This window comes from Scomber scombrus, chromosome 3, assembly GCF_963691925.1.
Source record: "Scomber scombrus chromosome 3, fScoSco1.1, whole genome shotgun sequence".
Taxonomy (NCBI): Eukaryota; Metazoa; Chordata; class Actinopteri; order Scombriformes; family Scombridae; genus Scomber; species Scomber scombrus.
In genome coordinates, this window is record NC_084972.1 from 6,315,108 (window position 1) to 6,597,762 (window position 282,655).

Sequence of the window (282,655 nt, forward strand, 5' to 3'; positions counted from 1 at the left end):
ATGACACTGGTGGTTTGCACATGAGCAATTTGAGATGAATAAAGGTGGATGTGTGAGGCACTCTTGTATTGCAAGCCATAGGGACTTCCTAGGTTTACTTCCCTTTACTACTGTTACCATTGATTGTTAGCTGCTTTCTCCAAAGGCATTCATTTAAAGGAGGTTGGGCAAATCCATGCAAAGCCTTGTACATGAAACAAGCATTTTCTTCAAATTTAAAGTGCTCAAAACTCTTTCCAGGATGTTACAATGATGGAATGAAGGAATCAAACACTTTTATGGCTTCATGTCCCATAGAGAGTTGTATTACCTGATCATTTTCCTCTTTCAGTATCAGTACAATACACAAAGCAGTAATAATGTAGTAATGGAAAATAAGATCACCCTCAGCAGGGACAGAACAGAGAGTACTCATGTCAGAATGATTATTGGGTACATTTGTTGTCATTATTATATTTTTTAGCATCAGTTGGTTTTGATTTGAAGGTGCTACATAAAGTGCAGTAAATGATTTTCTGTTTTGTGAATGAAACACAAGCAGCAGCATGAATATTACAGTTTGTTGTTGTTTTCTTGTTACAACTGGCTACATACATACTTCAGTAGAGTCCACATCTTCAAAACTCATCACACAGTCAGCTTCTTCAACACACTGCTGGGCACAGCAGTTCATTTTACACACAAAGCAAATCCTCCCAACAGACACTAACACAGCAAGTCCTGTTCAATCAGACACACTGATAAAAAAAAAAAAAAACAGTAGCACACAATGATCTTTGTATGTCTTTGAAGTAGAAAAGCATTTTATGATCTCTAGTTTTTTATTGTGTATATTTAGTTTTCATTACATAATAGTAGACACAGTAGAAAACAGTAGAATGCATAGCTCTCTATGGGACGTACTACAGTGTATTCAACAGGAATGAGTCATAGAAATGCAGCAGGAAAGCTTTCAGTGGGATTTATGTGTCACGATTTGTTTTGTTTTTGGTTGAATATCCTTGTACCTGAAGAGTTTTGAAGCGAGTGTGTAAACTAGTAAAATGGCCTGCACATCCACAGAATTTTGTTGGTTATTTTTATTTTTAGTATTAGTATTTATAGTATTCAGGGAATTTGAAGGCTGTAGTCAATAAATGCTTTTAGTGTGAAAGCAATGCAAATGTGAACACAGTTTTTGGTCCATAATTGATGCTGTTGTGTTGGCTGTTTGAAAAGCTTTGAGGGTGCACACTCACTATTGACCCGGGGATGTAACCAACTGTAAAACATGGTAAACTCTGTCATTCATAAAGTGTTATTGAAAGGTTTCACTGTCAGAGCTAAAAATGAGTAAACAGCTGACAAGTTGTACCCACATACTGGATTATTGTTTCATTTTTCATCTTGAAACACAGTGTCAGAGTACAACAGGCTGGCCCAGACTGACATTAAAGAACTTTTACAAAGCTACAGTCTGAAATGACAGAATGTCTTAGGATGGAAACACTGCCTGATATTTTATTTATCCTCTGAGCTGGATTTTGGCAAGGCGCTTGGATTATAAATGTGCACATTGACAGTATAATAAACATTTTAATAAACATATTTGTTTTCATTTTCATGACCCAACTCATTATGGGAATGCAAGAAACCATAAAACCATTTGCTGTCATTGCTTGTTTTTGTTGCTCAATCAAAACCAACTTTCGGAAGTATGGTTACAGAAACATTGTGGTTGTAGTTTGCTTCTGTACCAATGTAGCAATCACATAATACAACAATAGTAATTTAAATGAATCAGCAACCTTAAGCCAGAAAGACACCACTCTAAATTGACCTTTAATTGCCACAAATACCTTTCAGGTAATACAACCTTCTACAGCATGTGTATTGGCAATTTCACAATCAATAGACACAGGTCAGGTTAATTATAGATATCAACACCTTACATGACAGGCTTATCCCAGCAGGGGGAGCTACAATCACATGATGTAGGTTACTAAAACGTAAAGCAATTTATGAAAAATATATCTAAAAAAACAAAAGCTAAATAAAAAGGCAAATTGTGTTTACTTCATAAGAGACAAGCAAATCTGGGACAGAAAGTGAGCGTATCTCTTAGGCAACTCTGATTTCCCTAGGAGATCACGCAAGTTTAAACACGTCTTACAAAAATATCTAGGTGGGGTTTGAATTACACCATTTTGCAATCTGAGGATCACTTTCCAAAATGTGCCAATATCCACTTACTACTTGTTTATCTGGCTTAGACACAGGACTAAAGATGACCCTGAGAAGAGGTATCTGTAGAACTAGGTTTGTGTAGATCAGATTGCTGAGCTTGGCATACCTTTTAACATTATTTTCCAGTATTGCATCTTCATATCCCCTCACTTTAATACTACCACAAAGGTGTTTAGCATGTGACTCAAAAGAACCATCAGAATTACAATGCGTTTAATCCTCAGTAATTGACAATAGGCTTACTTTAATGCTGGTGAATGAAATTCACTAAATTGAAAAGTAAAAAAGGATTTCTAGCAGTTTCTTTTTTAAATACTTCTATTTGTCAAAAGGGGCCCACTGTTTTCATCAATACATCCAAAAAATACATTCTCAACTGGTAATGTTAAAAAATACAAACTAAGCTAGAAATGTCAGTGTAGTCATGGTCTCAGAGTTGAATTTCAACAGCCATATGAAGACAATTAGAAAGTCAATCTACTATCACCTGAAGATTATATCAAGGATTAAAGGACTTGTCTCAGCAGCATTTGGAAAAACTCCATGCGTTTATCTTCAGTAGACTGGACTACTGTAACAGTGTCTTTACAGGTCTTCCTAAAAAATCGATTCAACTGCTGATTCAGAATGCTGCTGCTGCTCTAGTCCTCATGAAGGTCAAGAAAGTGGATCACACCACTCCACCTCTCAGATCTTTACCCTGTCTGTCAAATAATTGATTTAAAAAAACCAAAAACATTTATAAATACATTTCTGATCAAACTCCCATGAAACTGCATGTCGACAGCAACTCTCAGTTCTTTTAAGTCAAGTTTGAAGACTTCGTTGTTTGCTTGTCTTTTATTCAATCAAATTTGAGGCTTTTGATTAATATCTTACACTGCACTTTAACTTTTTACTCTTCTGTTTTATGTCTTATTCTATTTTAGCTTATTTTTATCTTCAATTTAACACTTTTTACTTTTCTACCTTTTTGCACTGTTGTTGAAATGTGTGATACAAATAAACTTGCCTTGCCTAAGGGTTCAAGAAAAAGCATCCTGATAATCAGTTGCACTATCACATGCTATTTATACACAAAAGGTTTTGAGACCATTTGGACAGGATCCACTGTTAACTGCTCCTGTATTTACTTATTATATTAGTACCACTTCTGCTTATTTGATTGCTACTAATAGAGTTGCTGGCAGGTCCTTTATGCAGCCAAATACAAATAAATAACTAACAGCACACTATGAGGAGGTTTTCACGTTACATGAGAAGTTCTTGAATCAATTCTTTGTAAGTATTGTGTGTAATATGATGTTGTGTTAACCTGGGAGGCAAAATTACTATAATTTACAAAGAGCAAGGGGATGCAACAAGGTTTGAATCCAGAATTCACAGAAGAAGAAATCGTGCATGCTGAGTGCTCTGTTGTGCATGTTTATAAAAGAACGAGAAAAGTGTTTCTGTCAGAGTGAGTCATTCTTTTTAGTTTTTGTGAAGTTAATTCGCTTAATAACAGTATGCAACGGGCGAGTTGACTGAATGCTGGCTAACTGCGTAGCAACTGTTGCTACGCTTGTTAAATTTAAGTCTGCTCAAATGATGTGAGTGGTCTTGAAGATGTAAACCCACACAGGTGTTTTCACTTATATCCACTGATTAAACCTCTTCTCAGGACTGTGTGGGTGTGTTAAGACTTCTAGAACTCATAGAGAAGGAAAAGTTAGATCGTCATCAGGTGTTGGCGGTGGGCAATGAAAGCAGTACTTCAGCAGCACTTTGGATAATGACAATATTTACTGTGTGTGTGTGTGTATCAGGCAATTTAAGATTAAAAGATTGTTGGTTTGACTTTGTTCTGACAGGAAGCAGTACGTGAACATCAGCACTGATTCCCCTCAAATCTGTGTTCTTTCTCAACTTCTCTGTACACCAACAGCTGCACCTCCAGTCATCAGTCTGTTAAGCTCCTGAAGCTGGCAGGTGACACCACCCTCACTGGGATCATCTCTGGAGGGGATGAGACCACCTACAGGTGGATGGTTGACCGTCTTGTGAATTGGTGCTGACAACAACTTGGAGCTCCGCACTCTAAAAACAATTGAAATGGTTGTGGACATAGGAGAAAACCCAGACCCAACCTGTCCCCATTACCTTGTGAGACTCCCCAGTCAATACTGGGGAGTCCTTCTACATCATGATCACTGTCTTCATCCAGGACTTCAAGAGGAAACTGAACTTCAGCGGCATCACCCAGAAGGCTCAGCTGTGGCAGCTGAAGAAGTCTAACCTGCCAAAGTCAATGATGGTGCACTTCTTCTACTCCACTGAGTCCATCCTCACCTCCTCCATCACCATCTACTACACTGCTACTGGTGCCAAGAACAAGGGCAGACTACAGGGTATAATCTGCTGTGTTGACAAGGTGATCCTGCCGTCCTTCCGGGACCTCCATGCCTCCAGGACACTGAGGTGAGCAGGAAAGATCATAACCTAAGGGTTTTTATCTCACATATTTATACTACTATCGTGCCACTCAATAATGTAACACTTGATAAAATCCGAGCAGACTTAGTGGAAGAGCTTGGAGTGGATACATCTGATGAAATATAGCATAGTGCATTAAACAGGGTTAATGGTTCAACCTCATGTGCCCGCCTTGGTTTAATTCAATTTAAGGTGATTCATCAGACTCATTTCAATAAAGCCAGAATATCTAAGATCTACCGTCTGCCATGGTCTGAACGCTACCATGGCAGGAATTAGGTTATTAGGCATATACTGATACATGTGAAATTGTCTTGCTGCACCTTCATGATGTGTTTGTTAGAGTAACTTGGTCAGGCATATATGTCTCTTGAGCCTGACATTGCGGCTGGGTGTGGTCTGTTGTAAACCACATCACTACATCCAGCTGTGATGTAGCTTGGTACTACACTGCAACAGCACCTGCAGCGCAAGTAAGATCATTAAATCTTTTAAGGGGTGTAGTAAAAGCAATGAAATTTTCATCACAAAAATCTTAATATTTAATGTTATTCAAGGTGAGGTTACATTAAATTGAATTTGAGCAGTTGTCACAAAAATGAGGCTGTAGCAGATGGTTTGAGCAAGAACCATGACAATATATCTGTGCTAATAGAGTAAAAAATGAATGAATGAAACAACAAACTAATTACAAACACATGCTGGCAGCAATTTGAATAATGGACAAGAGGTATGGATTATTAACATGGATTTGAATTTGTTATTCAGATGTGTACAATATCAGCTCTGCACATCTGTTTACATGCTGTCAGGACATGGAACAAGAAGAAGAAGAAGTGCGATATCTGACATCTTGTGCACATATATATCTATACATATAGAAGTATCACTGTGAAACTGACTCTAATGACTACAGGTGAATGTTTGTTGTCTAGAGTGAGACCAGAGAGCATGTCAGTTCATTCACACAGATCACATACATCTGACATAATCAAGATCACTCACTGCCATCTTTCTCACTTGTTGGGGCCAATCAGACTCACAGCGCTTTAAGTCTGACAAGGAGAGGGGGGGGGGGGCATGAATAAGAAGTTGAAATGCTCTACATGAGGAGGTGGAAGTGTAGTCCAAAGAGGAGTTCACACAGAGTTCAGTTTTATCGTCATGCTCTCCTCTGCTAATGCCTCTAAGCTGACCACATTTCAGACCTACAACAGAGAGAGTGTTTTTCCTTTTTGTCTTTAGCAGCGAGTTTAACTCATCCTGCCTGCCTGGGGTGTGTACTCACCACCGCTATGAAGAGCAGCAGGGGGGGGGGGGGGGGGGGGGGGGGGGGGGGGGGGTTTGTCCTAGCAAACAACTGAATTTAAATATTGGTTCTGATTCAATGTTGGTGCAGCAGTATGACATTTTAAAAATTCTGTTGTCAAGGTTTTAAATGTATGTCTTGTCAAATTTATTTTTTATAAACTGTACTCAATTTTTAAAATTTAAACTATGGTTCAACTTTTTGCATTAATTACAAACATTGTGGGTTTGAATATCATTCCAGATATAAAGGTCAAGCTGTTGTTCCTCCTTAATCATTTTGGATACGCTTTCTTCAAACATAGAGACGTAGTACACTCCTGCCTCCTTGAGGCTGAAGGCAGCATGGCACCAAATAGTGTCAATATTCAATATTTAAATCAAACCTTCTTGTATGGCAGCACCACTGCAAAGCTGGAGATATACTGCTTGACTCAGCAGAACCTTTAATACTATGGTATTTTGTTAAAATGTGATTAAAAGAATAGAAATAAAAAAGCGACTGCTGTTGGCTTCTTTAGGATCTGCTAAGAAAATCCCCCTAATATTTAGTTTTCGTGGGCCTCAGGCCCTTACACACTGCTCTAAAAACAAAGATCCTTTTCATTTTGATAAGCCACACAACAAGAGGAGCATTAAGTTCACTTTTCTTCTCCAAAATAACACTAGTGTTTTTCAGTATTGCCCAATAAAACAGTAAAGGATTCCTGCACATAATGTATGTAATTTTTTCTCTCAGTGTAACTGTATTTTGGTCTGAGTGGTGTGTTAATAGAAGCTCTCAATATATTTGATATCTGCCTGAATTTGCCCCATTCAGCACATAATAGCAATGATAATATTTGAGGATGCAAATTCCTAAAATTATGACAAATATGCCAAAGTGCAGGTCTACTGCTCAGACATGTGATATCATCAGAGTGTTGAATATAAAACTGTACTGCACACACAGAATGAAAGAGCTATTTTATGTGAGAAATTATTTTTTAAATACTCACATAGACTCTATAGAGTATAGTCCTGTATATGTAATATAGGGTTTACCAGAGACTGGGTGCAAAACTCATATTCCTAATAACCTGTCTGTGGAACTGGCTAAAATATTGACATCACCAACAGGAGAAGAAAAAAATAGTAGATCTTTAAACATGATTAAAAAACAATTTTCTTGCCTCACAGAAATCAATATATTCTAATAAATAAAGAGTGAGTTTATAGAGTAGAGCATATCTGTGCCTGTTTGAGGCAAGATCCTGCTGCAGTGTGCTGCCAAACCAGCTGCATATGCTGAATTGGGGGATTCATACAATGTAATATTGACAGCAGCTCATTTAGCCCTTATACAAATTAAGATACTCAAAATATTTAGCATTTGTAAGTTGGGTCACTTGGAAAAAACTTATTTTCAAACTTATTTTGCTGGGTAATTTTCTTGCCATGTGCTGTAAAGGTAAAACAAGGACACGAGACTCTGGAAATGCTCCGGCGGTCAAGTAATGGGATGACACAGATGGCCTGAGCACCCTGTGGTCACACTGTGGGCAAATTCATTACTCTTTCCTTGAGGATGGAAGAACCTCAAGGACATCCTTCCACTTTGTGAAAACAGCAGAAAACATTTTCTTTTTAAATACAAGTAGTCTTTGTGCGCTGTTTCCATTCAGTTCACTCCAAGCAAATCACACAAAATCATACAAAACCACAATTATATGGAACTGTGTCAGGTCAACACTAAATGTTTGACTATATATGAGCAGTATAACATCTTCCCTGCTGTACCCAAACATCTGTGCCATATTTCCATGTTTGATTGCATGATCAAAGTTTAATTAATGAATACCCTGAGAGGTAGAGGTAAATGCTGGGAAATGGTTAAATGAGCAGTTTGTAGTTGTGTTTCTCTTTTAATCTCTTACATTAATGAGTCCAAATTGCAATGTAAATTAATTTAAACTGTATCCTCAAATTATGCAATGGGGGATCAGTAAACTAAACAAAGCATGACCAATGATTACCACCCAGGACTTTGATGGCTCTACACCAAAAAATACCAAGAGGACAGTGTGAAATTTGGCTGAATCTGACTTTTCAGAATGTCTGCTCACTGCTGTGCATGACAAAAAATCTTCATTTCCTGTTTGTATTGCAGACCGCCTATCACTAAATATGTAGATGTGGCTTCCTCTGCTTTAGCCCCATGCAGTGTATGAACAAGTCTGATGAGACCAACATATTCTTACATAACAAGATGAAACTACCATCATGCTAGCAGCTCTGTGAAGCTGCAGCGCTGCGTTGAACCTAACGTCAGCATGCTAACATGCTAATAATGAAGGAGTCCTTCCTATGTTCCCAGGGTTGTATGTTCCCAAGTTTTATTTGGCACATAATGGGAACATGACAATGGCTCCTATGTTCCCAGGTACCTATGTTCCCCAGTTCTACATATGTGTTCTCTCAGGGTCCTATGTTCCCAGGGTCCTATGTTCCCCAGTTCTACATATGTACTCGCTCAGGGTTCAATGTTCCCAGGGTCCTATGTTCCCCAGCTCTATATAGCACATAATAGGAACCTGATTTGTATTCTTTTAATATAACATGGGCTATTGTGGGAACTCATCAAAATGGTTTTCTGTTCCCCAGTACAGCTCTAAATTTAATAGGCCTACACTTAAGGGAACTTATCAAATGGTTTTTAGTCATAGAATCAAAAGCTTCATGCTTCCTTAGGATATGAATCTAACTCTCACACTTCACATCTGTCTTCTAACCATGACATCTAATTTAAGGGTTAGGGTTAGGCTTGCCTCCAGGACTCTCCAAGGCCCCAGTGGAGGGCTCCAGGAAGCCCCCGATGGGTCCCTTTCAATCCTGGCCGCGCCACATGCCCTAGGCTTGCCTTTGTGGTGAGAGAATATTGACCTCGGGACCATAGGACCCTGGGAACGTAGGATGTGCTCCCCATAATGACAATGCTGAGAATGATGGGAATGTCGTTAGTATCTGATACCTGATTGCACATTCAGGTCAGCCAGTGCTGAGATAATAATGAGCGCTCTTTAATAACACACTTCCTACCTTAATGGTGTACAGGATCTTGTAATAATTCTGCACCAATATTTCTTGTAGTTACATATAAAGAGAATGCTTTCACTGAGTGTCTTATAAAAGGGTATTAGTGGTGAATGTAGTATATCTTTTATAATGCACATATGTGATATATTTAAAATGCATGTAGCCCTTTCATTATGTAGGTCAGTTAATAATTTAACACTTGCTGTACACATCATGTCCCAGGCCTGAAACTAAGAAAATAATTCTTTGCATGTTTTTCTCTCTTGGCAGTGGTTTTAATTCAGAATGAACCAGATATGAGTAGATCTCAGTTTCATCATTTGAAAAAAAAAAATCATGACTCACTGAACAAGCCAAAAGTAAATTTCAATTGAGCTAAATCAAGGCTTACTAATTCCAAACACTCTGACATCAGTGTAGGGCATCACAGGGACGGCAAATAGTGGAGTTAAAAAAGTTGATTTTCAAGATCATAAAAGAGCTTCTGCCTCATATTGACAGGCTTCCTCCCACTGAGGTTGTAAACTGGTCAGTGCATCAGCCAGCAGAGAACTGCAATGAATATCAATCAGGCAACTCTGTGCCAGCAGAGTGATGGCTGACCACATAGAGAGACATAAAGAAAGAGAGAATGGTGGGAGGTGGATTGATTTTTAAAAAAAAAGTTAACGATCGGAAACAGTTTGAAACGACCCTACCATGTACAGAATTGACTAACTTTCATATTTTATAGTTTGCAATTTAAAGTTTTACAGCTAATATATAGACATATAAACAGGTATGCACATATTTACATACATTTTCTATACAACTGCTATAAAGAATATTCTCAATCTGGTCTGGTTGCAAGGCTCCAAATGATGTCCCATTAGTTTATCTTTGGTTATTTAACCTAGAGAGCCTCCAGCTGGTGTTTGGAACAGAGGCCCTCAGTAAGAACATAACTGTTAGTGTTTGATAGTGCATCTGTGCAGATGTTCTGTATGCAACACATTAAACCCAATTAGATGTACTGTATATTCTGACTGTACATTCCTTTCTGACCCTTACAGGACCTTTCGAGCAAATAAATAATTCTTAATACACCTAAGAAGTTGAATTTATAAGTAATAATATAGCTAGGATCCTGTGCACCATTAAGATAATAAGTAAGGTCCTATGGTATTTAAGAGCACTCATTATTATCTTGGCATTGGCTGACCTGAATGCACAATAAGGAATAAGGTATCAGGTAGCACAATGAGAAAGACAGTATGGAGAAGAATTATTGACATAATTTACAGCAGTATGATGGAAGTCCTTGTTAAAACTCTACGAGGATTTGTAGCCACAGTAAGTAGTTAGATAGACGCGTGGGTAGGTGGGTTGGGTGGTTAAGGTAGGTAGGTAGGTACATAGGTAGGTACGTAGGTGGGTAGGTAGGTGCCTGGGTGGGTGGATAAATAGATAGGTTGGTAGGTAGGTTGGGTGGTTAAGGTAGGTAGGTAGGTAGGTAGGTACAGTAACAGTCAAAAGTTTGGACACACTTTCTCATTGATGTGAATGGGAAAGTGTGTCCAAACTTTTGACTGGTACTGTGGGTAGGTATGTAAGATACGATATTCCTTTATTAGTCCCACAATGGGGAAATTTGCAGGGTAGGTAGGAAGGTGTGTGGGTAGGTGGATAAATAGATAGGTAGGTAGGGTGGTTAAGGAAGGTAGGTAGGTAGGTAGGTAGGTAGGTAGGTAGGTAGGTAGGTAGGTTGGTGTAATAGATAGATACATAAATACAGTGTACATATACTCAAGTTACCAGGGTATTTTGTTTAGTAATGCTATGGCAGAGGGAGCAATATTCCAGGCCAGAGATGTGTACCTGCGCCCAGATGGAAGCAGTGTGACGAACGGATGGAGGCGGTGCTTGGGGTCATGTACTATGTTGCATGCTCTGCTTGTAATGGCTTTTCTCTTGAGGCCTGAGAGGTTGGGGGTGGGGTGACCAATCATTTTGAAGGCATTGAGTGTGATGCATGTGAGTTTGTTCCTATTGGAATCAGTTAACGTGGTAAAGAAACAGGGGGAACAGCAGAGGAGAATGGATTGAATTATACTTTCAATAATTACTTCACTTTCAATAGTAATTCATTACTTTTGATAATATGCAACCCAACATTTTCAGGGATATATATATGAGATCCCCTTTAAATTGTGTTCAGACTGCAGTGCAAGGCAAGTTTTAGAGATGGCATAAATTCAATACAAAGACAAGAGCTGAAAATCTTTCAACTTGTAGCTAAAAAGCATTTATTCTGGAGCTGTATGACTCCAATTCATAAATATAGAAAGACAACAGGAAAAGGAGAGATTTGAGGAAAATATAAAAAATCATGTTGAGTTATGAGATCATTTATAACTGCAGTAACTGTTGTTTTGGCTGCTTGGCGACATGAAAACAAATGGTAAACACCTGAATGTCTAAATGTCTGCTTACTATCAATCTAATGCAATTAAATTGTTAACAGATACAAAATAGGCTATATTCAGTTCTACTCCTACAGATGTCTTTGACATATGCAAAGTATTCGACTTGTGTCTTACTTAAGGCTTCATTACTGGCCCACTTGGAGACAGTGGAACAAGCTAAAAAGACACAGCATTGACATTATCACCTTAAAGAGTTTCTTATTTGCACATTAAGCAGATATAGAGCCACATTAGCATTCATTTAGAGGCCTGTTTGTACCACTTGGTAAATGTAAGTCCAATATTTACTCTCCTTTTAGTCTTTTGGAACTTCACCATCTCTTGACTGTCTGGATCTTTCATATTTGATAAATACATCACTGTGTTCACTGGCTAGTCGCTAATGTTGTGCGCTGTTTGGTGATGCATGGGCAGGTAGCCCTTTATCTGAACTTTTACTGTTCCTCAAACCATTCCTGAACTGCTTTTGCAGTGTGGCATTATCCTGCTGAAAGAGTGAAAGAGGCCAGTGCCATCAGGGCAGGGGTCAGCATGGGCACTCTAACTGGTTTTTGACTATGTAGCCCCATAAACAGCAAGCTTTAATGCACGATTTGTTCTGACACCTGTATATCATAACCAGAAATGAACTTTTTCAGCAATTTATGCTACAGCTGCTCTTCTGAGGGATCAGAACAGATGGGTAACTTCGCTCCCCACATGCATCAATGAGCCATAAACTTGCTAATTTTTCCTGCTTCCAACATATCAACTTCAAGAACTGACTGTTCACTTGCTGCCTAATATATCCCACCACTTGAAGGGTGCCATTTTAATGAGATAATCAATGTTATTAACTTTGCCTGTCAGTGGTTTTAATGTTTTGGCTGATCGGTGTATGCACATACAATCACGGTAAAGAGACAGTCATTTTAAACTTTAACTTTCCCAGAATATCTCATTCTTTGCTTGTCCCTACTGAGTCTCTTTAATGCTGACAGGGCTGTTAAGCAAGTACATTTTTGCTTGTGAGATGTTGTCAGTTATTGTGTCCAATGAGCCCTGCGGAGGTCTCTGCTGACCTGAGCTCAGTTGGTGCAGCGGAGATGAGGGAGCCTCTAGATCAATGGTTCAGTGTGTTGGGCATAAAAGGAGCAATGTGCCCCAGAGAGAAGGGCTGTCTGTGCCCCAGCGCCATGCAGCTGTGGGACCCGGGCACCCATCCATGCCCTCTGCTGCATACACTGTTAGTCCCTCTATGGCCAAAACACTGCAAGCTGTAAAATTATTTCCATAGAGGACTGCACTGGAAGCATGTCTGCTACTGTGGTGCCATGTTATATAATATTTCAAAATGTGTGTCAAGTGTGTTTTAAGTCATAGTTTTTTGTGGTGTTATGGATGATTTTTGAGGGAAGTGAGCTAGAGAGCAAAGTACATATATCAACCATGCGTCAGTAACTTTCTAACCTGTGTTTGACTTTCTGCTCTGCACTGTTTCTGCAAAGGCTGCTACATGAGCCAGTGAAGCAGCAAGAGAAAGGCGAATGATGTATTTTAGTATCTGTTTTTTTTTTTTTTTTTTTTTTTTACATTCGTTTCATCCATTTGTCATGTGTTTCAAAGTTCAATGAGCTTTGAAATGTGTTTGAGTTTTTTGCAGAATTGGAGGCAGAGCTTAGGTTTTCTTGTGACCACAAGGCTTCATGCTCAATAGCACACACATTAAAGCCTCTTAAGTCCTCTGTAAGATATGTATGGCTTTTGATCTTAGATATTAGATTCTCCGCTATACCCTATTTATCTCCTATGCTGATGTAATGGTGTGGAAACTTTTTTAAATACACTGACATAGATGTAAAAAAAGAAGAAGAAAAAAAAAGAGACTCTGTTCTAGGTTGTGTAGTCAGAGACACAATACAGACATAGTTATGGTGAGTATGAGATCAAATCCAATTTCTCTATGTACCACAATGCTACTATCATCTATCCCAGTAAAGGAAAACACTTGTGTGGAACTGATCAGGTACTTAATGCGTCAGATCCAGATTAACACCTAACTTTGCAGTTCCCTTTAGCTTTATATAGCATTTTAGCATCTAGCTAATTTTCAAAATCTTTTTTTCTTCTATTTTTTGGTCCACAAACTGAACTCTCATCCTCCACCTTTCTATCTATAGCAGCCAGAGCCTTTCAGAAAAATGAGTATTCCACTTGCAGAAGATTACAAACAAAGCATTAGCATTAGCAAACTAAAGAGCCAGAAATTCCCAGAAGCTGGAGACCAAAATAGAGCTTAAAGGACAGTAAATAATAAGACTTATTCTTGTCAGGTGACCAGGAACACGGCTCCAAATGAATGTTAATATTACACCTTTCTGCTAATGTGTAAATTGTGTGATTGTTTGCTTACAAATTCACCTTAAGAACTAGCTAACACCTAAATTACTGTATAGTCAGCAGGAAGCATTTTGAACAGTGACAAGAAGTAACAGAGCTGAAACCTACACCATATAGTTAACACTGTGAGCCCCTCATCATGAAAAGACTGGAATGAAATTGGTTTTTCCGTTAATGAAATGCCTTCCACCCCCTCCCCTCCCCACTATAATTCGATGTATTAAACCAGTCTGTGCTAAGCTATGATTCAAATGAGGAAGTCACTAATAAACTTTAAATCAGAGGATAATTAGTACATTTATTACATACAGCATTACCACTGTGGCACTGATATGAGTCTGGGAGCAAATACAGAGAGAAGGGCTAAGAAGGACGCTCAGTTCATTTAAAGCTTTTGTGAAGCTGAAATTCAGTCGTAATTCTTTCTGGGTTTATCTGTGCACGCTGCATTTGAAGGTTTTGCCAATGCATGAATCATCGAGCCACTTATTTTCATCCATCGGCCACTGAATACACACAGGGTCAACAGCATGCAGTTATATAAGCTGAACAGAGAGGAGTTACATACATATAGATATTTTGTCAGTGTAGCATTGTTCATTCACATTATATTGTTTTTTTGTGTGTGTGACATCATTCCAAATGAAATGAAATGACATGTTATATATGGATATACATAACTGTTTTAAGGAAATGATCTATATTGTAGTTGTAGGCTCAGCTCTGGTTTTGGCTCTACTTTTTTTCTTTCAAACTGTCCTCCACCTCCGATACATTTCAAAATATTTTAAGAATTGTTAATGTCCCTGGAGGGTAGTGATGTTGTTATCAAAGTCAGTGTCAGCGGGGCGGTTTTTGTTGCTATTGTGATGACCAGATGTGGGCAGGAGGGGTCACAGGTTCAGGATGCCACAGCTGGTTTCCTGTGCAGCCGCGAGGGAGCTGTGCTAACCGTCTGCAATCGTTGAAGCTTAACAGACACATATGCATGGTGGAATATGATTGGTGAATTAATATGGTTACCCTTTGACCCCTGATGTTCCAGAGATGCTGTGTGTAGGATTAGGTTATGGCAGGAATAAAAATTTAATGAAAGTTTAACTCCCTCAAAATAAATAGGAAATCAATGCTTTGACATCTCAAAACAAACTACTTACGATTCATGAACTTCTTCTTTACTGCAGGGAGTAGACTGTGGATAGAGTAGCCATGCAACGGTTACATTTGCATTTTGCTTAAAGGTGAATTCCATCACTTTTGCGCATCAAAGTGTGTTTACAGGTACTTTATATCTGAAAAAAGTTGTGGAAAGCTTTTTGTAGTTCCAGAGGGAGCTGGGTGAAGTACATAACAAATCTGACTCAGCATCACTTGGGAAAGAAGACCAGGCCTACATGTTTGAAAATGAATAAAAATCTGGGGGAGTACAGTTAGAAAGAAGTGAGACCTCTGTAGTCCGCTCCTCATCTTTGCTTGAGGCTAGCAGCTCCAGGCTACAATAGCCGCTTCACACCTGAATCTGTACTATCGAGTAAATCGAGCAATGCGGGTAATGTTGGTGGTAGTTTTTTGACAAGAAAGAAGAATGAATGGAATTTAAAAACTCATCTTTTAAACAAAAAAAAAATTACATTGAATATCAAAACACGCTGGATCTCCTTTGAAAATGTCTCGAAGGTCACTATATTTATAATCTATGAAACAGAGAATCGGGTGTGTGCCATTTTTCTTATCAGTCAAGGGCTTCCTCTGAAGGTCTAGAAAATATCCCATTTGGTTTAATGTTACCATCAGTCATTTTGACAAAGCATGGGTGTCACCCTCTTTTGCTGGATATTTGAATTTTTTTAAATACTGTAAGTGAAGGCATCTAAACCAATAAACACATACATGGTTTGTTTGTCTTCCCTCTTCATCTGACGAAGATTGTACTTGAAATTTTTTTAATCGTTTAAGTTTGCATTTTAGCTGGAGCACCTCCCACCACAACAGAAAAGGTCATGCGGTGGTGGAACAAATGAAGAGAAGGAAATAGCAGTGTCCTGGCCAACAGATAGCAGGAGGGGGGGACAGCGGGGAAAAAGGATCAGACAGGGAAGAGACAGGATGCTGCAGCTCTCCTCTGAGTCTTTTCAAAAACACTGTAAATCACTTGGACGGACCCACTTTATCATTTCACGCCAGGCCCTGTCACATTTTTGGGATGTGACTGTTTTACATAAACAGATGGGCTAAGCGCTAAATGGCAGCAGTGAGAATAATAGGAGAAATGGGATATCTTCCCAGGTGCTGTGCAAAACAGAGCTCTTTTATGAGCTCTGAATTACTAAATAGTTACTGTTTGAGTGGAGTAAACATACTGAAGAGATGATGCTATTCTAGGGCGGCTCTGTGAATAGTGCACAACAAGAAGGACCCAGTTTTGGTCCCTGCTTTGTGTGGACACCTGATAAAAACAGCTAAACAATGTGCCTTCGGGGAGAATGAAAAGTGGTGACTTTGTGAGACAGCCAAGTTTGAATGCTCTTCAACTATTTTCATTTGGCCATATCCAATGATGTCATAAAAACAGACAGAGGAGAGAGTGATAATATTTAACAAAGATCCCACTGAGGGGATAAAGTTACTGTTGTGCAAAGTCACAAGTCATTATCAAGTTTTGGATTTTAAGTCTTGAGTCAAGACCAGCAAGTCCCAAAGTCAAGTCCAATTCCTCAACTTTGTGACTGGTGATTGAATGCCATTTTGAAACATGCATGCATTTAACCCTTAAAAACTGTTCATATTCTACACACCCTCGCAGTATGTTCTGAGTACATTTTGACCAGGTCTAAGAATCTCCTCATAAAATGTGTCTATACCAAATTTTGAACCACAGATCTATTCACAATGCATCAGTAGCCAATCTGATTGATCAATAAATGTGTGATTAAACCTTGATTAATGTTTCAGAGAGCAGAGAGAGTGTATTTTTTAGGTTTTACACCACTTATTTTTGGAGGAAAACAGCTACTATCACACAATATCATGTCCTATTTTACCTAAGACATAACATTTGGAGTGTCATTTGAGGTGTCAAATTTGACCCGAACAGTATGTAAGGGTTCAAATTGTATTCATTACTTTCAAACATTCTCTATAACATTTAAAGGCAACGGCGCCTTGGTTTGCAGTTGTAACTGTTACTGTAAGGCTGTATCTCCCTGCTTGGACTACAAATGGAAAAGAGAGAGCATACTTCACACATATCAGAAACATCTTGGCAGTTGGTGATTGGTCTAGTTCATTCCTCATCAATATGCATCAGGCATGGGCTATTACAGTTTACAGTGCTTCATATGCTCCATCTAGCCAGCAGCAAAAAATGTGAAACTCTTTTGAGGAGTAGAAGATGACCATATTCAGATCACTGCTAGTTGAAGTTTGTGGTCTTCTCTACAGTGCTTGCCTGATGCCAGTTTCTTCTTAGACGGTAAAAGAATCTTTTCATCAAATGTTAATACGCATATTGAACTTGCTCTGCTAAAGAACACAACTCAAGACTTAACCAGGAAGCTTTATTAAATCTGCTATCATTGATATTAAATTCAAAGTCAAGCTGCAAACCTTTTTTTGAAGCCAATAGATTTATAGCTCAAGTCTAAGTTTGTTGCTTTTGATTCATTATTAATAATTGTATAACACATTACTTGATTCCCAATATGAAATATGTGTGTGTACATGAAATATGTATATTTTTATTATTTAAACATCTATTGGCTGGTTAAAAAGACTCCTTTAGTTTGTCAGCCTTTTAAAAGTTCATTGTAATTCTGTGTGTGTATTTTACACACACTATAAGTCAGACTGAAGAATCTAAAGTGCCCATCAGTGTGAATGTGAGCATCTGTCTCTTCCTGTTAGTCATGTGGTGGAATAATCTGCCAGTGTTTCTCAGCAAAGTGCATGCTGGGATAGGAAACTGTGCAGGTGGGAAGGAAGAAGAAGTGAATAAAATAATTATGACTTTCTGTCCTATTTAAAAACATCATTGGAAGCAGCAGCATATCACATAAAACCAGCATCTTTGCTACACAGTGAGTTCTCATCCTGTCTTTGATTAGCAACCTGCAGCTAATAGCGGGTGCCGGTAGTATCCTAAAAGCCCATTTTAAGGATCTCGCATAGATTATCTATCAGCTGTAATTTTTGAGGAGCACCGGCCAGGCTGCCCTCGAGCTGTGCTGAAGGAAATCCATTAAAAGAATGCTAACGTCACATGATGTACAACCAGGATTTGTGTGGTTTCAGCTGTTTTTTGTTGTCCGCAGTGCATCCACTGGCCTGCCAAGCGCGTGTTTGCCTGAAGCCAAAGTACTTCTGCTTCCATAGAGGAATAAACAGACAACTATTTAATACTTGAAATACAGTATAAAGAGTAGTGGGTCTCTCTACCTGCTGTTAATCACAAAATTCAATTTATGTGCGTTTTAGTAACTATAAGCATTGCTTCATCATGGTCTAAATAGTTTTTTAAAGACATCCACAATTACAAGAATAAAGTTCAGAACCTAGACTGTAGCTAGGTTTGACGTCACCCATTTGAACTGGAGACAGTTTAAAGCCCAGAGTTGCAGCTTATGGTCAGCTCCATCTTTTCCATTTGGGGACAGGACATTCCAAATAAGTAGTGTGTGTTGCCTTTCATGGTCTTGAAACACGCCCTGTTACCTCAGAACCAAGCTAATGCTTGCTTACTGGGAACACCAGTCACTGCATACTTTCGTTAACGTAGCTACTTTAGCTATATCAGCTAAGTTGTGCTAACAGTAAAGGTATTATAGTAATATTGTGCCAACAGCGCAGATATTATAAGTCTTCAAATCTTATTAACGGAGCAATCCTTTCCAAAATGATCACAAGCACACTTATTACAGGGCCTGAATTTAGCAATTATGTATTATGACTTACGGAAAAAAATTGAATCAGTATTTCTAGAAAAGTTGACTTTTGAATGGGAGTCAGTTAGAGCCAGGGAATTTTTGGAGCCAGTATCTAGCGGCCGTTGGTTGTGTTGCACTCAAAAGACCAATGCACTCAGGTCCTGGTAGCTGCCATGTAGTTCTGACAGAAACACTGAATCATTGTGTGTTTTGTGGTATGATTGTAAGTAGCATCATGCTGAAAGGACTGTTTTACTGCCCACTCAGGTTGAATATTTTAAGCACTTTTCACCGCTGACCACACACCACACACTGTGCTGCAGCTGTAACCACATCCTGTAATGATTAGTTAAACAACTTAAAGTAAGCAAAAACAAGACTTTGAGAGGGTATTAAGATGCTTTTTTCAACTTGGCTGGAAATCAAAAAAGTGCACTGTGTAGCAGCACCAATCTGACCAAAGTACATTGAGATGAATGGACAGAAAACAAAAAGTAGACTGCACCAGTTTAAGGTTTAATGTGATAAAAGGCAGACTGAAATTATTGAGCTACTAAATTAAATACTAATATATCTTGAAACTGGCACATCAATTTCCCTTGAGATCAATAAAGTGCTATCTTAATCTTAAAAGGTGATTTACTCACAGTGTGCAACTGAATAACACACGTCACTTCAAAAAAAAAAAAAAAAAAAGAACAACACATTCAATCAAACTTGACTTAAGTGACTCATGAAATCTAATGAGACGTAAGTCATGCAATTACTACAGTCAGTTTATGCAGAACCATTTTTCTCTTAGGGTTTCAGTCTCGCTCACCTACAACAGTTAAATGACTGTTACTTGTATCAGTCAGCATTATCCATCCAATGACAACATGTTAAATACTCATCACCATCCACCAAGAAAACAAGTCCAACCAAACCCTTTCCCATATTATTGGTTTAACCCATGACATCACTGATGGTGTAAACAAGAGTTTAAAATTAAGAAGTTCTTGGGTGTCTGTCTCCCCTTTTTTCATCCTGGAAAGCATGTAGCATATGATAAATAACAAAGAAAATGAAAGATTAACTTAAGAGACTCAGGCTTAATCATGAACTTGCCTTTCCTGATTTAACCAGAAACTGATGATGTAACACGCGGGACAGTATGCGTTAGCAATGTTACAGATAAAGATGTGATTCTGGTTAAGCAAACAAATGACTAAAACAGTATGAAAAACATCAAGGTGTAAATGGGACAAATGTTGTTTAGACCATTGTTCAAAACAACATTGTTAGGATAATTAAGTATATCTTATCCTATTTATCAATCTGTTCAATAGATAAACTGATGTTAGACTGTTCAAAAATGTCCTCCAAAGTGAAGTTCAAAATACATCATCGGTCCATGCACTCCAGAACAACATGGAGAAGCGTTTGGATTGGACTCCACTATTGGCTGGATGACATAATTCATCCTTACAAAAAAACTGTAAAATAAAATAAAGGTTCTGTGATGTGACAGTGCTATGTTTAATTTTGGATTAGGTTTTGTAACACAACTCTTTGTGAAAATTAGGGAAAATAAATACATTGTCATGGTTACAATACTTATATCATCATGGTTACAATAATAACCAAATGGTTAAGATAAGAGGACAGTCATGGTCATGGTTTAAAAATAATCAGTGCTGACATATGGTTAGAAGCATCAAAACAAACTATGACCTCTTGTATTAAAGTCTGTTTTGTTGACCCCTCCATCCATCTAAAACCCCCTACCATGAGTAATTTGTCATTCTATGATAACGTCACGTGATGTCATCCTTTTCTCCTGTCATAATAACTACAGTCACTAGAGGGTGCTGTTATTTCTGAACCGACTAATTATTTAATTCTTCTTGTGGGGACAGTCTCTTTTTAACATCTAAAACTTGATTGAATTTGATCCAAATAGTAATTAAAGAGCTGTATCATTTCAAATATAAAATAATTTGAGTAATTTGAGTCACATAAAATGTATACATATAGTGGCTTTAACTTGGGAGTACAGAGTAAACATAAACTGATGCATGGTTTCAGTTTTAGCCTAGCTTAAATGTAGACAACGGCAACGGAAATATAACATACATCAGTGTAACATCTGTACAATATTTTGATAATGTTAGGCAGTATTCGAGAAAGGCAGCATTTTGATAGCTTCCCCATGAAGAGTGAGCTTCTTTCATACATATTTTACATGAAAAGCAGAGCAGAGTATAAATTAAACATTAAACACACCTCACATTGAAAACAGTGTCCAGCATGCATCCTGTAAAAGACACATTAGAGCGGCCGGTTGAGCTCAAACCAGAAGCACTGACTCATGTCGTCTGACCCGACACTCTGCTAACTCAGCCGGTTTGGATAATTAAATTGTGACCAGAGGACTGGCACCCACATTGAAAAAAATACAGAATGAATGCATGTTAATGATCAATCAGACATCAAAATGAAAATAAGCTTGTCTCACTTTCCTCTTAGGCTCAGTCATCATCTCTCTACACCTGCTGCTCCTCATTTGTACCCTCATGAAGAGGCGCCTGTTGTTTCCAGATGCACAAGATAGAAATGTATTAACAGACTGGATTTGAAGTAGCTCTGACCTGTAATTTATATGTTCTAAGAGGAGCTTCAAAGCACAGATCAATAGATGAATTATTGAAGTATTTTCATTTTTGTTGGCTTTTAAAGCTAGTTGTATTGTGCACACACATCCTGAAGGCTTTACCAAAGAGCCAGAGCTGAACAGGAATGCAGCCACTTAAACACACTCTGTGCTACTACTGTGAGGCAGAATCACTATCAATAACACAAGTGTCAAACACAAGTCAGACATAAGTAGCCCTCGACATCCATAAAGCAGAAACATCAGCTTTGCCATGTCCAGTATGTTTTAATGTCGAGATTGCAGCATGATGGCAAATACACTTTGATGTCTCATGCACCCTGAGGTTCGACAAATATTTTACCCAGCAACTCTCTCAGAGAGAAAGACTTAATGATGCAACTCTTGGAAAACACACAGATACACAGACGGGCAAACAAAATGAAACGAAACACCTGAATAAATGAATAGAGAAACAGACTGATACACATGCTTCAATACACAGCAAAAGGATTTAATGAGTATAAATATGATGTGAATCGTGTAGTGTCACCAACGGCTTGAAAGGTGTTCAATCTGAGATTTTGGACAAGCTTGTTAGACAACACCATCCACCACCATCATGAATACACCAAATGAGGGCATATGTTTTGGAAAAATGCAGTTTATCCAGTAGAGTTCAGACACTTTAGAGAATACAGGAGCACTGAAGCTGTTCGTGGATTTGTTTTGTGTTTTTCCACATTTTTCACATTTTTCACCCATTATAATTCATTTGAAGTTGGGTTTCTGGCCACCAGACGAATGTAAGTCTGATATTTTACTACGTTTTTGCTCTCTACCAAGTCCACTGGCTTACCTGGCTCTTTAGCAACCATGTGCTCACCAGCTAGCTGCTAGTTTGTATCTCTAGGTGCTGCTTGAAATGATACCGATGAGAGCCAGGAGAGTCAACCAAAACAGTAAAAGTCAGGGACTGAAAAAAACCCCAAACAAAACCATGAGCTAAAATATCCTTTAGACAAGGCTGCATTAATACCCCCAGGGACTCCTGGGCACTGAAGCTCATATCCTCCAAACAATGTTTATTTTATTCTGATTGGATAACACTGCTGCCAGATGGAAAACTTGTAACTCCATATATTGTTTTGGACATACTAAAACTCATCACTGAGAGCCCCCTTCTGCTCAAAGGACCCTCTTGCCCCATGTCTATAGAGCGCCTTATCAAGCTCAGGGGAACTGCAGAGTCACTGTAATCCATGACTTTCACATGCAAGAAGTCATGTGATCATTATAAACACAAAACTTTTGATTATAGCTGCTTGAAACACATGACTTTAGAAATATTCAGAGCACAAAGATGAAATAATGAACATATTAAAACTAGAGATATAAGACAGTGCGTCAAGGTTAGATAATAAATCAGGAAGGACATGATTATATTGTGCCTTATTGGTGTATATTCTTAAATATGCTTTCAATGAATTTGGCACAGACTAGTACATCTGGAGCTTTTGGGGCTTGGGGTCAGTTGCCCTTTGCCTGCCTTGTAATCCAATTTTGGGAATAGATATGCATACAGTTAGAAAAATAATCATCATCCTTCCGTGCTCACAGTGTCCAGTGAACTTCTGTGACCTTGTAGTTATTGGTTTATATGTTTACATCCTGTACATGGGCTTTGGTAATATTACTGTACCGCTCTGATGTTATTATCTTTATTAGAATATGCCTGTATTATAACCTTGCTTTTGTTCTGACAGTGATTAATTAGCAACAGCAACACTTCATCAGTGATTAATTATAACAAACTCAGCTTGCCTTCCAAAATAATACGTCGTTAATTTAGCAGGCACAATAGGGAACTGATACCTCCTTATTATTGCTTTTTACACAGGCGAGCTCCCATTCTTTCTGTTTACAACAGTGGTGACTCAGGGCGCGCTGCCCTTTGTGCTAATAAATCCCATCATCTCTGTATGCAAAGGTGAAGGAGTTAATGCTCTGCTGCTGTTGTGTGATGAAATCAAAGAGATTGTGCCATCCTGACGACACTACGAGAAACAACAGCAGCTCAGCTTTAAATATTTTATTAAAAAAGCAAAAGTGGGAATTTCCCCTAAAAATATATATATAACATCTTCATTCGATTTCTAACAATCCAAATACGCTTCTTAGTGGTGTGTGTGTGTATGTGTGTGTGTGTGTGTGTGTGTGTGTGTGTGTGTGTGTCAAAAAATCAGCTGGCACACACATGAATGCAGCTGCTGTGGAAACAATAAGGGATTATGTCACCCTGGTGGCATTTTCCCGCATGTTTATTTAGATTTGAGGACTTGTTGACACAGAGGGACATTTTTTTTTTTTTTACAAGAATGACACGAGTTGTTGCGTTGCTGTACGCATTCTATTCCTGAACACACGGACTGTAGCCTCCCTCTGCGAGTGTGTGTGTGTGTATATGTGTGTGTGCGTCTTCCTCCCTCCTGCCTTCCTGCCTCCATGCATCTGACAGCGTCCCTCCCTCTTTCTCTCTCCTCCTCCTCCTTCTCTCATTAGGCTTTTCACCGGCAAAACACCGACACACTCCCTTCCCCTCATACCGGGAATAAACGCGGAGCGGCGGCAGGAGGAGCACGATTGACCCCTACCGTGCGCACCATCCATGGTCCTCCCCTGGATGTCTGTCTGACAGGAGGGTATGTTGAAATAATGCTTTTTTTCTTCTTCTTCCAACCTGCCAGTGTGATCATGTCGTTATAAACCCGGGCTCGGTTGTGTTAAGTCAAACGATTTGTTGAATGTCGGGGCTTTTCCGACATCCTTCCCCGTGTCTTTGACCAGTTTACGCATCATGTCAATGATTACGCTCCGTGTTATATCCCTTTTGTGCATGTGACCCCTGCAGTGAAAAGGCATTTATTCACGCCTGCTGCTGTTCAATAGACCATCATTTTATAACGCGCATGGACTTTGCCCGCTTGCTTGCCGACCTCTACCGGGGGGATGTGTAATATTGGTGGGAATGATCTTGGGAATATAAGAGGAAGCGGGCGCAAGTTGTAGCGTCGTTTTGTGCCCACTGGCCCAGTCAGTGTTGACATTCAACCTGCAGACCTGCAAGCAAGCAAGCACTCAGAATCACCCCCCTCCAGTGTTTCCTCTCTGCTGCCTGCATCTCAGCATGGCCTTGGCTTTTTATTTTTAAATTATTATTTTTGTATTGTTGCTTTCTCCTGTCATGCCCAAGTTGCGCGCGGCTCCACAGATCAGCTGTTTCAGTTTGTGTCTCAGCCTGTCAGAGCAAACTGGATCTACCATTGACTTAGTGAGTGTATTCTCAAACACATCCATCACTAATAATGCAACAACCACATTTGACAGATGCCGGAACACACACACACACACACACACACACACACACACACACACACACACACACACACACACACACACACACACACACACACACACACACACACACACACACACACACACACACACTCACAATGTTGCCATTCTCACATCCTCTCATTAACACCTCTGCTTTATACCTAAACATAGTGGTTGAGGTCACTTTTAAAACAAACAGCATTTTGACCACATTTTTCCTCACTTTGTTCCAATCTGTCATCTATTGGGACAGACTGTAGTTGAGTGCTGTGGAGGCCTGTTTCTGACTGCATGCTCAGACAGGTCCATGTATGGAAATGGCCTCACCTTTGGTCCTCTGGCTTTCACCGGTTTCTAGGTGTAACGTACAGTACCGAAGAGGAATGTGGCAGCAATGCTCAAGCTGGCTTCGCCTGCGGGATGCTTTACTAGCACTGCTCTATGTAATTGTACCCCTCCGGCAAATGTATTTCTCAATCTTGTCGATTGACTCATCAACAGTTTGATTATCTTTGATCCAATTGCAATAAACTAGTGCTGCAAAATGACATTTCTAAGGAAAGTCTATTTCATTAAAAGGTCTTTTGATTGTAGGATTTTTGGGGCTTATTATGTCACATGTATTATTATATTGGTCCTTCCTCTGCAGCATGCATAATGGTCTACTCCCTATTGCCGCACAGGTGGGCTTATGATACTTTGTCATACTCTTCCTCAGGGCCGCACACACACACACACACACTGTCAGCCTCAGCTAGCAGACCTGCTGTCACACAGCGTCCATGTCGTTAACATCAGACACACTCTTGTGCCTGCTGTGTCAGCCTTGCACAGTCAGCCTGCCAGCCAGCCTCCCTCTGAGTGTCACCTGATGCTTCTTCTTCTTCTCCCCCCCCCACCAACTGCCAGGGAGCCATTACCTCACCTCGCCACGTTGTTTTCTCGTCGGTATCTTGACGTGAATTTGTGATCATACAGTCAGACACATGGAAGTGAAGCAGCCAGGAAGATACTGTGTGTTTTTTTGTTTTTTACCGTAATGCATGTATACACAAAGTACTTGTGTGTACATGTTAGTGTTTGTGTGCGAGTTCAGCTGCCTGAGGGTGCTGCTGGGATTTCACAGCCCAGCATGCTGCCTTAACCATCATTTGCAATTCAAATGAGCATTTATGAGACATCCACCAAGGCTGAGGCTGCCTTCCTCTCCTCTGTGTCTCATTGGAGGCAATCATTCCTCACACTTGCAAGTTAAACCAACCATTTCTTATTGACTTCCCTGTTGGAAAAAAGTGAGTGCTTAGTAGCTTCTCTGTATGAGCAACCATCACGGAGGTAGATTATTAAGGGTGATCATCTTCTTTGAATCGTTTAATTCATATATACTGCGTGCATAATTGTGTGAGGTCATCCTGATGTTGCCAGTGATGCAAAGGCATGCAACAGGTCTTTTTACGTACGTCCTGTGCTCGGCTGCCTTTGCTGCTGGCCCAGTATGAATGTTTTGGTAGCTTGTTGAGTGTGGTCACGTCTCTTCCTGCCTGCTGAACTCCAGTGACCAATCACACACACAAACACAAAGACACACACACACACACACACACACACACACACACACACACACACACACACACACACACACACACACACACACACACACACACACACACACGGGTTTGTACTTCTATACTTGTGAGTCCCCTTATTGAGATACTACATACCTAACCCCAGTTTTTGGACTTAAACTCATGGTATAATCCTTTGGTTTATTGTTATATTTACTCCAATTTTTCATACTATTTTAGGCTGATGTTTTCTCAACAACAGCCATTTATTGTGTCTGTATTCTATAGTTGTTTCTGTAGTTATTTTCATCAATGATGGCAGAGTCCGGCTTTCCCGTGCAGCCTTCAAATTGCCTACCCAAAACACAAGGGATTCAAATGAAACAATGCATGCATGTACTATATGTGGCGCAGGAAGCAAAAGCTGCTATATGTGTGCATTTCATTCATTCAGGAAGACAACATTCAGTCATTAGTTCAGATTGACCATAATAGAAAACATGTTGACTGTATTCTTATTAAAAATGTGATGCAGTACATCTTATTAGTCCATGTTTTTCCCACAGTGGTAGAAACATGTTTCATTAAAACACACTTTCTGTTATGTTCAGTAGCCACATGGTTTGCCAAATTAAGCAGGGGTGGAATCTTAAAGGGTTATTCCAATGATTTACTGTTACACTTCCATAAAAATAGGATGACTTGCGAAAAAAAAGAGAATTTGTTCAGCCAAGTCTGAGATATCCTGACTTTTAGTCGATCGTTCAAGTCAAGCTTAAAATGCAGCAATGCAACCCTTTCTCAGAACCTCCCAGCTTGTGAACTGAGCTCATCTTTTAAACTGCATGCCACCAGTTTCTAACACAGGTTACCTATCAATCAATCAATCAGCCAATCAACCAATCAATCAAACTTTATTTATATAGCAGCTTTCATGCAGGTTAATGTAGTTCAAAGTGCTTCACAGTTGATTAACAAGCTGATAATAAGACAGAATAAGTGACAACATAAAGAAAAGGAATAAAAATGATAAAGGGACAAAGACAAAGAACAAGTTACAGACAAAAAAATAAAAATTTGTCAGTAATATATAATAATGTATTACTATTAATATGGGGTTTTTCTCTATCACTTTGTAAAGCTTCGTCCAGAGACACAGAAGATGTTACACAGCTGTTTTCACAGGCTGAATAGTACTCTCTATGATGTGTAAATGGACATGTATGTGTAAAATAGTTGGAATGCCCCTTTAAGGATCATAACTTTAAACTTCACCTCAACCCTTGCATGCCTTTGGAGGGAGTTTCACACCAAAATGCCCTCACTTCAAAAACGTTCTCACCCTCAAGGCCTAAAACTCCAATGTGTCATGTTAAATGTACAAGTGTGTGAGCATGGTCACATGTGCCAGCCACAACACGAGGAAGAAAAACATGGACTTTACACCTGACCTCGGATGGTTAAATGCCAGAGCCTGTGTCGAAAATGAATATTCACAACATCCCTGTACGCAAATCACTCTTTGTTTACACGCAACGTAACTAATACCTGATACCTGATAAGTGCTGAACAACACTGTGTCATTGATCGGTGGCTGATATCGCTGTGATTGCAGTATTACAGACATAGTGGCATGGAGAGCCACGGCTTTGTGCTTGTTTACCCAATATGCACAGCGACCTAATCTCGCTCAGTTTTACATGCTCTTTGATCAGCTTTTGTTTGGAATAACCGAAAAGAGGATAACACAACATTACTGCGGCTGAATCCTGCAATACAGTAATCACAGTGGTTGTGTTGCTTTTGTTTTATGGCAACTGAATTAAGCCTCATCATGATGCTGCATCCCACTGCAGTCATGTCAAAATCTTGATATGGCGCAGACTTTCACATTGTATTGTGATCTTAACAGTGTGTCAGGGCAACATGGTCAAATCCTCTGTTCTGTCTTTGATCGGAGGGGTTCTCTTTTTCGAAAAAACGGTCGTAATCCTGTTGCTGTCTGTCTGATCAGGGCTTTATTTTTAGCCTTGGTTTCTTTTTTACTCACACAGCTCGGGGCGATTTATTGCCTTCTTCAGATTGCATCATTCTGTCTGTTCTCTGGATGTGCAAAGTGGGAGAGAGAAAACAGAAGCGATTTCATGTCCTGAGACAGTTTTATTCCAGCGTTCTATTTCCCCACTCATGTGGCTCCTCACAGCTGATGGAAAGCATCACTTTGTCCTTCTGAAGGGGAGGCAGGCAAGCTTTATCCCGAGCAGTAGCAGCTCAGCCTGCCTCAGCCTGATGATTGCAGTGAGTCAGCAGGTTGTCCTTTTTTTTTTTTCTTCTTCTTCTTCTTTTCCCCCCTCTCTCGTTACTTTGCATACCTACACGCTCGTCTCCCTCGCTCCCCCCTCTCTGCCGCTGCTACCTTCTATGAACAAATCCCCTGCCTCTCAAGGATGAGACTCATCATGTTGTTGTCTGGCTTTGATCTGGTGCAATGATACCCATAATGCCTCTCATTTTTGCCTCCCAGCTGTAAGGCGGAATTTATATTTCAGGCGAAAGTAAAGGGAAATAGTTGCCATTTCTTTTTGGGGCTGTTTATTCAGCCTTCATTGTGGTCTGCTGTTGGAAATACTTCGTTTTCTCCAGCTATTTTGGCCTCTTCGAACAAACCGAGCCAGCAGCCATTGTTTTCATTTGGCCACTTTACACTTGGCAATCATTAATTAGAAAGCCTTCGCAGTCAACAGTTGTGGAGGGGAGGCTAATTCCATTGTTGATCCGCATGCATTTCCCCGACGATTACAGTGCGTGATTGCCTGAGTCGCACACAATGTAGAAAGCTGGTGAATTGAGGATAAATTGTTTGTACTACAATCTGACCTTAGCTAAAATTGCAGTATGTATAAAACAAGACCCAAAAAAAGAGGATTAGGAGAGATTAGAATTGCAAAAAAAGAGAAGGGAAAATAGGCAACAATACCATGTTTACATCTGCGGAGGAAAATCCAGAGTTCATTTGCACAAGATGATTTTTACATAATGGAGCTGCGCGTTACAGGTGTAGTAAAGCTGCTCGAGCTATATGTAACTTCTGCACAACGTCGGTCCCACGGTGGCTGTACTGTGATTAAAAACGGTTGCTGCTGCTTTTGTGGTTAACGAGATATGCAGTTCTTGCTGAGGAGGGTGGGTACACTCTGACCTCTGCGTTATATATTTCGCTGGTAATTAGACTGAAAGATGATTGTGCATCAAAAGCCCAGTGAAGCAGGTGGGTGTAGTCTGTGGCTGGATGTGTGCTTGCTGTGTATTTCTCATCCGATGTGAATGAGTGAAGCGTTTATTGAGGGGTTTTGCTGTTTGTTGCAGTGGTCTGTGGAGGACTGCACAAACACACACACACACACACACACACACACACACACACACACACACACACACACACACACACACACACACACACACACACACACACACACACACACACACACACACAGGCTACTCCCAGTCCCTTTGGGCCTGATGTGTGACTCCTAAACTGGTCAGACAGGTTAGGAGGCAGATCAAGGAACAGCCGCAGTCATTACATACGCCCCATTTGTACACGTGTCCACACAGTCATTATGTACACTCGCTCTGTGTGTGTTTACACTCCTCAATCATAATTTGAGGACACATGTGACACATGCCTTGAGTGTTTTCCGTGTGCTTTGTGTGCTTTTCAACTTCCTTGTTGCTGTTTTTGTTGCCTTGTGGACTATCGACTTTACTGTACACACACCTACACACACACAGGCAATCTGGACTATGTGGCAAAACACACAAGTTGTGTAAATGCTCATTTTTCGTTCAAATCCCTTTAGAAAACCTTGTATTATTAGATCATCTGTGTGGAAATAACTACACATTTACTGTGTGTGATGCTCAGAAGCTGCATTAGTCATGTTGACCATGATCACACTAGATTTTATGTATGTCCATTTAAAAGTGCAGACCATTTGGAAATGGATAAATGCTTCCCATCTTTCAGGCAGCTGCATGCTTCCACTTATGTAAATAAACAATAAAATAATCCACTTTTAGAGATTTAAAACATTGTGGAAATACATTATCGATTGTGGTAATTAGAATAACAGATTTCATAAGTGCAACACATGCTGGCTGAATCATGAAACATTACATCATTTAATGTAAAATTGACACTTATAGTCATAAGGTAGGTAGAGGAGCCAGGATGTGCTGATCCAAGTGTCGGAAAACTGCTGCTTTTTCTGCAGAGTTCAAGTGCAGGAGTGAGAGATACTATGAAATTCCTCCATGGTTGGAAGTCATTGCTTTTATAATCCGACAATATTGCCTCCTAGTTTTATCTTATCTTATTTGCGATCCGGCTCTTGAAGCTGCACTTACAGCTGGATTTTCATGCAACCACTAAAGTACCCTAGATAAAGACGAATGTATCTACAACACAAAAGCAACACTTTAAAACCTCAGCGGTAGTGGAAAGTGTACATGACTTCTAGTACTGTATGGGTGAACATTGGTCTTATCCTTGTGCTTTCAATATTTAGCTCACTTTGAGTTAATTGTAATCCAGGGTCGCGCTGATATCCATCATAGCTGAATCAGCTGCACGCTCCAGTGTTCCTCTTTACTGCCTTGTTTCTCAGTGTACCAATAAGTGTCCCCTCACCTCATTAATGAAGCTGTTGATTTATAATCACAGCATGCCGTCTCAACTCCAGCAAGCTTTTCTGCGAAATTATACCCTGATTGTGCTGCTTTCAAGGTTAGGTGGACTTGTTGGAGGGTGTCAATAATAAAGCAGCAGCGATTTCTATGAAAACAGAGGACATGTGCTGCTGCTGTATTTTTGGGTTGGTCCACTCCCGCCTGAAACTGCTGTGCGGTTGCTTTTTGATCACTCGTGCGTTTTGGTGTTGTTTATTCCACCCCAGACAACACTTTCACTTTTCTTCCCCACCTGCGCTAGACAGTTGTAATGCCACTTCTCACTACCGGAAACCACTCACTGTTTTGCTATCAGCTTCTCCCTATGTGATAGTTGTCAGTTGTTTCAACTGCATGCCTTTCTTTAATTGTTTCATGTGTTTTTTACAACTTTTTTTTCTCTGCTGGTCGACACAAAACGTTTCACACGGCATGCACTGATCGTTCGTGGAATCTCTGTCATGCATTGATTTTTTTCCTCCTGCTTTGTTTTTATGTTGGCAGCGGTAATGAGAGGCTCCTTTATAATTCATGCCATGATTGATGTCCCTCTGGTAGCAGTTTACATGCTACAGTCTCACCACACACTTATGCCAGCAGCGATTAGTGCTGCCAAACAGCCCAGTCCACAGATTAAGATGCTTGGTGTTGGCTTTCAGCTGCCTTTTAGCAAACCACACTAGTTGTTGTTGGTAGTAGTGTTTGGCAGATGACTGGAGCTGCTCAGAACAAGTTTAATAGACAACTCTAAAATGTTCTTGAGTGGTATTGATGTGCCTTTTCAGCCTTACTCTCTCTGTGCCTGTCCCTGTCTGTACTTAAACAAATAGCACTGAGCTCCTTGTTCAGCATCTTTGCAAATCCTCTGACACTGACACCAGTAACACAGAGAGCTCCTGTAGCTTCCTTTCAGCCCCAGCACTGATCCTAATAAGGAGATGAATGGCTCTATACAAACAGTAGAGTGGAGCTGGGGACTGGATATATGCCCACTGCCTCTCTTTTTCTCTGTGTGCTGAGGGTGAAATGTGGGTTTCAGTCTTCTCTGATCTGATCTTATGTTGACCTGGTCAGCAGGATTCAGGACAGACAGGACAACATCACAGCTCCTGGACCTGGGAAAGTTCATATTTTGCTCAAAGAATTGAGTGTCGGTGAAATTCCACACAGATGTCACGACAATGTCATCACTGCAGGTGAATAACTCAGGTATTTGTGAGGAGCTAAAGGAGGCAGGTATTGGTCAATGATCGTCTGTAACTATAATATAAACCTCATATTTACCCCCAAATTGATTGACAGCACCACCAGTACTAACGCTAGATAACAACAGCTTTGATGCTATAACAGGCCTGTTAAGATCAGTGTAGCATGTTAAAAACCAGAGCAACGCAGGTCCATGTTTTCATTAGTATTTTGGTTTTATTAGCAGTTTACAGAAACATGCACGCATGTGAATTAATACAATGGTCAAATAATGTAAAAATACTGGTTAGCCTCTTAAAACAGCACGTGTTAGCTGGATTAGGTAGCTTCCTTGCTACTACTGTATGTCATTGAAGCTTGCAAAAAGAGGTGTATTTTTATTAGTATTTTATTTTATTAGCAGTTTACAAAACTAAATGCAGAATTGTTCTTGTATGTAAATAAATACAATGGTCAATTAATGTAAAAATACTAATTAGCCTCTTAAAACAGCAGATAAGTGTTAGCTAGATAAGCTAGCGTCCTTGCTTCTGTGTAAAAGTGAAGATAGCAAAAACAGGTCTGTATTTTAATTGCAAGTTCAGAAAACACACAAAATGCTGCATATGAGAATATACCTTAAATTATACTGTCAAAGAAAATAAACACTCAAGTCTTTTAAACAAAGAAACAGCTAAATAGATTAGCTACATTGTTTCTAGACTCACACCTACCTTCTAGCAACAGAAAATAAATACATTCAATTACATAATTTGATAGAATGACATTTGTTAGTTACTTTCACAGTAAGAAATGTAAATGCTAAAATGCTAAAAGATAAAATTATATGAATCCCTTTCCTACTTCTAGAGATGTCAGTCTTCCAAAATTAGCACAAATCTAGGCATGGAAATCATGCTTCCTGTAATTACAGATCAGTCTTTGTTTTATAATGTGATGTGTTTTCCATGTGATAGGCTACAGAGTACACGGTGGAGTATAATTCCTAGAGGGATTCCATCAAATTCTGCAGGGAATTGATGTGGTTGCTCAAAAATCTGCATTACTTGAAGCATGAAACCTTCCAGTATGTGCAGGATGAGTCATCAAAAGTATTTTTAATGTGACATACAACATCTTATAGAGGTAAGGGATTTACACTTTGACAAGGCATAGAAACTTTTTTTCCACTGACTTTTAAGCCTCAGTTAGTGTACTTTGCTCCAATCGCTGAAAAACATGCTTGCCAAAAAAAAAAAAAGTTAAATGTATGTACCACAGAGTTTTAAAAATGCGACTGGGATGATTGCCACTCTCATAGAACAACAAGATGAAGAAAAGAGACTTATTTTCTCTAAACTCTGCTTTAACAGTCTGCTTTAACAGTGGGAAATAACCAGCAGTCTCTTACACCCACAGTGTCGGTTTGATGCCAGTACCGCTGTTATCGAGTACATTTCAAAACTGCTGTGATTTTAGAAATGGAGAAAAAAGTTCCATTAAAGATTGTCCAAAAGTGTAGGAGCATTTATGTAATTTAGAAATGGTACAGATATGTTGATTTGTGTGGACATTATGCCCCTCTCTCATATCATGTTGCATATGAGAGGCACATAATAAAATCAAAGTACTGGCTGCTCTTATTTATGATGTTTTCATTAACCTCTGGATTGAGTAGTGTATTGATAAAGAATTACAGGGAAAGAGCATCCTATTGTTAATATTTGCTATTATTGATATGTCTTGTGTAAAGGTTTGCAGGTGGTTTAAAATACCTTGTGCTTGCTTACAAATATATAACAAGATGATTTTAGTACATTGTTGGGAATAATTCGAGGAAACTGAAACCCATGAATAATGAAAGCCTCCGAAACCTCAGACATTTTTTTGTCTTTGCTCTTATTTCTTTCACTGTACAGAGAGTGGGAAGCTTTCACAATAAACATTTCCCTTGTAAAGTGGTTTTGCATTGGCACATGTTGCGTAACAGATAGGAAACATGTGGGAGTAAAATGGTGCACCGTCACAACATTGCTAGGATTATGCTTTTTTTTTTGCTGTTCCTTGGTAGCAGGCAATTGTGCCTTTTAACAGCATATCTGCACACTTGGTTCTTTAATTGTACTTGAAGGAAAAATAAATAAATTGTGTGTTTTACCCCCACTAAAAAAAGAATAAATCTATTCCACAGGCCATGGTTTACGCAGAATGAAACTGCTATTAGCTATTAGGATACAACAAACCTAAACCAAGTGTTAAATTTAATTTGACAGCTCCCTATTAACTTTCCTTAAAAACTCCTTTCACACTTAACAAAAGCAGTCCGGGCTAATGTTTGTTTATACAGTTGGACTGTGTTTAAGGATTGATACGTCCTGGCTTCTGGTCACTAACTGTTTAGCCTGAGAACAAACCTGCTTCTGCCTCTTATACCTGAGTCATGCACTCAATATTATTCAAGAATGTTCGTTTTTTTTTTTGAACAAATGGTGTGTTGACTCTGACCTTATTTTAGCCGTTGGCTGTCTGCGAGTTTCACTGGTTATTTTCCAGGCCTGCAGCTGGCCATGATTTTCAGGTAGAGCTGTCTCAGTTGCCCCAAAGTCAACACATTTAAAGGGCAGCCTGGGTGTTTTACTGGACCGCTTGAGATTGTACTTTATAGTTTGAAAATTGGTAAAGACGCTTATTCATTTTCTTCCAGACAGTTAAATGAGGTGATCAATACCACTCTCATTCAAGTAGGATAAATATGAAGCTACAGCCATCCTCTAGTTAGCCAAGCTTAGTACAAAGACAAAAGGCAGGGGGATTTAGCTAATAAGGCTGTTTTTTCACTTTAAGTGTTTGATTAAAGAAGCAACATGTGAATTAGTAAGCTTTAGAGGTGCTGGGGATTTTGGCACGTTTTGATAGAGCCATGTACTGTAGCTTTTTCCCTGTGTTTCCAGTCTTTATGCTAAGCTAATCTAAACAGCAGCTGGCTGTAGCCTTTAATTTACCGCACAGACATGAAAGTGGTGCTTATCCTCTCACAAAGAGAGCGAATAATGGTAATGCTTCATGAACAAGTTAACAGGTTGCACAGCCCTGCCAACCTCTCCTGTGTTCTGATTGAAGTGAGGACCGTCCTCAAGTTTTTAGAACACTTGATAAATGTGACAGATGTGTTTACTGAATGTAATTTGAAGCTGTAAATAGATGGTAATTCTTGCAAAATGAGGATCTAGTCAGTAATCCGCTGACTTTGTGCAGTTGCTCTTTCATCCGCCTCCACCTACTCTCGTCGCAAAGATGGGTTGCACTCTGCCATTCGAATTCTCAAACAGACGAACAAACAAAGCATACTAGATTACTCAAACGTGGCCTCGATGACACGTTTGACATTTCACCGGGATCGATACGACCTCACTGTGGCCACAGTCACATGAGCACAATAGCATACGTACATGGATGGGTGGAGCAGGACCATCAGCTTTCAATGCTTTGTGTTGTTTTTGTGTCATAATTTAGTTCTGTAACACTCTGCCTGAAAAGCATATTCATAATTCATATTTATTACATTCCCGTCTTTAATATTTCATGTTTTGGAGACCATTTCTCACTAGTTGAAGAAATACATCTTAGTTTGAAGTGTTCATATTCAGCTTCTCTGTGAAAAATGTACTATTAGTGATGCTGGGTAAAACATCTTTCATTGGGAAGTCCTACTTTTCCAGAATCAATGTTTATGTAACCCTAATTCATATTCACATGCAGTCGTCAGACTGGGCTGTAGAATGGAAAAAAACACACTACTCCAGAGAGCGAGCGGCAAGCAGACTACGAACAGAACATTTAGTCCAGCCACAGTCATCTTGTATTGTGTGCTTGTCCTCAACTCACACGGACTCTCCTCCTGTATGTCCAACTCTCTAGTGCTGCAGGCTGCCTGTGGCTGCTCATTTTAGATTAATAGCCTTGGCGATGTCATCCAGGGTTAATGGAGCTGCGCCCTTGTAACTCTGGTTCGTCCCGGTCCTGTCCTATCAGCCACAGGTTTGCTTCCTTCCAGGAAACCATTGCTCCATTTGGTTTTGACCAGCCTGTAGAGACAGTATTATCACCTTTCGCTAACATAACCACTGTAGGATTGCTCTTGATCTTCACACAAATTCAAAACATGTCATATAGGTCCACTTTAGGCCGGAACGACTAACATAAAAGCACAAGCAAAGTTTCCCCGATGTATTTCATTCAATTTGTGCAACTGCAACCTGCGTGTATTTACTGTTGCTTTTAATTTACTCAGACAGAAGCTCATTATGCACTCAGCACCTGGGACTGTGCTCCATGCCCAATTTCTGTGTGAAGGAGCTCAGCAGCTCTGCTTTAGTGGTGGGAATTGTTGAAGATTACCAAGCTCCCGAAAAGAAATGATAATGTAAGGTAGGGATACTAATCAATTTATTCAAGAGAGAGAGAGGGGCACACGGCTGAAAGTCCAGCCGAAGCTCAGAGCGGAGCAGGTGGAGGGTGTAGATGGTGTTGATACAGTACGGCTGATGTCTCATTAAAAAACTAAGGTACATGCGGCCAAATGCAAACTCACTCTCATTAAGAGAGCAGTCTGAGTCCACAGTGATTTCACAGTTCATTGACTGTCATATTTCAAGTTAAATTTTAATAAACATGAAACTATCTGCAACTCCCTTCCCCTCCTTTCTTTGGTGTTATGAAATAGTTAGATATTATATCAGTTTTTGACACAAAACTGGCCTTTATGTGAGAGCCTTAGTGAATCCAGATCTTATCATGATCTTCCTTTATAATACAAATACCGTAGGGAGAGATGTGTGACTCACTGCTGACATTCAGACATATGCAGTGCCTCAGATGATTTCTTACTGGGAAGTAGTTTGGGGCTTAATTATTTATTGGTGGCACTGGAGGAACTAAAATAGCGTGTCACAGGTCTTCTCCCAGTGCTCTTCTGCAGTAGCTCCCTTCTTTCGATTCATGCTCCAGTTTCTCAGTTTTTTCTAGTTTTCCTGTTCCTAATGACAATTTAATTTGCTTATGAAATGATTCATGTCAAAGCAAACTGAGTAACAGTTTACTGAAGGACATAAATACATCTCACATTGATCTAAGCAATGGGTCGCTTCCATGTGATTCTACTGCATAGGTAAAGCAAGTGAACAGCTACTGCTACATTATTCCAGTTCTTGATGGATCTATATTGCATGCAGATTGCACCTCAGATATTAGGTGATCTAACCTTTCAGGCTCATGTGCCTGTTAAATGAATATGTAGGAGCATAGTGCATAGGAAGCCTCAGGAATGAGGTGCAATATACTAAATCTGTCCCTTGAATCATGACCTCCTCTGTCACGTCTTTACCCTTTGCCTTCTCCTCTGTAATATTGTCTTGATGGAAAACTCAATATGGCCTAAAATGTTAAATTGGATAAACTGAGGAAAGTTTAAACCCACAATTTTCTTCTTTTTCTTTGTGTGAAACAGCTTCTCATACCGTATTATTCAGCGGTGCAGTGTATTTTCCACACAACATTCAGGAAAATCAATTTTCTTTGTCTCATACGAATGAGATCTTCTGGTGAAGGCTAATTTGTGTTTGTTTCCACCGTAACTACGATTTGTTTGTCTGTGGTCAGTACAAAACAATTTGCAGTTCCATGTCTACGAAGGACCCAACAGACTATGTGCTAATGCTTCTCTAGTCTTTGACTGGTAATTATATCTGCCACATAGTCCTGACCTCAGCCAAGATGGCAACATGCTGTTATTTACTTTGTTCAATTGTGAGCAAACAGCAAATTAAATGGCTTTATCCCAATCTGGATGGGCTACGTGACATTTCAGTTGGATCAATGAAGCCTCACAGAGCCACAGGTCCGTGAACTGTTTTCATCTCTAACATGGGAGATGAATGTGTTCAGTCAGCAGGGCATCTACCTATCTGTGTTAGCTCATGTACGTCATTTATTCCTTTATCATTGCTCATCATGCCCACATTCATAATTCATACTTATTATATTTGCAGATTTTTCATTTTTCATGGTTTTGGGTGATTACCCAATTTTTCAACAACTCCTGTCCAGTATGGGTTTGTTGTGTTTGTATGAATATTTCATGTCTGGAGATGGAGGGTACATGGCTGCAGCACATTAAACGTTGTCATTCATATGACTGGTGATACAGGGGAATTGCAGCATTCTATTAGTGCTGATTTGTTCTCTTCTTGCCTTTGAGCGGTGTTGAGTACAGAATTAATGGATGAGCTATTCATCTAATGCATATAATTATGCCTGTGAATTTCTTGCTATATAAGTTTTTCAGAAAGTTGCAATGCGTGTGTGTGTGTGTGTGTGTGTGCATGCATGTCTCTAGAGAACCAATTTCTCATTGGTTTAGACAGTTGTGATGATTAAGGTTAGGGTAAGCGGAATGCATCATGTCAATGGGTGTCCTCACAAGGACATAAAGTGTAAAACATTAGGTGAGACTGAGAAAGATAATTTAGTTATCCTTCAATAGAAATCAAAGGCCTGGGTAAAAAAAGAGAAATCACTATTTTGAGATGTATGATCCAAAATAGCTGTGCCTTTTCCCAGTTATTACATTCAATCTAAATATTATGTGTAGACTGTGGTTAATTGTTACAGTACTAATAGGGTTGCACATGTGTAGAATGTCAGTTCTTACATTGTAGAAATTAAGGCATCACATGATGCCTTGAAAAGGTTATTTTCAGTACATCAGTGCCAATAGTACCAACCCACAGTAAATCAATACCGACTTTTAAAAGACCACCTAAAATCAAGACTAATCACTTCTCTAAATGTAACTACCCAAAGGACTCTTTGGAGTTAGCAGCCAAAGGACTTCTTTTTGAATGAATCCAAGCAAGCTGCACTTCATTTAACTGGAGAACACTTCATTTGGCCACTTTTTATCTCTCATGTCTCTTAGTATTCATCCCTCCCTCCCTCCTGTCTTTCCACTTCATGCCCTCTCTGAGCAGCATTGCACTTTGGTCGCCCCTCCAACCTTCTATGATTCTCATATTGATGTGATGTGGCCAGACTTCGGCAGACTTGGAGGGAATATTGATTAGACAGGGGGACAGGTTACTAGCCATCTGTTTTGTTTACCCAGCTGAACAGAAGTCGAAGAACAGAGCAGAAGTTGGGAGCAGGAGGCAGAGCGAAGATCAATGTCAGATTCAAAGCAAGGCTCTTTATCACGCCGCATCAATCACTGGCCTACCACTCTGTCATCCTTCATACTTACTTGATAGAATCTCAATTTAAGCATCCTCTCAAGGTTATTAGAATTCCTCCTCCACAGCTCGGGGTGTGTAAGCTTTAGTCAGAATCTAAAACTGCATCAAATTGTCTGTGGTGCCATCTTTTATGTATCAGAGGTGTTTTTTAAGGTCAGACTGAGCTGAAGGCTGGCATATGATGTTTGTGAATTGGAAAAAAAGTTAAGTTATACATTTGTCACTCCTGTGGGTGAATCTGTCCTTTGCATTTGTGCCGTTCTACCTTCTTAGGAGCAGAAGTCAGCTATTCCTGCTGGGGATCAACTCTAATTCACTCAGCTTATCACGATTGCAGGAGTATTTTTACTTTGTAACTTGACTTTAAGTGTTGGAGGAAGAGGGAGCAGCCAGATGAAACCCACACAGACATGTCGAGACCATGCCAATGCCAGGCAAGAGCAGGGCTGAGATTCTAACCCAGGGCCTTCTGCTAACCACTAAGCCACAAGCTGACAAGTTAGAATAATTTCTCTTGGTGTCTTTAGATTTCAATGCCAAACAGATGACCAGGATAATGCAAGGAGATTTCAATACCATAATTAGACTCTGATAAAGAAAGGAAAGGAGCCAGCAGAGGTGGTTTGGGCACCTGGTTAGGGTGCCTCCTGGACAACCTCCCTCTGGAGGTGTTCCGGGCACATCCTACTGGGGACCCTGTGGCAGACCCAGAACATGATGGAGGGATTACATGTCTCTGCTGGCCTGGGAATGCCTAGGTATCCCCCAGGAGGAGCTAGAGGGCGTTCCTGGGGAGAAGAATGTCTGGATTTCCTTATTCAGCCAAATGCCACTGCAACCTGGTCCCTGATAAGCGACAGAAAATGGATGGATGGATGGATAGACACTGATAACAGTTGTTACTAGATCTAAAAATCTGTTTGTATAATGCCATAGAAGAATAAAGAAACTCTGCATCACAGTTTGGGTGTTGCTGCTGATATCCTTCTAGCCACTAGGTTGTAGAAAAGCTAACATGGACATTGTAGAAATACTTGGAGCAGGTAATGAAGGACTTTGGATTTACTCTTGAAACCATCTTACCATTTGTTTGGAACCAGGAATTCAAACTCAATTCAATTAAATCTACATCATTCAACATTTTTTTGCCATGTTAATAGTATTTGTATTGATGGCAATTTCTGTTTATAGTTCCACCTCATTGGTTCCCTCAACAACTATCAGATGGATTGCCATGAAGTTTTGACATGACATTCATGGTGCCTGGACAATGAATCCTAATGACTGTGGTGACCCTGCTTCATTCCAGTCTTTCCACCATCATTCTGGTATTTCAGTTGATTTATCTTTGTTGGCTCTGTAAGTGAAACTGGTCTATACTATGCTTGTTGCAACAGTTTGCCAACCAGGATTCCAGGAACTGGAATTTAGTTTAGTTGAGATGTGCTGATCAGTTATTGATTTCATGTTTTCAGTTATTGCCTCTATTGGATTTTTGCACTCAGTATTGCAGTCCTCTGTCCAGGGCCTGACTGACATTTTCTCTAACTATTCAAGTCTGCACATATTCACCCTGAGGCCTCTGGATGTGAATGAAACTTAAGCTTGCAGAACACTATTTGTTAACAGATTCAACTTGACAGTCAATATTGTACTGAGTTTTTCACTTTGTTATCAAAATAGTATTAGAAATGTGGTTATTGTACCACAAGGATTTGGTGTTTACCGTTCTTGTCTGGTTGTAAAATGTTCTGAAACAGAATTCAGACTATCATGTGACACCAATACTAATACAACTGAAATTGTTTGTGATGGGTTGGCAGTCCTTTAAAATGGATTGAGGCAGGCTTCTTCACACATTTTACAGACTGCCAAACTTTCATCTTATCTGTGGATATCCCTTCTCATTGCATTGTAATGATGTCTGGATAGCCGGAAATACTTATGACTTATAGTTACATCTATGCTATCTAGTGGCCATAGTCATTATGATCCAGTGAAGTGATGCTGTTCGGGTGACATCAATATAAGGTGCCTTAATAAGATGATTTTTTTAGGGTTGGGTGGATGTCTAGATAGTCTAGATGTCTAGACAGAAGGCAAAAAGTGGACTTTGCTGCTGGAGACTACTGTTTGCCTTTAGTTTCCAACCGCAAATGCTCTGTTTACAACTGTTTTTTTTGTTTTTTTTAACCGTAAAGTCGTGGTGTTTACTGCTACTGCTGATGACAAACATTACTTAACTTCAAGTAAGTCTGGTCATTTTAACCCAAACCAATATCTTTCCCAGACCTTAACCAAGTGGTTTTTCACTATAGGAGTCAGTGGAAATAGACTTATTCTGTTGTTTTGGTATGAGGACATGTTGGGAGAATGGTCTGGCAAAAACATAGTTTGGGTAAAAATATCCACATATCCAGGTATATATTTTACATTCTTCTCAGCCTCAGTCTCAATAATCTGCAGAAAAACACTGGACTCAGAAGGACCCAGGTGTGTTTGTGTGTGTATAAGAGAGAGTGAGTGTCCACTAGCACTCTATCCTCTCCACAGACAAGGCTGACAGGACAGATAGCCATTTACCTACAGAGTGCTGGGTCAGCACATTCAGCCTCTCTTATTTCAAGGGGCGGCAGCCTGCCAGCTAACCCATGAAAAGAGGACGGAGAGAATTGAAAGGTGTTTTTGTTTTGGTGTTCTGCTGCCTCCTCTTGCTGTACGAGTTCTACTATGTCCAGCTGACTTGCAGTTAGATTTTGTCCGCTGCTGTCCTGCCTGCTGCCTACTGCTGCTGTGTTAAACAGGGCTAATAGATATGAGAACTAAGTAAGAATACAAGATCATGGACTGAGCTAGCGTTCAAGTGTGCTCCACCACTGATTTCTGATCTTGCTTGCTGGACATGTTTTCTTCTTGTGTTATAAATGTCCTAAATTATTATATGTGCATTCATGGAATCTTTAATACACTTTTTTTTCTTTCTGTCTTCCTTTGGTTAATACTGTCTCCCCCTTTGGTATCTCCCTTGTATTATCTTTCACACAGAAAACACACCTTGTTGTCCTTCTTGTTGCTGTTGTTTTGCTTTTTCCCCCCATACTTTCAGTTTGTATGGGTGTAGTTCTCCATCTTGCCCTGTGTCTTATGTTAGTCACTTGTAATGCGCTATAAACAAGAAACAAACAAACAAATATTATCAAAATGACATTCACATCAACACTGATTTAGGAAGGAAGGAAATCAAATTTAAAGTGAGCATGACATTTTTCAGATCAGTTTTCTGGAAAACATCCACTGAGGATAGAGCTTGAGGGTTGGAGTGGTTGTGATGATGTCAGAAATGTGGTTTGCAGCTCTGAGCGGTTACATGCTGATCCAAGTGCCTGTAAATTACTCTTGTCGACACCTGTAGTCAAAACCTGCCTTTTTCTCCACAATAAGTGAATTGAAACTTGTGGGCTGGCTTTCAAAAAAAAGGCATTTTAAGTTTTGATTCTTCCCCCCCATGTGACTTGAAAAAACTTGTAGCACATGGATATGTCCTTTCAGTCGGAACATAGACATCTGTCCATTGAAGCATTCCTGGCAGGGAGCCACGAGTCTCTCCTGAAGGACATGGCAGTGAGTCAAAGGCTATTGTTGCCGTCTTTCTGTTTCTTGTATAGACCATCATGTCATGCCCAAAAAAGCACCAAGCCTGGTACCACTTTCTATTAAAACACTCTTTATAAAGGGTTAACGGATTGCTTTATTAAAGGTTAATAAACCATTTACTGATGCTTTATGTCAGTTATAAGCCATTATCTTCTAATTTTACCTCTTAAGTTCATTAGATTGATCCCTCCAATAGACCTTTTGACCTCCGTCCCTCTGGAACAGCACTGTAGGGAATTTGGACGACAGCCCACTTATTAACTATGTATTAACATTTACAACTGCAGACTTGATGAGCTGTTGTAAAAAAAAACATTTGTCGACGACTTAACATCCATAATTTCTTACAAATGGCCCACTGATATTTTCTGATGTCTTACTAGAAAGATAGAAAGTCTTAACCTGATTGATTTTGTTATATTTGTTTTTTTAACAACCTGGCAAAGAAAAAGTTATTCTTATTAATGGCTTATAATTGACCTGTTAAGCATGAGATGTATTATCTATTAATAAAAGCATTAGTTATAATTTATAAACCTCTTATAAGGGGTGACTTATAAGGAAGATGTAAATATTGTCCTTTCCATGTTAACTGAAGACCAAATCAAGTGCATGCAGATGTTTTTGTACAAACACATTAGACCTTTTGCTCTCCTCTGTGCATGCCTCTTTCAGATATGGTTGTCAGTTCACTCATCTGATGTGCATTGCCCAGGATAAAAGATATGAACAGCCACTTGAATAATGAGAGAACACTGAAATTTTAATAGAGCTTTTACCTGAAGGCAAACTCAAAGTTTTGGTCAAAGCTAAATCAAAAGAGTGTGGAAGTATCCCCTTCCTCTAGCATCAACTGCTTTTTTCCTTCTAGCTTCTTCTTTAGAGGCATCACAGGGCAGGCTGCTCATGTCTTAAGGAGGACACAGAAGTTGCCTTTAAGTAGAGGAATGCATTATTCAGGAGAGTGCACATGGGAATAAGGAGGGGAATCATAACTAGCAAAGAAGGTGTTGATATGAATATCCTCTGATAGCTCCTAATAAACAAAGGGAAACATCAGTATGAATGTAGAACATCGCTGCACACATATGGGATTTAAAAATTGTCACATCACATAAGTAGCTGCTTGTGTTGCGGAGTGTTCTCGTTGATAATTTAGAGGTTTGGCGATGGAGAGGAATTATGGGTAGAATGCTTGCGGCACTCAGACCCTCCTCTTCTCCTCAATTAGGATATTCATCCACTCAGGTTCCAGGTCACCCTTGTTTAGCACAGATTGATATATTTTCTAACCGGCAGGTTTTTACTAAAGGTTCCAATTATACCCCCGGTACAGGACAAGCATATTAAAGAGGAGATTATGTGTAAGGCTTTCTGCTATCGATCAGTGAGGGTCTCTGAGGTGACAAACAGTGCAGAGGAAGAACAGGGCGAGCCACACACACACACACACACACACACACACACACACACACACACACACACACACACACACACACACACACACACACACACACACACACACACACACACACTGATGTCAGGCTCAGATTTAAGCCAAAGGCGCAGTTTGTGGTGAATTAGAGATAGAGCGCCCATCTAACACCCACCTTCAAATCAGCCTAATTGAGCAGAGTGTGATTTTTGGCTTCAGTAGGCACCAGCCCAGACCTGGTGTTTTTTCAAGACTTTTTATACAGAGTTGCAGCAGAGCCGTGTGTGCTGTGTGTGTGTGTGTGTGTATGTTTGCATACAAGCACACTTCAGACACCACTGCTTAGATACACAGAGGATGCCTTGCAGTTTATATTTCTCGGTACATAAAGAAACAAGTATCTAGCAGGTTTTTCACGTGGTGCATCTACAAGAGCTGAGAACCCAGAATTTATCTTTGCTTCACATAAACCTTCAACTGCATATCAAAACAGTTTAGACTGACTTTGGAGCATTTCATATACAGTGGAAATTCCTGGTTATAGTGATAAAGCGCTTATATGGATCAAAAAACTTGACATAGAATCATTCCTATTCAAATGCCGTTTAAACTATTCTCTTATATTATTCAAATAGTCTGCTTACAGTATTTGATTTGGGCCTTTTCATACATGAAAACATATGAAGAAAAAACTAACTGTGGCCTTCAAATTTAGCCAGCTGTAGCTAATTACTGTTACTTCTGTGAGCTAATGTTAGCTTAAGCTGTCTGATTATGCTTTCTGTATGGCAGTGTTTAATTTACACTCAGCTAATGATGGTTTTGTCAAGACAGAAACACTAGTGTCATATGTTTATATAAATCTTGAATTTTCTAAATGATAGGCCATGTATGTTTAAAATCTAGTGTTAGCCTATAGTTTTTAGCAGCTAGCTTGTTTGTAGTTTGTGAGTGTTACTGACATACAGCTGGTGGAAAATAACAATTGTACTGAAATCTCCTAGTTCAACTTGTAAGTACATGTTTCTTAATTGTATATCCCACTTAAAGTGAGCTATATTGTCCATTTTTCTGTAGGAAACTAGTTAAGTTAGCTAGAAGCAAATTAGTTTTCTTCAGCTAACTCATTTGAAAACAAGCTCTGACCACGACAGTGAAGAGCTGTCATGTTATCTGATTCATTTCATGCAGAAACAGAATACATTTGTGACTTTAATTGGTGCAACAATCTTGTTTAATATTATGTAGAGCTCCAATACAACAAGGCTTTTTTAACTGAAAAAAGCCATTTAAATCACAATTTTGCTCAGTAAAATCGCAACAATATATTTCCCTCCAATTGTTCAGCTCTATCTCGTTGTATGCTCCAGTTTTATGGATTTGCATTTGTTAATATGTTTGCACCTATTTTATATTCTGTGTGTTTACCTGCACAGTATGACAGCTTTTATACTGTATGTTGTGTTTTCTTGCACTTTATCATTGACTTTCATGCTGGATTTGTCACTCATTACAAATCACATCAGGCAGGAAAAGACAGGGCAGCTTGACAAAAAGTGCACACACACACACACACACACACACACACACACACACACACACACACACACACACACACACACACACACACACACACACACACACACACACACACACACACACACACAGACTGATGCAGTAAGTTTCCTATGCCGCAGTAGCTCTTGGCATACCCTTAGTGGGAGGATAGCAGAGATAGAATGAACATTCGTGCCTTCATATAAACACAATGGAGTGGCTGATATGTGTGTGTGTATGTGTGTGTGTGTGTGTGTGTGTAATTTGCATCAACAAGGTCATGTCAGTCCAAGTGTGTGTGCGCCTACACCATTTGTTTCCCCGAGTGAACAAAGTCAGAATTAATTTTTTTTTAGCTTCAGAAATTTGCGGAGCGGAGCTGTGCATATATTTTACTATGTGTGTGTGTGTGTGTGTGTGTGCAAACTCCACAGGAATGCTTCTTCATGGAAGCAGCGAGGAGTCTGCTGGATGTCCCAGTGTGAACTCCAGTGTCAAACTCTGGAGTAACTTCACATTGCGTAACCGCGTCAGCCAGTGGATTGTTTCTCCCTTTGGGTTTACACTCGGAATGTTGTCCATCACCTCCCGTGACTGTAAAGTGTGACACAACAGAGCGCCACTCCGTACGTATAATAACACGTGGCTACGGGGGAGTGAAATACTGTCTGAATAGGACAAGATTATTTTGGAAGGGGCTGGCTGGCACTCAGGCAGAAGTACGTGCTGTGCCTGTCTCGGTAGTGAATGCTGGAAAGAGCCTTAAGGCGGCTCTCAAATCCTTCATAAAGGGATTGGGATCTGAGTTTTTTGGGGAAGGGAGTGATTCTAGCCCATTCTGTCTTCACATGTCAGCCGTGTGAACGTTCTATTGTCTCTTGTCCCACAGCTCACCCAAAGATGCCTCTTTTGCTCAGGGTTGCTGCAGTAATTACAGTTTTTTATTCTGTGTGTAGAATCAAATATGGAGCAAGGTTAAAGCAGAGAATGAGAGTCAAGTGTCAGCCCAAGTGTTAATGCTACAACAGAATTTGGGCGTAATGTTGCGGTTCAGTTGTTAGGGTCATGAACCTTTATTTAAGGAGGAATTAACTATCTGTCAAGCTTTTAAAATACATGTTTGATTTCAGCAGATTATCCGCTGGGACAATCTCAAAATATACAGTATGTTCAAATGTCAAAATGTTAAAATGTTTTCTGAGGCGAATGTTTGAAACATGAAAAACATTTTGTACTTTCATCAGCATTGGCACATATTGTGTTTCCATCCAGCATATTTAAAACAAGATTCCCCGGAGTGTTATGTGTTTTTTAACCACTTTGATTTTTTTTTTGAGTCCATCTTTTATAATGATTAGCTTTCATCCGCGATCAAAGTAACCGTGAGAAACCAACTTTGATGCTCGGACTGTTTTCACATATCACACACACCATGCACACACATATATATATAAAATCATATTTTGGCAGCAACCTTTCCTCGGGAGCAGAACCTGGCATTTCCAGTGTCAGATTGCTGCAGCTGAGGTTGAACCTGCTCTGAGGTCAACGTGCTCGTAAATCTGAAACTTAGCTGTGAAAATCTTCAAACTAGAAACTGCAGGAGCTTGTGTTTAACAGGAAGGAGTGAAAACACTTCTTCACTGTCATAACAACAGCACTGCTTTTTTTTTCTCTCCCCACCGGTACCCTCCATGAGCCACACGTCTGCTGTACTGCGCACATTTTACACAGTCCTGATGAATACCCCTTTATTGCACCAGCCGAACACTGTACAAGGTCCTTAAGAATCTGGATGCATGAGACAGACTGGATATAGTTCGTGGCCATCCTTTAATCTTCTTTGAAATATTAAGACGTTTAAAACACCAAAAGCCTTTGAATTCTTTCTTTTTGTCTTAGTGTAAATACATTTGTTATAATGAGGTTTTCTGGAGACTTTAAAGTCTTTATTAGACTCTTGATTCATAGAAGAAGTGAACCAATAGTGCAGTTACTTTGAATTTAAGAAGGCTGAACAGAACAGCCTCCTCTTTCTCTCTTACACAAACAGGCTGCATATTTGGAGAAGGAAATTTAACGTGCTTTAGAGTCAATCTCATCTTCAATTGGTTTTTTTCGGTGGTGAAGCAAAAAAAAAAAAAAAAAAAAAACAGAGATGAGAGGAAGCGTCTCAATTAGAGGTGGAACAGGCTCCTGGGTGCCTTTCTATACAATGCCCATTGTTTTGCACCTCAGAGGCCGGTGTGGAGAAAAATCCCAAAATTCACAGTTTAGTCAAGCGGAGCACATCTGCTCTGTCCTCTCTGCATCAGCAGCAGCTGCAGCAGCAGCAGCAGATTAACTGAAAACTGAAAGAAAAGATTCAATTAGCTGTTTTAAGTCATTTATCTAGCAAGAAATACCAAAAACATTTGCTTCTTAACAGTGAGGATTTAAGGCTTTTTTAGTCTTTTGTCATCACCATTTAGTAAATGAATTACCTATGAATTGATTTGTGAAAATACTACTCGCAGCTCTAAAGGATTAAAGAGCTAATAGCCACGTAATGGACAAAAAACACATTTCTTCTTTTAAAATGATGTATTCTCTGTCTGTGTGCTTAAAGTATCAACATGTTTCTGATTCCTAAATGTAAAATAATCTTCAGAGATGTTATTCTAAGTCTATAGTCAGAAGATTCTCTGCGCTTTACTGTCCACAGGCACAGCTTGTGTGTCTCCTGTCCTTTGCTTTTCAGCGCGTTTCTGTGTAACCTTGTGGCATTAATGTCGAGCCCCCGCTGGCAGATACTGCACAGAGCCCACTCTCTGTGTTGCTTTTTAAGGACAAGCAACAGAGGACACTTTAAAGGGGGGACAGATCGATGGCAGCGACGAGCGTACGTGTGTGTGTGTGTGTGTGGCAAATCTCATACCATGGAAAGCAAACACTTTCTCACACACACACATACACACACACATACACACACACACACACACACACACACACACACACACACACACACACACACACACACACACACACACACACACACACACACACACACACACTTCTTTTGCTCTCCCTTTTCATAAACCGCACATTTCAGTGGTTCAGGGGGACATAGTTTGGATGCATGGTTAGTTGAAGAACCAGATGGTGCTAGGTAGTGTTTGATCAGAGGCTGGATTCAGCTTCTCTTTTCTGCTTATCCTTGGAGACTCTTACACAGCAGAATGTGAGAAATGATGGGTGTTCTTTCATGTTTCACTCAAGTGTGCAGTGATAATGGTGAAGGTGAAGTAGAGCTGAGGAAACGTTGGGAAAAGCATCAAGAAGCCAAAACAACCAAGTTTAAATTTAAGACCCTGAAATAGATATATTGTAACATCAGACAACAAGAGCAGATTCATATTTGACAATTTTTTACCAAAAGGTATGTATGTTTCTTTAAGGTGCAGTGTGTATTTACACAAAACTCTTAATATAAGAAAAGATTATGTATCCTTACCTGTAGGCTTATTAAATATATTACAGTTTACTGGACAGTGGGCAGTGAGGAGGCGGACAGGAAACAAGTGGAGAGATATGCAAAGGTCCCTGGAATCCAATCAGGTGCTGTTATATAGCATACACAGAATCCATTTGGCTACCAGGCATTCCCAAAGGAGTATAGAAGAAGATAAAAGTGCCATAATGCAACATAATAAGCTCCACAGCTGTAGAAGAGCAGAGCAGGTGAAGGGTGAACAGGGTGGAGATGCTGTCGATACGGCCGACGCCTCACCAGAGGTAAAAGCAGCCACGTGTTAACAGTAAAAAAGTCTTATCAAAAGAACGCAGCCACATCCTGTAGTGATTTCACAGCTCACCGAACCTCATGTTTCACATGTCGTTTTAATTAACACAAACTACAACTCCCTGTCTCCTGTTTGCTCGTATGAAATATTTAGATGTTGTCTTGGTTTGTTTTTACCACTCTCTTCTGTTTCATTCAGGTTGGGTTTTATTTTCTCTTCTCACCTAGCTGATTCGGTGCAGCTGCTGAGACACATCTGTATGCGTGCTTGCGCTTTTGTCTGCTGACATTTAGATTTCTGTTCAAAAAAATATCAGAATACTGAGTGTGTCACATCTGTGGCTGAAAAGCTTGCAAAGACCTCATTACATCTGGCTCATCTGTAGCGTTTACAGCTCGAAATGGTAATTTTAAAAGCTTTTTTCACGTTTTTATATTCAAAACGAACACAGATAATTTCCCAGATTATTCAATTTAATTTTTAACTGAAAAAAAAGCTTTGTGTGGGATGTATGCCTTGAGACACACTAAAGTTTTATGCAAACTTTCAAAAAGCAAGTGAGTTTTGTGCTATTTGGAAAATTTAAATACAAGCAGATAGCAGCTCCATTTCTGCTTGATTCTTTTACATCATGTGAGACATTGTTCATGCTTTGAGCTCATGTTTTTTGCTGTATCTGTATGTGTTAGAAACAAGATGACAACCAGTACGACCAGCGAGCTACCATCACAACAAGTGAACCGCTTATCAGTACAACCTTAATATAAATGCTAAGAATGCCGAAGCTAATTTTAGGTTCTGACTATCTTTTTTTAAAAGCTACTCTCAACCTCAGCACATGATAATTACATGTCACTGTGACTGCTTCCACTGTTATTACAGAGCTCTGCTGCTGCGTCGCACCTGCTGAGATCTATGCAGCTTTATCTGTGAGCTGTAATGGAGCTGTTAGCAGATAACATGCTAACTGCTTATTATTCCGGGCCTATCAGATCACAAAGGGCACTGTGGGAGAAACAGAGAGAGAGAGAGAGAGACAGAGAGAGAGAGAACTGCTTCAAACTGGCCTCCTTCTAGACCCCGTGTCTTCATCTGCAGTCGAGATCATGAGCCACCATCTGTTCTACATGTGAAGCGGGGTGAGCTTTAGCTTGTTTAAGCTGCCTGGTGCAGTGCAGTGTGGCGAAGGGTCTCCAGCCCGGTTATGAAGAAAAGCTCCCGGATCAGAGGGACATTAATTAGTCCGACAGACAGAATTCTTCCTTTCACAGTTGAGCTCCCCTGCAGAGCGCTTGCAGCCCATCACATAGGATACCATATGGTGTGGCCTTGTGCCACCTTCTCCCATGGGCAAAGGATGAGGGGGGGGGGGGGTTTGAAATGGGCCATGAAAGGGACAGTGGGTGATGCTGCAGGCTCTGTTGCCATAGCGTCTTGTGTGAAATAATCTCTCTGTGTGAGGATCAGTCCAGTCGTTTGTGACAGGCGCCACCTCACATGTTGTCTTCTTCTCCTGTCTTTTTCCCGCGGGTCCTCTCCTCTCACCGTCGCGGCACTGCGGTATTTTGCATGCATGTGGAAGAGCCTTACATAGCCATGCCACGGCTTCATTCTCTGCAGCCTGGCATGGAGAATGTGAATCAGCCCATAGCCAAAATATTTTGGAGTGCACGCCACTCTCCTCGGATGATGGAAAAGCTCAGGCCTGGGGTGTGTGTGTATGTGTGTGTGTGTGTGTGTGTGTGTGTGTGTGTGTGTGTGTGTGTGGAAATGGCAGGGAGGTACATAGTCAAGCGAACAAACACTCACACACTGACTCATTCGCTCCAGCCACTGCCTCTTTGTGTGGGGACGGCCTGCACCTGCAGCATGCCAGCCAATGCTGATGCACAAGCCCACAGTCGCTCTGACCCCCTCCCACTTAAAGCAACCCATTAGCCAACGGTGGCTGAGCGCCGCTCCGGCTAGCAGGGCAGCAGCAGGATGTATTCAGCTGGCAGAGAGCACTGCCACTTGGAGCTAGCAGGATTCACCATTTGTGCCGTAATAACATACGTCTTGTAACCCTCTTAAGTTTTCCAAATTGTTCCATCAGAGCACGCTGAAGTCACGTTCTGATGAGTTTTTTTTACCTTTAATGAAAATCTGCTGCCATTAACATTTATAGAAATGTTCCAAAGATGAAAATAGCAGCTTTTATCTTCCCATTTAATGCAACAAAGGTGAGAAAATTTGCTTTTTGAGCTATGAATCACCACTTCACAATTATTCATTTATCTCAAAAAGGTCGCTCTAAAATGAAACCCTCACTGCAGTGAAGAGAGTAAAGTGCAGTTTTGACAAAGTCTACGAATTTGGCACTAATCCCAACTTCAATTGGACAAATAGTGCAGGCTTGCTCATAGGAATCCCAACAGCAGCTCCTGTGTGTGTGTGTGTGTGTGTGTGTGTGTGTGTGTGTGTGTGTGTGTGTGTGTGTTTGTGTGTGTGTGTGATCGTGATCCATCTTGATCCCCTGAGATAAATACAGGACAAGAGTTTGACTATAACTCAAGGCGGCCTGTGAAGAGATGAGTCCTGCTGTGAAGGCTCCTGACACCCACCATTTTCCCGTTGATGTACGGCGTTCTCTACGACTCGTAAGGCTGAAAGAAAATTGGAAAAACCACCTTCCGAGGCGACTGCTGTGCGTGTAAACGTCAGCTCAGTGTTAGGAGGCAGTTAGCTGCGTCCTTCCTCCATTAGATAACAGAGGCTTGTAGCTGTGTTGTCCTCTGTGGATTTATTCCCGCAGAGGACGGCTCTTTCTGATGAACTCTGCTACAAGGGCATGTGTATGCAAAACGCAGCCGAGCATGACCATTAGCATAATATTATGCATATGCAGTTTGACACATGGCTTCATTGTCACCCTCTTGTGCAGGACAGGCACAGCCCTGAAATCTTTCTATTAATAAAACTCATATATTTTTTGTTTCCTAGAAGAGGCGGGGACACAGATTGACCTTGGATGTATTAAAAATGCATGAAGAAAACATCACAAAAGATGAATGTGTGTTCTTAGAAACACACTCTGTTGAAATACACACTCTGTCGTTGGAAATTGACCAAAATGAGGCTCTTGTTTAAAAGCAAGAGTACATTTTTTAAAGAAACACTATGTGCAGATCAGTTTTCCACTAAAATAAAGGGAAAACTAATCTGAGCCTTGCGCCAGCCAGGCTAACACTGGGAAACAAAGCAGGTATTGTGTCAGCGCTTACAACAGGGTCATGAGGCAAGACTTGCAACTTCCCGGTTGGAAAGGGAAGGATTTCACAACAGACACAGTTATTTATCTCACTGTTACTATGGATAGGAGAGATACATATTCCAAATTGGTGCAGAAGATATCCACAAACAGTACAGTGAAATGAATGAATGAATATGGTGTGCATTATTGATTACAATGGAATCAAATTCTAATCCAAAGTGGAGTGCATTGGAGTATGCCAACTCAGTTAGTTAACTATAGTTTAAGAAAAAACTGAAGCCCTTTTCCAGACATGTGCTCTTCATCTATCTGATAAAGTCAGTCAAGTCAGTTTTTTTTTTATCATGTAGACACACAGCAGGTGTCCTTTCTATAAATGTTTGTTATGTCTTCATTCAGGCATGACAGGACCGTTACAGAAAACAAACCACAATGGAAATCATGACATCAAGCAACAAGTCTGAATTCATTTCTGTCACATTAAAGCCACATTATCATTTCATTTTATTTATTCATCTAGAATGACAACACACATTTCTGAAAATGTGCCAGCATTATCTAGCTGGCTAACTTTCAACTGCACTCCTCTGAAACCGGTTTAGTGACAAGTTTAATCACACACTGTGGTTTTAGGACAGACTTGATAAATTGTGAAGGTATCCTTGTTAGACTATATAGCAGCACAACTTTAAATACACATATATTAAATAAATGTCTTAAAGGTGCAGTGCTTCTAGTGGTAAGGTTGAACACCTAAATACCCCTCTCTCACCCTTCCTTTTCTAAGGAAGTAGGGGAATGTATGGTTGCTAAGAAACTCACAAAAAATGATTTTGAAATTTGGTTTCAACATACCAGCCTCTATGGAAGGGAACCCACTCTCTATGTAGATATAAAGGTAATTCTAAGGTAATGAAAACAGGATTCTTAGTGTCAGGTGATTATTCACTAATTAAAACATACTTATGAAAATTATACTCCATTTCTGTTAAGTTCCACTTCCACTAGATGCTGCTAAGTTCTACATACTGCACCTTTAAAATGCTATATACTGCACCTTTAAAATGCTACATACTGCCACTTTAAAATTCTACACACTGCACCTTTAAAATACTACGTACTTCAACTATAAAATTCTACATACTGCACCTTTAATAAGAGAACTTAGTGTATCAATTCATCATTTTGAAGTGTTGGTAGTAAGACTGCTGTTATGACTGTCATGTTAGAATAAACCAGACATTATTCAGACATGTACAATTGTCATCACGTTGAGATGCGCTTCTAAAAAGGAGCTAAAATTGTGGACAGCGATATTAACACTTACTCCGGCAATCATAGTCTGCAGTCAGATTGATTGCAAGGCTGTTGATTTATGTCTGCATAAAAAAATACACATAATAACAAGGCACAGTCAACAATGCAAAACAATGCATGCTAATATAGAAGAAAAAAACAAAGAGGCGAGGCTTGTTAACACATAAAAAACAAGAAAACTGAAACAAGTGTTCGAATAAATATGTAATTTCTACATAAGAACAAAAAGAAAAATATATTAATGTAGACCTAATGCAGTAAGTGAAATCAAAGGGAAAGTGAGAGTGTGTTGCGTGGGACGATGAGTGTGTGTTTGTGTGTATGGCTTCAAAGAGAAAGGCAAAATGAGGGTGAGACTAGGCAAAAACTTGAAGCAGTCATAAGACGAGTCCTGTTTCAAACTGTGTAGAGATGTGGTTGTATTGACAACGTCACTTGAACTTCTCGAACATCTTCATCTCATGCAGTTCAAACGGCAGCTTGTCTGGGAATCTGGTGAGTTATATAGGATGCTGGAGTTGTCTTGTGTTATCGATTTAAACTTGTGAACTTGTGGCTAAGAAATATGTGCAAACGATAAATGAATATTTCCAGTATAAGGATCTATGTGTCCAAACTTTCTTATCTGTTTTTGTGATTGAACTGCCTTTAAAGTCAGCTATACACTAAACTCTGGAATTGCTTGTGAGTAGGCTAAAATAACAGACTGGAACATTATCCAAACAGCACTGACCTGTTTTTTTTTTTTGTCATCAGCGCTTCACTGAAAGGCGAAAACAGCTGTAATTGCGGTCCTGAGCTGCAGGAAATAATTTTCCTGCTCAGAGATTATAGTGGTGAAGAATCGAGTTTGGGGAGTGCAACCATTGTGACAGTCTCTAATTAACTGGAGCACGGTGGAGGCTTCACGCTGAGACAATTACACACTGGCCTTTGAGAATGTGACAGCGCTTTTTTTCCCTGGGTTTTTTGTGTGTTTTCTTTGACAGGAACTGATAAAAACAGGAAGCACCTAGGCTTTCATCTCCAAATATTGCACCGAAGATTAATTTACATCCAACAGATTGCGTATATCTGATGGGATAAATGTGGATCACTTGTCTGTAGAAAATATCTTCAAATTATTTACATTTGGCGAAGAGAGTTTGATTTCCTGCCATGAAATTCTAATTATCCAGACAAAAGTGGGCTTTTAGAAGAAACAACAACTGCTGGAAGACTGGCAATTGAAGCTCAGACGCTCACAGGAGACAAAAGAGAATATCTCAAAAACAAACCAATTGAAGGGTAATGCCTTTAAGTAGCATGGCTCAGTGTGTCACATTTGTGCCTCTTAAATTTAGACTTGACTATGTTAGTCTTGACAAGCCAACAAGCTTTGTCTTGTCACCATGTGTCTCCCTGCCCGCAAGGTTCACAATGATGCCTGTTCAACTGCCCCGTGCACTCCCACACCCATGTCCTCATTTCCCTGCTCTATACTCCCGTTAGTATGCCATGTTTCTCTTTAGCTATGGTCATTCATCAGAGTATCAGCTGTGAGCGAGGGGTGTGATGATAGGGCATGTTTGAGGGGGGGAGGGGGGACGATGTGCATCTGTGGTCCCTCCGGTGCATCGTGTCTGGCAGCTTCAGGGACGGAACTGTCAGCGGCGAGGCGTCCCTACTAGTGCATGCACCAGTGGTCTCTGGCGCAGCAAGGGAAAGGTCAGCTTCCATTAGATACACTGTGACAGAATGATGCCTCCGCAGCCTGCTGTTGGATCCTGACAATTCTCTTCTCTATGTGTAACTATGTGTGTTGATACTCATCTAAAAAGGAACCCCTTTAATTTAGCCGAGTGCCAAACTGTACCTGTTCTGCTGCCAGGAAGCCAAACACGTGTTAGTACTACATGGAGGCAACATTCTTCTGTTCAAAGGAATGTGAAGCTTCAAGAGGTATACAATTGCTGCTGCTGTCTTGTACTTGAGCCTCAGTCTTTCCATTCAGGCCTCATCAGTCATCATCTGTTGGTAGAGGCTCACCCAGGAAACTTAGCAGAGTAATGAGAAGGTACTCTAGCTACAAGAGGTATTAGGACTCCATTGTCATCTTAGGAACTCAATACTCAATACACTAAAGTGGAAAAACAGCCAGCATACCATAATGCATCGACGCTGTGTAAAAAGAAAAGAGAAAAAAAGCGCTCTGGGCGATACTTGAGTGGCTCCCATCAGCAGTTGTCGGTGTGTATGACAGGCTGTGTGTTTACGTGTGATGTTGGTGAAAGAGAGCAGTGTCCTTGAGCCTCCCATCCTTCTCTCTGAGTGACTGAATGACCTCTCACTGACATATCTATTGCAGTGTGCCGGGGAACAGTGCAGACACTAGAATTGCTGCTTTCTAGGAGGAAGTGCCGGAGGTGTTGACAACTTGATGAGCTGTTCAGATTTTACTGGCCAGTACAGTAGCAAGTACCCACTGATCTTAGAATGTATGAAAACACACATGAGGCTATAGAGTTACAAAACAGGAGTAGTTGCTGGTTATGGAAGTGTGTTTTCTTATCTTTGATCCATTTACTTTTCCTTCAGTGGAACCATGAGGTTGAGATTTCTGGTGGAGTGAAATGTTTGGATGCTTTGCCATGAAATTGAGTACATGTATTCATACCTCCATCAGCATCTTTGCTTTATGACTAGATACAAAACTAAAGATTTTCCCATCAGCCTCAGCTGTACTTTGTGTTTGGTGTAAATTAGCCAAATGTAAGCATGTTCACTAAGCTTTACCAAGATGGTAAACACATGAATGTATTATAAGAGCTGGATACCGCACGAAAAATGGCGCCCATTCCTATGCCAAAAAAAGTTTCTTGCGGCCCACTGCACATGCTCAGTAGTTTTTCTCCCGTTGGCCCTGCCCATGAGTTCCCTACTCGGCCCACAGACTTTACATTGTGATGACGCCATAGATCTTTTATTTGCTTTTGTCTGCTTGAGGAAAGTTTTACACATATAAAACCTCCATGGATCATAAATTCTGCTCTTATAATACATCCATGGGATTAGGAAGAATTCTGGGACATTACACATGGCAAACATCAACATGTCATTGTCACTGTGAGCATATTAGTAAGTTGATGTTAGCTAACAAAAGTTCAGCCTTACAGAGCTGTTAATGTGGCTGTGGTCTCTTAGGCTTGTTCCCATCAGTCTAGTAATGTGGTTTGATAACCAGGTGCATGAGCCACTGAACCAAATCAGGGCTGTAGCAATTAATTTCAATTCAATTAATCCCTCAAGGTACAATTTGAGGCAATCGAGTCTGCAAGCAAGTACAAAACACAATTCATTTCCATACATAAAAACGATCTAGAAAATACAAATGCGACAATGTTAGAAAGAGTTGGAATACAAAGGGAATAATGGCAGTGGCTGAATTGATAGAATAGAACAGAATTTAAAGCTTGGTCTGGAGTTTTATACAAGAAATTTTTCTGAAATACAGGGTTTTTTTTAAATCACATAAACAGCAGATATCTTTTAATGCAGTTTTTAAAGTCTTAGAAGTGAAAATAACCAGGACCTTTTCTTACAAAACTCTGGATTACTGAAATAACTCCCATCACTGTGTACCTGTATTACAACACAAGCCTATATATGCTATTAATCACCACTGTTGCTTCACGAAAACAGTAATATGTAAATTTATATTCAAATTTGACACTTTTAACGGTTTAATGTGCTAATTTAATACAATAAGGCCATTCAGTCATGACTGATAGCTTTAGTTGCATACTCTACATGACTGTAATACAAACAGTTGAAGCCATTCTGTCTGAAAACACACTACATAATAATATTTTATGAGAAACACTCACAAGGTAGTCAGGGTGTTGTAGTTATTGTGTTTGTGTGTTTCTCTTTTGGCAGCACACTGGTCTATTTGATTACTCTGTATTTTGCACTAATGGATAAATGTGATTAAGACCACGGAGCAGGACCATGGATTGTACAATTGGATTAGAGTTGTGTGCTGGCCAAATAGTGATGACGGTGCTGTGTGTGAGGGGCTGAGAGAAGAGGAGCAGGTTGTGGTAGATGATAGAGGAGGGTTAGCAGCAGCGGCAGCGGGCCCCGCATCTCTGCTTCAACCTCTCCATCCGGCGTGCTTAGCTCCTCCACCGCTAACAGGAGGGGAGGCTTGACATTTCCTTTGAATCACGATGCCACATCAGCTCATCCGCCCCTCCTCCCTCTCTCTCTTGTCATTTCTTATCATTTCCATTTATCCTCGTTCCTTCCTTGTTTCCTGCCATCTCATCCTTTTGGCCTCTAATCTTCCCTCCTTGCTCAGGTTGTCTTCCTGTTTTTTCCGTCACTCCTCCGAGGGAAAGAGACGATCGGGTGGGAGAAGAAGAAGAAGCAGAAAAAAAAGAAGAGTACTTTATGCTGTTACCATGGCAACTGCATCTCGGAGCTGAGCCAGTACTCTTCCACAGACATGCGTGCTCCTCTCTCTCTCTCTCCCTCTCGTTCTCCCTCCACTTGCCTTGCTTAGATTAAAGCGTACCTCTGATGAGGATGAAGAGAAAGAGGCAGGACGGACGAGGGAGGAGAGGGCTGCGCTTGTTAGGGAAGAGTAGTGTTTCATAACCCTCCAAGGAAACAATGTGCTTTCCACTGTGATGAATTATTATTACTGATGGCAGATATCAAAGGCAGACATTGTCGGTGAACTGCGCACAGTGTACAACAAAGGCAACGTGCGGTGTATTCCTGTGCCATGAGGTGCTTTCTTCTCCTCTGCAGAGGTCTCGGTCGCCAGGTCGACAGAGGAGATCGTGGGTAATAGTCTGCAACAGGAGATGAACACATTCTAAGGGCTCTACTGCCTCGCTCTGTGACATCCATCTGTGTTAATTTGGCAATTAATCTGATTTAATGAGAAGATGTCTCACTGAGGGATCCCATTTACCACAACTAAGTTTGGATTATTCGATTAGTATTCTCAATTCGATGCACTCGCATGCACGCCCGTATCCGCATGTGTCCTCGAAGGGCCCTTATTCATTATTGGCCGACACGTACGGCGCAAATCCTTTACGACCACTTCAAAGCAACAGTAACTATCGATTTGTGGATTGGTTGGAAAATGTGTCACGGTTGTCTGGACACTTTGTAATGTGTTCGGAACGGTATTGAAAAAAATGTCAGAGGTGGGGATAGAAATGCAAAGATTGCTGCTGTTTTCGGGTAATTTGTTGGTGTGAATGCAAGCTCTGGCTGTGGATGAATGCATCATGTCGTGTAGCCCAGATGGATGTTAAGCGAGGGGGGACATCACCTTCTGTTTGATTCGGACAGAATAAGAAAGCGCACACCTGGAACACACAGGGGATACGGTCCTCATTTTCAGCTTGACTGAATGGGATCGAGAGGTGAATGCGATAAGAGAAAGACAAGGCGGTGTTGGTGGAAGGGTGTTTGCTTCCTGCGCCATCAGAACACGATACCCGACGGAGTTTTTTCCAGTCCCAATCAGGGAGTTTGTTTGCCAGTCATATGATGATTCAGCCAGGGAGGGAAAATTGATGGAGCAACTTTATAGCTCAGTGCCCAGATGGATCAGACAGAAAGGGGGGAAATGAGGCCCTGAGCGGACATACCACTCCACGCTTCATTTTTGTCCCCAGGGAGGGGAATTCATTTCTGTCAAATCAGTGTGATTGTAAGTAATGGGACAGTTGTGATAGCGCAGCAGAGGAGGAGGAAGAGGAGGAGGAGGAGGAGGAGGAAGGAGGAAGGAGGGGTGGGGGTGGGGGTGTTCACACTCCTTTAACCACTTACTATAGATCAAGACCTTCCCCGGCTGGGAGTCGGAGGGGGGTTGTCTCTTCTCTGAACCGGTGTGAACCGGTTGTGTTCCCACCTCAGTCGTCAGCCATGATTGCCCACAAACCCCCAGGTGTATTATGTTGATGTGGTTTGCAGCTTGTGGGGGCGGAGAGACCTCCAGGGTCATAAAGTGACTGGATTATATACAAGGTCCTGGGGTATTGTCAGGGGAGCGCTATAATACACTGGTATTATGTTGAGCAGATCAGATCCCAATGTGGATACACTCACACATTATACGCCTTGTCCTCCTTTTATAAGAGGTCAAAGAAGAACATGTTCCAGGATCATGAGCATCTTTTTCATCTTCTGGCGAATCTACTGATTGTGTATAAAGAAAAATCCAGCCTGGATCACAAAAATATCCATCCACAGAGTGTCTGGCATTTTGGGGAGCTTCTTTTTCTTCTTTCTCTCACTTGGATAAGTGGACAAAAATAGACAATCTCGTCTCCACAATGGAGCAAGAAATGTTCAACTATCCGTATTATTCACAGTGAATTTTTGCTTTTTTGTGTCTTCAGAAGCACACAGCAAAGGCTTATTTTTCTTTTCTTTCCTTTTTTAAAAAAATTCCCCACTTTGCACAGACTGGGGAGAGATGCATTCTGGGGGAGGTTGAACTGCGGGTTTCTCCCAAGTAGAGTGCAATATAATGCAATACAATGTGATTTTTATTTCTGTGTTATAAAGTATCCAAGCTGACATGGGCTCATGAGACATCAAATATACATCTGCACTGGCGAAACAAGAGCATAAACTAGCACATAAAACTTATAAACAAAGACTTTGTAAACATGTAAGTAGCGTGTTTATGATACATACCTTTAGGCCTGTCATGATAACTACTTTTGTTGGACGATATATTGTCTCAGAAATAATCGCGATAAACGATATTGTTATTCAAAGATCATTTTAAACCACTGATAAAATGATAATATAATAGCATAATATGATAATACGATAACATACTCCATACTCATTCTCCACCTGCACCTATAACCTACAAGCACCAACTGATTTGGTGGAAAATGTAGAAATGGAGTCTTGCGGTTATTCAGACAGTAAGAAGTCATAAAATAATGTTCCATAAACCCTCCAATCACATACGTCCACAACCTATGTCTCTAAATATAAACATTTTACACTCATCCAGTGTGCCCACAACAACACTCAGCTCCGAATCCTCGCTTAACTCCCTCCACCCACCCCCAGCATCCTTAGCTGTTTAGTCGTCACTTGTGAATCTTTCTTTTTAATATGTGTTCACATTCATTAAATGCTGTGTATCTCAAGGCTCTTCCACTGGAGGTTTTGCAAGATCAGGGACAGTCTATTTCAGGCTTGCTCAGATTTGTTAGAGAGCCACGGTGCCAAAACTCAAATTTAAATAGTTGCACTAAACGGTTAAAACCTTGAAGCGAGCGTATTGACTGCACTGAAGTGGAAGCAGATGAGGCGGGCTGCGGGGAAGTGGCTGCACAGGGAAAGAAAAATGACAACACTTGATCACAAAAGAACTGAAATACTGATGATGCATAACAAACCCACACAACTCTAACAAAGCACCTGTCTGCACTGTAATATTACAGTGTACGCACCTATGTGTCACTGATTAATAGCAGCAGCTTTTTATTGTAAAGAAATTTGTGCTTTATCAGGGAAATCAAAGAAGTCATTCAACTACATGATATGCCCTTTAGTCAACCACACAGTCCATTGCACCATGCAGTGATACAGACTGACAGTTTTTTTGCTTTAACACTGTCCTGAATGAAATAATCCACTATTGATCATCATGAGGAGCGATGGTAGAGCTCATGGCCTCATTCACTACTTCCTTTTTTTTCTTCTTTCTTTTTGGTAATCATCATCCTTACTGCCAGATCTTGACTTTTTTAAATAGATGATCATTATCTGGCTCAGTGAGGGATTTTATAATTAAAGTAAATGTCCTTGATGACAAGGTGAATTAAGTCAGTGGAAAATTTTGTTGCATGAAGACGATACAGCTTTCAGAATTTGTAATAAAGACGAGGCCTGGTATTGTTTGAGGGTGAATGCACCCGTGTTCTCCCGCTGTCATATCCTCTCTTTTGATTCCGAAAGCAGAAACGCGCTTGACGATTTTGAAGTGACGGCTCTACTCAGATGAGACACTGACTTAAAATATTTGCTGTGTTCTCGTTTCTCCCCCCGCAGGTTGGTGTTACTTTGCTGAAGCAACAGAGGCAGGCCCTGAGTCGGAGGTGAAAAGAGCAGAGACAGGAGTCCTCCCAGAAGGCAGGGGGCAGCGGCAGCCATGCAGGACTCAGCCTCGGACAACAAGATGGCCAAACAGGTCGGCGAAACACTGCAGAAACCACAGACTGATTTCCTGGTGGTTGTGTGAAGGCAAAACACAGGAAATTACAGGGAATGTTAGCTTTTAATTTAAAAGCCACTGCAGGACCTGAATTGGCTTTCTAAAGTACCACTCCTGATCTGCCGTTCTCCTGAGCTGAGCCAACTGTAGAAGAAACAGGGCTCGTTTGTTCACATCGCCTCCTTAAAAACAAGCCTTTGGGCATTGTAGATAATGAAGATGACAGTGATTATGAAGGCTTTTTTTCCCCTGGATTCATTAACTTACAGTATTACTTGATGTTGCAACAGTTAGGCCTTATCTGAAACAGAGTCTTTGTTGTATAGGATATGGAGACTCTTTGAAATACAGTGATAGTATCACTCATGACTGGTTTTATGTCTGATGTCTGTTTTGTCTTGTATTTCAGTGATAAATCTAGTAACTTGGAGTTCAAGCAGATCTACAGTATATTATAAGCTTTTCAGTATTTTAATTAGCAGACTTCCATAGATTTCATACAGTGCCTTAAATCCAATATCTATTAATGTGCCAATGCTGATTCTGCACCACTGATTTTCACTCAGGCTACTAAAGCCAAACACTATGATGTTCGTCCAGGAGGGATAATGTAATGTGAAAAATACTGCTGAAAGTGTTTGCTAAAGAACTTGTTTTTGTGGCACTGTGCTGAAACACTACTTCAAAGTATTTAACTCATGCAGGTATCATGATTGAAAGATGAAATCCATCACTGCATTATTTGACTGCCTTTGTTTCTCGTTGTTTTTCTTCACATATAAAGGAACAGAACTCCAAGCATCTGGACGAACACACTGAAACAGATGACATGTCTGAGAAGACGTCCCCAAACAAGAATCTCAAATCTCCTCAGAAAGGCTCCAAACGACTTAAAACCGCCCCCTTCAAAGTGACCCTGCTGGACTCATCCGACTATGAAGGAGAAGTGGAGGTACGGGTGACTGGAAAACAATTTGCCAAAACATGTTTTTTTTTTTTTAAATTAGCCTGAACATGCTTTGAGCGAAACATTCTTTTTTTCCTTTTTCCTCCTTTGTTGTTATTTTTCCTCTGTGGGCAGTTGTGTGTGGTGTATAGTGCTGCAAAGAGTGGATAAAACAGGCACACAGAAAAACAGCGAGGGTGCCACGCTGAGAGCACACCAGGGGGGTGAAGTCAAAGCAATGTTTTTTTTTTTAATACACACAGTGGCACAAAAAGAAATAAAAAAAAATAAAAATAGTGCCATTTGAAAGTCTTCATTCCACATAGATATATATGGTCATTACCCTGGCTGTGTGAAATAGGATATTAACTTGCTGTGAAGGGAAACTGAAGGCATAGATGAAAGTCCATTGGTATAGATAAATGCACGTAAAAAAACTCAGTTGTAACTTATAGCAGCATATAACTGTGGCAGAACAGCTCTATATTTTACCTCTAAAATAATATTTGCAAGATTGTGGAGGAATGACTTCATATTCAATTATTTAACTGCTGAAGTGACTTTGCTTTTTTTGTTTAGGTCCAATTTTAGATTTAGCTCACTAAGAATGTATCTAGACATCCAAATCCAGGGCTGCTGTCTCTGGACCTGAGATAGCAGAGTTCAATCAGGCTTCTGTCTGGGCTAATTGATGGCAGCCTGCCTGTTTCACACTCCAGTATCCTGCTTGTGAATCTCTTCTACAAGACCTCTGTCTGATGCTGCACAGGACTGGAGACATGCTGTCCATGCTCATATGTTGTTGCGGTTTGAGTGTCACATTAACCTGTCACCTTCAGTACCCTGGACAGTGCCGCGGAGAGGCCGCACGCTGAGTGCGTCTGCGCTCAGAGCTTATTAGGACCTGATGTGCTTCACCTGGGAGACGCCACTGAGAGAAAGCCACTCTCGCCACACAGAACTTTTCCCCCTACCCTTTCCCCTGATTTTATAGTTGTTAAAGTATAGTAAATAAAGTAACGAATTTTGTACCTGCAACTTCGACTCCTCCTATATCCGCACCTTACATTTTGGTGCCGAAAACCCGAGAGAAGAAACAAAAAGAACGCATGACAGCTGAAGACGCGGACAATAGGACAAAGCAACAATGTCGAACCTGCAAAGACAAAAGAAACTAAGGGGAGCAGTACGGGCCGCTACGACACGACTCTTGGACAAGATTGATCGGGAGGTTGGAAAAGAAGATCCCAGCATAGATGTGCTGGATGAATACTTGGAACATCTGACGGCGAGAGAAAGAGCTTTGTTGGATAGTGATCATGACATTGAAGCGGAGACAGCAGTGGATGATTTGGAAGATGAGGTCAATTCAACCTTTGAATACATGGATCGAATCATATCAAGAAAGACCAGGATAAAACGCATCCTGAGAAATACGGACGACAATCAGAGCGCAGCTTCAGTGGCTACCCAATATTCAAACAATGAGGTGAGAAGATTTCCAGCAGTCAAGTTGCCAAAATTGGTCATGGAGAAGTTTTCCGGAGATGTCAGTAAGTGGCAGAGTTTTTGGAGCCAGTTTGAGACAGCAGTTGACAATAATGCAAGTCTAACCAAGTCTGATAAATTTACCTATTTGAAATCGTTTTTATATGGTACAGCAGCTAATGTAGTTATGGGACTTTCTTTATCAGACGAAAATTATGACAATGCAAAGAAAATGCTTATCAGCCGATTTGGGCGTAAAGATCTCATCATAAATGCACATATGAATAAGCTATTAAATCTGGCACCAGTAAAAAAGGCCTGGGATGTCGCAGCTTTACGCAGGCTATATGATGACATCGAGATACAAGTGCGCAGTTTAGGCTCAATGGGAGTAGTCTCTGACAGTTATGGCAACTTGCTCTGCCCTATTCTCATGAAGATGATACCAGAAGAAATGGCTTTGCAGTTCACCCGTCAAAACGGTAGTGAAAGAGATGATGCAAATAATGACAACACGTTCAGTGTCCAAAGCCTGATGACGTTCTTCCAAAAGGAGGTTGAAAGTCGTGAAAGAACAGCTAATCTCACCCAGAATGTGCAACAACCAGATAAAGAGAAACAATGGGAAAGGCCCTATGCGGAGAAGAGAATACCGGAAAAAAGGAGATCTTACACAGCCTCTACAGCCTCGTTCCACGCTGTCAGTGTCAGAGATGAGCCAAGGTGCGTATTCTGTGGAGGAAACAATCATAGATCTAAGAACTGTACAGAACTGACTCTTGAACTGAGGAGAGAAAAATTGAGAAAAGAAGGAAAGTGTTTTGTGTGTTTAGGTAGCAGACATATAGCGCGTAATTGTAAGAGTTAAGGAACATCAGAAATAATCAGAATATCGAAGTTCAGCTCCTGGAGACGCCCAAGGTGAGCTCTTCAATTATTAAAATGGCAAGTGAAACGATAAGAAATGATTTGGAGTCAAAAGGAATGCCTATGGCGGATGTTCCCGTGAGAGGAATGGAATCAGAAGAACTGGGAGTCCTAATTGGAGGAGACCAGTACTGGAGAATTGTCACTGGCAAAATGGAAAAGCTGGAAGACGGACTTGTTGCGCTGGAGAGTGTGTTTGGATGGCTTGTGCAAGGAGAAGTCACCACACTGAATATTGTCACCGAAGCTGTTGACGTTGAACTGCTGCATGTCTGTGTGGAGCAAGACCAAGCGCTCTCCAACCAGTTGCGCAGTTTTTGGGAACTGGAGTCACTCGGAATAGGTAAGGAAGAGTTATATTCCGAGACAGATGAAACAGTTCTGAAAAGATTTGAAGAAACTGTGAAGTTTGTTGACGGCAGATACGAAGTCCGACTGCCCTGGAAAAATGAGCATGTAACTATGTCCTCAAATTATGTTACAGCTAAAAGCAGATTTGATAATCTAATGAGAAGGTTTAAAATTAATCCAACTCTTTTTGAAAGATATGACGCTGTTATTCAAAACTATTTAAAAGAAGATATAGTGGAAATAGTCAATGATAATGTGACAAATGACCCAGTGTACTATTTACCACATCATCCAGTCATAAAAGAAGACAGAGCTACGACAAAATTAAGAGTTGTATTCGATGCCTCCTCTCATGAGAAATTTAGCTGCTCATTAAACGAAGGTCTGCTTATAGGTCCAAATTTAAATCCTGACCTTTTGAACATTCTGATCAAATTCAGACAATATCCAGTAGCTGTAATGGCAGATATTAAGTCAGCCTTTCTGCAAATCTCCCTCGACAAAAGAGACAGAGACGCACTGCGATTTCTCTGGACAGATGACAAGCTGATGTCGCAAAGGGAGATAAAGGTGAAAACACTCAGGATGACCAGAGTCCAGTTTGGAGTGTCATCGAGTCCTTTTCTGTTGGCAGCTACTGTACGACACCATCTGAAACAACATGAAGAAGAAAATCCTGAAGTGGCACGGACAATAAAAGAATGTCTTTATGTGGATGATTTCATAAGTGGAGCCGACAACAGTGACGCAGCGGAAGAGCTGTGTGTAAAGGCCAGAGAAATCATGGCAAGTGCGGGGATGGATTTTTGTAAGTGGAAAACAAACAGTCCTGAACTTCAACAAAAATGGTCACAGGAACAACAGGAACAAGGGAACGATTCCACTCCATTAAAGGTCCTGGGCCTCGTCTGGAAAAGTGAAACGGATGAATTCGTCTTTGAAATGGCGGAGCCTGTCCAGGTCACAGACAACAGGAAGGTGGATGGAGAACAGCTGACGAAGCGCTGGAGTTACCGCCGCAAACTGGTGGGTGAGTTTTGGAACAGATGGAAAACAGAATATCTGATGGAGTTGCGTTCCGCTCACTGTACCAGAAGTGTGAAATCAACTTTATTCAAGGTTGGAGATTTTGTTCTTGTTCATGATGAAAGGCTGCCACGTCACATGTGGAGGAATGGTCGAGTGGAGGAAGTGTTTCAAGGCCGTGATGGAAAAGTAAGATCATGTTCTATTCGTTTACCTTTCAACATTATTCTAAGAAGACCTATTCAACTGCTTTATCATCTGGAAGTGGAGTGATGAACGTGTTAAACGTCCATCGGCCCGGAGTTTGTTGCGGTTTGAGTGTCACATTAACCTGTCACCTTCAGTACCCTGGACAGTGCCGCGGAGAGGCCGCACGCTGAGTGCGTCTGCGCTCAGAGCTTATTAGGACCTGATGTGCTTCACCTGGGAGACGCCACTGAGAGAAAGCCACTCTCGCCACACAGAACTTTTCCCCCTACCCTTTCCCCTGATTTTATAGTTGTTAAAGTATAGTAAATAAAGTAACGAATTTTGTACCTGCAACTTCGACTCCTCCTATATCCGCACCTTACATATGTAGTGCCCAATATTGAACACTTTGAGTATCTCCCGAAATGCGTCCATTGTAATGAGCGTCAAAAAGTGTGTTTAAAAAAATGGGTAGTTGACGAATCAATCCCACCACAAGGTCCATTAGTAGCTGTTCTGGAGCTTTCAATCGTATCACACGTTCCTCATTTTGAACATCTACAATTCCATTATAACTGGTGAGAACCCAATCAGCTGAGGAAGATTGTGTGACAACAGTGATCAATCTTTGCTGTTCGCACCAGTGAAATTTCAATCTCGACAAAATCAGTTGGTTGTAATTGCCTTCCAAAACATTCTACATGAGTGTTTTCTGATCCGGGGCCCTTATTGGCAGGAAGACTTGGTTTGCCTTAGTTTGTTTCAAATAGTTACAAATTACTGCTACAAAATTGTATTCCTTTTTTCTAAGGAGGTGAACAGCAGTATCAACAACGTTTCCTTTTCTCATTAGTGTTCATGGCAAATAAGACTATTTGTATAAGTATGCGTCATATTTCCCTGTAATATTGGGTGTGGCCACTCTGTTAGAGACATCTCACAATCTTAAGTGTTCCTGTGGGCTTGGTGAGTAAACATTGAACGCTCAAATCCTTATGCTTGCTTATTCATCAGTTCTTACTGATCTAAATCAGGAAATTGACAAAATAATGTCACCCACATGGTCCATTTACCATCTGTACTGGAGCGTGACACACAATCTTGCTCAGCAGATGGAGCTGCCCAGTTGTCATGGGATTCTAATTCCAATTTTTCTGCGCACTGTAAGGACTTTTTGCCCTTGCTCATGTTCAATCTTGATCTTAGAAATGCTAAAAACTATATATATTTCTTTTCTTTACCTCCTGTGAAGGGGCACTCGAACAATGATGCATTGGTTGTTCATTAAGATGATGGACTCACTAGAGAAAGGTTAAGAAATATATTAAAATATTAAAGATATCCTGAAATGTTCTCTTAAGCCTGGGTTAAGCTCCAGAAACACTGGATCCTGCAATTCCCATAATGCAACGCAATGGAGTCTTTTGTTTTGGTGCGTTCCAGTTGTACTCGAAAGTCGGGATTCCCGAGTTCCCAGACAGAAATTTCAACTTGAAGGCCCTTTGAAGTCAGATCTCCGACTCGGAAAGTCGGATGTACCTCACCAGCCCCGACCTCATAATCCAAGATGGTAGCCCCGAGCATCAACAGTGTGAAAGTTGTAGTAATATCCTGTTTATTAGCAGTTTTGTCTTATTTGTGTCTCATTAAATCAGTCGTACACACAGCACTGTCCAACTTCTATCTGTGGACATGTTGCTACGCTGTTTGTATGAGCAAAATACAGCGAAATGCGTTTTATCAACTAGTATCGCTATCCATGGCTAACTTGCTTAGAACTGGTTTTCTGACTTCTTAACTGGAACGAATTAAACTCTGGTGTGACGTCATTCCCAGTTCCGACTTCCAACTTCCGAGGTAAATGGAACGCAGCAGTTAGACGCTCCCATCCCTGTTAATGCCTACATCTTTCAAACTCTATGTCCAAAGGTCTTAACACAGACTTCCTGTCTCAAGCTCAATTTGAGCTAGATTGATACATCACCAAGTTATTTCCTCAGAATTTCAAAAACAGCTCCTCTGAAACACGAAAGATATTATACAGTTTTTTTCATATGTAGTACTGCATGTGAGAAGTTTATTGATCTTTATGCATAAGGTCAGTGGAGTGCCCCTTTAACTCTGAATCACTGAGTGGTAAAATATACTGTGTTTACTCAATGAAAAGGGTGTTTATACTCCCCAAACTAAGGTTTTAGCATCGAGTTGGTACAGGCATTAAAAATCTTCAGATGAGACCGAGCGCTACTTATTAGTCACAGGATGTTCCTTTTTCTCCAATAAAAGCCCTCAGCACAGACTGCTAAGTGCGAGTTAGGAAATCTATAGTTATTACATGGTCACAAGCCAGGTGCAGCCAAGGAGAAAATAGAAGAGCAATGTTATTATGAGCCACCCCTTAGGATACTTATGCACAAGTGCGTGAAACTTTGTTTGTTGTGGTGGTGTTTGGGATGGGGAGGGGAGGGTGAGGGTGCTTCTTATGTGTGAGTGTGTGAGGTAAGAATATGAGGAATGTTACGCCTGCACCGGCCTATCTCTGAATAAAAAAATGAAAATGAAAACATTCTAAAATACCTCTGGGCCTTTTCCACACCACAACAATGGTTTGCATTATGGTTCCTGTCAGTCCTTGTTTTTAAAACATTTTAGTTTAGTGAGAACCTCAGACCTCCAGGTCATGGACTGGGTTTGCTCTCACTTCATGTCTTTAATTGCCGGGGTGGAACTTCTTTCCTGGTGTAGCCGAGCCTCCCTGATGCTCCAGGAATTGGTAATAACAGTGTTGCTAAGAAAGCAGGCCAGACTTTGGGAGCCCTCTCCCTGGAGGAGGTGCTACATTCATGGGATAATTAAGTCTCTTGTCATGGATGCATGGCTGAGTCTCCCTGTGGTCCTCAAGCAGAAGATGCCCTCGCACCACGCCCTTACTCACTTCGCTCACATACCACCCCCCTTCCCTTGGTCACTGGGGTGTAATCTTCCTGACTATGCATCTTCAAGCCTGGCTGGGCCGATGTGTAGAACAGGGCTATTCTGAGTGTTTCATCCTGGTTAGTTGTCTTTTTACACTGCCAAGATTCTGTCCTGGGTTTTCTGTGTCCTTTCAGGTGACATCATCTGATTATTTATTTTTTTAAGTTCCCTGGCTGGCATCAAACAGCTGTCATTCAGCGTGTGCTTTCTTTACATAGTCGATGTTGCCATTGACGACCTGACCTTCTGACATGATAAGAGCCTCTAAGCACCTCCCAAGTGTTATTCCACCGTCCTTTCACCAATAATGAGGCAAGGGTGAAACACTTTTTTTTTTCAAACCTTATAGCCCTTGAGATATTACGAAACAAGACAGCGGAAGGATAATACTGCATCTGTTTCCCTGGCAACTGCATGCTCCATCTCCTTGTCACAAACTAGGCTGGAGGGGAGGAGGTGCTGTGGTTGTGAGAGTATAATACTGTGCACGTGTGGCTCAGTGTTAGGTCTGAACATGAAATACTTCTTCTGGCTTCTGCTATATTTAACAGTAGCACACGAGCACATGCATGAATTGATGATGGTGTTTTAATATTTTATCTTGTGTTTCTCTTAGATGTATTACAAATGAGTAAAAATTGATCCAGTGCTAACGAGCCACACTTTACCTGAAAAGACTTTGACTTTGTTTTTATTTCAGTTATTTATTTATAGTAAGTAAAGTAAATGCATAAAAGAAGAAAAATAAGGAGTTAAAGTCCTTAAATATCAGCCATCAGCCATATTCCAAGTTTGTTTTTAGTATTTGTGGTAAACTGCTTGCATCAATGCTTTATATATATAATACTGTACATAATGATGGTTTAAGGCTCCTTCACTGTGAGAAAAATATTTTTGGTGCATTCTAATGAAAACTCTCCCTTGAATGTGAAAACATAAATTTGTCGCTTGAATGTGAAAGAAAATGTTCCTGAAACTCTCTCCTTCACCTCTGTCTATCATTGGCAGTAGACATTTTGGCGTACTTTACAGACCAGTCAGTCTGCCGTTGTAATGACTTGGCACTTTGGCCACTGCAAAAGGGAGACACACCATTAAAGTTTAACAAAGGAGACTGTATTAAGCCAAATTATAGAGTTAACTAAATATTTACAGTATGGGGTGTGGAAATCAGTGGATATCAGTAGTGTATGTGATGCATGAGTGGAGAATGTGTGTGTGTGCAAAGCAAAGAACTAAAGCACCAAAACAAATGGGTGCCTGCAGCAGAGTGGCAGTGAGTCAGAGAGAGAGAGAGCTGCCCTGCAGTCAGGCACCTGGGACCACACTGGGGCCCTCCAGGTTACACTAACAATCCACCTGCAGGGTAAACAGAGAGACAGGTGAACCACACAGTAACACAAGATGACACAGCAGGGTTCATCATACTCAGCAATTCACGGTCCATTTTTCCTGTCGAGTGTTTGATGCACACCGACTGTGACACAACACCAAATGGCCGAGATGTTTTATTGCGTGCAGAACTAGAGAACAGGAAAGCAATCTTGACAAGCACAGCTGTGTAATGGGTTCTGATATTAGACAGCCAAATTTCGCCAAATAAAACTTCAATAAAAAAGGACTGCAGGTAGTAGATAAGGTACTAAAAAAACATAGTAGAGAAACTTTCTGCTGCATTGTTTTTTACCTTTTTACCACAGCTGTGTGACGTATGATTATCTTTTCAGAAACACTCCAAAGGACAGACCCTGATGGACATGGTCTTTGAGCACCTCAACCTGCTGGAGAAGGACTACTATGGTTTGACCTTTGCCGACACAGACACCCAGAAGGTCAGTGAATTTTTGTATCACAGTGGCATTGTGGGAAATTTCAATGCATACATATGGGGATCACAAAATGATCTGTATTCGTCTAGCTTGTTGGCTGGGTCGGCCCTCTCAGGGGTACGCTATCCATCATTCAAAGATGAATGGAAAATGGAAATTTCCACGCTCAGTCTGGACAAGAGGCAATTGAAAAACTTGTGCAGTTTGAGAAAAGATGAAAAAAAAGTCTCATCTACTGTTTGCCAATTGCATATTATACATTTAGTTATACAAATATTTCTCAGAGGCAGAGTTTTTCTGGAGGCAGAAATAATCTCATTGGTTGAGTTAAACCTCCATGGACCGAAGCCACGAGCCACAGTTTATCAGGAAAACAGATAATAAGAAAAGTTTGGTCAAACTGACTATGGAGACATCTTTTTGTGTTTCTTTCTTTCATAACCAGGAGTTTGAAGTTGAGCAGGCTAGCTTACCTTAAGCCTGTAGCTATAGGCATGTTTTTAGTTGAAGGTCAGCCAGGCTAACTAGCTAATGTAATCAGTATGACTAAAATGTGTTTTTTTTGTCCTCCAGCAAAGGTGTTGGAAGGTCAGTTTTACCGAAACAAATTACAGAAAAAACTCACTTACTGCTGGTGGTATATGAATGCATTTACTTGATGCATGTTTTGACACTGAAATATTACATTTATTATTTAGAAATACATCCTACTGCAGAGTTGGGTGATAATTATGTGTGGGCCTGTCACCATAATCATCTTTTCACATTCATCTAGTCATTGAACCACATTTTTTATACAAAAATACTGATCAGTACAGCTTTAAAAATGTGGACTTTGAAGAGTGTTGATGCAGTCTTTATTTTGAAGAAATGTACCTATACTTTATATGGAAACTGTTCTGACAGTTCTGCGCCAAATGTCAAAGACAGATATCGGCCATATAAAACCAAAACTATCTGTATGCCTATTAGATATAAGTGAGAAATAATGCTGTTTTTCTTTGCTGAAATTACTCTCTAAGCTTCATGGAATTATCTTTCGCTTTTTTTTGCTCCTCGTATGGTTTAGTTTGACTTTGTCTCAAACACTGTGCTTCTTTGTTCTGTCCTCTGAGGTTTAATTATTTCTGCTTCTGATAAGTGTGTACATACATTAAACTCCAATCAGCTCACAAATCATTTTGACATTTCAAATAGAAGGTCTTGAGATATTTCCCTCTGATCTTTGTTGACTTGTCAGTGTGCACAGACCGGGCTTATGATCACGTAATTATGTAATCCACACTGAACTGATGGATCCTCGCTGTCGACTCACATGAGAGCTATTTGGTAGATGTGGGTTTTGGGTTTTTGACTGATGCAATCTTCCCTTAAGGACAGGTATGTGATTTCACAACAGGCTACAGAAAAACCACCTGCCTTTTGAAGATAGGAAAGATGACAAGACTAAGTCCCTTTAAACATCTGGAGCATATCCTCTGTCACCATCATCAGCTTGTGCATGCTTTGTCAGCTCACATGTTGGGTCTTGATGCATGTGTGATGGCTGAGGCTTTGCATGGAGTATGATCTTGGCCTATATAGACAAGTTAACTGAGGTGTCACAGAGGTAAACTGGCGTTGAAGTTCAAATATTTTCTCTCTTTGAGTGCAGGTAAGGCTACGGCTTAGATCAATATGACAGGCTCATCAAAGACAGGCTTATCAGAGCGCAGCTTGAGCGTACTGTCTGGGGTCATTGCTGATTGGTAGTACAAACAAGCCTGAGAATTGAAATGTCATTTCAGATGCCCTTTTTTCTGTCTCAGTTGGGAGAGAGTGCATTCAATCTTCGCTCTTCGGGAGAACATTTATTCCGTGTGATTGCTTTATGAACCAAGCAAGAGCCAAACCTTGAACAGTCCGTGATAAAGAAAAAGTTCTGCTTTCTGCAGAGAAAAGCAAAGCGGCAGAGAACGCCTTACTAATTGACTGCTCTTTGGCCTTGGCTGTTACAAGATAGATTCAGGGGGGCGATAAATGCCTGTGGCTCATTAAAGTCTTTAGCAGCCTGATTAAACACTGGAGTATGTGTGTTTGTGCTTGTGTACGTGGGTGCGTGTGTGTGTGTGTGTATGCAAAGGCACAGCTTATATTTGCCAGAGATGCTTGCAGCTTGCCCACCACGGGTTTGTTCTTTCCTGTATCAACCTTTCATGCTCCTGATTCCACTCTGAGTGATGTGGTACCAGCTTCACAACAGACTCAGACATTAACAAGCAGCTGCTGTGTTGTATTCAGGTTAGTGCAGATTACTGTCAGCTCTCTGCACCACAGGCAGCACACAACTACTGTGTGTTGCAACTATTTGATGGATTGGCAAAAATATCCATGATGCTGATGGACCCTAATGATTTTGGTCTTACCCTGACCTTTGATCTAGCACCATACGCAGGTTAAAATTAAAAAGTTAATATTCAGGGAAATATCTCAACATTTGCAAGATGGCAAAAATGTTGGTAATCACGTGTATCCTAATGCCTGTTATGAAGTATTGAAGGTGTTTTGACAGCTATTGGATGTGTTGCTGAAATGTGGCACGGACATGGTTATTATTATTGCTGTTATTAGTAATACATCATCATCATCATCATCATCATTTTCATCATTATGATCTTATTTAGTGCTTTTTAAGAACTCACAGATGTAGATAAACTAAAAATAAGTTGACTCGGCTCACTGCAGGATTCAGGCGTTAAGAGATCAGATAGGTAACTGGCTGGCAGTGATTTTACTACACAATGATGAAACAGATGTGTGAATTAAATCTGCTCTCTGGTTGTTTGAAAGGCTCAGCACAAGAAAGCTCCGTTTCTTTATTTAACCATATGGAGAAGCTTTCATTAGGAACACTGATGGCAATTAGAGCAAAATGTGATACCAGGGAGCGCATTAGCCATGTTTCCAGTCTGCCCTGTGTGAATTCTGCCTTCTGTCTTTCAGAACTGGTTGGACCCCTCCAAGGAGATCAAGAAGCAGATGCGAAGTGAGTGTCTTTTCCAAGTAGCTGAGATGATAAATATTGCAGTTTAATTAGTAAAATCATAAAATTTGATTTGTTGACAGACAAACTAATGCAAAGTTCTGTGTTAACCTAATAAATACAGTTCCATCATTCACTTCTAATTACATTTTTATACAATTTTCCTAAGCCTTGCATGGTAGTTAACCTCTCAGCTCTCTTTTTAATCTCTCCGCAGATTCTCCTTGGCACTTTGCCTTCGCTGTCAAGTTCTACCCTCCAGACCCTTCTCAGCTCACTGAGGATATTACCAGGTAGAATACATCTTTACCACACACATTCTTACAATATAAAGAGTTGTAACTCCTCCGGCTGTGCTGTCAGAGTTAATCAAAGGAGAAATGCTCATGCATGTCAGTTCTCCAGATGATTTGCCTTTTTTATGTTGTTAAAGATGTGTTTATATAAACATATTATAAAAATGTACATGGCATATTTGCCCCTGTGTCAAAGCAAACCAAATCCCTCTCTCCTTTCGAGGATTAGACCTGGAATGCTACTAACTGCTATGGATTAACTGCGCTGAATACTTGTTGGAGCTTGCCTTGGCTCAGGCTTGTTTAACTGCCAACACCCACCCTCCTCATCCCCCCCTTTTGTCTCATTTGACAGATACTACCTGTGTCTGCAGCTGAGGGATGACATGCTGTCAGGTCGACTGCCGTGCTCGTTCGTCACTCACGCCCTCCTGGGCTCCTACTCCGTTCAAGCCGAGTTGGGCGACTACGACCAGGAAGACCACGGCTCCGACTACGTCAGCGATTTTCGCTTCGCTCCCAATCAGACTCGGGAGCTGGAGGAGAGGGTGATGGAGCTCCACCGAAACTACAAGTACTACTGCACATGCTGTTTTTCTAAAATCAGATTTCATCTATCCGCAAGTCTCTTGGGATGATAGGCTGATGATTTCTCCCCTTGTGTTGAAATGCTCCATCTCATGGATGCCATCACATTGCCTTACCATCTGTCATTGAGATGTACACAGTATGAGTCTTGCCAATGCAAGACACTTTTGTCAGTTTGAGGGTCTTAACCACACTCTAATTTGGCATTGTTTACTGGCATACGCCCAACCGTACTGCTTGGAATTTAGAGTTGAATATATCATACATATTACCAAGATAGTTCTGCTCCCACTGTGCAAGATTATTGGTGTATTATTTAAGAAGGCCTGTTGGTGTTGGCTACAGATAGTATTGTTATTCTGCCTACAGGGGTATGACTCCAGCAGAGGCTGAAATTAACTTCTTGGAGAATGCGAAGAAACTGTCAATGTACGGGGTAGACCTTCACCATGCTAAGGTTGGTTGTTTCTTCAGTTTTTTAAATTTACGTAAAAGTGGGTTTAAGGATGCTCATGAATAATTTCTGCTTCTTTGCTGTCCCTTTTTCAACTGCAGGATTCTGAAGGGATTGACATAATGCTCGGTGTCTGTGCCAACGGCCTGCTGATTTACCGTGATCGGCTGAGGATCAACCGCTTTGCCTGGCCAAAGATTCTTAAAATCTCCTATAAGAGGAGTAACTTCTACATCAAGATACGACCTGGAGAGGTACGTAGTGTTGATGGATAATTAAAAGAGCACTCCATCTATTTTTATACATCATACATGCAATGATAAAACGATTATAGATGATTCTTGATGTGTCAACATTTTTTATTTAAATACATGATTTTTTCTCAGTTCTTAGTCCACTGAAATACAATATTACACATAACTGGCAGATGAGATAAATAGTCTGCAGCCTTTTTATTTTAAAAAGTTAACTTCATTAATTAATGAATTCATTGGAAAGCATCTTACAGCCTCCTGCCTGTATGACAATAACAAACTGAGGGGGAGGTGGAGTGCTCGGCTGTGTTATTAATGCCATGTCTCCGGCAGTGGAGAGCAGCCTCTCTGTTGCACTGTTAGCTCGGGGGAAAGACAGTGCTGTTCAAGATGCTGAGTGGGTGCAGGGTTGTTGAGGTGAATCAGGCTGAGCATCAAGTTATTTTCTTTTCCTTAGAGTTGGTTTAAGTTGTTTAATGCTGTTGTGTGTCGGTCAGCCAGTCTTGTTTGTTGCTGCTGGAGTTTGCTGCTCCACTCTGCTAACATTAGCCTATTCACAATACACTTAAAGTTCTTCTCGTAAAGGTCATGATTTAGTCTTTAAATTAAAAAAATGCTTGCTGCCTTTTGTGTGAAATGTAATGTAATACTAACTCACTAGTGTACTCTCTCAAAGGAATAGTTTGAAATTTTAGGAAATATGCCTTTTTTCTTTCTGAGAGTTATCTTATTTGTGTATAGTAAATATGAAGCTACAGCCAGCAGCCTTATAACAGAAGTTTTGTTTTACAGTCTTGTGATGTCTCTGTTGGTTGGCCGGCAATCTCATGGGGATGACTCCAGATTGAGAGTCGTTGCACCCAGCCAAAGAAACATTATCTCCCCAAAACCACAACACGTCATTTTTACACTTACAAAGGACATAGAACATGTTTATTATTGAGCTTTACAGGTGCTGGTAGGTGGATTACTTTGTACTGTACCTTTGATTATGGTCTTTATGCTAAGCTTAATTAACGGTCTCCTGGCACCAGCTTCATATTTATCACACAGACATGGGAGTGGTGTCGAACTCTCTGTGAGCAAGTGAAAAGCATATTTCTCAAAGTTTCTAACTACTCCCTTAAGACATGACTTCGGCTTTTGAGAACAGCAAAAGCTGATGCTCTGTTACAGCTGTTACTGTTGAAAGCCAAAGCACAAATGGAATTGTGGTCAGTTGTGCTAAGCAGAAGGCTGTAAAATCCTCCTCCTTATACCTCCAGCTTTGCTCCTCTGCACGGTCAGGGTCTATATTTTAGCCCTCCTCATTGTGCTGTGCAGCACTGCAGCTTATCATCCATGCTGAGCCTCAGTGTGACAGGCTGTCTGGGCCAGGCCCAGTCAAGTGACAGAGCCGCACAGTGAGCCTGTGATCGAGCCAAATAAAGAGCCCCTTTTAACAGAGCTGCTGCAGCTGCAGCTACAGCCAGAATAGAGGGATAAAGAGTGTAAATATAGAGCCATGAAATACTTTTGCTTCCTTTTGCTTCCAGTGTCTGAACCTTGGATTTTATCCTTCCTCTGTCTTGATCTTGTTCATTTTGTCCAATTTGCAGTAGTGGGCTTATTGGAAAACACAATCCCCACTCTAAAAGTATTTGCTTATGTTTTGACTTAAATATTGTGGCAGTAGTGTTAATACCAGCATAAAACAATAGCTGCTTTATTGATCGGGTTCATCGTTCATGTAGTATTTTTACTGCTTTTTTTATGAATGTATCTGTTGGCCTAAACTGTGGTCCACCGAGAAGTACTGAGGTGGCCTACAGCAAAACATGAACTTCACCTTCTGCTGTACTGTCCCTCACATTTCTCCCTGTTGTCTTCCCTCTCCAGTACGAGCAGTTTGAAAGTACTATCGGGTTTAAGCTTCCCAACCACAGGGCTGCAAAGAGGCTGTGGAAGGTCTGCATTGAGCATCACACCTTCTTCCGGTAAGAATTGATCTGCTGTCATGGTTGGAAGGGTTTTCTTTCAGAACCAGAAATCAGGTTAAACAGAACATTTCAATGAGTACAGCTCATCAGTTCATAGTACAGCACTTTGTTAAATGTACTGTAGCCTCTCTACAGCTATTATGTTCAAGGCCATCTCAGCTTTACAAGCGATGTTGTAATGAATACTGATTCAGCTTCAGAGGAATGTGTAGGAGGTACGACATGACATAACAATGCATACATACAACAAATTAATGCTATAGCTAGCAATGTAGCAACTATGCCAGAGGTACTTACACTGGTGAATCTAGTTGATTTTTTTTTCTATCCTTAAGGTCTTAAGTTGTAAATTTAATTACATTCTCTACCTGCTGCTGGCTGCTCTAAACCACTGAGGAAATCTTAATCACATATCACCTGGCAAGAAACAGCTGGCCAAAGATGGTTCTAATGTGTTGACTTCCTCTGGGAGCAGAGGTGCAAAATGTGCACTCGCAAGCTAGCTTGAAATAGACTTTCAATTCCAATTCCAGCACTAGCCCTACTGTCATTGTCCAGCTGCTTTCATTACATGGTCAAAAACATTCTCTGATGGTTTTTGTTTTCCCAGGTTGGTATCTCCAGAGCCTCCTCCTAAGGGCTTCTTGGTGATGGGTTCAAAGTTTCGATACAGCGGAAGGACGCAGGCTCAAACCAGGCAGGCCAGCGCTCTTATAGACCGGCCTGCTCCACATTTTGAGAGATCCACCAGTAAGAGGTATCTGCTCTCCAGGAGCTTGGATGGAGGTAGGAACATCATTACTTATGGAGGGTCTAAAGATTGTTTAGAGATGGACCTTTAAAGGAAAAGTTGGGAAATATAGCTTAGTTGCTGACTGTAAGACAAGATTGCTCTTGTCGGTGTACTAAATATGTAGCTGGAGCTAGGAGATGGTTAGTTTAGCATAGAATAAAAATAGTGGCAAACTATGGAGCCAAATAACGGCCTAAACAAACAAGATGCAATGAGTTAATTAGTGAGCTTTAAAGATGCTGATTTAAAGTCAGTCTTTGGACAGAGCCAGGGTGTCTGTTTCCTGTCTTTATACAATGTTAAGTTAGCTGGCTGCTTGCTGTAGCTTCATATTTAATGGACAGATATCAGATGTCTCTCAGCAAGCAAGCAAGCTATTAAGTACATTGCTAAAACATTGCTTTTACAAAGCCATATAAGTTGAACTCTTGTTATAATTGAGCTTCTTGTTGACAGCAGAGTTCTCGCGGCCTGTATCAGCCATGTGTGAGAACCACGACGGCCTCTCCCACCGCAGCGTCAGTGAACAGCGTCGTCTCCACAGCCCCTCTGTGGATGAGCAGGAGACGGAGCTGGAGCCGAGTTTGGAGCTGGACGAGGAGGACAAGGACCAAGAGCAGGACGATGATGGCAATGTCACTCCAAGCAAAAAGAAAGAAATCATGGTATCCTAAATTTCTTGAGACTTTTCAAGAATTTCCAATTGTACCAAACATATATAGATGCAAATATGATGAACAGAGGTTAAGTCAACTTGAGGACAGGGAGATGGCAGGGACTGCAGGGGTGCTGCTGTAAATAGGTGCAGTGCAAGCTTCTCAGGGCGGTTGAGGCTTATCCAGCATGGGCATAACACTGTGGTGGCTTTGCTGGATTTAGCATTTACTAACTCTTCTCCTTTCACTCCTATTCACTCAGGCTTATATGCTTACACTGCACTGCTCATAAATCCTGCTAACAGCTTTACAGTTTTTAACCCCTTTCTCATTGTGCTGAGATGGTCCTCTGTTTCTAACATCCTTTTTCTTTTTTAACTCTGCTGCTGGCCAAAAGGAGGAGGCAGGGTCACCAGTTGACAGTAAACAGGAGGTATTTGGTGTCCGGTGATTTGGTCTCTGTCTGTTTGTGTACCTGTTTTTGTCCATCCATCCTTTTTTTCTCGCTCCAAGTAGGCCTCTATTTGTCTAGTTGTATCTCGCGCTCTCTGTCTGTCCTCCACTGTATTTGTCTGTCTTAGTGTGGCAGTCAACAATATCATCACAGGAAAAAAACGATGGCTGCATAAGTTGTGTCTCAACATATTGTCATGTTTAAGCATCCCAGCAGACATTTGACAGATAGTGGTTGGTACACTGGGGACAAAGTTCAGCTGAAGTTGAGTTTTCACAATTTGACATGCTAAAAAAAATGTTAAGAAACTGAGTTTATATAAGGAAGAGAATTATGTCCTGATTCACAATTAATAAGAAGCTATGAGAACTACAACACTCAACTTATATTTCAGTGCTATATTTGCACACCATCTGTTCAATTACAAAATGTCTCCTGGGATGTATTTTCAAATAATATCCAAATGATCAACTTTGTCTTGGCATGGTAACAAGTGGCCAAATCAAGCTTTCCAGTCTGTCAGTCTGCCTGTTTCCCTTTATTGACTTTCCTTCTACCATCCTGTCTGCACCTTGTTCCTGCACTCTGACCCTGCACTCTTCACTTCCGACCCCTGTCCCGCTTGCCCATTCTCCTGCCCCAACTCAGCTCTCTCAGTTGGACCAGGAGACCACACCTCGGCACAAACAGGAGGTACAGGTCCCTGTCTTCAGCCCTTCAGTACTGTGTGGTGTGTGTGCCGCTGTTCCTATGGGGGTTTTTTACAGATTGAGATTTGTCTGCATCTATTTCCTTGGATCAAGGAATATTTTTGTATTTCTTTTGAAATGGTTAGGAGATTTGAAACATCTACCAGCCATGAGCAGAATACTTTTAAGATTTAGCTTTGAAAGTCTCAGGTGAAATATTCCTCTACTGTAGACATGAGGTAGAAATGATCCCTTCTACTCCCTAAGTGCCTGTAAAGCGGACTTTTGGGATATTTTGCACTCTATTCTGTGGTGGAAGAAGTACTCCGATCATTTACTTGACTAAAAGTAATGGTAAAAAATGGGGGGAAAAACCCTCAATAACAACTTTAAGTTGAATATAATCAGCAAAATGTACTTGATGTATCAAAAGTAAAAGCACTTGTTCTGCAGAAAAATGTCCCCTGTGACCCAAAGCTGCTGTTTAATATGGATCTGAGTCTATCTTCCTCTGTTTGGCTCTTGAATTTATTAGCTTTCATGCAGCCTAAAAGTACCACTTAAAGTTAAATAACAGCAGTATTCCCTGCATTTTCTATAAAATGTGGGTAATGAAGAATATTATTCCATTTGCACTTTATTTTAATGTGGGCATTCTTTATTCTGTCTTCTATTTAGTTTTCTGTAAATAAGGGTCAAAATGGTTCTTAGAAAACGTACAATACAAAGATGGTGAAGCTTGAAAACAACATATTTTAGGCCTAGAAAATATAAGGAACCATAAACAATAAAAAAAAAAATGAAAATGTTGACTGCATTGTTATTCCACTATTAATGATATCTTACATAATTATCCACTATCTTACATTATTATGAGAAGGTTAGAGGGGTAATGTCTCCTTGCTGGTTCAGTGGGAAAGATTTTAGACATCTGAAACATGATATGGAGATTCTTCGTCTGCCAAAACTGTCAGGAACCACTGGATTAATCTTTTGCAATGAATTGCATTCTATAAGCGTATTATACATATTTTAAATAAGGAATCACAGCATGTAAACTAACTAGTAACAGTTGTCAGAAGGGTATAGAGGACTAAAAAATACGATATTTCATAGCAGAGGCATAAAGTAGCAGAAAATGGCAATAATAATTGTCATGTTCAATAACTGTACTTAAATAAAATACATAATTACTTTCCACCATGCAACCAAACAAACAAACAAACAAATGTAGAATTTTAATCAGCAATCAAAGTTCATAGGAGTTGCATATTCATTTCTTCATTCTTTTATTATACTTTGTAATGAGTGCCTTGATTGTTATGTTCATTTGTGTCTTAGAAACTAATTCTGTTGTAACTGTTATTTGTTATTTGTTTTCTGTGGGCTTCAGTAGCATCTTAAATGTCATATCTCCATGGGCTACAGCGCAGACTGGTAAAACACCAGCATAACCTCTAGTTAGCATAAGCAATTTGCATTGCATCGTATTCTGTGTGTATGCCTTATTATCTCATACTCAGTTATTCATGTCCGACAGCAGCGTGTGATGTATTGATATGAGCGCCACTGATAAAGAATCCTGCTAATGCATGCCCTTTCCTCTTTCTGTCTCTGTCTGTCTTCCTCTATACGTTTCCCCCCAGTTTCTGGATAAGTCACAGGACTTCTTGTTGAAGCACCAGGCCAGTATCAACGAGCTGAAGAGAGCCCTGAAAGAGCCCAACAGCAAGCTGATGAACCGTGAGAAGCGTCTGTCAGGGACCTCCCCAACCGGCACGCCAGAGAAGAAGGCTGTGAGTTGGGGATCAAGGCTGGGGATGGGGGATGGGGGTCGGGGTCTGTGGGCTTTCAGGTCAACTGTGGTCAATGTCTCAAATCCAGCGAACTCTGATGCTTGACATTCCGTTAAAGGGCATTGATGTTACAGTCTGACCGCTGTCATGTTGAATTCCTCCTTTGGCTGTTTGACTCAAGGCAAAATGGACCATATTAATGTCTTACTTGCACGTTTTTTGAGTCCTCTTATCATTATCTTTGAATATTTCAACTCTTAAGATATACTTCACCGGTATGACTGGAGACAAGAGAACAAATAAGAATGATTGGTGAAGGTAGTTATGGTTATACAATTTTTTTTGTCTTGCAGGCAGTTCAAACAGGTATCTGTGCAAAGATATTACTGCTTACAGGAAAAAACAAAAACCCTGCAGTTTATTTTAAGATATTTGTTTCTCTTGTGTGCCGGAAGAATTCAGACAATATTCCTGAGGTATTTGAAGATGACTGACAAGTAGCACACAAGGAAGCATCTTAGTGAGATTGGCTTCAAGATGTTTTTGAGATTTACTCAATGTGAGGCACTTGAGAAATACAGTAATTATCAGTTATCTTTTTTCCTTGATTGCCTAACAGAGACACAGTTTTCTTTATGCCAGCTCTTGAGCTTTGATCACATTTTGTTAATTCGGCTATTGAAGACATAGCGGATAGATTGCAGTTTTCAGATAGTATAGATCTGTCTTTGCAGGTCTTCAGACGGTCTCTCATCTGCTGTCTAGGACAATCAGATTATGCCCATAGAATGTCAAACATTGTCTGCAGGAGAAAATCTAATCGGTCGTGTGTCTTATTCCAGGAAAGGAGGGTGGGGTATTATTCTAAATGACTGACAGTCGAAGGCTTGGGAAGTCTTGGTGTTCTTGAGTGTTTCTAAGAGACTGAGTGTAACTCAACCCTTTGATGTAGTTAGAGAAATAATATTTGCATTGCAAATGTCTACTGATTTGGTATTGTGGATTTAGTGGCTGTCAGGTACATGGGATTGCATGTTTTTAGTTTGAACTTCATTCAAAACTTTCTTGAGAATAACTCCTCTTAGCACAGATTATTTCTGCCTTTCCCATTTTCTACCATTTGTCATCCCTCTTGTATGAAATGGTTGTTGTTTTCCTACTTTCTTATTTCCAGTCTGAGCTCTAATGGCTGTTCTTCCTCCTCTTTTTAACTCTTTCCTCTGCCTCGTGTTGGCCAGTTGGTGGGCCGAGTGGTGGGAAAAGACCCTGTTAACAGCCTGTCTGTTGAGGGTTTCGTCCAGAAGACTGTGGTGACTTCACCTGAGGTTACACATCTCTCACTCCTCATCTTTCATATTGGTAGCATTTGTGGTTTGGTGAATTGTACTTCCCACTGTGCATTACTATCACTCATATGTCTTTGATCTGTTATTTAAGAACATACGATCACATATCGTATAATTAATCCGTAAACACAAATGCATGCTTACCCGAACTTGACCATTGAAATGATTGTGGAGATTTCATTATCTGCAGGAGCTGTGCTTGGCATGTCTAACTGTGTTTAATCTATACCAACATGTAGGGCTCTGAGGAGTGGGTATTGATTGAAAAACAAGAAACTTATCAACAGGACCATGACTGGAAGGCAGAAGAAAAGAACAAATCTCTCACATCTGATTCCTCGTGGGAGAAAAAGGAGCTGGAAAAAGAGATAGACGTTGCCAAGATGATACATATTGAGGTAACAGGATCTGACAGAAAAGAAACAAAAAGCCATAATGATAATTTTCCATCAACAAAATCGTCCAGAGAGGCAGATGTGTGCTCTGAGCCTTGGCCCACTAACAAAAGTAGTATGATTCAATTATCTGAGAATGCAGACTTGGTTCAAGACAAATCTGAAGCCTCAGACCCTGAGGCAAACAATGATGTGGCCCCGGGCTCGCACCAGGTAATGGAACGCACAGCTTCTAAACCAAGGAAGAAGAGGAGACCCCAGAGCTTAAACCTTGGATTGCCTGCAGAGCTCACCTATAGTAAAGGAGGCAGCGATTCTTCTGGAGAAGAAAACGAGGGCTCAGACACAGAAAAAACGTCTGAAACAGGAAATCATAGTGAATCATCTTCACTGGTTTTGATGAAAGATGATCAGGGATCAGGAACAGATCAGTCTGTCAGTGTTTATGAAGACAGCAAACAGGAGGATACATCTATAGGAGAGAACAGGGAGATCAACACTCAAGGAACAGAGCAGGTAAAGAAAAAAGTGAGTGAGGTTGTGCCAGCAGATATCGATTTAGGGTCAGTGAATGGTCCCGGAAAGGTAGAACACGATAGTTCATTGGCAGGTGTTAAAGGGGAGTGTGCGTTGAAGGTAAGAGGCAAGGGCCTTATTGACAACAAAGAGCTGGCAGAGGTAAAACTGCGACAGGTCAAGACACACGAGAGAAAGATCAGCAGTTCTGGAGGAGAGGATATTGAGGTTGTCCTGGGAGACAGAGCTCCGAGGACGTCTCTCCGGCTGTCGGGCAGCTACCAGTCGGAAATCACCAGGATTGTTCCTCTTAAGCCAGAGCGGTCAAAGAGCATAGCATGTAAGGATGAAAGGGACAGCTCAGGACAGGACGAACCCACGCGAGCCTTCAGAAGAGAATACCGCTGGTCAGTCGGCTCTCCAGAGGGATCTTCAGACATGAGCTGGACTGACGTTCCTGCCTTCCATCCAGCTTTCGCAGCGGATCTGGAGGGCGCTACAAAATCACAACAACACGATGATAGCTATCAATTCGGTAGAGGACCCACAGAGAGTCATTCGTTCGGCTCAAAGATATCAGCGCTTCCCAAAATGGTTCCTCCAGCCCCGCCAGTAAAAACACAGAAGGCCAGGGAGTCTGGACTAATACTGCGGAACAGCCGAAATGTTGGCAGGGAGCCAAGCCTGGATGCAGCCAAGAAGAGACACTCGGTAACTCTGCTTGGCATCTGCTATTCAGTCATTGGAAATAAAGCATCGCATGAGCTTCAGACAGACTCGCACGCCATTTTTCTTTTTTTCCTACGTTTTCAGTGACTTGAAACACTCATCCATCTTTACTGTACGTGCCTATATGAAGAGCGGGCGGAGTGATACTTTTGCTCTGTCTTGGTGGCAAAAAAAAAAAAAAAAAAAGTAAAAGTATTTGACTTTTCCCTACATGACAACCCCAATTTATCCCCTCCCATTGACCCCAAACATGCACCACACCACACTGTCTGGCAAATCTGTACAGTACAGCTCACCACTGACTGTGAAAGAAAAAAATATAATGTTTCGGTTGTTGGTTTGTCTTTAAGTTGTTAACTTGTGAGCCTTAAATTTCCTCCCAGCTCACGTTGTTCCCCCGGCAAAGTGTGCCAAGGAAAAGAAAGGCTCACGTATTGTCATTGCTCTGATGATTTTGGCGTATTTCCATGCCATTTGTCAAAAAGTGGAAATACAAAACAAACAATTTATTGCATACTAATGCTACAAATGGAATCACTCATTTGTGAAAGCAAAGGGTGAAAAAGTATTGTAATTCATTACTTTATCACAGACAGCTATTATCTCCCAAAATTAGAGATAAATGGAGTATAGAATTGGTTTGGGCACAGATCATTGAGAAACTACATCAAATTGATAAACTCACATCAACAGATTCATAAAACGCCACTTGATTGTTCAGTGGTAATAATAAATCATAAATACCTTTTTTTCTCCCCCTCAACCTCACCTGGATAGAAAACCAAGCTGTTTTTACAACACGTTGGTTCCTCCGACTGTGAAATCCCAGCAGGCAGCGAGCAGCCAGACACCACAGCTCAGTGCCTGACAGTCAGATTTGCTGCTTTCATTTCACTGTTGGTATCATTAGGAGCTTGCACGCGTTTGGCACTGGAATGAAAGGAATTTGAAGTGAATAGACATGACAGCTTTCATCATTTCCCACCTTTTCATCTGAGTCAAGCACTTGTATATATTGGATTAAACAGGCATGAGAAGAGGTGTTGCGTTAGCTCTGAGAGTGCAAACGACCTCACTGGCGAGTGACAATCGTATCAAGATCAGATTGAACACGCGGAGTGTGGGAAAATATCACGTGCTCTTTGAAACATGCGGACCCGTTCTTGCAGTCATTTTTTACAGGCTTTGACATGCACAGTCGGCACCTTTTTTATTGGACATTTAACAATATTATTTGAAATCCTGTCTTGTTGAAATTCAAGACGCGTAGTGTTACATCAAGTCGGTTAATGAGTGGCTGCTGCTATGCTGAAAACCTGCTCATTATACAAACTGCATGTTTCTCTTTTGTCCTGCCTCTGCTAAATCTAACAATAAACCTGGCTGTAGATGTTGTTTTTGTTGCAGTAAGCTCACCTCTTTTCTGTCCTCTTGAGTAGCGCTTGAAATTTGTGCCTGAATCCATTTGGACCTGACTGGATCTGAACTGACCCAGTGGGCTTGGATTGGGTCTGGCTGAATTTCTCACCTAAACTTGGGTTTTGAGCTGTTAAAAAGACCTAAAGAAATACTGATTTGGTAGCTATTTATCAGCAAATGAAGTTTTTTGGCGATATTCAGATTGGACCCTCAATCAGCAGTACACCAGGATCCCAGTTTAGGTTTGGACTGAAATATTTAGAGCTCAGAACACATTGAGCTCATATTATCAGGCCTGAGTCAAGCTCTGCTGTTAGGATTTTGTATTTGTGTGGTGGTCTGTCAGTCCACTTCAGCTTGTGCTAACCTTCAGAATGCTCTCTGTGCTCTTTTCCTCTGCTTCCCCCTGCAGGAGCCGGTCTCTACTCCTTCCATTTATGAAGCACCGTTTGCTGACTTCAAGGTTAATCAATTTGTATTTAAGCACTTCTTCATACTGTATGCTCCACCCATTGTCTTTTTCCTCTCCCTTATGGATACACTGCATGCCTCCTAACTAAGTGCATCACTTTTCCTGATTATATAAAAAACAGCCAAAAGCTATAAAGGATGAAATGTATTACTTTTCACTGGCTACTCAGCTGCCCTCATCCATCACCAGTAAGAGCTTGAAATGAATGTGAGGGTTGACAAGAGAACCCCTTGCACTGGGCTACTGCTGGCATGATCCAGTTTTTACTTTGATTTGGATAGCAAGTGAACTTGTAATATGTAATTAAAGTAATTAAGATAATTACTTAATAAGGGAAATTATTTTAAATTGGCAGACACGAGAGCTTCATTGTAATTCAATGGCTTAAAACAAGACTATTATGTTTCTGACCCCTCATCATGGGTCATGTTCCCCTTTGTTTTATTTGAATGCTTTTTGAGGGCCGTTGCCTACAAAGGCAGTAGTATATTTGTAAAATGTAATGTAATTATGATGTTTTACACTGATTATTCCACTCAAATAAATAAGAAAATAATAGTGAATTACCAAGATGTCAGTTTATCAAAGTGGAATAGATATTTTTCAGCTATATAAAAATTAAGTAAGGAAGTCATTTCAAATAAGTAGCTTTAGCTTCAGCTAAGGCTAGCTATTGTTGGCTACAGTGTGCAGTTACTGGAGTTATCTTGGTTTTGTTGTAACAGGCTTAAAAGCAATACATTTCTATGGCATAATACATTTAACAGTTAAACAGACAATGAAAAAGTTGATTCTGGTATTTAGTATTGACCAAATATGTAGTTGCATTTTTACCTTTTGTATCGTCCACAGAATAGAAGCAACCCCTTATCCCAACACACAGTTTGGAGCCAGTGTTGTAATTCAAACCCATTCATCATCCTACTATTGTTCATTTTTGAAACTGTATGTTCGCGGTACACTCAACATGGTCTCTTCTATCTGCATAAAATAACACAACACTAAATTGCATGCAGTGATTATGCCAAATTCCAATTTTGCATGCAGGTGATATGCAAGTCCTTCCCATTAACTTCTGTGGAGAGCAGATGCGTCCCCAGTCTCACGTCAAAATGTGTAATAGCTACATTGGCCTGACAATCTTCTTATTCTCTCAGTGGAAAATGCAATATTTTAATAGTTTTAGCATCAAAAGGCATTTTGATAATATTTGTAGTGAGATATGTGCATTTTATTTATAGTTATTACAGGACATACTTTCAGGCTGTCGTTACTATGGTGGTTGCTATGGACGCTGCTGAAACCATGTAGTTGGATGTTCTGTAGTTATTTGGGCTGTCAGGTTATTTGTGTAATTTACATTTTATGTAACTGTTTAATATTCTTTGATTGATCGCTCCGGGGACAAATTGAATTTGAAGTTTTGGCTGACAGGAGGATCCACCTGGAAATATTATCCTTACTGTCACCATGTTAAGATGTTCTTTTAATGATAGCTCATAAACTCATAAATATGATAGGTTAATGTTAAGGCCATTAGTTTGAATTATTCCTCCTTCAATTCTGAGTGTTGTGTTACTTATAGGCAGATTTAAGACACTGGTTTGATACACTGCGTACCGTGCATTTGATTTTGGATCCTCCACAAATCCTGGCATACACACCACCATCAAACTACGGAAGATACCTCCATCCCATTCCATGTCATCTACATCATCAGTTCATCAAAGTTATGTAACCCTAGAGTGGTGATTCTGTATCTGTACCTGCACCAGAAGGAGTTCAGTGACAGGAGGCCTCAGCAGAGCCTAGCCTCAGAGGAGGAACAGGAGCGAGACATCGTAGGAGACATGAGGGAAACCCACTTGGGCATCGAACGCAAGTGCTCCAGCATGACAGTCAGCTCCACGTCAAGCCTGGAGGCTGAGGTCGATTTCACAGTCATCACAGACCTCCACTCCGGCATGGAGGACTTCTCTAAAGGCATGTCGGAGATGGGAGAGAGGGAGCGACATCCCGAAGTGGGCCGGGAGGACTTTGAGGAGACCTCCAGGTTCTACTCTGCGCGTCTAATGGGATCCAGGGACAAGTCTCCCATAGAGGAGAAGCTTCCCGAGGAGGCGATGCATCATGAGGTAGACAGATGAATGCATTCATCCTTCATCGCCATCACCTGCTGGATTTACCCTGCCAGACTGGGCCGAGTGCCAGAATAATTCACCTCTTTTTTTATGCTTTCTTTTTTTTCCACATTGTGTTAAAATTCTGTTCATGTTTAATTGTGTTGTCCACATTTTTCATTGTTGATTTGTAAATTGAGTCATTTAGTTTTTTTTTCTGAATTCATGTTATTTTTAATTGCATAAATGTTTTTTTGAGTTCCACTGTCACTGCATCGTCATTTGCATGCTGTCATCAAGCAAAAAAACGAATTAAAAACATTTGTATTTCACTTTTATTTTTTAAGTTGATAGAATTCTGATGCTTCCCTCTGGACCATATGCTGCTCATGAACAATGCGTTGTCTATCCAACATCTTCAGAGGTCTCGCTGTAAAAAAATTGCTTGGTGCTTGATGTTGTCTGACTGTGGTGTTTGTGTTTTATTACACAGCCTCCTGTGGCAAAGAGAGACCCCAGTGCTGTCAGTATGGCCCATATGCTCAAGAGGGCCGGCAGCAAGACAGAGACGCATACGAATGGATCAGAAGTCCATTCCAACATCATGAATGCCTCACCGCAGGTAAAGCAACAACAAGAAGATTAAATAAGGGATGGCAAACCTTACTGTACTGTACAATACTGTACTATACAATAAGTTGCTGTGAATTTGTTAAATAGTGTGACATTTTGGGAAATACTTATTTGCTGTCTTGCTGAGAGTTACATAAGAAGATGGATAATCCTCTCACATGTTCTCAATATAAAGCTATAGCTAACATCATGTTAGCTTAGAATAAAGAAGGTATAAAAATGACCATTTGTGGTTAAGGGAGGTTATGTGTCACAGTTTATTTTGGCCGGGTGCAGTGACTTCCTTGAGTTGCCTAGCAACTTCACGGTGGAAGTGACTCACATTTCTACACTTTGGTTTTTCATGAATTAAACAAACAACATATAACATGTTAATTAGTGAGCTAGGTAATAATAGTAAGTTGATTTTTTTACCCTCAGACAGAACCAGGCTAGCTGTTTCCTCTTGTTTTCAATCTTTATGCTAAACTAAGCTAACTGGCTGGAGCTTCATATTTATCCCACAGACATGAGCTTGATATCCATCTACTCATCTAGCTCTCAGTAGAAAAGTGAATGTTATTTCCCAAAGTGTCAAACTATAAATTGTTAATTGTTACACGTTAATTAGTGTGCTAGGTGGCAGGACGTTGATTTTGTTACCTTCAGACAGAGCCAGGCTAGTTGTTTGCCCTTGTTTTCAGTATGTATGCAAAGCTAAGCTAACTGGTTAGTGTCTACAGCTTCATATTTAGTCCACAGACACGAGAATGATACTCGTCAACTCGTCTAACTCTCGGGAAGAAAGTGAATAAGTTATTTCCCAAAGTGTCAAACTATCCATTGTTAATTGTTACATGTTAATTGGTGCTCTAGGTGCTAGTAAGTTGATTTTGTTACCTTCAGACAGAGCAGGCTAGCTGTTTCCCTGTTTTCAGTCTCAAGCTAAGCTAACTGGCTCGTGGCTATAGCTTCATATTTATCCCACTGATGAATCTACTCGTCTAACTCTCGCTGACAAAGTGAAGAAATTATTTCCCAAAGTATTTTTTTTTTTTAAATATGTATTTTTATATTTGTTTGTAGGCTACTATGTTGAATTTTTCATATCTACATTTTCTGTCCTCTTCTTCTTTTCTTTATGTCATATTTTATACATTACTGCTGATACATTTTAAGCTAGGGTAAAGTTAGGACAATGCTCACCACAGGATAGATCACGTCAGTCACATAAATACTAGCAATGAAGAATTTTATATTTTTGCAGAGCTCTGGAGTTGGTCTCGATTAGAAGAAGAATTTTTCTTCTTTTTCAGTGACATGACAGCTGTATTCCCCAGACACGGGTGACATAATATCATTATTATGGAGTGATTAAAGTATTGACAGTGTATTAATGAGGATGATGGTGGGAATCCCATTCATCTCCAGAGGCAAAGATTTTAGTGCAGGCTTCCTGTCCCACAGGTGCCTCATTAAAACGCTGGGCTCTTTAGCCATTTAGCTAATGGTTTGGATGAACTCAGGCAGTAATGTAGAGAGGGTGCCTTTGAAGTGCCAACTCAATTTTCTGTCAAATTTTCAAAGATGACAGTATAAGCCATGCTAGTGTGTGTGTATGTGCATCAAATGGAGGATGACGTCATCTATAGGCAAGTGAAGAGGTCCTGTACTGACGTTGTTGTACCAGCAGAGGGAGACATGTCATGTTTGTCTAGTTCCTCAGTCACAGCATAAAGGCTTGGCCCGCAACTCTACCAGCTGTCTGCATGTCAGTGACAGGCTTTGAGTTTGGGTAGCATTCCCACCAGACTGTACTAAAATGAATTTGTTCAGCTTGAGGATTGCCTTCATTAGCAATTCATCAAGTATAAACATGCAGATACTGGTTTGATTGTGAGTCATGGCTATGAAATACAATACAAGCTATTGAAGCAAAGCACTGACTCATTTTAAATGCAAAATCTGATTTTTAGTGCTTATTATCAAATCTTACATTTTAAAGAATCCTCATTGAATAAAGCTTTACTAAAATAAAGCAAGATTTTGACTTAAATACTTGTGACTTAAATATACAGTAAATATTCATAGAACACATGCATTTTGTTTCTTTAAAGAGCATTGCTCAATTTATTTTTGCTACTTGGAGACCTTTTTAAATAGTTAATTAACAGATGATGATTAGTATGACGTGGAACAACTAAATAATTCGTGTTTTTAGCAACCTGATAAGTGAAAGTCCAATATTCCCACAAAGTAATGGGAATATTGAACTTTCAATTATATTGTAATTATATATAATTATTAAGCACTTTGCTGGGAGAAGCTGCCTGCTGGTTGATGAGAGCAATGAGAGTCAATCAAACAGTACAGTTGCAAGTCATTTTGTTCAAATCACCATCTTCAAGATCTTTTGGAAGACCATAATATGCTCTGTAGAGCTGAGGGGAACTGCAGAGGTGTGTAATTGTTCTCTGTGGGTTCACTACAAGTGACACCTTTCACATTATACATTATCATTTGACCCATTGTTAATATAAAATAGCTAGGGATTACTGCAGCTTTTAAAAACTACTGAAAGATAAAATAAAACATTCGTCCTCCTACAAATTAAATGTTGAATAAGCTGCTGGTAGGCCATTCACGATAACTGCTTTTGTTGGACAATATATTGTCTCAGAAATAATTTCGATTTGAAGATTATTTTATAACACTGATGTAATGATAATATAATAGCATAATAATGCAAGGGGGGCTGGGGGTGGGATTGAATAGTGGGCGCTATGCTTCTGTAAAAACACAGACTGCCTTTATGGGCAGAGTTGAGACAGGGTTATTTACCTCTAATTCCATATAAGCGGCGCTGCTCGCTTCTGCAGTCTCCACTCAGGACGTACACAGTGAGGAATGGAGGACACTACTTGCTTAGTTGCTAATGTGAAGTGTAGCAATATTGAGATTTAAAAAATAATCAAGGTCATGTCCATGTATCATATAAGTCCATATATAGACATGATGATTTCGATAATTATGTTATTGTACAATAAGTTGATAAGTTAATTATTGTGACAGGCCTATCTGCTGGTCAGCTACTGCAATTTATATTGGCCAATGTTAGCTAATGTTAGCACGCTAGATAGATATTGCTATGTAGACATTACTTAGCCAGTGTGTTGATGTCTGCATTTTAGCATATGAGATAAATATTTCATTGGTTTAATCCCAAAAGTAAAAGAAGAAATAAACACCACATCTTCTCTGGAGATATGTTGTTTCTTGCTTGTGTCTTTTACAACCTTTCATCTTGTTATAGTAGCTTTAACTTATGACATTTAAAGTGGCTCTGTTCTATTTATGTCAATGTGCCTGCATGCACAAGGCTTTGTTCTGGAACACCTACTTGCAAAACCGCCTTTATTAGGGCCCGAGCACTGACAAGTCAGTGAGGGACCTATTGCTTTTGCCAGGATTCTTATTATTATTATTTTTCACGTTCTTATGCCGCGCGTTTTTGGTGGCCTTAACATGCATGAAAACTCATGAAATTCTGCACACACGTCACAGCTGGTGAACATGTATTTAATGTAACGTGATTGGACGCAAGCGTGGTAAGGGGACTCGCTAGCGCCCCCACACGTCGGGTCATGTGACCACAAATCCTCTCGGATCGGCATGAAATTCAAATATGTCATAGGTCTCATCGGATCATTGGGAAATTAATTTTGTGGAATTTTTTTACCAAACAGGAAGTCGCCCACGCGGCGTGGCGTGCACCGATTTTCATTTTTCGAACACCGCTTTGAGGACTTTATGATGTTCACAGAATCATGAAACCTGCCACGTAGGTTTCAAATCATGAGCTCTTTCATCTGATACCACATTTGCCCAATATTTTGCCCCAACAGCTCAGTAGCGCCCCCTAATGCCTTTTCCCACTTAGCATGTACTGACAAGCTCTAAAACTCACCAAATTGGACACACTCATCAAGACTCACGAATATTATTTTTTGGTATAACCGCAACCTTTTAAGTGCCAAAATGACTCTACAGCGCCCCCTAGAACATTAAAGGTTGAAGCCCCGCCTTCTACATGCACGTACATGAACGAAATTTAGGATTCATATATATCATGACCAGACGCACAAAAAAGCCTCTTGGACCCATACCCTAAGTCCAACAGGAAGTCGGCCATCTTGGATCACAGGTGCATTTTTGCCGCCACAGGTGCATTTTTTCAGCCCTCGTACTTTTACGCACTCCTCCTGCAGTTTTGACTCCACAGACTTCAGATTGGAACTATATCATCCTCAGACCTTGATTATGTAAACTTGATGACAGATTTTTCCTACGTTATACCAGGTGGGCGTGGCAGTCGTTTGTTTCTATAAACAAACAACTCCTTATAACTCCTCCATACATTGTCGGATGTTAATACATGCACTGCGTAAAATGTCACACCTGTTGAAGCCGTTTCAATTTCAACATCATTGGGGATGGGTGTGGCAAGGGGTCTCCATAGCGCCCCCTAACAGCAGGTCATGTGACCACAAACTTTGTCTGATCTTAGTGAAATTTACAGGACTCATAGCACTCATGGGTAAACCCCCAAATTATTTCTTTCAAAATTTTCGCTCTTACAGGAAGTGAGTTATTGTGCATTTCCTGCGTCAATTTTCCATTTTTCCCTCTGCCTTTAGAGGACTTTCCCGTCTTCACAGAATCACCAAATTGTACACATACGTCAACAGTCACACATATTGCCTACTGACAAAGTTTGGGATTTTTAAGTGAGAAAATGACTCCACAGCGCCCCCTGGAAGATTTCAAAGTTTAACCATTATATGAATAACTTATCCCGTTTCATTTCTGGTCTTGGTTTGCCATCTAGTGGAGACATTAACCCCATCACACAATGTTCCATTGAAGCAGCAGGAGCAAAGACCTTTACATGGCTGCTGTCAATGCCCTGCGACTGCGACAAGCACTGACGTTCCTGCGTATGAAGACCTCTACCTGCGCGCCCTCCGACTGCGCCACAGTCCGACGTGCGTGGATGTGCGAGGGCCCTTCGACACTGCTTGCAGTTTTAATTAAGATTATTATTTCCACCTGCGATTGTCACTGTGAAAATGTTTATATAATGTCTTCTGGAGGAGCTTTGTGAATGTGAGAAAATAATCCATCCTCAGGGTCTGTGTTTGAAACAATGTGAACATTTTCCTTGGCAGAAAGAGTCCTCTTGTATTGCATCGTGGGAAATGTAGGATCCAGTGTTTTTGGAGTTTGACCCTTATTTGGCCCAGAAATGTATTTTTTAACCCCCAGGTGAATCCCCCAACTTTGAAATGCAGTTCTAAATTGCTGGCATAGTTCTTAAAGTAGATGGATTTTTTAGTTTCTGTGTGGCTTCCTTATGCATGAGGTGTAACTTTCATATGCTGATTACCCAAAGTGTTTCACTTAATGACCACCTAATGCATTTCTTTAATGAAGCGCTACCTTCTTACCGCACACAAGTCTGAAAACTGTTTCTCTCCCTCCTTCAGAACTATGGAGTCATCAGCCAGCGAGAGGCTCCTGCTCCAATTAAAGAAAATGGCTCCCCTGTAAGTATCATTACAGAGGAAATACATCAGTGTGACAGTATGTGTGTGTGTGTGTGTGTGGGGGGGGTGGCAGAGTATAACTGCAGCCTTTGTGCTGTTGCTGTCCCCTTTTTTAGCCTTGACCTTTACATCATATCCCTTTGAATAAGTATAAAAATAATGTTAGAAAATGACATCTGCATTGTCCTGTTTCTGCCAAATGTTCACAGGATGTGGCATTTGACGTCATGATGACTCAGATTTGACTCAGTAGCTGTCGTTAGGACATTTAAATGAGTACATGAATTTTCCAAACATGGCTCACTTCATTATTTCATAAAAGCAAGTATATCTGCAATAACCAAATTCATACACAGTGTTAATGTCCAACTAAAAGCATCTGCTAAATGAATCACGTGGTCTCCTTTGATCAAAAACCATAAGGGAGCAGTTATATTTTAAATTGTTTGATTTCATGATGGCACCCCTTAGTTATGCATTCATTTGATGAAATACTGTTCTGTTGTCTGATTATATAGCTGGAGAGCATATTTCAATACAGCAAATCAAATCAAATAATGTGGTCACAGACAGAGCAGACGGTCACACTGAGCCTGATAGCATCCTGATACACAACACATCAGCCACAGACACTGAACTACCTGCTTTAGCAAGTCTCCTTCTTATCTAACTTACGAACATGAACACACATTGATCTGCCCCTTAGCTTGTTGAAACCAAACAAACATTCAGCAGGGAAAAGTCCACCACTAACGTCAGTAAACAGGCTAGGTAATGAATTAGCTGCTCAGCTGCAACGCATTAAAACAGCATGTAAACGTTCCTGCAAATGTTAGTGACACGCTGTTTGTCCATGACTTGTAGCGACAGCAGTTTGTTTACTGTGTGTCCATTCCCTAAGGTGCAACACCAACACAGTGGTAGCCCGCTAGCTGCTATCGATCAAACAAGACACTAGCATGCCTCTTCAGCCAGCTGAGACGAAAAGGAACATTTCTGATCTTATTTCTTATTTCATCATTTTAAACAATACAAAACTATTAAGAACACATTATTTTTGACTGCAGAAAGGGATGACTAAATGTGATTTCAGTTGGACTTTATATAGGCATGTGTTGCACACTAGTCCAGGTGTGCATGAGTTTAAATGATTTCTTTACTTCTCAACTAGAACTACAGAAACACAAGCATATTAGTTCAGCGTTGCTACATACTGCAGGCTGCCTCTGTTTACTGACTGAAACGCTGTAAATACTGACACATGCTCTATAAAAAATATCAAAAATACATGTCCACTCTAACTCTCAAACTCACATCACTGTGGATCCCACACATGCTTCATTCTTTTACATATGTTAACCTGTTCTCTTCAGGGCTAGCTAGAGCAAAACATATTGGTTATCTCCACAGAAAGTACTATTGTAGTACTGTAGTACTATATAGCCACCAATCTACCATTTACATTTTTTTTTCCTGAGTATACTGTCCAATAATGTATCAGTTTCTTCACATATATGATTTGTTTTGGAATAGGTCATATTTACAATAGTCTCATTTTCCTAAACATACAGTATGTTAAAGTGGTGCAATCTTAATATAGCCATTGTCCCATCATGGTTTTGTATAGCAAAAATGTTATAATAAATATTTGTCTATAATATAATATAAAATTATATAATGGTTATTAGGGAAACATCACACATCTACATAAAACATGAACAAGGGTAGGATCCATTATTAAAACAAACAACAACAAAATGCACATATGTTTATCAACCTAATTATATCTGCACATGGAAGAAAAATTATTTAAAATTGATTTAAATTCCTCAATGTGAGGATTTATTATCAAGTCAGATATTATTGTTGACACATGGATAAGCCATCTTGACCAATTTTCATCACTGACATCAACTTGAATTATCATTTTAATGTAATTATCTCCATAGTATATATATTAAATTACAGTAAATTACATCAGTCCATTCACTTATGGTTGGTATGTCTTTCTACAGACATTTTCTACTCAAAGTAGATGCTACTAACAGCACTCTCAACAGGTATTTAGCTCACAGTAAAGCTCTTCTAGATCCCCAGGGTACATTATTCAAAAAGTTAAAAAAGTTAATTTTCATATTAAAAACTTCCTCAAGAACATTGTGGACACTTTTCCGACACAGAGCCACAGAGGGACAATTTCAGAAAATATGGAAGCGATTCGCCACAATATCTCCACAGGACCACCAGCAGACAGTCTGATTAGAGTAGTTAGTCTTTTGGAGTGCAAAAGAATCGAATCACATTGTTCCCGCTAAATCCTCTCCAGGAGGGAGAACTTGTCATTAACCATTGCTGTCTGCACATCCTGTCCCATTCTCCCTGTGTTATTGTGGTGTGTAATTACCCTCTGCTTCCCATCTTGCTTTAATATTAAAAGTACAGTTTTGAAGAGCAACATCATTTATAAATTACTTTTTGATAAGAGGCATCTACGTCTGCTTTCTGGTAAAATCTCAAGGATTTCATTTCTCATTGTGTTGTCATCTTTCAGAAATGTCTTTCCAATAAAATCTCTAAATTGAGAGTAAAGTGATCCTGATTCTGCAGATTAAAGTAGTCATTTAGCTCCTGAAAGCTCAAGAAGTTTGGTTCATAGGCAAAAACCAACTGAAGATTTCAATCCTGTCCTTCAATTAGTTTCATTTAATATATTTAGGGACCATGTTATCCAAGGGTAATTGGAGTTGGAAAGATGACTACTTAATGTTAACTGGTAGTCCCTTCTCCATTGAGCTTTTTATTTATTTCCTTAAATCTAAAACTGAGTTTACACTAGCCAACTATTGGCCTATGTTCTGTAAAGTTTACTTTGAACTTGATGCAGCGTAAAGGAGGTCGAGACCACTCGCTGAGACAACAGTACATATTGTGTATGAGCTAGTGTGTGTGTGCTGGCGGTTGTGTCTGTAGTGTTTCCCACTGTGTGTGTGAATACAGCAGAATAACTCCCCTCTAATGAATGTTCTGTAGGTAAAAGCCAGCACCCAGGGGAGGGAGTCCGTTGTGTCCCCGCTGACCATCACCGCTGAGAGTGTCACCTCAGCAACCACAACCCAAGTTACCAAGGTAACTCCTCACCGGTCCCCATGGTTACAGTTTAATAATTGGAGCTTGGAGTCAGCCCACCACATCTTCATCTTATGGTGGACACTTATGAGATATTTCTCTTAAATATTTCTCATCACCCCTTCTTTATATGCTGAAAAGTAGACCATCACATAGAAATGAATTGACATAATTTTCTATGTCATTGTCAAATAAATACTGTGTTTCTCTGTTGTGTAAAACAACAGCATTTTTATCTCCATTCTATGTTTGTTGTTCTAAACAATAAGTATCTGCTGCGTCTTTACTGAGAAAATCACCTGGTGCACAAAAGATGCACCAGGTGATGTTTGAGAAGACAAAGAACTGATACAAACAACAGCAAAGAGCTTTTTAGAACAAAGGCAGAGGTAAAAATACAATACAACAATACCTTTGTTTGCCACTTAATTGTTGGGAGTGACTTGTTCACCATTCATTGAGCTTGTCTCTCACTGTATGTACTCTGCAGACTGTGAAAGGAGGCTACTCAGAGACCAGAATCGAGAAAAGGATTATAATCACAGGAGACGACGACGTGGACCAACATCAGGTAAGAGGGAGAATTACTGAACACCTGCACTTTATGTTCAATAAGCCATTAGGCACCGAAAGCTAATATGTTAAGTTTATGATCAAATGCATTGGTGTTTCATGTCTGCAGGCCCTCGCCATGGCGATCCAAGAGGCCAAGCAGCAGCATCCTGACATGCTGGTGACAAAAGCAGTGGTTATCAGGGAAACAGAGTCTCCCACTGAGGAGATGCAGCAGAAAGCAGAGGTACGTCATGACTGCAGGTTACAAGATGACTTAGCTTCCTGTTTGATAACCATTTAAGTACATCAAAAGATTTGTTAACATTCCTTAGAGATTCCCTAGACTTGATCTTGACTCCCAAATTATTTAAGTGAGCTCTAGAGGTCAATTAGCAGTGACTACTTTGCATATTTTGGAAAAGATGAGTGAATACATGATGGATTCAGCATGAATACAATTAAATGTTTTCATGTTTATGTGATTCTTCCTAATATTTTCATTGATCACATTACCTGTATACCTATGAAATGTGTAATATGTGATTATATTCACTGAGCTGTGAAGTACAAGAAGTCTGAGTTTGAAACAGTGAATAGCAAAACAGGGACATGACATATTAAGCTGATTCAACGTGCCAGTAAGCCTGCAAATCTACTTCCCCCATACAATCTCTGTCTGGAAAAATTTTAAATCCACTCAATTCACATACTAATACTTTATAGTACCATTAAAGATGAGTCAAAGTTGCATGAATCTACCAGATTATATATAGATATTTTCAACATAACTGCAGGGGGTAATATCTAATATACTGTGGGTTTTTCTTCTTAAATGACACAATTTGCTGCAGTCTGCAAGTGTTGGACATTATAAATGATCTGTGATATTAATCATGACAAAGACTGTATGAGGTTTTAATATCTGACTGTGATGCTTTTACGGGTGACACGAATGGTTTAGAGGCTCATTGGCTGATACAGTGCTAGAGGGAGGGCAGTTTGGGTAGTAATGGTGGTTTTACAGGCACGACTGAGAAGTCACTGCAGTCAGTACTGAAGAATCACACTTAAAAGTGAGCTTCTTAAAACAAAGCTTAGGAGTCCTACTTTTATTAGGAATTTGACTCATTCTTGAGACCTTTTCTTTCAAGTTTCATACATTCCAGCACAGCATTTGAAACACCTTTGTGTGTTGCTTTCTCATTGCAGTCCTGATTGGTCATGGTGGCACCTGAGACGGAGGACAGGAGAGTATCCTCCAGCTGTTTGTCTCCTGCCCCACCCTGCAGTATGCCACCAGCCTGATATGAGGACTCTCTACCCCCACTGTGTACACACCGACACGAGAACAGACTGCACTCCATGAAGCAGTAGACCTCCACTTTCTGTCCCTTTAGACAAACCAACTGTGACTCTAGCCTCTGACCCAACCTGGCCTCCTGTCCTGTCCTGTCCCGGCTCATCCCAGCCACCCCACCTTCTTGCGGAGCAGAAAACGTCTTCTATCGGATGATTTACGTTTGGTTTATTCAGGTGGAGTGATGTAAGATTGAAAGTGAAACCTGGTAACAGCTGGTACCTCTGTTAGAGTCATTTGTCTGAAACTTTACTTGTATATTATTTAACTCATTTAACACATTTTGACTCTTTTGAAACCCCTGAGGATTTGAATCAATACGTTTTTAACCCCAAAACCCCCCAAACCCAATACCCTCCCCTCAAAAAAATACTTTTTCTTTTTTTTAAGGTCCTAAACTGCTACTGTCATACATCAAGTGAATATAAAATAGCAGAGGAGGGTTGGTTGAAAGAATGGGGACAATGCTGGTTGGGATGGGGGAGGTTGGTGCCAAGTGGCAAGAGGCAGCCTTTTTGCTCGTTGCTGCCACCTCCTGGCCATGACACCTTCAGTATAATCAACAGCTGTCTTATTAGCTTTTTACATTTTTATCTATAGAGGATCTAATTTATGTCCAGTGTTTGCTTGTTTATGAAATATGTATAATATCAGATGATTATAATCTGCATGTTCAATTAAAAAATAGCAGAGGGAATGGAAAAAATAAAAGAATATATGCAGACACGTCCACATCTAAAATCCCATAACAAGTGCAGAGATGATGGGAGAAACTGTAAAGATAACAGGGCCAATGAGTGGTGGACACATCCAGATGTTGAAAGACTCTACTGAAGAAGAGAAGACAGTCGGGTTGTTTAACACTTCACTGGACAGTTGGAACTCTGCTTTGGTCCCAGTGCCCAGCATACAAACATCACTGTCCTCGTCCCACGCCCCTGACTCCCCCCCCACCCCTCCACCCTCACTTGGACTGTTTTCTTTTTATTGTCAGCTCGCCATCAACAGAAATAAATGCTGGTCACTCGTTATTGGGCACAGATTTAGAATTTGTAGAGCAAATTTAATATAAATAATGTTTCAGAAATGTGATATGTTGATGATATGTTACTTTATTTTACTGAGTTCCATCATGAAACAGAGTTTATATGTTATTCTTGTGAACTTTGACATTTCAGTCCATGTGAACATGCTAGTGTCTTTCTTTAGGGGCTCAAATGACCAGACTTGTGAAAGACTTTCATTTTGTTTCCTGTTACTTTTCTCAATGGTTTGTTTCACTGGAGATCTTACAACATTTATCAAAAAGATCTCACAACTAGGAACCAGTTTACCCAAATTGTGATGCAATGAAGAGAAATGCAGTAAATTGGGAGACTGGCCTTTGATTGTTTAGTTGTGCCTGGTATATCTGGCTGTCAATATCAGCATTGTATCCATCACAGCTGGTTAAGCTATGATGGATTTTTTGGCCACTTGGGCGCAGCGCAACAAGATGTAAACACAACACTGACATATAATCACCTAATAAAGCTGTCATGGCAAACTGTTAGCAAACAGTTGTCTATAAACATCCAGCAGTTATGGAGCAACATTATCATTCATTTAAAATATTGTTTTGGTCAATATAAGTCCAATACTCACTCTCTTGTTTTGGCCTCTATCAATTCCTGAGGGAAATATTTGACTCTTTAGCTGTTAAATGCTTCAATATGTTCACCAGCTAGCTCCTAACTTTATTTGCAGTTTGGTGCTGAGCATATAGTGCACAGAACTATTTTGTGCAGAAAACAGCTACCGGCTATGGTCAAAAATGATGACAAGATCCGTGAGAGTCAACCAAAATATTAAAGTTCCACACTGGAAAACCAAAACAATGAAGCTGAAAGACTCAAAGAGTCAGGTGATGACTCTCTGTTGGTTTGGTACTATGAACAACACCATTTACATTACATATAGTCTTCTGATTCATTTGTAACATAAAAAATATAATTATAGCAGCATTAAATAGCTTTGAATCATATGTGCATGTTCACAAACACTGCCTGGAAGGTTCAAAACCACAAGATTAACATGGGTACTTTATTGTTTTCTGTTGGATTAACTCTTTAAGTTATGGTGTATGAGTCTGTAATTGTATTTATAGGAGTGGTGAATGTGAGGCCTGTGCTTTTCCTCCCTGTTTTCCTTCCAGACAAAGCCGAAAGTCATAGTGTGACATACTAAAATGCCGTCTATCCACAGAACCTGTTTGCTGTCACAAAGCATATATCCTGGATGACCTTTAATACTATACTATGCATTGCTTATCATACATAAGAATCCCTCTGATGGATCCCGACCCATGTAAGCCTTGTTGCCGTCATTGTTAACGTCGTGCTACTGTTAACCGAAGCAGTGAAGTGCACTGCTTGTGAGACTTGCAATAAGCAACCATTATTCTTATCCTCTGTCCTATAAAGGGAGAAAACTGTGAACTCTCATGCGTAACAAAGCGTAACCAAAACCTATAATACAGAGTTAATAATAGTCAAAGGAGCCTTCCAACACTTGTGACCATGGCTTTTGTCACCCTTGTTGTCTAATCCGCCCATGCCCTGACTTGAACCTGTTGACCTGCTGTTGATATGTCTGTGGAAATAAGAGATTCCCAAACTGATGACTTGTATATTCTATTTTGCTGTATTTTATTTTATCTGGTCATATGACACTGGACTGTTGTGAAAGCACTTGCTTGCTACGATAGCAGCACATAAACTGTAAACTGTTGGGAAAACTCAAATGACCTGTCTTTGCTGTAGTATTGGACACACTACTGATGGAAAAGTAATGACTTTAGGCATCCGGAGAGAGGTTGTGTACTGTGGGCGAGGTGGTGAGTTGAAGGATGGAAGGCCTGTATATAAATATCCATACTTCTGTGTATTATCCTGTAAAGTATGTAGAAACTGACGAGAGCAGGGATGTGTTTTTCAGATTGCGGTTAAAAAGATGTGACAGTAAGTAAAATCCCAAGGACGGTGCAATAGGAATGTCACATGATTGGGTGCCTTATGTTTGGAGCCGTGCTTATGGGAGCAGAAGCTCAGCTGAAAGTGCTGTTAATCACCACAAGGCAGATGTAGAAATCACCTCTCCCCTGAGCCCAAGGTGAGAAGGAACTGTCTTGGAAGTGAATTACTGTCATGTAAAGGATGTGACATTGAGAACAGTAAAAGGGAAAGTCTTTCTGAATGGGAAATGTTAGTCCTCATTGAGATGAAAACATTTATTGGTCCCATTGAATTAGAAACCAGCATAGTACAGATTATGGATATGAGGTTTTTTTTTGCCCCCGTGAAGAGCAACGAACTGCTCGGCTGTTTTGCCTCCACCTTCAATTCTCCACTGCCTTTTGCTCTACATTCCCCTAGTGCTTGGTGGTGTGTATTTGCTGTATTTGCTTTCAGTCTAAATGGAAAACATACATGCATAAATAAATGTCTCAGTATGATTCAAAAAATGTCTCTGATTCTCAAAGAAGGGGAGAGGGGTTTCACTTTGATACATTACCCATCGTGAAGAAGTAGAACTTGAGATGTTTTCTTTTTGTTTACTTAATTATATGGTTTGAACATTTCGGAAAATGATAATTCGTTATATGTAATAAAGGGCTTTTTGTAATATCAGATGAATTGGGGTATTGTTATTGTAGTAAAAGAGGAAATGTACCTTGTTAAATATTGCCATCTTGTGGCTAAATTGAGTATATAAGACTTGGGTACAGACTAAGAATATGTGTGTCCTCTTAGCACCACCTAGTGCATTTTCTGTAACAATTTCACTCAATTTAAAATACCTAGATTAAAAGAACATGCCATTGACTTTCAGCAGGTACGTTTTATGTTATTCACATAGATTTAAGGGACACTAAAATAACCCTGAATATGTGATCAAGGAATATTGCAGCTTTTTAACAAAAAGCCTGTATTACAAACTTGGGATATAGAGTGTGAAAGATGTGGGGATTTATCAAGCATGAAGGGTCTAACTGTTGGGTTACAATATGGGAAAGATGGATCAAGTGGTGTTTTTGAAGTGTGAGCAAATGAAAGTCAGGATACCTTGCCCTCTGCTGCTTTTTTGAAACATTAATAAACAGTCTCCCCCTATTTAATGAAAAGGAATTATTTATTTTGCCCCCTTAGCTGTTGTATGACTGTAACCCCGATTTATTGTCATTCAATTTGATATTGCATTAAACAAATGCCATTCAAAATCTTTGCTGAGGCTAGAGGGACAATATTTCTATATGTTAGTTCTCAAATGGGTCTACATGTATTGAGAGATGGACCAACAGAGCTTGACGTTGTTCTATAAATCAATAATCTTTATTAACACAGTATAAACAATAAACAGCAACAGAGGAAACCCTCATGTAGAGCATATATGGACAAGTAAACCCAGTACATCTCAGAGGGGCTGACTGAGACAGAAGCACATGGGGCCAATGATGGTTCAGATCTCATGGTAAACGTACAGTATACACAAACCAATCAGATGCATGAACCTTGCGTGTTCCTAAAGCCATTCAGTCATTTTGCAGATGGACAGAAGAGAGAGGACAAAGTACAGTCATGCTGCGCAACAGTTAGCTACAGTATGAAACAGAGTTATTACATAAAAACCAAGTAAATCATCTCTTTAGAAAGGTTCTTTTATATAAATGATTTGGAGTGTACAAAACAGTATATTACACATTTCGTGATGCATGATTCTTAGCAAGACCCAGTAGCCTACAGTACACTTCCCTTCAAAGTACTACAAACTACTTAACTGGATTACAAGCTACAAACAGACTGCACTGTACTTCTGTACCACAGCAGTCCCACATGGCATCAGGAGACATATGGGAAAAAAGGAAAAGATCAGCAGCATCATCTTTTAATAAGAATACACACCTATAAAAATGCACCAGGCCTCATATATTGCCAATATGCCTTCCGAAACAGCAGAGTGCCATTCAAACTAACCTCAGTAACCTCAGCATTGACACAAAGGATGCTGGGCCTCCCCGATCCTGACAACATATCTATCCACACAGCAGCATGTAAACATCACCGCGGCTGCTTCATAGTTCTACGTTTTCTAATGTTTTTACATATGATAAGTTAAGGCTCTTTAAGGACCTGAGGATTTTGAACATATGATGAGGCACACAGAAGGCAAAGAATAGCTCTACACACAGGGCTAACTGAAAGAATGAGGAGCATGAGACAGCCACAAGGGTCCAGTCACCAGTGCAGTTCAACAACCAAGGTAGAGGAACCCAGGGGAGACTCTCTCCGAAGCAGCATGCTGCTATTTCTGGTAACAAGGTCAGCAACTATCACATGGATGGCTTTAAGGACTTCATCGACTTTTTTGGAATTTTTGGTCTTCTTACCCTGGAGGATTGGCACCAAAATCGTGGCATGCTAAGGCTAAAGCATCCAGCCTGTTGATGGATAGGTTTGAAGAAGTTTGAACCTATTTTAACACAACACCACAAGGTTACAATATGTACGCTAAAAAGAACCACTGGCTGTGAAGTGATGCCTACCTTCTTCTTTCTGTGTAAGAAGAGAGTTCAGCCAAAGCTTCAGCAGTCTGAGTTTGCCGAATCAAGAAGGTATTTTTTTCTTGGTAGTTGTGTGTATGTATATTGCTGGTGTTTTGTTTTGACAGCAAACCTACATACAATTTAGATGTATCTTCTGGCTACAGCTCAGTAAGTAAACACTATTTGAAGAAACACACAGAGGAAATGTATTACTATAAAGAACTTAACTTAAGAAAACTTGATTTGATTTGTGGATTTTGTTCCTCATCTTTCACAGTGTAGTCACACTTCAAACGACTAGTATGAATGGGAGGAATACTTTCAGTGTACATATGACATGTGGGAATGGTATTAAGACAGACTTGAAAAAATCCTGAACCAATCTAATGTAGTAGGTGTGAATGAGCATTATCTTATGAAAGTTTTACTTACTTATTTATGCTCTTTGCCCCCCTCACCTATCATGATCTTTAGCAACTAGTTGTACCTCGCCCCTTGAGAGCCCCATCTCCAGCAATTCAACCTTTACTGTTCTTTGCCAGGTGATCTTTGGTCGTTTTCATTTCCCGTTTACCTGGTGGTGTCCATTTGGGGGCTCTTTGGGGGATCTGCTCTGGGGGCATTTGTAGTATGTGTCCAAATCATCTTAGACGACAGTGTCTTATTGGGCTAGAATGTACGGCAGATTTTTTGCAGACAGTCACTGTGGAATGAGTTGACTTGTTGCATGTGGTTATTTGCCAGCAGCACTCATACCCATATAATAGAACCTGCAGGACCAAGGCAGAGCTTGGTTTTGAGGCTGTAGGTGTTAAAACTCCAGATGTTATGGTGTCTGGTGTAGGAGTCTAACGCAGATGTGGAACTGTCCCACATAAGAGCTAGATATCTTTTTGGGTTCCAAAGATTTCCATGGTACACAAAGTCATCAACAACCTCAAGTCACTCACTATTTATAGTGACACATGTATGAGTGGGTTTTGGTGGATTGAATGATGAGGCCTGTTTGTTAAGCATACTTGGTTGAGTTGGTTCATTTTTTCTTGCAAATTTTACATTTGTGGAAAAGACAAAAAGTTCTTCGGCAAAGTCAAGATCTTCAAACTGGCTAGAGAGGGTCCAATTAATGCCTCAAAGTGTTTGGCAACAGTTGTTTTTCACATAATCCAATCGATGACAGTGAGAAAGAGAATGGTAGAGAGAATGCAGCCTTGACATACTTCAGATTGTACCAGGAACCACTTGGAGATGGTATTGCCAAGTATGACACTGCATTCAAAGTGGTCATAAAACTTCCCCATTAACAAGACTATCTTATGAGGACTTGAGTTGTTTATTCTCCATTTTTCTGCAGATTAATGACATTTTAGGAGAAAATCTTAGTTTTCCTCATTAGGGAAATCCAACTTGAGTCAAATGTAGCTAGTATCACCAAATTTGCTAATGCAGTATGGTAAAGCTGTGTTGTCTGATGATTTTAGATGCTAATCCTCTCTTTACATACTGGGTAAGAAACAAACCAACATGTCGATGCAGCCCTTTGAGTGAAACATTGCAGAAACAAAAACGCAGATATGTAACAGATAACGATTAATAGTTAATTCACTTGAAAAAAATGGACTCTGTTACAACTTACAAGACATTTTAGAAGACAAAAGGTTCGCTGTCAAACTTTGATGTCATTTGCCATGCACCTAATTGTTCTCGCCCCAATGAGCCCGACTTCAGATTGATCAAGAAAAAAAAATCTATAAAAGCTCAACATGTCATACAAAAAGATGCATATAGGACATTTTTCTCTTTATTTTTCCTATGAAAGCTGCTTTGGTAACAACATAGTCACGACATCGGTCAATCTCCTTTACTTAGCCTGGGTGCTGAAGGGGACTCCTTCCCTGTCATCTTACTGGCGTGTTTAAAAAAACAAAACTTCAGCGTCTTCCTTCTGCCTCTAAAATCAAAATGAATGGGTCTAGTTACACCAGAGTGGGCTGTGTTTGCGTTCCGCCGTAGAGCTGTCTCCACATCAGATGCAACGTCTGCTGGGAGCTGTTTGTCATAAAGATGTCCGTGCTGTGAAAGACAGTGCTATTGTACTGAGGGCTGATAGAGTGGAGACCTTGGATGCTGAGCCAACTGCGTTGGGGCCTGAAAAGGTATTGAAAAGAATGAGGCTGTCAGTCTATTGTTTGGAAAAAAAACCCAAAACCTGACTTTTTGGCATTTAACTTTTTTAAACAAACGTCTCTTCAGTCTGCTTTGGTAATCATGAGCTGAAAACATTCATTTCTAAAAATGCTTAAGAGTTATTATGTGAGCAATGAAATGAGACATTGAAAATATACTAAATAAATTGCTCAACTTTTCATGCAATACTTGCATTATTGTGTCACGTAGAGGCCATAATTACACAAAGATCTCTCATTTAGCCCTTTATTTTCCCGCTCTCTCTGTTCCTTTGGAGATGATGATAGCTAATCTGTTCTGGCAAGACAGCGGCAAGGGACTGGATTATTTGGCTCAGCCACAAGGGAGACACTAACTAACTCTCCACTGACCTGGTATCCTTGGGATGGTGATCTGCCTGCTACTGCTGCCTTCCCCTCCCTCTCCAAACGGCTTGATCTGGATGATATAATCCTCATCAGTAGGCAGGGCGAGCTCTACAGAGGTCGTGTTGGTCTCCATGACGTTTGGGCGGCTATGACGGTTCTTCTTGTATAGCACCTGAGAATAGATTAGACGAGTTAAAACAAAAGTCAGTTACAATGAAACAGTCACAAAATGTAATCTATAGATTTGGAGCACAGAAGCTGCTGTGTTGTGTTAATCTAATTTATTATTCATTTTTTTGAACTATAACCGCAACATTACTCTACATTTATCACAAGATTTTATCCTTGTTTTTATTTCTTTATGTTAATTTTATCAGTACAGTCAGTGTGGTCTGCAGACCAGAGAACCCGCTGCTGGGAAGCATTTTCCTCACTGTTGAGTTTAATAATATCTTTAATATATCTCAACACAAAACAAGAAAATGTCTTTGATAGCTCAACAATATGATAGATTAATGTTAAAACTATCTGTTTGAATTATTTCACCTATGATTCTGAGAAATCAAGTGTTTTTGTCAGTTTTGTGTTGTTGCTATGGTGAAGACACCAGCTAAAGCCGTAACCTATACTCAGTATAACATTATAAAGTATTTTAGATACTGTATATTCCTGAGGGTGCTAAACCAGGCCATAATGACAAAAAAGAAAAAAAGATGAACTGACATCCTCATGATATTTTTCACCCTGACCTGATCATATACATGCAGTATAATGTATGTTTTGGCTGTAAAGATAACGTTTTTATAACCATAACTCTTTTATAACCTACTCTGGAAACTGAAAGAAGTACAAGTATGCCAACAGATTTGTGCGCTTCATAACAAGTGCTATGGTGCATCTCTAAATGGGAATTACAGCTTTTAAATACACTGATATATTCCCCATAATGTTGGATGTGGAATGTGGAATTTAAGCATTAAACTGCTTCTAATGTGGTTTTAGGGGTTGGGAAATCAGATTTTAAAAAGCTAATCATTAAATGGGTGAAAGTTGTTTTTTCCTCATTTGACACGTCGCCAAGTTGTTGCCCAGCGGTCACCATACCCACATGACAGTTGAAGTCAAGAGCTTTCTATAAAAGTTGGTTTTATGTCTGTAGCCCCTCCTGATGCTGAATGATAAGCTTTCATCATGTACTGGGTTCAAGGTCAGTATTTCAAAGCAGGAGCCATGTATCATCTCCATACTGACATAATGTTGAGACCTTTGCAAAGATTTATTTGGTTTTTGATAAAGTTTTAATTTTCACCTTCATGGACACAACTTCACAGAACCCCTTGAAAGAGTAAAATTGATTATTTTGTCTTTTTTTTGTGTGCGCCTATTTTTGTAGAAATACTGACACAAATCCTGCATGGTAAAATTGTTTGATCTGACCTACTTTTTACTTTATTTTCATGAAGAAATGCAAGATGTACTTATACTTTAAACCCTTAATAAGAGAATCCCTGTGGGAGCAAAACATGCTTTCACCACCAGATTGTGCTGTGGGTAACTTAAAATAATGTTCAATATGCAACATGCACACAATAACCCAACATTCTGGTTATGTCAGGATACTGCAGCGTCTTTGACCCTCTGGCTGTGGTGACCTCACAGAGCACAGAGGTTATTAATAACAAATAACAAATTTGTAACAAATTACAACAACAACTTAACTAGCTGCTATCACTTTATTGGCTGAGAAACTTCAGTTGTAGGGAATCAATTTATAAACATCTGGACCACAATATGTGCAATTAAGATACAAATGATGTTCTTACATTTTGTTCCATAAGCAATATATACATTTATTTGTAACCTAGCAACATGAGGATCCAACTGTATATGATTTATTTCTTCGTGTAACTGATAACTGTGTGCAAATAAACAAAAGCAAACGACTTAAATGAATGATTTGTGCATTATTATGTATCTATTATTCCCATCTGCCTATACAATAGCTACTTTTAACAACACATAAAATATGAAAACTCAGTATCAGCATCTAAGGTGTTATGATTACTTTTATTATCATTACAGGAAAAAAAACAGGCTGTAAAGATGCCTAGTCTTATGAACATATCCAGTAGGCTTCTGACAGAGATGAATAGGCTACTCACACAACCCTGGAGATTTTATGTATCTTTATGAATCTTGGTTTTTGGATTATATGTCAGCATGACACCGTTCAATCAGACTCTGTTTTATTAGCTAATGTAAGCATACAAGGAATATGGCTAGGTGTTCCCAAGAAATGCAACACAGAAGGATAAAAATAGACCAAACCAAGGTAAATATTATAAAAATTTAATTTTAAAAAAAAGCTATTTACAAATGGAATAGTAATATTTTTGAAATGGGATATAAAACTTGAAATTAAATTTTGATTGTACAAATGTATCAAAGTGACAAGTGCAGACATTAAGTGATGGATCAGTCTAATAACTTCATCTTCCTGATTATATGGCCATGGTACAAGATTTGATGCAATTTAGTGCAGAGACAGGTTAGGGTTAGGGAAGAATATTGTGTTGTGGGCGAGCTTGGCGTGTTTGACTGCTGTTTGGGCTGTCTGCCATTGGTGGGCTTCATTTATCTACTAAAAGGAAGGAATGTCTGTGTGTCTGTGTCTGTGTGTGTATGTATGTATGTATGTATGTATGTATGTATGTATGTAGGTATGTATGTATGTATGTACGTATGTGTATGTGTGTGTGTGTGTGTGTGTGTGTGTGTGTACAGACTTAGAGACACACACACACACACACACACACACACACACACACACAAACACACACACACACACACACACACACACACACACACACACACACACACACACACAGACAGATTGATTAATATATCATAAGCTTAAATCATGAACTTAAACTCAGAATACCTCTGCAGCGGTGGAGCCGGGCTTTTAACATGTCATGATCAGAGCTTTACAACCCTGCCAGAGAGGAGAGGATAAAAATCTCTCTTCTTTTAATAACGTTCAAAATGTGGCTTTCTTGTGGGTTTCTGTCATTTTAAATAGATAAAAGATAGAGAGAGGGTAAGTTTCAGAGAGAAAGCACTGCAAAGCTTCCTCTGAGAGAGAGAAAGTCTGTGAATGACAGAAATATAATGTTATTTTCTGACTGTTTCATGGCGGTTTGGTTCTAAAGCACAAATAAACAACCATCAAAGACTCAACAGGTGATTTAAGGTGGAGGCTGATGCTCTTTTGGTGCAATTTGGACACATAGCACATTTAATATTAATACGTTTTAGATAAACAAGCGAACCGCTCAGCTCTGTGTGTGAGTATAGCAGGGGCTGTTTGATATAAACACCTTCACATCACACCAAGACGGGGTTTCTGGGCTGTGACTTGCTTAGCAGGACAAAGGCACGCGCCCCTCTCAGTTAAACTGCCCCAGAGAGAAGAACAAGCGCACACGGGAGAAAAAAAACAGAGGTGGAGGCAGCAAAACTAGCCAATAAGAGCTCAGACAGTGTTTTATTGGTAGCTGATTTAACCAATGGAATGACATAAACTGCTTCTATGGTTCAACCTCAATTTAGTCTTGCTGGTGAAGTCTCTGTCTGGATTAAAAGCATTTATTAACTCCTTATAGTTTTAATTAATAATTTTTTTCAGTTAGTTCCAAAGAAATAATAAGCAATTGGCACCGAACTAGTTTCATTTCAAATTGCTACTGGCCGACTACTATGATAAATACAAATGCCCCTATCTCTGTTGTGTGTGAAAGGTGGGAATCCATGAACACACACAAAATCTTAATCAGTTTAGAATAAAGTCAGTAATTAAAAGTCAATAGTAGGTATAAAAGTAAATGGAAGTTTTGGAAAGGGTAACAAAGTGGACCCTGTCTTTGTCTCCATTGCAACAGTTGATGAGGTTCATGTGTAATGTGGTAGCTTCCACCATCTAAAACTAATACCTTCTATATTGCTGAGTTATCAAGGACATTTTGGTGTTGTTGTGTTGAGAAATGTTAAAAATATCATTAAAACTGACAATGAGGAAAACGCCTCCTGGTAGTGAGTCCTGCAGTCCGCCCACCGGACTGATGTGGACCATTAACTGTACTGCTAAAATTAAAATAAAGACATTTAAAAAAAGGATAGGATCTTGTGATTAAATGTTGAGTAATGTAGTGGTTGTAGTTTAAAGCAAGAAAAACAAACGACAACAAACAATACAGCTTCTGTGCTCCAGAGTCGTGAAGTGGAGCAGGCATAAAAGAGACTTTGCAATACTTGAGTTTGAAAGTTGTGCTGAGTGTCACAAAAGAATTGAATATTTATATCCATATCACTAACTGCTGTGATACTGGGTTAAAACTGAGCGACTGGACACTTACTTTGTAACCAGTGACCTCTGACTCATTCTCCAGGGCTTTGACCTGCTCCCAGTTCAATATAATCTTGGAGTTTGATGTGTTCCACATCACCTTACCCGGCGGCTGACTGGGTGCTGAGGGGAGAAAAAACACATTATTCACCTCAAATAGAAGCTGAACACTAGAAGAAAAAGCCACTAGTACAGTAGATATAATTAGATATGATAATTACGTGGTTTTTTGGTGGTAACGTTCACAGTGGAGCTAGGTGGCCCCGTTCCTGCAGTGTTATATGCCCTCACTGAGATGTAATAAGTAGTGCTGCCTTTCAGCCCCCGGATAATAGTTGATGTTTGGTTTCCTACAGTCCTTTGCACGCTGGCTGTGTCTTCCCTTTCACTTCTACTCCAGTACCTCAGCTGAAAAGCAACAGGGCAGAACCTCAGATGCGAACGCAGAAAACACGACAGACACCTTAAAAGCTTTCCGTTACACCCTGTCAATGAAGTGCAAACTGGAAATAGGTAGATGTGAACTCAGCTGGATGGAAGATGTGAACCTTTAAGCGGCGTGTCACTGTGCACCTATTGCTCTTGTTCAGCGTGAGCTTACGTGTCTCAGTTGTGCTGATCAGACATGTGTCACGGTTTAAGTTAAGAGTGAGGAGGTCACATATGCAAAAGGAAGAAAAAAAGAAAATAAAGAAGAAGAAGGAGAGAATCCTCAAAAATCCCCTGCCATCAGCTTCCACTGATAACAGATTTTCTTTGTCACTCTGCTTGTCAGGGCTGAAATAGCCGGCACGCTTGACGGCACAAATATAATTTGTCTTTCCTCACAGGAACGGTTTGCTCAGGCTCTGCTCCTCTGGTGACTTTGAGTGGTCAACAATTCATAATTCTGCCACTTTATGCAATCTGTGGATGAAAACAGCACCTTTGTTCAAGAGGAGTGCAGCGCTACGTGTATTCTTCCTGAACTGTCATGGTGCAGATGTTACAGTTCGGTGAATTCAGTCTTACAATGAATACGCTCCGAGTACCAAACAGTTACTGTCAAAATAATTTAAAAACTCACTCCAATGTGCAGAACTATAATTCTAGAGCTGCAGTTCCATCTGGAACATTTTGGCAGTGCAGCACTTAGCTATAGCATACTCATGAGGTGCATTCCAATCAGTTTGCTGGAAGTTGACAGCAAAATTTCCCATCAGTCACTGCGCCTCACTGGAGCGTTAGAAACAAATAATGGAACTTTGAAGCATGGTATAAGAAGTATGCCACACTTAAAGCAGTGAAAAGTCTAGCATTTTTGCTAGTTTTACCTTAGAAGTGTATGGTTGACAATGGTGACAATAACAAGGTGCATGAGACCTGGCATTAATTTCATGCACCATTCATAATTATCAAGAATGACATAATATTAACCTCCTGCGACCCTGCGTCCTCATATGGGGACATTATATTTTGGGTTTGCTGGACCTCATACTTCATTCTGCTTAACTTTTACCTTTGATCAATTGACCTGTTGTCCTCATTCGTACTACACACGTTTTTGTGCCACCTAGTGGCAGCAAAAGTGCAATACATTAATCAGTGTAAAAAGCCAGATGGCAGGCATCTTGGCTGAATCAATAAACAGCTGATCCTCAGACACAAAACTAATCAAATTTTATGGTTGAAACTTGATTATTTAAGTTTAATAACGTTTGTAGTTTGATATGTTATACAAATTTGACTAATTTTAGCATTAGCAACAAGCTAGGACACAGCTAATCAGGAAGTACTTATTTGAGGACATTGGAACTTTATTACGGTTTGTGCAAAAGAAAGGAGTAAATGTAAGGAAATAGATAGTTTTATATACTGGTGAATTAATTGTTTTATACAGTAAAATAAACCCAGTGTCCCCATATGAGGGAAACATTACTTCCTGTTCAAAGCTTAGTTTTTATACTTATCAGGTCCCACTCATCTCAAATATCTAGGAGAAATTAAAAATGCATACCAAACAAAAGCTCTGGTCACAGGAAGTTAATATTACATAATAATAATCTGTAAGTAATCGTCATATAATATGATTTAATAATCTGCATAATAATCTTAAGGAATTTTGTACTCCCTGACATTCCCTAAACAAAGAGCAGGGAGTACTGTTTCTGTACACTGTGTAATGGGACGCAGCTATAGATGTATACTAGCCGGTTTAACCAAGATAGCCTGGTTACCTTGGTTACCCTGTAATGTCACCGCAGCCAGAATGACAAACAAGAGAGCTATAACACTGACCGAGTGCAACATTATTATTAAAATATGCTCTGTATCGCCATAGTGAAACCATACTGAGTCTCTCCTTCATCCCTCTCTGTGATGGTCAGTTTTTTACTCAACCTTTGAGTGAAGCCGCTCAGAATAACTATAAACACATGTGATTTCTGATGTCAAACCGTTCTGAGAGAAAAAAAATGCAGTTAAAAAGTATTACAGTAAAAGTAGAGGTTTGGACCCTATGACTAATATATTATCATATATGACAACATTAGATTATTAATACTGAAACATCAGTGTGTAAACAAGATGTTACTGTTGTAACATGTTGCTGGAGATGGAGCTAATTTCAGTTACTTCATATAGAGTTTGTTCACATCTTGGATTTCAATAATGAAGGGAATTAAAATGACAAGAACTAACTGAGCGCAAAGCCAGTTTTTGAAAGTGCTTTGTTGTGTGGATTAGAAGCTAAACGTTCAATCCCTTAGAGTATTGCATCAGTACACTAATCAGGGTGGTTACAGTACTTAGGTAAGCAACAAGAGAAACACAACTAAACCCACAGGCATGGGACTAGGCTGGACTATTATGCATGCAGCAAGCTATTATCTCCTATGCCCAAGGTGCATGAGCCTGAAACACTTATCAATAATAGAAGAGAACAAGATTCAACAGCATTAGTTGCCATGCGCTTCTGAACACACACACACACACACACACACACACACACACACACACACACACACACACACACACACACACACACACACACACACACACACACACACACACACACACACACACACACACACACACACACACACACACACACACACACACACACACACACACACACACACACACACACATTTTCATCCAATGGAAACACACACAAACAAGGTATTTCATTGCAGCTCACCTCATAGCCCAGTACACGTTTCTTGCTGGCGTTCCAGGGCAGAGCTTTCCATAGAACTTCAATCTCGGATGCAGAGAGGCTCTTGGCACGGACCCTTGTGGGCGCTCGGCCAGGCTCTGGAGTTAATGTATAAAAGACTCTGAATGATTTTAGAAGTATACTGAGCTTTTGATGACCCCTCAAAGTGGGAACATCAAAACTGTTTCAAAGCTAATTCTTTCATGAGAACAACAGAGAGAGGGAAGTATGGAAAAAAGACATCTGCAATAGCTGATAGAAGAACGCTGGCTGAAGTATCACTGCCACTACTGTTCAGACCCTGAATGGATCTAGTCATATACACATGCATTATTAGTAGCTGAGCCAGTAGAGTTTATCAATAACATATAGGTCTGTCACGATAACTACCTTTTCTGAATGATATATTGTCTCAGAATTAATCGCGATAAACAATATTATTGTCATTTGAAGATTATTTTATACCACTGATATAATGATCATATAATATCATAATAATGCAAGGGGGCATGAGGTGGGATTGGAGAGTGGGCACTAAGCTTTCATTAAAACATAGACTGCCATTATGGGATGGGACAGAGTTATTTACCTTTAATAACATATAGGCGACACCGCTCACTTCTGCAGTCTTCACTCAGGACGTACACAGTGAGGAATGGAGGACACTACTTGCTTAGCCAATGTGACATTAATAGCGTCTTGGCTGCTAATGTGCAGTGTGGAAATATTGAGGTAAAAAAAGCCCATATATAGACATGATGATGTTGATAATTACGTGACAGGCCTACATGCTGTGCATAAGATCATGCGCACCTTCCTCAGCAGAGTAGATAGTGGTAACAGGTCCGAAAGGGCCTTCCCCTTCATTGTTGTAAACCCCGACCTTCACGTGGAAAGGCGAGAAGGGTTGGATGCTCTCGTTTTTAAAAACGTATCTGGATGCCTCGGGGGAAGGGACTGCAGCCTGCATCCAGCCGGTGGCACCGTGTGGTCGAAAAGCCACAACGTAGCCGAACCCTGCTCCATTCTGCTGCTCCTCTGGAACAGGCTGCAGAAAAAAAACAGTCTAAAAATCCACAAACTAAACAAATATGTGATTTTAATGCCATTTTGCACATATCATCAATCAACATGTATCTATTAAAACTCCTGATTCATCTTAGTTAATATATAAACTCTGAGTATGACGCAGAGTGCTAAGACAGACTTTGAATGCTTTGCTTAAAATATAACATGCTGTGCACACAAGAACTATTATTGGACACATCCATTACATAGTACAGTGCACTCAGCATGATACCATAAACTCAGCTGTTGTCCAGACTGATAACATGCCTCATGCATTTATAGCTGCTGATTTCATTCTAGTGGATAAACCAGCCCTCTTCACTCCCGTCCACTAAGAGATACACACTCATATAAAAAGCACTTAATTTTTTCTTTCTTTTTTTATTTGTAGCCACGTTTAGGATAGTGATATCTGTCAGTCTTATGTGTTGGTGTAGATATCTCTCCTCTTGTCGCCTGTCACCTTCAGGTCAAATTTATTTTAATAACAAATTAAGACAGGATGCAACATTTGCATGGATTTCCCTTTAAGACTGTGTGCTTGTCCATTTAGAGCCGGATGCGACATGAGCAAATTTTAGATTATGTCATTGTTTTAAGACGTGACTGATGAAATGCATAGTGATTTGCTAAAAATGGGGAAGGCAAAATGTAGTATGGGATGCATTTTTTTCCAGTGCTCTTAGCTGGTGTTAGCCTCAGGTTTAAGGAGGTTGTTTTTTAACAGTGCATTAAGTTTTAGGATGTTTTTTTTAGAGGGCGCCTTTGGTCATAATGGGATAATGGCCTTTTAATTTAGAGTCACCCCCTAGAAAAACATCATTTTTTTAGCCCCTTTTCTTGTAAGGCTCTAAAAGAAACAGCTGTCCTGTGCCTGTGTGTTGAATAAAGAAAATTGGAGCCTCTGTTGTCTGCTTTAAACTTTTATTTTTGATTTTTCACCTTGGTTCTTAAACTTGGCTCTAGGTTACAACTATACAAATAGAAATTTAGAGCATACATTTCCCATTTTTGTTCAAGCAAAAGTTAAAATTAAAAATCTACTTCTATATCAAAAATGAAAAAAACGCCTTAGGAATTTTCATTGCCGAGGCAAAACAGTGACTTTGTTAAGCAGATGTTAGACTTTAATTGAACTCTTGCATATTGAAACATCAACACTGATTCTGTGAAACGTTTCACAGCAGGGACTGATGATTTTGAGCAGCCTGAATAAATATAAGCTGTTGGAGTTGGCGTGATATGTGAGGGCTTTGTAGAAAGAAAGAAAAAGAAAGAATGAAAGTAAAGGCAAACAAAGTAGAAAAAGAAGTTAGGACTTTGAAGGAACCATTCAGTTTAATTATCTTATTGGAACCTCAAAAGCATTTTTCTCTCCCCCAGGGTGACAGCGGCAGTTATTGCCTCTCTGTTCTTAAAAATGAAATGCCATACATTAAGCCATTCAGCTGTTATTAATGAAACAGAGGCCTAGATCCACAGAGAATAATGACGTCTGGCTCCCTCCTCCATGGGTGAGGGGGTTTTGAGCGGGCTTGCTTACCTCCCATGTGATGACTAATTCGGAGCGACTGCCACCGCCTCCGCTCACATTAGCTGGTGTGACCTTCGGTGCTGGAAGAAGAAGACAGATCAGCTTAGCCCTGCTGACTTCACATGACGGTGAAAAGGCACTTGTAATCATTTTCCATGTTGCTAACTCCCATATGGCAGAGAGATTTTTGAACTTCAAAAATCCAGAAATCCTTTAAGATATCAGCAAACATCTCACAGCTGAGTTGTGTTTGCAGACGTTGGCCAGTCTGTGCTGTGATTTTACCCCAGATGATGCATAAAAGATCTAACCTCAGTGAGTCCAGCTGTCTGTGGGTAGATTTCAGTTTTTTTCACTTTAGCTGTAATTTGAATACAATTTCAGCAGTGGCACAATATTAAAGTTGCTGAAGGCATACATGTTGGGCAATACTTACTTACTTTCTCAGTGAGAGATAGGTTAAAAGATCAATGCCATTCTCATATCTGTATGCTAAATATGAAGCCGCAACTAAGAGACTATTAGCTTATCTTGACATGAAGACAGGAAATAGCCTGGCTCTCCTGAGTCAAGAAAATCCACCTACAGACCTCTAAGACTCACTAATGAATCTTTGTTTAATACGTTCAAGTGTAAAAGTGACAAATGTTGTTTTTATGACGGTGTTATGTGGTAGAAATGGTCTACAAAATGTTGTTATGCTTTTATATGAATTAAAAAAAGATGTCTTCCAGTGTTTATGCAGTCTTCCAGTCTTTATGCTAAGTCTTCCAGTTGTTATGCTAAGTCTTCCAGTCGTTATGCTAAATCTTCCAGTCGTTATGCTAAATCTTCCAGTCATTATGCTAAGTCTTCCAGTCGTTCTGCTAAATCTTCCAGTCGTTATGCTAAGTCTGCCAGTCGTTATGCTAAGTCTTCCAGTCGTTATGCTAAGTCTTCCAGTCTTTATACTAAGTCCTCCAGTCTTTATGCTAAGTCTTACAGTCTTTATGCTAAGTCTTACAGTCTTTATGCTAAGTCTTCCAGTCTTTATACTAAGTCTTCCAGTTTTTATGCTTAGTCCTCAAGTCTTCGTGCCAAATCTTTCAGTCCATATGCTAGGCTAAGCTAACATGCTTCTGGCACCAGCTTCACATTCAGGGTATTGTGTATTTCCCCAAATGTAGAACTATTCCCTTTACAGAAATAAGTAAATTATGTTGAGAGGGAAAAAACAAACATGCCATACATTTTTGGAAGAGGCATAAAGTTTGTTCTGTTCATGTAGTAAGTTACATACAGGTCCCCTTTGTCCTTGCTTGTTTGGACGGCTTGCTGGGCTCGCCGGTCCCGATGGTGTTGCTTGCCAGGACTCGAAACTCATACTCCACCCAGGGGCTCAGGTCTATTACTTTAGCTGTCAGCCGGTGGCCCCCCACCACCTCAGGATCTGGAATAAAACACACAGTGGCCCCTTCAGCATCTCGAAACTTTGTATGTGTGTGTGTTTGTGCGTACATATGTGTGTCAGCTTAGCATCGGCAGCACACTGTCCTCTAGGCTGACAGGCCTGGTAGGACTCCACCACAGGTACATAGGACAGGTATAATCCCTCACAAGGACACATAATGCACAGACTAACTCAAAAAACAAGAAAACAATCCAAAAGAATCACATACAAAGAAACACAATGTTAACGTGCTGCTTTGGCAATAGGCTATTTATTCAATTGTTTAATGCATCATGTGTTTCAAGTGGAGTTATAGAAATGCATCAAAGTCACTGTAAAGCTATAAATATCAGAAAATAGAAGCGCTCCCACTGGAAATGGCAAAAAGTACATTTCTCCTTTTGCGCAAAGATATCTGTCTACCTGCAAGGTCATAATGTAATTCAGTTGCGAATATATGACCCGGATTTGGTAAATCAATGAGGCCAGTAAAACTATCTTGTCCTTAATTCACAAAAATATCAATAAAGGAAGGTATACTGTACAGCATTAATCCACATTATACCAATCATGCGTGAATGCTAAGGGCCCCATTAAAGAGGATGTGGGGAAAAATTACACTCTAACCATCGGTGCTATCACTCCTCTACACTATCAAATTACAGCCTTGGAAGCAAGCTTCATCATCAGGCAGAGATCCATGTTTCAGGGTTCCCAGGAGTCCGATAAAATGGCGGTCAATGGTCATGCTACAATTGCGCACCATTTGGTGCTGGGGTAAAAATTACATCTCCAATATTCTCACAGGCGAGGCAGAATGAAGAGCGGGCCCCTCCATGTGATTGGAGGAGGCCACGGCTGGTTGGAGAGAGCTTACCTGTGGTGACAGCCTGCCACCCGAGGGAAAATGGTGTCCTGGCCTGGATGGTGTATGCCGTAATTGGACTGTGATTATCAGGACCAGGCCTCCAGGACAGAGAGGCTTTGGTATCAGTGATTTCTTCTACGTGGATGCTGGTGGGGGGGCTCGGGGGACCTGATAGATGGCATAGCCAGGCAGGCAAAAATAGAGAAAGATGGAGAGACAGACAGAAAGTGGAAGAGGAGGAGGGGGGAGATGGGGGGATGTAAATCAGGAAGAGATGGAAAGATAGAGGGAGTCGTGGTTATTTTAACACCTGCGGCTACTGTAGCGAAGTCAGTTCAGTATGAAACCTTTGGGAGCTATTCGGTCTACTTAAAAAGTACATTTCCTTTAAAGCTTGAAAAGAGAAATTCTTATTTGCCCCCCTTTCTACCCTCTCCTTTCATTTCCTCATCAGCGAGGCTCAGTAAACACGAATCACTACAAAACCTCCACCTTCTCCAGCAGTGGATGAATTATTGAACTGTTCTGAATTCTTAAAACGCAGGTAGCTGTAAGAACTGGTCAGTAGTCACTATGAATTGAAGCCTGTCCGTTAATATCGGAAGCGAAGGGAGAATGGATGTTCACTGTTGTGGCTTACCTCTGACAACCAAGTCAACAGCGATGGAAATGCTGTCCACCTTGGTTTGCACGGCGCATGTGTACTTCCCCGCGTGCCTCAGCTGGATGTTTCGAACCATAATGTCCCCTGCCGAATGCTGCTGTCATTCACCACATGCGCAATCAGGCAAACAAGCGCACACACACACACACACACACACACACACACACACACACACACACACACACACACACACACACACACACACACACACACACACACACACACACACAGTTCTATAAGCAACATGGTAAGCCTCCATCCTTTGTAATTTAACAACAATACTGACTTTCCAGCCACATGGAAAGAATAGAAAGCCTATTCTCATGTACTTGTATCTTGAAAAGTAAATCCATAAGTCTTCCTGCAGTCTTTTCTCCCACACTCTAAAATGACACAGAAATACCTCTCTATAATGGAAACGCTCCACGTGTTTATTGTATCACTATAATTACTGAAATGTACTTTCACAAATAGCTTGATTTTGATTGCGGTACGAAGCAGTTTCCGTTATAAGGAGAGGCCTAATGGCTAGTCTGATAGTTAGTTCTTAAAGGGAGACTTTTAGTCCGTCTCTCTCTAATTGCAATTTCCATCCTACATTATCATTTAATCAGAGAAGCAGAGCAGGTTCTGCAATAAATTGGACATGATGGAAAGATGGTGGCAAGAATTCTATAGAGTGGCTGCTAGCTTAATCTATGCAAGTGTAGATGTACAGTGAGACATGTAAATTATATTACACGAGAATGTGTTTTTAAAAAAAGCTCATGAGAAATGCTAGAGAAGTACTGTATTCTTTTCTTTTCACCTGCAGTTTTTTTAAGGCATCTTGAGTTCATGAGAAAAATGAGCCTGCATATCACATGCTGAGATGTACGCTGCAAACCTTTTTAAAGTATACTGACGAAGGCTGGTTTGCGGGGGCGTGTATGTAAATTTTCGTTTTAAAATAAACCACAGGCAGCAATTTTCTGTCCATAAATAATACACTTGATACAAACATTCCCTCTGCACTGCGGCTGAATTTATTATGACCCTGCTAAAAGAAAAAGAAGTATACTATTGATGTACCAATGAATCTTCGGTCACCCCTTGACCTGTATTCAATGAAATCTCTGAAGGGGTTGAAAAAAAAAAATCAATGTCTTTTATGTAGCAGATTTTAATAAGAGCGCAGTGGCATTACTACAATTCTTCAGCACGTTGCAATGGGGTTTCTTAATGATTCATTATGTAGGCAGGGCCATCTAAAAAACATGGTATAAAAAGCGACGACAATAGATGGGTTTCTAAGCGAGGGAGGTTAAAAAACTGTCTGAATAACAGGGGGTTCATTGGAAGATCAACATGAGGTGTCGCACGAATCGTAGAAGTTATAAATGAAAATGTATGAAAATGCTTACACTCTTCCTTTTAGCTCAGAGTGCATAATTAGCGATTTTGCATGTCGTGATCTGGTCGGAGGCCTGGATTTTAATGAGGTGGTGGATAGTTCTGAACAGAAGCTGGTGGAGGAATAAGCACCTGTTTTAAGGTAAGGCTGCTTATACTATTACTGTGCTATTATTTAAGGGTGATTATTGCAAATGTTTGTCATGTTCTGTGATTAATGCTTAGGTGATCCGTTTGGATAGATCAATGTGGGACTTAGTGGCAGCTGACAGAGTTGCAGACTGCTGGCTTTGGATGGAAATGCATCACATTGTTAGAAAATGTTGGCTGATGAATATTAAATCCTGTATTGATACAGTTTCTCATCTGTGAGATATTGCCTGTATACACTGCAGGCATCGAAAATTTAATTTTGCACTGTATAACACATCTGGCGTATACCTTGTGACTTGCATATTATATATCCCAAATGAGTGCTCAAATGGCAAGAATTTCATACATGGTAATGTTGCTTTTAGTTAGTTTGTTTTTTTAGCCAATATGACTCATGTGAGGGGTGCTTCTGTGCTTTTACTTTTTGCTGTCTGTTGATGTGCCTTCATGACTGATGTCTATCAAAGTGTTGTTTATTGTAGAAAAAGTTTTAGAAATTTACCTCTAGACAGCAATTTCACTCCTTTTAGCTTGTAGCTTCATTTTTAAAGGTGCAGTGTGTAGAATTTAGAGGAATCTAGCACAACAGACGTGGCAGAAATGAAATATATTCATAAGTATGTTTACATTGGTATATAATCCCATTAAAATAAGAATTTGTTGTGTGTTCTTGTTACCTTAGAATTAGTCATTTTTATGTCCTCTTCTATGGAGGCCACCATGTTGCACTTCTTTGTTTCTACAGTAGCCCAGAACAAACCAAATACTGGCTCTAAAGAGGGGCCTTTCACATTTTTCATTTTGTTGCAATCTACAACCTTACCAGTAGATGTCACTAAATTCTACACACAGTTCCTTTAAATACTGAAAATGTCCTTATAAACTATTATGACTTTGTGGCAGGGTGTTTTCAACCATGAGGGATTATAAACTTACGCCGCCGACTTTTTCAAAAAATCCACCGTGGCCCCCAAAGTGGATGAGCTGCTCGTTGAAGAACCAGGTGAACTTGAGCTCCAGAGATGGATCGTGGCTGACTTGACAGGGCAGGACCACACTCTCCCCCACGGTGACGTCCAGCGTGGACGGCTGGGTGGTGATGATGGTCGGCTCTGAAAACACACAATCACATCCATGCATGTTTGGTCAAACACGTGACTCTGTTCCCCTTTTCCAGGCATTACCAGTACAGGAAATGGCTTTGCAAAAAAGCCAAGCCCTTCCATCATCCTTATGGATATGTCAGACTCAGTTAATAGAAGGATATACGGGACAGGGCACACAGCAAACTAGGGCACACAGCTACAATAACTGGTATTAGTTTCGGCCTGAGCTTGTCTCTGTGGGGACTGGGAGATGTGTCTCTCCTGCATCCTGAGAAGCCTCCATGTGTCACTGTCAGCTCAGCCTTCGGCCCGGAACTCCCCCAGATCGGTCCGAAATTCCCAAAACGCACCACTAGGAAAACAGTAAACACCAGTGAGCACTTCCTCTAGTCGGAGCCACTCTCTTTTCAAGCCTGCAGTGCATTACAATGGCATCACATGGGAATAAGGCAGGCGTCCCTTATCTGCACTTGTGTGTGAGCAGTGGAGGAGGAAAGTGGAAGGACATGAGAGAGGCGGGATGAGAGGGAGAGGCTTTGTTCTGAGAGTGTACAACACCTGTCTCCCTCTTGGGGGTGCTGTGATTACTTGGTTGAAATTGCCACTCTGAGCACACAGACTAAATTAACCATGGCAAATGATCCCTGGACAGGCATAGATTCATGTAGAAAGTGCCGGCAGTGCAGTCTTCATCCAGAGTGAATTCGATACCTTCATTGCATTGGCCCGTTCCCTCCCTGCCCCTTCCCTCACTGACTTACACACACACCAACAGCATGGGCTCCCAGTGTGATTTATCTAGTCGTTTTCTGGTATCAGGACAGAATGCTATCAGCTGGTAGGTTTAGTCATACACACAATGAAAGTGTGTCTAAGAGCCTTGGTCTTGTATTGCTGGGGCTAAATGGTGAGCGATGGCGGCGCTGTAAAAAGGTTGTAAAAACACACAGGAGGTATTCAAGGGGACTGTATCGGTTCTGTTTCTAAAGGCTGCCTTGTAGAACAAGTGCAGAAAGGAAATAGAAAGTCTAAAACATTTAAAAGGTACGAAACACTACTCTAAAAAAAAAGAAAAAAGATAGAGAGTGTCAGGGCTGTTTCGCAGTGGTTTCATGGTAAGAGCGTTACTCTAAATGACACGAAGAGGATGGAAGGCTCAGGAAGGATCTGCAGGGGAATACTTACATGGATCCACAGCTAAGCATATTTTACTCCTCTATCCCTGCAACATGGAAACATACTATAAACATTTATGTGCTTTATTGTGTCTCCTGTGGGGTTGCTGCTTTTGCCTCTTTTCTACCATGAACTCGTCTCCTTGTGGTTTGTGCTGCCTGGCCTCATATTGCCTCCAGGGATTCACTGTGACAATGATGGTGGGAATATGCTCCCTTATTACTCTCCTCTGTCATCATTTGTGACAGATTATATGGACAAGCAAGGTTGGTTACACAACCGCACACTGGGCTCTTGAGCATAATTTGATTGATTTCTATCTTGTATAATGCCTTGTTACCTACTGCCACTGTAAATGAGAGGATAGTAACCCGCTCACTTAGCAGGGTCAATCAGAGACAAGATAGAGAGCACCTCAGTGAGTGCTGCTCAAGTGGGTCAAACCAGTGTTGACGGGTTTCTACACCTGTTACATTTCATGGTGTTTATCATTAATTGATGAACTTCCATTAATCAAAGATGTATAAAAACCTATGTTTCATAATGTTTAAAACATGTAAAAGCACCCTGTTAGCCTACTGCTTTAGACATACCACATAACTACAATGTCCTGTATTGTATCTCATACCTCTCTCTTTACCCATTATTTGTGTCTCTCTTTGCACTTCCAACCATTAAATAAAGGCAAAAATGCATTCTTTGAAATAATAAAAGAGAATATCTGTGCTAATGGTTCACTGCAAGGCTGCAGCATTGATGTTTGTAGCCTTTAGAAAACATTTACATTGCCTGTCATGAATAGAATGAGGTAAAATAATTTACTGTTCATAAAAAACCTACCTAGCAAATAGAAATTTGAACCTTTGAGTAGCTGGTCTTCATTGCATTTCATTTTCATGTAGATCATTAAAAAAACAAGAACAATAAGCAAAAAGGGCTTTTTGGGGAATAGGGTATATCTGTGCAAATCCCATTTATGAACTTGTTTTTGTAGATAATATCATGACTTTGCTGTTGGCGGGGCTCAACCAGTCACATAAGGGCGTCGTTATTCTGGGCTGTCACCTCTGTGGTTAGAGTCGTGTTATGTTTCAGCAGTTAAAACTAATTGGTTAAAGTTTAGGAAAGATATCTTGCAGTGTCGGCAGTGTGTTATATTTTTCTTACTGTCAACAAATTCATTGAAGGGAACAATACTAACATGTAAAATACTGTCAGACCTCTTGTAAAGCAGTCCATTTGTTCCTAACATGAAAATCTTAAAAACAAAAAAAACTTTCATTTTTAAGGCTGAACAATTTCCTAGCAGCTGGGCACTGTAAATTGTATATTTGTTGGGGTGATTCTGTGCTGCAAATTTGAACCCAAGAGAGTATTTCCACCGGGACAGTGTATATGGGACTGAATTGATATCAACTACATTGCCCATGTTCATAGTAGTGAATGAACATATCACTCTGTGCAGTGTTGTAGTGTATATATGTGTTTTTCATAGTTTTAGGACAACAAAAGGAATGAGAGGACTTTGGATACACAGACAATACTTAGCAGACGTTAGTAAGATATTACTTAGATCATTCATTGTTGTTTTTTGTGTTTTTGTGAGATGTCACACAATCACAAAATATCACCTAAAAAGTCATATTATTTTTCTAAGCCAACCATCTATGCTGAACTACTCCCCAAAGACATAATGTGATGGTATATATAACAATGTCACAATACTTTCACATTTACTACTCAAGTCCAAAATTACCCCCACAACTTCAAGAGATCATTTTTCAGGAACATGTATAGTTATTTATGATGGGAGTCTAAATCCTTTAGTGTGTTGTGACTGGCAATGAGGGCAACAACTATGGCAAGCCATTTTAACATTTAATAGCTAGACTGGTTATGTACTACAGTCATCTGTAATTCATCTCTTCCTAGTCAAAATGAACATTTCCACAGTGTCATTCTTCCTAGGACACATTATGTCACTTTTGTCATTCACGTGGATTGGGCTTTCAATTTCAAATAATTACATTTCAAAGATGTTATGAATATCTCACGGTGTCCTATCTACCCATAAAGATTTCCACAGTTCAATTCAGCAAATGCATTGTTTCTAATCATAATTATAATCAGAGATATCTGGAAATTTTACTAGTGACACGAATTGTGGATTGTGAATATCTGCAATGACAATTTTGCTAGTAACAATGTATTTTGGACATTCAAAATTACATTATGGGTATATATGGGGTGGGGTTTTTTCTCATTTTGGGTATCTGATATAAAAATAATGACTACTAACAAATTGATTGTATCTGAAATGAGAGTAATTCCTAGTAGGAAATCTATTCAAAAATTCAGTCTATTGAAATCTTCTTTTTAACTAGGAAGAATTGAATAACAGATACCTGTAATATATATCCAGTCTAGGTATTGAATGTTAAAATGGCAACTTATACTTATGTTATACTCATAGTTGTAGATATCTTGAAATACAATGTCTACTTCTAAGAATACTATTGTGTATATCTTTAATTACCATTCTGACTAGTGGGAATACAGTTTTGACCAGGAGAAAATGCTATTACGGATATCTAAGATGTAATTACAGATTGGAGTGTAGTTCGATTAAATGTTCAAACAGCTTGCCATAGGCTACGAGCTACAGCCAATTAAAGTGCATTTCCCATGTCTCTTCTTGCATGTATTTTCATTACAAAACATAGTCTAGAAATCATACAAACTCGTTGGGGATTCCTCCTGGTGAAAGATCTTGTAATGTGTGACCTCCTGTTGCTGATCAGTCATGTAGAGTGCAAACCACAAGATTCCCAATTACAAGACAGAAAGTTATGTAATATGAACAGTACAGTGATCTGACGAATTTGAAAGTCATGCGGTGTGACCAAGGCATTAGGTGAATGATGTAAGCTTGAATAATGCATCGAGGAGGGTACTGAAGAGCCATGAGCCATGTGATCTGTGGATTTGGAGCAGTGCCTCACCCCCAATCCTTCAAACTGAGATTCATGCAGATGATGCGACAGCATGCAGGTTCAAGACAAACACAGACTTCAGAAGGAAATGGTTATTCACAGGTAGATCATAAGCCTTTTTGTAAAAAGGATCAACAAAATCTGACGGTACACATCAGACTAAGGTTCACACCATGTAGCCAAAGACTCAAAAAAGTGAGGACAGGAGGAAAACCAACCCATGGGGTCATGTTATTTATCTCTACTTTCTTATGTTTAAGTTATGGTATGGTATTATTTTCAAATGCAAGTCAGGTACCCATACTTAAAAGGGAACACATGGAACAAGATTTGAAAACACCAACACAATTTATAGCATGACCTGCTGAACTATAGCAACCCATATTCAAACTGAATGTAACATGGAATCTTAAAACAAACTGCATAACACTATTTCACCCACCCAATGAAATCGGAGGGTGGAAGGTGGAAGCTATTTTATATCCCATTTATATGAAATTATTCATGGCATGTGAAACTATTTTCTTTTAAGAACAATTAGCTTTTTAAAACTATGACCTCTGAGTGGTGGAAAGGTTGATTATTTAAAGACATTAAAAACTAAACAAAGAACTGTTTATTTTGGCCCTGGAGTGGTTCAGATGTGTCATTTTACCAACAAATGTATAGTATTGTTCGAGTGTGATAACAGATTTATATTCTCATCTAAAATAGACAACACTTCACATATTCTACACGTGAGTACAGATCAGAGCTGAATACTAGAAAGACAGAAGACTAAAAGGATTCTCAGTTCTAAAGGCACCGTTTCACATCAAAAAGTATTAATGTATGTATGAAATACATTACTTACACACTCTTATTTATATGCGTGACATACAAAAATAACGTACAAAGCTGACATGTTAACGCAGTTGTTATTCCAATTACTTTTACTATTGAAATTTTCCAATTCTAATAGTTACTCTAAACTTATTTCTCAATATACGGCTCAGCTTAAAAACAAATAAGAATGAAGACATTTTTCAAGAAAGCAGCCAGACCCTCATTCACACAATCACACATCTAAAAACTGGATCAATTCCAAATGAATCAGCCTCATTCCACGTGAGTCCAGACAGCCCACTGTAATTCTTCAACAGCCTCACTGTCCAGACAAACTACCTATAGCACATTATATGATCATTTTGCTGTATTCTTGTTAAGGAGATACATATACACAAGAGCCACAGAGAAAGCTTTAACCACGAGAGAAGAAATTAGCAACCAAAGAGACAGAAAGAGAGAAGGTGTATCTGACTGACGTTTTCTTATGTCTTCTTTCTTTCATGGAGATGAAGTAACTTATCCATGACATAATGTCCATTTGTGGCTGTTGGTCATCTTGTTTGTTAACATAACTGTTGGTTAACCAGTCTGATATCACAATGACAAACTGGCTAACTCTACTGGCTGTTTCATTTAAATTATGTTGTTAAATTTCAATTATTGATGAGAGGAGTTCACTTTAGAGCAGCAGCATGTTGGGCTGCCACACTGACCTGCTGTGGGTCCAGACTGGACAGCTGAGGCAATGAGGCCTGACTCTGCACCAGCAGAGCGGTGCTCTCCATCCTGTCCCTGGTGGTGCCGTGCTAGTCCAAATCCATTCTCGCCGTTAGATTAACAACAGTGATCAACTGTCCTTGACTACTTCTATAACAAGCTAACTATATGAATCTATCTTACAGTGGTAAGCAATGAAGATTAAATAAACAATCAGTGGACCAATGCAATGTCAATATTATATAATATTATGTGGTTTGCATCATGTGAATTTGCCAATCATAGATAAAAATGAAAAAATGAAGTACATTGAATTGATATATGAAATCCTGCCCTAAGGAGGACAGCAGGAGCCTGTCCTCCATATACTGTAATATGCTTTCACAAATTACCCTTCCCCCTCTGACATGCCCTACAGGTGTCGCTGTTGAAGTATTTTATTCAGAATTTTTAAAAAGGATTTTTACCAGAAATATTTTATAAACTGAGATTTGGTATTGGTTTATTTCAACCAATTACTATTTTTTTTATATTTTGATTTCCCTCTCGCCTCTCAAAAACAGAGAAGCAACCTCCTGTGCCTCTATGGATGAGCCTCCTCAGATTCAAAGGTAAATTACTGTAACATTATGCATTGCATTCCATGTAGCTGAAAAAGCCCTTCAATCCTCAGTGTAATCTCTCAGGTCATTTTGAAACAAAACTTCTGTGACCGTTTTAAAAGGAAATCATTCCACTCCCAATTTTTTCCTTCCAGTTGCTTTTCACACCAAGTAGAATGCTTTCATCAGCACATCACAAACTCTTTTGACGTGCTTTTTTGAATGCCATTCATTTTTCAAAGGACATATCAAAGGTCTCTCAAGGACAAACTTCAAATGGAGGAGAACCTTGTGTATGTCGCTCAACAGACACATACAAAATGCTCTCAATAGCGTATTCATATGTTGTGCAGTGGCAAGACCTAAAATCACTGAGGCGTCAGTACTGTACATAATGGCGAGAAAGGAAGAAAGAGCTGCATTAGCACAGCTACAGGATATCCCAAAAAAGAACCTCATTACTATCCACAGAGCAGAATGGCACAGGAGGAGAGTCAGAAAGAGGGCCAGGAAGTGTGAAACCGCATTGCAAATACCACTGCTTTTATGAAACAGCAGCTAGGACAGAAACACAGCGGACATCTAAGAGAAGGTTGACCAGTAGCTCAACAACTCTTACAATGAGCACAAGTGAACACAAGAGCAATATTTAGACAAATGCAAAGCATTGATGACACTGCCAGACACCATTGCTGAATTCAACATCAAGGAGCCTACTCTGAAGGAGATGCAGGAGGTCCTGAAAGGCACAGGAACAAGCTCAGCTCCAGGACCTAGTTAAGGGCTGTAAAAGTTTAACAAGAGGTGCCCAAGGCTATTTCACTGTCTATGGAGGATCTTCAAGGTGTTGTGATCTAGAGAAAGGGGAGGCTGGCCCAGCAGTGGAGGGTTGCTGAGGCTGTCTGGATTCCAAAAGGGGAGAACTCAAGTAACATTTTGTTGTTCAGAACCATCTCATAAGGCACTGAAAGCAAGGTATTCAGTATTGTTGCCCAATGTCTGATGGAGTACCTCCTGAAGAGCTACTTTATAGACACCCCAGTGCAGAATGGGCTTGTCCCAGGCATGGTGTTGAAGTCAAGGATAGCAATGGATAAGTTCTTCTTCATCCTAGAAGGCATTCACATCCCGTCTATTACTGAGAAGCCGATCAGAATCCTAGGCAAAGTCTTTGATAGCACCTTAAAGACTCCAATCAATGAGCTAGGAGTTGCAGTCATGGCTGAATTAAGAATCAAGTTTTTGATGCAGTTGTTGAACAGCGTTCTTCCCAGGCCAACCAACCCATATCGCTGAGGGTTGGCTGAGATTCCAACATGCTCCCTATGTCACTTAAGAGGATCACTCAAACACATCCTTAACTGTTGCCAAAAGGCTCTGGGAGAGGAATGCTATCACTGGCATCATGACCAGGTCCTGAAGACAGTGGCTGATTTCATCTGCATGGGGAGCAGCCAAGCCAAACAACAGCACCCAGAAAGATAAGCCATTGCATTTATCAAGGCAGGGGAGAAACCACAGGCTCAGGCAAGGATGTCAGACAGGCTCTCATCACTGCATGAGGTTTGGCAGATGAAAGTCAACCTGGGGAAGCAGCTCATTCCCAGAAATCATTGCAGTGACCACACTAAGGCCAGACATGGTCCTGATGTCTGAAACATCAAGGCAAGGGATTCTGCTGGAACTGACTGTTGCCTGGGATGACCAGATGGAGGAGGTCTACAAGAGGAAGAGGGCCAAAATAAGGACTTGTTTGGAGAGTGCCAGAAGCAGGGATGGTAGGTGCAATGCATCCCTATTGAGGTGGGCTGCATAGGCTTTGTTGGCCAGTCTTTCTACAGGTCCCTCAATCTCCCTGGCATCACAGGACTGCACAATAAAAAAAAACATCAAAAACACTACCAAGGCTGCAGAGAAGGCATCCAAATGGCTATAGATCAAGAGAGGGGGAGGATCTGTGGATTACACAGGCTACTTGGACACAAGTTAGGGCCTTATAAACCCTGGCTGGGTCACCTGAACCATGGTGTAGGATTGTTGATAGACCCGAAAGACCCCAGGTTACATCACTGGATGTGTATAAGTTCTATGTAATAACCAGAAACCTGATGGTGATCACTAAAAGATGACTGATCATTATATTTCTATAATGCCATCAGGAATCACACATTGCATTCTATCACACAGTTGCTGGCATTTAACATGGACAGAAGGGTTTGGTATAAAACTGAAATCCACTTCTGCCCTTTCCCTTTTGATTTATTCTCTACACCTCAAAAAAGCCCCAAAGTGAGTAAATCATTGATTAGTGTCGTATATCTACGTTTAGTTCCAATCTCATGTGACTCAAGAGCTCTGTGAGATTGCAATTGTAAGCTAAATGCTAATATCAGCATGCTAACATGCTCATAAAAGCCAGTTTCCATCCAAATATTGTTTGAATTTTAACAGAATTTCCAAAATAAATGGCAAAAGAAAGTATGAATCAGCATGTTTCAATCCACTACTATCAGTGCCATTATACTATTGCAGCAAAAGAGAATGCAACAAGATGACAATGAAAAGGGTGCCAGTCAAACCTCCAATAATGGAAAACCATGTGGAAAACGTGATGGAAATAGGGCATTTATATGTGTTTCATGTATCGATTTAAGGTACATCACAGATTTCTTTTCCTCTGACACTATTTATCATCTCTCTAGAGGAACGGAAGCTTATGCGATGATTAAGTCACATTCTTCATTCTTTTGATTTATTCATCAGGTCCGTTTCCATTGTTGCCTTTTCTTTTTGACTTTCCAATTCTCAGCATTTCCACTCTGGTTTCTTTATGCACAAATTGAATGTGCATAAAAACAGGTGGATGAAAACACACTCAGTGACAACTCAAACATGCTGATGTTTAGCACATATGTTTATCGTGTTCACCAGCTTAATATAGCATGTTACCATGCCAACATTTCCTAATTTACACTAAACACAAAGCATAGCTGAGGCTGATGGGAATATTATTAGTTTTGCAGTATTTGGTCATAATTCAAATTATTGGACAAAATCAAATTGACCTGATGATGGCGCTACATGAAAAGTCAGGGTTTCATATAGATCATTAGGATTGATCATCTGGGAAACATGGATGCATTTACACAATTTCATGGCAATCCATCTCTTATAGCTGTTGAGATATTTCAGTGTGGCCAACAGTGGTTGACCAACTGACTGACCACGGAAATACATTGCCATCCCTAGAGCCATGTTGATAACATAGCTGAAAAGGGCTAAATAGAACATGATAGTGACAAAATATTTCCCTTTCTGCTTTCTAAACACCTCCAAAGGAAAGGGTGTAATGATATGTCAGTGTTGATGGATTATCTTTAGGGTTTACAGAGGCAAACAGAAGTGAACACAGTATGATCTCAGAAGTTTTGAGTTCACTGACCATCTGTAATGATCGGAGGCAACCCTAATTGCAACGGCTCATCTCCAGTGTAATCAAAATTCACAGAGCACGTCTATAATCAAGTGCAATTAATCTGCTAATATCCCCCCAGTGTTGGAATAATGGGGACATTAACAGGGCTCATCTGTTGTGACTGCTCCGGTGCTGTTTGCTAGGTGGCTTATTCACAGCAGGAGACGCTGAATGCTTTTTGACAGGTATTTTTCAGCATTCATATCACCAAAGTCAATTTGAATAAACTACTGTCATCTCCTATAATGGTTGCTCCCACAACACAAATTTCTTCCCGCTAAACAGGTTTCCAATCCTCAGTCAAATAGTGCATGTAAATTACCCCATCCCATTTTCCAAACAATATTGATTGTGACAGAGAGGCATAAGATCATATACAGGAACATTCGTACATCAGCTGCAGAAAACAGCTTTAACATATGATGATGGAAAGGAAGCGGGTGAGAGAGGGTGTCAAATAAAACCCATATTCCTTTTCACAAGAATAATAAGTGGATAACGGCGCTCTCTATTTATGCTGAGAGGACACACACAGTGTTTCCTCCCAGCTTGATTGGAAAATCACATATAGGCCATCAACCTGAACCTACAGAGAGAGTGGCAGGTTTCATCCCCCCCCCTCCAAATGCTGATTGGCTGGTGTTTCTCTACCATTTTCATTTCATAGTATATGATAAATTGGTTAAATGGACAATGTAGAGTGTAACTGACACGGTGTGGCAATGCTGTGCTTTTCATTATACTTCAAAGTCAAGCTCCTTTCAGGAGCAAATTCAGGACAATTAACATGTACACGTGCAAAAATACAAACACACTGAAATTTTACATTGTTAATTTCTTCCCTTAAATTATGCAAAGGTTACTGATTATTTTTGTAGAAAGGCAGAGTCAATGGGAGGCAGAGTGAGGCATCAGCATAAATCAGCAGCAAGGTGCACTCTAAGCTCTCCCTACATCCTTGACTGCTGCTGACTTTCAAGCATTCATAATATATGAAATCTGTCTTTTATAATTCAACAGAAAAAGGAAACATGCCTTGATAGTGATTTACAGAAGACAGAGCTGTTCCAGAGTTTAAAAAAAAAGTCCATTATGTGATGTGTATTCTGGTAAAATGAGAATTACTGTATAGATACATTTGTCTTGCTGTTATTCACATTGGTATTAATCAATTTTTTTTCAAAGTATTCAATCAAACACTAGTCTGTAGGACAAACAAGTCAATTAATCTAGGTCTCTATGGCAACTACTTGGCAAAATTTGGGTGAAAAAACTGCAACCCCTTTGCTGTTTGATATAGTATTCCAAAGGATTTTTACAGATTGCTAACTTCTAGAAGAAAGACAACTGAATGGATTGAACCCTTCAGCAAAAATCATAAACTACAGAAGAAGAATGAGAAGCTTTGTCTTCTAGACGTTATAAAAAATGATTTTTCTTTTGAGAGTGGTGGAAAACACAGCAGTTCTCATCATATATTCTGGGAGATTGAGAAGCACCACTTTTTAAAAATTTTTTTTTTTGGGTTCTTCATACCTGTGTAGTTCATACCCTACCAGGTGAAAGGTTTATACTGAGACAGGCAAACAATAAGTGCGTGCTGCATGACTACAAGTGTTTATACTTAACTGTATTCTCTCTTAAGTAGGTAAATAACAGCTCGGAGTGAATTTGCAGAGCATGATCCCGCCTTCAGGGTTTGCTTTATCTCTGAACATGCTGCATGTAGTGAAACTCAAGAAATGCAATGGCAGTTGCCTGGTTTGTCTACAGATTTGATGCAAATATTCCATGATCTGCTGAAATATACTTGTAAATCAATATCAAACCTTTTGAAATATGAGGCATGAGCTTTCCTCCCTAAGGCCAATATGGGGAAGATCAATAATTCTATAAATCTACACAAGCAAGCCGACAAGGAAGGTCAAGGCGGAACAAATAACAATAACACAAATAAACCATGCAACATCTGTGAAAAGGGGGTCACAGTGAGGGTATAGTTCACTGAATATGTCAGCAAGTCCCCCAGGAACTCGAGGAGGTGAGAACACTATCCCCCATGGAAATAGGACAGAAAAACAGCAGTGTGCACAGAATAAAGCCATTCAATGCACAGCACTTTATACCCAGCTCACATTCATTTTTAATGAAGTATAATAAGTCACAGCACCAGAGCAGAAATGCAATCCCCAGCCCAGATGATCTAGCAACACTAGGCCTTTTTCACACAGCGTATCCTTTGACAGTACTGGAGGCACCAAGGCAGTGAGCTGAATGTTTTCAACACCTCTGCAAACAGACATGGCAACCGAGGTGTCTCAGTCTCTCTAGTAATGACAGCACTGAAAAAAAGCCCTGCTCCTCAAGGCTTATCAAAAGACGAGGAGAGGGCAAGGTGGTTGGATGCTTCAAAAATCAGTGTTTGTCTTTACTACCTTGGTCATATTTTATTTATGAAATCGAATAATTCTGTGTAGTTTTCAAGGGGCAGAATCAAATAACAAGTGACTTTGGCGTGCTGTCACAGTGAAAAACATGTTTGAAAAAGATGTCCAGTGGATTATTAGTCTGGGTCCTTGCTGACTGAATTGTAAAAGAGACTTTGATGAAATGTAAAGATGAAAAAGGACAAACCTTTAACTGTGATGCTTCCTGTGCTGCTCGCCACGCCAAACAGGTTGCTTGCCACACAGGTGTAGAGGCTTGCGTCAGATTTGGTTACGTTCCATATGCGAAGGTTACCGTTGTGCAGAATGGAAACCCTGTGGTAAAAAAAAAAGAGAAAATGTTTTTAAAAAAAGCTTTTATTTTGCTGGCGTGACATCAGCTTGCACTATTATTAACACATGCTGCAATCCACAGTTAGTAAAAATTTAACAGTGTGGCATGATGCTGGCATACAGCAAAGATAAGTGACTAACACTGGGCAGAGAACATTTCTCAGTGTCCCTAATTAAGTTCTGCTTCTTTGCAGATGACAACGATGAGAAATAGGATTGCATTTTCGGGGGGTGATTAATTCAGTGCATGACTTCAAGAAATCTAGGACAACAGTGGCTCCATGCCCTTTATACAATGGCCACAAGTGCTTCAAAAAGGTCAAAAGGCCTTAACGGAACTTGACATTTTCTAAATAACAAGCAAAAATGGAAATTGTGCCCTTGAAAGCTAGGTACTGTGGGAAATCAAGGGTGGACCAACTCATCAAAGCACACTGAATTTTAATTATGTGAAATGCTCTGCTGAATCGGCAAACTGTAAATATGAAACGGCGTCAGCCTGACTGTGAGAGAGGGGAAAATGATGTGTGGCCAGTAAATTGCTCTGTTCACCTACGAACAGAGTCAAAGGAGTCAGAGCAAAGTAAACAGGCTCATCCACTGTTAGATAGCAGCAAGGTTCTTACATACTGCAGAATTATCTAAAGAGGAGAGCTGGGTTTTTTTTAGTGATGGTTCTTTACTTACACAAGTTATTCCACTCATATGTTGGCACATACACAGACACTTAAAGCTACATCAATCAATACATTCCTTTATATATTAACAACTGGTTAAGTGCACATGTGTAATGTGAAAGTGATTGCTTGTAGTGATGAACCCACTGAGGATTATGAGCTGACTCTGCAGATTCCCTCAGCTCCACAGAGCATTTTGGTGTGTTTCAGCTCATTGTTTTGGGTTTATGGCCCACGTCTGTTCTCATTAAGCCTATTTCCTAATGAACAACTATGCTCTTATAAACCCACTGACTGGCAGATAAAGTTAGTGAGCAGTTGTTATACAGTGTTCCTATGTCAAAGTTGGTTTTACAGTTTGCTGTGCTGCCCCCAAGTGGCCAAAAAGAAGTCAATTAATAAAGGTTTCCTGTAAGCATCTAAGCACATTTACCTTTAAAAGTAGAAGGTCGAGCTAGTCTAGGTGTAGTCAGCTGGTGCCTTTAGAGAACCTCTTTATAAACCTGTGTCAAATGTCCAAAATCACCATAAACCCCACCAGTTATAACACTGATGGCTATTTCTTTGTCCCTTTGTATTTATAACTCTTGCTACAAAGCACTAATCATCTTTCTGTCACTACTGTATTCTAATAATTACGACATGAGTTCATTAAACCTGCAATCATATTTTTTGGACACTTGGGGGCAGTGCAGACAAGTCACTGTCACACAACATATCACCTTTGAAGTTGATATGACAAACTGGTCAGCAAACAGTTGCCTATATGGAAGCTACTGAGGAACATAAGCTTTCATTAGCTCTATTTTTGGTCTTGCGGGAGACATCAGCAGCAAAAACATTCCACTATGTTCACCAGCTAGCTGCTAATTATCTGCTGTTTATTGCTGGGAAGGTAGTTTGAATGGATTTTTGCTGAAAAAGGCTGACTGTTTTACGAAAGAGGTGAGAGTGATCCAAACAGTAAAGGTATGTGCTCTAAGCTCAGTGAAAGTGCAGTAATGTGATAATCCTCTGTGGGTTTGTACCTACACATGACCCGTTTTACCTACAAGTATGACATCATGTAAAACAACTGCTGCTTTCAAGTTGCCAGTGCCAGATTTTTATAATAATAGAAAGTAATCAAAAAAGTAAGTAAAGTAAGATTTATACACACTGTTCAGCTGGCAGATTGTTAGCTATTACTCTGACCCTGTATATTTACTGCTATAACTGTAAAGCACCAATTAAAACCGTCTGTCACCACTATATTCAAATACTCAGTGCGTGACTGCATTAATTAGCAGAGCAACAGGTTTAAAGATCCAAAGCAACAGAGCATGTGAAACGGCCCTGCTGCTCCCCTAAATCAGCCGAAACATACTCCTACTCTGCTTTTGATCAATTCAAAGCAGCTATGTGACAGTTAGAGACACCACAGTGGAATGCGAACCTGAGCTCAGACGCAGAGCATTTTAATAGCCGTGCTAGTCTAAATGACACATGACACACAAAACAGTTCATCAGCTTTTGCTGTTATGTGAGAGCAGAGTGTTTTCTTGTTTGCACCAGTGGATGAGTTTAACTGGATGTACTTGTGAAATGCGGTTGACACAGTGTGACACAGTGTGATATCAACTCCTCCTGCTTCATTGTCTACTTGGGGCCTTTTTTATCAAGTGGTGGATGTGATAAGAAAGTGCAGAGACGTTTAGAGTAAGACAGTCTACTTCTAAAACCGCACGATGCTGCTGAGTGGAGGCTTCTTGGTTTAAAGCAGGCTGGGAGAAAAGTGCTGAATGCAAAGTAGCCAACAATGACCATCAGTTACATGAGGTGCATATCGCAGTGTGGGATGGTCTACACTCTAATGGCATCTAACCTGGAGGCTGATCCATTTGAAGACAATGGCCTATTAAATGGCACCACGGTCATACAACTGACCATAAACCTGAGCAGAGTAAGCACAATTAAAATAAATACTAAACATTAATTACATTGTATTGCTGGTTCTCTGATGACTCAGGTTATTTAGAGGATAAGAGTGGACTAAAGGCTTTAGCACATACACATCTACCATTAATTAACCAGTGAACTTTTTGTAATCAGTGAGTGTGAAAACAAATGGGAAAACATATAATTGTAACTAGAACAAGCTCTAACCTAATTCAAGTCAAACAGCACAGGGCTCACAGCAATACCTCAACATAACTAAATACCTGCATTTGTGCACTGCGCTGTGTATATCCACAATCCCCTTATCCTCAGGGACAAAACAGGTATCATGTGACTTGCGCACCATGCATCTTGTAAGAGGAGGCTCTGTGGAGAGCGAACAAGTGGTGCTGCATATGAGCACAATGGCTCTTACAGAGTGTTAAATCCTCAGTAGCTCTCCTGCGGAGCCAAGATGGTTCTTGGCCATTCACCGCATTGTCTGCCTTTTTAAAAACATTTTTTTATAAAAGCATTATATGAAGACCGGGGAGGCACTTTCCTTTCAGTGATGTTACAGAAAGAGGAGCAGACCAGCTGTCTGCATAAGTGTTCATCATTTTAGTTTGAAGCTAATGGAAGAGAAGATGAGGTCAAATATAGTGGAAGTCAGCCGAAGCACAGCGGTGGTGAATAAGAGATGGAGGCTTACTATTAACACGTTTCAGTTTTGCTCCTGCCTTCCCTCTGCTCTGCCACGGCCCAGAAAACACGTCTGTGCGATGCGCCCATTATGTGAGGAGGCATTTCCCACCTCCATCCCGAGGAGAGCCGACGGGGGGGCAGGTATCAATAATTCACAGGTGACATGAACACAAGTGCCACTCCTTTCATCCCTTGCCTCACACACAGGTTTAATGGACTCGGCAATAATTCTCCTAAAAGGAGGCGATTATTTTGAACAAGGCGAGATGGCCAAATGCACTCGTGTAATCCTAAAAAACACAGGTGTGTATTTTGGGGGTGAGATCAAGCCTCTGAGGACAGGGGCTATACAGTGTTGATCCTCCCTGCTTCTGTGACAAGATGAAAGAGACAAATAACATCAGTCACAGAGCAGCTATCATGGTGTACTGTGAAGTGGAAATCGCAGGGAAGAGCCAGCTCCAAAGTAAAAAGAAAACAAAAAAAAAACACAACCTGTTTTTGTTATTTCCTTACATTCTCTTTGAGACGCTGTTAACAGATGCAGGCGTTGGTTTTTGTAAGCTTCCTCACAATCAAAAAGGCACTTGAAAACCACGTTTTGATGTTTCATTCAGACATATTTTGTCTTTGATCTGTTTGATAAATTCTACATTGTGAGAGGAAAACTGTCACAGTCCAAATAATGAGTTCCAAAAAAAAAAAAGAGGAAAAAAAGCAAGGAAACTGCGTCGAGAGCAGCCGCTTTGAACTAAGTGTGGGCCTGAGATGTGTAGTGAGTTTTCTAAAAGGCAGCAGCAGGAGCCTCGTGCTCGGATTGGTGAAATTAGCTCGCTCTCTATATAAACACACTAACTCGCTAATGCTGCTGAAGAATTGGAGTGTACTCATAAAAATTCAACATGCAAACAATATGCATAATCACAGATCAGAATGTGATTTGAGAGTTCCAAAAAAGGGCCGTTCATGAATACTTAGTGACTCTGAGATGCCATGGCTGATTGGTAGCATGACTGCAGGGTGGAGGCCTGTATGCGTCTCTACTTAATTAACAGGGTAAATAAAACTGGCTTGTGAAAATAGGGGTTAAGATTCTATCAGTGGAACTACTCAGCCATGAGACCACAGGAAGAGAGATCGTCACAAGCTTACGGTGATTTTCACCAAATAATTAGTCTCAGCTAAGGCCTTCTATACACAAAGATTACTGCCTCAGTGCACACACATACCACTTGCTCAACTCGCCACTGCTGCAGCCATTCTCTTCCAAATACCAGTTAACTAAATGGAAAAAAAGTAAGTATTAAAAAAGCACTGCAGGGTAAGTGTTTGATATTGTGTTTGCCGGCCGCGGCGAGCTCAGAGATAAGGTGAGGTGTGTCTGCGTTACCATTTCCGACCCCCATTGACCATCATCGACCTACCTGCGGGTGATGTTTCTAATCATAATTGTATCAAAACGTCAGTGTTGCTAACAGTGCCTGAGGCAATAATGTGGTGAGTGTGCGGAGAAAGAGGCGAGGTCACCATATCCTCTGAGCCGGGACAAGGGGTGGGACCTAACTTCAGGTGTTGATCTATGCTCTTGCCTGCTTTAAAAACCCTGAAGTGTATAGGGGGGTGGGGTTGTCTGAGATAAATTGAAAGGCTGTCTTTCCTAAGGTTCCCCACAGTGTGCTGTGCTGGAGAGAAACGGCCTTGTCAGCTGCATAAATCAAGCCCAGCTGTGCAGCGTAGACCCGGAACGCTAGAACCTGCAGAGTGCAATGCAACTGCGGTACAACTTCTCAGATGTTTCCTTTTATGCAGCTTTATGAATTAAAAGAACGTGCATTCTGCTTTCATGTGAAGTCGTCAACATCAAGGTTAACGCTCAATTAGAGACCGCAAAGCAGGTGCACTCTTGATTTTTGTTGTCGTTCTTTCAGTTATCAAAGCGACTGGCTGACACCGGTGAAACAGGGACACCTGGGCATTTACTTTTGACAATTCTCCGATACAGGTGTAATTGATATTGATTTTTGCTGTACTCAGACCTGTACCAATGACTCTCATCTTGTCACATGGATCATTAGCCGCAGCAAATGATCCCGGTATTATCACATGGCCGTATGATAGGAGATGATTAACTTGGAGCTGATTTGAAATGTAAATCTATGCCTAACATTTAAATGCAACAATAGAGACAATCCACGAAACCCTTGATCATAACTCTGCTGCATCAATGACAGCTTAGTTCTTGTCAAACATACAAAATAAATATCTGAAGACTGAAATATCTCAACAAATATTGAAAGTGGTACCATAACATTTTGACATTCGTGGTCCTCAGAGGAGGAATATTCAAGACTTTGGTCATTTCTTGACTTTTTATTAAGCACCACCATGAGTTTGCCATCTTTAGTTGAACAAATGATGTCTTCACAGGACAAATTGTGATGACTTTGGTAATCTAGACTTTTTATAAAGAGCCATCATAGATTAAATGTCTATTTGCCAATACTTTGGTTTATGACCAAATATATACAAAACCCCTGACATTTCCCTCAGCCTCAGCTGTACTTTGTGTTTATTGCCAATTAGCAAATGGAAGCATGCTAACACACACAACTGACAAGGTAACATTGTAAGCACCTGCTGATATTGTCATTGCGAATTTGTTAGCATGCCGACATTATTATTTTTAGGATTTTTTTTGTCATTATTGGACAGTCGGTGGCAGAGAGGCTGACAGGAAACAAGGGGAGAGAGAGCGGGTATGACATTCGACAAAGGTCCCTTGCCGGACTCGAACCAGGGACGTTGGAGGTACATGGCATGTGCTGTAACCACTCTGCTACGATGGCTCTCTAACATTATTATTCAGCTCAAAGCTCTGCCCAAGTGTACAGCCTCACAGAGATGCATGACTATGGACCAAATCTGACCCAAATCTTGACATTTGTCTCTCTATTAATGAAGCTGTATTGTGTTACCTGGATGTGCATTTATTTTACACAGTCAAGAAAGGCACCACTGAATACTTAAGCACATTTGACCCCGAAATCATTAAAAGTGTGTCATGACACTATTTAACTTTAAATTTAGCCCTGACCTGATAGCTATCTTTATTCATTTTTCACAAATATGTAGACAGGAAGCTGCTGGCAGTGATCACTGAGGACCAAAAGAAGAGCTAGAGAAATGACTGCTTTACAATCAAACTACATGAAACACTCTGCGTCCAGTGTATTTAACGTTCTGGGTTTAGGTTTGGAGTATCTGTAATGCTGTAGGAAAGTTTTGGAAAGTTGTGCACCTTTGTAAGAACGATGACAGTTGGTAGGATGGAAAAATAAGTACGGATTTAAAAAAAAAAAAAAGAAAAAAAAAAAAGAAAAGCGAGGAGTTGTGCTTTAAATATGCCAGTGAGTCAGAGCTCAGCCTGATCATATTAAAACGCCTGGTAGCCAAAAAAGGAGCACAAATCACTCCCTCGGTGTTACAAGTTATCAGGCGGCTCGATTACAGTTTACTCTACCAGGCTTTGAGCTTTACCAAAGTATCGCACTGTGCACACAATTACCATCGGTCCTGTAAGAAAATGCCCGTCTGACAGGGATCTTTTGGAGATGTCAATCAAAGCTTGACAACAATATAACAAGTGCTTTTTGTGACCAGTGATGCAGGGAGCTCTTGCTTCAAGACAGCGCAAATGATTATGAATGATTGACACAGAATAATCGCTCATTCTCCGGCTCTCAACAAAGGCAACTGGCAGCAGGGTTATGAGCTCTTTTTCCTATTCAGCTATGTTACCAGTGGAGTAAGTTGCAGGCGGCAATACTTGAAATGACTTTCCTTTTGGTTTGCTGTGTATTGACACTTGTCTCCAGGGCACTGGCTAACATTAAAGCTTCTTTGGCAATATTGTTGCTTTATAAAAACACGGCCAGGGGACAGGGGTGCTGGGCTGCAACGCAAGTATTAATCTTTTGCTCTATGAAATGCACAAACTGCTACTGCTCCAGTGTGTATTACCATAATGTAGGCAGGGAAATGGCAAGTTCTTCCCCATTGCCTCAACAGCTGAGATGAATTAAGCTTTTTCTCTTTTTTTGCATTCTCCTTTGATAGATGCAGCAGGAATTGCACACTTGGTTATTACACAAGCAGTCCTAGGTGCAGTTTTTTACGAAACATTTGAATATTGGATGCTCCATTCCAGGAATGGGTTGCTAGATTTATTTATTAAATAAACAAAAGTTAAGCTTCAATATTCATAATTTTGAGATAAATGAAATTAAATGTACAGCACATTTTGGCACCTGGTCTCCCTTCAACAATAAACGGAGAAACTGCTTACATAATGTCCCCAGGCATGAAAATATTGTCAACTTGTTATCAGTGCTTATAATGAAAAAGTAACAATAAAAATACACTCCAACTCTCTCTCTCACACACACAAACAAACACAGTGAAAATGAATTTTCTCTGAATAAATGCGTAAAAGTGCCTTTTTTTTTTTTTTTTAGGAAGGTGTCTTAATGAAGCAGGCTGACTGAGAACGTCTTAATTCCCGCCTGTGGAACATGATGTGATTGTGTTTGTAATTGCATTGCGAGGAGAGGGAGTTCATCAGGCTGGGCCGTGGAGGGGTTTGTGTATGTACTTCCAGAGGATTCCTTTAATCACAAATTGCTCTCCTGGTTTATTCCCTTCCAGAGATATTCATCTCTTCTCGTGTGTGCTGAGGTATCCCTTCAGGAATAAAGAGCACACATATGTTCCACAGGAAATTGTCAGAGGAACCAAGATGGATTACTCATGCTGCGCTGGCGGATTTTCACTTTGAAAAATGATATCAGCCACAGTCTCCCAGATAAAAATAATCCCGGCGAGCAGTACATGGGATGCAGACGGGTAAAGAGGGTTCTGACCTAATCTCAGCAAACATCTCAGAATTCACTTTATCTGTGGTCTGATATATATATATATATATATATATATATTTTGAGTTTAGTCAGTCAGCACCAGATTCTTTGCAGATGCATGTTTTACAACCCTCCGCCCCACCTCGCTCCCTCCTCCTTTACAATGAGAAAAACTGCTAATTTAGCAGAATGGTGCAGAAAGATGATTGCAATTTTATAGCCCTATTTGATCTGAACTGTTCATGGCTCAAAGGTTATACTCTGAGTGATGCAGTGGGATGTATGGAGACATTACTGGAAGGTAAATTGATCTACTAATTTAATGATACAACAAAATCAATTAAGGCCGATAATCATGACTGACAAACAAAGGCCAATGTACTGTCTGCCCATCAAGGATGTGTCCTAAAATGTAAATCACACTAACCCTAACACAGAGACATCTGAGACATGGCAGTGACACCATATGTACTGTAGTGAGGACTACAGAAGAATTTTGACAGTTTGAACAAAATGCTACTGTAATGTATTTAACACTCTTTATATTCCCCAGGCTCAGCATTAATCTACAAGATTCAAGTCTAGAAACTTACCACTTATAATCAATTGACCATTTGTTAAGCTCTGCCCCCTTAGTAACTGTTGCCAGTCAACCTTTCCATTCTTGCACAGGCAATTTACAATGATAATTGGAGCAGATTTGCCATTTGAAATTCTCATTAATTTTTGGAACAACAGGTCCTTGATTACAAACAGAGGTAGACAATAGCAGCCTTTTCATTTCTAGTCGGCGACTCTTAATTTTGCCAGCTGAAGTGGATGTTCTATTGTGAATGGGTCTTTCTTTAATCAATCTGTAGCCTACCTGATAATAATGTAATATGAAATATTCCTTGGCCTTGAAAGTAACACAAGTTAGGTTACTATGGTATCGGTAATAAGCTAGCTAGTAAAGCGTACAACAAGGAAAATGCTGTTTAATTGTTGGTTTTACAAAGGCTTTAAATAACCCTCCATCCCTGATTCTCTTTATGTAAAGACTATGTTCCTCCTACACCTCCATGCACACAGTTTGAACATGTGGAGAAAACCAAGGCTTCAAAGTCCTGCGTGCCTAGTTACGGTTGCTATGCTAATGTCACTAATCTTCTATTGTGCAGCCCGCTAGAAATGATTTCTCTAATGGGCAAGGCAAATGCCTTTAATCCACCCTTGTCTAGACCACAGTGAGCATTGTGAAGATCACGGGGCCACTCTCATCTAATCCAAATTTATCTGATGATCACAGCGTGTCAAACACATGGTGCAGTGCCCCTGCTTACAGTCACAAATATATCAAGCTACTGATTCATGTTCATCTGCAGTGAAGAGACTTTTGGGGTGGCCAGATGCAAAGGGTTGGACACACAGTATGAAAAAAGATGTCTTGGAATTTGGTTACAGACTATTAATGGAAATCTAATCAAGCATAATTAGCCTGCCTGTAGCTGCACGTTCATGCCAATAATTGTCCAGGTAGCTACCCTGCTGACTTTAGACTAGTATGAAAAAAATTGCATTCTTTTGCCATTAACACATTCTATATAACTACTTTGATTACTAATCAAACTAGCCGTTTACCTGAAATCCCCTCCGAAAGAAATGTAAGTCTTCAGCTCTGCCCACTGATGTTTAAACCAACCCAACGAGATTATTTCTGCCTCCTGAACAGCTCTAACTCTGAGACATGTTTGGATAAATAAAACATTTAATCTGCCGTGTGGATATGTGTGTGTGTGTGCTAGCAGGCACCTCTGAACAGTGTTGCTTGTTGTCTGCAGCTGCCAGGATCAGCAAAGCACTAATCCTCGGTTTGCTCCCATTCTCAGGCGAGGAGGGGGGTTACCGCACTCCTTCATGTGGCTTTTTTAGCTACAGCCAGAGTGGAGTGGTGTAGGCAAAGACAAAATGAAAAGCACCAGTCAGCTGTCCACCGCAGCCTTGTCAGGTAGTAAACCTTTTTTCCTCAAGGCAAAGTAATGAAATAAGTCCTTCTGGGCACATAAGCTCTCTGTATTCAGACCTGGCACTGCTCACGCACACACTTTTAACCTCCGCAGAGAGCCAGAACTCCACTTCACAAGCAGATGTTCAATTAGAGTCAAATGAGGAAATTAGAGATCTGATGAGAGAAAAATGTGAATTGACATTTAAACATGATAAACAGTGTTTTTAATAAGTAGAACAGCATGCAGCCTAAGAATGAGGAGACTGAAATAGTGCCAGGGCCATCCGCTCACACAGATCATTTAATCATCACTTTTATTAATACACCTGTTTCCATGCAGCACTGATTAATTCTAAGTCTTCATAAAATTAAGCCCTGAGACATTTGATGAGACTCTTATTAAAGTCTCCTTGAAACAGGACAAAGGCATCATGGAAAGATAGCGAGATGTGCGATAAGTAAATTAATGCAAAGTTCGCCGCTATGTCTCTTCCGCAGTTTTTCGATGTTCTCCTGACACTTATTCTTTCTGGAGTGCGTCTGGCAGAGCAGATGGGCCTATAAATGGAGATCACTCTGTGAGACATCTCTTCATTTACGTGACAGCCATGCTTATTTGCTCTGCCAATGTAGGAGGGATGTATAATATGCAAGAGGAGCCAGTGTAGCACTGGATCATGACTTCAGATAGAATCTGGCAAATCCAGCTATAGCAAGTGTTGCTCTCTCTACAGGCTAATGGAGTAATCAACATCCAGGCCACATACCCACACAGCCTCCTGTGTCTTCTCACTTAAACTCAGTGAGCCACTCAAGGAACTTGTCACCACTTAAAGCTACAGTATAAACACACCTAGAAGATGATTTCTAAACTGCTCAAGGGGAGAAATGAGTCAGAGAACATTTTGCGATAGGATTTTCTCATGCTCGCTGATTCATGCGCCGCGCTCGCTCTTCGCTTCGTGTGTCAATAGTTTGGCAAAAGTAAAAAGCGGAATTAAAAGAGGCCTCAAAGTGCACATCCGAGCTTAATTTGTGACGAGCGATAAAAAAGGAACACGGGGAGGAAGCAGGGGTTGACATTTGGGCCATTTTGCCGGCGGCACTTGATTTTAAAAAAAAGAAGTAAATTGCGCAGACTTGGATACCGCTGGACGATTAGTGCGTTAAGCTGCTCGGATGTGCCCTCTTTGAGATTTGATTGTGCTTTCTTCTTGACGAGGCTGAAGTAGAATTTGGATGTGAAATTACTGCACAATGAGATACATGGCTCAAAAATATTATAGTTTCTTTTATTTTATTATTTTTACCGTCTTTCGAACCTTGTTTGGCTGTATTTCTGTTTCATACAGATTTACTAAAACCAGTATGATCACATTAATGAACCTATTATGAATTGTATAGTTCTATTGTGTAGGACTAGATGTTATTATCCCTTAGTTGCACACTTGAGGCATGCTGCCAGGATTATGTGTGATGGTTAAGTGAGTGATGGCATCTAGAGGGTTCAGCCGTGAATCCCAGTGTCCCAGGCTGACCCCCTAGATGCCATCTACTCACTTGGGGGCCCAGGTGGAGTCCTTTCTCTTAATCCACAGCCAGTGGCTCCCCATTTCTGCAGTCCCTAAAAGGTCTCTGACTGCCTGCTGGTGGACCTTCCCTCGCACTCCCATTTTTATTGTTTTATATCATTATATGGGTCAATGACTTTTTTTGTGTCGATGTGGTTTAGTCAAATTTAAAGGAGTTAAAATTTGGAAATAAACTTATGAATGACTTGCACACATTCTTTGTGGACCCAGCATGTCTGTTTTTAATCCATTTTGAGAGAATATATTAGACTTGGATTATGGCAAAAATGTCCAAATGGTGTAACCATAATAACACTTAAATACACTGTAGGTGGATAAAATATTTAATATTTATCATTCTTTTGTGGTTACACCATTTTACATTTTCAGGAGCATTCAGTCTTACCTTTGGTAAAAAAAAAATGGAACAAATATAATTTCAAATAAACATAAAAGCAACAAAAATACAAAATGTACATTTTAACAAACCTGATGCTGCTTGAAAAAAATATTTTTAAAGTTATTTTTGAATTACTCATCTTTCCAACCCTTATTTGTCAAATGACCCATATATCATTATACTGTATATACAAATGATGTATCTGCTGTAAACCTAAAAAAATCTTACAATTGAGGCAAAATATGTGACCCATGGCCTATTTCATGTTAGCAAGCACATGATAGATTCACCTATCATGAGTTATTTTTCATTCCTCATCTGTATCTTTAAACTTTAACCTTTCATTTCTCCTTGGACATATTGTACTAATTTCACTGCATAACCATGAAGCTTTCAGTGTATTTTTAAGGAAGTCTTGTGGACACATTACACCACAGGCACTGCTCTGGCCAGTGATGCCAAAAAATCCCTGCCATCTGGGCAGAGGACACTGGTGTCCTGGTGTAAACATTTCCAGTCTTCAGCCTGCTAATTGTAGTGTTTTTTGTGACCTATGGCTGTCTCATCTGAATAAGCAGTGATTCACTAGCACTGTGTGATAAAGATGCAGCTTGTTTGTACTGAGCCACCATGAATGTACTTACTGAATAAGGCGGCGCTGATTTAGAAGCTTTATACCGCTGAAGAGGGGAGCGTTTTCCAATAAGATTAACATTCTGTCTTATCATTGCGCGCCCAAACCGACCAATAATGGCTGTGTTGTGATCGTTGGCCGAGCAGGCTGCTATGACAATGGCCACTGTGGGATTTCTTACTAGCAATGAATACTTTATGTTTAGTTTTATTATCAAGACTTAACCATATCTGTTTAACTAAAGTCAAACTGTTGTTATTGTAGGAAATGCTGCTATAATAATAAATAATACTCAAATAATACTCAAAATACAGGAAAACGTCTGACTGATATGTGAATTTCAAACATGGAAAGTATTCCAGTAGCATCCTTCATTTATGTTTCTCTGTGTGTGCCGTGAGACTCTACATTTGTACTTGTTTGAAACCACTAATCTGGGGTAACAAGAAAAAAAGAAAGGTGCTGATAAAACTTTGATCAGATGTTACCTTGGCAACAAGCTTCCTGGACTAACCATGTTCAAAGATTACACTCAAATTGTTACATTGCCAAGTGCACAGTGTGTGCAACAGCTAAACACCAGTGCACACTTTCAAACATATCAATATTTCAGTAGGTATAACATTATCTAATGGTCATTTTCTGGCTTGAAATCAGTAGAGGAATTGAGTATAATTGGGATAGGGCTTTTTTTTATGTCACCTTTTTTAAAACTTAAAGATCTACTGGTGCCAAATAACCCATTACAATACCTAAAAGAACCATGAGGACCATTTTCAGCTATCAGAGAACAATTTCTTTCTCTCATTCATGTCTGATCACCAGAACAGACGGTTTCACAGACTGCAGCAGAGACACCTCAGTGCATCCACAGCTGTTTTAGACAAATTAAAATGTTTGACTTTTTTTAACATTTTAATCCGGAAAGTGAATAAAAAATGAAATAAATGCTATCAAGGTCTACCTAAAGTGTGCTCCCTTTGCCTTTTTAAATATCACAATTGATATGATAGGGTATGTTAATATCATTCATTGTTGAACCCTTTACACACTTTACACAATGTCTTGAAACCAATATTTAACAATGTATTTGGGTTTTTTAATGAATGAATCAATACATGAAACACATTTTTGATGTATTATATGTTAGCTCCGTCCTGTGCTTACGGACACAACAGGAGACCAACTGGCAATTTATCTGGGCAGCAGTTCGCCAGGTGCACTTTGTTCCAGGAGGACCATCTCCCCTCAGCAATTATAAGACACAAACACACGGAAAACAACTAAAATAAACTTCCTGAAGAATCCAGCTACCAGATTCACAATTATTTCCCAGTAAAAATACTTTTGATTTTAATGTATAAGCTAGAGAAAAAAAATTCACATGGTACAATAACAGAAAAGAACATTTTAGCATAAAGCTGCATCTGCATCACATTGCCATATCTCCAACCTATTTAAGATGTATGACCTTTTGGACGGCGCTAACTAAAAAGGAAGTGCTGCAGATATCTGGGGCATGCTGGACTTCTAAATGTCCATCAACTCCTTGGGGAGGAAAGGGGGTAGCGGAGGAGGGGGCGGTATGAATGCTATTGAGTAAAAAAAAAGAGAAGATAATCTATATGAAGTTGATATTCAAGATAAAACTCCATTTGTAATCTCTCTCACACACACATACACACACACACACACACACACAAACACACACACACACACACACACAAGGCAATGTGTATCTTTTGTGCAGCTGAGGAGACACGCTGCTGTGTCAGGGCACCGTGGAGACAAAAGTGGGGGTGGATGGGTGGATTTGTCCCAGCCACACCCAAAGCACTTTAATGCCTCCCTCCAGGCGTAAACACCTTCTTCAAAGGATTGAAAGATCCAGCACAAATATTTGCATGACTGCCAAAGCCGATAGAGATAAATACTCAAGGTCTTTAAAAGATGGTATTTAATGCAGGAAGAGGGCGCAACATCGGGGACGTCAGCATATCCTGCGGAGGCTCGTGAGAGGACAGTTGATTGAGTGTGTCCTGTGTGAGAGGCCTAACAAACTTGATTTCGCCCCCCCCTCCACCCGCTTGTGACATACTGAAATGGCGTTGTTGTTGGGGTTTTTTTAAAGGCCGCTCTCTATGGCTGACACGGCCAACTTACGCACTCATCAGCAAGACCTGCTCTGGCTCTGCGCTCTCAGCTGCTTTGTTCCAGCTGATGTCATCTAAACCTCGTCCATGCAGGGTTGTCTGGGGTAGATAAGACATCCCCTCCTTCTATTGGTCTCCTGCACGAAGAAAAAAAAAAAAAAGGGGGGCTGCTGCTATGAAGATGGATTACCCAGCTGGTGACACTGGTTCCCTTTCCGCTGGAGCCACTATGGAGTGCTAACGCAATTAAGGCAATTAATCTTCAACAAAAGGGGTTCACAGCTACCTCTTATGATTTTGCAGCTCTCAGTACAGGTGCATAACAAAAACAGGCCTGCTCACACATGCACAAATACTAGAAATGCATGCAAACACACTCCTTTTATATAGAGAAAAAATCCAAATACAATTAACTAGAAAGAAACATAGCATGACCCACAGTTCATGTGTGAAACCAGGATGTTGTTTGCTCCATCATTTGCGGTGTACTCATTTGCGTCAGTGGCTTTCACTCCCATTTTATGATTTGACAAACAACCAGCAGGATGGGACTGAATATCGTCGTCGACCTACAGGCAAGGCAGCTATTATTGGGCATCCATTCAAAAGACAACTGTTCTAATGATCGCCAGAACAGATGCTAAACATTTTTATTATGTGGCATACAGCATGAGGGTGTATGTGCCTATGTCACAGATGAGAGGAAATGGGAGATAATGGGAAAGAGAGTAAAGGGTAGGAGCCAGCGCGTTTAAATGCTCTGGCGTGTGTTTTTTCGAGCTGTGTAAAACGTTACTCCACTTCCAAACTGGCAATACAGTGTGGCACTGTGGCAAAAAAAAAGAAAAAAAGAAGTCCTTTTAATGTAATGCATCTGGGACTGTTGAATTTTAATTTCAAATCTGAGCTCAGACCACCTGAGCAGGCCAGGTGGTCTGAGCTAAAATATCATTTATTTAGTTCGTGTAAAGACATAAAAACATATTTCTGCATATCAAACATCAAACAGAACTACTACAAGGAGGATAGTGTTGAAGAAGTCTATCTGCTAATTGTCCATTATAAGGATACTCTGAGTGCTCTTAAGGTGTAGTAAATCCATCTTACAGCTACAGCAGCAACATAAAGAATTCCCTTATTATAAATATTCAGGAGTAACATATACTATACTTAAATGATTTAAATCTTGAATCATTCATTATTTATCACAGCTGTTGGTCATTTGCTGATTTATAGTTAGGAATAGGTGAGACTACTGAAGCAAAAGTAGACAGGTCAATGACATTTTTTTGTGTCCATGTGGTTTAATCAATTTTAAAGGGGTTAAAATGTGAAAATAAACATATAAATAACTTGCACACATTCTTTTTTTGTGGACACAGCATCAAATTTCTGCTTTTAATCCATTTTGAGGGAATATATTATGGCAAAAATGTCTAAGTGGTGTAACCATAAAAAACAAATGCCAAATAATTCAACTTGTTTAAAACGCTAAATTCTCAATAAAACACCATATCAACTAGTTTGGCATGATCTTACATTATACATTATTATATTAAATAAAGGTAATGGAATACAATTGTTCTAAATATTACATTTAATCTGGGGAATCATCAACTTTAAAAAAAAAAAAAAAAAATTAAATAATTAATTGTATAAATCCACTTAAATACACTATAGGTGGATAAAATATTTATTATTCATCATTCTTTTGTGGTTACACCATTTGACATTTTGAGGAGCATTCAGTCTTACTTTTGGTTAAAAAGAAAATGCAAATGTCATTTCAAATGACAAAATACAACAAAAATACAAAATGTACATTTTAACAAACCTGATGCTGCTTTTAAGATATTTTTGAATTGCTCATCTTGCCAACCCTTATTTCTCACTGATCCATATGCAGTGATAGAAATTTAAGGAAAAAACATCTCTTAGCTCTGCCATCTCATTTCAATCAAGGGCATCAATGTGTGTCATGTCAAAGATGAAAGTGAATTCACTTAAAATGGTGCAGGTGATGTGAGGTTGTGTGATGGAAGTTGTGCCGGGCGAGTGAAGGGCACCAGCACCGAAACCACTATGCAAATTCCCCCGCCACTTTGTTTGACAAGCAACAACACTGCTTTGTATATATGCAAAGCCTGGCAAGACACTGTGCACACAGCCCTGCTGTCAGAGCGGAGTCATGCTAGAGTGGTGACACCCATTGGGTGACCCCTGTCTGCAATTAGGCTACTGGGCCAGACTTCACACTTCATTCAGACAGACACACACACACACAAACACTGGCAGAAAGTTATTACACGTAGCGCCACTTCACATCTCAGGGGTCAAACGTGGCAGGACGCAAAGATTGGCCTTCTGCTTCACAAAAACTTGTCAGAAGTTGAATAATTTGATATCGGGAGCCTTTATCATCCCTGCTGAGGTGAAAAGTACTTGATTAGCACTTTTAATTTACTCAGCAGACAGTCTGTTTGGCCACCGCTAAAGATAAAACACAGCGAACCCCATCAGCAATTACACAGTGAGACTTCATGCTGATTTTTCTCTTTGCTGTTCTGCAAGTATTCTCACCACATCTGAGGACTACATCAGAATCTCTCCATGGACATACTGTGATAAAATATATCACAGTAACTGGAGCCTTTTGGTGCACCTTGATATAGCATTTTTGAATCCATAAAACTTAATACTCTCTTCAAAACAAATTCATTACTATATAAAGCACTGCAATCAAAAGGCTTTAATATATACATGCAAGAGCTGCCTCAATCATCCAATCTGAGGACTTGAAAAATCACTGACTAGTTGATGCACACCTGGGTTAATACAAATAATGCGTCACCTGTCAGACAGTTGAATATGAGAATGAGAAAGAATAGAAAATGATCAAAATGGTAAAGTACAATAGATAAACAGTACAATTAAGGATATGATGTCACTTGATCAATAAATATGATCAATACATACTATAACCACTGGTCAATAATACAATATAAGATAGCTAGAAATAAGACAGTGCTAATGATCACTAGGCCATTTCTACATAACGCAGACTCTTAAAGAGATAAGAAAAGGAGATCTGTGTTATTATGTATACAAACACGTGTTTTATCCCTTTACGATGTAGTGTATTTTGCTTTCACAAAGTTAGGGGGGCTCAAATGAGAAAGATTACAAAAATAATGGTATAAGCTGAAGCGCCATAAAGCGAGCCATCCTGATTTTTAGTATCTAATATGAGTCAAGCTCCAAAAATGCTTCATCTTCCATAATGAAATTTGTAGCGCCTTTCTGTTTTGAATTTTAAGCCTCCACTCTGAGTTGTGCTATCCCTGATGACATCATTAAACCCTAATGAGAAGGGTAAAGTTTTCCTAAAACTTTGGAAAGCACCCTCCAGAGCCACAGAAGACAGAGGGGTAAAATATGCGAAGTGCTCCTTTAATGCTTTGAAAGCACAGATGTAATAGTCTTTGTGTAAGGGTTTGAGACAAGCAGACTCTGAAAACACACTAATGCACGGATAATTGACGTTTCTTTCATATCATATGTGCAATATCGCAACCAGCTGGGCAACATAACATTGGATGTGACTTATAGAGAATGTTACATATTAAAATGCGATCGAGAGTGTCGCTTAGCATAAGATGTGTCTGTATTAACACACAGGAAACACAGCCTCCAGGGATCTGTACCTGGCTAAAAAATAATGAGAGCACACACATGGGGGAAAAGTCCAGCAGTTCTCACAGTGGGTTAAAGCAGAACAAAATGTCTGGGTGTTTTTGTTACCTGTTACTTTCTCGGAGCGGTTCGCTGCCCTTCCGCCACGAGATCAAACCCCACGGAGACATCTTGGGCTTGCACTCGATGAGCACATCTCCTCCTACCTTCACCAGCGTCTGGCTCCTCAGTTGGTTGTGAGAGAAATCTGGGGCAACAGCTGAGACAAGAGCAGCATATTAAAGGCAGTGTTTGTGTCTCTTTTCATCAAAAAAACCCCCTAAAGTATCTCTAATTATTCATCTCAAATTGAATTTATCATTTTCATTATCACCATTTTGAAAAATGAGTTCATTAATACATTGCTTTATTCCCATGGTTAATTCAAGGACGCTAGATTACATTCTTTGAAATGTGAATAATTTATAACCAGAAAGGTAAATAAATAAAGTAAAGCTCACATTTGATGCCGTGGAGTTCAAAAGATTTATGTAACTTGTTATTATTCTCAGGCTACATGTGAATCAATACTACATTTTCACAGCAGAGACAGAAATGTCATGTTCTTTAGCTTTTCACCACATAGCTTTAAAAATATGTGCCCTTTTCAAAAAGGTGTGCAACTGTCCAGCAGTGTCCCCGACACCTTTTTCTTTTGCATTTCCACTTTGAATCTGACCAGAGCAACACTGCCGGTTTGAGCCTGACTCCAATCAGCTACATGATCAGTATAAGACATGCTGGTGTGAATGAGAGCTGCTGCCAGCCCAGAGTAGAGAGTGACAGTCTTGACAGGACAGTTGGGTGAGGCTGGTGAACAGAGCAGCTCTGGCATACGTCACTGTCAGACGGAAGCATTCATCTAATAATTAATGCTTTTCAATTAGTGGCCAATAAGAGAGAGGCCGGAGGTCATATGGCGCTACTGAACAAAAGGAAGAAGATGAAGCAAACTTGAAAACCAATGTGAACAAATGTATGCCTGCACACACGTCTCCATGCCAACGCACGTACCGTATGCACACATGCGTGAGTGTGCACAAAGCCATACAAAACACATACACGCATCAGGCAAACATCTTACCTATAACTCTGAGCTCTGCATTGGAGTAGACCTCTCCGTGCTTATTCCCGGCCACACACTGGTACATTCCTGTGTCCGACAGGGTCAGGCGACTGATTGACAACACTCCGTTGCCAACCTGTATGCGCTCCTATGGACACATAGAGACACACATGCATTTAATATGCCCTATTCCCACTGCTCATCTACATAAAAACAGCCAGCCAGTGGGCCAGTGAATTATAGTCTGGAAGTGACAGACGTGGCAATAAATCTAGGTTTTCATCACTAATGGAGGGAAAGGCTTGGGTGGATGGAGGCAGGCTAGCAGAAAATGACCCTAATCAATCTGCATGTTTATGAGAGTGAAATAAAACCATGCCCTATTTATATCTCCGACTGCACCACAGGGCCTGTTTCCCCTTCAGCAGGAGGAGGGGGATAAGAGGGGAAAGAATATCTTAACATCTGAGGGTATACTGCATTGTGAAAATTGCTTTTCTGATAAGCATGCTCTATACATACTAAGTGCTGTGTACATGGTCATGCCGAACCTCCTCTTCATCTGTTTGGACTGTCGTTTTTTTCCCCTGCCTGCAGGAGGAATCTTGCTCATCACTGAGCCATCAAATTAAGATCTATTTAAGGACGGCTGGGCATGATGAACTAAAAACTCAGTAGGATCAGCGCATCTGTTGGACATTTAATCCCCAATATATGTTCATCTCTGTGATCTCGGGTTCTCCCTCAACTCCTTTCTCTATACAGTATTAAATCCTTGAAAGGGTTTTTCATACATCTCTGTGCAGCTGTGTCACTTTTTGCCTCTTCGTGCCCTTCAGCTCTTGTGTTTTCCGCGGGCTCACCCATAATGTCATTAGAGCCCATTTCCATAGGGGTGTCTGAGCGGCCTGAACTCCAGTCGTGGGGGATTAAGGTACTGTCACATGAAAAGAAAGACTGTCCTCACTGAAAGATCACAAACTAATCCTGTGTTTGAGCAAGTTGTGACTGAATTTCCATAACGCTCTGCGGCTCGGGATGTGCAGGGGCGAATATCCCTGCTGGCAAGGGAGGCAAATGGTGGCGTATATCAGTCTCTGCATGGAAAGCACACTCCCGTTTACGGGCTGCTATTAATTAAGCATGACGTTCCTCTCAAATCAGCAGTTTTTCATGCAGGGACTTGGGGGGACCATCTGTATGCCTTATGCTGAATGGAAATGATTGGCAATGTCATTTGCCAACAACACTGGGTTGATTCGTTTGATATCAAACTGCAAAAGTGCATAAAGAATGAACAGCGTGAAGGAATGACTTTTATGGATGTAGAGAAGTGAGCTGTTTGGGTTTGATTGCTGGTAGCATGTATGTTCTCCAGAATGATTGATTACTAGAAGCCTTTGTTGAGATGACGCAAAACAGCTGTAAAATGTAAAAGAAAAAATACTCGATTTTTTAAATATATCCTAACAACATGAAACAACTGCTACGAAGGAAAGTACAGGTACAAAACTTTTTTAATCAAATGCAATTGTATGTATATATAAAATAAAATAAAAGGAACACATGGGTAACAAGAAATTGATTTTGAGCTCACAACTTCGATCTCACAAACAATAAAAGGAAAATGTCACTGCGGGGCTTAAAAACAAGAAATAACGCTGTGCTCACCAGAGTAGAACTGTGAAAGAAATCTGCTAATTATACTCACAGATATTTGATTAGTCGACTGTACATGCCTGAGAAACAAAGAGCTACAAGTAGACAAGCTTCACAATAGCAAGAAAACAAGGTCTAAAGTCTGTTTTGTTCTGTTGAGTTTGAATACATCAGGAAAGAGAAAGGAATTCAAACCACTTCTCATCTCCTAATCAGGATATGGAAGGTTTTTACCAAAATGACATCATTCATTCCCGAAAATTAAGGCGTTGGATATTAGAGGTGTAACAAGAACAACCTCATTTCAAGTATGCTACAATAAACCATGCCTATGGTGGTCCCATACTCCTCTAAAGGGACTAAATCCTGTTTCACGGTGGAGTTTCCCTTTAATTGCACAGCCACTTAATCCTGCAGCCATTGTCAATAAAGCAGCAGAGAGTGAGGTCCTCAAGGTGAAAAGCAGCCACACGAAATGGAGCATTCCAATAAACTATTTTGATGCAGGGCAGTGATACATAGCACCATCAAGGAAAAAGGACCATGAGTCTTATAATGTGTAAGAGCATCTGAAACAGCAGTATGGCTGTCCAACAAAGAGTCTAGCACCTGTAAAACCAGTTTGAGATTTATCATTATTACAAAGAAACACTAAAAATAGGTGGGGTTCTTAAATATTTCAAATGGCTGACACTGAATAATTGAATGCACATATACTCAGCTACATACAGTATATATGACCCTCTAGAAATCCTCTGTCCTGTGTAGCCAATGACTATATACTGTAATGTTATTTTCACATATGGATTGCTCTATTTCTGTCCTTCAAAGTTACAAAAACTGTCAGGCAGGAACACGTTTGTTAAGATATTCCAGTGAGCCACACAATCAGAAAGGTCTCAATTGATTCACTGTAATAAATAACAACAAATGGTGCTTCCTCTTCCCACTGCTCCTTACATCGTTGACCTTTCCTTCTTCCACTCATTAAGCCGCTGTGGTTAATGGTGGCATTTCAAACAATGTAACACCTTTGCTGATTAATCCGCTCACCTATGCATTCTGAATATGTCCATTTATTACGTCTATGCTTAGGGGAAATCTGCCTCACGAAAATCAACAGTCATTGTAACCTTTAATCATGCGTTCAGAGCTATGAATCCTGATGGCTGAGTGTGTTGAGGTGTGTTAGTATTTTCATCTATTTGTGAGGGTATTCTTTAAAGCAGTTGCATTTAAAGGAGACGTATTATGCTGTTTAGACCTGTCACAATAACTACTTTTGTTGGACGATATATTGTCTCAGAAATAATCGCGATAAACGATATTATTGTCATTTGAAGATCATTTTATACCACTGATATAAGGATAATATAATAACATAATAATGCATGGGGGGAAGGGTGTGGGATTTGAGAGGTGGTGCTACACTTTTGTAAAAACACAGACTGCCATTATGGGCCGGGACAGAGTTATCTACCTTTAATTCCATATAAACAGCACTGCTCCCTTCTGCAGTCTCCACTCAGGACGTGCACAGTGAGGAATGGAGGACACTACTTGCTTAGCCAATGTGACATGAATAGTCTCTTAGTTGCTAATATTGAGGTAAAAAAAATGATCAATGTCATGTCCATGTATTACACAATAAGTCCATATAGACATGATGATGTTGATAATTACGTTATTGTACAATAAATTGATAATTATTGCGACAGGCCTAATGCCGTTTTCTGGTTTTCTGTTATTTATATATTCTACTGGTATGATAACAGATATACTAAATGTGGTCAAAGTTATAGAACTTGAGGTTAACATATATAAAATAGTCTAGGGCTTCAACCTACTCTGACCTTACTGACAAGCTGAGGTCATCTTTTCTAGCTAGCCCATTAACAGCCATTTGTTCTATAGCTTTGGTCGCTAAGGTTGTTTCTACGGTTTTTCCATGTATTGTTCATGCTGTCCACTCCCATATTTTGGATTGGGCTTTGGCTCAAACATGTATGAATGTCTTTGAAAAGTAGACCTTTTGAGTAAAGAATAGGTTTCATTTCCTCCCAAACGGGGGATGTCGACCGAGGGGCAACTTCAAACATCTGGCCAATCAGAACATAGTGGGCTCATCAGTAGTGGGGGGCCTTAAGGTGACAGAAGGTACAACAGCCTATTTATTTAAACTGAATGGCTGCATTAAGGGTCAATATTAGTTAAATATCCAGTAGAGCCCCAGACTAAAAATATAGACTTGGAAATGTGCATTTAATGTCCCCTTTAAATGTATTAAATTCATGAAATGAGAAATATGGGAGTGAGGTCTCATGAACAAAATGAACAAAAAACATCAGATGATATGTGCTGAGAATGGTCCATTAGACTGCTCACACATTTACTATTTTAAGAAACAACCTAATAACACCAAAAAAATGATATTTTTCCAAACATAAAAACAGATGGGCTGTCTTATTTTCCAGCCAACAAAAACAACAGTGTTACCTTATAGAAGCTTTTTGATAAAAATGTTAGCCATTGGTTAAACAGATTGTTGATTATTTCCCCCTGATATAGAGCCAAATCAGTTTTTTATGAGAAAGAGGCTACGCTGTGCCGAGCGTTGCCTCCAGTAACATAACGACAGACTGGGTTCATTCCAGCAACATGTATAACATTCAAGTACTGATCGATATCCTCTGGTGTGTTTGCCTCCTTTTTTTGCATAATGAAGCAAATTAACATAATGCCTGTTTATTTATCAGGTGCAAGCTGTGCTCGGGTGTCCAATCAATCTTCCCCCCAACAACCTGGCTAAAGGATGCAATATGATAATCCAATACAATGAAGGAATATTGACTTTTCTTCCCTTCTTTTTTTTGTGCAAATGCCAACAACAGAGTTCTGCTGCAGTTAAAAGTAGATGTACAAGGAAGCCGGCTGGAGCCACAACAGGCTCATCTTTCATCATAGTACATTTAATGGGAATTCAGAGGGGGCAGAGAGTTAAAAAGGATATACAGTGTTTGTATAGAGAATCTCACTTTGTCGTCTTTGGTGGCACAGGATTATTAACTGCATGTTAAATCTCTCTTTGCCAAAGAAAGATTTAACAGAAGATTAGGGTAGCACTTATATCACTGTGCTTTCCAGACTAGCATTAAAAACTTGGCCTGTTTACAGTTGAGTATTTTATCAAAGGAAAAGCACGGTGGACACACTCTAATTCCTTTGAAATAAATGCTGTTTTGCCAAAGTGAATCACATAATGTATTACTGCACAGGAGGAGCTGTGTTGTAATGAACAGTCAAGTAAAGCCCAAACAAGCAGCACAATAAAGCTTTCAAAATTCAGTACATGGTTGTTCACATTCTTCATTCAGCAGCACCGAGTGTGGGAGAAACATCTGTGCCAAAGCTGCTGTCATAAGTCTAACCTTGGAAGCAGAACGTTATCTTTAATTCTAAAGAGATGCTCGCGTTTGGCAGATCTCACCTCTGCAGACTCCAGGCTCTCTCCGTTTTTCATCCACCTGTAGGAAGGCTTCGGCTTTCCTGTGGCTTTGCATTCCCACGCCACCGAGTCATCAATGAGCTTTTGGACATCTTCGGGTTTCTCGATAAGATGAGGAGGCGCTGGAAAAAGTTGAAAAACATGAAAATAGTCAAATTGTGTAGCGACTGTGTAATTAAATTAGAAACATCATCATCTCTGCTGGGATCGAGATAAAAGAAGACAGGGGTTAGTATTAATACTGATATGGTAATGTGAGTCACACTGAACCGTTACCATGTGCTCACAACACACTCAAAAATGTGTTTTTGCCTATTGTTGCTGCACTTGGATGTTTGATATTCAGTTTGAGGTGTGTTCCTTTGATCACAACCAATAACAAGTATGTTGCAAAAAATTGAGCTTGAACAGTAAAACCATTAAAATATTGGCATGCTAACAGATCTTTCAGTGAGAGAGAAGGTAGCAATGTAATTTTAAGGATTTTAATCATAATTTACCTTTTACATTAAGTTTAAAGAGTACGTATTAGTTTCATTTCTAGATCTATATTTTTATTCTGGAATTTCACTCGAGTAGCTTTGCATGATACAGTTATCTTATCAAATACTGGCTCTTTAGGCAGCGCCTCAGTTCAGACTCTCTTTAAGGGCCAATGAGCCCACTATGTTTTGATCGGCCAGCTTTCTTGAAGCCTGTCAAGGGGCAGCTGTATCAGAGTCATGTTAAGTTACCGCTGATACAAACCCAACATTTCCTACTTTACTGCCTCAAATGAAATGCTTTTAAATTACAAATTATTGTGAAGAACTTACAGGAAATGAAACATGTTCCTCAACAAATTAGCAGAGTTTGATTAGAAGTGCTAAGATTGGTCAAAACAACAACATATGGAGATATTTGGAGCTATATGTTCCGCAGACCAGTTAGAAATAATGCAGGGAGGAATAGTACAAGCAGACACAGCCACAGTGATGATGATGATGATGATGATGATGATGATGATGATGTCTAATGAAGAGCTGCAGGCAACCAGCACACCTCCAACAGATAAACTACTTATTTTACTTCGCCCTGCTTTGTAATGGAGTCATGGCTCAGCTTGACAACTCCCATAAAAAAGGAAAAATGCCATAATGTTAGCAGAGTGGGTGATCTTATATAGCAATCTGTCACGAGATGACATCAGCTTGGGATAAAGTAGAAAAAAACATTGTAAACTTAGCATCCAGTGAAGTCTGAAGCTTTTTGCTCACAGGTATTACCTCTACATATACTTACTTCATTATTTGACAATTTGCCTACATTTTCATGAACCTCTGACATTGTAACATTATGTACATATATATATATATATATATATATATATATATATATATATATATATATATATATATATATATATATATATATATATATATATATATATATATATATATATATATATATATATATATAAGACTGAAACAGGTCCTCTTTAAGCCTTATGAGCAGTGCTAATGCATTTTCTGCCTTTGATATTACCTGTCAGGCTACCTACAAGCGGTAGTATCTTACCTGTGGATGTTCTTTAGTCTATATGCAGCCTAAAAGGAAGACTGCAGACTCTACTCAGGGCTGAAATTACTTCAGGTATCAGGTACAAGAATAAAATAAGATTTTTGTTACATTTACAGTCTCTATTGTCCTAAAGTCTCTATTGTCCTGAAGTTCTTTTTAGGGTTTCCTTCAGTTTCCTATGGTGCTTATACTGGAACAAAAGTGAAAAACTGGATCCATATTCATTAAGGTGGCTACTGGTGCCATAAAACCCCTCCATTCAATACAATACTGAGTAAATGATAGTATAATTACACAGGGGGAGAATTGATTCTTGGCTGTGTCATGCAAGTAACTCAAGGCTCGGTAATGATAAAGCAAAAAAAAAAGAAAAGAAAAAAAAAAGTGGCACATCAAACTAAATGTGTAAAGCTCTCTCTGTGTAATGCTCTGTACATTCTGGATGATGTGTAGGTCAAGCTACTATCATCCTATATCACACAAGGCCAGTGTCAGGACAAGAGTAATGGCTGACCATAGCTTTTCCCATTCCACAGACCTTACCTAATGCCACTCTCAAGGACTGACCCTTGAAGAGGCTTTTCAGTAACAATACAAATCCTGCTCTAATTGGCTGCTATAATGTGGTATTTTTCCTTTGAGAGAAACAGGATAAACACAGTGGGATATCCAATAATGGCAAATGCATCCCTGCACGATATCTGTGCATTACAACTTCAGTTGATGTGCGAGTGAAAGTGTGTATGTACTGTACGTGGGTGTTAAAAGAAGCACAGAGAAAAGACGGATAAAAAGAGGTGCATGTAGAGACCGGAGGGGGGTATTTGTGTAGTCTTGTGTATTAATGTTAGAGTCCTGCAAAGACTCCACATCAAAGTCCGTCCGGTATCAAATAATGTTTATATTTCTAGACCACGCATCGTACTATAGGCCTCAAAGATCTCTTTCGCAGCTGAGACTGATGCAAAAGGTTGGCTGAGGTCATTAACTGTTACCTTGTATGTAGGCTGCCCTCTTGCCATGTGGAAATGGTAAAAAAGCTACAATTTCCTTTGCCTGAAAGCTACTGAAATATGAACCTGCAGCTACAGAGGAGACAGATTTATTCTCACCTAAGTGATATAACATCTATGCTTACCTTCCCCTTATTCTCTCTGTAGATATATTTTTAAATCAATCTCAGATTTATCTCCATTCCTTATACCTTGCAGAAGCCTGTGCAGCATGTGCCTGTATGGGTTTTGAAAAGAACTAACCAGGAGAGATGGTAGAAACTTACTTTATAAGAACACCATCACCAGTCATTTAGCATCTCACGCTACTGCAATCCTCCATCAGAGCACCGGGCTGAGCCACCCCACCCACTGCACCTTTCAGGCCCGCATTGTTGTTTGGGTTTTTTTTTTCTTTTTCTTCTCACTGTCAGGGTCCCTCATTCTATCCCTCAACCGCTGCAAACCTATCGATTCTCAGTCAACGCTTACCAAATGAAAGCAGGCAGCCCATCTCTGCCAAGCGCGCATACCATCGAGCCAAACGTCAAGCGGCCAAAGCAGAGGAAAGATGGGAATTTACCTTATCGGTGAAATCACTGTGAGATAATGCAAGGGGGTAAGTCTGTGGGTCTATGGATACAACTAACCTGTCACAGCTTTGCTTTTGCTGAGTAATATCGGCATCAACAGGCGGGCAAAGGCCCATTTCTTTTCCAAGTTTTACTTTCAGAGATTTCAGAGATGGAAATTTGACAAAACTACTTGTCTCTGGTGTGAATTTGTGATTAAAAGCTGGTTTCAATACAGAATTATGACTAATAGGGTGAAGGGTGAAAGATTGTGGCTAAATGCATCCAAACTGAAAAGAACATATTTTGAATTAATATATAATGAATATAATTTCACCTCAAGCTCAAAACCCCAAATGTGATCCCAAAGCCTCAATGTGGTTAATGAATGAACTCCTGTTTCACTTAATGTAGTTTCTATTTTATGAATACATTGCTTTAAAATACGAGAAGACAAGTAAATTGTTCTAAATTGGAAATACAATACTTTATATCCATTAGGTCAACTTGCATTAGAGAGGTTTAAGCAGTGTTGGGGAGTAACTAGTTACATGTAACGGTGTCATGTAATTTAATTACAACATAAATGTAACTGTAATCTGTTACAGTTACTGAGAAAAAATGTGTCATTATATTACAGTTACCTTTATGATTTTGCTCATTTTTGAATATTTAACATGTAACTGAATACATATATTGCTGTTTTTAATTATTTGAAAACAATATAATTGTTTTAATATTTAGTAAATAAATCATGACGTGGGCTTATTTGGAGCACACATGGGCTTAAATGGTGTCAAAATACCCAAGTCCATCCTAGACTTTTGATTTTTTTTGGTCAAATATCTTTATTTTATATCCCAAAATCTACATGAACTAATGAATACATTTTCAAATGAGAGATAAATGTTGCTTTATAAAAAATGATCTCCCTTATAAATCATGTCAGTATCCATGAAAAACACCTGAACTTGATTGATTTTGGTGCTTAATGGGAACACTTACCCTAACAGCTGAAAACATTCATTAGAAAATTAGAAAAGTACTCAAAAAATATAAAATGTAATAAGTTACATTACTGTGATTAGGTACAGTAATTGAAACATTTACATTACTTGTTACATTTTAAATAATGTAACTAGTAATCTGTAATCTATTACATTTCCAAAGTAACCTTTTCAACCCTGGGTTTAAGATAGAAAAAGTCAATGTTTGTACATCTAACATTGACATTAAAAGGTTGAGAATGTTTTCAACAATGACCGTAAAGCCACCATAAAGTAACACCTTCATTTCATCCTGTCTTAACACAAAAGCCTTTGCTCTTCCTACTGTAGCTTGCTTGGATGTACACGAAATACCCTTATCGATCCCTCCATTGGCTTACACTGCTGACGAATGTCTCAAAGGCTTAATTCAAAGGTAGTTCAAAATAAGATTACTGATTTTTATCACCTGGCTGCAGACAGCTTGAGAGAGACAGAGAGATAGAGGGTGTGACTATGAGTGAGAGAATGACAAAACACATCAAAAAATGAGAGAGGACCAGCGGCTCTAAAGGACAAATCAAGGCTTGGTGCATCACAGCGTGTTCCAGGGCTGTTATAGTGAATGACGCTGAGAGCTTCTGGGGCTGTTGTAAATAATGGCAAATTGTTTAATGCCCCAAATGAGTTATTTCTGACAGCTGACACAGCATTACTTGAAAGGGGGAAAATCAGAAGGAAGGAAAACAAAGAGGGGTCAAGGTTGGGGGAAAATCCATAAATGAATCAAAGAGCAAGCTAACTGCTTACAGGACTGGACCAAGTATTGGTCAGATATAAATGTAATGGTATTGTTTCATCCATAAATTCATGACTTCTTGTAATTAATGCTGCTGGAGTTGTCAGGCTGCAGTTCTAGCATTGAGATGTTTTAATTAGTAAGGTCATGGAGGTTAACTTGCCAACTTTGATTATTTATATGGATTGATGAATAAGATTTATAATATCAATAATATACTTTCCTACTTATTGCTTTTCTCTTTGGGTTTCAGTCTAGTGTTAATAAGCCATCAAATGCCATCAATTAAAGAATGTCAGACACTGATTACACACGGAATATATTATATACCATATACTAATCTTAATGCATGCTTAACCCTTTTATACTAACAGGAAATGATGTGTCACTTGGTCATCACTGTCAGACATAAACAGAACTGTGACTTTCAAATGTGAAAGCCAATTATACTTATCAGAGAAACAGCTAAATGTTTTCCCCAAATACTTATATGTTTTTTTGGCAAAATATCACAAGTTATTTCTTCTTATCTGATGTGTTTTCAGCTGTTTTACAATCATCCACAATTAATTTGAATTTTTCCAGCTGTGAGCAGCTCCTCTATTATCTGTGTGTGCTGCATTGTGGCAGAAAAGAGTACGTCATGTGTGCTGATTGTTTTGTGAATGCTGACAAAATGAAGTAACTCATGTAGTCTGGAAGTGAGACAGTGTTGGTCTCACTTAAAAATGTAATTGTTGCAATGAATACTCTTCATATTATTATCATTATGGGTTCTTTTTTTAATATAACTTTTGAATGAAATTATACATGAACCATAGTCAGTTATTATTTTCCAGGTTTCTTGTGTAAAACAAAGACATAATAATCATAATAAAAAATATAGATGGTTGGATATGATAGTTTTGCACATTGAAACTGTAAGGAAACAGAAATCCCTGAGGTCTGACAGCATCTGTCAAATTGCATGTTTTTATGTTTTTTTATTTCCAATTTTACTGTTAAATGTTTGTTTTATGTAAAGCACATTGAGTTGCCATTGTGTATGAAATGTGCTATATAAATAAAGCTGCCTTGCCTTGCCTTACAAATATGAAAACTCTTTAGCTATATTAATTTATACATTAGCCAAAATGATCGATTTTGGGATTGATAATAATTATTTAAGCACTAAAATAATAACCTCCTACAGCAGGGGGGTCAAACATAGGGCCACAAAAGGTGCAAAAAGGTTTTTTCACCCTCATCAGAATACAACTCTCTGAAAAAACAATACATAGGCTACATACTGTAGTCATATTTAAAACATTCATATATTAAACATTGTGTAAAATGTTGTCAATCAACAGCTTCTGTGCAAAATAATCTGTAAAAGACTGACACATAATAGTGTGAAATTGTACTCATTTTTCTTAAGACATCTCAGGCTGTTCATCTGTTTTGTAAATATATAGTTTATCATTGTAGAGTTAGTAAATACAAGTAAGTAAAAGTAAAGTTAGGTTATTATGCAATGGTTTTACTGGTCTGGCCCATTTGAGATCAAACTGGGTTGTATGTGGCCTTTGAACTAAAATTAGTTAGTCACCCCTGTCCTACAGTATAGCACTGCTTATTGAAATTCAGATCTAGAGTATTCACTATACAAAACAATATAAAAGCCATGTTGAATGCAGATACCATTGAGTTTAGCACTGTTGAATTTAAGAATAGTGTTTTCCGAACATTGAATATTACATTTTTTAAAAATCAGTGTGTTGTATCAGTCATTTTGTTAGAAGAGATGTCATGAATGGACTACACACTCCAGTCAGTGGTTCTAATGACTGCTAGTATCTGAATAGGTGTGAGTCTCACCCCGGGACTATCAGCAACAATGAGTGGATCTTCTAACGCCCTTCCTGTTGCTCCAGATGCTTCGGTGCAGATTATGTCCCCAACATACAGTATGTGCCACTGCTCTATGTATAGTACATTTAACGGCTTTGATCTCCAGTCAAGTTGGATGTCAATCACGGTGCCATCTGGTGGAACCCAATACAAGGCTCACCAACAAGGTCGTATCCAAGGGCTCAGCCTCATCCGCATCACTCCTTTAATCTGGATCAAAATATTAGAGGCATCATGGCTGACAGCCTTTAATCATTTTGATGTGCTGTTAAAACGAGCTTCCCTCCTCACGTATGGCACACGAGCTGCCGCTGACTGCTTTATAAGACTAGTTGTGTCTGCTTTTGCTGCCTCTCAGTCTGAGCTGGTCTGACAGATGTGGCGCACGCTGGTCAAATATTCATGCGCGACAGGATCACCTACCGTAGAAAGAGAGCTTTCCTTTCACCGTGTTCATTCCCCTGGAGTTCTCCGCCACACACTCGTACGTGCCGGCGTCCTCCTGCTGGAAATATGGGATTTCCAGGACGCCGCTGGCTTTCCTCATGTCCACTTTCCTGGGGAAGGGAACGCTGTCTGCTCTTCTCCAGTTTATAGAGGGCACAGGGCTGGTGAGAGGAGACATACAGAAGTTTACAATTTTTGTCAATGACTTGTCATGAATGGACAATTCCCCCAAATGTGCAGATTGTTATCTTTTAAAGGGCTTTAAAGGCTTGACATAAAATAGAAAAAGTGCTGTCATTGATGCATTTAGTGCAGTAAATGTGGATATTTTTACTATTTTATTCATTATAGTTTGACTCACTTTGAATTCAAACAAAACTGCAACAAGAAAACTTTCAGTGTATTTCCCAGACTTGAGTCCGAGACCAATAAAGGCAAATTATAGTTCAATTTGTGCTGCAAAATACTGATGCCATTCACTAATGATGAAGACAGTCATTTCAGAAATATGCCGAACCCAATTAGTAGCAAACAAACGTCCCTTAAAAGAGCTTTAAAATGCCTTAATTACATCATTATCCATACACATACAACCCAACATTAACTCAAGGTCCTTCAATTATTTGAATTTAATGCCTCAGAATTGCCTTAATTTGCAAGATGTGGGGGGACATGGTGCTTAAATTAACCTTCAATTATCCTTAAATCCTTAAAATGCAATGGAGATAGGAGCAAAACATTCAGGGCATTTCTTTGGAAAGGATCAAAGTTTCTTTTGGTCACACCATTATAACTTTCATATGAAAGGTTTAAGGGGCTTATATGGGTTTTTATTCCCTGGTGGATGTCTGTAAAACCACAAGAATTACCTCAGACTCTAAAGAGTTAAGTGCAATTTAGGCATATTATTACCAAGTCCTGGACTCAGTGGTACAAAAACCTGCTATTTTAACTGTAGATCCTTACACCACAACATGCATGCACCTTCTAATTTCTCTGATGAAAACACATGAGGATTGCAGCAAAGTGGTGAAACACATGAAAAACATATCACAGAGCTTTTTTCTAGAAATATACATATATATTTTTTTTTTCCCCTTTGTGCTTACTTTCCCAGAGCGAAACATTCCAGTTTTATAGTGGATCCTTTGGCAACATGAACGACCTCTGGGAACTGAACTTCAATCTTTGGCTCGTATTCACCCATCACACCTGGAAGAGAGAAGAATACAAATGAGTGTTTGTGTTAGTGAAGTGTTTATATTTTGTAAATAAATCATGAGGTGGGCTTATTTGGAGCACACATGGGTTTAAATGGTGTCACAGTACCAATTAAGCCCATGCCAGAATTTTGACTTTTTCAGAAAATTTATTTTATATTCCAAAATCTACATGAATGAATACATCTTGCTTTATAAGAAATGATCTCCCTTATAAATAATTTCAGTATCCATGAAAAACACCTGAACTTAGATGTTGGTGCTTAATGGGAACACTTACCCTAACAGCTGAAAACATTCATTAGAAAATTAGAAAAGTAATCAAATACATTACTGTGATTACGTCATTGACATTACTTATTACATGTTAAATAAGGTAACTAGTAATCTTAAACCTATTACATTTCTAAAGTAACTTTCCTAACCCTGGTGAAAATAAGATTATTTTTTGATTTGTAACTCAAAACTGTAACTAAAAAAAGGAAACAAAAGCTCAATTAACAAAAAAAAAAAACACATGTTGTGGTTTCTGCTGTTGCTCCTCAACTACTAAAAACCCCTTTCAAGTACAGCCCCCTTTTACTATAAGCTGAAATGCCTTTTTTTTTTTTTTTTAAACTTCCAACGCTTCTGCGATCTAAGCAGAAGAAACACACACTCCCATCCCCATTGAAAATAATGAGAAAAAGAAACCAAAAAAAACACACAGACCGCTCTCCAGTGGACACGCAAACACACTGATGTCGTATCGAGAGAGAGAGAGAGAGAGAGAGAGAAAAAACACAACTTTGAGAATCCATAGACGGTTTGAGCTTTTACATCCAGATGAGTTTCATCTTGTTGTAGTGCTAACAGCTATGAACCAGAAAATGGGCCTATAAAATCCCCATGGGTGCTGCCACTGTGTCTACAAAGCGTCCCATTCACTGTCGGTGAAGCAGCTCTGGTGGATTATAATATTGCTGCTGTGCATGCTAAAAATCTCTGGATAAAGGAGAAGACAAGAATGTGGGCTCTTTGGCGTTGTAGCTCCGGGAGGAGACTCACTCATAAATCAAGAGTGAAGTGTGTAGCGTGTTTTATCATTTTTTAGTCTTCCCCTTAAATGAAACTATGGTGAATTATATAAATTCATTTGTAAATAATTGTGGGGGGGGGGGTTTGCGCTTTAATTTTGTCCCTTTTGCAAGCTCTTTCTTTGCAAGCCTGGCTGCACAATCACTGTATTTTAAGCCACTCTCATCTACCGGTGTAACAATAGGTTTTCCCCCCATTGCTGTAATTCAAGGCTGTGTTGCACAAATAGCTCTAGAGATGGAGGAAACAGGCCAATTTCATCTCGTTGATTTGCCGAGGCATGTGTTATCAGGATGGCTCCCTGAGTGACTGTGAAAGCTAATTCAGATCCTTATCACAACTGTCTCACACTGGAATGTAACCACCGCACTATCACCCATGTTCAAGCAGACAGGTGGAAGTGGATGGGTAATTGTCTCATACCATAACCTTTTGTAAAGGGGGTTGGAGGAGGGGGGAGGACACCTGTTTAATACACCCCTCTTCTTCCTGCATTGAGCTCCCTGTGACTGTGAGGTAAGGCTGATGTTGTGTTCGCCTTGGTGAAATGAAGGTATAATGAAACAGGAAGGGAGGGAAGGGGGGGAATTGCTAGAAAGAAAGAAACGTTTCCTCAAATCACACCCAGCTATTCGCAATTCTGTCTCTCGCTCCGTGATTGGTGATGAAAGACATTTTGAGGATGTTTATTACCACGGAAAACTTCCATGAATGCTCAATTTAATTGTCTAAATATGTGACATCTCATCAGTGTGTTGACAGCCGAATCGCTTGCATTAAAAATACATTGTTTCAATAAATTACATTTGGTATTGTTTGAGCATTTCGTCACGTAGATACACTGTTTGTTTGATGTCACATACTCAGGCTGTGATTTAAAAGGATGTCAGCTAATATCTTCTCAAACCTGCTTCGTCTCTTCGGTTTTATTTGGTTACAAATATAACCTCTGCCCCCCCCCCCCCCCCCCCCCCCCCCCTGAAGTTGCAAGCTGAGCCCTATATTACTACAGCCAGAGCTACATTCAGAAGTGAACTGGGGGGAAATGCTGTGATTATGAATGCAGTGTTTTGTGATATCCTGTGTTATTTCCTGAGCCAACATTCGATTCAATAGCGCCTGCCAAGATCCTGTGATACTTATACTGCTGCCACCACTGATACTTATAACACTTTAGTTTTATTTCCCCTATTTAACACTTAGTAGCAGTGTATAAATGATTCAACACATACTGTAGTGGACTTGTCAAGATAATATGAATGCAATTTAATCTTAATGTCCTAACCCTAACCCTAACCCTAACTATCTTCCTGATATTTCCTCATAGTCTGCATCCATAACCCATATGTAAAGAGTTGATCATTTATTGTAACATACAGTAGAACACATATGTCGGCAATATTATGTAATACATCTTTACATTATTTACAGTTTTAATTTGACATGGAATAATTCATAAATGTATATAATTAGTTAATCAGTATATACCACACTGTAAGATTAGTTTGTTTGTAATATATATCATTATATGCAATAACTGCTGTGCTATACTGCATTATTAAGCATTCATTAACTGTTTATAGGCCAGTAATGCATGTTTCATATAAGGAGTTATAATTGTGAATAAATACATTGATAAACACACATAAAACAAATGTTACTACTGTATAATGAGATATAATAAGTGAACCATATTAATGAACTATTAAAGTGCCTCATCAGATATGTTTAAGACATTTTAAATACTCTATTTTAGTTTATATTTTGTGCTTGGTATGTTTTTTAATTACTAGCTTATTGAAAATCATAACATCTATAGTACTTCTATCTATAAATAACAAAATATTTTTATTTTCTCAAGTTTAACCAGTGGACTCGCTCCTACTACTTGACTGTAAAGTCAATTCTGAGTACTTGTGCACTGGAGGCTTCAAGTTTTCACATCACACTTGTGTACGCTGTATGCTGGACAATGATTGACTCTAACTAGTTGTGCTGTCACAAATCGTGTTCATAGCTGCACGCCTTAAAGTGAGATTTATGGTGAGCACAGAGAAACTTGTCCTCTTCAGCAGACGACAGTGCAAACAAACACACATTGTGCAAAGTGAAACATCCAACAGGAGAAGAAAAACAGAGTTTTGAGCGGAGTGGGACTTTAAAATGTAAGCATTTATTTACTGGGTATGAATGCTAATAAGAAGGTATTAAAATAAAGAATGACCATTATTAATAATAATTCATAATTTCTAATAACGAGGTCAAACAAAGCTGTTATAGGAGATAACGGGGGTGGGTGGGGAGGTTATTGCCTCAAATCAGTTCTAACTAATTAGACAAAACCCCACAAAAACATAAAGGACATTTCCAGTGAAAATTACATTTGGCATCATATTTCTTCTGCTGCATTAGATATGGTAAGGAACACGCTCCTGGGACGGAAGCCTACAATTAGATTACTTGCTGACAATGACCTTTCCTCTGGAGTGCCTTGATAAGGCCAGCCTAAAGCATCAGATCCACATGTTAAAGGACATGCTGAAATTAGCAAAGAAAGAGATAATTAACCTTTGAATTTCATTTGTATTCCTTAAAACCTCTTGTCCTACTTTCAGGTACAAACAAAACAAGTTTGACTTCTTGTTTCTCGTGACCAGGGACCAGTTCACTTTTTTTCTTATTTTTTTTTTTTTAGCAGGGCTGTATTTAATAATCCAAGTGATTCCTGCCTGTGTTATAAATGAGGAGCTGCATTTTCAGTACTGTTGGAAGTATGAATCAAATGGAATTACAGACAAGCCATGATGAGATGTGACTATATAATACATTTAGTACACATATTCATGGTGCCCAGAGGATGAATATTAATGACTTTGATAATCATGCTGATGTTTAACAGGTGTTAAACATCAGCATGTTAGCATTGCCAATGGGACCATAGCCTTTTAATACACATCATAATTAACTTGCTTACACTATAGTCGCCTACAAAAAAAAAAGCAAATATCAAACTATATTTATATGTGTACATATGTGTGAAATTTTGCTAATAAAGTACTACTGCAAAGTACTACTGCAACAAGGCTGTGTATGAGGAATAATAGATAATAATAGAATGATGAGGCTACAGGTTATTTGAAAATTATGCACTCCGTCTTACCAATTAGAACTAAGCATTCTTAGAGGCTATTATGTGAAAGTAATACATACAATGCAGTAGGGGTGCATCACAAATCTCACCTCACACGTGAGAGTTAAATATAATTTGGGAGAGGGAAATTAACAACTCTGCTGTGACAGGATACTCAAATTAGCGGATTCTATAACAAAACAGCAGGATGTGCAGCCCAATCAGCTGACTTATGCTCTAATTAGATTACTGACGCTGGTGTTTACATGAAAGTGTAGGTTAATGCAGAAAGTGTTGTTCTCACCATCACTGCGGAGCACTAGTGGAGTGGGTGGACCCTGGACTCGGGTCTTTGTGACGGTGTTGGTCACCACGCAGGTGTAGTTGCCCACATCTGACGGCTCCACTTTGGCAATGTACAGATTCCCAGTCTCCTGCGAGATGAAGCGGCGAGTGTCCTGCTTCACAAATGTCGGGTACTCGTTAAAGATCCAGGAAAATATCAGATCTGTGGATAAAGGAATAAAGAGAATTCTCATTTTTGATGAAATCCAATATATACATATATATATAATTATAATTTTTTTTTTTTTAAGAGGGGGTCATAAAACAGGGAGGAGAGCTCTGAGGTATCATCATATGGTCATATGGTGAGTGATAATTCAGACCTCCTGAGGGTAGTGAAAATGGTGACAAAATAATATCATGCTGAGGTGAAAATTGATGATGGCATCTGTGAGAGGTTACAAACAAATGTAATTATCTGGTCTCACTTCAAATGGCGATTTTTCATGTGGATAATAAGGATGAGGTTGAAACTGGGGTATAAGTAAGTACTGTTCCCCGGATAGCCAGCTAGAATTAACGACACAGTCTGTAACAAAAACTATAATAAGAAGCATTGCTAATACTTTACATAAAAGGGACACAACATTTTTAGTAATTAATAAAGAAACGATGAACACAAGCAGGACCTAGCAGCTAATTAATGAACAACAAGTAGTTTCTAAATAGACTCTTTTTTGTTTCTCCAACAAATAGCTGGCGGCCTAAACAAATAAAAGAACTGGGGGCATTGCCCTAACAATTTAAAAGTAGCTTAGCTCAGCACAAAGCTAATGCTACACAGACAGAGGCTTTTAGTCAACCTATGACTGATACTGAGAAAGCAGTAGCACAGAGAGAAAAGGTCTGTACTTCTCAGTTTCACTAATGTCCGGGGGAGACGGCGACACTACTGACTGTAAAAGGCGTCCAGGTGTATCCAATACTGCTAATGACGGCTCTGTTTCATTTAGGTGTCCTACAAAGTCATCCACTTTGAGCCAGCATGCGTGATACAGCGACCTGGACCTGGCTCAGCTAAATGAAATGCAGCCATGATGAATGTGTTCGGCAACTCAAAGTGTCCACAGTAAGAAAGGCTTATTTTTCTCCTCTTCTGCTGTTTTTCAAGGTAAGTTTGTTAAAACCTTAAAAAAAACGTAACTGTAAAGTTTTGTGCAAACGTTAAATATATGAATTTTGTACATTGGTACTTTTGGGGATATATAACCATGATTATATCAGGAAATATGTGTGTATATTTTCACTATAGTCTATGTTTTGTGTTTGTGATCTATTCGAAAGACTAATGTAAAAAGGGTTGGTGTTAGAAGAAAATGCTTCACATTTTTCGCTCAGAAACTGCTTTATTTATTTATTCATTTATTTTATTTTTGGTTTGGAATTGTTTCTAAGGGAGATAAAGAATTATACATGTGTATTTGAGTTTAATGACCGAAATAAACTAAAAATCAATGTTCTGTCTTAGCACTGTGTGGCATAGTAACAGTAAGTTAATAAGTGCCACAAGTAACAACTCAGTATGATGTAGAAGAAAATGAATAACTAATGACGACTAAGTAAGAATTCGTTATTGCTTAGGTGTCATCAGCAGCTGATTCAGAGCTAATCATGAATGACTTGTTATATAATTGGTTAGTAGGCTTACGGATCTATCAACTTGTCAACCGACACAGGCTCATTAAAATGATATCCAGTAGCTCTCTTCTAACTTATTGCCTGCTATCAAATCCTTAGTTTGGAGTCACTTAGAGAGACATTCAGTAGTTAGCACAATTTTACCATGGTGTAAATTGCAAAATATTTAATACTCATTACATGTGTATACTGATCTGATTCACTTGAGCATATAATGATTTATATGAAGAGGATGGGCCACATTTAAGCCCAGAATCATTACCCTGTTTGATCCACACACAGTTGCTTATTTGACACTAAATTCTACTTTTCATAATCTAAAATCATTTTCTTGCTTCAAACTTGTACCATTTGACAGGAGCTGTGAAGACATGCAGTTACATTAACAGGTACAATGCAAAATGTTTGTATTCATGAGAGCGCCAGCATTTCTGGGAAGACATCTCAGCCATATAAGAGAAACTAGCCATCTGCATTACTTATCACTAACAGGTGGCAAGTACCTGTCAGACTGGTCAAATTACATCATAAACATTGCTGGAGTTTAAATGTCAGCCTTTCCCCAAAGTCACTTTGTTGTGTTGGAGTATTTCAAAAAGAGTGGTCATGAGATCCATGTGAAAATGCACACTTGCCAACTACCTGAGCTCTTTGTGATGCTTGTATTCTTTGTTCGACTTCAGTAAGAAGAAAGATGGAGGCAGCAGATTTAGTTCTTGCAGTTATCTGGGTCATTGGGCTGACTTGAGCATGAGATCCTGAGACATACATTAAATTCTGGCTGTGGTATATTTTAGTAAAGAGAAGTAATTACAAAAAAGACAATGGCCTACACGATTATTGAGCGTTTAATAAAGTCATAATAATTATGTAGTTGTAATAATAATTAATGACTGTTACAGTAAATTCAATTAAGTAATTATTGGACTCCATTAACCTGGTCAATAAAGTGAACCAGTGTTTAAACTGAAACAAATGTTCAGCAAAAAAATGAACGAGGGTCTTTGAGAGCGCAATTTAATTAATACAACATTCAAAATCAAAACAAAACCCTTAAATCACCACCTCATTTTTTAAAATAATCACCAGTAAAACATATATAATACTATAATTCAACCACAGATATCACTGCCATGAATTAGATAATTAGAGAAATCAGACACACAGAAAGCAGCAGTATGAAATCTATAATCCACCTAGCAGAAAACAAATTCTAACCACATTTTACAAAATAGAACATACTGTATGCTCTATATAGGAAAACTGAGAGAAATATTCTTAGTTTGTCACCTTCCATGCCCAACACATGATAACTACTTTTGTTGGACGATATATTGTCTCAGAAAGAATCGTGATAAAAAATATTATTGTCATTTGAAGATTATTTTATACCACTGATATAATGATAATATAATAGCATAATAATGCAAGGTGGGCAGGGAAATATTGAAGTAAAAAAACGATAAAGGTCATGTCCCTGTATCATACGATAAATCGATATATCGACATGATGATGTTGATAATTAAGTTATTGTACGATAAGTCGATAATTATTGTGACAGGCCTACCTGACACTTAATATGTCTTTCAGTAGCTGTGTTGAATAGAGTATATCAGTAATACTGTTGACATGAGATCTACTCACAGAGAAGTTCTTTTCAACTCGATGTCAACTCATCAAATGTCAATGTTGTGACGTAACCTGCCTCTGGAGTCGTGCAGCAGGTCTGCGGTAACTGTCGGGCACATGCTATTTTCCTGCTGAGCTTAATCAAAACCTACCTGCCGGCGGACTAGCAATTAAACAAAACAGTCTTGGATAAACCCTTCCCTTTGCCTCCCCTAGCTGCTTGGCCATTTATCACAGCATGATTCCATACTCCTGCTGGCTCTAAGGATCAGGTACTGTACATGAGGCAGTGGAGGCAGTCAATCAGAACTATTTGGAACTCGGGTGCAGAGTTTGGCTGTCGGTGCGTGTTGAGCTGCTGAACACAGAGTAATGGCACAGCAGACGTCCGTGGGGACACTTCAAGGCAGGATAAGGCATGTTGTTTGTGTGTGTGTGTGTGTGTGTGTGTTTCCTCTCCAGCGCTTTTGGACAATGGCTGCACCTGCTCTCGTTCTATGTTTAAAACCCATATGACTGCATGGCCACAACGGACGCTGCAGAGAGCAAAAAAACATAATGAGATGTCTCACACAGCTGGCCAAACGGTCTTCAAAAAAATCATCCAGGGCATTGATTTTATGGGTTACACAAGGCTCCATGGTATAAATACGGGACATCTCCAAGACGAATTGGAGAAGAAATCCAGCTGCCTTGAGAAGCAGCATTACAATCACTGCCATGGTAACAGGAAATCAGCCTTTATTTTCTATTTCTTTTACAGTGCAGACAGCAGCTTTTGCACATGAGCTCAAACTAGCAATTCCAGTTAGTGTAAAGTGTAAAAAAAACTGATGTAGAACATGACTTTTCAAATCTGAAAATACACAATAATCTTAATATAGCATTATTTGTAATACACACATTACACTAGGCACACCACTGCAGTCTGTGGCTTCTTTTTGTCTGCCAAAACATCATTATTATTTCCAAAATGCGATCCAGTGACAAGACATCTGCTCAAGTCCTCAAACACCTCAGGGTGGTTCCCTTTAGATTAAAGATCACTTTGCAAAAGTCACAATGAATAAAGCTGCTGAGGTCACATAAGGAGACATGTGAGCTCAGCTTCAAAGGAGCGGCCTCACTGAATATTCAAAGCCTGAACAAGATGTGCAAGTCAAACATGCCCCGTCTCCTTGCACAGTTCGGATCACAACCCTGGACTGATTTGTGATAGTGTAATGTAAAGACGGAGCAGGAGGACAAATAAGGTGGGCCGTCACCCCAAAGTAGGCCAATCATTCTGCATGACAGCCAGAAAAGGAACATACTTTATCAACTTAGGGCACCTGTGGATGCACACATGTATGTTACTCCACAATGTGAGTAGGTAGTTTCTTGAAGCCACATTAATATTAATGCATTGTTTAAACATTCAGTGTCAGCATACACCCAATTTTCATTCATTTGTAAGTCATTAAGTATTACACTTCCATAAGGTTGAGGGACTTCCAAGCAAGAGATTGAGAGGAAACACCTGATCTTTCCATTTTAAATTTAGACTGTTTGTTCCAGAGCCACATAAGACATTATATTCACATAAATAGTATTCCCCATGACAAGTGAACTAACCTATCTGTACAATAATGGCAAGAGTGCCTCTTTAATTTCAGCATGTACTTATTCTTGTAAAATAATAGCTTTTCTTATATATCATTGTATGCTGTGTACACTGAAACAGGTAAATGTGATGAATGGCTATAAGATGGACAATATCATTTGCTGATTATATCTACCTCAGTTTTTCTTTACTTTGGAAAAATGGATTGTTTGGTTTCACTGAGTACGACCGAAGTCTTGAGTAGTTTGCTTATCATGCATTTTCCACAATTTAGAGTTTACATCAAACAATTCTTCAATCTCGGAATGTACAAATAAAAAAGCTGTTTAAACGCACAACCACTTCAAGCTTTTTGAGATTTTTATGTAGCTGTTTATTTTCCTTATCTTGACCTTTATGTTCTTTCCATCCTTAATCCCCCTGGCATGGTTTCAAGTGTGTTCCTTGTCCTCAAGTTGTATACACAAGCACTTTGAACACATTACCATTGTAATATATCCTTGATATCCTTATCCTTGATAAGTTCTACAAAAAAAGACACTGCCACTCAACATTATACTTCAAATTGAATCAAATCAAGTCTGTGCAATTCTGTCTAATTTGCTGTGGAGCGTTCTCCTGTTATGCGCCATCACCAAAGTCACCTATGAAATGACGTCTTTAGGTAACGGCTAATTTGAGGTAGCAGAAGACAACTGAACAAATCTATTTTAGTCAATGATTGTGGATGCTTGGACTGGCAGCCCTCATGTACTCATGTATCTGTTACAGTTTGTGACGTCAGCCAGCGGTTGAAAAACCAGCCATGTTTTTTTTTTTCTGCCTCCTTGTAATGTGATTAATTTCTACACAATGCAAGCCCTGGCTTGCTCTCCTTCTTCCTGCTGCAGCCCCAGAGCACAGTCAGAGCCACTGAAACTGTCCCTGGGGGGGTAGGCCCCTACTGCTAAAAGGAAATACATATTCATTTAGACACAGACAACATTCATGACAAAGATGAACAACAACAAAAAAATATATATTTTTTTGCCAACAAAGCAGCCATCTGTCAATACAAAAAGATATCTGAAGCTTTACTGGAACATCAGGCGTCATAATATATTATCAGCATCAGCCGCCTCATCTTTTGATATTAATAATACATGTGAAGGCACACTGTGATAACAATATGCATTTTTAATCACCCAATTACAAAGCAGTGGGATGCGGGCATGCTGCAAAATGCACAAATTTACAACAAAATGGTCCACGCTCGTCCTCTCCAAGACTGAATAATTCTCTGATTACAGGCGTCAATAGTGCAGCGTTACACTCATGAGTATCATGAGTAGGAGGGGTTGCCGGGTGCAGTCAACACGCCGATGTGGTACAACATGAACTACTTTTTCTAAAATAGTTCCAGAGTCATGGAGTCAAACATGGACACATGAGAAAAGTCAAGTGAGAGAGTGAGCTGAGAATTCGGTCCTATTAAAAATCTACGTGTTCACTGAGTTCAGGAGAGCATCTTTGCACCGAGAGAACGAAACAGAGAAAGAAACTCAAGACATTCCGTCCTCAGTTAAACTACTGTCAGCCCACATCGTGTTACTGAGTGCAGTACTCCCATATCTGCTCCAGGCTCCGAGAATCCTCTGTTTCGCTGTTTCACTTTACAGGACCGGACAGGATGCACATGCTCCGTGTTCTCGAAGCCTCGGGTGGAAGCAACTCACAGCAACACTCACAATCTTAAAAAAAAGAAAAAGGAAAAAAGGAAAGTACACTGGGAGCAAACGCACAAAAAGTGATTTCAGTCTTGAGTGCCCCTTAAAGGTCTCTCCCCATTAGTAAATAGAGGTCAGCAGCATTAGGTCCACGACTATACACGGTAATCGTGTAGTACAAAGAGCGCGGCTGGGTCACACTGGCAGCCCATTAATGTAGTTGGCTTTGAAAAAGACAGAAGCTGACAGCCTTTCAGCTCCTCTTGCTGCCTCTGACCCACAGTGACAGACCGGGGGGCAACTGCACTGCACATTTGGGAGAAACAAACACTTTTCAAGGCAGCTTGGTTTAAAAAAAAAAAAAAAAAAAAAAAACTTGAGCTAGAACCAGGTTGTGCTAATCCATTCTCCTCCTTGAACTCTGGCAGTAAGTCATTACCATATATTCCTGGCACGCTCTGACAACGGCCTGTCAGATGGAGAGTGAGCTTGTGTGGATTCGGGGGGGTAGAGGGGGTGGGGGTGGAGGCAGGCACCCGGCTCCTGCCTTTGTGCTCGGATCTGGCCTGGCAGGGTGTGTCATGCCTGATCTGCGCTCAGCCTCTTCTTCCTGTCGCTCCGCAACTCGACTGTAAGAGCAGGTAGGATCTCTGATGATGACACCGGTCACATTTGGTGGGATCACATCCTGCCGGTTAATGCTATGAAACCATGATACCGATAATAGCTTTTGAAGGACACTGGGATGAATGACTGATAGACCATAAAAAACTATCTTATTTTTCTACAAACAAACAAACAAATAAAAAAGGCTAGAATACTTTGAAATATGACAGAATCATTTAAATTGGTGGTTGATTGTGGTTGATGTCATATTAAACACTTCATGACCATTCAGCCTGAAGAGGGTTGTTACTGGTTGTGGTACAAACTTGACTGAACCCAACAGTGGTTCAGTCATTACAAACATTGTTAAAATCCAAAGAACTTTATTTGCTTTCTAGCAGGGATCTCAACAATTCCAAAGTTGCTAACTATAACTATATTTTCCAGACTTGATCATTACAAAACACTTTTAACAGGTATTAAGAGAAGAGACCACAATTCACCAATCCTTGCTGCCCTTCACTGGTTACCTGTGAGTTTTAGAATTGTTTTTAAGATTTGAATGCTTGTTTTTTAAGCATTGAATGGTCAGGATCCTGCTTATATTTGCGAACTGCTAACTTCTTATGAGCCTGATCGCTGCTTGTGATCCTAAGGCAGGGCCCTACCGATGGTTCCAAAATCTAGACTTGTTACTAGAGGGGACTGGGCCTTTGCTGTTCGGGCCTCTCAGCTGTGGAACTCCCTGCCTGGAGATCTCAGGCAGGCAAACTCAGTGTCATCTTTGTAAGACTCACTTTTATCGTATGGCTTTTTCTTAACTGTTGGTATTTGTTGTGTTATTTCATTTATTGTATAGGTCAGTGACAAATAAGGGTTGGCAAGATGAGCAATACAAAAAATATCAAAAAAATTGTCTGAAAGACGCATCAGGTTTGTTAAAATGTAAATTTAGTATTTTTGTTGGTTTGATGTCATTTGAAATGACATTTGCAAAAAAAATGTCACCAAAAGTAAGACTGAATCCTCCTGAAATGGTCAAATGGTGTAACCACAAAAGAAATTCTTCAAAAAATGAAATGGTTCTTGATTTATATGATTCCCCAGATTAAATGTAATATTTAAAACAATTGTATTCCATTACCTTTATTTAATATAAAATGTATGATGTAAGATCATGCCAACCTAGTTGATATGGTGTTTTATTGAGAATTTAGCATTTTTAAGCAAGCTTAATCTACACAGTTTTTAAATGCCTACACCACTTAGACATTTTTGCCATAATCCTCTAATATATTCTCTCAAAATGGATTAAAAGCAGAAATGTTATGCTGGCTCCACAAAAAAAGAACGTGTGCAAATTATTCATATGGTTATTTTCCAATTTTAACCCCTTTTAAAGTGAATTCAGACATTTTCTTCTAAACATTAAATAGGTCGTAGATTTATTTCTAAAAAAAAGGTGTAAAAAGCATTTCAACCATTTAGATTTGAATTGTGGAGCTAGGCTTCACAAACTGTGTTTCAAGATTTCTGTCTGGATTTAATGGGCGGGTCTGAAAATCTTGCATAAACCTGCCCCTGCTGCTGTAGAGGTATAAATACATTCAGCGCACACTACTACTACAGTCTAAAGTTAGCTGAGTTAGCCGCCGAGCTAACTGTCGAGTTAGCCGCCGAGTTAGCCACCGAGCTAGCCGCCGAGTTATCAGCTGAGTTAGCCGCCGAGCTAGCAGCTGAGTTAGCAGCAGAAAGCTCTCAGGCCTAGCGTCCATGTTTCTGTTAGAGGTGGTGACTTTGATTGACAGGTGACACTTGGTAGGGGGCGGGGTTTCAGCGAACTCTGCGGCCACTCCCACAGCGTTTGTGAGAAGAGAAATAGGCAGACTTTTACACAACTTTGAAGCCTAATTTCATATATTTTGCGATTTTTTTAATCATTCAAATTTTGCAGGGTGGTTAACAACACAATGGTATGTCAAACTCAGAACACATATTTATTTTTTAACTTTACACTGACTTTAAATTTGACAAAACCACATGGACACAAAAAAACCTAATTGACCCGTATATCTTTATTTTGGATCTTTTACTTGCATTATCTGTTTTTATTGTAAAGCACTGTGTAACTTTGTTTTGGTGCTAAATAAATGAAGTTGTTATTATTTTAGGGAAATGTGTATCAAATGACATCTGGAATATTTAAATTTGATGGCATGATGGAGTAATCATAAGTTTAATGAAGAGTTGGAACAAGTTGATACAAAATATAAGTGGGTTGTAGGATATATAGATAGCATCCTCTATTACAGTATATGTAATTTTATAATAATAAAAATTATGTATTTATAAAGCACTTTACATTTGAAAGACAAAACTCAAAGTGCTCTCTATATTGTGATGTAATTAGATCATTTGGAAAATTAACATGAATTGTAAATACACATATGAATGTCTGTTTTTGGCTAATCCAGCAAATTAAATACCTAACATTTTAAAGTGATTTGTCTCATTGATGCAAAAAATAATCTCAAAATCCAATATTGGCACAAAGAAGTCCTGCACATTAACTTCCCCACCATGTCCTCATACACCCACACATGCTGCAGAGATATGTACCCATCAGCATTTTTACTACCAAGTTTATTTGTCTCATGGTATTCTAGTGTATGTATCATCATACTGCCTGCGTCTAACTGTCTGACTGTTAGTAATAAAACTATGTTTTTAACCCACTCAAGGATATGTTAATGTGTTATATTGTCTCATTTAACACTCTGTACATATTTTATATATTAACACCACTAAACTGCTAATTGTTTTTGGTGGGTGGATGGATAGTAGAGAGATAACATCTTATTTTTAGAAATTCTGTATTTTCTCTAGCAGACATCACTGCTTAGCTTTTCTTGTCTACGGTCGAATGAATAAAATATGACACTCACTGTTTGGAAGTATGGTAGCTGATACACTGTGTGTGTGTGCGTGTGTGTGTGTGTGTGTGTGTTTGGTAAATCCAAGATTTCTGAGCAACGTGTCTATTATCAGGCTGCTGATGCAACTTGGTTACATCATATTTCATTGTAACCATGTTAAAATGAAACATGAAGTGAAATACAAAAAAACTCAAATTGCATTTTTGAGTCTTCAGCACACATTATAACTTGAATTACTATGAAAGAAGTCAGTTAAATATGATTAAATGTAAATGATGTGAAGAATCTTTGTTATCACATCCAATTAAGCATCAAAATGTTTGAAACAAGACAAGTAAAGCTGCCTTTTCATGTAAAAACAGACCAGTGATCAACGATTCTGCCTAAAAGAAACTAATTAAAATTTGTCAGTGTCCCTTTAACCTCTATAACATATACCCACTGTAATTCACTTTAAAATAGAACATAAAGGAGCACATCGGAGACACCAGCCTCTGAGAAATCAAAATGTTATGATTATAAACTTCGGTTCCCTGAAGGGGAGAGAAATGAGATTGCAGCATACATGGCACTTCCATCTGATGCAGCTCGAGCACAGAGCTGCGGCTTGCATCATTCTTTCAACAGGTAAAAACTGAGCGCACTGGGACGAATGGGACAACACAAATCCTCAATGGTCCTGCACACGTGAGACAGCTGGTAACAGTGATTAAGCTGCTTTAGACTGCTACAGGTCGAGTCAATAACCTTATTTCACCGTGAAGGAAAATAATCTGTGCAATCACAATGAATTATAAAAGATTTATAAGTGTGATTACATTATATTACATCATTACCCTTTAAAGGTCGTTTTAGTTTTGATGCCATATTTTGGTGCTAAGTGGCTTCTTCCGCACTTTGGCATTTGTCGATGAACCATTACCGGTTTGGTTGCTGAATGATAGCGAGCATCCACTATTTAACCCTATAATGTCAAGTGAATTATATTTGATACATGAGTTTTAAAGACCTTGACATCATCAGTGTGATTTTTTTTTTCCTGAAATACCTGATGTTCACAATAATTGTAGTACACAGATAAACCACCAGGGGAACTTTTATTCGAGGCATCAAAGATGGACGTTGTCAATCAGTGAGCCACAATTTTGAGGCCTGGAAATTTTTTGCCAATTTAAAAAAAAGTTTATCAAAAAAACATTCAAATAGTTACTGATACTTCAATAGGAATAGTTACTGGATTGATGCAATGTTGAATTACTAAATATATTGTAGCTTGTTTTATGGTAAATTCCTGTTGACAATTAGATACACCAGGTATACAAGGTAATTTAACTGTAAATCTGTCAATTGTCATTTGTGGGTGATATGAGCTTTATGCATTGCATTTAAGGGCTTTAAAATGTTATGTTCTGTATATTATTATTTGTTTGAAAGAAAAGAATGTTGTGAGCAACACAAAAATACATACGATTTTGTAGGTGGTGATATGAGCTTTATGCAGGACCTATAAGGTCTTAAAAAATGTTGTATTCAGTATGTTTTTCTTTTAAAAAAACATGCTATGAGAAATAAATTGCAAAAAAATCCAGGTGTATCAAATATAACACAAAACAAAGGTCCAATAAACACCCCAGTTTCAAAGAACTTGAATGTTCTGGCAATTATTTTATGCTTCAGGCCTTACAGGGTTAAGTAAAGCTGGTTTGTTGGGTGCAAAGCTCCCATGGATTGAGATTGGTAAGAAATTCTACAATAAGTGAGCTGAGCTGCAACAGTGAACGCAGCAACACAGCTGTAAAAGCTGGTAAAGTACATGCAGCGTTATGAATTTCAACTTCAAACTGCAGCCCAGTGCTCTGCTAGGCGAGCTAGGCTGCTGTGGACGAAGCTGTCATGTTTTCGACAATTGTTATTTTCCCCTTGCACAGCAGGTGACAGCGCATTTCTTCTGGGATGAAATCCCCACAGGCACCGAAGGGATTTGTGTTTATGTAGCGGCACCGAGAGCCTGAGGACATGACGTGTGACTGCAACCCGGCAGAGAGGATGGAGGTGCTTACACCGCTGCAGACCATAAAGAAAAGGAAACAGGTTGTTAGAATGAAGTTCTTTGCATGTATAGTATAGCCTACACACATGTGGATTCAGATGAGACTACATCCATGTGAACCTGTGTTTCTCCATCTCTTTTTGAACCCCCCTCCCACACTTTCACACACTTCAGATGCAACAATAAAAAAACAGCTATGTGTACTGTAAACTTTAAGGAGCTTAGAGGGATATTTAAGAAGCGTGTCACTCACTCACGTCTTCTGGGAAATGTGCGCTCAGACTCCTCCGTGACCTTTTCATACGTGATTAGAAACTCTAATCAACTGAGAGTGTGTCACTCTCTGAAAATACAGCATATCCCATTTCATGCTGCTGTCATGTTCCTTGGCTGCTTGTCACTAGTTGCTCTCCACTAAGGTAACTGTGCTACATTATGTCAAAACTGCACAGGTTTTTTTTTTGGGGGGGGGGGGGGAAAGGCTCAGTGAGCTCCGTATGGATGGTGTTGACAGTGACATTTGATATTATTTCAGAGAGCTCAAGTCCCCAGACACATGAAGAGAGAGAGAGGGGGAGGAGTGGGGGGTATGACTGAATATGGGATTGTGAAAGGAGATTACTGGTGCAGATTGTGAAATGTGTCGTCTGCTAATCAGATTAAGAGCAGAATAATCCCTGATGAAAAAAGGGACTAAATATGAATCATATACGATATCGTCAACAAACAGCACCGGGGTAAACATCTTTCTCATCGTGTGTGAAGAGGTTAGAAATTGGGAAAAAATTGCGTTGAGCTTTAAAAGACAACTCTTAAGTTTTTCTTTTACTTTGGAGGGCACAATTTGCAGGATATTTAAATGGTTTCAAGTTTGAATAGTGTTGCTAGGTGACCTTTAAAAAAAAAAAAATGATTTAAAGAAAAATTTCCACATTATGTTTGGTAATTAGAAAAAGGTAAGGCGACAAAAAAGCTTATAAAAAGGTCTCTGACACTTTTTTTTTCAAATGGTAAATTAACACTCACAATGGTGGATTGTTCAAACTGAACTCTAACTACGGCCCACTTGAAGGCACCGCCAGTGATTTGCACCACTTCTGTTAAATGTGGCTATTCAGTAATCCTGTACAATATAACGTTTAAAATGTTGACATGATTGTGCAGATGAAAGGAGAAAAAAAAAAAAAAAAACAGAATAAAGGCTTGAACATACCAGTGTAGAATGTGTTATATTGGTTGCATATAGTGAAATCTTTTGGAAGTATGCTGGTCACAAAAACACATATTTCCTACAGCTGCTGATAGAAATCTGAGAAGCAAAATATGGAAATGTGTCCACTGCACTGTCTTCATAATTAAGTACCCTCTACTTACCCAGTTCTAATTTTGTGTGCATGAAAACTAACATGCCAAAACGATATTAATTATGCCGACAATGTTTATTGAAGGGGAAAAATTAAGGTACCGTAATACAGCATGCTACAGGGAAACACTAATATAAGTAGTGAATTAAAACTGGAGCACTACCGTAAAACTAGTATAGAAAACACCTTCTATATGATTTTTTTTCATTTAACATCTTATACACCAGTAAAATACAGAGAGAGGTTGGATCTGGATATGATTATAGGTCTGTAAAACACTGTCTACACTAAGAACATAACTATAAAAAACAACAATGTGAGCGTCCACACTTACTAACTTCAATGTCCTGTATGAATGAAAATGGATATTGATGACCCGTTACTGCTGTATGTTATAGGGGGAAAAAACTAAAAAATAATGGTTCACAGGCGGGTGCTGATTCAGTTTGTTGCTCAGAAGCATTTTGGGACACTAGTTGCTGTGATGTTTCAGTATTTACAGAACAAACTGATCCGACCAACAGCAGCAGATGTGCAAAAGCGCACAGATGATCAGCTTTTATTGAGCTGTGGCAGCGACACACAATATAACCATGAAAACTTCTGATCTGAAGCCTAAAAGATTCACTAACTATGTTGTTCTTCCACTGGATGGAACAGAGCATAATGCTTTGTTTGACTCTGGGACTGACACAGAGTCTGAGGACAGTGAGCTTGGTGAGCCTTACAGCGACTCGGGAGCAATATTTGTGCACAGCGACAGCTCTGATTAAGAGTTTTTAGGACTCGAGTGAGCACACAGCTACACACTGATATGTAAAGTTACTGTGTTCTTTTAAAAGGTTTAATCGAAACTCATAGCCTAACCCGAACCCGGTCTGAGTTAATATACCGGTCCAGTTCAGTTAAGCAAATCATTACCGGACCATTAACCATTAACATGACACACTGTTTCAGGGGTAATATGTGTGTTTTGGAATAACTTGTATAAAAATATGAGTTTATAAATTAATAGCTACTGGCGCATTCAAATAAACCAGTCTTCAATAGCATGACACCCCCCAAAATAGACTGTGTGTTATCAACCTATGTGTCTCATTTACAGTAGTTCACTTACCATCACTTTAATACATATATGGCTTTTTATAGCTTTCCTGCAGAATTAGTGTTACTTAGGTACATAGGGTTAGCAGTATAGAGTTGATTTATATATGTGGACTTATTATAATATATAATTATATTTTATTTACCTTTGATTTCACTTTCATCTATGTTGAATGAATCAAATACTACTCATTGTTGTAGCTACTCTGCAGTGTGTTTATATTTCTTTCTTTATCATTTATATGTGAGGCTCTTCAGGTTACAGGGGAGAGTAGGTGTGATATTCATAAAACACACCCACATCAGTACTAGCTTGGTGATGTGTGCCAATGCAAACAAGAGAACACACACCGCTGTGGTATTATCTACTGTTACCACCTGTTTAACATCATGAAGCTAGAGGCCAGCATGCTGTTTTTTCTTGTAATTGTCACCCATCTCTATGTAGCATAATACTACCAAATAGTTTGATTAATCTATAGATGCAGCACAGTGACACAAATGGAATAGCCTCCCTAAAGATACACATATTCACTGCACACACACACACTCATGCACAGCACCATTTGATGGGTAATCCTGGGTTATACAGCAGATGTGCACTCTCCCTACTAACGTGCTCTTGTACTTCCATATTCCCATGAAATTTCTCTTCCCTCTATCACCATCCCCACACATTCACCCGTGCTCTTTCTTCTGTCCAAACACGTCTTGATGCATGGACGAGCCCGTCCTGCATATACAGCGGGCAGGACAGCTGTCTAGCATGCATAATGTGTCCTCTGAGAGCCCCCTCTGGCAGGTGGAAACCCACCAGAGCCTGTGACATACAGCGAGGGTCCCGCCACTATGGGAAGGTCTGCAAACATATGGTACTGAATAGGGATGCACACAGGTTTTTCCTTGAATGTGCCACCCACATGCAGAATTTGATTAAAATGCAATGAGGTCCTCATGAGGTGGCTCAGGTTGCCTGACAGTCATTATTGTCTTGTTATTAGCTGTCAGGCTCTTGATGCCATACTGAGATACAGCTCCAAACTAAAGCTATGAAATATGAGTGCAGACGACTGGACATATGACAGATTTCTTCCAAGTCTAAGCATGAAATTGAGCACCCACCACCAGCATTGAATATGTACCATCATCTTTTTTTCATGTTTTATTTCCCCATATGTGGTTAGGAATTCAGAGTGTTGGGCATGGCTGCTGTGCTTTATTATACCTGCTCAAAGCAACAACATGCAACATGAAACTGTCCAATATTCTCTATTCAGAAGCAAGGAAATTGGCTTGTGAATGGAACCTTGTAATGGCCATAACCCCTGTGAACTGCCACTGGCAGGAAAATCTCCTCCTCAGGTAAAATAGCCCTCAGAATCAAGAAAAATACATTCCATGCATATTAAATTGTATTTGTTTATGATCATCATCCTTTCTCATTCCCCTTTTCATTCCAAGATTTTTAAAAAATATATTTCTTTACATCCTGGGCGCATTCTGTCATATCATGTTGTTTTCGTTGGCGTTTTTTCCTCATTTGTCATCTTGTTTCAGTGATTTTATGTAAAAACATACAAACATTTCATATCTTCTGACAGGCCAAACAGATTTGCAATAAAACAATAACAGAAGTGAGGTTGCTTCCTGACTTCTTGCCCTCAGTAGAGGATGGAGAAAACCTTTTCACAGAGGAGCTCCAGTCTGTAACGTATAGGTATGATCACTTAGGCTTTACATTTAATCAAACTAACGTCATAAATGATCTGAAAGAGTGTTTACTGTTAAAAAGCCATACCGTATCACCGGTTTTGTAAGCTCATTTATAACAAGTCACGTACATCACAGCTAAACAGTCATCTACGTTGTGGGGATGTTAATTTATTTCTGTGCAATATAAAAATCAGCATCAATTAGCAAAAACAAACACATTCTACCCATGTTACAATATTCTTATTTTGAAATGTAGTTTAAAGCTGCCCATTAGATATAATGTCACTGACAAAACTGAATGTAGTCCAGACATTTACCCTGATAGATACACAATTCAAGAGCCAGAAAAACGATTTTCATATCTTATAGGGATGAAGTGAAAGCAGGGGCTGAAAAGCAGGAAAAATATATCGAAAAATGTAAAATTGTATAGCCTGTGTATGGTGAGCAAATATATAATTTATAAGCAATTTGTAGTTAAAGGAAAGGGCTGATACATTTCTTAACAATGTGTTAGTCCTTCTATCAATACTTTCTGACTTCCATAACATCTCGATGGCACTCTACACTAAACTCATTCACTTCTGCTATTGATGTAAATCTTTAAAACAGGTCACGGATTCTTTCAGGTCACAAAGTTTCAGTTTTTAAAAAAAGGCTTAGAGATTTCCTAAAACTGCTGAGCAAATTTTACTTAAAAAGGAGTATATAGAGGATCTGTTGGGGTCTATTTTCAGCAGCAGGACAGTGTTCATTGGAATAAAGGAACATGTCATCCAGGGTAAGGCTGTAGCTCCTTGTTTTTTAATAGTTTTTAGATAACAAAGGAGGTCTGTAGCACACATAAACTAGGCTTTCACTTCATAGAACGTACTTAATAGTAGAGGCAACACATTGTTTTTGATGGGATTTATAAATTAATATATTGCCAGAGTAGCTAATATAAATAAAAAGAAACAACAACAATTCAAGTATTTCACTAAGCAGTAGAAACACAGCCTGTTCGACTGCCTGACATTTATGAAAGTAGCCACTAAAAATAAAATCTGTTAAATAACAGAAGCATCAAATGCACATGCAGCAAATGTGATGAGACGGATTGGCAATTGGCCGATTTAAGCCATTTACACCAGTAAACCCAGCATTGATTACTTTGGCAGGATGAGCAATCACCAAGTTTAATTCAGTTTAGGAAGATGCTGCAGGTCCTGGATGGCAGGGCGAGCTACCTGACAAATGTGCTGTTAAACAGGCGAAATGATGAGAGAGAAGCATTTGTTGTTGTTGTTGTTGTCAGACAGGACGTTCTCAGTAGAATTTATTAACAACATATTCTATATCCATGTCTTATATCTCTATATTCACACATCAGCTCAAAGCATTATCCTGGCCACTATTCTACCACTAACGGAAAGATACTCTGTTCAACTCATGTATCTTCATACCAAATAAGTTGTACACCTTAAAACATGTACAAGTCGTACTTCTTTCAAGGATGTTGACCTATTTTACATAGCATTTTATCCTCATTAATAATCTCCACATACATCAAGACATATACATCACCCCTCTATTATTAGTTGTTATCATTATTATAGTGTTGTGCAATTCCTCAATTCAGGCGGTATACCGGTTTTAATTTCCTGTACGATTACATTTAAAATGGCTGTAATAACTACTGTAATTCTGCAATAGGCTGCAAAATATAATATAATCACCACATACAGCGCTACTATCTGGGCAGGGTATGTACAGTGTATTGACAGGGGACCCCTATTAACTATGTAAACTTCATACTAATTAAGACAAAAATTAAAAACCCTCAAATTGCCACACAAACAATTTGTAACACTAAAAGTTCTATATTTATGTAATATTTATGCTGGATATAGCAAGCTAGCTAGCCAGGTATCTCCATAATTGAGATTCCAGAGTTTAAAATTGAGTCCAGTGAACGAGGCCTAACGATAATAACGGTTTCCCCGGCAATCTCTGTCAGCTTCCTACTGCTTTGGAAATAAACATGATTTTTACATGAATTGCTCAAAAAGGTTTGTTTGAAAGTAAAAGCAGGAAATGAACTAGCCACCTGTAGTAGCATTATGGCAAACTGAAAAGGGAACTAAACCTGGGTTAGTTCGTTTACATGTTAAGCTGTTCATGCTAGAGAAGTAGTAACTTAGCAGAAGAAATAAAATTGCTCATGTCTGCAAGAATCCAAATTCACATTTGGAGTTTTCAAAGATTACTACTGGCTGAGATTTAGAAAGTAAACTTCTTCACACAGTTCTGTGTTTTAATCACATTTTTCTTACCATGTGGAGCTGAACATTTGATCCAGTCGGCATTGCTCTTTTCTCCCAGTTGGTTATGTGGAGGTGAAACAATCTCCAGGACAATAATGTTCATAAACGCTGTGTAATATTTACACAGCTGAGTTTACTGTCGTCTGAGGACACCTCTAGATTTTATATGTCTGACAGCAACAAGTTCGACGGCAGACAAAAGTTTTTCTCTTCACTCTTCAGTGACTGCAGGACCACCAGCAGTTTCCTTACAGTCCAGCCATGGTGAAAGTCAGCCTCATTCATGTAATTAAACTGTCCCAGATAGAGATCTTTATGCAGTTAGCCATAATGCTGCTATAGGCGGCTAGCTCCTGTGTTTACTTTCATTCAGACTCAGAAACAAACTCTGTGTACTCCTGACAGGAAAATAAGCCACTTGAAACCTATAAAAAGTCCAGTCAAGCAGAACAACAAAAAAATCAGGAACATGATACAGTATACTGTAAAAAAAGACTGAATCTTTAAAACAAAAATACTGTGATACAAATTTTTGGTCATACCGCCTTGCACAACTCAGTTGCCAGTTCAAGAATGAAATCTATCTAATAAAAAAGAGAAATATAGTGACTATTGTCAACCATATTTAACACATTGCAATAATGTACCACATTACAGTAGCAACAAAACACATCACAAGAATTGACGAAAGCTTTTGACTGCTAAAAGTAGGGACTGAAGCGGGAATTCACTAAATAAACACTGTGTACCTTCTGTTGCCAAATTAGTGTTAGCTTCATGCTAGGACTCTATCGACATTAATGTGGGCTACACTACAGTTTATTCACACATTTACCGCATTTAGAAGTTATGTTTTCCGACTGAGATTTTACCCTTACGGTATTACGGTTATTTTTTCTAACACTCAGTGGGCCGTTACATCAAATTAACCTGTACAACAGGAGGAATGATGGGAGACAAACTTTTTTTGTTGTCAGACAGAAGCTAGCACTCTCTGGGCAAAGTCATTCTCTAAGATACAAATGCTACTGCCCTCTACTGGCCTAGACAGGATACAACACTGATCCATTTTAAATGAAAAAATTGAATTCTTATACCAAAAGTAAAGTTAAAGAAATACACAAACCAAAACTATCTAACTACATTTTGTGTGGCTCACAAAGACATTTTAATTCAGGTTATTTCATGCCACTCGTTTCCTTTCCAGTGCAATTCCATTTAAAGTCATTCAAAATATAAAATTAAACTTCAATGTGCTGACTGATGACAGAACTTCATGGTCAGTAGATAGCCTACTCTACATTTCAAAACAATCTGGTTTCAGCATGGATGAAACAAATCTACATTGCCAGATTAGCGGCAGTATCCCCTGCTACTAGCAGAGGCAAGTGCCATTTTAGATGTACCAAAAGCGGCATATGAGGTCAACAAAGAAAACCAGAACTGGCAATACACTTAGCTCTTTGCCTGATGATTGATTGCTTTTCAGTTGTTGCCAGTTTAAATTCTCTGATGCTCTGACCAGCAGCTTGGCTGAACGTGTATTTATGTGTTTAGTGCCAACATTCTGGCCTGTTGAATCTTGATTTGTTGTCTGTTGATTTATTTTATATTCTTTCTGGTGGGTGAATGGATAGATGTAACTGGAGCTGAAAACGTTGTTGTCTGCCGGCACTGTATACAGCATTACAACATGTTACAGTAGGGCAAAGCTTTCATGGGATTTTGGTGAATTTTCAAGGTTGTTCTTCATGCCTGATTCCCATTAAATGACTTGGAGTAAAACATGGTGGCACACATGCATTTTAAACACATTTCAAAGCAACATTTTCATCTTTAAATGTCAGGCCACACAATACACATACAAACACTCTATTACTGCATCTGCTTTTAACAACCAAGTGACTAGTCAGTTCATTCAGTGGAATGATATGTTGATAGCAGCCTCTATTCCAGCTGAGAGATATAACTCATTAAAATGGAGCTCTAATGGACAGCTTGTATTGGCTGTGTATATTACTGAAGAGACAAGTGTCTTGAGGGGGCTTTTTATGTGCCTGAAGATGCCTGACATGTTGGAATTATTTCCCCGTTGGTCCTAAAAAACAAACCTTAATTGGATTACTTCAGCGCAAATTGACAGATATGAAAAGAGTCGGCCGGGCAGCGGTTTGCATTCTACAGCACGGAGAACAATGAAATACAGGCCTATCAGACCAACTATTTGCAAATCTAAAAAATCCAGATTGCCACTGAGCTTGCCAAGGCGTTTCCCCACCTAAACCCCCAAAAGGATACAAGCTCCAAACAATTACAATCAATTCCAGCCTAGCAGCATTTTTAACACAGCAGAGCAGTGCATGAATCAGTGATATCTGTTAGGTGGCTGTCAGTTGGGGGAATGTAATCCAAGCAGCTGTTGCACATAGCGGGTTTCAGTAAGAGAAGACAAGAAGCTAGGAAAGGACACATCTGCTGCAATTAGACAGAATATGTGAAGAACTTTTGCTGGAAAACTAATTTTTAACTCGCTTATTCGGCAAAGAAAAATTAAAACCACAACGTGCTGCTTTTACACTTTGGTTTTTGTATGAATTAAACAATAAAGACAACATTTTAATTATTGACTTTTAGAGGTGTTGGTATATATCAATTATAACTCAACATAACATAGAGTTTTGTACTTTTTCTTTTACCTTCTTATACCTTATATAATGGGCATTGTTTGTCTTTGCTTGAGGACTACCATTATTTAGAAAAAGGCTTAACATAGCTTATTAGCTGATGTTGAAATGAGGACACAACACAATTCTCTAATCAAAGCAGATCCATCTGAAGGCTGTGACGGGAAGGATGTCGCACTCCCCATGACCTAACTAAGACTGATCACACCTAAGAATCAGATTCTAAGAATCACAGGGAAATCTTGCACATTCCCCAGCAGCAGATGTAAAGTGCTGATTACCAAGTCAAAAAGTGCCACTGAAACAGCTGGATCCTGAACAGCACCAGTCCAAAATACGAGCTTCAAACTGCAAACAACCATCTGAAAACGTTTCAAACCGTACAACCTCATCCATTTTGTTGCTTTTGAGGTTGAACAGTCAATACAAGTGACAATGTGTGGTTTTACCTCCAGAATGTGGTGGAGGGCCACACAGCAGAACCACTCCTTGACCTTCACGGACTGATACAGAGCTTCTTCTGTGCGTCTTGAAGTTTTCCAAGTCTGAAAAAAAGAAAGAAAAAGAAGTCAGTAAAATATCCGCTCAAGTCAGAAGCTAATACATCTGATCCTTGGACGCATGGAAGCACTGTCATGAACAAATGATTGTTTTTCGTACTCCATTGTTTTTCTTGCCTCCTTTCTCCCATTCAAGGTCATAGCCTATGGAGCCTATAGCAGAGTGCAGCAGGCAGAGGGGAACACTCAGTACAGGATGCCAGTCTATTATAAAGCTCACAGAGATAAACGCTGCACACACTCACACAGTACCAGAGAGTTCCTGGCCTTAGATTGTAGGAAGAACTGAAGCTTAGCCCTGACAAATACAGTACTTGTAAACTGTAAGGGCCAAAGTTCAACTTCACAATGTGTGAGACAGCGGTGCAAATTACTGAACCACCGCAATGCCTTAAACAAATTATACACATACAGCATCACCGTGATCCACTCTGCTGCTTCACTATTATTTTAAAGACTATTCACATAACATTTTAAAGACCAAAAAATATATCTTAGAAATTACTACAACTTCTGCAGCAACAAATTGTATATTTTAGCATGGTAAACAGAATTTGGCTTCCCCTCAGGCCAAATCACCCCCTCTGTGTGTTTGTGTATATTGTAGATATTAATGGCTGTGATAGAGCCACAAGTATCCAAAAGAAGTGAATTAAAGACCTCAGTGGGGACACAAGTGACCGGTTAAGTTTTAAAACTTTAATGTTTGAGGGAAATAAGTGTAGGTAGAATGCATGAATGTTAAAAAAGATGAATAAAGTGATTTTTCAACTTGTCTTACAGGCAGGGGGGATGATCCAAGAGATTTTTAAAATTAAATCTGTACTAGTGAAGCAAAAGACAACGTCATACAGTCAAAAACTGCAGAACAGTCCAATTGTTTTGTCAGTGTCATAACTTGTTTTTACGCTCATTTATTGGACTTTAAAAATTGTTAATTAAACAAATATTCAAAGCGAATCATGCCGTAAAATACTTTCAGTTAATTTGTCTGTACACGTCTTCCAGATCTTTAGAGACTCATCTAAAATCTTTCTTTCCACTGAATATTGACACACTGGGGTTTTTAGAATGTTTTTCTTTGTGGTTCAGTAACCAAAAGACCAGTCAGTCTCTATGCATCACTGCTGCATTAGATTTTAGTGTTGACTTTATGCTGCATATGAGGCTTGTTATATTCAGTTTTTATTGACTAACAGAAACTCTAAGGGAATTTAATGGTGTTAATTAAAAAATTGTGGAAAAACACCATGTAAAATGAAGAAATCTGGGAGGAAATCTCATTTTAAAAATCAAATACCCAGTGCAAACACCGTACTTATAACTGTCTGATGAGCATTTGCATTTTCATTTGTTAAATGAATTTTCCAAGCACAGAGAGGAGCTTATTCGCTGTAAATTGCAGTTGACCCTGTCTTTTTTGTCTGTGCTTCAGTAAACCTGACCAACTATGTATGTATGGGGATATGAAATCTGTGTGAAAATCAGTTTAAGCTGTTTTTTTCCTTTTAAAAGATCTGGGAATGTTTTGGTTTAAAAGCTATACAACCCTAACCTTCAGATTTATAGAAGCTGAGCTGAAACCTCAGCTTTTAAGCTGGACTCCAAAGAGGCGGCAACTGACTGAAAAGCATGAAATCTTTAACAGAATATTTTAATGATTTCAATATCCACAAGAGAGAGAATGGAATATCGGTTTTGTGGATTCTTGTTAACATTAGTCGCCCGCCCACGCATGAGGAGCACCTGCTTTGAGCAACATCACTGCCAGATCCGAGTAGCACTTCCTCACTTTTTTTTTTTTTAGAAACAGTGGAAAGAGTCAACAGGAGATGGAGGGGGAGAGAGTTACAAATCCAACTACAGATGTTGTTATTATGTGGCATGCTTCATAACCAGTAGACGACCAGGCTGCATCCTCACTTAAAAAAATAGTACTGTATAAACTATAACATCTATCCATAAATATATATGTAATTTCATTCCCTTTAAAGTCATATTCAGTGATGCATGTTGAACAGCACATGCAACATTAAGCTGCCAAATAATTGCATTCTTGAAGAGAGACACACTTGAGGGAGACAGAAAATGAAAAGAATAAAGGCTATTACAGTACCCTGCATTAACAGCTGTATGTTGCAAATAATGAATGGAATTCCTGTATGAGCAAAATGTTTTATTAAAAAAAAAGAAGAAGTTGAAATCAATAGTGACACACACCCACTTATATGAAGCAAACAGCAATCTGCAGTCCCGCTGCTAAGCAGAGACGGTTTAGCTGTGGCGGGTCACACATGAGGGATTTTAATAGCTCTGGTGGTAATCAGGTTACCTTTCATTCATCACACCCACCACCACTGAACATTACAAAGCTATTCCTGCTATGGTTTTGACACAAAAAGCACTATTATACTGAACTAATTTTTATGTGACAAGTGATGGAAACAATAGCAGTTCATAACCACTTATCCAGCGATTCCCTGCACTAATGGTGTACATCCTGGCAGAGCTCAGGAAATGTAATTCACACATCACATAGAGGCTTCATGTCTGCACTGATAGCTAGTGTGAGAGGGGGATGAATATGTTCCTATTTGGAACTACTTAAAACCGAGAACAGCTGTTCACAGGGTTGAATATAATCTTGTTGAGGCATTTGAAGAAAAAAAAGCAGGAAAACAAGAATCAGTTCAATCAATCAGCAGTTGTGTTTACATGGCAACAGTACAGTAGTTTAAGAAATATTCCCAAAAAACAGAAGTTATACTTCATATTTTAAAAAGTATTTAAAAATGTATTTTTTGTATTTAATTCATACTTTTATGACACAGGCTTTAAATGCATTCATACACTTGTTTCTAACTTAATAACAACCTAGTAAATGAACACATGCCAGCTAATAAAGGGGTCTCAACTTTATCCATACATATTCTCTAAATTGGATTCATTAACCTTAATTAACCTTGCTCTACAATGTGCAGCATATTCTCGAGTCACTGCGAGCAGCAATGCAGACACGAATGCTCTCTTTTTGCAGACCTGCTCGTTGCAAAACTGCAACCAATCCACTTTCAAATGAGATTACTGATTAGTTCAGCCCCGAGTGATCTAAATGTAAAATTATTGGGCTCACTGATTTATGAAGAGGACTATAAGGTCAGTTAATATATGTCATATTGGCTGCAGGACAAGTCAATTAAGAAGCAGCCTTTAATTATTTCTTTAAACATAAATCTCTTCTTAAGCCAAAAGCGTAGTTTAACTAATAGCTATGTGAGACTCTTAAGCCCTATTAAGAGAGCAATTTCTAATGTTTTTCTAAAGATTAATACAAGATTTGGTACTGGGAGGTCAATTGCTTTAGCTATTAGGAGACATATATATATATATATAAATATCTATGTCTATCTAAAGACAGTTAGATAGATAGTTAGGTACAGTAGGTAGATAGATACTAGGTAGGTACGTAAGTAGATTGGTAGATAGATAGATAGATAGATAGATAGATAGATAGATAGATAGATAGATAGGTAGATAGGTAGATAGGTAGATAGGTAGATAGATAGATAGATAGATAGATAGATAGATAGATAGATAGATAGGTAGATAGATAGATAGATAGATAGATAGATAGATAGATAGATAGATACAGTAGATAGGTAGATAGATAGATAGATAGATAGATAGGTACTGTAGATAGATAGATAGATAGATAGATAGGTAGATAGGTAGATAGGTAGATAGATAGGTAGATAGGTAGATAGGTAGATAGGTAGATAGGTAGATAGGTAGATAGATAGATAGATAGATAGATAGATAGATAGATAGATAGATAGATAGATAGGTAGATAGATAGATAGATAGATAGATAGATAGATAGATAGATAGATAGATAGGTAGATAGATAGATAGATAGATAGATAGATAGATAGATAGATAGATAGATAGATAGATAGATAGATAGATAGGTAGATAGATAGATAGATAGATAGATAGATAGATAGATAGATACAGTAGATAGGTAGATAGATAGATAGATAGATAGATAGGTACTGTAGATAGATAGATAGATAGATAGATATTAATTGGGATTAATGTTTCCAACCGTTTAGAGTGCTGCATTTTAAGAAGAACCACCAATTTTCGGACCTGTTTTCCCTTCATTGATAAAACAGTTGCAGTACCCAAAACTCCAAAATACCTTCCAATGTTCTTGGTACTTTCACTACATTCACTGCAAAGTTACTGGGTAGTAAAGAAGCTGCAGAAAGACCTTTGTCTTCCTCTCTCTCTGCCTCTGGGGTGTTTGCAGCTCAGCTCAGTCAGGTAACTGTGCAGCAGCTGAGAAAAAGCCTCTTAGACAGCCCAAATGTGTTTCCGGTGTACATATAGACAGAGGACACTATGGATTACTTCATATTTAAAAAGCAAGCTGTCAAAACACACTTGTATGAGTCCAGCGCTGAAAAAAGAGTGTAACAAAAGTGAAGCAGAGGTTCACGTTGCACCTGCTCAGGCTGGTTGGCCCCAGGAGCCGATTGTAGCCGGTGATGTTTGTTTTCCGGTTGCCCACCAGCTGAGCAGAGCCTGAGTCACCGTGCTGCAGCGGGTTTCATCAAGGACTGGTAGCCATTGTGTTTGTGTGGAGAGGGAGCGCAGGTGTGGGACAATGAAAGACTGGAAACTTTTTTTTAAGACATAAACTGACAGAGGGAAGGAGAAAGCAAGGGACACACAGTCTACCAGGGGAGTTGATTGATGTAGTGGTACATCCGTTTTTCTGAGAAGGTCACTGTGGTATAAACTAGATAAACACTTCTCAAAGTTTTTCCTGTCATGTCCAATTTCCTTTTGTAAGCCAATTTAAATTTGTGTGGAAATTTGCCCCGCAAAAATGAAAAAATCCATCTGTCAAAATGCAGGTTTTTACACAAATTACACAGTTAGTTGTTCTGTCAACGACCCTGAGAACAAGATAGACATATTTTCTTTACTTCACTTTTGACTGACATGTTTGCTTGATGAGCACATCCTGTCTCTCTCTTTTTTTAAGCTGTTAAAAATATGTGCATTTCATCTCGCTGTCTGAAAACTGAATCTTTGACAGCGCTGTTCGAGTGTTTGTTTATTGTTCCTACATAAAGCAGATTCATTCAACTTGAGTTCCCTTCCCTTTCTTTTTTTTTTTTTTTTTACAATGAAAATGGATTTAGTATTTTTGCACAATAATTAAACATCTCTAAGTATGGAGAGGGCTTTGAAGCAGCCTTTAGACATCGCCTTTGGGGGAAATAGCATTTACTCGAAATATCACTGCACAATTACATTTATAAAGAATGTGATTTTTTTATTTTTTTTATTTTTTACATTCTTTTCTTCATTTAGTCCAATATTTCTTTGGAGGCTTGCAGTAATTGGGGGAATTTGTATTCCTTACATCAGCACTTTTTTAAAATCCTGACTACAGGCCTGGTTGAAAGATAAATCTGAGATGTTGTGAAATTATTAACAATATAGGAAAGCTTGTTGTTGCCTGTTGCACACACCTTTTCACATATCACATATCACAAATATTTCCTCTTTCCCCTTGTATTATACTGGATGGTTTTACCTCATCTGGGCCATAAAAATGATTCAAATTCAAATTCAAAAATGGTGCGAGGGGGAAAAAACACCTTAGTTTAACTTGTGAGGCACTTTGTGACATTTTCTATAAAACAAGCTACATTATCACACAGGTGCAGGGTCTGCTTGGCTCCTGAGCTCCCCTAAAAAACATGATTTGTGAAATTTTGGGAGGTCTAAAATCACTAATTCACGTAGTATGCACATTACTCCATACAGTATTTCACCAAACTAACATTACTCATTTCTCTGCTTTGTAATCAGCATGCAGATATGTCAGATATGTCATACTCGCAAATTTACCCTAAATTTCTCTCCCCAATAAAAAAGTGAGCTCTCCTTAAAGCCACGGCATACTGTGGGATCACTAATTGGACATTTCTTTGTTTTTAGGGCTCATATATGAATACGGTTGCTAGCTTTTAGTTCCAATCCACATAATAAGATGGCTTTAGTCATATGAATAGTAATGGTAATAGTAAACACTCAGATGTTTCTTTAATAGTCAAGGATGAAACATCAGTGTAATACACTCTGACAGTGTGTTGCTAAACCTGTTATTTATTATTCACAGGCTCCAGTCTAACTGAAAGGTAGGCGAATGCTGTCATAACGCCTTCCTGCCTCCATTATACTAAGTCATTCAACTTATAGGAGGTCCTTTTCTTATGTCCAGCATCTCAAGTGTGAATTATTAACACACACTCAAAAGTGGGGGGAAAAAAAAGAAGTGGAGGATTAAACTGCTGATAACATGTAAATCCACTCATTTGATTTATGTACTTGTTTGTCCCTGCTCCTTACTGGAAAAAACAACACGCCCGTCTCTGCGCCGGAATAATTGAGTATCTGAGTGCAGTCCATAGATGGGATGACAAATTCCCTGTCTGCAGCCATTTTCACTCTGCAAATCATCTGTCCCCCCAAATTATATTTCCTGGGCTGTGAAAAAGTCGCCGTGACACTAGCAGGGCAGCGACCAGGTTTTAAAAGCCCATAAAGAGATAAGACTTAAGATACAGAGCAAAAGAGAGATTTAAGATGCTTCTTCGCAGGTTTATGACGTGTGTAGAATTAAATCTGGCTTTCCCCCCCTTTGCTTAAATTATGTGATTTGTTGTTATTGTCATATTTTGCAAATGGCTACTTTTCGGTAGCTTTTTAAGGGACGCTGGCAGTCTGGTTATCTCTTAACTGTCACTCAAATGTGGTTAATGTGATGGCAAGGCTAATTGACTTCCCTGTTGTCAGTAGGCTTTATCTCTGGCTGGTGTTGCTCATCAGAGATCACTGATGAAAGCGTCTGCTCTGCTTTTTCTCCCGCCCTGCATCCTTAGTTGGCTGCACAGTAGTCCCTTTTTCCATTCTAGGAGGTATGAAAGGCACAAGTAGGAGGACAGTATTTTCTTAATCAAACATAACTTGAATTGATGGACAAAATACTGGCTTGCGGGAACAATCTGGCCACTACAAAATGGCAACAGAAGCTTTCTTTTCAAGCATCCCAACCACTTACTTTCATCTGAAGGCATGATAGAAGGTTAGATAAAAGCAACCAAGCCTTCCCCCCAAAATACGAGCCTATAGAACAAAGTGGACATGAGCAAGAGACATCTGAGGTACTGAATTTATTCCAAAAAAAAAAAAAAAAAAGTCTTTTTGGCATTATTTTTGGGTGAGATCAAAGCTGTTGTGATTTGTGAAGAGGCGGTGTCTACTTCTCTAAAGCCACTGATGGTCCCTGTCCACATCCACATAGATGTGGCCTCGCCTGTGCTGAAAGCATGCTGCAATATAGTGGTAAAATCCAGTCCTCCCCCTCTTCTCTCCATCCATCCACTCTCAAACCAGCCAAAAAAGAGCAAAAGAAGCATTGTTGTGAGAGGGAGGGCTGGAGAAGAGCAGCGAAAAAGCATATTTTACAATAGTAATGCCTTCAGATGCAGGGGGCAACATTGCGGGGGGGCTTGACCAAAGGCATGCTCTTCTGAGAACACACAGCTGTGCACATGTTCATTCGTGTTCAAAAGGAAGCATAAAAGCACACAGTTTGCCTGCGAGGGAGTTCTCAAATAACATATCCATTAAATTTGGTACATTAAAGAAGCAGAGTGAAGGCCCCCTTTTTGAAATCACATTAAAAAATTCTAAAATTGTAGTAATGTTTTTCTACACCATCTCACACAAAAGGGTCAGTGTAATTTTCAAAAAGGGAAGCGGCTAATAATGATTAATAGCCTCAGAGCAGGTAAACGTGATGTCCCATCTAGATCCATTAGCATCAATTATTGTAAACCTGGCCTGGCATTACAAACAATGATCCAGATTAGGCTGATGATCACATCCAGACATATGAGCTTTCCAAATGCCAGCGCAACTAATCTTACTTCAACAAGCCTGTCCAACCGTGACCATGAGATACATTACAACCTGCGACTCCTTAAGGATGCTCTTTGTCTTCAAGTGGATGGTGGGTATAATGTGTGTGTGTGTGTGTGTGTGTGTGTGTGTGTGTGTGTGTGTGTGTGTGTGTGTGTGTGTGTGTGTGTGTGAGCGGTTTCTACATTGTGATAGAGGATGCAATCAAATGTGTAAAATCATTTCTGCTGCTTTTTTTTTATATATCTCTGATGGTTTAAATTTAGGTTACAAAAGACACAATTTACTAAACAGCAACACAGTAAATAATTTAATTCAGTCCAATTAAAAATACTTAATATTGAGCTCAGGGGAGAAAGCTATGCAAGCTGCATAATCATGAAATCATAACAAACAATTTATCCACACACTTAAAAAAAGGTTGTAATAAAATGTGCATATACAAATAAAATAAAATCAAAGGTTAAATACAAAGTTAAAAGACAGTAGTTACAGACCTTTCACAATAACTACATTTGTTGGATGATATATTGTCTCAGAAATAATTGCGATAAACAATATTATTGTCATTTAAACATCATTTTATACCACGGATATAACGATGCTATATAATAATAGAATAATAATGCAAGGGTGGGCGGGAGGTATGATTGGAGAGTGGGAGCTATGCTTCTGTAAAAACAGACTGTCATTATGGTTGGGGACAGTGTTGTTGACCTTTAACTCTTCTCTAGTCTCCACTCAGGACGTACACAGTGAGGAATGGAGGACACGACTTGTTTAGCCAATGTGACATGAATAGCCTCTTAGCTGCTAATGTGAAGTGTGGCAATATGAGGTTAAAAAAATGATCAAGGTCATGTCCATGTATCATACAATAAGTCCATATATAGACATGATGATGTGGATAATTACGTTATTTTACGATAAATTAATAATGTAATTATTGTGACAGGCCTAAATAGTTCAATGCAGCGGCTAATCATATATTATCCAACACTGCAAAGTCAAAAAGTGCAACCTCCTTCATACCTATTCTATATCAGTCTATACACAGAGTAAATCCATTTAACCATGGCTGTTTGAGTTGTAAAACTTATGGAAAGACCCCAAACTTCTTTTTACATCTAAAAAGCACTCTGTATCCTAATATCTTTAAAAAAAAAATCTAAAAGTGACATTCACATATGCCTTTTTGAGGATTTGCTTAGTATTAAGCTGTGCAAAGCATCCCTGTGCTTTGTCAATAATTTTAGAATCGAGATTAAAGGACAGAGATTTTATCTTGGACGTTCATAAAGTTGGGGTTCTCATGACATGCAGATTTAAAAATCAAAGTTGACTCAGGAGATTCTGACCTTTAGTGACTAATATGGCTCAAGCTCCAAAAGCAAACACCTACTACCATGTGTTGTAGGCCCTCCCAGCCTGCTATAATAAATTCCCCCAGAATGCAATAACCATAACATAACATAACCCCAAAGACATCATCGAAATTGACAAGAGAGAAGACATTATTCACCTGTTTTCACATGCTGAGCTGTACTTTTCATGATTGGTAAAACTGACTTTGATGTGCAAACTAGTGGAGTCTCTTTTTTAATAAGAATCTGTGGTCATTTCTTGTCCTTTAGAAACCAGCAAACACGTGGAAAATGTAAATACTTTCAGTCAAACAGGTAATAAAACATTCTCAGTATTCAAAAATCTGCTTTAAAGCTGTTGAGCCTTTTTCACAGAAAGATCTTTATTTTTTACAAAAAACCTGCCTGTCGAACACTCATCCACAAGTATGTGGAGTTTTGGATGGTTATGAATCTAAGAAAGAAATAAACAGCCAATTCTAAGTATGTTATGCCACCTTATTGCAGGTCCTCAAGAGTGATATCTTGATAGTGTACCGCAGATAAAAAGTAACAGCTAGAGTAGACCCATTAGCTATTTACACCTCATTAACTAAGTCAATATACTCACTCCACATTATCACAACAGCTGAGGGGAGTCTAGAGGATTTATTTGCATTTAAATGAGGTATTCATATTTTCCCTTAAGGCTTTAAAGCATTCTCTGGTGACATAAAGAATTTTCACCCCTATATGCTTAGCAAAATATGAGCTTGTCTGACACTGAAGACACCCTGTAAGTAAGTGTAAGTAACTGAATATAAACTCCCACACAAAGCAGGAGATTTTTTGAGGCAAGCTCCAATTTCAATAATTAAAAAACTTTTTTTTTTGCTGAGAGTTGGACCTTTTTGACATCTCTGGTCATGTACTGGCGTTGTGAAAACCTCCCAACACCAAATAAGCTCATCACCACATTCAAAGCACAACACACTCTCAGCCCCACCCATGTAAGAGGCTGTAATTCCGTTATTGAATATACAGCCTGTTCATCAGTATGAATTATGGGTGTACATCTTTTACATAATCACTGATATAGAATCGATAGACATACTAATCAAGGGCAGCGAGTATTGAGTGGGAGCGCCCACTGCCCATCAGTTATCCTTGCCTCAGGAGTTAGACAGCCACAACCCTTGTGAGGAGTAGCATCATCCATCAAAAGTTTGTGACATGGAGAGGAATACTGAAGCATTTGGAGTCCCGCCAATTTCAAAGAATAACCTTGAAGGTGTCCTGGAGCATGAAGACTAACAAATGTTACCTTAGGAATATCATTTAGGTTTCATTGTACTTAGTGTTTACTTTTGTCTACAGGAGATATAATATGTAAAAGTTAGGAAAGCAGCCAGTGTGGTTTGGTTGGTTGGTTCCAGCTCTTTTGTAAGAATAAGAGTAATCTATATTCAGTGAGGGGGTATTACTATACAAAATAAAATGTTGTATTTACATTTAAATGGAAAGGTATCGTTTCAAACTAACTCTACGTGACTTCTACATGGTGATCTAAACTGAAACTACCCTCTTATTGTGACAACACGTTGTGACTTCAACGCCACCCATAATGTGTTTTAGAAAGATTACTCACCAGGAACAAGATTAAGACACCACTGATGCCTATTTAATTAAAGAAAAGGCAGAAATCCCTCACACTCAAAGCTAAATGACTAAATTAGAAGGCCGGGCATGTTCACTGAACAACACTGCTCTCCTGACAACAGAACACCTGATCCCAGTGACTCACTATCAGGATTTTATTATCAATTTTAAGACCCGGTTCAAAATTAAAAATCTTTCGCCTCTTATAATGAGTCACAACAGTTAATTATAATTTTTTGGGAGAAAAACTAGCAATCTATTCCAGTTTGAGATCACTATCCCTTATTCACTTGTGAGGCATTAGTCTGCAGTTTTGGTAAATGTTGGAATACTTTTTAAGTTCTTGCACTTGTGTCTGATAGATCTCATATATATTTCAAAGCACTCAGTACTTGCATGTACAGATAATACATTTTTAAGCTCCTGCATGAAAAGGAAATATGGCATTTTCCAATGAATGCATGAGTTTATTCATTAATGATTAAATTAAGTTTGCTAAACTCTTTAAAAGGCTTGAAAGGGATGCATTTCCTGATGTCTAGACTGGCATATTTAGGCTTAATAAATTAATGCTCTGATGAATTAAATAATAAAAATAGAAGAAAGAAGCTTGTGAATATTTGTAACTTAGTACTTTGTAATGACATTAGTTGACCATTTCCTGCTTTGCTCTGGTCTTCTCTTGATAATAACATAGGGATAATTTGGTTAGCTTTTTATTATCAAATGTCTGGATCTCTGTACACATTTTTGAAGTTATAAACAATTAATTTTTTTTGTCCAATGTGACAGCAAGATATGCCATGTATAGACAAAAGACGGATATAAGTCCTAATTGAGGAAGCATGAGTGAACAAAATACTTTTTCTTGATTAATGACTGGCATCAACACATGAAAATACAACAGTAAAGTCCTCTCAGTGATCTGCTGCTAAGATGCCTCCTTGGTGGTGGTCTGTAGGTTTAAATTGAATATAATTCAATGACACTATACTCGTTTGCACCTATCTCAATGAATAGCTTAGTAGAGACAATGTCACATCTACAACCTTCTTCAAGTCCTTATGGTTGCATTCCTGTCAAATTTCTCAAACAGGTTCTGGCCATTGTAGGTTCTTGGTTATTGGCCATTATTGACCCATCCCTCACTTCTGGTTCCTGACTCTTTTAATTTAGCTATGTGCAACCTGAAATGGATCCAACATTATGCAATAATTCCAGGCCTATCTCAAAATTACCTTTCTTTCCAAAAACATTACAAAAAGTGGTCGCCACACTGTTAATTGAGAATCCGGAAGCCAGCTGTAATTTCGAAAAGTTTCAGCTTAGTTTTCATCAAAAACACAGCACAGAGAGTCTCCTGGGGGTGCTAAATTACATTTTAATACAAGATGATTCATACAAGCTGAATATCCACTGACAGGCTACAACAGTGGGTTGGCATATCTGGTTTATACTGGTTTATTTCATATTTATCAAATAGACAATTTTTCAGTTATGGTTGGTAATAATATGTCTGATGCTGCTGTCTTGAATTATGGAGTGCCTCAAGGGTCTGTTCTTGGCCCGGTTTTATTCTCTATTCCAGCAGACACGACCCCAACGTTTCACAGCAGAGTTTATTAATCATTCAAATTTGACTGGGTTGTTAATCACACATTTATATGTGGTATGACAAACATATTTATTATAGTTTTATACTGACTTTATGGTATCTGGAAAAATATCCAAGAGTTGACCCTTTAACAGGATTCCTTATATTGGAATAAGTATTGTCAAATTAAATCTGTTTAGTTCACATCTGTCCTCTAGTGTGTTTTCAACACTGACTATTTCTCTCCCGAACATTTGGCCCTGAATTTTGAGTATTTCAACAACATATCCTGATAAATAAACAACAGTATAGATTGAAAAATTCAGTCAGCAATAAACCATATGGTGGTTGTAGTAATGCACTCCAGAATGACCCATGGGACTGTACTACATTGCTTTCTGCAAGCATTACAAATCATAGATTAAAAAATGATGTTTTATGGTGTGACAGTGCTGTGGTTAAGGTCTGGTTAGGTTTAGGCACAAAAACCACTTGGTTAGGGTTAGGGAAAGATCATGGTTCGGGTGTAAATGATCACTTGAAACATTGTTTATATTTCCTTAAAGTTATGCATCCTTTGTCGTTAGGGCAACAGTAAACAGCACAATATAATATGTTGAGAAAAAAAAGTTGTGGTCTCGATTCGTGGTTGGAAATGGGAAGCAAATAAGGGTTTCCTGCAACAAAGTCCACTTTTTTTCCATGGAACTATCGAGCCATCCATCCAATCAGCCCTCCTCCTCCTAATAAGGCAAACTAATCTTATCAGGTCTTATCAGTTCAGAATTACTACAGCCACTACATGGCATAAATTTAACTATAGGTCATTTTTTCAAGCCTGAATTTTAGACCTATACTGTTGTTTTGTGAAGGCAGGCTGTATTTCAAAGTTAGTTGGTTATTTTCATGTGACTCTATCCTTTTTTCTTTTTTTCCCTTTGTCTTGTGCTAGGGTTTGGTGTTGGATGTTGATGAAAACACAAACAAACACACAACCAAGTGCAGCTGCTGCACAGTTTGCCACATCAACTGGTGCTTTAATCGTGGGTCACACTGCCAAGTCTCTGCAAATGTTTTCAAAGCTAGTTCAGATTAAAGTTGTAGGTAGCTGCTCACAGCTGGGGACTGGAGAAAGTTGTGTAATATGAAGAAATGAGATCCCATTCCATCACAGCAGTTCACTATGAACTATTCCATACGAAACATATGAGCCATTGTCAATATACAATGTAACAGTATTTTCATTTCAAGATACAATTTGCTAGAAGAAAAAAGGTCATTTAATAAATAGGCACAAACCATCAAACTAAACTACAAAACTAACATATACAACAGGTTTATAAATATCCAACTTTAATTACACAGTCAATTAACTGTAGTTTATATTTTTTGTCACCAACTGAGGCTAGTGACACTGTAGACTTCCATTGGCTAGAAGCATCATTAAGATTACAAACTTAGTAAATCTTTTAAAATAGGTATGCCATCTGATTAAAGGATAATGCTGGCAGTACTCTATGCTTTCTTACTGTCAACAAATCCAATAAAAAAGACCAAAAAGAAAATGTGCCTCATTTTAACACTCAACAACTTCTCCAGCCTGTCTGTGGCTCTCAACCTCGAGCCCACCGGTTCCTACTGTAGCAATGTAAATCTTTAAAAACACATCACAAATGTATGCGCTTCCATTTTTAAAATGCTAAATAATTTCCCAAAACAGCTGGAAATTGCAGATTTTAGCAAACATGATTCAAATGGGAGTAAATAGTGCATTTGCTGAGGAATATTTTCAGTCACGCATTTGGCACACATTTTTGGCAGCAGGACGGTGAGTGTGGGATTGAGTGTGTATGTTCATGGTAATGAAAGAACATGCCACACAGTGCAACGGTGTGACTCATTTATGTGTTTTAATAGGTTTTGGACAACAGTGGAGCTCATTGGCACAGAGGAAGAAAATATATCAAGGTTTGGTTGCACAGGAAATACGTGACAGAAGAATCAATTGCATTGTTTGCTTTGGTCTTTTAATGGGATTTGTTGACAATAAGTATTTATATCTAGTGTATTTAATGTTAAAAACAAAATATTACGGCAATTATGTGTATGTTACAATTCCCCCAAATAAAGCAGTACTATCACACATTTGATCGAGCCCACCTCTCCATGTGTCAATCACCTAATTCAACTGGAAATACACCAAATTTAAGACTCTTATCTTATGACCTTTGACTGTTCATTCAGTGTAGTACATGTGCTTTTTTCAGATTCAAATGATTACTTCCATTTTGGCTGTGACAACTGTAATTACCACTGGGCTTATTAAAGGTGTGAGTAAGTCCCAAAGTCTGTCTTGGTCAAAATCACAGTCAAATTATGTGTAAAACTCATTACCACAAAAAGGTCACCATCTTTACAGGAAAGAAATAGGATAGGTGTTGAAATGCCATTTGCACCTAAAGTGTGAAGGTGTGTATATGACTAATATTCAGCATTATCTGAGCAGAATATGTCTGCAGAAGAAAAAGAAAATGTATTTGAGTTCCCCTAAATTTCTAGAAAGAATGGCATGACACTCTCCAGTAATACCAGTTGCCCTTTAAATTATTCGCTTGAACCTTCACCATTCAATCACGCTGTGGAGTTAATTAAGCCATACCACAAGTAATAAAGAAGATAGATGACACTCGGTCATACATGTACGCTCTTACTCTGTGACAACAACTGAAGGCTGGTAAGGTCAGAGCCAAACAATTGATGGAACTGTCATCCTATCATGGTGGAAATCCACCAGCAGAATCAGATTGTGGATTGACTTTCCACTGGTGCAGGGGAGCAAACAAATGGCCTGAGACATATTGGTGGCCTTGTCCCCAAACGCCAAACCTCAGAATCTAATCTGAGCAGGCGATCACTCACTTGCTGTTAATGTCATCATTTATGCTTGTCCGATAACTGGCACATACTGTAGGCACTTATTGACTTCCTCTTGCTTTAGGAATATGAAGTCCAGAGGCTGTCAGTTAGACTCATCAGGATCCACCAAACAATCTATCATCTTGATGTACGGAAATCGTTTAAAAAAAAAAGTTATTAATAAAACAATGTGGAAAAGTGACAGTGCTGACTTTGCCTCTTGGAATTTTGGTTAGGTGCTTTTGTGTTCTTTGCAGTATTGAAATGTCAATTTAACAATCTAAAAACTGTTGGTTTTCTTACTGCAGGTAAGTTAGAAGGTCATAGCTAGCTATAGCTATCAGGCTCAAATAGCAAACAACCAAAATAGAGGCTAAATAAAAAAAACTGACAGTTTACAGTATAAAAACTGACAGTTTACAGTATAAAAACTGACAGTTTACAGTATAAAATAGGTCAAATTACCTCGACCTAGTATAGCTACAAGTTTAGGTTAATATGAAAATGTAACAATGTGAAAGAGGTTTTTCTTTTGATATTACAGAACATTTTGTTGTAAATTCTAACGTGCTTAAAAGCTACACATTAGTATTTAGTATATGTAGTATTTAGTTGTGTTGTGAAGCTGAAAACACAGCAGTGACATACACAGTTTCTGTGGCGAATATGTTAGCAAACAGTAGCAGTAGTTCAAATTACTTCCACCTTGCATAGCTACAAGTTTAGGTTAATATAAAATGTAACAATCTGAAAGAGGTTTTACTTTATGATGGAACTTTTACTTTTTTAGACAGAAATACATGTTCTGTAAATACTAAAGTATTTAAAAGCTACAGCAGTGACATACAGTTTATATAGTAGCTTATTTTGCTAATCCAGCAGACGCAGAACAATACTATCATTCATTCAAAGTCATGTTATTGTCCAACTGACAGGTGCAAGTTCAACGTCAACTCATTGTTTAGCTCTGTTTTGGTCTCCACCAAGTCCTGAGGGAAATATATTTAGCCCTTTAGTGGCTAAAATGCTAAACAATATTCATTAGCATCTAGCTAGTGTGCCTGCTACAGAAGATATAGAAGTTTGTTATATTTCTCCACAATCTCTTTAACATTACACAAAGTCATCTGATCCATTGTTATTGAAAAAAAATATTTGTAAGTGCAGTCTTAAGTAATTTTTGATGAAGGACTTTTATATTTAATTCAGTATTTTTATGTTGAAATGAAACTGAATTCCTCTCCTCTATTTCTATGATATAAGGGACCGTCACTAATGGCAGTTGAATTATTTACCATAAAGAGACTTTACTTTGAGTTTCACTTCACTTTGACTTTTTGCAGGTTTATGTTTGATCTGCAGCGATGACTTGGAATAAACTCCACTCAGCACACACAGAGAAAGTAATAGCCCCCCAGAGATGTTTCCATGTTGATCATGTTATCAAGCAGAAGCTGTGATGCTGTCCTGGAGTGCCACTTTCTTCTTTTTGCTGCATCTCTTTTTCTCAGTGGAAAGTCAGAAGCCACTAAAATTTTTGCCCAGAGAGAAAGAGAGGGACTAACAGAAAAAGACTCACATGCAAAGGTTAGACTGGCCTCTCGGCTGACGATGGTCCCAAAAGAGTTGGAGGCGAGGCACTGATACGTTCCAGCATCTTGGTCTTTGTTCAGATGGTTGATTCTGAGGTTGCCTCCAGAAAGGCTGTAGTGAGATCCAGATTTGGGACTGATTTCTGTGCCATTCAGCTTCCACCTAAAAAAACAAAACATAAATAAATAAATAAAAATACAGAGAGAGAGAGAAAAATTAACATGTAAATGAACAAATTAAACATTGTTCAGTGTAGACTGTGGCGATGGAAGCATTCCAGACTACAAGGAGAAGAACGTGACTTGTACATTTGATTGTTTTTCAACAGGAAATAAATGAAAAGGTGGAGAGGGCCCAGAAATCATGCCCTCCAGCTTAGTGTTAATCTAAGCAGCAGTGAGCCACTGTGGTGCCAAGGACTTGACTCCCTGAGAATAGATAGCATTGCAGGCCATCCATCTTCCCAGACCCCAGTCAAACCGCACAAAAATGCTGCTTAATCATTATGGTACGACAATTAAAACAAATGCCTGCAACCTTGCCTTCACGCTTGTGCATTCTACTCCAGTCCACGTGATTATCGTTGGTGTTCGGGGTGATCAACAAAGGGTATAATTCACTTGAAAAGGCAGCAGACGCTACAACGTCTCCACACAGATGCGCCGTATAAGAAGAAACTCACGTGGGAGGGAAATCAGTCATTTCAGAAAAATGTTTTTTATCAAACTTATCAACTTATTTTATCAAAAAAACAAAAAAATACCCCCAGCTTAGGCGCATCTATTTGTTATCAGCACTGGATTTCCATTGAAGAGAAATAAAAGGTTCTGTGAAGATAAACAAGCTTAAAAGGAGCATTTCATACCGTATTGGAAAATGGACAATGCAGATTGGATTATAGGCCCAAGGTGATTGAGTGCTTGATTATTTCTTCAAGGAAAAGTTCTAGATTTCCCTCTGCTTTGATTTTTTAATTTTCTCCGAATGATTCGAGGTTCAGCTGGGAAAACATTGCATTGTTTCATTTAGAAAAGAAAGCAGCTTTGATGTGGAAAAAGGGGGGCTTTGCTAAAGCCCTTTTGTACAGTAGAGAGAAGTTGTACAAAGCTGTTTTATGCACTGCTATCTTAAACTCCCCTTGTTGTGCCAATTTGCTGCTTTTGAGGCATAAGCACCTTTTTTGGGAGTATACTGACAGTGGTGTTTCATTATCATAGTGGTGTTTTCTTGCTATATTACATCAAAAAAGAGATTTGCTTATTTTGTAGCAGAAAATCTATTGTCTACTATGTTTGCTGATTTGGCCACTGGAGTCATATCATATAAAGAAAACACACAAGTAGGAGCTGATTCCATGAGAAATAATATAGACTGTGTGGCTTACCCGCCTCCCTATATACTAAAGTATCTTACAAACAGAAGAATATTTGTGGGTAGGGCATTGCAGCACTCACAAAGAGCCTCTACAGACTTTCTTTTAATAGACAAAATGTGTGGCACAATGGTCTTTCATGGCCCTTCTTCAGTTCAGTCACAACCAAGCACACACTCTCAGGAGCCTTATTACTACTACACAATAGTGAAGCGCCCAAGGGGGGTCGGCTGTGGTCTCGCAGGGACTACAGCAGCGATTAATTTGCAGCAGAAGTGGAACAAACAAAAAGAAAATCAACATAAATATTTTAAAGCCAAAGTAACACCTTCGACTTGAATGAAAAGGCTGGGCGGACACAGGAGGAGGTAACGTCACTCTTAACCTTGGTACCGGGTTCAGATAGTGGTTTTGTCTGTTTCTGAAAAGGGATCCTATCAAATATGAAAGCAGGCTTTTCAAAGCCGTAATTGCTCGGAGAGAGAGGGAGAAACGTTTTAATTGGGAGACAGCTTGAAAACCACATTTCTCTGACAGTTGTTGATTTGATGCTTTATCTGGGGCTCTGGAAACAGAAAGCTAATGGAGCCTGGTGAATGTTTTGGATGTATTTGTAATCGTGTTCGGCGTTGAAAAGGATAAAGATTTTACCCAGTTGCAGGAAGCGATTGTGAATCCCCAAATGCATTGTGTGTGTGTGTGTGTTTGTGTGTGTGGTAGTTAAACATAGTGGTAGTTAGAGATAATTGCCCACCCAAAGCTGCCATTGTTCTTTTGTGACAAATTGAATGCCCTTTGACAACCCTTGTCGCTTTAAGCCAATTAGATAACAACTTTAAAGCCACTAAGTGACGGATATTCCAATTTCTGTGAAACCCAAGCACGTTGTAACAACCAGATAAATTGAAACAGTGATAGAAAGCAGCATGAGGGGAATTTAGGATCCTGAGATTGTGTCACCACATATCCTCCTCCGCGGGAAGCGCAGAGCAACAGATTACATCAAACACATGTAAACTAGATTATTTAATAATTCTGTTTACAATGATTTATGCTGCAAAGCAGGTCACAACAGCAGTTCCATTTGTTAGGCACATGCTTTATGCAATCATGTAACAACAGGCCGTGTACACAGTGGCATAATACCACACCATCTGGCTTATGAGGCTGTGAATGTTAGGCATTCTTTTCTTAAGCCGGGTGCTCTGATTTCTTAAAACAGTACTACTTTGTAAATGCACCAGCTCAGATATTTAATGCTTTTATTTCAGTTTTATTTAAAAAAAAAAAATATAGAAATGTAAATAAATATGGATACATTAATCGGATAGAACAGCTTGTGCACTGTATGGATATAAACAGCATCTTAATTTACAGTTCTATTGTTGTAAGGTAACCCCCCTATCATGAGCTTTATTTTTGCTTTTTTTAAATAAATGTATCCGATTCTTAGATTGTCATCATATTTTGAGTTTCTCTGAGGGCAATGTTACACATGCAGTTACACATTGGTACCTGGAAGCTTCCCAGTACAAGCACAGTCTGATCTGCCAGTCACTGAGCAGCTTCACTGGAACAGTTGGGAGTGAAGTGCCCTTCAGCAAGGCCTCCAGTCACCAGGGTTGGGAAGGTTACTTTGGAAATGTAATAAGTTACAGATGACTAGTTACCCTATTCAAAATGTAATAAGTAACGTAACTATTTCAATTAATTAATCAAAGCAATGTAACATATTACATTTGATTACTTTTTGATTACTTTTCTAATTGTCTAATGAATGTTTTCAGCTGTTAGGGTAAGTGTACCCATTAAGCACCAAAATCTAAGTTCAGGTGTTTTTCATGGATACTGACATGATTTATAAGGGAGATCCTTCCTTATAAAGCAAGATGTATCTCTCATTTGACAATGTATTCATTAGTTCATGTAGATTTTGGAATATAAAATAAAGATATTTGATGAAAAAGTCAAAAGTCTGACATGGGCTTAATTGGTACTGTGACACCATTTAAGCCCATGTGTGCTCCAAATAAGCCCACATTATGATTTATTTACTAAATATAAAAAAATATATTGTTTTCAAATAATTAAAAACAACAATATATTTATTCAGTAACATATTCAATATTAAAAGATGAGGAAAAAACCCTCCTGTGCAAAATCATAAAGGTGTGACTTCAGATGTAACCTCCTTTGTAATCATCAACATTTTCATAGATAACAATAATTTAATTACACATTTTTTCTCAGTAACCACAACGGTTACAGTTACATTTATTTTGTAATTAAATTACGTAACGCTGTTACATGTAACTCATTACTCCCCAACACTGCTGGTCACAAGCTTGCTTCTCCAACCTTTAAACCACCACTATCTTAAACACAACCATCAGTTCTTTAAGAAAAGCTAAATCATTCTGTATGGTCCAACAAGTTTGTTTTTTCTGACCTTCATTGTCTTACTGTTCTGTTGTATTTGCACTATTCATTGGAATTTATGTTTAAGTTTTTTTTATTGGACATAAAGAAAAAAATACATAATAAAAGAAAAGTAATTGTTTGAGATTAAGAAAAGAAAACAATAACTAACAAAAGAGAAATGAGCAGAAGGAGCCAATTAACCCATAAGGGCTTGCTGGGTGGCCTTCCTATGGTGAGACATACAACATAAAAACTTAAGAGTAAAGAAATACACACAAATATATACAAAAGCTAAATAAAAACATCAGGTGTTACAAGTGTAACAAGAAAGGTGACAATTGATATGAGGATTTGATTAAAAATGGATTCATTTGCTTCATAATGGAAAACCTAAGTATAAAAAGAATTACACGGTCGCCCATAAAGTTGGAATAATTTAGTTTTCAGACATATTCCTCTTTTTATTTTCTATACACATCAGTTATCACCTTTGACCATGTATAATGAGATTGATCAATACAATTTTGAGAATATATACACTTTATCTATTAAAAATACATTACATTGTCACAATCATTTCATGGAAAGAGGTAAAAAATATTTTATTCCAACTTTGTTGGCGACCGTATAGATTCTGTATCTAAGGATTTCATGTAATCTAATGTCTGCTTACTGTATATTAAAAATACAGATAGCTGCTTTGCTTTACACCCCCATAGTGACTTCTTGGGTACATTTTGAATTTTAAAAATCTCAACACTCTTTTATTTCTCTTTCTTCAGGGTTAGCACAGACCATGCTGAGCACTTTGATGGTGGCATTTATTGTAAACACTGCAGCTCAAATGGTTACAATTTACTGCTGTGTAACATGCAATTAGTGAACTTTGAACATGATTTAGCTGTTTGTCTGATCGTTGCGACGCATCTGGCAGCAGCTGCTCTGACGGGAACGCGCAGCGACCTTGACAGCACACAGCTGATTAGGTCATCCTCTAAGATGGCTCAACCAAGTATTAAATGTACCAATCCCTCCAAATCTCACCCCAGCAATTTCAGTGAGCAAACATGATTGATTTGAACTTTTACTAGCCGGAGATGCTGCAACACAACACAACACTCTTTCAATAGACTAATGGTCCATGTGAGAAGGAAATAAAGAGAGGGGGGGGGGGAGAGAAAACAGCTGCTCTTTGAACTCTGCGGCAAGGAAAAGACATTTGAGTCGGTTGCAGGCAGAGCTTAACATGCATTCCTAGACTACAGATAGAGGAAAGACATGTTTCCAGCAGGGGGCTTGCTGGGAATATCCACCGCAAAATAGAATTCATGTAATACATTCCCATGATCCTGATCAGCTCAGGGTTGATTTGTGAGGATGAACAAGTCTTTTCTAAATCTAGAAACAACAGAGCCAAGACTCTTGTTGCTGCATCAAGACACAAATCCTGGTGCGGTTTCATTCTGGATGAATGGAAGACTGAATTTCACGACACAATGACAATACCCAGCGTGTTATTACAGGACGTGGACATTTTCTCTGCTTCGGAAGTGTTACGGCTACAATGATACACAGCACAGCACATTTTGAGTCCATGGAGTCTAATTCACTGTCAGTGGGGCAGCTTCAGGCTTTGTCAGATTAGAAACTTGCTGGTTTGTAGTTTTTGAACAGAAGTGTCGCGTAGAGCGTATGAATTAAACTAAGATCAAAAGAACAATATGTGGTCCCGTGTCGCACGGTTGATATGTCACATTTTTTAGTTACCACCACTGTGAGTGAGTTTCTGCTGCATGAGAAAACTACAAATCCATAATTCTGTAATTACTTATCACTTATTCTTACTAAACTATAGAGAATTACTCTGATTAAACACTCCTATAGACTGTGAACCCTTCTGACAGTATTTTTTAATTTTGTTCAAAAAAAGTTGTTTAAAAAAGTTTTCACAATTACAAATTGTTCAGGTTTTTTAACTGTGTCCCCATGCTCTAAATGCTCAGACAGGAAAGTGTTGATTAGACACCCCATACCTAGTACTGTTAAGAAATGTACTGATGATAAAACAAATGAAACATTCTCAATTTTAAATGATTTTGACACTCCTGTGACTGTTACTGATTTCCATTTGTGATTAATATGTTTTGGCACTACTGTTCTTCTCATGCTTTGGGCTATGTAGACAGAAATGTATCTAGCAGTTCCTATTTGCAACTCCACCCTGTATGTACAGATAACAATGATCTAGGTTATTTTTGATACCGAAGAGTTAACATTTTATATATATTTTATATATTTTATAAATATTTTAAGATATACATAGAATTTATCTTTATTACAAACATGGATATAGATAAGGGTGTATATTCTAAAGATATTCTATCATTTTGTTGTTGTCAAAAAAATCCAGTGCAAAAACCAAAAAGTCATTCCTTCTGAAGTCAATGACGTTTTTTGCGTCCATGAGGTTTACTCAAATATAAAGGTTTTCAAATTTGAAAATAAACTTATGAATAACTTGAACACATTCTTTGTTTTTGTGAACCCAGCATAACATTTTTCCTTTAATCAATTTTGAGAGAACGTATAAGGGGATTGTGGCAAAAATAGTAACCATAAAACTTTGTACCAAATAATTAAACTTGCCTAAAAATGTTAAATTCCCAATAAAACACCATATCAACTAGTTTGGCATGATCTTACATTATAACTTTTTATATTAAATAAAGGTAATGGGATACAATTGTTCTAAATATTACATTTAATCTAGGGAATCATGTCAATCAGGAACCATTTCATTTTTTTTAAAATGAAGTCATTACTTGTATAAGTACACTTAAATACACTGTAGGTGGATAAAATATTTAATATTTTTCATTCTTTTGTGGTTACACCATTTGACATTTTCAGGAGCATTCAGTCTTACTTTTGGTTAAAAAAAATGGTGCACATGTCATTTCAAATGACATAAAACCAACAAAAATACAAAATGTACATTTTAACAAACCTGATGCTGCTTTTAAGACAATTTTATAAGATATTTTTGAAGTGCTCATCTTGCCAACTCTCATTTGTCAACTGACCCAGTAAGTCTTTAAAAAACTGATTACAGATATACTGTACTATGTATAGTAATACATAGTTATCAATAGCAGCATTTGATCGGTAGTCTTGGTCTTTTAATAGGTTTAATAGAAAAAATATATATACTTAGCTTTATGTCTATCTGTTTGTTCCTGTTTCATATATTCTGTGTTCCTGGCTGACTGAGTGATAGCTCTAAGGATGTGTCTCTTTTATCATGTTAGTCAAGCAAAGGGTTAATGGTGTGAGCAAGTCTGTGTCCACAGGAGATGACCAATCAGTCTTTTGATATAGAGCATCACAGATTAGTTGAGCTGGAAATGACACGAGCGTGCTTTATCAGGTTGCAGGATTTATGGGTATTGAAGTTCCCTCTTATGTGCAAATAGGGATTGTTGAAAACCAGATGGAGACATTTGCCAGTGACAGGTTGTCATGAATTGAAGGATGTTTGGATTGTCAGTGGTAAAAAAAAAGCCTGCGGCATTGAAGGGAAGGAATAATGTGCAGAGGAGGACAGATGAAGCGCTGCAGTCACACACTCACCGGTACATTGGAGGTGGGCTTCCCTGGGCTTCACAGCTGAACACCACCTCCCTGTTCTTCTCCAAAGTCTCCACAGGATACACAATGCTGCCAGGCTGCTTGGTGAAGACAGGACTCTGCAGGACACTGCTCTCTGTAAGACAATAATGAAAGACAACACAGCTGACTTTAAACGGAGACACCAGCCTGTTGGTAAAACAGTCAATTAGTCAGCAGCAGAAGCAGGTTTATGCTGCTTTAAGTGTTTAGAAGGGCAAAACCACAAGCAGACAAAACATATCAATTTGAGCCGCCTGTCACGACACCGCGGCGTGGAGAAGAACGATTTGACACGAAACGTGTCTTCAACAGCAATTTAGGTGGTAATAGGATACAGAGCCTGATTTATGTTGAACAATTGTCTGGAAAAATGCCTTCATTTGCCTTTGTCAACTTGCTTTTATTTGCTCCCTTATTTATTTATTTGCCCAGCGAGGTTAGGATTATGTGTCCATGCAGAGGTTTAATCAGTTGGTATCATGTAGTTAGGGCTCTTTGTTGTAAATGACACAACAGAAGTCTCAGTTACTCCATTAAGGTGGCCATTAACGCAGTGTGCTTCTTGTGTGTGGCTCTGCAAAGTATCACCGAACCTTAGAGGACAAGGAAAAATAACATACCTAACACTCACTTCTTTGTCACACAGTAATTGATCTCATTCTTTAAAACTGAGACAGTCAGAATCAGTCAGTTACATTGTTATCTGATATCAGTAAGTTCTCCTTATGAATGTGATTTGCTTAAACTGCTGGATTTCACTTAGTCATTCCAAAGTCTGAAAAGAGACGAAAGAAAAGTTGTTTTGAAAATCATATTTTGCCTTTAGAAGTCTAGACACATCACTGCTTGAAACTGTCAAAGTGAATAGCAGATTTGACAGTTTTGTGGATGCTATAAAAGCTAATGTCTACATGCACACATGCTCACAGCAACAAAGCTAACATTTCCATGTTAGGCAGGTATAATGTTTGCCATCTTAGTTTTGTTAACATTTACTAATTATCTAATCACATAGTACAGCTGTGGATAATGGGAATTAGTTTTAGGGCAGCCTCTTTTCATCATGAATCAAAGTATTGGACAAAATTCCCTTTTTGTCTGATGATGGTGCTATAGGGCTGGGTATCTTTTAAAAATATTATGATTTCAGTACCAATCCAACTACCCTTAAAGTGATACCAATACCAATTGAGTACTTCATTCGATACCCATTCCATATTTTGTGCACTTGCTTTTATCCGTTGTAACAGGCGTGTAGTGTAGCCACATTTAGAGCATTTAGGTGGTATCTTGGCAGCTGAACTGCTAAGCGCGCTAACTCAAATTTACCGCAACATCACCACCACAGGCGAGTTGTAACTCCTGTGGTGGTGGGCCAATCACGTCACATTAAATTGAAGATTGGCTGTGAGCAAGTCCATACAAATAGTCATATTTTCTAGCTCTAGCAACAAAAACAATTGTAGGTATCGTTTGATTGGCAGAAGTTTCGATACTACTTGGTATCAATTTATTTTGGTCGGTACCTTAAAGGTATCGAGTACCAATACCCAGCCCTATGGTGCTAGATGGAAAGTGAAAGCGATAACAATTCGTCTTGAGGGGAACATGAATGTCTGTACAGAGTTTCATTGCAAACAAGCTGTTGAGATATTTCAGTCTGGTCCAAAGTGGTGGACCTTATCCCTAGATCTGTACCACTGGCATGGGTAAAAACATTTTTACTGTGACTGTCCATAATGGGAAGATACAACAGAAATGTTGATATAATTGGATTTATGTAATTCCAATATACACATGACCCTGATCACTTTATTGTACATACACCAACCCATTATAAAATGAGACCAACAATACCTTTAAGCTTTACATTGGTGCTTTGCCAACTTTTTGATCCATGACCCATTAGAGCAAGGAACAAGGTACTGAAATACAATTTTTCATGTACATTCTTTTCTTTTTCAAATTTGATTAACTATCAAAGCAGGCTTCAGGGATGAGAACCCTTTTAGAATGTTTAAGCAGCAACCACAGAATAATCTAAATTTGACAGTTAATTTAAATAATACATTTTTGTCCTACTTCATAATTATCTTGCAACCTGCTAATAGGTTTAGAAACCTTCTCCTAGATCCGTGAAATCAAAAGCAACCAATATTAAGCAGATTCATCTTGTGGCAATAGAATGAGCTTATAAAAGGAGTGTTGGAAAATGAAAGACGTGAGACACAATGTGAGTGTGAAATGTATGCAATTACAGTGAAATTAGTAAATCAGGCGTGATAAGGTACAGATTAGTTTTCAACCTACAGTAAAAGATGGGAACTGATTGCTCTGAATATTAGAGCTTGGTTAATGATCTCTAGAGTATTCACAAAAAGCCAGATTATGACATTAATATATCATCAGGAAGTTGTTTTTTTTTTCTGTGGCCCTTTCAACTTCCTTATTAAGTTTCCGTGCTTGTCCAAGTGGTGCAGAGAATCACATAATGAAGCCTTTCTTGACCAGAGGTGGTGGAGGACTTATTCAACAGCTTGTAACATTACATTTTAAAACTGGTTATGAAGGGTACAGAATAGTTGATATACTGAAACAATACTGATGCACCATGTCAAAGATACTGTAGCACTGCATGCCCAGACAGTACAGGCTGGAGGTTGCAGGGAGTGTTTCGGGAGGCCTTTGAGATCTCACACTGCAGCTGTAGTGAGTGTTCCTCAGCAAAATAATGCTGTAATTTCCATTTTAGCCAATACTGAATACCATTAGAGCCACTAACTAATTCCCACAACTGATATTAACCTGCTGTAACACTGTAATTATGACACATACACTGAAAAACACTGAATTTTGACACTTTGGCCCCGAGCACAATATCTCTACAACTATTGTCCTGATGAATTTAGATTAATTCCTAATGATTTTGTTCACCTTTTGACCCTTTGTATAGCACCACTGTCAGGTCATACATTTTATTGATGAACCCATTGGTCCTTGACAAGCTTTCTCCACATCGAATGATAATATTCCTATGAAATTTGCGGTTGATTTTTAAGTTCCTCTTGGGAGTAAAAACCTTTTACTAATCACCTCCATCGGGCCAAAACATCCATTTGGCATAACCACTTTCCACATAGAGAAATGATGTGGGAGGATTCTGCAAAACCTATGATTACATTCAAGTACAAACTTTTTGATTACCCACAGTTATATATATAAATAAATAATTACAACAACATCTGTAAATGGCAAGTACATTATTGGTTATGTGGGAAATGCGCATATTTGCCATCTTCAGAGATTAAGAGGAGTGGATCAGTTTCTGGATACCATGTTTTTTTAGGCAATTACAGATAGCCAGATATCAACAAGCTCCATGATATATTATGCTACTCTATTGATGGATATCAGAGGCGCTACAAAGCTCCTCATATTTTTATGTCTCAGATCTATAAACCTTTTAAGTCACAAGCCTTCTACTCAAAAGCATTTTAAACTTATTGCTACTTCACTTGAAGGATGTTTTCTTGGGCTGTAGTCTTCTGGTAGATTGGTTGGCTGATATGCTCTTTTCTGACTAAATTCTCCTTGGCAGGACAATAGAAGCTTCCAACCCCTGAAAGTTTAGTGAGAAGATAGCACTGTGCTTGTTTGTGGGGGTACATAACTAGTTCACACTCCAACATGGTAGGTGGAGGTAATACACCTTAACACTGGTTGCCACCCACCATATAATAAAACAAAGAAAAAGAGATACCAAGCGGTTGACCAAGAAGAGACGGAGGCCTTGTTCGTGCTTGTCCAGCTCCGAGATAACATTATATTCTGTCTTCTACTAGGAAGTGGTGAGTTTACTGCTCAAAACAACTTAATATGATGTAGTCTTTGGCTTTTGTGTTTGACAACACTAAATATCACCCACTAAAAATGTAGCATACTATCTACTACACGTTGTTAGCGTAGTTAGAAGGCATTAGTTTGGCATTAGCTAACTTGGCTTGTTTACTATATTAAGTGAACATCGCTTTTTTACCCCAAATCAACCAATTGACTGGTTGAAGAGTAGGTAGTGTTTCAGTTGACCAAGGTTTTCATTGGTTGACAACAGCCCTACTGTTCCATAGGTATGCCCTAGGTTCCTACTGTACCTACATTCATATGCTGAAGGGGGAAATTCTTTCTGTGCTAATCTTAAATCTCAGTTTAAGGCATGTGCATACAGTACCATCAAAAGTGTGGACACACCTTGAATTGTATGAGCATGATTTATGACATCACAACTACTTTTCCTTCCTCCACAATAGAGATTGCAACATTTTATTTCGTCTTCAAACCACAGAACATTTTTAAGCAACAGGAAACTCCATCATTGTGTTGAGAAAGAAGTGACAGAGCTATACATAGCTGTATAGGCACAGGATAATGCATAATTCAAAGACCTGCGCAATAGGCAATCTAATTTAAGGAAATGTCTCCTTGCACACCTCACATTTTTTACATCACCACAGTATGCTTCCAATCCCCCAGAAGCATTCAAATTTCATGCTAAGTTTAGTGGGTTAACCTATTCTTTTTTTATGCAAAACTGAGCACAGTTTAAATGCATTACTTCTGACAAATATGCAATCTGCACAAGTCTGGAGAGTGATGTTAGGAGAGAGAAGTTTCTCTCATAAACACCAAGGAATGAAACCTCAGTATATGTACATTAAGGCATTGTTGCGATCAGAGATACAATTACATACAGTATTGGTGACTGGAAAACTGATCACATAATGTATTTTGTAATTTAAACTGATTTTTTAATGTATTTTTATGAGTACAACTGTTCTATGTAGTGTGAGCAGAGTGCTGCTTACTTTTCCACAGAACTGCCACTCAGTCATCAACCCACTTCCAAAAGAGGATTTAAACAACAATACAGCAACATGCTTGCTCATCTTTTGGTTTCTAATTATTTCGGGCAAGTGCTAGTTTTTCCCTCATCATCCAGTAGTAATTACTGAGGTCTTTCAAGGACACAAGGACTCTTATCTGGCAAACAACTTTTCAATATTTTGGATTCAAACAGCCGACTATGCTTGCTCTAACCTCATAAATTCTTGGGCAAAAAAAAATGAATTGACTGTCCGTTCACTGCAGACAGTCAACACTGCACCATTTGTAGGAAAAAGATAATACTGACTGTCCCACAATAGCGAGTACGGTCGCATTCGATAGCCATTTTTTTTACTGCAATTGTAGCGCGAGTCAAGAGCTTTTCAACCGCAGTGCACTTAACAGATGTTGTTCTGTATCCACGAGCAGCTAAAATTACAAGGATATTTTAACCTCATATAAACTCACACTCTAAAAAACTCAAAAGAGGTAGAATCGGGGACTGAGGTGCAAAAAAAAAGGCAGAACATCCAGCTGTGGAAACAAAAGGCTACAGAGGCCTAAAGGAGCCTCTCTCACACCTATCACAATCAACAACAATGCTTTATGTCATTTGATAAAGTGACAGATATTCTACATCAGTCAATTTTATATTCAGTGAAGATTAATATCTTTATTACTCATATATCATCAGAGCTATTTCCAGTAGGACTTCAGGGCCAATATCTGTAAAATCATCAGCGTAGAAGTGGCCAGCTCGGTTATGTGTCAAATCAAATATACTGTGTGCTAAATAAACATTAGCAAAGGCAATATATATCTTTTAACATGTGCAGTTTTTCGATTATGAGGCATATTTATCTTAATCCGGTCTTCACACAGGCATTATGCCCACTTTTGCTCATATGGTGGCATGTAATTCTTCATGGGAAAACAGCAGTGGAGTGCTGACTGCATACTTATGTGAACTCAATATCTATCTGTTTATTTCACCAAAATATCTGTATTCTTATCTGTATTTGGATTTATGACTGAAATTAGTGCAGCTTTTACAGTCCGAACTGCTTCACTTTCTACTGACATTTATACTTTTTTTTGCATGTACTATGTACAAGTTTAGCCGCTAACAAAAAATACATAAAATAACATACCTAATGTGACATTATAATAAAGCATCTTTTTTAGAACCTCATCTTCATAACAAAGGAAAAACAGTCAATTTTTAATGGCCCGGTCAATAATGAATAGTGGAAATGGAATACATTTTAATAATGGGAAATACAACCATTTTTCTTTTGAATAGGTCATTGAATAGAACACTGCATGTTCAAATTAATAATTGATTAGGTTGTATCTACAATGTGAGGGGCTATGATGAAAAGTTGGTTTGGTGTGTCAATGAAGAAAATGAGAAACCTGTCTTGGCAATTATTACGCAAGCACTTTTGAGACGGTCCTTAACCTCAGCTCATCAGGTCATCTTCAACATCTGATTTAAAAACTTAAAAAAAAAAAAGACAAATCTATTAAAAACTGACAAAAAAGTTATTGAAGATGAACCTCGCTACATGTACTGTAGTATTATATCTCTGAACTATTCAGAACCCATTTGTTAACATTTTGGCCAACAATCACCTAGATTACTTGTACTTATAATGTAATGAATAAGGTATAATGTATAATGTATTGGACTTATAATGAAGTTATATTTTATTTGATCTCTAAATAGATTTATGGGATGTCCTATGTCCTTTAGGACTTGCAATCAATGGAACAAGCTGATCTAACCCTTCATGATGTTAATGTTGTTATTCCTGATGTATCTGATGGTCCCTGGTTCTTTATTAGATCCTGTCTTGAGAAAGCTTAAACAGATTGTGTATTATTGAATCTCTGTTGTTATATTCTGTACCCCCTCCCTAACCCCAAAAATTAGATATATATATTAAAAAAAAAAAAAAAAGATTTATGGGAGATCCAGCCACTACTTTAAAGTACTTTAGTTGATTGTAGTAGCGTGTGTTTGGATTTGATTAGGTTATGACTCCGAGAAAAAGTGCTGTGATGTTTAAGGCAAACTATGTCGACCTGAAAATGATAATGTATGCATGCTTTACATCCCTAATACACAGTGTAGTATGTATGAGGCTGACCTCAGCTTTGTGTCAGTTGTCTGAACAGACACTGCTGGGAACTTTCTTCTTATGCAGTTCAGATGAGACTGTTTAGCATGTCCTCGTATACTGCAGCCAAGCTGAACAGAAGGAAGTGGGTCACCATTAAAATCCTAACCCTATGTTTCTCTAACACTCAGGTACCTTTACACCAGGCCTCCCAGTAGACCTCACACACCTGCGACAGGCTGTTTCTCCTCTGACGGTTACAATTCATCTGCATTCGACTCTGTGGGAGAAACATGTCAGCCCAAAGCGCCAGGTTACTGCCACAGGGAATACCCCCGGCACTCAGAAATTGGCTGTTTCCTCCATTACCCCGGCATTCAAAGATTTCTAAAATCTTAAACGAGATGAAAAATATGTACAGACATTAGAGAAAGCTTTGATCTTTACAGTCCTCACTTTTCTCTGTGACAGTCTGAGGAGTCTTTCTCTCATTTGAATGTATTACAGTCGACTTATGTATTTATTTTGGTACTAAATATTTACTGGTGCTACTCATCTTACAAGATCATAGACCTTTTTAAACTTTAGTTTTAACACTCCATACACTTTTTACTGACATATTTGCTTTCATAAAAATTTCAGCATGAGATGAAGTCTTTTCCTGGGCCAACACTTAAGAAATAATGGTTCCCTAAAAGTGTCTTCACTTACTAAGTATATGATAACTAGGTCATTTGGGTTAAGTTGGAGGAAAAGTTGGAGAAACCAAACTGCGTGTGCAGAACCACTTGCAGCAAATACCACACTGCAGTAACTTTGTTTTTAATTGTATGTGAGTGACCATGATTAGGTGAAGAAACAGGGTCATTTCTGCACTTCTATGAGTATAAATAGCCAGTTTGTATAGACGAACAATTTAACAAAGTCTAATTAAGTAAAAAATTGTTTTCACTGATTAGGTCGAAGCTGGTTCAACTCAATTGAGCATTCTGCACCTGAAACTGATTGCCTGTTTAATTTTTAGAAAATGACACCACCCTTACAACAGCAGAAATGAAATTATATAGCTTAATTAGGATTGAATGCGCAGGGTTAGGGTTGGCTTCAACATTTATCAGCCAGGAACACGTTATAGACAGAAATTATATGCAACTGTAGGGAAATGAATACTAACGAGTTATGGAAAATACATGATCAGCATAGGGAATATACTGAATGACTCTTGTCACGCCCTTTAACATATTTTAAAAACTTCTAGCAGAATAGACTCATGGTGTTGTCCTGGTGAAATGTATTTTCTGTCACTGAATCCATGGCACAAATAACGCCCTGCATTCACAGGGCCCCCACTCCATCGCTCACTGCTGGAGCCTTGTGTGTACTGGGTCTTTGAAACTAATCCACTGAGGGGATTGCAGGTTTTAATGTCATCCAACAATGCCACAATCAAACAGCCATTCAGATGGTATCAGCACCCATCTTCTAAGAGCTGGAAGCAAGATATTTTTGGACATACTTTGCTCTCTCGCTTAAGCTAGCCGTAAAAGTGGAAGATTAATGGCCTGAAAAACGCTTCTGATTTTGGCCGTCCTGAACTGTTTTTATGATCTGAGACTGACCTGTTTGGAGCCACAATAGAACATCCACTGAGATGAGGTTCATTATAGTGTGTGAAATGTGAAGTAGCCGGCTGGATGTGTTTTTTTTATTGTTTGCTACGGCTCGTTTCGCAGGAATGGAACAGAAATAGTGGTCAGTGAGTCTGAGTGTAAACAGTATTTGGTGTGGTTGCTGCGTGTAAATTGGTTTGACCTAGAAGAAAAATGAGTCTTTTATTTGCACATTTTTATTAGAACTTTATTTTCTGAATTATGCATTTAGCGTTAGAGGGGGGAAAAAAGATGAGAAAGTATATTATTCCTACAGTAACACTGCAGGGGAAACTCCTGACTCGCAGTTTCCTGTATAATCCCTGTAAGCACTGTTTGTGCTTTGGAACGTACAACACTGCAAAATGACTGCTTCTAAACAGACTTTGTTTGCTTTGCCCACCACCACTGCTCTTCTGCCAACACTATTAGGCATGCTGTAAATTTATTGTGCATGGTTAGTGAACAGCATGGCACTCTAATGTGGCCATTTTAAAGCCTTACTGCACAGTCTGCAGTGCAAACATTGAGCCAATCAAACGTTATAGGTAAACACTCTGTTCATGAAGCATACCGTACATGAAGAGGTTTGCTGAGATAGGAATAAACAAGGGTGTAACTGGTGTGAGAAGTAGTGAGGACATAATAAAACAGGAGGTCTGGGGTTCTTTCCCTAGAACATAAATTGCAATTTAATCAAATTTCCTGCATTTCTGCATATGCTTGGTAACCAATACCAATAGTCATCATGATAAATTCTTCCAAAATTGTACTAAATATGCATAACAAAAAGCTGTTTTCCTTTCTGTACTGTTTTACACATAACTTTACTCAATTTCACATCCTGAGTTACTCAATTATGGATATATGTATGGGTCAGTGACAAATAAGGGTTGGCAAGATGAGCAATTCAAAAATATCTTTACAAGATAGTTTTAATAGCAGCATCAGGTTTGTTAAAATGTACATTTTGTATTTTTGTTGGTTTTATGTCATTTGAAATGACATTTGCACAATTTAAAAAAAAAAAAAGTAAGACTGAATGCCACTGAAAATGTCAAATGGTGTAACCACAAAAGAATGATAAATAATAAATATTTTATCCACGTACAGGGTATTTAAGTGTACTTATACAAATAATTACTTACATCAAATGAAAAGAAAAAGTTTTGGAGTATTTATAAATTTAAATTTTAAAGCATTATGTCAATATCGAGCAGGACATATCACCATTTTTTCTAAATAATCTGTGACAAATGATATAAAATTTGTTACAAAACACAGTGTTGTGTTGCAAAAGTGGATTAAATGTATTCCACATTTTAGTTCACATTTATTTTCCTGTATATAATCACATTTTTATGAAAAAATACTGGTTACACCAATTGACACTGGGTTGCATCATGTCATGGACCTGTATATCTTCGACATATTTGATTTCTGACAGATTTATGGTACATTAATATGGCATTATCAATAAATAATTTTTCATGATCAATAATGATGTTAATGATCACTTTCAAATTGATAATCATTTAAGAAATCACTGACAATAGCCTATGTGACAGCTAAGCTTAAGTTTTGAACATATCTCCTAACCCATTTGTGCAGCATATATAATGTACCTGTAACGTGCTGCTTCTCCCTGCCTCACTCTCACTGTCTTCCATAGGCACCACCACCTCATCTGATCTCAGAGTCAATTGTTACAATGTTGCCAACAAGATGTTGGCTCAGTCACGGTAAGCCTAGCATCAACAGGTCTACAGAGAAAATATAATTACCCTGAATCACTGATAGCCTTCTAGTCCACCAACTCACATGTTCTTTCTTTCTTTTCATCTCCTCTCCAATGAAGTACATCAAGTTTAACTGCTGTTGTTGGCATTTCATTTTTATGAATGACTGCTTGCTCATTCAGTGAATACTTTTTCAAGTCTGCGTGTCTGGAACACGTCTGCATCCACAGCATATGTCCACAGCATCTCCAGGCAGGCTGTCTTTGTCTACCATTGTCCACGGCTCTATGTGTCGTCCAATCTGTGGAAATTTGTTTGGAGTATGAGACTTACAATCAGCAGCTCAATTCATATTCTCAGCCAGAATCTGAGCTGGCCAAATAATAGCAAATGAAGCTCAATTTTTGCAATTAAAAAAATATTTTGAAAGTGACGGGGCACAAACAAGATTTTGAAAAGGTGGATGAGATATGTCCCCACTGGAAAGAAATCACATTGTCTTATTTCATCGCCCTCTACTACTACTCACGCTGCACTTGAACAGCATAATTGGGCTGATGTGATTTCCACTCAGACAGACATGCAGTCACAGCCCTCACTAGGGTGACTGAATTCTCCAGGGAAGTGACAAATGGATATACAAGTCTTAGCACGTATGATGTAACACTTGCATAGCATCCAGGCAGCAATGCCTGACAAGACAACAAAGAATAGACCTCACCTCCACAACAACTCCTCCAAATTAAAAGATTAAAAAAAGCCATTGTTTGGAACTGTCCCTCCAGAATGACACATGTACTGACTGGATGTTCTATCTTTTCTCTGTGCCTTCATAACTGTTACAATCATTATCATTGTTCAGAAATAAAACCCTGGTATGATCTTACAGGGTTTTCACACCAAACAGGTGGTGGTGCCAAGAGCCATAGCAGTGCATGTGCATTGATTTTTACACCAGGTCTTGCTGGAAAAATCCAACTAAATTCAACTTTGACCCCTCTGACCGTCATAATTAATCTTTAATGGTACTAGCAGTGACTGGAGGTGGAATATATGGCTCCCTGTCCCATTTTTTTGGGTTATGTTTTGGTGGCTACGGTAGGTATTCCTGCAGGGATGAAACTGTACTTCCAGTCTGAGTAAATCACAAACAAGGCGGAATACATCAGAGAGTGTGAGAATACCAACTGAGAAAATGATGTGTTCATCTGTATTCTTCATCTGTAGTGCTGCTTTTCATTTTGAGCACAGTATGTTTGGTATGAAACCACCGTTCCTCCACTATGGTTAAAGGTTTGGTTAGGTGTAGGCACAGAAAACACTTGGTTAGGCGAGTGTTCCAACTATATTATGCCTTTCGATGGAGCTCACATTTTCCAAGGGGGCAGGATGGGGGGTGCTGACAGAGGACTGACATCATTTAGTTTATGATATAGCACCGCCACACTTCGATGGTGATGGCAAAAATAGCATGCATGCCAGTATTCTTATTAAAGTGATTTAGTGATGAATAGCCCTTTTGCGTGAATCATACATCCATAATGGACTCATTTTACGCATGATTCATGATAATGAGAATGCAGAAAAATAGAAATGCATGTCCAAAAGAGCATATTATCAGTATTTTAGAGAACACCCCCCCCCACCCCCAAAGAAAAATAAAAAAAATCACAAATCATATCTTCAGGGGAGCTCACGTCTTATTATGGGGAGCCAAGCTCAACCTGGCTCCCCTGTGGTTCGCACCCTGCTGATAGGCTTAGGATAAGATAGAAAAGGGAAAAAAGGAGGACTTTCCTGATTTCAGTTAAAAGAATAACTACTTGGTAATGGTTCAGGAAAGGGAGGGGTTATGGTCAGAAAAGGAAACAAGGAAAAAAAAGATGCCAACATTAACTGTTTGTAGGTAGTGTTTTGTTGACCCATCCAACTACCTCAACCGTCCTCTGTGGACTGCTCGCTCTATAGCAGGGGTATTCTATTAAAATTAACTGAGGTCCAATTTGCTAAAATTTCCCTAAGTGAAGGTCTGAAACATCATAATGTCTGTGTTATTTTTCAGTAGCTTGAAGTAGCATTGTAGTTCCATCAGCATCTGTGTCTAGTGGCTAGATTGTAGACTGTCAAATAAATACAGTAAAATTCACTTATTAGTATTTACACAATTTTCTTATATCAAATAAAGATGGCATTTTAAAATAAAATGCATTATAGAAAGCTTTTAATTTTGCTTCTTAAATAAAGTGCTTAGTTTTTACTTTTAAACTTAACTTAAACCATACATTTAATTTCACATCTAATAACATTATATCAAAACATCTCAACACATATTAACTCTTCTTTGTGTGTGTCTCACTCACAGTCAAGTCTCTCTGCATGTCTGAATGCATGGATTTGATTGGCTGATTAGCATCAAGTGAGAAGATTGGCTATGCACAGTGGTCTGTGAGTTTCTGAGGGGCCCCTCAACTTTTACCGTAATAGCTAGAAAAGCTGCGCCTGTTAAAATAGATACGCTCTGACAAAATGTAACAATACTCAATATTTCATCAGTTACAGGTGTGGGTCTGGATAGGACAGCGTCTGTGTCCGGATCCAAACCCTGGTCCGCCTTTTAGTGACCTCTGCTTTGTAACAACGTCACAGTGTTTCCTACATAATATCTACATCTGCCAACAAATATCATTACTCTGGATTTGTTGATGCTGTCATATTTCTTGAGAGATCAGTCTCCACATCTGCCGCTGAATCATACATTTCTAGCAGGCATTGATGATATTCATATAATACAGAGTGTCTCTCCTTATCTATAGCAGGATCAATACTGATACTGAAACACTGTACCTCCAGTTTTAGTGGTTGCAGGCAGAGCTCCTTAATGATTTACCCTGCCTATAGAGTACCAGTGGAGGTCATAGCCTGCCTGAAACAGAAATATGCCTTCCATCTAATAGCAGCTTGTGGTCTATCTGATAATCAGATAATCAGGCAAACTTTCATTTGGCGTGTATAATGCACCTTAATAGTCACACACATGCACTGATTTCACAGATAAAGGCCTGGACCGCAGCGGGATCCTGAAATTTAATAAACACTGACATGATTGTAATAAAAGAACATTTTAATTAAAGTTCTCATCTTTAGTGTTATGATTAACACAGAGTCACTGTCTTAGTGAAGCAGGTACTTGTATGTGCCCTTTGGGATTCAGGCAGTAAACCCCTGCAGCTCAGCCTCTCCTCTCCTACCCTGCCTGTGCCAGGAACCATCTCATCAGTGTTCTTTTCCAGCCACTCAATTAGCATCGCCGTCTCATTAAAACACCCTACAAGCTGTCGGAAAACTGAAAGAATGGTGTGGGATGTACAGTCGCGGTTGTTCTGCACCCTCGGAGTGACAGTCGCATAAATCATTCATTTCTTTTGGGTTGCATGAGCCTGAGAGAGGCAGCGTCACAAAATTAGCTTTGAAAATGGCAACCCCCGGTCCACACGAGCACGAGCAAGTGGCGAACGCTTCTTGTGCTTACAGACAAGAGCTAGGTGATCTTGACTGATGTTGCTCCAAACAGGCATGAATAAAACATAAATATATAAAACATGCATATCAAAAGGCAAGAGTTGACAAAGCAAAACAAAGGCAAACAAAGATGTCGGGGCAGCGGAGAGAGAGAGGGGAGGAGTACGCTCTCTCTTGAACCTGCTCTGCATCCTTAACATTGCCAATTAGCAAGGGCTTGGCTTGGAGGCCATCTGGGGATGCACCACCCCCCTCCTCCACCACCACCACCATTCATCTTGACATAATTGCTCCTCCTGAGGAAGAACAGGTGAGTGCACCTAGAGACGTGAGCGTCAGGTTAGGCAGACATGCACTTCAATTTCATGTGCTATAGCTGAGCTCTGGCTAATATTGTCATCAAGCAGATCTCAACCTTAATGAAAGCTTTAATAAGCTAGAGAACTGCTTTTAAAATCATGTCAACCTCAGTGTATCAAATAGTTGAAATTGTGGAGTTCTAAGGTCGTGCAAGGTTCAAATTTGCTCAAAAAAGAAAAAAGGTGCCAGGTTTTCAATGAGATACAGTTGCCTCTTTAAACAGTGCAGTGGATTAGATGATCAAACCCACCTCGCAGAGTAATCTACTCCTAATCAGCACATAATGAAGTGGGGACAGCTGGGCTGGTTTGGAGGTGTGCGCGGATGCAGGCCCGGGGGCAAAGGGCCATGGAGTCTGCCTAGCAGCATGGCTCAGCTGGCCTGGCACGGGTAGACTCACCGCAGGCTGCTCACCCCCGTGGAATGACAGAGGTCAATGTTCATCCTGTCACTGTTAAAATGGCCTGAAGAGATCAGGAGCGGCACTAGTAGAAGAGACCTTGACATATGAGGCCATCTGACATGCACGTCAAACTAAGAAAAATGCCCTTCATGGACAGTGGGCATGATTACGGAAACACATTACGAGTGCATCATTTTAGATGGCAGTTAGTGCTACGTCCAGGAACACTGCTGCTATGACAGATGCTGCACGTCCTTTGGTTATTCAACAATGTTAAACTGCATGGGCAATACAGGGGAATATATTGTGCACATCCAGGTTCAGAGCTAGAAGGTTATATGTTGAATATCCATCATTTCAAATTCATTTGGCTTAAAGGACATTGTAGTACACAAGTAGTATATTTATTATATTTTTTAATTTACAGCCACCATCTTGGCATTCATTGGTTTCCATTAAGTTAACTACATTTTAAAATGAATTGAATGCTGTACATGTAACTTAGTTGTCAGTAAGGATATGATTGATGCAGTTGTAAATACTGAATGATTTAGGAAGTACTTGTGATTGTTATATTGTTGTCATTGTGATAATAATGCTATGGATAGACACAATATTCACTGTGATGGATTATCATTCTTAAACTGTGTTACAGGCTTTTACATTTTTATATCATACCCTGCAGAAATGAAAGAGAGCAGGTGACTACACAGAACATATAGACATTCAGAAACATACTAATATGCATTAGTTTGTGTCTGAGGAATTTGTACTTAATGTTTTTTGAATCAGATCGTCCTTGAAATGACTGCATGGCTGACACCGGTAAGCTTGCCAACAGTGCGCTAACAACTGTGAGTCAGCTTCACTTTGTCAGTTTAGCATAAAACATACATTCTCATCTGATGCAGCTTAATTTCTGCTTGAAGAGTTCAAGTCCAGATGAAATGGTGTGTGGAGAATATCAAACTTCCACATCATGATGTATTTTTTGAGTGAAGCTGATAAGAGAGGTGGGAGATAACGTTGGAAGGAATTTGATTTGGACTGAAAAGTGGGCATGTCATAATGAATCAGCTCTGTGCTGCTAAAAGTTAAAAATTGATTATTGGATGGTTGTCATAATGTTATTGGCTGTGTTGTTCAAGCCTACATTGGCACACATCATATTTTGCTTCACAGGAAGAAGAATCATTGGATTTTAATATAAGAATACAAAGAAATGTATTTTTTAGGGTGTACATTGTTACATATGTGCACAATTTGACCTGGGATGCGATTTTAAAGGGTTCAAATGAAGGGAAGCACTGATTGTGAAATTCTGGGCCAATACCGATACTGATTTTTAAAATAAAAAATTAGCTGATAACCGATACATAGCGATTTTTTTTTTTGTTATGTTTTGTTATTATCTATTCAATAGGGAAACAAAGTACAAAATTATAAATTATACCTACTTACGGATAGGCCAATATTAGTCAACAAGGGGAATATTGGCCAATACTGATATTTGGCCAATATATTGGTGCAGCCCTATTAAAAAGGCATTTAAAATCATCTTTGTGTAATGCCAATATGTCATATCAGTTTGTTAACAATCACAAATGGTCTGTTGTTGGAAAATATATGTATCACAGTGTGGCCTTTTTGAAGCTAACTTTTGGCTAGGTGACCGCTAAAGGCTACTATTACACTACCTAAACAGCTTCAACACAATTGGCTTTAAACAATCCTAAAAGTGTTTATCAGTGTTAGATGAAACATATACAATATGTTTTATTGTGTAGTGACAACATACAATCTGTGGCCAATGTATAACATAGACCTGTGTAATCCAATGCAACATCTTGCCATAAATTCTACACTGATGATAACCATGCTAATTCAACTAAAGCTACTATTAAGGCTTCACTGGTGGTATTATACAAATTGATATACAGTATATTGAAAGTCTAACCTCTTCATGTAAGTAAACATGGAAGAGACAGAATTAGAAACATCTTGAGAACCAAAAATGAACATTATAAGCTTTGTAGAGGTAGGTTTCATGGCGGAGCTATTGGGTTGTATTAACTGTACAGGTGTACCTACAATAAAGTGGCAATTGTGTATACTGTATATTCTGTATTACCCCTGCCATGCTGTAAACTATAGCTATCCTGCCAAATTGCTTTAACCAATCAACGGAGTTGCAGCAGCACAACAAACTGGTGTATTAATCCCCCCTGTCTGGGACAGCACTAGTAGCAAGAACAAAGTAACTCTTTCATTAAGAGAGGATTATAATGCTCAATCACCGACTGAGTAAAGAAGGCACAATGCCACATGGCTAACAGGCCAGTGAAGCCGATTCACTTTTGGCTGACGTGGAAGAAGCAGGAGTCCCCTCATATGTCTGCACAAAAAGCTTTGAGAAACAGACTCCCATTCTTTTCAATTTCATGGCATAATATGTGGTGTCAAATTGAATTGTATATGTTAATTCATTCTGCACATTCATTTATCTAGAATTGGGTTGTGCAGCACATGCAAATTCAAGTTCCTCATTAAGACCTTTTTCAAAGGTGCAACTAAAACATTAATGATGGCACTGTTCCACTGAAGCATCCTAGTACGGATAAGCTTGTATACCATTATTAATGTTATCAATTACACCTGCGCCCTTCCTGCTTTGACATGTCAGAGTGTCCCCCATGAAACAAGGACATGTCTTCTCTTTCCTTACTTCAGTCTGGTATGGCCATGAATCAGAAAAGAAGGATTTCACATAAAAATCTACTCAAATCACTACTGAATAAAATTGCCAATACAAACACATATAACAATGTAGCAGAGGAGGTACTCTTTGATATGCTAAAGAGTGCCATCTGGTTCCATCAATAACTTAATGTACTGGCTAGATAGTGCCATCTGATTTCATTACATTCAAAGTATGTTTTTGAAGTACAGGTAATGATCCCCTTCTTGCTCATAACCCTTCACCAACACAAACAGGAAACATCTGCCTGTTGCTGAACCTCTACTTCCACGTGTTTGATATCGCATCAGATAATTATCGTCTTTGCAGGAGCACAGCAGACAGCGGGTATCACGGCACCGCGCTAGACGTTCCCAAACAATCCATCCCTGGAGTTTATCTTATCGAATGTGCGGCAGCTTCATAATTTACTTTAAGGGGAAATGGAGCAGCATTTTCGCTGCATGCTTGAGCAAAAATTGCCGTAACGCTTCCATCTCTTTAATGAAATGTCATAATTAGACCTGCGAGTCATCTATCGGTCTGTCCCAATAACCCCCCCATATAAATTCTAAACATTAGCACCGCTAGAAATCTGCTCGAGCAACTTATTGTGTAATGTAATGAGTTTACCTAATGCATAATTTATAAGTACAGTAATCCTGACCTGAGAGTCTATCACCTCTTTTTTTTACAATGTCACTGCAAAATGAAAAAAGTCTTAAATTAGTCTTTTGATATTACAAGTGCAGTTGCTCGAAGTCCTGAGTGTATTATTATTAATATTTTGGTGTATGATGCACATGTTTTGATATTTGTAGGAAGACAATCTGTTTTCTTTTCTTTAATTTCATTGGATGACAATTTCATTCCTTACTTTCTAAAGAGGAGGTGAGTGTTTTTATCGTTTTTTTCTTTCTTTTTGATTGGCTTTTCATATCTCTCAGTGGGGGTGAGAAGTGACACTGAGCAGACCAAACACTGCCTCTCTAAAGTCTCTAAGACAGATGGCTGAGAAGATAACTACAATTAACAACTGGATGTGAAAACATTCAAAGGACCCTTAGGTAATTTGAACTGAAGAAACAAGTCAAGAGAACTTCACATTGACATTGACAGAGACTCACTATGGGTTTTGCTTATCTCCAAACACTCATAAATCTAAGAGTACACTCCTGAGTGTAATGGTGGTATAGTCCTAGTTGTAGCCAAGTCTGAATGTATTTGAATTAAGCAGACATTATGTATCCTAGATAATGTTGATCATATGCTTTCATAAAGAATGGTCTAACTTTGAAACCTGTGTGATTAACAACGAATGAATTCAACACCAGAGATAAGACATCCTGAACCAGGTGACAGCCCTATAGCTAAATATTTGAACACTGAATTATGCATGAAAAGCCTATGTTGTACATGTGATCATCTAAATTGCAGCTTCAACCTTTCTCACATTTATTAGATTAGACAATTATATCTAATTATAATCTAAATCTAGAAAGTAATTATTGTGCATATATAAGTATTGTACATATAGAGTGAATAATTATTATCATTAGATAATTATATTTCAGAGCAAATGATAAACTATGTGGTTTCTGAATGTTTTATACAATACACATTATTACCTATAATTTATGTTTGAAATCAATATGATGCTGATCTTATGTTAAACGCAAAATTGATTCAGACATTTGAATTGATTAAGGTTGTAGCTTCAATTTTACTGCTGTCTCCGTTTTTATACTGGCCATCCTGGACTGTACAATTGAGGATGACACTAAGAAATGGTATGTGAAACCAAATGGTAAAAGTTAAGAGAGCTTTCTGACATCTAGGGGTTAAAGATACTGCCATACTAGTGTTATTTTCTAGGAAGCTTCGTTGCACCAGGTAGGCAGGTTGGTAGACTCTGGTTGCATCAGAAAGTGTAGGGGCGCCCAAGCTGCCCCTCTATTGTCGTGGACAGCTATCAGCCACTGTGGTCATTCATTTTAAACGCACACTTGTTTTCTGAGAGGATAGTGAGTCTTAAGTTTGACACTGGCAAGATTTCAAAAAGCGGAAATAATCACCTACATTGTGCCTTGTGAGAAATAAACCGGTTTAATTGGCAGAATTACGAATGTCTTATAATGATGTTAGTTATACTCAGGCCAGCAAAGACAGAATGGCAATCAGGAGTCCCACAGCGTCGCCCACCCCCATTACTTCACTGAACGGATCTTTTAATATTGTGCTAGCAACAGTATATGTCCATACATGGATACCATGCTGAAAACAAAGGATGGGTCTGAGAAGCATGAGAAAATGAGAAGCATCATTAAGTAGCTGTACATCTAGCAGCAGCTCTGCAGACGAGAGGCAAAGACGACAGGCAGAGCAGATTCAGAGCCTTGTACCATTGAGTGCTTTTAAAACACAGTGAAGGCTCTGAAGTGGTAGGCAGAAGACAACAGGGATGAGATAATCTTTGTTTTGTTAGAATGCTAATATTATTTAGTTCAGTTTCATGCCCTGGTTTCATCACAAATTCTAGTATGTTTTAAACCAAAGTATTTTTACTGTGATTAGCTTCATTACAGAAGGGTTCAATGAAGGGAGAAAAGCAACCAAACAAATTATGTTTGCTGCATGTGCTACAGCTGTAACATTAACACTAATGAGTTTGTAGTGAATCATGGGGTTAACATGTTCTGAGCACACACAGACTAGTAATTACTGGACAATTATCTTTGTAAATTCCTGCCCATTTTTATTTATTTATTTATTTGCATTTATGTTCTGCTTTTTTGCATGTTTTTCCTCATATTTGATCTTAATGTGATGTGGAACAGAATTGAACTTCTTGGGGACCTCATATTGTTTGAGTAAGTGCATTTAAGATGTTTTGGGAGCATTCAAAATAACACATCTATACATTTGTTTCCATTTATCATAGACATTTGCATGTTAAGCAATACTTTTATGACCAATATGGTGCAGTTTAATATTCATATGTCAAGTTAAATATATGGTATATTTAAAAGAAGATTGGCCACACAAACCACAAAAAAACAAACTACTATTTCAGTGGTTGATCTCCACCAAGAAGTAAAATAAATTGTGGTTTATATGCAGAATAAAACTAAGTGGCAGTATGTTCCTGTTCTATCTCACTTCCTAATAAAAGGTTGTGCTTAAGTGACAACAGCAGCAAATATCAATTTGACATTTTACTTTGTTTCATTTGACTATCAGGTTGAAGAATGGCACAGCAACTGAGGTTGAGAGTCATTGTTGAAGATGATTACTTTAGAAGACCTGATTTTCATTTAGAAATACCGAAAGGACGGAGTTACACAATACAATTCAATAAGCATTTGGAATTGAAAGAGACTTTGTATTCAGTTCATGAATCCTGATTTCAATAATGAGTTAATGAACAGTACATTAGTACAAGACATATAAGACAGAACCTTTTTACATATGATGAACAAGGTCTTCTTCAAAGCACAATGCTCCTGTACTCTAGGGTCATCTAGAACACCAGTAAGCAGCCAAACTTTTCAAGTGTGTCCTCATCTGACTGGTACACCATCATCATTCTGCTACATTCAGACAGTGAACTGAGCATGCCCATGTGAATTCCTTATTCCTCACTTTCCTTACAGAGGTGCAACTTCAATGTGGAAATGAGAGGTTCAGAGAAATTGACACAAGACTGAAGATTACTCCACGGCTGGAATCTGACATTCTAGAGAAATTGCAAGTTGAGGAGATTTTCCAGTATAAGGAGTATTCACGAAATTACCAAATATATGAGGTAGCCGGGGCACTGTCAAAAAAAAGTCCTGTTTGAAAGAACCATCTGCCACTGGTTCTTACGGCTGGATGATTAGTTTGAAATGTAAAATGGCTAATTACAGGCCAAAAATGCAAAACATTGCCTGTCAGAAATGACTGTAAATGTTCTGAAAAACAAATGTAGTGATGAACGCCTCCCAGCCAAAACTGGGAAAGAACCTACAAGGCTAAGGTCAACTATTGTCCTTCACACCCTGCTGGTGAAACAGATGAATATGAGAGCTGAACTTTTGAATGATGTCAGATTGCGAAACAGTCCATCACATGTCCGAGTGAAAGCAGCGGTACAGAAAAATCCGTCTGCCTGAGAGTTTAAAACCAGGTGGCCTGCACTTTTCCTTACTCGTGAGGTAAATACTGCCTATTTTTCTTAGTCTGCCTCTTCTCATTATGAAATCTTGTTGTGTACCTGCTGAAATTTAAACACTGATAAGGTCACATAAAAGGTGACAAAAAATTTGAACCAAATAAATTCCCTATAAAGAAAACGGTGCTTGCCGCTGAAGTTTTATTACTTTTTGCAGTCATTTATTTTGGCCACCATGGGACTGAAGAACTCCACAGCAAGTTAAGAGCATTTGACATATGCAGTTAATATGGTGACTGTGTTATCAAGCGATTGGATTGGATTTACTGTATTCATTCATTCAGTAGATATAGAGGTATTCAGTTGGAGTAGTGTCCACCTGATAAAAGGAAATCCAATACCCCCCCCCCCCCCCCTCCCCCTCCTTTTAGCTCTGGTTTCTCCACCTATTTCTAAGAAAAATTCTGAAAAATGCCTGGCTCTTTAGCTGCTAGATGTTCTACTTTGTTCACCAACCAGTCAATAACTTTGTCTGTTGTGTGCTACAGGGCAGGTAGTGGGTTTATCAGTCAAACTTTAAAGAGAAAAAAATTAAAGTTTAAACAGCCATACAACCTACAGATATACTGTTGATTTCTCACCACTAACCTAGATTAACAGGAATAAGTTTGACTAAAATGCACTGTACACTGATTCCTATGCTATTGAAGACAATGGTCAAAATTAGAAAATGTCCTTTTTTGGGATACAGTAGCTAAGAAATGTCCTTACACTAATGACTTAACAAAGTGTTCTTTGTCTGTCATGTGCTTCTTTGTCTGAATTCTCTAATATAACAGTTCCACTTGAGACAACCTTCATGGAACAGTTGGACAGTCATTTACCCCAGCTGACATCTGCTCTCTAGAAGAAGGGATGTGTTTCTAGACAAAAAACAGCCAAACATTTGGAGATCTTGCAAGAGGTAAATGTGTGTGTACAATGTTTTATAAATGTGTTCATATACCCTGTGCATTTCTGAAATGTACTTGTCTAGTAACACGTGAAGTCCCATTTGCAAGCTGCAAGAAACACAAAAGGCAATTTGATGATGTCTCAGAGAGGCAACAGTGCCATATGGGCTAGAGGAGTGAGCCTGTGATCAGTAAGGTACCAATTCAATCCCCAGGTGGGGAAAGTGAAACAGCAGACATGCCTTGAGCAATGCACTTGAAAATCCTTAGCTCAGTGGCCAACAGATCAGACTTTGGCTGTACTAGGCACTCACATGTGAAGAGGAGAGCATTGTTTCTCTTTGATGTCCTTAGCGAAACATCCCTTGATAGAGGGAAGTTAAAACACACTTCCAACACTGACAACCAGGTCACACTTTACTAACACTCTTTAGTTAAAGAGGGAAGGTCTTTTAGTGTGTGTATGACAAACTCAAAGTAGAGTTGGACTCACAGGTCAGCCTCTAAATGATAAACTAAGGACATTCTCTCAGGTTCTGTTTGTAAAAGCTGATCGAAACAATTCAAGCGTTTAACCCCACATAAATTATCACCCATCTTATCTTTAGAGATTGTTTCATGTGTGAGCAAGATGAAGGTTTCTTACATGCCACTGAAAATATATGCCACAAAACTTAAATTACATAAATAATTGATTTTCTTCAAATAAAAAGGACATCACAAAAGATGACATCCTGAGAGACCTGCAGAAGAACTCTATGGGTATTCACTGTAGGTCATCAACAAGGAGGGTGTAGGAACTGGACATTATGATGACAATAGCATTTTTGTTGAAGGAGTGATCATTCTGGACAACCCTGGCTCTGCAGCCTGAGCTTGTGCGGTGATTCTAGGAGTGGTTTTTGCACTGAACTTGGTTTACCCTATAGAGCTGAGACGCTACTACGAATTCATTGTTGCATCAGAAGGCTTTCCCCAAAAGTCCTTGGACTAAAGAACAAAATCTGTGTTCTGTAGGATTGAAGGATTTCTCCAGCTTCACTTATGAACACTGTTAAGCTGCATTATTGTTTCTAGTTTGAGGGGGGATGTTATAGAGAGCATTTAATGTGATGTGAAATGCAGCTCCAGAAGATGTTGCAAGATTAAGAACAAAGTGATGCAGGACTGATAATTAACACAGTCATTGATGAGAACGTTATACCCGACGTAGGGTGAGGCATTTTGTGGGGTACTCCCATGAAAACTGTAACATTGTTTGCAGTTGTATGTTGTCTCGCAGTTATGGACAGTTTTGGTACATTTAGGGCCCCATTTTAACGATCTATAGCGTATGGCGTCAAGCGCCTGGCCCAAGTGCCTTTGGGGCGTGTCCAAATCCACTTTTGCTATTTTAACGGCAGAAAAACGGTCAATGCGCCAGGTGGATGGTCCAAAAGGGTTAGACTTAAGTCCCCTCATTAATCATAGGCGTGTTTTGGGCGTAACACGAGGTAAACCAATCAGAGTGTCATCTCCCATTCCCTTGCCAGGAGCGCTGTCACTTTGGCGGATTGCTATTATAATGGCGCATTTGTCAAGCAATGTGTTTCAAGAATAAAACTTGAGTTGCTTTGGCTGAAAATGGCTGAGCAACAGTTTCATTTCATTTAAATTTAAAATCTTACTCTTGTTTTATCTTTTATATAAGCTTAAACCAGCTAAGATGTTGTAATAAGAATTAAAGTTAATGCAAGTTACAATTTATAAACGCTTGCCATAGATGAAATCCTTTTCTGACAAAGATGTTATAGTTAAATTAATGTGGCAAAATACAGTCAGAGATTTTGTTTGATTACTTTTACTTTAAATTCACTGAAAATTAAACTAGTAATAGTAACTAATTAGATTAAACATAATTATAGTATGTGGGAATTAAACGTTTAATTGATATGAATGTAATAAGACAATGGGCTTACAGCAGTTTAGGCTACATAATGTATTTAAGTATATATAACATGGGTTTAGTTGTAATTATAAAGGAAATTATAAATGTATAGTTAGCAAATATAATTAATTTACTTAAGCACAGTCAATTTGAAAAAACACATCTGAATTTAGATAAATTAGCTGCACGCAAACACTAACTATAATCAAATTAAGTAAATTCAATAAAACATTTTTTTCGGTTTAACAACAGCTAGGGTTTTGCTGGGAAGCCTGCCATCTTAATATAGCCCTGTTCTTAATAGAATATGAGGTTGCATGTAAGATTAAACAAAGAATGGTGCTATGTGTTTGAGGAGTATGCATGTACACTATGAACACATGTGACCTGCATTGTTGTGTTTTCATTTAGAAGTGTGTATTTTTGCATTTTTTATGTACAGCAGCATTATGAACAGTTGCTCTCTTGTATTGTCCTGAACTGTACTGTTGCATATTAGACTGAATATTCTTTCACAGGGTTTTGTGTTGTAAATCAAGCTGGAAAAAAGTACAGTGCACATGTCTGTGTATGAATGTATTGCATAGCATTATCTAGCCTTGCACTACATGTATTATCCAGAGGGTTGCATTGCATTGTCGTATCTTTCCACATTAAATGTAAGGCTTTAAACTGACCCTTATGGACAGATACATTTAATTTAAATTGAATTAAATGCATGAATGGAAGCAGAGGGGGATTCCCACATAATTTCCATGATAAATTTGTTGAGTGCAACAATAATGTAGTTTCATTATCATAAGCGTGAACATAAATAATATTGCTTAAGCCTTTTCTTTTTCTTTTTTTTTTGGAATGCTGGCGTGCACAACCCTTTGCGACGACCTCAGCAGTTTGTCCTATTTTCCTATTTGCAATGACAGTAGGCTCGCAGTGGTCAAGTGCATACTGTGTCCTGCTCAGGGCAGGCTGTGACTCACTCAGTGAATCCAGTCTTGGGGTGACACATGGCTAAATGGCTGCACAGTTTCCCCCAGCTATGTGTCTGTCTCAGCATTAATGCTCTCCCAGCCAGGGACTCGAGCTGCTAAGCTGCCCACTGAGCATTTTAGATGAATACTTGCATCGGCTGCACTTCTGACACGCTCGAACTAAATGTTGTCAAATACTGAAATATACAGTAGGTGAGGACTTGAGGATAGAAGACATGCTCCTCAGTAAAAAAAATGGATACAGATAAAATTCAGCTCATTAAAACAACGAAATTTAGGTTGGCTTTAGTTTAAGGGGTTAAGGTTAGTTGAAATAAGAATCTCCTAAAAGTAAGTGACAGCGAAAACCTTATTTAAAATCAAATAGAGAATACATACCTATTTAACAATTTAACATCAAAATACTCATCACGCTCAACATTTTATGAATCCAGGCGACTTGTTTGGTTCTACAGCATCTCTTATTTAGCTTGAACCATGTTTGCGATGATGGTGGGAGATAACTGTGTTAGAGAGTGGTGAGTGATGCAGAGGACAGTGATGAGGACATTGATCTTGATCATAATCATGATAACAGTAATGCTGATTCTATTGTATTTTCTTAGTGGCAGATCAGATCAGTGTCAGTCAGCGTTTGGGTTACCGACACGTTGATTCAGAGGGAGATTTAACAACAACAGACTTAGCCGCACTTACTGCCGTTTAGTCATTAGGATCTCAGATGTTTTGATATTCTAAACTCAGGCAGACATATATTAGCTATGTCCCCCATTTGTAAGATTTCTCTGTAAGTAAGAACTTTCTACTTTGTATATAAAAAGATAAAAATGTTTGAAATGGAAACTATTGTCAGTCTTAAACACACACATTCCCAAACTGGACTAACTTTTAAAGAACTGAATGATAGAAACCTCTTGTCATTTTTGAGGGTCTGGATTAAACCTACTATTATCCTTCTGTTACCATTTAACCTCCCCTCCCACCACCACCAAGCACAATGTCTAATCAGGTCAATCAGTGTATGCGCAGGTACTACAATGATCCATTTTATTCTCCGTTTTTTTGTCAGAAAATCACCTAAAAATAAACGTATGCCGTGATCCAAAATGTGCCTAAACTGACAGGTAAGGGTTATAAATGAGAGGATATCAGCTTCCTATTCATCTCTGTGCACCCACTCTCCAGCTGGTATTCACAGTAGAGCTGCTTTGGTCTGTCAAAGAGCAGTTTCAGTGCTGACAAGTGACAGTTTAAAGACGAAAAACAACAAAAAAAAACCCTCTAGTCCAATTGCAGGTGACAGTATATGAATTTATAGAGCACAGATCAGAATATATATAAAAACGCTGGGTTGAACAGCACCTAAGTGAGTCCACTTTGAGAAATAAGGTTTCCATCATCTTCCTCATATACCCCAACTCTCATATAACAACCTGCTCTCTAAAGTAAAGATAGAACATCTTCTGAGGAGGTGGATCAAACATGTTACGCAGGTGTTTTCTTTTTCTTTTTCTGAGCCTATACACAGAGTTCATTAGAGTTGGTGTCCTTTGTGATTATTCAATATAATACGCAATGTTCTGCAAGTGGAACAGACACAGTGGCAACACATGAACCTTGAAGAAAATGTATTTTCTGCACGCTGCCGATGGCTCGCTGAACATTTGCGCGAGCCTGCGAGGATGTGAAAGAGTTTATAAATGGTATCAAGGTGATGGGAATGAAGAATATCTGCACGTATCTTTCATGCTTCCGTGTAACTATTAGGATAGATAGTTCTGTCACGGCACATAAATAGTTCACTGGGCTGAGAATATTCATTTTCTTTAGTCAGGACACTGATATATGGAATATGTTTTAACAGTGAGCGTCCATTTCACACTCACTGGTCTAGTAAAAGCACAGAGAAATGAAAAGCAAATGTGACAGAATGACGAAGCAATTTGAAACAAATAAATCAATGAATTGTGATCAACATGTTTGACAGGGTTGGAAAGGTTACTTTGGAAATGTAATATGTTACAGATGACTACTTATCCCATTTAAAATGTAATAAGTAATGTAACTATTTCAAGTATTTAATCAAAGTAATGTAACTTATTACATTTGATTACTTTTCTAATTTTGTGGGTACACAAACCCTAACAGCTGAAAAAATTAATAAGCACCAAAATCTAAGTTCAGGTGTTTTTCATGGAAACTGACATGATTTATAAGGGAGATCATTTCTAATAAAGCAAGATTTATCTCTCATTTAAAATGTATTCATTAGTTCATGTAGATTTTGGAATATAAAATAAAGATATTTGATGTAAAAATTCAAAAGTCTGACATGGGCTTAATTGGTACTGTGACACCATTTAAGCCCATGTGTACAAGTAGAGTTTAACACTAGAAAGCTATTTTAGATTCTGTTGAATGTGCAGAGTTTTGTTGGGTTCCAGTTGTGTACCAGTTGTGTGACATTACAAGTAGTCTGGATTGGAGATGATCCTGGTCCAGTATGCAACGCGTGTAAGCACTATGCATAAGCCACACACACATTTTAACTCATACCAGTATTTTTATGCATCTTAAAACATGTCTGGAGGGGATCTTTAAAACTCACTTTTGCTGATTGATTATTAGACCAGATAATTTAAAAACCACCACCAACATTAGTTCCATGTGCTGCACACTTAATGAACATATAGTCTCCCTACACTTTACGCATAATTGATAAAAACTTGACACAGACAACCAACCAGTTTAAGCCTTTTCTCTAATGCACATGAAAATGTTTATATTCTTATGTAAAAAGCTGATTCCATTATGATTAGTATTTTCCATGCACTCGTAACCAAAACAACACATTTCCTTCAACCTAAGGTTTGTTTTCAGTTTCCCTGACCTATATAGTTCGGTGTCTCACAATAATTAACAACTGTAAAATGTCTAGTTTTACACAGCCCTTTGCTATGGCACTCCTCTCAAGCTTTGTCTTCTGATTAAGAATCCTGAATTTACAGAAATGTCATCAGTCATAATTAAATTAAACCATTTTGTATCTTTTAAATGTATTTTACAGAAATATTTTTGCTGTTGGCTGATGTGTTTTTTTCTCTGCATATTATAGAGCCAGCCTGTGGCATAAATATTGCACGTCACCAACAAGGGCATATATAACAAAATTATTATCTTTCCTAATGGTCGGTGTCATTTGGAGTTTACAAGTTATGTTGTCCAGGGAGTGCGGCGGGCTCACTCAGGCTGCTTCAGAGATCACACATGCTTAGCTGTGAGGGGTTTCCATCTAACTGCAAGGACACCGCTTATACGGCTAAACAATATATAATGAGTACAGCCATTTATTGGTTTTCTGAAGGTCTAGCTAGAAAATAAATCAAATCAGGCTGACATACAGATGCATAACTTTAACCTTTTTTAAAAAAAAAAAAACCCATATAACCACTTGGTATACACAATAATTGATAAAATTCAACTCCATGCAGCATTCTGGCTTTTCACTGACTGCTGAGGTTTTGAATGATCCATCTCTGAGATTTCTGCCTCCTACATCAATACAAAAGGTGCGAATGGAATTTCATTTCTATTTCTCAAAGCATTTAAAAAATGACATCTAAAAAACACAACAGCAACGTGTCTTTACAGAAACAATGTCCCAGTTACTCTGAGAAATCCGCAGACCTCATTGTCCAATGAAAAGTGAATTAACCTCATGAACCGAGAAAAAAGCTTTTCTTTGCAGATGATACATTGCTCTTCAGTGTTTAAGATGTCATTTTACAATGTTTTAAGCAGCACAAAATACAATTGCTTTTACCTCCATTGTGTTGGGGTGGCAGCAGAAATCTCAGAGGTGAATATCCCCAAAACCTTAGCACATAAAAACTAAACTGTGTGCATGGCCAGATTCCAATTGGGGCAAGAGGAAACTATTTTTTTGGGGTGATTTGGGTGATCAAACCCTTTAAAATGACCATTTGTGAGCACTTTTCCATTGATTTGTTGAATATTTTTGCCTGATATTTTTCTTATATTTATCCATTTAGGCCTCACTTTGTTGTCATGTCAACAACAGCGCTCTTCTTAGGCTCCATAAAAAACAGTGTGTGATGCTCTGAATATCACAGATGGGAGATGTAAAGCATTGGATATTAAGATGTATCCTTTGATATACTAAATAATGATATACTTATGTATATTCACAAAAATGCTTCTGAATGCATTCAATATCCACACACTCACAAACACACACACACACACACACACACACACACACACACACACACACACACACACACACACACACACACACACACACACACACACACACACCTCAACAGCTACTCTTGAGCAAAGTAGTAGAGCAGCTCAATGCACAAATTTGATCATACTGGGCAGCTCCCAGGAGAGGTTGTGAGTATGAGTATAAATCATGTAGTGTTGAAAAAGAGAACGCAAGTGTGCTACAAACAATCCTCAGGTGAATAAAGCTTATAGATAGAAGATATATGATCTCCCTGCAATCCCTATACAATCCCCCTTTATGAATATTCAAATAAATTAAAATATTTAATAATGCATGACAATAGCACAGAGGAAGCTTTGTTATAGTAGCATAGTTATTCATAACAGCGGTAAACTGGAGGCAGTTATCTTGACATATAAAATATTAAAGAGGCAGACACTTTGAATCATTTATTATAACTAATGTAGATGTGAGCTGTTTAATCGCTCTATTTGTAAGTCACTTGTTAGGTATGAGGATATATGTATACATCCTTTATTTAACCAGGTAAAAGTCTTTGAGTCTGATTGAGCAGCAGGAACATTGTTACAATATACACAAACAGACAAATACAAATATAACACACTACATATGAGTGGACACAATATCCAGTTAATATGCAGTAGTAGATCAAAGACAAAAATCCAGTTATGATGCATAAACAAGCACAATTTCCTAAAAGAGTGCTAGTTTCTCAAATGTTCCCCATTGTAATCAACTCTGACAATTGCAGGATCTGTTTGTACATTATTCCAGGAAGAAGGGGGCAGCGAATTAAAAAAAGCTTTTGTGCCTAATTCTATTCTAACTCTGGGTACCGACATCTGTAGAATATCACAAGAGCACAGGCCACATTGATTTTTGGTTTTTACACATGTTTGTGCACAGATAAGGAGGAAGCAGCCCATGGAGAGATAGATATATAAAAGCCAGCCAATGCAAACGCCTGCAGATGTAAAGAGATGGCCACCTAGCAGCAGCATACAGTGTACAGTGGCTTAAAATTGTATATCCTTGCAAACTCTGAATGAAAATCAACCAAATTAGTTGTATTCTTGAATAAAACAAAAGCTCCTCCTTTAGAAACATATGTGGCACTTATATTTGTTCAAAAAACTAGGAATCTGCTGCAACTCCATGTTTTACTTTGAGTTGTGAATGCATGTTTTATGTAGTATTTTGCTGCACATTGATTGAATACTCTGTACACGATATACAGACATACAGTGTGTACTGTTTACATCTCTCATGTCAACCTGACTGAAATAAGCAAGTGATTTAAAAGGAGCATAGGTTTGCTTTCAAAGTCGGTGGAGATACAAAGGTGGGTTGGATATGGCAAATAAATCTGACGTTATGATGAATTGAATTTGCTTGAGTAGACTGCCACATGTGGTGTTTATTAAATGTGTGTACTAAAATATGCAAAGTAAAAAATGTCTAATATGAAAATAAAGAAATAAAGATCATTATATCAGAGGAGTGTTGTGGACCACTATGGTGAGGTAGCATACACTGTGCATTACTGCTGGTGATTACACTGTTATCTTGTAGATTACCCCTGGCTGTGGATTAGACTTTTGTATGTATAAATATATCTGAATATAATGTTTTTTTCATTTTGGCATCAAATAATTTTTTTCATTTTACTTCATTGTGTTGAAGATGGTGGAAGTTCTAAAGAACCAGCCGCAAAAGAAAATCTAAAAAAATGCAGTGATGATAAGAGAAGGACTGAAAGAACATTTATATAATTGACATTATCTGAAAAGACGACTGAATTTTTGTGTTTTAACTTGTGTATGTACTTTACTATGTGTATGTCTATATGTGCATGTATGTGTATGAGTGTATATATATCCTATATATAGTTTCTCGCTTTCTACAATATCTGAAAAACTATGGTAGAGGTTATGAAAGGATTTCATCTGTGACAACCAAACTAAGTTTAAAGTGCAGTTAGGCGAGAGTGCACATTACTGTGAGCTTGTCCCCAGAACACACTGCAATCCAACTCTAATGGAAATCTATGTCAGCTTTGAGATTACAAGTCAAAATGTTGTGGGAATATTTGTATCATAACCATGTAAATCTACACTTGTACTGTAGTTTGTAATGTCTCATGTTCTGGAAATGTAGGTGTTTATATACTGTGTAATCTGCTCCACTGTTTTCTTACTATAAGAGAAATAGTCTGTTTATTAAAGAAATCACACACGCACACGCACGCACACACACACACACACACACACACACACACACACACACACACACACACACACACACACACACACACACACACACACACACACACACACAAACATCCAATTTATTACAACAAGATAATAACAATGATTTAAAGTACTACTCTCCCTGATGAAATCACTTAAGACAATATTCTTAGAAATATAATTATTAGTTATCCAGAACAAAAACTGAAAAATACAAGATCAATTTCATGTTGAATTATGAGAGCAAAGCGAGAAAAGACACAGTAACAAGAAAAAAAGTAGGCCAACGACAATAAAAACAGCATATTACACAAAGGCAGTCAGTAAAAGTGAGTTTTTAAAGCTTGATTAAAAGATGATGCATCATCCAGTTTAATTTCCTCAGGCGGCTTTCTCCAAAGTCTGGAGGCTCTGATGGCGAAAGTTAAAAATTGGAGGGATTCAAGCTGCTGCAGACGTGAGGGGGACTTTTGATAAAGCCATAAATACAGAACGCTGATGTTCTCCTAATGATAAGACATGGGTGACTGTTGTGTTATTTTCTTTTTAGATCACAGAGGAGTATTAATAGCTAGTTTGTTTCATCAATCCATTTTGTTTTTTTTAGAGGAACAGGTCACGGAGAGTTGAACACTTTCAGTATGCATTAAGGCACACAGTATGGTGGTGAATAATGAATGAAAAACAATGCATGAAAATGAAACTTGAAAGCTTTACAGGGGTATCTCATACTTTACAAGTTGCTTAATCCTGTATTTGGAAATATACCTTATATAAAACTGAGAAGCAGACGGAACAAAAGAAACACTGCTTGTGGTGTTGAGTCTATAATTGTATAAAAAGCAGAAAATACCGCTCATATGTGTTGACTTTCAAGTAGAAGAAAACCTGCAGTTGTTAAAAAGGGTCAATTATACTAAAGTGCAAATGTACACAGGGGAGCTGTGTCAAGGCCGACGCACGAGTCTTGTATTTCTGATTAGAGATGCAATGCATGCTTTTAAGCTGAAAAGAAAGCATTAGTGCCCCAACTATCCAAAACAAGTCACAACAGGTTGTCCTCTACGCGTTCCTCAGAAATGTTGGAAAAAGCTGTGAACTGCTCCAGTAATGTCTCATTAGCTGCTGAGGTCAATTCAGTCAGAGCTTGTGTTCAAAACCAAAACACTTTTATTTTTAATGCTGGGTTTTTTTCTTCTTTTCAACTGTTTGTCATGCAAAAAGGGTGGCCAGGAAAACAGCTTTAATGGAATATTTGTTGACCTTTTGGGATATGCAGTGTACGCCTGTGAGGGTTTTGCTTAAAAGGTATGTTCATACACAAAGCAAAGCAGATTTTTGGGTTATTTGGAAACTGTCCTTCCAACAAGAATTAAAGCATATGTAATTTCAGCAGATACCCCAAAATGATGTATGTCTATGCTCAAGTGTTCAAGTCCTCTAGCAGATGTAGGAATCATTACTCTAGTCTAACTGGAGCAAAGATCAATAGAACACTGGACTTTGACATGGGAGTCAACTGCTTCTGGTTTCCTCCTGACAGTCAATGTCACTTTCTTGTAACCATGACCACAATTTTTCTGACTTTAACCATGTGTTACGGGGTTTTAGGTTATTGCTGTTAATGTTATAATCGTAACCATGACCACAAAGGTTCCCTCGGTAACCAAGAAATTATTTTAACCCAATCCATGTTTTTCCTCCCTACACAAACCAAGTTTTTGTCCTGATTCAGGTGTGAGATCAGAAAATGCTCCAACGTGCAGTTCTGAAGGGAAGTAACACAGGATTTTGTCGTTTGATTTGGTCGAGTATGTGTGTTTGTGTGACATCTTAGCATCCGATTGATCTCAAAACTCACCGGGAACTCCACTTCCTTCACTTATATTCCACCAGTTTGTCCTGTTTCCTCTCCCCTCTGTAAGTTTGAAAGGTCAACTTGGAACATTTTAAACTTACACTGTTTGATCCATTAACTTAATATGCAAATGCATCGCCTCTGAAATTTACCTTGCATTGTGTTTGAACGTACCTATAGGAGAAGATCAACACCACTCTCTAGTTTGTAGTATGGTGCTAGAACCCACAGACAATTAGCATAGCTTAGCAGGAAAAACTGGGTTTAAAAATCTACCCATTAGCACATTTAAACTCAACCTATTAACACTGTATATCTTGTTTGTTTTATTTGTGCATAAATACAATGTGTACAATCTGTATTCATATGAGGGCTAGACAGGCATTTCTTGAGCAGGCATACTGTATGTTGTGTGCATGTCACATCTTTTAGTAATTACAAGCAACTAAGTCAGAGCAATTGTGCACTAACACTAATCAAATCGATGCAGTTACTTAAAAAAGTTGTTTGAGGTTTTCTTTTGTTTAAAAAAAGAAAAAAAATAGAGTAACTATTTTAACTAATGCGTTTACAGGGCCAGCATCAGGGCAAACCATGCGTGAACACTACCATACTGGAATATTGGGAGGTTCTCTCGGTTCTCCTTTTCTTCCCATTTTGCCCACACTAGTGCAATGCCCGTTAGAATGTGCCTGTTTGGAACAGGCCAATTGTTTTGCCCCCTGCTACTACTTCAACACATAGAAAAATGAATAATATTGGTGTGAGCTGTGGATGACTTTATATACCAACAACATGAAATGAACATTGTATTAAAAATAATTAGTATTCTAATAGTAAATACAAATTATTTTCTCATTTCAAGAAGCCTAAAATAATAGCTGAATGTAAAATAAAGATCATATGTTATGTTATGTTTGCTCCAAAGATTTGTGCTTTGTCTCTAATGGCACTTCACAACCACCGCGGTCTCATAGCATATGAGACTAACTGGTTTTTAAACTGCTTATGGAAGTATTTTTCTCCATTTCACATTCATGACTATTTTGCTATTAATTGTGCACACTGACCAATGTAGTCACTTGCTGTCGCTGCTAATCTGCTAAACATGCTTCTTACGCTACGCTTCTATCTAAACACGTGTGTCAGAGTGTCCATTCCTAATGAAAAGCTCTGTTTTCACTGTCTGCTTTTCTCTCTTTAGAAAAATGTTCTCTAACTCGTGTCACACCTCGTCTCTGGTCTCAACCAGACATGCTGGAGTCAGTACACAGAGTCCTGCCCTGTCCCTGCACACAGCGGAGTGTCTCACTGATGGCTGGTTTATTTAAAGATTAATAATAATATAAAATAATGTGTGTCGAAATTGCACCAAATTCAACTCCCTTGGCTCCCCAGCTATACACCTGCCAAATGTGGAGTCAATCGGATGAACAGTTCAAGAGATACACAGAGTACATACAGACAGAGATTTCTTTCTTTAGTAAACAGATTATGTGAATGCAGCAGCCATTATTTCTTGTAATCTCACAAGAATTACAAGGCTCAGGAGAGAAATAGTTCCAGCACATAACTCCCTCTAAAAAACACAACTTGTTTTGGCTTAAACAAACTCAATTGAATGGGTTAATCAGATCAATAACCTTTGTAGGTGCTGAGAGACTTCATTTTTGTATAGAAATATTCCTTTAAGGTAATAGTTTTGTAGTGTTTACAAATGAGAGCAACTTTCAGGGGGGGGGGGTGCAATTTCCACTAAATGTAGAAAACGTGCCTGTATGTCTAACGATATGAAGAAAGAGCATCCACTCTGAACACAAGGTTTACTTTCCATTGCTGTTTCTGTGTCTAATTACTTCCTGTTTATGGTTGTGTTACTTTCTCAGAATCCTATTGTTGTGAGGAAAACATATTTCTCTCACTTTTCATGCACCGGGAACATATTTGCATTTTAAAGATGTAGTGCCCATTTAGAAAAACGGGGGAAAAAAGGCTTTTTTTCTCTTACAAAGCACCAATATGCTCATGTCCAATGCGTGTGTGTGTGTGTGTGTGTGTGTGTGTGTGTGTGTGTGTGTGTGTGTGTGTGTGTGTGTGTGTGTGTGTGTTTGAGCCCCTGTATAAAATACTGAGCCTGTCTGGAAATACAGCCGCTTTAATCTGCTCCACAGCAACTCTCTCAGTAGAGAAATCAACCGGTTTTGAAACAGGATCCAAAAATCATACACAATAAAGTCGCTTGGTGAAAAATGTGCATGAGAGCGTGAACAGAAGTAAAGGGTGCCTGCTGCTATCATCATGGTAGAATAAGCCAGGGCAACGAGCAGGGAATTAAGATTCTGGATGCATGGGAACCAGGAGTGGGAGGGAGAGCGGTGCTACAGCAATCAACCAGTAACAGGGAGGAGTGATTCACCAAGCACACAGGAAAACAAAGTAAGCAAAATAACCTACAACATGTACACATACTAAATCACCACACTATCAGCACAACCCTAAATCCACGCATTTCGCTTCTCTGGAGCCTTCCGACTCACCCAAGCTAACACATAACGTTCTTATAAGATTTCTGGAATGTTCCTTCCAGGTTTTTATTGTAACCCCTTATATGAAAACTGTGCAAATGGTTTTTTTCAACATAAACTTCCTAAAACGTTCTAATAATTAAATAAAGTGATGGTTTTCGGGGGTAACATTTGTAACATTCCTTTGAGGTTCCCCAGAGGTTCTCCGTTGATAGAATTTTGGGTGACCCTCCTACAATGTTCTAAAAATGTTGCTCATATGTTTTGCTCAACATAACATTCTCAAAATGTTCAAAAAGCCAAGAATAAATATAAATGTTATGTGGTCCTGTTATTCATTTTGAACTTGAACAAGGCGAGGCTCCATGCTGTGGACCCATTGTGTTTTCCAGTTATTAAGTCCTAGCTATACTTCAGTGTGATCAAACTTGTATTACTCAATGCCAGTAGCACTTACCTTCTATTGGAAAACAACATTTAGTGTTACATTTCAAAAAAGACCAAAACAATGCATTTTTTCTGAATGGTTCAAGAACAGCTTTCAATTTACTTTAGTTATGTCTTGAGTAGGCATTCTAGTCTAATTTTAAAGGAATTTAAAGTAATGTTATAGGGTTTAGCACTGAGCATAAAAACAGGCTTCAAAAGCATTTAAAGTAAGATTCCTTTGTCAACCTTGGATTTATTCTAATTATTTTGCTCATTTTACCTTTTGATAGTAACATTTTCCTCACCACCTCCATTGTAGAGGTTTCAATATGATTGGAGCAGGAAGGCTTCCAACAGTCAATACACTTCACCGAAATTATCTCAAACACTTTTGTTTGTCCAAGCGAGAAAAGTCGAGGTTAGAGACACTTACATCAAGAAATTGGACATTAAGAGCAAATGGTTATAGAGTTAAACTTGATGGACAAAGCCTCTGGAGATCTTACAGTATATGAACATTACATCTTAGTTAAATCAACAATTAAAATATCACAAGAGTAGGATATTGGGACGTTGGAGCAACTGCTGTTCCAATAAGCGGAACAGCAGTGATTAGGCGACAAATGACAATGTCCGTGCAGTACACTTGCATGAAATTGATTGGATGTGATTAGCTACACAGCTTTGATAAGCCAATGATTGGGAATAGGTAGCCATCCCTTGCAGAAGAATGACTACGCATGCACACATACACAGTAATCTGCCAGGTGGAGTTCAACAGAATTTTCTCACATTTGCTGCTTTTTAGCATGCAAACAAGCTAAATCATTAGTGAGCCTCAGTCTCACACTAACTGATAAGTCCGCCGGCAAGTGGAACTGTGTGTACTTTCTGTGTTTACTTGTCGTTCATTAAAGATGAGTGTTGGAAATGATTTCTCAGTTCTCCAAAAATGTGAATTTGTAAGACGTTTGGGCTTCTTTCCAGATTAAGTCTGCATTTCCCAAATCTCTACAATGAAGGAGGTGAGTTAAGTGTTACCATGACGAACAGTTGGAATTTTCTTAAGCATTGGAAATGACAATGTTTCAGTTGTTGTGCCATGCTAAATTAAACAACACCCCTCTCATCACTTTGTTATCCATTCCTGCAGAATAGCGGTGTAGTCGGATAGTGAGCAAGCAGGTGACTAATTTGAAAATGTAATTGGATTTTTGGTTTCCACTGACACGTGTGTTATTATCAAACATTTTATTTATTTGGGCATTAAAAAAAACATATCAACATTTAACTCCCCAGGAATGTAACTAGAGCTGCAACAAACATTATAATTCCCGTCCCCAAGACAACATGAGGTCTACTCTACTTGCCAATCCACTGTGACACTCATCATATCGAGAGCTGAGCTTTTTAGGTATGTTTAGTGTATCATTCTTGTTCCTGTTAGTCAATTTTCAGCCACCTCTCTAATCCCCATCGAGGCCATATCATTGATTTTAAAGTGAGTTTTGTTCCAAACTGATAAGCGATGGGGTCAGTGCAATAATCCTGCATTCAGCCTAAAAAGAAAAGAAAAAGGCAATTTCCAGTTCAGCTGAAAACATATTAAGGATATGGAAGTCTAAGAATACATCCTGAAAGATTGTTTAAAGCAAATGTTCATTTCTTGTGAATTTTGCAAAAAGGATAAGCCATTTTCAGTCTAAGGGCGACCCTTTCACGGCTGTGGCTGATTGGACATTCTCAGTGGGCTTGTCTGCTTTCATTCTGTAGTTTAAAAATGTAGCGGTTATGTCCTCATTAACCCTGCTTTTCTCATGATGTAAATCTGCATACACTACTTCTTACTCTTACATCAAAGCTGTCTGAATGTAAGAGAAGACAATTATTCTTATAAAGACAGTATGGAGATCTGGACATATGTACAGCCCACATGTAACCCGGTATAACCTTCAGCTTATGTTTTCAAAGGATCTAAATGGGTTTTGATTTTTGCTGACGATCAAGTTGTTGGAAATCACTATATTTCAGATGAATCTGTGATACCAGACCAAGATCCTTTAGATTTATGTTCATATTGGACGAATCGGCAATGTACAAGTGCCAATGCAGAAAGCAAACACCACGTGCAGCATACATATAGAAAGAATGGCAAAGGTTAGAGCCAGACTGATATACCATGTCAGCCGATATTATTGGCCAATATAACATATCACAGATATATCTGTATTGGTGTATATGTTTTCCAATATGCATGCAGCATTTTATGTATATTTATTCCTTTTCCTCAAGTCAAGTTTAATATACACATACATGTTTTTTGTTTTTGTATGTGCCTCCATTACTTATCTGTGCGTTTATATAAGGATTCTGTATATATTATTCTTTCATCCCTAATATCGGTATCGGCTCCAAAAATCTAACCCTAACCATAGTCAAGGTACAGTAGCTGGTGGCTAGGAAATTGGATAATGGGGTATCCTGACAAATGAATTCTTACTAGTTTAAGAACACTGCCAGTGTGCAGACTCACTTAGAAAACAGTGCAAACAGGTATTAGATATTTTTTATTGTCCACAAAGGGAAATTCATTTTGCTCATTGCGGACAATGTGCCATACCTTAAAGATAGTTTACTTACCATGACCACAGTCTTTCCCTTATCTTTACCCCACAATCATTTCCACAAATTAATATTGTGTAAAGAAATAATTTCACCAACATTAGAAAAAGTGCAATAAAAGTACACCATTTACCAGTGTTTTTGACCACTCAAAGTGCTTTTTACACTACATGTCACATTCACCCATTCACACACATCCATACACCGTTGGTGCAGCCATCGGTAGCAATTTGGGAGTATGTATCTTGCCCAAGGACACACTGAGGTGTGGACTGGAGGAGACAGGAATCAAACTCGATCTTCCCATTGATGGACGACCCACTCTACCTTGTGAGCCACAGCCTAGATTTTTTTTAAAAACACTGCGACTGAACATGATCACAGGTTTCCACTGGTGATAGGGCTAGTGATAAGCTAGAGCTAAGATTAGCAGCAGAACATCATATTATTGGACATAATAACCCGCTGATACAATTTGGGTTAGACACAGAGCTTGGTCAAAATCTGTTGATCCTTAACCCGATAATATTGAATGCCGTGTGTTCTCATATTGTGAGATGCTGGTTGATACCGTTCATCCAGAGGAAATGTACAACCTCTTTGTTCAGACAAAGAACAGAGATTCAGCCCGCTAGCTCTGACAGTAAGCCTCATAAAGAACCAATTTGAACAGTGCTGTTTGATGTTTCTGCTCATCATTCTCATTACTTCAGGTATATGAAATGACAGTATTGTGATAAGACAGAGCAGTAATTGGAAATTGTCGCCTGTAGTTCTTAAGGGGGCGAAAAATTTGATTCTCACAAAGTCAGTAATCCATATGCTGTTGAGTTGTCTCAGGTTATGTTTGCTTTCTTCATGAATGTCTCTGTAACACATACGCCTTCCATGAAGTATCAACACCAAAGGGTTTAAGTAAATGTAAAGCATGCTTGTCAATTATCACCAGCTGCCTGCTGTGTAATCATATGGGATTGTTGGATCCAGTATAAGATGAGCAGGAACATGCATAATTGAGAAAAGTGAGGCCAATGCAATAAAGCCCAAGGTTCCCTTAAAGAAATCTGATAATCTAATGTGCAGAAGAGGGCAAAGGGTTCGCTACAGGCCTAATGTGTATTGAGTAATGAGAAGGAGGGTTTCACCAGAACATAGACCTCATCTATAGAGCCTTTTTCTTCATCTTGATTAGTATAATACCTGTTGATTAAACACTGTGAGTGATTCAACTGATGCTTTCTGGTGACCCCTCCTATTTGTAAAAGAGACAAATTAAAGTCCTCCATCAAAATGTGATCAATGCCAGAGAGCCTCTGGCTGAAAGGGGCACCACCGTATAATGAAGCTATAATTCAACTTTACTGCACGATAAATGAATGATGGACATTTGAAAAACGCAGGAAGGGATTCCTATTGAATTATTGCCTTCATATATTAATTTGAGAAATCCACCTAAATGTAACTGTAGTTGCAGCATTTCTTTGATAAACTAACTGCTGCTACAGTGTTTAAAACATGTCATTATATATATATATTTTTGATTTTCATTTGCTGGATCTTTGTTTGATTGGGGACTCACTAACTAAACTGCTGGACCAGTATTCACAGACATCATTAGGGTCAGTCATGCAATAAAATTAATCCAGATAACTCTGTCACACTTGGTGCGACATGAATTTAAATCAGTCCATAAGGAACTTTCTGAATCACATCTGACATTTTTCTTTTGTTACTTATGAACGATGAACAATCGAGTCACAAAATGTTCCAGTTTTATTGCATCTTTTTATATATAAATTGACGAAACAATCAAACAATCAAAACAAACCCAATAAGAAAATATGTTATCTGTATTTTCTCTATAAAATGATTTACTTTTGACTGAGATCAGGATTAAAAGGTAAAGGGCCAGATGCAAGAAGTCTTTGGTGCATCTGTATGTTTACATAAAGATGACCCACTCATAAAAACATTGCTCCACAGCGCTACTAGTGGTCAAAAACCCCACAGGGTTCCTTTAATTTGTGTGTTTTAGCCCTTATTATGAAGCCATTAATAGAAGCCTAACCCTATGTATTTTAATATTGAATGTATTTGTATGCCTATTCATTATTTATTTATTTGATGATGTAATTACATTAAGAGATTATTTGAGGTTGCATTACATGTTAAATATTTATATACTTGATGCAGTTATTGATGCCTACAATCAGTTACTAACTAAATAACTTACTGCATTTATTTGTGGTCTGTCAAACTAAGACAAACACTATTTTCATGCTTGCTTTGATGCAGTACACTCCCCTCTTTCACATTCAGGATGATATTGCTAACCTTTTCTGAGTGCCACATAGAACACTAAAGCAAAGCAAAAATGCAATATTGCCTGCGATTGGAAATCTTTAGCAGACAAAGGCTTACTTTAACAGTAACTTTTGTATTGAATGGATTTGACATTCGTATTATTTTATATCAATAGGAAAAAAATATGTTCGCTTTCGGCTAATCTGCTTGAGGTTGCTCCTTTCTAAACTACGGCTTTCATACTGTCACCTGCCCCAAATACATATGAATAAGGACTCAGACTTCACAAAGGCAGCTTTGGCATGCATCAAAAGTTCTTAATAAGATACTTTACCTGCAAGGCACCCCATAAGTGACTGCAGCACCAGCAGTTTCCATAGCAACATCATCTTCAATTTTGTAGGGTCAAAGTAGTCTCACATCCAATCACAAATGTATGGGATCCGATTTGCACCTTTCTGGGTTCTCAATCTGTAAAAAAAGAAATGGGATGAGTATGGTTGTATTGTTCTCATTAAAGGCATCTGTGTTTGTCCTCCTGATCAGGATGCTCCATTCACAAGGTGTGAAGCATAAAAAGACAGCAGGGACATAGAGTAAAGCATCACAGTATTATTAATTTTGATTAGTTTATAGATGGTGAATTCAACTTTAACCTGTGATTTTATTACATGTATATTTTATCAACCAGTCTCCTGTCTAAAAGTGTAAACAGACTCTTTCTTTTTCCCTTTTAAATGTTCAAATCCACAGTGCAGCTTACTAAAGTTTCCACTTTCCTAGAAGTTGCACCGAGGAAAAAAAGCATGTTGGGCACATGAACACAAAATACCTCATATACATTCATTTCCATATCTCCGGCAGCAACTCTAGGGACAACTTTTAAGTCAATATGAAAGCAAAGCCACTCGTATAAGTTCTCATAGCATTGTTCTTGCTTGAAGCCACACAGCTTTTGTGTTCATAAAAGGGCAAAGCCAAAAGATGAAAAACTCTGCAACATCAAAGAATTTCACAACAGTTGGGTGCTTTTCTCCTCAACACAGACAATATCTCCCCGGAGTGAGAATTAAAACTCAAAAGTACGTTGAGCGTCAGGAAGGTAGCTCTCCTCGGCATGTCGAACCTGAGTGACAGGGAAGAAGCTGAAGGTGTGACTGAGGCTGAGGTGAAGAACAAAACCTGTTTAAAGGCTGTCAGTAGTCATGAAAATGCTTCATGATGTTTTTGTTAAAAAAAGGAAAGCCAAATATGATGAAACTTTTTGTTGAGACTAACTACAATATTACATTTTTCACCTGTTAATTGTCTTGATACAATATGTGCTGCATTGAGAACAAAAGATGATGTACAGTGCATTACTTCCTTGGTGTGGTCTTCTTAAACAAAGACAGATTAAGTTAAATATACACTTACTTTACTAAGTTTAAAGCACTGGTCACCAACCCTACCCCACTCTATCACACCTGATTCTAATAATTAAGTCGTTATCAAGCCCTTGACAAGCTTTTGCTGCTTGGTAACGAGCTAATAATTAGAATTAGGTGTGTTAGAGTGGGGAGATACCTAAAACATGCAGGGCAGTAGCTCTCCAGGAGTAGGGTTGGTGACCACTCCTTTAAAGTAACCACTTTGTGTATATAATTTGACCTTTGTCCATTTCCATTTGGTTGTATCTACAGGGCTGTTGGTAGGGCTGTTTTTTCAGAACAAGTTAGTAAACTCACAAATACATTGATTTGCCATGATATGTTCTTAGACACATTTTATGAGAAAAGGTTTTTATTTAAATTGAAATTGGATGGATGTGGGTGTTTGCGTGAATGTCCACATTTTTTCAACACACAGAAAATATCTGTATATGAATGGATAGATGAGAATGACAGCAATGTTAACAGGCAAATAATACTAATTTGTTGTGCTAAATATGTTCTGAGAGACACATACTGTCTGTTTGGATTTTGTTCTGTTCTTTTCAACATTTCACTTCTAAAGAAAGAATGTGCAACATTTATGTACCACACACAAGTCATAGCGAGGGAGTTGGGGAAGATGGTGGGTATACAATGTGCAGATGCCACTGAGTAAAAAGAAAACAAAGACAGAATGTCCGTCTGTTTAAACACTTCTGGTGCTTTGGCAGGATTCATGAGAGAGCAGAGTTAGCATACTGAGTCCTGCTTGTGGGGAAGTTTAGACAGTAGAAACGCATTTGGTTATGTTTAGGGAAAGATGGTGGCTTTGAATAAATGTTAATAGAGTAAATATGTCGACTTAATCAATATTTAACCAAAATCAGTAGAACAGGAAGTGTTAACATGGAATAATTTTGATTACTTTGTGTGATAGAAGCTAGCTACATTTAGCTAGTAGCAGGACTACATCTTCATTTCCTTAGCAACTTTTTACAGTGGATTTCTCTCAATACTGAATTTGATCAAAAGGATGTTGGAAGAGCATTTTTTCACATTATTCCTTCTATATGATTTCTTTTTTATTTTACCATGTGTTATTTGTTTGTTAAGCAAGTATAACGTTTTTATTGGAAATGGTAGCACATATCATCCTATGTTGTGCATTTCTATTTACATCAATGTTTAAATTTAATTATTGTATATTGATTTTAATCTGTTTCTTTTTCTGTTTCTGTGTTCTGACTTACCATACTTAACATGCTTTTAAGGGAGTGGCAACACAACACTTACTGTTGTGTTGCTTCTGTTCTCTTGCTGACATTAGTGATGTCATGGGTTAAAGTTTTGTTTTTTACAATTTACTACTTGATTAACAAGAACTCCAATTTATGGGAGTTCTTGTTAGTCAAGAGTGGAAGGATATCTGTGTAGTTATGTGCATTCCTTAGTTTTGGGTTTTTCCAGAAACTGTAATGAAGGATTTTTTTTATTTTCATATGTTTTTTAAATGTTATTCATACATTTTTTTTAAATAAATTTAAGTGATATTTCATGTTAACATCCAATGTATGGAATTACTGTTAAATTCTGCTCAGTATTTGTATACCTTGTTTTTGTGCTTGGTTAAAAAATAAAGCAGTTCAACTATTTAGTCAGCAGTTATTAAGTCAGCTTTGGAGAAAAAATAAAATAAATCCCCTTTTGTTAGTCATTGAACATCTCTGAGTCTGCCTCCTACCACCTTCCTTGACATTCATGCCAGACTACACCACAGACAAGAAACACGAGGAGAAAGAATGATGTTACATACAACAAAGGTTGGTTGGGAACAGACCAGGGAAGTCATATAGTATACCCCTTAACCACAAGGCTAATGGGCACCCATGGCTTTCACTTTGAAGACTAAATTGTGTTTATTTCAGCAGTATGTGTATGGATGGTTGTCTGATTGTGTTTTAAAATAGGGGAAGCAAACAGACATTTGGTGTAAGAAAAGTTACACTTATAAAGAGCTGATTCTGCTCCTTCCTATATTCATTCCTGAATCCTGTCCAATCAGTGAGCTACCGATATGTGGGCGGGCTGGCAAAGTTAGCTAATGTTGACTCACAAATTGGTTTGGCATTTAAGGTTTGGCATCCTACTTTTAGCTAATTTAAAGTTTGGCTGGAGTCTGTGGGTCAAACAGGTTTATTTAACATATGCTTCCCTATGTTCTATTTTCAGTCAATGATTGCAGTTAAACTAAATGGTATGTTTTTCATCTTTGTAGCCAGTCAGACTCCTTTGTGGATTGAAAGACTGTGATTGACAGCCAGAGCATGCCATGGCAAATGATCAGCGACGGGTTTGACTGAACCAACTCAAAGGATAGACCAAAAATATGCAATTTTTTTATTATTTGTTTTTGTCAGTTTCTGAACATAGTAAAATAATCATAGATAAAAGCTGACTGAATATAATCACCTAATTGTGGGGACTGTGGATGAAAAAGACAAATAGTGGGGTAGCAAAACCATAACTTTGCTCCCTCTAATTGAATAATGGGGATGCATTTGCTCCATTTGCTCTACTCGATCCATTGCTCAGGTGCCTTTGTGTGTTTATCGCCCTTCTGTTCTGATATGAGTGAACAAGTGGAGTGATTTTTGACACAAAATAGGATTAGGGTTGTTGGTAAATGCTTTTTAACTCATTTAACAATTGCATGGATTTTATTGACATGGGCTTGCACTGCTTTTTCTTTTATTGCTTTGCTATTTTTTATGGCTCATTACTGATACAAGTAGCAAATATGCATTATTGCCAAGTATGTGCATGCATTCTCATGATGATGTACTGGTGGAACATGACATACAAACAATACTCAACCTTTAGAATATAGCTCTACAGCGCTGCTGGTTATCAAACGCAACACAGGGTACATTTACTTCTGCGCTCCCAGGCAAAACATTAAAACGCTTTCTAACTTTGGAACAAATTGGATAGGTATTTGGTTTAAAGGGGATGTTGAGTTAAGTAGGATGTAAATAGGGCAGAGAGAAGAGAGGCAGATTTATCCAGTTTACCAGTAACTCTGAGGGAAGAATAAAGAATGAGTTGGAGGAAATGTCAGAGGCTGCTTCTGGAAAAGCTGTACTGATGTAAGAATTTAAGCAATACAACCAGTTAAGAAGTGAAATCTACCTTCTGCAGAGCTCCTTTAGGAAACAAGCAGCATTAATCTAACGTCTCTTGGGTAAAAATATATTTAGAGATGAGGCATGTTCGACACAAGTCTCTCCAAAACTTACAACTATTTGTGTAATTTTGCCATTAAAGAGAAGCGCAGATGAACTCTGTTATTCCACTCCTGCTGTGATTCAACACAGACGGCACAAAGTTTTAAAGCAGAGCCACTGAAAAACACACACAAAAAGACACCTGGAAGTGTTTGAGTAAGCCACATTCTCATTAATCTGAGAATCTCTACCTTCCAGCTCTGTCTCCTGTCTCCACCTACAGAAAAGACACCTTTTATCTCTACACATCATATAGAGGGTTGTCAGAGTCTGTCTTGGGTACATCAGTGGTGCAAGGCTGTGCCTTACTCCTAGACAGAATTTTTATGCACATTAAAGTGAGTCTTATGAAAGCACCAAGCTCTGAGCCTATTAGGATAATGCCTGTTTTGGTTTCCTTTTAACATTTTACACTTGTGTTAATTTGATAGATGAAATTAAAAACACAACATTTAATATGATGCACAATGCAGGATGGATATAAGAGGAAAAGAGGGCAGAGCTCTCTTTTGGTGACTCCCTTCACCAGAATCCACTAATATTTAAATAGTAATTTGAACACAACAGACAGAAAGGCACTATACTCATGTGTTAGCTTGAAACTTACATTTTGCCATTGAAGTTATTTAAAAATAACAGTCATGATGTCTCTTTTAAGAACGTGTTCAATCTTGATGCCAACCAAAAGCAATAATCCACCCCACAATCTGCTGTGAAGCACAGTCCACAAGATCCACAGGAAATAACTCTGACGAGACAAAATGCAAGTTGTGATTATAGTATCACTTCAGTTCACAAGGACAGCACATGCTTCTTAGTTTTCCAATGTGTTGCACATAGTGATAAAACCACTGAGATTCATTACCAGACCCTGCAGAGCATTTTAACAGTTTTTAGCCTCTTGTTTTGGTTTTACAGCATGGATCTATATTGTTTTAATTTACTCTCACTGTTCTCACCAAACTCAGGCCGCTGTTAACAGCGAAGAGGTCTGAAAACCCCACTGCGGGCTTCTGCTCAGCGACAAATGAAAAATAACAGATGAGAACTAACAGTTAACAGAGTAGAGCATAGCAAAGTAGAGAGATACAAAAACAGAGCAAGATAGTAATATCAGCTATATGAGGTGATATGTCAGAGTTGCATTTACAGCTTGTACCTGCTGCCCCCGATCCAGCAGCCAAGGAGACTACAGTGATGAGGCACCAGGGTTTGAACCAATATCAGGCAACCATGACCATGATCTCTCTCTTACTCTACTAAAGTTATTGTGCTTGATTAAACTTAACCAAACCTTATCTGTAGAGGAGGCAGATAAGAGGGTCTGTACAAATGAACCCTTGTTGTAATGGCTACATTTTTTCATGAAGGTATGAGCACTTGTAGGATCATGGTACCACCTCTGGACCCAACTTCGCTAACTTTGGCCCATCGGCAGTTCAGGTGATTTTAAGAGGAGCTAGAACATATCTGCACATATATAAGTTTTGTTACTCTAATCTGGCAACGAGTACATAACTGTCTGAAGATTCCGAGGTGAGGCCTTGTCAGGGTAAAGAAGTGCACTCATAGAAATATAGTTACTCTTGGTAAATACTGTGTATTCAGGTCTATTTTTTACAGTATCACAGTCTTGCTTTGGCTCCCTCCACCCCTTTAAACTCAACCTGATAAAGCAGCCCAGCAGCTAAAGATAACACAGTACTGAGCGCCTCACAAACTTGCTCCTGCCTTTTGCTTCTGTAATCTATTTAGTTACTTGATGCCGGGAAAATGGAAGTTGATAAATGTTCTGGCTACACACAGTATATATCCAGCTGTGCCTTGTTAACAAAATGTAAACAAAACGCTTTAAAGTGCTTATGGTACTCATAGCCTTAATACCTTAATACATATAATGACACTTTCCTCTTATATAGAATAATACTTTTCATTTGCAAGGACACATTTGAAAGCACTTAACAAGCAAAGGCAAAGAAAACACAAAAGGAAACATTTAGATTTCAAATTGCTTTTAGTGCTGAGTACAATGATTGAAAATGACAGATGGAAGAAAGCATGAGGTTATCTTGACTGAATTCTTTTCCAGTGTACTGTTATATAAGTACACCTCATACTACTGACTTCTACTACCATTACAAGTATTACTGTACTGCTACTACTAATAGTAAGTAATAATAATGTAATGATGATTCACAGATGTTCCCTAATTTGCATAGGTTTTAAATTATATAGAGATGTAAGTTCTTGAAAAAAGGAAAAGACTGTTAATGCTTCTGCATTCAATCAATATCTGCAAATTACCTTAAAATTGAAACATTGGTAGATTTTCAGCCACCATACATTTAGCAACTTAATTGAAAAACTTCACTAGATTAACAACAAGCAAAGACTTTTGTAATCACTTTGAGTCTTTGAACAGAAGACTGGGAGTCTACAGGTATGCAAACAGCTCTAAAATCAGAACTTACACACAGTGGTGCTTTGAGCTAAATGCTGACATGCTTGCTAAAGTGGTGGACCATCAGCCAGCAACCAACCAACACGGCTGTCCTCTGGGCCGTGCCGCTAGCATGGCTATAAATCCAGAAGAATCTTTGTGAATCAATCAAACAACATACATGTACAAAAGGAGGAATCTGGCAATTTTGTGGGTGGACCCACTGTCAGAAAGTTTGGGCAGAACCTATTAAAATCACCTGTTTGTTTACCCTTTAAAGCAGCACACTGTGTGCCAGCCAAGGTTTAGTGATGTAAAGAGCGGTCCACAATCGATCTATTGCCCGCTCCAAGAGGAAAATGATATCTTTGTGCAAGAGGTGCAGATTTGCAGCTTGAATTAAATTAGCTTGAGAGGAGATAACACGTTTGGTTAATGTACTGCACTGGTTCCAAGAGGTTCATCGTCCAGTGTTCAATGGTATCAGGGCCAAGAGCCAAGCAGAACCAGCAGTGATTGAAGGGACAGTTTAGCTATAAGTGGGCTGCTGGTTTCTAACATCTGGAGCCACATTTACAACCCTCATATGTTGTGGCACTTAATGATGCTTTTTTTTGGCTGACAATCACACCACGCTTACAATGGAAACTGTAAATTATTTCAAGACAAGCTGGCTAACTTTCAGTAGGAAAGTGTTACAATATAATCCCTTCATGCCTTCACATGCTGTGACAATAGCACAAAACATGAAAGGGAAAAGGTGCTTTTGACCTGTTCAGAGAAGATGAGTGAGGCAAACACAAAAACCCACTGCCAAAGCCCACCATGCTGTTTAATAAAAGGTACAAAAATGAACATTTCTGCACAAAAATGTTGCTGTGTTGGAGTAGAAATTTGATAAACATGGAGGAGTATGGTGTAATTCACAAGAGAAACAATTAGTGTCCTGGTGTAAGAGGACAAGCTTATTTTTTTGCCAACAGTTAATAAACATCAAACTATTAATGGAGATATTGAGATTGAGTCCACATCGAGAAGATGTGACTGGTAGATGTTCTCTTCATTGTAACTGCATGTTTGATATTGATATTAAATCAATAATTTAATCAAACATTCTTATGACCTCTCATTGGCCAACTTATCTATCAGTCATATCAGCGAAACATATATTTGCGTTTATTAGCTCCCATCTTAGTTTGAGCACATTTAAGCTCAAATCTCTGCAGATACCAAATCAAAATCCTCATTGAAAAAGGTTATATACCTACAGAGAAACATAGTATACCAAGTATTACAAGAACTTGGATGCATTCTGTCTTAAAAGGAACATCTTTACATGCAACCTTTGGCAGGAAATGTGCACCATTTTTTCTTGAAACTCAAGCCACCTTACCTTCAAGCTTATATAAAGTCTTGTTTGTACTGTCTGAAGACCTAAAAACACTGACATGCAATAGATAATTAGCAAAAGAACAAAAGCAAATATTGTGTTTGCACCACTACTCTTGAGTACTTGACTGAAACTTGATCAGGAACTTGGTCAGAAGCTTGGCCTGCTACAATCTTAGAAGCAGGTCCTCAATCAAGAGGAGTGGAGCACTGAACGTAAAACAATTTTAGCCCTAATGTTAGTAGTTTGCCAGCATTCACTACCTGTAGCAAACCTTTTATTCCTGCTATTTCCGCCAAATGTCTGCCTGCTATACTTAACTGTCACCTGTTTGCTATTTCACACTATTCCATTGGTGCCCAGGTAACATAAGATGATTATACTCTCTTGTCATTTTAGTACTCTAAGCATAATAGCAGTACCAGAGCAACGTCACTTCATCAACGCAAAAGCACTCAAATGCACTCATGGGGAAATAACTATCATATTAGCCCATTTCGGTGTTTTAATTAGGCTTTTTTTTTTTTTTTTTTTAATTCATTACCATTTAATACATGTTTTAAAACTGGTATACAGAATGTTTCTTTCAATATGTTGTTTTTAGAGATGCTCTTCATATGTGGCTATTTAGATGTTCATCACTAATGGTTTGTCAGGTTCACCAAAGACCATTTTAATCAGAGGCATAATTAATAAAGTACACTCAAGCCAAGTGGGGGCAGCCTACTAAAGAGCAAAAGTTCTCTCCCGCTCTCTAGATAGTTTCTGTTGTTTCCTCTTTAACTTTACTTTTGACTGGTCATAATAAATAGCTGTATTACCAGCCACATCTGTAGCTGCTTTTATTGCCGTCTCATTAAGCAATAACCGAGTTAATTGTCTTCCAGTGTCATTTCCATACAGTCACAGTCCCTGACACCAGCTGTAGATCTGCAATAGCAGGTGTAGTCGCAGCTTGGCAGTGATACATGGGCTTTGTTGTGATATCATTTATATATGCCACGGGCTTGAGTATTTCTTCCTTTCATAAAACTCTACATTTTTACACTTTGTGCTGTTATATTGAGCTATGTGTGTCATAGAAAAAAGCCAAACTGTGACAGCTTTGTGAAATAGCTCTCTGCTGTGCATCCACATCACAGATGATGTGGGTGGCACATTCGGACAGTTCTATATTTGGAAAGTGACTTTTCCAAACTGCATCGGCCAGCCACATCTCAAGCGCCCAGTTCAATACCGAGAATACATCTAAGGCTAAGGCAGATTTTTTTTTGTAAGCGCTGGAAACATTAAATTTGGTGGCAGCAAGAAGGAGTTTTGACCATCGAAGGCAAAACATATTTTCATTGGCGCTGTTTTTATTTCAAGCATTTTAACAAAACACCTGCTGCGCTTGTTTTTCTGGTGGGGAAAGTCTCAAGAGAGTGTTTCTTTTCATGCCGTCACAATCACCACCAAATTTCCTTAAAAACCTGTTTAACATTTCCAAATCCATTTCCTGCTGAGAAATAATGATACACAAAAAAACCTTCAAAGATATTATAATCAAAATGTGTTACTTTCTTTTAGTTGAATGCAACCACCACTATAAACACAATGCTGTCTGTTTCCCAGAACATTACTTTTACTTTCCATACAATTGTGCTATTTAATCTGTATATCTTAAATAAAGAATGCACTATAGGGAGCACTACAGCTACACTACACTGAATACATTTAGACTTAAAGCATGGGTTTTTATTAACCCTTACATACTGCATACAGCTGCATTAACACCAAAAATGTATTTTACCCTGACATTTGATGACTTTTCTTAAGGTGGTCCAAAATGCACAAAATTCAAATATATTTAAAATGCTATACTTTTGTATAGGTGCTACACATTTGTGTCCATTGAGGCTGTTCTAGGTCAAATTTGACCAATATCTATTGACATGTCTATTTGTTAAATGAAGAGTTAATAGTTTTAATAAGATAGTAGTTATGAGGATTTCTTTTTATGATGTAGCAGTGAAGACTGATGGCTCTAATGGTTATACAATAAACCCCACAGTTCCATAAAGTTCTTGTCATTTTCACTTTACATAAAATACATTTACATCATTATTGCTGTTATATGTTCATGTCATAGGTAACATAGGACATGATATTGTTTGATAGTAGAAGTTTTTCCTCCAAAAATGAGTGGTGTAAAACCTAAAAAATACACTCTCTCTGCTCTGAAACATTAATCGAGGTCAATCAATCAGATCGGCTATTGATGCTTTCTAAATAGATCTGTGGCTCAAAATTTGGTAGACACTTTTTATGGGGAGATTCTTAGAACATACTGCGAGGGTGTAGAATATGAACAGTATGTAAGGGTTAGGAAATAAGCTTCCTGGAGATATTCACATAGTGCAAGATACTGTACATAAAAGTCAGAAATCAATCCTATAATTAAGTAAAAGAAAGTTCTATATTTAAAATTGTGTAGGAGCATTTGCAAACACAGCCGCACTTTATACATAGGTGTTTCTGCCTCCTATGATTCAGATGTATTGATGACGTGATGGTTAATTAGTAAATGGAAATAATGTGACATCTGAATATGGACTTCATCATTTTCTGCCACAAATTAATGAAATTTGCTTGAATGGGTGCGCATTTCTCTTCTTATCCCAAATGGATAGTATTGTATTCCACAGCAAAGCAAAAATATTCATTATTTTGTTCTGTTTTTTCTTTTTCCTCCTCCTCATTGTCCTTGGTTTAAATGGATGAACCAACTAATTGCAGTTTGATACAATGACTACAGAATCTCATTTATCTGAACCGCAGACATCTGAAATGGTCTGCTAAACAAACACTTCCTTTTTGGAATGCCTAATTATTTCATTTGAGAAACAGATGAGATTTTGAATACCTGCACTTTGCAATCCGCAGTTCTCTCCAAAACTTATTTCCCTACTTCAACATGCGCACACAAACAACATGTTCTTCTTAGACTTCAAAAATGCTCATTAGGGATTTTTTCTTTCTTTCTCTGGTTACAAAATAAATCTTTAGGGGGCTTCAATCAGCAGAGAAATGCGAGTAATTATAACCAGAGACAACAAATCATAATGTCCTCATTTAACAATTAGAAAACATTAATGAAGCAGCTGCAACATGTGTCCGTTAACTAATCAACATATTTCCAATTTTAAAATCTGTTTTGCCGTGAGGAACTGATTTCATACATAACGTTGTTTGTGATCGTGGATACCAGGAGCTTCATTACGTAACCCTGGCTGATTAGTTTAATTCAAAACCAATTATAGAAAAGTCTGAATATACATAAAAACTGTTGCAGTGAACATTTTTCGGTTGGTTGTCTTTGGTTGTAAACACTCTCCAGAAGCAGTTAGTACCATGAATGTGCCCTTGAGCAAGACACTAGCTCACAGGTGTAACCATTTCATTTTATATTAGTTTATCATTATTTTTAATGAAGGAGAAGAAATGTTTGTGCTGTGAGATGAGCCCAATTTGATTTTTAAAGGATATCTTCTTGGCACAACCTAAATAAAATATAGGGAAAAAATAGAATAACTAATACTGATATAAAATAAGCATACATGCATATGTTGATTGCTCATAAGAAGCTCGGCATACAAGAAGAAGAAAGGAACAATATGTTAAATTCAACTAGTTTGTCTCATTAAATAAGCTCCTGTGTTCTGCATCTCCCCAGATAGAGAAGTGACAGAGTTGTTCTCAATTGTGTGAAATGCTAATGATTTACACATCTGTGGATTTCTGCATTTGACTGAGGGGGGAAAAAATCAAGTCATTATAGTTGCAAAATCCGGCCGATTGATAGTTGTATAAGCAACATGTTGAATATAAATATATATTTGCAAATAACAGTGAAAAAAAGAATTTCTGACATTTCTTTCACTTTACCCTCGGATACATAAAAAGGTGAAAATGTGCCTGCTTTCATAAAGAGACACTCGAGTTAGTGTACGGCTGTATCCAAAGCTGCTGATAACTACAGTAAAAATAATGACCTGCTTGGGTTTGTCGTACCAGCCCGTTTCAGCCACTGGTATCACAAACCTCATCGCAGTCAAACACAACTTAGTCTGTAAAATTTCAGCTCATCACAGATTCATCAGTTTGCAGACAGGAAACGCGACCACTGTTCTGTCTCAGTATCTAATTACTTGAGCGGCTTAATTAGCAAATTCCAGTTTTGCATTCATGAAAGGAACGAGCCTAATGTTGAATTTGTGATTGATTATGTACTAATATATTTCATGAAGGCAGCGGCAGATGTGTTACATTATTCAGCGGGAAACATCAACAAGTAGTGACACATGAAAAACAAAAACATCTTGAAAAGTCTCATTTTGAGCCCTGTATACTATTCCTATACAATCCTTATAGTAACTTAAATAGCATTGGAAACTTCACAGTTCATCATGCTTCATCTTGTATATCAACGTATTAAGATATTCCTAAAGTAACTTATTTAATAAATGTGACAACAAATGAGAAAACTGATGAAGACCATGATATGAGGTTGAAAAGGAAAAAGCTAGTAAGTGCTACTTGTGTTAATCAATCAATCAAACTGTATTTATATAGCAGCTTTCATGCAAATTAATGTATTTCAAAGTGCTTAACAGTTGACTGACAGGCAGATAATAAGAACATGTGACAACATAAATAAAAGGAATAAAATATGAGAGAACAAATTAAGATTTTCCAATTAAGATATTTTTAGTTCTAAATGAACTGTGTTTAAATTTATCATGATATAATGAACATATGTGCTGCTATAGGCTTTAAAGTAGGAAATCAGGAAATTACCTAGTAGTATTTTGCTGTAAATTTCAAGTAATATATATATTTTTTTTTTTTTACTTTCTTTTTTTAAAAACTTTTTCTATGACTATTTTATATATACTTTAACTATATGTTTTTATGCTTTCAATTCTTACTGTTAATCATCTGATATTTTGTTTTTGTATAAAGCACACTGAGTTGCCCCTGTGTATGAAATGTACTATAAATAAAGCTACCTTGCCATGCCTTGCCTAGAATGTCCAAAAATATAAATATTTTTAAAATGATATGTTTTTTGCACGTAGAGGTTGTTAAAGGTTATCATGAAGCTAATAGTCAAATTGATTTACTTTTATTTTATACTATGACTTTCCTATAGTGGCTTAGAATGTCCATAAATGTAAATATATTTTTTAAATGATATGTTTTTTGCAAATAGAGGGTGTTAAAGGTTATCATGAAGCCTAATATTGTTAGGTCGATTGTTGTTACTTTAAATAAATGAACAGTAATGACTCTGGCTGTTCTTATTTTAGATAACATAATATAGTGTGATTGTGAATGTATTTTCCCTATAATAGTATCAAATCTAAAGAAAACATGAACATAAAATACAATTGTGGTTCAAAATTTGGCATAGGCTTAATTCTAAAGGAATACTTAAGCCGGGTCAGAATATGTATGTAAGGGTTAAAAAAAATGAAGCTATTTAAATCTGAATATACTGCTACTGCCATAACCATATATTAGCTAATTCAAACGCCATTCGAACTACAAGCGTTGATTTGATGTAACTGTAAAGTGACAGTTTCCGTTTGAATCTTGAAGCTTTCTGAAATCTTCTGATTAACAAGAATAACTATCCGCAAATAACTAAAAACTCACATAACCGCCTCACATAATATCACCTCGCTTTATATCAATTTCCATTTCTAGTTCTAATTTACTCTTTTCATTCAAAATAATCCTCTTCCACTTATAATCAAGACACACTGTTTACTGTGATGCTCCAGTTTTAGGTTCATAAACCCTTTTGTATGCACCACTAAGCTCCTGACAGGGAAGATGTATAAAGATTGTGTAGTTTAAGAGGAAATACAAAAGCAGTTTTTTTAAATATTCTGAATCACTTGTATGTTATAAATCAAGAGATTATATAAAGAGGAATAAAAGCTTCACAAGACACAGCATGACCTAAATTAGTTTTATTGTTTTCCTAGTTTGACTTTTAAAGAAATGTACAAAATGTATATACATGTAGATGTTTAAAGAAGATGGCTATCACTACTGTGGTCAATTATGCTCCATTCAGTTTCAGTCAGAATGGAAAATTCTCCCCAAAAAGCTTAAAACCAAGATGATCCCCCACTACACACACACACACACGTACACACACAAAAAGGCTCATAGTCTGAGTGCTTGTGTTTCATAGACAGTTATCAATAGAAAGCAGAACTGATTACGGTACATTTGTACTATTCTTTTGAGCAATCTCAGCAGGTTTTAGTCAGTCCTTTAATCTCGATTTAGACAAAAGAAAATAACAATGCCCTGTGGGGAACACAGTTTTGCCGAGTGCTTACATTGTACTAAATGATGGAGGAAAGATGGCTCTCACACAACAGCAGCCACACCCAGTGGAGCACAATAACCCTGTGAAACTGTGCTCATGTGGATCCTCAGTAACAAAACAAAAAAAAACACCCCTCATTCGAGTGAGGTACATTAAAAAGAATCATGAACCTCATCCTGAAATTACTCGGAATGAAAATGTTTTGGAGGCATTATATAAGTCAATTTAATAATGCAGCAGACCCAGAGTTGGTCTCTTTTTTAACCACTTCAAGCCATTCCCAAGGAGAGCCAGTGTCCAACTATGTTTGAATTAAGAAACGTTGAGGGCTCGGTCTGTGAAAACTACCCCAAGGACAGCGGTGCCTTCAATTGAAACCAAGCAGCCTGGAAGTAACAGAGTGTCATAAAGCAACCCTTAAAGCGGGGGAACTTATTCTAATATGATTGGATTACAAATAGGGCATTTAAAAGAAGCAATGAGACTAAATAAATAGCAGGAAATGGAGCTGTCTCAGACCGCTCTTGTATCCTTTTTTTTATTTTTTATGTTTTAAATATTTAAAAAATGAACAGAGAGATGAGACTAGGTAAGATAACATTGAGGGCCTCTGCTGTATTATAGTCAAGTGTACTTATTCCTGATAGTTGCAGACTCTCAATTCACAGCAGCGTGTGCATACAATCGCTACTGATGGTTAAGATGTTTTTGTGTAAATGACACTGATTCATGACCTTCTTCTGACTGAATTAAGCAACAATTCATCCTTGTAGAGGCAAAGCAGTGGGTGGAAGATTGTGCATGCAGATAAAAGATTTCAATGGAACCTGTGCAATACGGGCAAACATCCAACTGGAAAGAGCTGATTTTAAGAAAGTACCTTTTGGATTTTGTTTGTTTTTTGCTGTAATTGTCTTTTTTTTTTTAGCAGATGTTTAAACAAAAAGATGCAAATTTTACCAAGTTGCAGCTCTCTAGATTATTTTCTTTACTTGTCCTTATTTGTTTAAACCACAGCTGCTTTGATACAGTAAAAACAAAATTCATCTTTTATGCATCTTCTCCGTGGCACGCTGACTCTCCTGGAATACAGCCTAATCATAACTATCACACCCTTTTTTTTTTCTTTTTTTTTTTAGAGCTTGGCTCAAGAATAAACATGTAATTTTCCAGTATCCTGCCTGACAGGAGAGGTTTCTTCACCACTCGCTGCTCTAGCTTGTCAAACAACTCTATCAGCAGCCACATTCAAACAAGTAATGCATATGTAGCACGTATAGAAAACCACACAGTGCTCTCTCTGGTAAAGTAATATCCAGGGTCTGCAGCAGCATCCTCACCCATTATGGTGCTATGGAGACTCACACAGTGCTGTTTACTTTTTAAAATCCAGCAGAGTGAAGCAAAAAAAAAGAAGAAGAAAAGCAACTGTGCCGAACGACTGACACCGAGCCTTTGTTTTTATTTGCTGCTCCCCACTGTGACTTCTTGTATGTATTTGTGTGGTGGTGGTGGTGGTGGTGGTGGTGGTGGTGGTTGGGGCTGATCAGCGAGATGGTTCGCAATAACACACACGCCTAACATGTTGCATTGTATATCAGAGTGTATGCAAGAGAAGAAGTGTAACGTGAGGTCAAACACAAGCATACTCAGATACAGCAGTGGGGCCCAACCTGAGGTGCAGGACCCTCAACAAGTGTTGTGAGATGGATTTAAGGAGAGGTGAGATGATTACTAGAGTATGAAAAAAATAAGAAATAAAATAAATGACATAAAATTGTCTTATTTTCTTTACTTTTCCCTAATCTTTTCCTTTTCTTGTAAAATGCTGCAATATTAAGGCTGCGACTAATGATCAGCAATCATCACGATCATGAATAAATTAATCCAGTCGTTATTTTTTCGATTAATCTTTCATTTTGTCTATAAATGTCAGAAAACAGTCAAGAATGTCCATCACAATTACCCAGAGCCACAAGAGGCAGAAACATATTAGAGCCTAACTGATCAATCGATTAATGGATTAGTCAACTGACAGGAAATTAGTCAGCAACTTTTTGTTTTTCAGCTTTTGGAGATATGCAGCTTTTTAAAAATCTTATAAATAATCATAAACTGAATATATTTGGAGTTTTGAACTGTTGGTTTGACAAAAAGAAATTTGCAAAAGTCACATTGAGCTTTAGGAGAACTATGATGGATATGTTTGTGAGATTTTCGAGTCCGAATGATTAATTGATTAATCGAGAAAAACAGTGTGCAGATTAGCTGATCATCTCATGTTCATTAGCCTCAATTGAAACGCCTTATTTTATCCAACCAACCCGAAATATTCATTCTACTATGATAAGAAAGAAAAGCAGCAAATCTTTAGAATTTGAGAAGCTGACACCAATTTTTTTTGACATTTTCACTTGACTCAATTAACTGATTTCTGTCAATCGACTTATCACCTGTTCAGCAGCTCTGCTCTTGCTTAAAGATAAGCACCATGTGGTGACTAGTTAACTGTAATTATGAGATGCATATTAAGATGTCAAAAGCAATTTAAGGAGTCAGTTTAGTAAATAAGAATCTTTTAAGACTGAACTGCATATTTTGCTTTAACTGTTCTATAACAAGTAAAATCCATATAGCCTGAAATTTAACCAAGAGGGGCAGAAAACTGGTTAAATCCAGGTAGAAAGAAAGAGCAACAAGTCTTTACCCCACCCCCCCCCCCACCCACCCCCCACCCCACCCTCTTCCAGATCCCTCCATTCTGTACAGTTTAAACTACTGACAGAATGGTGGTGAGACTATAATGACTAATGTAAAGAGCCCATGTGACTGATATGTCAGTACGTATCCTGTGTCAAAACAAGTCAATGTGAAGAGTAAGAGATTAAGAGGCTCTTCTTACCATATGTATGTAAGATAAGGAGGGAGAGAACCACACATTGAAAGTTCTCCATCATATCACACACACACACACACACACACACACACACACACACACACACGCACACACACACAAAGATAAAAACACACAGTCTACCGTTCAGTCTGCTCCTTGAGCTAGTTTTCCTGGAGAGACATGAAATAAAAATGACCTCGATGACACATTTCTTTGATACTTCCTGCGGAAACCACGCCATGAAATTTTGATGGCAGGGCCTCTAAATGCACCTATCCCAGGATATTTTTAATGTCACTTCTGCGCTTCATCACTTCTGACAGGCTTGTTGGCTCTCAGGCCAACGCCGGCCATTAAAGAGC

At 38.9% G+C, this 282,655-nt stretch overlaps 2 protein-coding genes across 4 annotated transcripts; one reads left to right on the forward strand and one right to left on the reverse strand.

The window, feature by feature from the left end:
- Nucleotides 1-23,937: 23,937 nt before the first annotated feature.
- On the forward strand, nt 23,938-105,380 carry LOC134004717 (band 4.1-like protein 1). Of its 2 annotated transcripts, XM_062444085.1 has the most exons (20): nt 23,938-24,184; nt 62,729-62,867; nt 63,676-63,843; nt 72,522-72,626; nt 75,606-75,648; nt 75,863-75,938; nt 76,297-76,515; nt 76,899-76,986; nt 77,085-77,237; nt 79,116-79,213; nt 79,827-80,002; nt 80,469-80,674; nt 83,455-83,604; nt 88,422-88,472; nt 91,095-91,223; nt 96,760-96,819; nt 99,850-99,945; nt 100,436-100,516; nt 100,628-100,744; nt 101,710-105,380. In XM_062444085.1, the coding sequence occupies exons 2-20, from the start codon at nt 62,829-62,831 to the stop codon at nt 101,713-101,715; spliced, it is 2,061 nt and encodes a 686-aa protein (XP_062300069.1). In that variant the 5' UTR covers nt 23,938-24,184; nt 62,729-62,828; the 3' UTR covers nt 101,716-105,380. The 2 variants fall into 2 exon arrangements, with proteins under 2 accessions (XP_062300069.1, XP_062300078.1); XM_062444094.1 differs by lacking the exon at nt 88,422-88,472.
- Nucleotides 105,381-109,494: 4,114 nt separating this feature from the next.
- cntn4 (contactin 4) lies at nt 109,495-222,771 on the reverse strand. 2 transcript variants are annotated; one of them, XM_062444801.1, is made up of 21 exons: nt 222,749-222,771; nt 215,312-215,487; nt 198,106-198,201; nt 176,276-176,479; nt 171,654-171,756; nt 170,521-170,705; nt 163,281-163,420; nt 158,153-158,279; nt 157,138-157,288; nt 138,234-138,361; nt 125,639-125,814; nt 123,134-123,254; nt 122,503-122,661; nt 121,476-121,625; nt 120,206-120,276; nt 118,408-118,642; nt 117,577-117,692; nt 114,620-114,806; nt 114,409-114,521; nt 109,997-110,165; nt 109,495-109,586 (listed from the first exon to the last, which is right to left on the reverse strand). In XM_062444801.1, the coding sequence occupies exons 1-21, from the start codon at nt 222,754-222,756 to the stop codon at nt 109,495-109,497; spliced, it is 2,907 nt and encodes a 968-aa protein (XP_062300785.1). In that variant the 5' UTR covers nt 222,757-222,771. The 2 variants fall into 2 exon arrangements, with proteins under 2 accessions (XP_062300785.1, XP_062300794.1); XM_062444810.1 differs by having other exon boundaries at nt 123,134-123,251; nt 158,153-158,282.
- Between the last annotated feature and the right edge of the window lie 59,884 nt (nt 222,772-282,655).

Coding starts and splice junctions, on each gene's coding strand:
- LOC134004717 (XM_062444085.1), top strand. CDS start 62,829: ATGCAGGACTCAGCCTCGGACAACAAGATGGCCAAACAG. Junction 80,003..80,468: donor CTCCAGGAGCTTGGATGGAG/GTAGGAACATCA, acceptor TGTTGACAGCAG/AGTTCTCGCGGCCTGTATCA. Junction 88,473..91,094: donor CACCGTTTGCTGACTTCAAG/GTTAATCAATTT, acceptor TTTATTACACAG/CCTCCTGTGGCAAAGAGAGA.
- cntn4 (XM_062444801.1), bottom strand. Junction 198,202..215,311: donor GGCCAGTCTAACCTTTGCAT/GTGAGTCTTTTT, acceptor TCTTTTTTTCAG/ACTTGGAAAACTTCAAGACG. Junction 114,522..114,619: donor CGTTACCACCAAAAAACCAC/GTAATTATCATA, acceptor TTCTCCCCTCAG/CACCCAGTCAGCCGCCGGGT.